Source organism: Rana temporaria, chromosome 4 (genome assembly GCF_905171775.1).
Source record: "Rana temporaria chromosome 4, aRanTem1.1, whole genome shotgun sequence".
Lineage (NCBI taxonomy): Eukaryota > Metazoa > Chordata > Amphibia > Anura > Ranidae > Rana > Rana temporaria.
The window spans coordinates 193,338,291-193,617,645 of record NC_053492.1 but is presented as its reverse complement, the minus strand read 5'-3'; the positions used below and the strand labels follow the sequence as shown (position 1 = coordinate 193,617,645).

The following is a 279,355-nucleotide window of genomic DNA, read 5'->3' as shown; positions in this document are numbered from 1 at the left end:
TTGCAAAATAGCTCAGGCTCTGTCAGATTGAATGGAGAGCATCTGTGAACAGCAATGTTCAAGTCTTGCAACAGTTTCTCAATTGGATTTAGGTCTGGACTTTGACTGGGCCATTCTAACACATGAATATGCCTTAATCTAAACCATTCCTTTGTAGCTTTGGCTGTATGTTTAGGGTCATTGTCCTGCTGGAAGGTGAACCTCCGCCCCAGTGTCAAGTCTTTTGCAGACTTTAACAGGTTTTCTTCTAAGATTGACCTGTATTTGGCTCCATCCATCTTCCCATCAACTCTGATCTGCTTCCCTGTCCCTGCTAAAGAAAAGCATTCCCACAACATGATGCTGCCACCACCATGTTTTATGGTGGGTAAAAGGGGAAAGGGAAAGAAGAAAATTTGCGCTTGGTAAAGAATAAGTGAAATCAAGTGAAAAATATATTAACCTGCCTGGCGGTATTCCCGAGCGTGACTCGGGGTGTTTTTTTCATGCTGCGATCGGTATCCCAGAGTCACGCTCGGGCTAGCTATTTAGAGCCTGCAGCGTGCGCTGGCTTACCTTGTCCTGGATCCAGCAATGTCACCGCGCTGTGTGAGCGAGCGGGACCTCGCTCGATTCACACAGCGTCCTGCTGTGCCGCCGATCTCCGTTCCCTGCGACGTTATGACGCACGGGAGCGGAGAACGGCGCCAAATTCAAAAACGTAAACAAACACTATACATACAGTATACTGTAATCTTATAGATTACAGTACTGTATGTAAAAAAACACACACCCTTGTCCCTAGTGGTCTGCCCAGTGTCCTACATGTACTTTTATATAATAAAAACTTTTCTTTCTGCCTGCAAACTGTAGATAGTCCATAGCAACCAAAAGTGTCCCTTTATGTCAAAAATGGTTTTAGATCAGCTAAAAAACAGCGATAATAAATTATAATCACTTGCAGAATTGTGCGATAGCGATTTGTGGGGAAATTCGTCATTAAAAAAAAAAATAATGACAGCGACAATTTTGCAACTGAGAACATTTCAGTGATTTTGATTTGATTACATTATTGAATAATTTTTATTAGAATTATATTATTATTTGTTATAATTATTTATAATTATTTATTATATTATAATTTATAATTTTGTTTTTAAAAAAATGTCATACTCTGGATGCCTATTAGATTCTTGTTTGGTCAGATTTAAGTGAGTTATTCCTAAGAATTACAGGCCTACAGTATAAAATGCCAAATTTCCTTGCAAATAATTGTACCGCTTTTGGTACGTAATTCCAGACAGAATCATACCGCCAGGGAGGTTAATAGTCCCTGAGGGTAATATTAATAATCCCTGAGGCATCCTGCAGCTAGACACTAAAACCTTGATAACAAGTAAAAAAAAACATATGTAAAAAACAGGGTAGCGCTGGAAATTGAATCAAAATGAGTAAAACAATAAACGTAAAAAATGAAAAAGACGTGACATTCAAAAACCTTCAGAAAAACAATGAAGTGAAAATCTTAGGATATATGCAATTGACATATAATATATTCAAATGGTGAGTGATCAGTGAAAACAATGAGTCCAATGAATTAGCAGATGGATTTCCAGAAAGGAAAGTTCAAAATTCAAAAGGAAGCTATGAACATCCAGTGTGTATTGAATAGTTCCAGATAAACGTGAAATCAGCCCATCACCTGATAGTAAAATGGAAGGCTTACCAGAAAGCCTGTGACCGCCCTTCTCAGGGGGACCAAAACAGGCTTATATGATGAAGTTATTCTTCAGAGCAGCTGATGAAGTTATCCTGCATAGCAGCTGAGAAGATCCTCCGTCTCTCACACCTTCACAGGCTCCAACCACGGCTCACTCCTGGAAGGAACTGTGAGTCGTGGTTGGAGCCATAGAAGGTGTGAGAGACGGAGAATCTTCTCAGCTGCTATGCAGGATAACTTCATAATATAAGCTTGTTTTGGCCCCCCTGAGAAGGGCGGTCACAGGCTTTCTGGTAAACCTTCCATTTTACTATCAGGTGATGGGCTGATTTCACGTTTTAGTGGATAATTAGAAAAGACAAGAGGGAGCATAGATGACTGTCAGTCACCAATTTCCGCTCTGCCCTTCAGCACTTACTGGAGCGCCAGGCAAAAGAGGGGGTAGGCGCAGCTGGATTTGGCATGCAGAGAGCCAGAGCAAACTGTAAATGAGGCAGCTGGGTGGATTCCGACAATATGGTCGGGATCCTTTCAGAGCCTGAAGCAGTCTTTGACAACATCAGCTGATACTGGGCAAAAGCCTGCTATAAGCTGACTTTGGATTAGAGGAGAGCAAAAATTAGTGTACTCCTGTCACCCACAAGAGAAGTATGGGCAAAAAGGGTTTGACTATACGTCTCTATTAAGCTTATAGGCTTAAGGCCTGGTTCATACCTATGCATGTTTTAGTGCATTTTCAGTTTTGTAGAAAAACACTACAGTCCATTTGACATGGTTTCCTGTGCATCTGTGCATTTTATGGAAAGGGATAGGGACTTTTTTCTGTTTTTTTGGTTCCATAAACTTCAATGGATCAAATCGTGTATTGAAAATCGCAAAATGCACCTGCAATATGCAAACTACAACCTGCATAAGTCTGAATCCGGCCTAAATGATGAGCTGCCAAATCCACCTGGAGATAGTAAACTGCATAAATAAGGACCAAAATAGTATCCTTAAGTTTATGAGTTATGTCAGCAGACTGAGCTTCCTCATGTACTAATTTATTCAAAAGGGATGGGTTACAATCCTCATCATCATCAGCTGAAATTGCAGAAGCAGCTACAGCCACTAAACAAAAGGTATAGACTCTGTAGGGTGTGAAAGCCTGCCTGTGACCCCTATGTTTTGAGTTAACCAATATGGCTGACATTTTTCCAATAAATTTAGACACAGTTGAAGAAAATTCCTCGTGGGACTAAACAGAAGAGGGAGCAAAGCCTAAAAGAGTTAAATAAGACTCTGAGGAAAGTATAAATTCAATCATGGAACAGTGATTTGGCATATACTGTAGGTGTAATGTGCTTTAGAGGGTACGCTGCAGGCCATCCTGAAACTGTTCGTGGAGCATTAGTTGGTAAGGCCTGTAGAAGCACTGCCCTTGCTCTTATGATCTTCCATACTACAGTATGCAAAGTGAAGAAATTCTAATAAGGGGCACTCATAAACCATTTCTGAAGCAGGAGTGGTTTATGCTATCTGTGATCCAGTCATTTTAAGGCAACAGCAAGGAGATGATATCGTGGACCTTGCTGGGTGGTAGATGGATCTCACAGGCAGAGCCCAGAGATGCAGAGGAGATGCATGCATGCACAACAGCATGTATAGCACCCAAAAAATGCCTTACAATCATTACAAGGTGTTTACAACAATGTAATGCCAACATGGAGTGTCTGTGACAAATTAAATCAGTTGTAGCACACAAGGTTATGCACACATAAAGGATGCTGACTTCAATTGGCAGAGACAAACCGTCTTACACACCAGTGGTGGTCTGGATGGGTGACAGTAGACCATGCAGTGTAATACATACATACCAGAAAAGAAAAAGGAAAGAAAAAGGAGGGCGCACCGACCTAGTGCATTATTATAAAGGAGTTGTAAAGGAAAACATTTTTTTTCATAATAATCATCCTTTACCTGCAAACATTTCTCTTTTCACTTCCTCATTGTTCGTTTTTGATCAGAAGTTGCTCTATTTCTTCTCTGTTCGGTTCACTTCCTGCTTGTCTGATTTTACTGACCACCATAAAGGGAGGCTTTACTGCGGTGGTCAGTAACATGCTCACCCCCTCCTGGGAACTACATCTGTGTGGCAGGACGCTCTCTACGTTTTAGAGACTTCAAGGAGGTGTGAATTACTGGGCCTGCCACAATTCATACTGGGAAATGTAGTTTGTACATGAACGAGCGCCGCAAACCAGGAAGTGAATGAGAGAACAGAAACTAGAACGCCGGAGGTGATATAGATGAAGGAATTTAATAGGTATGTACTAGTTTTTTTAACAGAATCATTACACTATTCTGTCTGTCTACCTTGCAGACATTAATTTTAGGCAAAACATTTTTTTCCTTTACAACTCCTTTAAAGGGATTTTATTAGATAGATTAAAACAATGGTCGTACTCACAAACGGAGTTGAAAGACAGCGCTTATCAGACAATTGAACTGGTATACAGTATCGCCCAGCAACCACGGTAACAACACGGATCAGATGGCATCAGACCGACATCTACGGCTTACGCGTTTCAGAGGGAGAGATGTCGGTCTGATGCCATCTGATCCGTGTTGTTACCATGGTCGCTGGGAGATTCTGTATACCAGTTCAATTGTTTGATAAGCGCTGTCTTTCATCTTTGTTTGTGAGTATGACCATTGTTTTAATCTATCTAATAAAATCCCTTTAAGTGATAATGCACTAGGTCGGTGCGCCCCCTTTTTTCTTTTCTTTTATAGCTTTATGAATTCCTGTGATTCTGAGGAGGGCTGCAAGATTTTAGACTTTACACTGAAACTGGATGACATTGCCCTATAGCAGGAAAACACCAGAGCGCAGGAGATTTTTTTTTGTGTGTGCTTACATACATACCAGACAGACTTTTCCCCTTCAGTGCACATACTCCAAAAAGAGTCTTCCGGGTCAGGATTTTACAAGATGGGTGGCCCTGGATCTGTAAAGCACCCTGCAACTAACTGGTACACATGTGTCTGGAGAGTGCTACAGCAGAGCGCAGTGTGAGGGGTTATACTAGGCTGTCAATACAGCATTGCTTGTCAGTGTCCAATCTCCTGAATGCAGCAACATAATCCATTGTCTCAGAATAACTTCACCATGTCTCTTAATGAATTACTAAGAAATAAGGATGAGCCGAACACCCCCCAGTTCGGTTCACACCAGAACTTGCGAACAGTCAAAAAATGTGTTTGAACACGCGAACATCGTTAAAGTCTATGGGACACGAACATGAAAAATCAAAAGTGCTAATTTTAAAGGCTTATATGCATGGTATTGTCATAAAAAGTGTTTGGGGACCTGGGTCCTGCCCCAGGGGACATGTATCAATGCACATTTTTTTTTTAAACGGACGTTTTTTCAGGAGCAGTGATTTTAATAATGCTTAAAGTGAAACAATAAAAATGAAATATTCCTTTAAATTTCAAACCTGGGGGTAACTATAATATGCCTGTAAAGTGCCACATATTTCCCGTGTTTAGAACAGTCCAGCAGCAAAATGACATTTCTAAAAAATATTTTTGGGTATCGGCTATACAGATAAAACTCATTGAAAAAAACGGCATGGGTTCCCCCCACAGTCCATTACCAGGCCCTTTGGGTCTGGAATAAATATTAAGGGGAACCCCGAACCAAATTTTTTAAGAAAAATTGCATGGGGGTCCCCCCAAAATTCATACCTTCAGGTCTGGTATGGATATTAAGAGGAACCCTGTGCCAAATAAAAAAAATGCTGTAGGATCCCCCCAAAATCCATACCAGACCCTTATTAGGAAAAGAGGGGGGACGAGAGAGCGCTCCCCTCCAGAACTGTACTGGGCCATATGTCCTCAACATGGGCTCTGCACCCCCCACCCCAAAGCACCATGGCATTAGAGGGGGCAGGGTCACCCGGTTAGGTCACCGGGTGGCCCTGCCCTCAGCTATATAACAGCTGTAAAAGCGAGAGAAGCGTCAGTCAGCGGGAGCCGCCCATGGAGGCAGAGCTGTTGTGGTTCTTTTTTTCCGGTGTTGGCGGTGGAATAGAAGATGTATGGACATCGCTGGACATTTTTATTTTTTGGGGGTGAATGGGGAGCAGGTGTGTTAAAGCTGGTGTTATTGCTCTCACTCTCTCATACTGGTCACTGGAAGTTCAACATGGCACCTCATGGCAAAGAACTCTCTGAGGATCTGAAAAAAAAGAATTGTTGCTCTACATGAAGATGGCTTGGCTATAAGAAAATTGCCAAGACCCTGAAACTGAGCTGCAGCACGTTGGCCAAGACCATACAGCGGTTAAACAGGACAAGTTCCACTCAGAACAGGCCATGGTCGACCAAAGAAGTTGTACATTACATACTAAACAAAGTGTTCACTGTCTTAACAGCTGCTAAGTAGTCCTCAGCTATTTAAGGAAGTTCTTGTTTAACCACTTGCCAACCGCCGCACACACATATATGTCGACAACATGGCACGGGCACGCAAATGGGCGTACCTGTACGTCCCTTTAAATTTGTCGCCCAGCGGGCGCGTGTGCCGCGTTCCTCATGAGTGTGCTCAGGGGTCCCGGGAACTCGATGTTCCCGGGCGGCCCGCGATTGGGGTCCGCAAAGGCAGAACAGGGGGATGCCTTTGTAAACAAGACATTCCCCTGTTCTGCCTAGTAACATGTCACTGATCTACTGTTTCCCGTGATCGGAAACAGCGATCAGTGACGTGTCACTGGTAGCTCCTCCCCCTAACAGTAAGAATCACTCCCTAGGGCACACTTAACCCCTTTAGCGCCACCTAGTGGTTAACCCCTTTACTGCCAGCGATTTTTTTTTTACAGTAATCAGTGCATTTTTATAGCACAGATCGCTGTAAAAATTACAATGGTCCCAAAAATGTGTCAAAAGTGTCCGATGTGTCCGCCATAATGTCTCAGTCACAATAAAAATCGCAGATCGCCGACATTACTAGTAAAAAAAAATAATAATAAAAATGCCATAAAACTATCCCCTATTTTGTAGACACTATGGCCCAGATTCTCAAAAGAGATACGACGGCGCATCTCCAGATACGCCGTCGTATCTCTGCGTAGCGCCTTCGTATCTATGCGACTGATTTTTAGAATCAGTTACGCATAGATATCCATTAGATCCGACAGGCGTAAGTCTCTTACGCCGCCGGATCTTAACTGCAATTTTTTTTTGCCCGCTAGGTGGCTCTTCCGTCGATTTCCCCGTCGAGTATGCAAATTAGCTATATACGCGAATTCCCGAACGTACGCGCGGCCGACGCAGTCAAGTTACGCCGTTTACGTTAGGCTTTTCCCGGCGTAAAGTTGCCCCTGGGTCTATGAGGCGCAGCCAATGTTAAGTATGGTCGTCGTTCCCGCGTCGAAAATTTTAAAATTTACGTTGTTTGCGTACGTCGTCCGTGAATGGGGCTGGACGTCATTTACGTTCACGTCGAAACCAATGACGCCTTGCGACGCCATTTGGAGCAATGCACACTGGGATATTTTAGGGACGGCGCATGCGCCCCCTACCCGCCGAATTTGAATTCTGCCAGGTGATTTACGCTATGCCGCCGCAACTTTACAGGCAAGTGCTTTGTGAATAAAGCACTTGCCTGAAAAACTTGCGGCGGCGTAACGTAAATGAGATACGTTACACCCGCACAATTTTGCGCCCATCTACGTGAATCTGGGCCTATAACTTTTGTGTAAACCAATCAATATACGCTTATTGCAAATTTTTTTACACATTTTTTCTACATATATGTAGAAGAATACATATCGGCCTAAACTGAGAAAAAAATTGCTTTTTAAAAAAAAAAAAATTGGGGAAATTTATTATAGCAAAAAGTACAAAATATTGCTTTTTTTTCAAAATTGTCGCTCTATTTTTGTTTATAGCGCAAAAAATAAAAACTGCAGAGGTGATCGAATATCACCAAAAAAAAGCACTATTTGTGGGGAAAAAAGGACGTCAATTTTGTTTGGGAGCCACGTTGCAATTGTCAGTTAAAGCGACGCAGTGCTGAATTGCAAAAAGTGTCTTGGTCTTTACGCAGCCAGATTATCATATTCTGATTATGATATTCTGTCTCCAGTAAAGCATATGTAATGGATGTTTTAACTTTTAAAAAGGATTGTGCTGAGGCTGTTGCATCTTGTCTTGCGCTTGTGGCACGGTAACTAATGCACGTTTTATGGGTACAGGGATTGACAGTATATGTGTGCTGCGGATACACAGAGTAGGATCAGGTTTAATGTAACCACTATGCTTTAAGCCCCTCCAACTGTGGTGCAATGTGGCCACATCCACCATTCACCAATTCCTCATGGTGCCCAAGGTTCCACTGTGCTTTATTTCTGTAAATAAGGTTTCTGTTCTTTTTGACCACTCTAATTCAGTCTTCTGACAGTACATAGGGGTTAGCACCTGCATTTCAAAGCAAGTCTTCTTATCACACACAACACAGAAAATCTGTTAGGTGAGGTCTGGGAGCTGTCACCCTTTGTCCATCATTTACCAGCAGATGATCCATGTGTTTACAGTTCTGATGAGCATCTATCCACAGCTACAACACTTCTGCCATTCACTATCCTACAAATTCCTTTATGATCAGGTTTCTTTGAACTAAAGGTGACTCTAGATACATATGATAGATAAAAAGTACAAGGCAGGACAGTGGTCAGCTATTCTTCTAAACAAAAAGTGTTTGCAGACAATGGCTTCATGGGGCAGGATAATGGTTGTGTTCACATTTTCTTATTTCTACTTTTTAATCGTTTCAAACAGAAAATAAATTGTAACATTTGTGATTGTAAAAACTGTTGTCCAGAGTGAGGTGGATTCCTAGTCCAATAGACAGTGTTTGGTTTTTCCCCTGACAGGTCTTTTGATTAAGTTCAAATGAACCAAGCTGTGGTGTGGACAGTGTCTGTCAGCTCAAAGACAGCCATGCTGAGCTTTAAGACCTCATTCACACTGGCGTACCGATCATACACTGGTGCAAAGGGCTTCCCCCACGCACAATGCACATGCGTTCTGTTCAGCCACATTCAGGCAGACTGTGTTCCAATCCATGTCCTCTAGGTCCCTCACAGATGTACAGTCAGTTCCGCACAGCTGTCCACCTGTCAATGCTTTGAACTGATGGACTGCACCGAACACCTGTGCATCCTGTGCAGGGGAGGACGGCCTTATCCCACGGGTGTATGGATCGGTACACCCATGTGAATAAGACCTAAGGCTAGAGTTTACTGCACTAAAGCCCTGTACAAACTGGCCAAATATTGGTCAAAATCAGCCGGTAAAGTAGATAATAGCCAACATTCGGCCCGTGTGTACAGGTCCTTGTTTGACAGAAGTCAATCTCACGACCAGCTTCCGTCAAACAAGCATGCTAAAAAAAACAGCAGCCAATCTGCATCTGATCAGCGCTCTCAGCCAATGGCTGCAAATGCTGACCAGTGTGTTTTGGTGGGGGGCAGTCCACCTGTCAGAACACAATAGCTCAGTGGGGAGATAGGGCATCCTCAATTTTTTTTTTGTTCCAGGCTTAAGACTGCTGGTGCTGTAAAAGCCTTTTTCTGGACTGCTTCCATTCCCACAAAAAGAACATTAGCTGAAGCAAGGGACTTGTTCAGGACATGGTCTAAGAAAATTTAAAGCTGGCCATGCCTTAGTAGAATTCTGTTAGAACATTTTCATTTTCAGATTGTTTGTTATATTTTCTTATATTGTTAGTGGGGTCAAATCGATGTTAATTTTCGACTGGAATGACATAAACAAAATTCAAAAGATCAGGATGGAAATGTTTTCTTGATCTAATGAATTTCTTATGCCCTGTACACACGAGCGGAATTCCAGACGAAAAAAAGTTGGATGTTTTTTCTGACGGAATTCCACTCAAGCCTGCCTTGCATACACAAGGTCACACAAACGTTTGGTGAACTTTTGACTGCCAAGAACACGGTGACGTAAAAGACTACGACGAGCCGAGAAAATTAAGTTCTATGTTTCTTAACATACGTTGATTTGTTTCTGAGTTTTACACACGATAGGAAATTCCGATCAGATTTTTTCCTGACGGGAAAATCGAGAACCTGCTCTCTATCTTTTTCTATCAGTTTTTCCTTTGGAAAAAGTCTGATAGAGCATACACACGGTCGGGATTCCCGACCAATAGCTCTCATCTGACTTTTTCCAACGAGAAAAACGATCGTGTGTACGGGGCATAACAGTGAATAGGGTTTTTGTTTAGGAAAGATCATTCGTTCCAAAATCATTGTTATGCCCCGTACACACAACGGACTTTTTCCATCGTAAATTCCGACCGTGTGTGTATGCCCCATCAGAGTAATTCCATCGGAAATTCTGATGAATTCCATCAGAGTTTACATAGAGAACATGTTCTCTTTTCCTCCGATGGAATTCCGTCGGAAATTCCCATGTGAATTTGGTTGGACAAAGGTCCGATCGTGTGTATGGGGCATTAAAAGCAAACACAATTTTGAACTACTTTCAACCAACGTTCGAAATCCAATAGTGTGTTGCCAACTTACATTAGGCAGACACTTGCATTACCATTTTTGCATTTATTTTGCAGCTGGATGCCTGTATATGCTTTATGTTTAATTTTGCTGGAATGAACAGTTTGTTTTATTTAAAGCGGTGGTTCCCCCTAAAACAAATTTCTAACAATACATTCGTAAGACCCGTTACACTGCGGGTAGGCTGGCTTTTGTTTTGTTTTTTTAGTACATACCTCGATATCGGCGTTTCGTCCCTTGGCGGTGGGCGTTCCTAGTTGATTGACGTTCCTCCGACGGGCGCATACTGCGCGTCACGACTTTCCGACAGAAGCCGAACGTCATTGCGTAGGCGCTGTATAGAGTCGGCTCTATACGGCGCCTGCGCAGCGACGTTCGGCTTCTTTCGGAAAGTCGTGACGTCACGTATGTGCCCGTCGGAGGAACGTCAATCAACTAGGAACGCCCACCGCCAAGGGACGAAACGCCGATATCGAGGTATGTACTAAAAAAACAAAACAAAAGCCAGCCTACCCGCAGTGTAACGGGTCTTACGAATGTATTGTTAGAAATTTGTTTTAGGGGGAACCACCCCTTTAAGAACTAGATGCTTGTTGCCTCTACATTGAATCCAACCTCATAATATAAAATCATCAAATATTTCAGCTTGTTTTTAATTTCTTTCAGTTAAACATAAGTGTAATACAACATCTGAGATTTTACACAACCCCAGCAAAGTAATTAAAAGGGATAATAAACTTCAAAGTCACCTTTACTGTGCCTTCTCCTGTGAGTACGGATTATTGTGTTCTATACACTGTGCATATTATTTAATAAGTCATTTTAATTAATTAAATTAATGCTAGTTTATTTTCAAAAACAATAAGCCAAGTTAGTACCCCACCACAACAAACAAGAAAAAGTGCTGTGTCACGATCTAGCATAAGAAGGCTTTCGAACTATAAAAATCATCACTTCACACCTGACTCATAAATGCTGGTTGCAAGAATAGGTTTTCTAGTAAGACATTTGTTTTTCTAATTCACAAACATAGAAATATTAATCAAAGCCTATGCTTTAATGTTTTCCAGTATTGGCTGCTAGGATGAATTTTTTTTCTGGCCACTTAGTAATCATTGAAGCAGTTGTTGATTTATTTTGGCTGTCCTGGGTTCCACAGGTTGCAGGTTTGATTGCTCTCTCCTACCTTACAGAAAGTTCTGGAACATAGGAGTTGAGTAAGGCAAATGGGCAGAATAAATAGTTATGGTGCTGCAGCCAATCACTAGGGAGGTGTGCCCAGAAGGTGGCAGAGGAGCAAATAAACAGCCTGTGCTGCAGAACAGCAGGGTTCCAGGGATTCCATCTGTTTGAGTGTGGGGTGGCTCCCCCCACCACCAATCATTCAACTCTCAAGTCTCAAGTGGCTGTTCACCTAGGTCCTGGCTGCGGCAGAGCTGGGGGTGGGGGGGGGGCTACATCTGAGAGGGTACGGACACCCTGAGGCTTAACTTGAGGATCTAACCCACCTAATCTTACTAGCAGGCATTTGGAAGCATCTGAAAGAAGCATTGCTACTCCTCTGGCCTTTTGACTTCTGCAATATCCTAGTGACTGAGTATTATTAAGATTGCTGAGCCTTGTAGTTCCTCTCTTGAGTAACTCAAATGGTCCCTTTTAGTTTTGCTTTGTGGAAGGGTTTTGAGCTAAGTAGCTCCTCCCCTGAGAGGTGCAAACATTCGTCTCCTCTGGTTTCTCCTGGGAGGACTGTCCTGAAAAGCTGTAGTTCCCCTGAGGAGTACATACCTCTAGCCTCTTCTAGCTTTACAGGAGGATTGTATGCTGAGCCAAGTATAGTGCCCTGTTTGTAGTTCTGAAGTATCCCATACTACCATACACCCCATCCAAGTTACCTAAAATAAAAGCACAAAAAGACATCCCCTAGACTGCTTTTGTATCAGTGTGCCTGGACTGTGCTCTGTGTGGTTGATTTACTAAAACTGGAGCACTCAGAATCTGATGCAGCTGTGCATGGTAGCCAATCAGCCTCTAACTTCAGCTTGTTCAATTAAACGTTGACAAAAAAACTGTAAGCTGATTGGCTTCTGCGCAGAATTTTCACACTGGTGCGGTACGCTGGCTTTCACACTGGTGCGGTACGCTGGCAGGGCATCAAAAAAAGTCCTGCCAGCAGCTTCTTTGGAGTGCATTAGGAGCAGTGAACTCATTTATTGAAATCAATGGGCAGCGCTGCCGTACCACCGGCAAAATACGATGTAGTGGCACCTGCAGTGGTTTTAACTCTTTCTCTGCCGCTAGCGGGGGGTTAAACCGCCCCGCTAGCAGCTGAAATACGCCACAAATCTGACGGTGAAGCCCGCTAAAAATTGCTGCGTTTTACCGCCAATGCTCGGGGTGGCTCGGTGTGAAAGGGCTCTAAATCAATCCCCTATGTGTGCTGGCAGCCTCTGTATTCATGAGGGAGAGCTCTGGTCATCATCATTAGCTGTGCTGGAAGTGTACAATTCCTGTACATTTGACCATCATCAGCCAGCTGCCCTTACATGGGTAGTGCGAATAAGATTACAGTGTCTGATGTTTACAAATTGTGTATTATTCCCGATATCTAAACCTATTTCCAAATGCTTAAACTGTCCAATCCATTATAAAAAAAAAAAAATGTCATGTGAAAGTGAAAAAAATATTGATAAAATAATCTGCCAAGTGTGTCAAGCTTCAAAAAAACTAGAGCAGACGTCCGTCCCCCCCCCCCGTCCCCCCTTCACTAAACGTTACATCAGTATGCAGCTCTGCATACTAATATGAAATCATAATACAAAAATGTTTTGCTTTTTCTTATAATTACTGTTTTTCCACTTTCTGGTTTCTCGAGACACTGGTGACAAAACACTGGCCGCACAGATGCATCCTGGGAAATTCCTGTCATATGTTCCAGGAGTCAAACACTCTAAACACAACAAACACAAGTCACTGCCCTTACCTATGACTGGTCTATAAGGAGTGCTGGAAAGGGCACATATACATACAAAAACATTGATATATCCATTCTCAAACTTACCGACCAATCAGCAACCAACCAAATTCACCTGTCTAACAGTGTGCATTAAAAACAGGGGTTTAGTTGCACGCATTTGCAAATGCATGTGTAAGCTGCAGGCCCCATCAAGGCTCTCTGTATACTGCAGTCCTAACTATAACATCTCCTCAGTAGGAGCACATGACTGCTGATGGATAGATAAGGGGCAGGTGACTGGAGGTAGCCCAGCCCTCATTAAAGGGGCAGGAGCACACTGCACACTCAGCTCATGGAAGCAAAGGTGCCAAGGCGCTGTCTGACCACAATGACATAAATACAACAAACAAAAGTCACTGCCCCTACCTATGACTGGTCTATACAATAAGGAGCGCTGGAAAGGGTGCATATACATACAAAAACATGGAATATCCAGGCTCAAACTTACCGACCAATCAGCAATCAACCAAATTCACCTGTCTAACAGTGTGCATTAAAAACAGAGGTTTAGTTGCACGCATTTGCAAATGCATGTGTAAGCTGCAGGCCCCATCAAGGCTCTCTGTATACTGCAGTCCTAACTATAACATCTCCTCAGTAGGAGCACATGACTGCTGATGGATAGATAAGGGGCAGGTGACTGGAGGTAGCCCAGCCCTCATTAAAGGGGCAGGAGAACACTGCACACTCAGCTCATGGAAGCAAAGGTGCCTGGGCGCTGTCTGACCACAATGACATAAATACAACAAACAAAAGTCACTGCCCCTACCTATGACTGGTCTATACAGTAAGGAGCGCTGGAAAGGGTGCATATACATACAAAAACATGGAATATCCAGGCTCAAACTTACCGACCAATCAGCAATCAACAAAATTCACCTGTCTAACAGTGCGTTAAAAACAAAGGGTTAGTTGCACGCATTTGCAAATGCATGTGTAAGCTGCAGGCCCCGTCAAGGCTCTCTTTATACTGCAGAGTCAAACACTCTAGGCAGATTTTTAAGAAGTAAAAACAGATGGATTCATCGGTCCTTAGTAAAAATGTATCAATTTTCTGGCCTTGGTGAAAGGAATGGGGAGAAAAAATAAAAATAAGGTATACAAAAAATAAAAGTCTTCACTTATGTATAAATATTTGCTTGTAAATTTCCAATACTAAAGTTTTTTGAGGCTAGGTTCACACTGCTGCGAATTCAAAATCGTGCGATTTTACCACGTTTTGCCGCAAATTTGCGGCGATTTTGCCGTGATTCGCAGCCACGATTTCAGGAAATGCCAGTCTATAAAGCTGAATTTGCATCACACACAGATCAAACTCGCACAGGACTCTTTTTTTACCGCAGCTTATATTCCCAACACATTGATGTGAATGGCACTAATGGAAAACAATGTTATTTTAATGACTTGCGAATTTGAGCAATCGCAACGACTCAAATTCGCAAAAGAATTTGCAGAAGTGTGAACCTAGTCTTAAAAAAATGAAGTTTCTCTTTAATTACTGACCACAACATAACTTGCAAATCAGTTGTTCTAATCTAGCTGCAGGGCAACAGGTTGAGCACCAGCAGTTTTGTATTACTTATTGAATGTTTGTATTAGCACTCAGCAGGAGCAAAATAAAATATATGTACTATTACTATACATTTGCAGGCAAATGTACATTTTAAACATAGTATATGTGATAGATAATTTGTTCTAATGGAATACACTCTCTCTTAAAACAAAGTACTGTATGGTAGGAAAACTTGTATGTAATGGATGCATATCTGGCTTTCAAATAGCTCCACCTAGTGGTACAAGGTAAACTTACAATCAAACACAATAATATCTGCTGTGGTATAAGTTGCCTTTCTCGCCATCCTAATTTTACTATGTAAACTTGGCAAGAAGATAATAAAGCACATACAAAAATTCAATGAAGATATATGATTTTTAACTTACCATAAAAAATGTTTTTTGGAGTGCATTAAGGTACACAGGATGAAGTAATTTGGGTACATTGAATTACACTACTTACACTACTGGACACTGGCAAGCAAAGCTGTAGGATAGCTTAGTATAAACCCCCTCTACTCCCATTATGCCTCAATTATGCAACAAACAACAGGGGGGTACAGGCAGTACACCTGTAAGGGGCCCGGAGGTCCCCAGGGGCCTGGATGGCAACCCCCTTTTTTTAGGGGTCCGGAGGCCCGCAGGGCCCCAGATGGCAACCCCTCTTTTTTTTATAAAAATATATATATTTTTTTTTAATATATGTTAAAGGGCACCCCCCCCTTTTTTTATATATATTTTTTTTATTTATATATATATATATATATATATATATATATATATATATATATTAAAGGGCTCAGAGGTCCCCAGGGCCCCATGTGACAAACTCCTTTTTTTTATTTTTTTTTTATAAATGTTTATTTTTTTATTTTTGTTTTTATATATTTTTATTTTTTATTTTTTATTAAAAGGCCCAGAGGTCCCTAGGGCCCTGGATGGCAAACCCCCCCTTTTTTTTTTATAAATGTTTATTATTATTATATATTTCTTTATTTCTTCTTTTTTTGTAAAGGCCCCCCCCTTCTCAATATCAGGCAGCAGCACCCCCCCCCGGTTCTCTGCTTCAGGGGGCCCATGCCTGAAGCTGTGTAAGGGGCCCCATAATACCTGATGGTGCGGTCCTGGACCTGCATCCCTTATTGTACTCCAAGAAAGGGATTTTACAGTAAGTCAAACATTCTATTTTCCTAATTGTACATTAGGACATCCAAAAACAGTTCAACGGAGGGGTGTGCAAATGAAAAGCTAAAAGGGTCAGAAGAGGCTCAAAAGAGCCTACAGAGCACCTAAAAAAAAAACTTATGACCGAATGTCTCCCTGGTAAAACCTCAGAATTGTGTGAACAGAAGATCAGGTGACAGCCTTGCAAAAGCAGAGAAACAAATGCTTGATGCTGAAAAGCCCAGGAAGCACTAACAGATGTCACAGAGTGTGCTTTGACAGGAAAAGATGGAGCCTTGTCCTTAAAGGGGTTGTGTAAAGGTACAATTTTTTCCCCTAAATAGCTTCCTTTACCTTAGTGCAGTCCTCCTTCACTTACCTCATCCTTCCATTTTGCTTTTAAATGTCCTTATTTCTTCTGAGAAATCCTCACTTCCTGTTCTTCTGTCTGTAACTCCACACAGTAATGCGAGGCTTTCTCCCTGGTGTGGAGTGTCATGCTCGCCCCCTCCCTTGGACTACAGGAGAGTCAGGACGCTCTCTACATTGCAGATAGAGAAAGGAGCTGTGTGTTAGTGGGCATGGAGACATAGGATAACATGCTGGGGAGTTTACTTGCTGCAGAAAAAAAAAAACCTGAAGACAAAACAAGCAGCTGTAAAAACGTCCAGTGTGCATGAGGCCTTACTGTCACTTTAGGCGGCGAGCTGCATATGTCTGCTGCAGGGGTCTGGTGTGTAAAAAGCAAAAGAACAAAAACATACAGCGCACAAGGGTTAAGTGAATGTCACTTTATAGTCTGTAATGTGTGGAAAAACATATATGCATGAAAAATTGAAAAGTTGAAAAAATTGAAAAAATTGAAGTAGCCACAAATAGCACACAGGAAAATAGCACATTAAAATTTTTTAAATTTTTTTTTTTTTTTTTTTTAAAAACTAATAACAATAGTCCGCATAACATAAGCAGCAGTTCACGTGGAGATGGTAGAGTGAAAACACATACACTTCGGGGGAGATGTTAGGAATGAATCCAGGTAGTGTGCATACACTTGTATGCAGAGGTAAAACAATACCTCAATAAAAGCAGCCGCTTCTACGTCTCAATGCAGGGAGATGGAATCCGTTGGTGGGATGATGACAGCCACACTGGGAGCAGATGTAGAAGTTATATCCATGCAGAGATGGATACTGCCGTTTAAAGACCACTAGCTCAGGGGCTGATGGAAAGGAAACCTTCCTCGCAAACAGAAATCTCCAGCGGCAGGGGAAGTCCTGGAGGGGAGCCACCAAGCCGGTTCAGTGACGCAGCCGCGTCACACGGGAGCGAGGAAAGGGGGATGGTAGCCTGATGGAGTCACACAGAGAGCAGGAGGTGTCCGGACACCTTCGATCCAGCGTCAGGTGACTCAAAGCACCAATCAGTGTGGGCAGAAAACGAGCAGTAGAGATGCTGGCGCTAGTGTCACTGAGAGGATTTCCCGAGTGTCGGCACTACACATCAGCTGCAGTGTGCTTGCTGCAAACATATAGGGGCATCAAAGATTGTACTGGTGAGCCGTGACTGACATGTTTCGCGTGCCAGGACGCTTTATCAAAGTCACGGACAGGCTCCACCATCTAGTTAATAAAGGGGAAGGAATAATCCCATTGGACAATAGCACGGGGAGGGGGAGGGGGAGGATTCATAGTCTTAACCCTACCATCACCACCACTTTAATGAAAACGTTTAAAAACATATAATAGAGTATATATAATATGTATAACATGACATATATGTATATAATAATCTCTCTCATGGAAGAACATATGTACTTCCCTGTTCTCCATTTCAGGGACAAAAAAGGGTCGAATTTTTGCCTGAATTCGGCCCTGAAACTGAGCCAAAGATGCACAGCGTTCCTGTGCAAGCTGCTCCGCAGCCGTAATGGAGATATGTGAACCGGCTCCATAGAGAGCCAGTCGCAATCGCTTGTCATGTGAATTGGATGTGGAGAAACGCGCATCCGATTAGCATAGATGTAAACCCAGCCTCAATGTAAAGGGACATTGAAGGGACATTTAGGCCCAGATTTTTTTGTCGTATCTCTGAGTTGCGCCGTCGTATCTATGCGCCTGTTTCTTAGAATCAGTTACGCATAGATATCCATTAGATCCGACAGACATAAGTCTCTTACGCGGTCGGATCTTAACTGCATTTTTTTATTTGACCGCTAGGTGGCGCTTCCGTTGAATTCCGCGTCGAGTATGCAAATTAGCTAGATGCGCGAATTCCCGAACGTACGCGCGGCCGACGCAGTAAAGTTACGACGTTTACGTTAGGCTTTTCCCGGCGTAAAGTTGCCCCTGCTATATGAGGCGCAGCCAATGTTAAGTATGGCCGTCGTTCCCGCGTCAAAATTTGAAAAAGTTTGCGTAAGTCGTCCGTGAATGGGGCTGGACGTCGTTTACGTTCACGTCGAAACCAATGACGTCCTTGCGGCATACTTTGGAGCAATGCACACAGGGAAATTCCACGGACGGCGCATGCGCCGTTCCGAAAAAACGTCAATCACGTTGGGTCACAGTAGTTTTGCATAAAACACGCCCCCCTGATCCAAATTTGAATTAGGCAGGCTTACGCCGGCCGATTTACGCTACGCCGCCGCAACTTACGGAGCAAGTGCTTTGAGAATACAGCACTTGCCCGTGTAAGTTGCGGAGGCGTAACGTAAATCAGATACGTTACGCCTGCACAATTTTACGCGGCTCTACGTGAATCTGCCCCTCAGACTTTACCACAGTTGCCTTGTTTACTGAAAACCATTAATAACTTACTGAATGTTTTCTCTAATTTCCCTCATTTAAAACGTTTTCATTATCAATTTGGCGTCTTTCTTTCATAATTTTGTGGTAGATCAGAATAAAGATCAATATGATTTCTGCCAACTGTGTGAAGAAAGTGACAGACCGCCACAAGTGCAACTCCCTTGTGACAGCTGGCTAAACCCAGGACATTATGTAGATATGACTGTGGGAAGTGGGTGAGGCACAGTCTTATTAGCTTAGAACTTTGCATACATCAACCTATTGTGTCAGAACCTCATCATACTCCGTCTCCAATGCCACCCTGGCCTCAGGCTGCTTACAGCACTCATGGATGTACAATGGAAATTGTCTACCTAGTTTAATAATGTGTCTCACGCACAAATAGTGTCAACAGATTTGTGGGCTTTTACTAAGACCGATTTAATAATGAGTCAAAAAGGGCATCTGTCCTCAGCAGGTCTTGCTAACAAATCCTGTGGGCTGGGGTTGTAGAACAGCTCATATGTCAGACCCTTGAATGACTAGGAGTAGGAGGCATAATCATTTAAATAAAAAGCAGAGGCATTACAAGAATCCTAAAGGACTCTGCACTCTACAGGGCACTATTCTGCAGTTAAATGGGACACTTCTTAAAGTGTATATGTAGCGCTCACCCCCGAAGGAGCCGCTGAATTATCGGGTCTTCTGTCTCACCTCTGTGACACACCACAAACAATGAATCCACAGCACACCAGCACACCTTGTGAAGCTTTATAACAGATTTAATAACTGTGGGATAGAGCAAAAGCCCTTAATGTCTCCCCACTCTAATATAATACAACAAATAACAGGATGAGATAATACATTTAGATTGAATGCAATGAACAGTAATATATATATATATATATACTTAGCGGTATCTACCCCACCATAAACTACTGGCCAGTAGTACTGTCCTAGGCTAGCCAACGTTGGGGCCCTGGTGTAGGAAGTACACTTGTTGCAATGGCCAAAGGCCGCTTACCACTTCTAGTGTCTCTTTGGGAAAGGAGGATGATTGTCTGCGGAAGCGAATGTCCCTCTCTCCTCAGACCGACGGTTGTGAAATGGATGCAGTCTTTTAAAGCCTTCGGCAGGACAACTCAGATCGTCTAGGGGCTGTCTGGGGAATCTGGCAATAACCTCCGTCAGCTGTCCTCACTCAGTTGGGCAGGCTGGATTACTCCGGTGGCTGGATCGGCCCTGCGACCAGGCCTCAGTTCTATCGCTCAAAACACAGTCTCTCTCTGACACAGTAGACGAACATCAGTCTCTCCAAGAACTATTGCATAGAGCCTGTGTCTCAGTGGCAAACACACAGCTCTGACACAGGCCGTCTTAAATCACCCTCTGATGCAGATCTGTCTTGCCTGGGTCCTTGTTCCAGACTCCCTCTCCTCACTGCTTCCTCCTGACTCCCCTCTCTCCTGGAACTTCCTGTCTCAAAGCCTCCTGGGAAAATGCAGTTATCCAGCCCCTTGCTGTAAAAATGTATCTCTATGTCTGTTCTGTACTGCAGCCTCCAAATATGTGCTCTCTGGCTCCACCTGCTGCAATATATATATATATATATATATATATATATATATCTTCTTAAATGGCTGAAAATCACAACAGGGCTACATTCTCCCCCTACTTAAAGTCTTTGGGGTCCCCCCCAAAGGGTAAACTGTATTTGTAAGTTCTACAGACAATGTATACAGTATGAAAGGCACATATAAAGTTTATACTAGACCATCTGAATACCTTTACTGCGCATAGATAGATGCAGTCTATGACAACGTCTAGCAAGTGGAGGGGGCAGAGGAACACTCCACCAAGGTGTGCTGATGGTCGGGATTGGACACAAGTCCTTTGATACCTCTGTGGTTAGGGTGGACACTTTGGGTGATCTGCGTACAGTAGTGATAGCTTCCTCTGTTCTGTTCCCCGGTGAGTCATAAGTGAGTCTCTGAGGAGGTCGCACCAGTCGTTTGGACCTTGATTCTAGAAACCTGGATGGGCCTTCATCTGCTGAGTCCTCTTCTACTTGCTGTGTTAACTGAGGGAATTCAGTTTCCTTTTCAACTGGCTCAACAGGGGTATCTTCTAGCACTGAGGTTTCCGGCAAGAGACTTTCCCCTTGAGAGGGTACAGAATTATCCTCGTTTGCTTGAGGCACAAATTCAGGGGCATCTGGTCTTAGATTGCTCAAATCCGGCTCAGGAGTCATAATAGTTGGATGAACATCCATAGGTTCAGATGGCCACATCCAACTCGGACACACATCTTCCTCATCGCTGTCGTCCTCATTTTCTCTTGTAGAAGGTGGCTGTTGGGACCGAGTAACAGGTGCTTGACGGGAAGTGGATGGAATGGGTGAAGGAGACTCATCTCTATCTGGTACCCGCACAGCTTCATTCAGAGGTAGGAGATGATTCCGATGCCAATTCTTCAGTGGCCCGGTCTTTCCCTCTGGTCGAATCTGGTACACTGGCAGGCCAGGCAATTGTTTACAGACGATGTAGATCTGAGAACTCCATCTATCAGCTAGTTTGTGTCTGGCCGAAGCACCCAAATTTCTTAATAGAACTCGATCACCTGGCTGTAAATCCTGTACCCGAACCCTCAAGTCATAGTTCCGTTTGTTTCTTTGTTCTCTACTCCCGGATGTCAAACGGGCCTTCTCAAATGCAGAAGCCAGGTTTCTCCTCAGTCTATCCACATAACCCTGGTGAGAGGCAATAGACCTCTGGTCAAGGGAGAGGCCAAAACTAAATCTACTGGTAATCGGGCTTCTCTTCCAAACATGAGGCGGTACGGTGAGTATCCTGTAACATCACTTTCTGTGCTATTGTAAGCATGCACAATGGTAGAGATATGCCGACTCCAGTGCTGTTTCTCCCTGATCGACAGTGTTCCCAACATATTGAGTAGAGTCCGATTGAATCTCTCCGGTTGTGCATCACCCTGGGGGTGATAGGGGGAGGTTCTTGACTTCTGAATCCCCAATAGATCCAAGAGCTGCCTGATGAGTCGACTTTCAAAGTCTCTGCCTTGATCAGAATGGATCCTCTGAGGTAGACCATAATGAACAAAGAACTTTTCTACTAGGACTTTGGCTACAGTAGGAGCACGTTGATCTTTGGTTGGAAAAGCTTGAGCATAACGGGTAAAGTGGTCTGTCACCACTAGGATATTTCCCTGTCCACTAGTGTCAGGCTCTAAGCAGAAGAAGTCAATACACACCAGGTCCATAGGCCCTTGACTCTGTAGATGGCTCATTGGAGCAGTCCGCGAAGGTAAAGTTTTCCTCTGGATACATCTTAGACAGGAATGGCAGTAGCTTTCAACTTCGGATCTCATGCAGGGCCAATAGAATCTGTCTCGGACCAGTTTAAAAGTTCTCTCTGCTCCTAAGTGACCATGGTCATCATGCAAAGCTTTCAGCACATTTTCTCTATGCTTCTCTGGGAGGAACAACTGCTGCTTTTCTTCTAAGTCATCCGAGGGGCCCCTTCGGTAGACCACCCCGTCTAGCAGTTTCAACCGTTCCCACTCTTTGTGGACCAGACGAGCCTCTTTTGGTGAATCGGTTAGTAGGAGCCCTCTTTGACCCGCTTTCATTGCTCTCAGAGTTAACCCGATCAAAGGATCTTCAGCCTGATCTACTCTCAGGTCCTTCTTCGTAAAAGTAGGCAGGCCCTCACTCCTCAGCTGTGTAGGGTTACAATACATTTTAGGGACACCGGCAGCCATGACTCCTATGGCCTCTGCTCCAATCATTCCTTTGTTTCGGCACTCCACCCCTTGGCATAGGGCTTGAACTCCATCTGGAGTCAAATGAGTCCACTCTGTTTCTGGGACCCCTGTGCTATAGGGTCTCCTGGATAAGGCATCCGCGTCTTGGTTATTGACCCCAGGGCGATATTTGAGGCTGAAGCGGAATCCTGACAGGGCAGCCAACCACCGGTGCCCAGTGGCATCCAGTTTGGCCGTAGTGAGAATGTAAGTGAGTGGGTTGTTGTCAGTTCTGACCACGAAATTGGCCCCGTACAGGTAGTCTTTTAGTTTTTCCACCACTGTCCACTTCAAGGCCAGGAACTCCAACTTGTGAGTGGGGTAATTCTTTTCAGAAGGGGTGAGACCCCGACTCACATATGCCACCGGTCTCAGGAGGCCATCATATTCCTGGTATAGTACTCCTCCTAGCCCTTCTCTGCTAGCATCCACATGTAGTTCATAAGGCTTGGCAGGATCAGCGTAGGCAAGGACAGGAGCCTGTGTTAGACTTCCTTTCAATTGGAGGAAAGCTTTTTCACATTGGTCGGTCCATTCCTCCTGTATTGATTCACGAGGCTTCCTAGTTCCGTGGGCTGATGAACCCGGCTCAAAGGACATTGATTCATCTTCTGCTCCTTCCATTCTTAGAAGCGTGTTCAGAGGCTGAGCTATCTTGGCAAACCCCTCTACGAACCTCCTATAGTATGAGCAGAATCCTAGGAAGGACCGGAGTTCAGTAATATTACGAGGTCTCGGCCATGAAGCCACAGCTTCCAACTTCTTAGGATCAGTTGATATGCCTTCTGCTGAAACAACATGTCCCAGGTACGTGACTGAAGGCAGACAGAACTGACACTTCTCTAAGGAAAGTTTCAATCCTTCTTCATGCAGCCGCTTCAAGACCTTTTCCAACCGCTGCTCATGTTCTTCCAGTGTTCTTCCGAAGACTATTAGGTCATCTAGATACACTAGTACCTCGATCAGGTGCATGTCTCCCACCGTCTTTTCCATTAGTCGTTGGAAAGTTGCTGGGGCTCCTGTGAGGCCTTGGGGCATTCTATTAAACTCAAAGAATCCCAGTGGACAGATGAAAGCAGTCTTCTCTTTATCTTCAGGATGCATGGGTATCTGGTGATATCCACTTCGCAGGTCAAGTACACTAAACCACTTTGCTCCTGACAGACACTGTAAGGCATCTTCTATTCGAGGAGTAGTGTATTGGTCGGGAATGGTTCTTTGGTTGAGTGTGCGGTAGTCTATGCACAAACGGATGGAACCGTTTTTCTTGCGAACTAACACGATGGGTGAGGCATAAGGACTCCTGGATTCTTGGATTATCCTGGTCCTTTTCAATTCAGCCAGCTGTTCCCTTAGGTCATCTAGATCTCCCAATGGGACTCGCCGTGACCTTTCTCGAAAGGGCTTGTCATCTTGGAGGCGAACGCGGTGCTGAGTGCTCCTAGCACACCCCACATCAAACTCATCCTTGGAGAATAAATCTTGCCACTTGAGGAGCTGAGACTGAATTCGCTTCTTCCACTCAGGCGAGATAGGGGCATCTTTAGGATAGAATCGTTCAGCTGGGATCTCTCTGTCTACTCCCTCTATCAATTCAGTGGGTGAGAGGGGTGTGGCAGTGGCCACTTGTCCAATCGGCATCCGTGCCTTCAAGGTCACTGGGGAGTCTGACACATTGCATACACTTACAGAGACTCTCCCACGGGCCCGCTGTAGAGCTCTGATGGATATTATCTCAGGCACCAATTCCACTCCAGATCTCTTCATATTTCTGGGATCAGTTTCCAGGACCACATAGGGGCCTGGTTGTGACCAATTCAACTTGACTGAGGCCCGGAAACTAGTCATTTCGCCTGGCTGTAAGACCTTCTCTGCTCTTTCTAATCTCCAAAGCCGTCCCACTTCTGCAGGGGCCCTCTGTTCTTGAATAATCCGCTGGTAGATTGGCCGCAACATCGGGTGCATCTCCTCTGAAGTAGAACTCTCTTCCGTCACTAATGGAGTTATAAGGCGTCTCACCAAGTCAGTATTTGTTCCCACAATCATAGAACTTCGATTAGCTCCTGGTGGGCGGGGACATACAATGGCTAAGGCGTCACAGACCCCTGGTTGTCCAACAGTTGCCGAACTGAACTCCAGCTTCACTTGTAGACACCCATCATATGGAAGCTTCTGAGTCCCAATACCCCAGATTTCGAGATCCTCTAACTCCATCAGGGGTAGATGCTTCAAATGCTTCTGGTAGAAGTCCCGGTAAATCAGTGTTACTTGAGCACCTGAATCGAGGAGAGCCTTTGTGTAAACCCCTTCTACTTGAACTGGGATAATGGGTGAAGGGCCTATCAACTGGTCAGGGAACTTCTTCGGAGTAGTAGAAGGCATAGACCCAGTCGGCTGCACTCTAGCCCTCTTCCTCGCTTGTGGTGGTTGTTTTCTTCCCCCTTCCGGGTGTTTAGGTTGTGGGTGTGCCTTGCCTCCCTCTGACACAGGACCAGACGCCAGGGGAGGGGATCTTTTTGTCGTAGCAGGTGAGGCTCTGGGTAAAGACTTGGGCCTCTTATTGGTATCCTGGGAATCAGAGCAGTCTTCAGTAGTTGGGCACCCAGTTTGCTCCCTCACTGGGGCCCTCTGTAGTTTCCCGCCGGTCGATAACTTCCTCTTGCATTCGATGGGCTCGGACAGGTATTTCGGTAATGACCCACTCCTCCGCAATTATAGCAGATGTTTGACGGTTTCTTGATAGGCACCACCTGAGTAGTAGATTCAGGAACTGGTTCTGAAGTGACTTTTTCAAGGGGCGACTTGACACCTGCAGACAATAGGGTTAGCATTTGCATCAGCTGGGAAACTTGAGCCTTTAATTGGTCAACTTCTGAATTCCCATTCGACACATTGAGCGTTCGAACCTCAGCAGCAAATGAAAATCCTGAGCCCTTCTTTTTCTCCTCTAGGATAGCCTCTTCCTCCCTTACCATCTTAATGAGATCAGAGTATTGCAAAGAGGTACCCCCTTGTAAGGTCTTCAACTGGATCCAGATGGGATCGGAACTCAGAGCGCCTCTCAGGATCTGTTTCATTCTAACTTGATCCATATCCCTGGCTTCTATTCCTTTCTTTAGTACAATCTGGTATAGCATTTTGTTTAGTCGTCGAATATACTCGGAAAGCTGCTCATTTTCCCGTTGAAACATGTGTTCAAATAGGAAGATTAGATCTGTAGCTTTCTCTGTGCGCCCAAACTCATCTTGTAGCATGCGAAGATAGTCATATGCTGTACAAGACTCCTGACTGAATTTCAAATTTCGGATGGCTTCTGCTGCAACGCCTTTCAGACTTTCAGTAATGCGTTGTTTCTTTTGAGCCTCTGGAACATCCCATTCTTCCAGTGCTTGCATAGCCTGTTCCATCCAGGTTTCATACTCTTCTTCTCCAGGAGGTACAGGCTGCACTCCAGAAAAAATTCTCAACTTCCTGTAGCCATAGTTCACAGATGGCGAGGACATTTTTCTAACGCTCTCTACCAGTTTTCCTATGTCCATGAAGAAGGAAGCTGGGGGGTAGTTAGTGGTTGGTACAGAAGTGGTAGTTACTTCCACTGTGTCTGACATGGCCTGGCTTGGTCCCTCCAGACAACTTGCTGAGGTGAGTAGAGGGAATAACCGTGCTTTAACTTCTCCGGCTAGCTGGATGCTATCACCCTGGAAGCAGGTTGGGACTCCTTTCTTCCATTCTAGTAGGGCATAGGTATGGGAGACTTTTTGATCTATTTTCGTGTCTATTACAAACACTTTCTGGTCAGGTGCTAGTGTAGTTACTGCTTGACGGATCTGTTCCTCTGTCCATTTGTCAGCAGGAATGTCCATTACTATACTCAGCCCTAATTGGCCATTTTGTTCTTTGCACCACTCTGCTGCGGTGTTTGGATCCATTGCTGGCTCGTTTGTGCGGTTATCACTTTGCGAGAGGTATCAGAAGAAATCCCGGACGAGCCCCCACGTGTAGCGCTCACCCCCGAAGGAGCCGCTGAATTATCGGGTCTTCTGTCTCACCTCTGTGACACACCACAAACAATGAATCCACAGCACACCAGCACACCTTGTGAAGCTTTATAACAGATTTAATAACTGTGGGATAGAGCAAAAGCCCTTAATGTCTCCCCACTCTAATATAATACAACAAATAACAGGATGAGATAATACATTTAGATTGAATGCAATGAACAGTAATATATATATATATATATATATACTTAGCGGTATCTACCCCACCCTAAACTACTGGCCAGTAGTACTGTCCTAGGCTAGCCAACGTTGGGGCCCTGGTGTAGGAAGTACACTTGTTGCAATGGCCAAAGGCCGCTTACCACTTCTAGTGTCTCTTTGGGAAAGGAGGATGATTGTCTGCGGAAGCGAATGTCCCTCTCTCCTCAGACCGACGGTTGTGAAATGGATGCAGTCTTTTAAAGCCTTCGGCAGGACAACTCAGATCGTCTAGGGGCTGTCTGGGGAATCTGGCAATAACCTCCGTCAGCTGTCCTCACTCAGTTGGGCAGGCTGGATTACTCCGGTGGCTGGATCGGCCCTGCGACCAGGCCTCAGTTCTATCGCTCAAAACACAGTCTCTCTCTGACACAGTAGACGAACATCAGTCTCTCCAAGAACTATTGCATAGAGCCTGTGTCTCAGTGGCAAACACACAGCTCTGACACAGGCCGTCTTAAATCACCCTCTGATGCAGATCTGTCTTGCCTGGGTCCTTGTTCCAGACTCTCTCTCCTCACTGCTTCCTCCTGACTCCCCTCTCTCCTGGAACTTCCTGTCTCAAAGCCTCCTGGGAAAATGCAGTTATCCAGCCCCTTGCTGTAAAAATGTATCTCTATGTCTGTTCTGTACTGCAGCCTCCAAATCTGTGCTCTCTGGCTCCACCTGCTGCAATATATATATATATATATATATATATATATATCTTCTTAAATGGCTGAAAATCACAACAGGGCTACATATATATTTGAGCTTACCAGTCCTTCAGGCTTTTGTGCCTTTAACGGTTTAACCTCACCTGGTGATCCTGCCAATAACACACTTCCTGTTCTGGGGTGACAACGCACACTCACTGTTCTGTACTTATAAAGGAGAAGCCTTGTCATCCTGGAACAGGAAGTGTGTTAGGATAATAGAAAACCTCCTCCTTCTCTCCATATCATAGGGAGCAGGTGTTATGAAGTTCACATATGATGAACTGGGCAGAGCTTGAAACACTGCTGGAGATAACGCTGCAGAGAGCACAGGAAATTCCAAGCTTACTGGATATATGGCAGGATCCACAGATGTTTTTTACACTTCTCAAACTGTTATAAGAAAACACTTTCAATTGTATATTTACCAGACCAAAGCAAATAAGAGAATTGATAGGGTTTACATACACCTTGAAGCACCATGTTACTGTAGCACTACCCCAGGAGCTGCTGGTTAGTTTTGGGCCTGCACGTTACCTCAACATTTGTCGTCAAGGGGAAGAAAGTCTGAAAGAACTCCAATGTCCACACAAGATGTAAAACCTCTAATGCTGCGTACACATGGTCGTTTTTTGTGATGAAATAAAACAAAGTTTTTAAGAAACGTCATTTAAAATGATCGTGTGTGGGCTTCACATCGTTTTTTGTCTTCTAAAAAAGGACCAAAAAAAAATTCGAACATGCTTCAATTGTTTATGTCGTTTTTCAAAATGTCGTTTTTTGTGTCATAAAAAATGATTGTGTGTGGGCTAAAACAACGTTTTAAACAAGGTTTTAAACCCGCGCATGCTCAGAAGCAAGTTATGAGACGGGAGCTTGAATGGAACAGAGTGCCGTCGTACGTGTTGTACGTAACCGCGCTTTGCTAGAGCATTTTCAGAAAACGATGGTGTGTGGGCAACATCGTTTTTTATGATGAAGTTAGAAAAACTTTGTTTTTTTTCATGATTAAAAACATTGTTTTATTTCATCACAAAAAACGACCGTGTGTACGCAGCATGACTGTCAGGTTTTATTTCCTTTTGCTCAGAACTTGTGAAGAAGGTAGAAGGATGAAGGGAAGGTGGAGGTTCAGGTACACGGTACAGATCACTGGGGAAAACCCCTAACTCCAAAGTCAATTACCACTCCCTCCTGACCCACTCAGGAGGGAGTGGTGAATGACTTTGGAGTTTAGGGGTTTTCCCCAGTGATCTGTACCATGTACCTGAACCTCCCCTTTCCCTTCATCCTTCTACTTTCTTCACAAGTTCTGAGCAAAAGAAAATGGTTCGTGAGAGGGGCCTATCCGGGTGAGCAATACTTACTATTGCTCACCCGGGATAGGCCCCTCTCACCTGGCCTAGCAGCCAGAATGATGCACGAACCAGTTCACTAACAGTCTCTGCCACAGACTGATTGAGAACAAATTGAATAGCCTGGAATCTTCTGCCACAGGATGTAACACCCGAACTTCCAGCCGTACAGTTAAAGAGCCTTTAAGCCGACCCGGCAAACTGTAGGACAACTTGAGTTGTGGATCCCTTAATAAAGTTACCAGGCCTATCCCGAGACATACGCCTTCTGCTTGGTCTCCTCCAGGGTAGGTCCTCCCCCAGTTTCCTTCATTAAGTGTAGCTTCCTTCACTTAGATCATGGGTCTTCAAACTACGGCCCTCCAGTTGTTCAGGAACTACAATTCCCATCATGCCTAGTCATGTCTGTGAATGTCAGAGTGTTACAATGCCTCATGGGATGTGTAGTTCCACAACAGCTGGAGGGCCGTAGTTTGAGGATCCCTGACTTAGATGGACAGCTTAGGGTCCCTCGTGATTTGTAGGCCCCAGCCAGCATAACTGGGCCTACTAACAAAGATGCAGCCTCGGGCCAACGTGGTCCTGGGGCTGGAAATCACACAACACCTACCTCGTGCCAGGAAGACCACGAGGCGAAGGTCCCCAAAACATGGCATCTGCCCCTTAAGTATCCTTTCCCGGCATGCACAGCGGGGTACAACTCCCACTGGGCTGCTCCCGAGAAAAGACACTCAATGACCTATGGCTTGCTCGAGTTCCAACACTGACCTGTGGGGGTATCGCTATGTACGGGTAACAGTGGGAAAAATGCTATCAGGCACAGCCACTGCTAATTCAGAATAAATCATGCAATCTGAGCCACATTTTCGGCTCAAACACCCACTAAATTTGACATAGCGCCCAGTCAGCTGCGGCGCTACATTGCATTCTGATATTATTTTGCTTATTAATTATTCTAGGTATGTCTTTTTCATCATGATGCACATTTTAAAGCAATCTTGAGTTGGAAATCAAAGCTAACATAAGATCTCCCTTCAAGAAAAGGTCATAAATGCTTTTATTGATTAAACACCCAAACCTCTCAATGATCTCCCTAATATACACTATATTGTCAAAAGTATTGGGACACCTACCTTTACACACACATGAACTTTAATGGCATCCCAGTCTTATAGTCAATATTGAGTTGGCCCACCCTTTGCAGCTAGAACAGCTTCAACTCTTCTGGGAACACTGGGCCTAATCCTCAAAAAACTGGCGCAACGTAACTTTTTCCATTTAAGTTACACCGCCGCAAAATCTCTAACTAAGTGCCCGATCCACAAAGCACTTACCTAGAAATTTTGAGCAGTGTAACTTAAATCAGGCCGGCGCAAGGCGTTCCTCTTCTCCAGGGGGCGATTACCATTTAAATGAGGCGCGCTCCCGCGCCGGCCGTACTGCGCATGCTTGTGACGTCATTTTCCCGACGTGCATAGCGCGAAATTACGTTACGTCGGGCTTTGTGGATTGCGACGGGACAATAAAGTTGCGTCGGGTAAAAAAAAAGATACGGCGCCAAAAAAAAAAATTTAAATTTAAAAAAAATCGCGTCGCGAGCAAGAAAGGTCTGTTTTTACAAGGTGTAAACAGTTTACACCTTGTAAAAGCAGCCCTAATTTTGCGTTAGCAAAATAAAACTTACAGAGAAAAAACGAAGCTGAAAAGCTTCGTGGATCTCCGTAAGTCCTAATTTGCATACCCGAGGCGGCATTTCGACGCGAAATGCCCCCAGCGGCGGATGCGGTACTGCATCCTAAGATCCGACAGTGTAATTCAATTACACATGTCGGATCTTCGTCCTAACTATGGGAAACTGATTCTGTGGATCAGTTCCATAGTTAGGACCAGGGATACAATGGAGTAACAGCAGTTACTCCGTCGTATCTCTTTTGAGGATTTGGCCCACTGTCCACAAGGTTTAGGAGTGTGTCTATGGGAATGTTTGACCATTCTTCTAGAAGTGCATTTGTGAGGTCAGGCACTGATGTTGGACAAGAAGGCCTGGCTCGCAGTCTCCACTCCAATTCATCCAAAAGGTGCTTTATCGGTACGAGGCGAGGACTCTGTGCAGGCCAGTCAAGTTCCTCCACCTCCAATTCGCTTATCCATCTCTTTATGCATTGTGCACTGGTCCAAATCATTTGGTGGACAGGGGATTATGGTGTGGGGTTGTTTTTCAAGGGTTGGGCTTGGCCCCTTAGTTCCAGTAAAGGGAACACTTAAAGAGATTGTAAAGGTAAACATCTTTTACCCTAAATAGCTTCCCTTACCTTAGTGCAGTCCTCCTTCACTGACCCCATCCTTCGATTTTGCTTTTAAATGTCCTTATTTCTTCTGAGAAATCTTCATTTCCTGTTATTCTGTCTGTAACTACACACCGTAATACGAGGCTTTCTCCCTGGTGTGGAGAAAGCCTCTTGAGGGGGGAGGGGGCGTGCAGGAGTGTCAGGACGCCCACTAACAAACAGCTCCTTTCTCTATCTGCAAAGTAGAGAGTGTCCTGACACTCCTGCTCACCCCCTCCCCCCTCAAGAGGCTTTCTTCACACCAGGGAGAAAGCCTCGCATTATGGTGTGTAGTTACAGACAGAAGAACAGGAAGTGAGCATTTCTCAGAAGAAATAAGGACATTTAAAAGCAAAATGGAAGGATGAGGTAAGTGAAGGAGGACTGCACTAAGGTAAAGGAAGCTATTTAGGGAAAACATTTTTTACCCTTTAAGGCATCAGCAAACCAAGACATTTTGGACATTTTCATGCTCCCAACTTTGTGGGAACAGTTTAGGGATGGCCCTTTCCTGTTCCAACATGACTGCACACCAGTGCACAAAGCAAGGTCCATAAAGACTTAGGGCCAGATTCACAAAAGAGATACGACGGCGTATCTCCTGATACGCCGTCGTATCTCTGTTTCTAACTATGCGACTGATTCATAGAATCAGTTACGCATAGATAGGCAGAAGATCCGACAGGTGTAATGGACTTACACTGTCGGATCTTAGGATGCAGTACCGCGGCCGCCGCTGGGGAGAGTTTGCGTCGTAAACCAGCGTCGGGTGTGCAAATTAGGAGTTACGGCGATCCACAAAGCTTTTTCCCGTCGTTACGTCGTCGTGAGTGTTAGATTTCCGTCGCAAATATAGTGCACCTTTAACATGGTGTAAAAGTACTCCACCATGTTAAAGTATGCCTGTCTTTCCCACGTCGCTTTTGAATTATTTTAAAAAAATTTAATTTTCCCGGTGTAACTCTTTTTTCATGTCGCGATTCTCAAAACGTCGGCGCGTCGTAATTTCGCGCAAAGCACGTCGGGAAATTTGCGACGGGAGCATAAGCGCGCCTAATTTAAATGGTACCCGCCCCATTTGAATTGGGCCGCCTTGCGCCGGACCTGTTTACGATACACCGCCGCAAATTTCCAGGTAAGTGCTTTGTGGATCGGGCACTAAATCGGAAAAATTGCGGCGGTGTAACATAAACCGGTTACGTAAAATTGCGCCCGCTCTACGTGAATCTGGCCCATAGACACTGACAGGTGGAGTTAAGTGCTGCAACTTGTTCAGGCACTGGGCTCCGCTGCGGAATTCATCCCGGATTCGAGGGACACCAGGATTTACGTGAAATTCAGGGACATTCCCGGCAAATCCAGGAACGGTTGGGAGGTATGCAATATTTTCATTTCAAGACAACATTACAAGGCGGTTTCAATGTAGGGGCTGTCGAAAGTGAGGAAACTAGAGGGCCCCAATAAATTTCCATTTTTATTAAAAAATCCTTTTAATTTTATCTCAACTGAATTTTAGTGAAAATACTTAAGCCTCATACACACGATCGCACTTCCATCTGACAAATCCGTGGATTTTTGTCCGAAGGGCGTTATCCGTGAACTTGTTCTGCATACAGACGGCAGAACCTTTTCAGCCAACATACACAAAACTACGTTGTTTTCAGCTCTTTAGCACCACCATTTGGGCAACTTCTGCTAATGTTGTCTGATGGTTAGCATTGGTTCGGAGCATGAGTATTTGTACTTTGGATTTTAGTCCGAAGGACTTGTGTACTCACGATCGGATAATCCGACGGCACACATTTGTTGTCGGACAATTTGAGAGCATGAACATCCAACATTTGTTTCGGATTTCGTTCGGATTATCCGACAAAACACGTCCATCACACAACTGTTGTCGGAATATCCGATCGTGTTTACAGGCCTTAAGAAATAAATCTCGTCCTATACATTAGGTAAATTTTCTCTATTTACAATACCTTAAATGCTAGGTTTAATAGTGTTATTCATACAGATTAGTAATCAATCATTTGTGGCTCCTGGCAGTCACTAAAAACATTGTGGAAGAAAACAGAGGAGCTTTGGCGAGACTTTAGCTTCCTTCCACCCTGTTCTTGACCTTGTTACATTGGCTTAACATTAGAAAGAAGAGAGCAGCTGACACTATAAAGCTTGCTACATACATGCAAATATCAGTGGGGCCAAAGTAAATGTGACATTGGGTAATGATCTGATCTCATTTAATAGTAATTGTTCTTTAGCCAGGTGCTAAACAGCTGCTTTCATTTAATTAAAGCGGGGGTTTACCCTAAAAAAAAAATTCGAACATTACAATGAGCTGACCTGTGACACGGACATCATGCTGGACTTCTTTTTTTTTTTTCGTACATACCGTTTTATCTGTATTTTCTCCCCGGATTTCCCGCGGGAGTGGGCGTTCCTATTCACAGGGTAAGTGATTGACGTTCTTCCGACCGGCGCATACAGCGCGTCACGACTTCTCGAAAGAAGCCGAACGTCGGTGCGCAGGCGCCGTATAGTGCCGTATAGAGCCGATCCGACGTTTGGTTTCTTTCGGTTTTTGAATCGTTAATTGAAATCTGCATTCACATGGAGCCTCAGAGGAGAAAGTTTTACATAACTGGAGTTATGTTTGACATGGCAGAGTATATATCAATCCATATCAATCCATGATAAGGTGATATAATGTTTGCATTCTGTTTTTTTTATTTAAAGAGTATTATTGACAAAAATGTCTTGTGTACATTTCTTGTTCCATTCTCTTGTTTAGCGGAAACAATTTACCTAGATTACACATTTTAACACATAAGTGTGATGTTAATGAGGTATTGCAAAAAGCATGCTGTAAAATATAGGCCCAGTAAACCTTGTATCCAGAATGGGCAGTCTCCTACTGACTGCCAGTGCTATAGCACCACCCTCTGAAATGCTGTTCATGTTTGGGCATGAGTGCACAAATACAAACGTTTAACATGAAAAGCAACATTGTTCTGTTTCAAATGCTGCTTTATACATTGACATATACCTCCTTAGGCCTCGTACACACGGGCAAACATGTACAATGAAACCGGTCCGCCGGACCGTTTTCAGCGTACATGCCCGCCCGGAGATTTCTGTATGATGGCTGTACACACCATCATACAGAAATCCGCGCATACACGATACGCGGTGACGAGGCCGCGCCGTCGCCGCGACGATGACGCGCCGACGTGCGCGGCCCTGGAAGTTCAATGCTTCCACACATGTGTCAAAGTCATTCGACACATGCGAGGGATGGCGGCCGCTCGGACATGTACGGTAAGTCTGTACAGACGACCGAACATGTCCGACGGGCAGGATTCCAGCGGGCATGTTTCTAAGAAAGTTTAGAAACATTTGCCAGCTCGAAAACGGTCTGGCGGGCAAATGTACGCTGGAATCCTGTCCGATCGGCCGTACACACGACCGAACATGTCTGCTGAAACTGGTCCGCCCAGACAGTATAGTCACCTGCTGACTTGGCACCATCCACAGGCAGCTTAACTCTTAAATAAGACACATATGTTGTATTTAACACAATTTTACTTCAGCTTATTGCAGTACAAAGGATGTTTTTCCAGGTTTTTTTGAAGTGTAAGAACAAAATGACTTTCATGAGCCCTATGTATAATTAGCACTGAATGACAGAACATGAAAGAAGTGTGAGGGTCGAGTTAGGACTAAATCAACTACTGTGTTTTCCCAAAAAATAAGACCTAGCGTTATTTTCCAGGAGGGCTGCAATATAAGCCCTACCCCGAAAATAAGCCTTAGTTTAAAATGCTTGTAAAATCCTATGTACCACTCTATTACAGTAGAATATAATGTACAATGTTTGTGTTTCTGTAATATAATTGTGGGAAAGAGAGCTCCGGCGTGTCACAGAAGCACAGCGCGGCGCTATAATCAAGGTATTTAGCACAATTATATTACAGAAACACACATTTTACATTATATACTATGGTAATAGAGTGAATTATAGGATTTTACAATCATTTTAACTCTGTTCACACTGGGGATTCCTGACAGGCAGGGAGAGAGAGTGGATGAGAAGACAGAACATTACATGATAAGACCTACCCCGAAAATAAGCCCTAGTGTGTCTTTTGTTGCCAAAATTAATATACACAGACTTATTTTTGTGGGAAAAACAGTAGCACTCCCCTACAGGGGTGGAGAACAGAGAAAAATACCAAAATCACATTAGTAAACTAATTGGACAGGTGTCAGGAAAAATAGGAAGTAAAAGAACCCATGCCCATTTTTTTTTTTTATTTCATTTCCAATAATTGTTATTATTTTTTCCAATAAAAGAAAAAAGGGGTGATACAAAACATGAGGTGAAAGACACATACAAACAGTTGTCTCCCATACATATAAAGAGCAAGAAACAAAGAAAGCATCATATAAAAAGAAAGAAAAAGCAAATGCAAGTCAAATTTCACAACCTAGGTCATAGGCAGTGGCATACAAATCAGGGTATGCGACTTCAAACGTTAGAGCTTACGAGTACAAAATCTACAGGCAAATAATGCAACAAGTTTTAGTGGCCCAAAACTACAACTAGACGAGCTTACTACAAAACAATAACAGCCTAATGCAGTACAACACAGAAAAATGACATGAAAGTGTAGCAGAATGCAGTTTTAAGTCACTAACCAGATGGTATCATACACCATCACGTAACTACTTTTCCAAGGCCTCAGATCGCTGTTGGAGATGTCGGGAGGAGCGGTGGACATTGCTCCATATCGTTTGGTCCTGTCTGAAATTAGTACAAAGGGGTATAAGTTGACAATGTGGAGCATCATGCCGCGTACACACGATCATTTTTCGGGTTGTAAAAAACAAAGTTTTTTAAAAATGTAATTTAAAACGATCATGTGTGAGCTTCAGAGCTTTTTTCGGGTTCTGAAAAATGTCAAAAAAAAAATGTCGAACAGGCTCTATTTTTTCACGACGTTTTAAACTATGTTGTTTTTCGGGTTGTAAAAAATGATCGTGTGTGGGCTTTAACGACGTTAAAAACCCGCACATGCTCACAAGCAAGTTATGAGACGGGATCGCTCGTTCTGGTAAAACTACCATTCGTAATGGAGTAAGCACATTCATCACGCCGTAACAGACAGAAAAGCGCAAATCGTCTTTTATTAACACAAAATCAGCAAAAGCAGCCCCAAGGGTGGCGTCATCCGCATCAAACTTCCCCAGCGTCACCGCGCTTTGCTAGAGCATTTTTTTTCACTATCGTGTGTAGGCAACGTCGTTTTAATGATGAAGTTTAAAAAAAAATTCGGGCCCATGCGCCTCAAATTTGCTGAGGCTTGAGAAGCTCCTCTGGGTCACTCTAGATGACAGCATCCGGAACTTCCTCCTCCCAGCCACGTACTACTCCCAAGGGTCCTAGGGTTGGAAAGCCATCGCTTACAGATTGACGCATGTCTTCCTCTTCTTCAAAGCCTATGAAAGTGCCAGAATCCTCATCCTTATCCTCCTCCCCTCTCTCCTCCTGTGTAGTCTGTGACATAGGAATGATGGTGTCTGGATAAAGTGGGCCTTGAGAAGAAAGGAAGTCCTCCTCTTCCTCCTGCTGCTCTGCCTCCAGTGCCCTGTCCATAATGCCACACTGAGTCTGCTCCAGCAGGAACACAACAGGGATTGTGTCATTGATGCATGCACTGTCACTGCTCACCATCCTTGTGGCCTTGTCAAATGGTGACAATACAGTGCATGCATCCCTAATGATCAGCCGATGGCATGGGGAAAAAAAGCTGAGGCGGCCTGAGCCTGTCGTCATGCCGTACTGGCACAGGTACTTGTTGACAGCCCTCTGCTGCACTTATGGCCGCTGCAGCATTCCCAAAGTTGAGTTCCACCTGGTGGGCATGTCACAAATCAGGCGGTTTATGGGCAGGTGGAATTCCCGCTGAATTTCAGCCAACAGAGCACTGGCTGTTTATGACCGCCTGAAATGGCTACAGACTCTTCTGGCCTGCTTTAGTATATTTTGCAACCCTGGGTATGTACTTAGGAAACGCTGCACCACCAAATTGAGGACATGTGCTAGGCATGGCACATGTGTCGACTTTCCCTGTCTAAGGGGCAGACAGGAGGTTTGAGCCATTATCGGACACCATAATTCCTGGTTCCAGTTGGCCTGTGCCTGCAGAGCTGCAAGAATCTTTGCTCCGGTGTGGTTCCTGTCCCCTAAACACACCAGCTGAAGCACTGCATAGCAACTTTTAGCCTGACTCTGGGAATAGCCCTTTGAACGCTTAGGGGGTACCTGATGTTCATAGGACAATTCTGCAGAGGAGGGCATGGAGGTGGCGGAGGAGGAGAAGGGGGTAGAGTTCACAGATCTGGCATCATCACAACCAGCTGAATAGAGACGTGGGGGCACAACAAGCTGCAGCACCGAGCCCTGTCCTGCATCCTTTCGAGTTGCAAGCAGCGTTACTCAGTGTGCTGTGAGAGAAATATATCATCCCTGCCCATGCTTGCTGGACCACGTGTCAGCAGTAAGGTGGATTTTACAGCTCACTGCCTTTCCAAATGATGCCAGAACATTCTCTTCCATGTGATGGTAGAGAGATGGAACAGCCTTACGTGAAAAGTAGTAGCGACTGGGAACCTGCCATTGTGGCACAGCACAAGGTGTAAATTCACGTAAGGGGGCAGAATCCACCAGGCTGAAAGGCAGAAGTTGGAGAGCCAACAGCTTTGACAAGCTTGCATTCAGACGCTGGACATGTGGGTGGCTGCTGCAGCAGATGGGGCAGAGAAATTTGCCGGCTACAGTCTACAGCTGGTGGTGTGCTGCTGGCAGATGTGCTGCTAAGACCTGGGACACCCTGTGCTTTATCATCATCCTTGTCAGTGGAGGCTGTTGAAAGGTATTGACTCGGTATTGCAGGGGCAGACTGAAGTGGGTATGGAGGAGGAGGAGGGGCAGATTTGTTCTCTTTTTGTGTGGCTTTTAGGTGCTCTTGCCAGAGGGCTAAGTGATTGGACGTTAAATGCCTTGTTAAGCATGTTAAGTATGTGTAACCATGCCATCTAGTGGCAGAATGAAAAAGCTACAAGACAAATTCATTATAGTGGATGACAAAAGCAGAAAAGGAGAAGAAGCATTGGAATAATGCAGACGCCACAAGCTTTGAACACTGTCAAAAATGATGATGTAAACCAGCAAAATAAAGATGATAGCGGAATGCAGCGGCATCTCCATGTGCTTCTCTCCACTTCCTTATACGATTCGTCTGTCCACTAACTGGGAAAGAAAAAATGTGATGACGTCACCGTCGTTGTAGTTTTTTCATTCCGTCACTAGATAGCGAGGTTACACATACTCTCTCACTTCCTTTGGTGGCCAGTAATCAAAATGGCGCCGCCAATTTCCGTCTATTACAAATGCCTGAATTGCCAATAGTTAAAATGGAGCTTCAGACATATAAATACCACTGTACATAATGACACATTCACTTGGCCTATCCCCAGTAGAAGTCCTGTAGTGACGAAACGCATAGGGAAGGGCCTCCGACGGTGAAGTCATCACGTTTTTTCTTTCCTAGTTAGTGGACAGACGAATCGTATAAGGAAGTGGAGAGAAGCAAATGGACACGCCGCAGCTTCCGCTATCATCTTTATTTTGCAGACATACCAATGACCTTTTTGTAAGTGCAATTTATTCATCTATTAAACTTATTTGAATCTAAATACTGCACTATTAGAGATTCTCTCTTTTATATTCCTGAGTAAACCTCTGTGCTCAGTGAGACTGTTTTCTTTGGCAGTCACGTCCTTCTGGTAAGCAGGCTAATTTACACCGGGGTGTCAAGTTGATTGCACAGTCACAGTGGTTGGTGTGAAGATGTGTGTCACGTATTTCTTCTTACATCTTACCCCTCACTCATCTGGATGTTATACACTGCATAAGACCCATATGGACTTTTATTAGTATTGGGACTCTGCCTTGTTTATTTTATATTGTTTCTTCACAATTTATGTTATTTATTCAGTTGTTCACCTACCTGAATGATAAGCATTGTATATGACCCATATGGACTTCAATGCAATTGGGACTTTGCTTTAGTTTTCTTTTTCACACTGTTTTCACCAATCTTAAATGTATTACTAATGTATGTATGAATGACACGGTCTCACTACACTACAGTGAAACTATCTGAGCTGTCCCTACTCTAGCTGCACACTATGCAAAACTGAATGATGGTCCTCCTCACTACACTAAACTAATAGTCTACACTGACAACTGAAGCAAAATATCACAGTATAGCACACTAACTAACTAATAGCACTGAACAGAGCCCTGTTCTATCTCTCTCTACGTCAAAATCACACTAAAAATGGCTGCAATTGAAAGAATACTTTCATACTGTGGGGCGGGAATGAGCCATGATTGGATCGTCATGATGACAGTGTCCAATCAGGACTCTGAGAGTGCTCTATGCCCTGATTGTCTGAAGCTTTCACTGCTTCAGCCAATCAGGGCTTGCAATGCACTGTTCAGTGCCATAATGCATTGTGGTCAGTTCAGGGGGGCCGTACAAATGGTCGAACGACCCGTTTGTTCAGCTGTTCGCCAAATTCCTCATCCCGAAACTTATGCTCGGGCCGAACCGTTCGCTCATCCCTACTCCCTACTCCCAGCGCTTGGCAGAATGGGAGACCTGATTTTTCTGCTACAGTCCAGTAACACTTACAGGTCTCCTCCCCACTCCCACTCTGTGACTGAGCTGCATCTCAGGCCTCTCAGGCATGCCTCCCAGTCCTCCCGACTGTGTGAACACTCACCAGCCCTATTGGCTGCCTCTGTGGAACTCCTGGAGACTTGCACGGCCCTCTCTTACTCCTCCTGTGCCTCCTGGTCATGACACTTCTGTGGGTTGTGAGAGGTTCCAGTCCCCATCCGAGCCCAGGCCCAAGGTCAACCCCCAGACTGGGAAACTACCTCAAAATCCACAACAGCCTAACTATGAAGGTGGACATTTATCTGGTGTTTGTAGTTCACTGTTGCAGATGGATGTTGCTCGTGTTTGTAGTTCACCGCTGCATATGGATGTACTACAGGAGAATCAGGCAAAGCGTAGTCTAGGCAAGCTGGGTCATACACAGGTAGATCAGAGTTCAAACGGTACCGAATAAGAAGCGAACAAACAGGGTCAAATGAGCCGGGTCATACACGAAATATACAGAGCAGAATGTCAGGCTGGATCACACAGTGGCAAACAAAGGTAACTCTATCACGAGCACTGATTGGATGATGATACAGGTGATTTAAAGGTGAGCCTGCCAATCACTGTTGTTTCCCAGGCAAAGGCTGTGTCAGGTGAGTTGTGCTGGGTCCTAAAGGGATCCTAGTACTGACACCTCCTTGCTTAAAAAATACAAGCATACAGGGAATCTTCAAGAATGTAGGAGAACATCATTAAACCTGTAACTTCCCAGCCTAGTTTGTTGATTGAATTTCAGATATACAGTGCTCTCAAACTTTAAAACGAAACCTACAAAACTCAGAAGCAATGAACGTGAATCTACTTAAGTTGACCCTTGAAACCATAAGGTTACATTTTCCATTTAAACTGATTCCGAAGCGCTTCAAATATTTGGGGATCTTACTTACTCTAGCCGCCTGGGATATTTTTGCCACCAATTTCCCCCTTTTCTCTGCCCAGGTGAGAAGGAACTTTGCCATATTGCTGTCTTGCTTTTGGCAAAATAGTGTGCTTAAGATGAACCTGCGCCTTAGACTTTTACATTTATTCTAGACCATCCCAAAAGGTGTTCTGGGATCTTTTCTTAGACAGCTGACGATTGAGTTCAGAAGATTTTTAAGGGTGGGTAAGAATTGTTGAACAGACCAAAGTCCCTGGGTGGTATTGGTTTACTGGATGTGCACAAATATCATAAGGCCTGGATTTTAAATTGGTATACTCCAGAATCAGGGAAAAGATGGGTACAATTCATCAATCTTTTTCAGAATGCCTGTTAGGATGTCTACTGTGGCATTCCCCATAACATATCACACCATGTTTTCAACCATTTGACAATTGGAGCTGACAGTAATGTTGAATTCAGTTGGTTTGATCTTTTCAGCTTTGAACCTCTCTGGACTAACCCTGATGATTTCTCATCTGTACTTTTCTCCATGAGTTCGGGATGTGTTGTTTTTTTTTCTACTCTTGGAGTGCGCTGATTCCGAGTTCTATGCTTCCACATTGGAGCTCCTTTTCAGAGATTCAAGCTATGTTTTAACCCCCTCTTCCTATGGAAAGCCATGCAATTATTTCACTTTATGGCCTACAACTGGGAAAGTCTTACCTTTTCCCAATGAATTTGAAAATCTTTGTCTATTGACAGTAGGGGTTCCACATGGCCTCTCACAATCATACTGCATCCTATATTTCCCTCCTGATTTCCCAGGCCACAGTATCTTGCCAAATAGGAACAGAACATAGGTACGACTACTTTTTTTTTTCCCCCAAAAAAAGACAGAACAATACAAATGACCCATAAGACACCCATCTCTTGCAAAACTCAAGATATGGGTTTTAAAATTTTAGCTAAGTGGTATAGGGTCCCTAAGGTTCTACATAAAGTATTCCCACAGAGTTCTCCACTATGCTGGAGATGCCAGGAGGAGTCTTTGTTTAATGTCTTCTGGTCTTGTACTGTTTTTTAAGACTTTTGGATGCACATTAAACAATTAAATCATTGGATTCCTAAATCATTGGACCTCAAATCGCATTTTGAATGGCACCAAATCGTGGCGTGATTGTGACGTGATTGTCGCTCAACAAATCAAAGTAAAAATGTGCAGACAGAATCTCAGGAAACCTGATGCCCAAAAAAAGTACAAGAGAGAGGTAATGCAACTTACCTACAGGCAGAGGAAACCACAGCTAAAATGCAATACAGGAACAAAAAGGTACAAAAAACCCTCAAGACACACAGCAGTGGACTCCTAAAATTAGCATAAGCCACAGAAGATGGAAACTCAAGTCTACCTCACTCAAAATTCTGTCAGTCCCTGGAGTGGAGTTGACTTGGTTTATGCAATTTTTTGACTACTGTGTTGACTGCAATTATCAGGACTTTGTTTTAAATAAATTAAGTCCACTGCTGTTTGTCATGAGGTATATAGCAAGCAGTGGGCCATATTTGGGGGCCTCATACCTACTGAGTCACTGACATGAAACAAGTATAGAGTAAAGGGGTTCAGACTGACGGGGGCGGACTAACCATTCTGGCCCTTGGGCACTGCTCGAGGACCCATGCCACTAGGGGGCCCCATCAGGGTTGCCAGCTTCAGTAAAACCAGGGACAGTATGTAAAAATCTAGAAGGTTATAGCTGCCCCGCCTCTCTAGTACCTTTTCAGTGTGTTTATGTGTATTCTGTGTGTGTGTATAATGTGTGTGTGTATTGTGCATCTGTGTGTGTATACTGTGTAGGTATACTCAGGGCCGGATTCCAGACAAGGCCAACGAGGCCAGGCCTCGGGGCGGCAGTGGGTGCAGGGGCTGTGCCGTGGCAACAGTGGGCCCCTGCCTTCTCAGTTCGGGGCTGAGAGGAGAGGACACTTTTACTTTCATTTCAGGAGTTCCCCCTTGTCATGTCGCGGCTGGTGAGAGGAGAGGAGAGAAAACAAACAGAGGGAAGAGGAGGCAATGTCATTTTCGGCAGTACCACCTCCCTTCACACTTTCACTTTCATTTCAGGAGTTCCCCCCTGTCATGTCACGGCTGGTGAGCGGAGAATGTAATTTTCGGCAGCCCCTCCCCGGTTCTCAGAGTCCTGGTCAAAAAAGTACCCCGGTGGATAATGTCCCCACTGTACTGCGCAGGCGGGGCGGCATTGAAGGACCCGGCCTTGGGGTGGCATAGAGAGTAAATCCGGGCCTGGGTATACTGTATGTGTGTGTATACTGTGTGGCCCCATAATCTATTGCTTGGGGGCCCCATAATCTCCTATTGCCCGGGGTCCCCATAATCTTCTATTGCCCGGAGGCTTCATGAGTTGTCAGTCTGCCCCTGAGACTGGCTGAATGCTTGCTCTAAGTGAATGTTTACCAGTACCAGGGAAGCTGCAGTTTTTTTTCAACAGGTTTACCTTAAACTAGACAGTGAGCACAAGGTTTATACAAGGTGAACAATGAGCATAGTAATCATTTTAGAACTGGCTTTGATTGTCTTTTTAATAAGTGAAATACCCAGATTTTTCCAGCTTTGCCTGATTTGTTTCACAGCGTATACCATAGATAATTTGCTGATTACAAGTTTGCTTACTGTATGTCTTAGTTTTCATGCCCTAATGTAAATTTTGTGAGCGGTTATCCCCTGCAGCAAAAGTAGATAGAAACCAGGCTTAGAGAGGCAGTTTCTCTGAAACCATATAGTTAAGTTCAGCCTCTCATAAACTCCAAGGTTAGGTCAAGAATGTTGTGATGCCATACTCTACGTATGTTTTTTCCACATTGTTCATTTGAATGGGCTGCCTAACACACCAAATCACTTCAAAAATGGTGCATGTACAATTTTTTGTGACATAATGCACCACAACACCTAGTAGTACGTTACTGTGTATTGTGTATACTACAATGCATGTCTATTGGCAAGATGTGCTGGTGCACAGCACATCTAGGGTTGCCATCTTTTCTGCAAGTCAAACCTGAAAAAAAATTTTTTGTAGTATACACACCATCCTTGCTCTATCTTTTATTCTGTCTTTACCTTTTTTTCCTTGTTCCTCATCCATTCTCTCTCCCCCCCCCTCTTTCTCGCTGGGAAGTGAATGGCTACATGTCCACTTTTGCATTTGTAGCAGTGTGCTGTTACGAGTTACTAACATCCACACATATTCACCCTGCTGCCAGACATCCATACGTCACACTTGTAGACAATGAAAAGTCTTTTGCTTTGTTATGTTGTTTCTTTGGGGGATTAAACTTGGTTGGGGAAAGGGATATGGGATGCCCATAGAACAAATTGGTATTTGCAATGTTAGAGCTAATTCGGCTTTACATTGACAAATGGTTTGCTCATTATCTTTGCATTATCTTGAATAGAACAAAAATGGTGGACTCTAATCTTGACAGACTTATCACCTCAAAATTTCTCCCGCCTCTGCACTCTCCCTGCTGACTTTTAACCTCCAGGACACTTCTCCTACTGCACAACAATTTCCTTTTACAGCATTAGACATCCTGTCCCATCATCTTGAGATGACTAGGCCTCACCCTGAATAAGTCCTAGAAATAGTTTCACTTGATGATTAATAGGCCAGGGGCCTGCAGTACCCCTTCTTGATGAACCTGAACATTTAGTTAGAAACAACACTTGATGATGGACTTCTGATTAGGGATGAGCTTTATGTTTGAGTCGAACATGAGTTAGACTCGAGCATTGGCTGTTGGCCTGTTTGGCGAACACCCTTTAAAAGTCTATGGGAGAAATCAAAAGTGTTCATTTTAAAGGTTAATATGCAAGTTATTGTCATAAAAAGTGTTTGGGGACATGGGTCCTGCCCCAAGAGACATGTATCAATGCAAAAAAAGTTTTAGAAACTGATGTTTTTTCGGGCGCAGTGATTTTAATAATGCTTAAAGTAAAACAATAAAAGTGAAATTTTCCTTACAATTTCGTACCTGGGGGGCTGTCTATAGTATGCCTGTAAAGTAGCGCATGTTTCCCTAGTTTAGATTTGTCCCTGCACAAAATGTCATTTCTAAAGGAAAAAAAGTAATTTAAAACTACTCGCGGCTATTCATGAATTGTCGGGTCCTGGCAATACAGATCAAAGTCATGGAAAAATGGAAGGGGTTCCACCCCAGTCCATTACCAGGGCCTTTGGGTCTGGTATGGATTTTGAGGGGAACCCTGCACCAAAAAATAAATAAATGGCGTGGGGTTTCCCCCAAAAATCAATACCAGACCCTTATCCGAGCACACAACCTGGCAGGCCACAAGAAAAGAGGGGGGAAGAGAGAGCGCCCCCCCTCCTGAACCGTACCAGGCCACATGCTCTCAACATGGGGAGGATGTCCCAATTTTGACGGGGACAAGGGCCTCATCCCCACAACCCTTGCCGGGTGGTTGTGGAAGTATGTGGGCGGGGGGGTGTCCGGAATCTGGAAGCCCCCCTATGTGAATTGTACCCCTACCATTTCACAAAAAAAAATTAAATATTGTAAAAAAAACACAGACACAGCTTGGGACAAGTCCTTTATTAAAAATAAAAATAAAAAATAAATAAAAAAGAGATTTCAGCGATGTAATCCATTAAATCCATCCTCGATCTCCATTCTCCAGCAATGTAATCCAATTCTCGTTCTCCAGCGATGGATGATCTCCGCTACTCCAGCGAGGAACACGCACAGGATCCTGCTTCCACTGTAGGCACCCGGCTAGAGGATGGGGCCACACGTCACGTGGTTCCGTCCCCCTCTGACACAAGGGGAAACACTGGGGTTTCCTAATGATGTGTATAGGTGACCCCGCCCCCTCTGATGCAATGCAGGATTCCCAGCCCCCCCTTACCAATTCACATAGGGAGGCGGGATCTGGGGCTTCCAGAATCTGATAAGCCCCCCACCCGCAGACCACCACATCCATCGGGCAAGGGTTGTGGGTAGGGTTGTCCCGATACCACTTTTTTAGGACCGAGTACAAGTACTGATACTTTTTTTCATGTACTCGTCGATACCGATTACCGATACTTTTTTGAAGAATGCCCCTTACATTGGTGGTCAGTGGGAAGAATGCTCCTTACATTGGTGGTCAGTGGGAAGAATGTCCTGCCCTCCGGAAGAGTTAGTTCTTATTCAAAGAAAGGTAGGACCCCCCCTCCAGCTCCCCGCCCCCCCCCGGGCCATTCTTAGTGCACTGCTAATCAAAACTCCCTCCCCCCAGCATCAAAACAAACAGGCAGGAGGTTGAGTCATATCCAGCAAAATACCTGCAAGAGTGATATCATGAGTGATAGGATTTACATAGTGGGACATACTGAACAGCAGAAGACACACTGCAAGTTTTACAAACAGTAGATCATAAGGAGGGAGGCAAGTCTGTGTGCATGTCACTTTACTTACCCGCCTGAGGACTCGCTCTCCTCTCCGCTCTGATCCCCGCCCTCCGCCCCACCCTGCTCTGATCCCCGCCCCGCTCTCCGCTCTTATCCCCGCCCCGCTCTCCACCCGCTGACTTTTCTAATCTGAAGTATCGGGGTGAAGCATCGGGAGCATTTGGTCCCATTACCGACTCTAGTATCGGTATCGGGACAACCCTAGTTGTGGGGATGAGGCCCTTGTTCCCATCAACATGGGGACATCCTCCCCATGTGGAGGGCATGTGGCCTGGTACAGTTCTCTCGCCCCCCTCTTTTCCTGCTGCCTGCCAGGTTGCGTGCTCGGATAAGGGTCTGGTATGGATTTTTGGGGGAAAACCCCACACCATTTTTTTTTATTATTATAGTGCGGGGTTCTCCTTAACCACTTAAGGACCGCCTAATGCCAATATACATCGGCAGAATGGCACAGCTGGGCACAGGCACGTCGCCTTTAAGAGCCCAGCCGTGGGTCGCGTGTGCTCGCGACCCAGTCCGAAGCTCCGTGACCGCGCCCGTGGGACCCGCAGACCCGATCACCGCCGGTGTACCACGATCGGGTCACAGGAGCTGAAGAATGGGGAGAGCTGTGTGTAAACACACATTCCCCGTTCTTCTGTGTGGCAGTGTCACTGATCGTCTGTTCCCTGATATAGGAAACGACGATCAGTGACATCACACCTACAGCCACACCCCTCCTACAGTAAGAATCACTCCCTTAGGGCACACCTAATCCCTTAGCGCCCCCTAGTAGTTAACCCCTTCACTGCCATTGTAATTTTCACAGTAATCAGTGCATTTTTATAGCACTTTTCGCTGTGAAAATGACAATGGTCCCAAAAATGTGTCAAAAGTGTCCGATGTGTCCACCATAATGTCGCAGTCATGAAAAAAACCACTGATCGCCGTCATTACTAGTAAAAAAAAAATATTAATAAAAATGCCATAAAACTATCCCCTATTTTGTAAACGCTATAACTTTTGCACAAACCAATCAATAAACGCTTATTGCAATTTGTTTGAAAAAAAATATGTAGAAGAATATGCATCGGCCTAAACTGAGGAAAATAAAAACAATGTATATATATTTTTTGGGGATATTTATTAGCAAAAAGTTAAAAATATTGCATTTTTTCCAAAATTGTCGCTCTATTTTAGTTTATAGCGCAAAAAATACAAAAACGCAAATGCGACCAAAAGAAGGCCCTATTTGTGGGAAAAAAAAGGATGTCAATTTTGTTTGGGAGCCACGTCACACAATTGTCAGTTAAAGCGACACGGTGCCGAATCGCAAAAAGATGCCTGGTCTTTGGCCAGCCAAATGGTCCAGGGTTTAAGTGGTTAAATTACTTCAGACCAGGCTTAGAACAGTTGATGCAACTTTACTTAAAAGTCTTTCAGCATTAAAGTTTATGATAATTATTAGCTTCAGAATAACCCTAACTATCCCTAGCTGGCTGCCCAGGCATACCTCTGAAAGGTAGTAGTCCATTTAGGCATCCTCCAAGTGTTGGCTAATGTCCGGGGTTCCAGACTGCAAGGTGCAGCAGTCCCCCTCCACAGAAGTCACAGTATGTCCTTTTTAGTGTCAAGAGCCCATGAAGGAGCTGGAGAATACATCTTTGGGCTTGACTCTGCTTCACATGCAGCAGAGTGGGCTTGAATGGGCTGCCCTATGCGTAATGCGCAGAAAAGCATGTGAATCACGGAAAAACAATTATGAGCAAGAATGTTCCCACTATGTGAAATGTAAACGGGGCCTAAAATAATATATATGCCATGCACTGTATCATTTCTCCATCACTCATATCACCTTTGCCAGAGATGGGATAAAGGTATCTTTGTACCTAATTTATTCTAAAGAATTTATGTAAATGTTAAAAACAAAATAAAAAATTTTGCACAATTCCTTTTTCTGAAAACTAGATCTGGAACATTTCCACTATGGAACACACATACGTAATGGATTACTATTTTAGCTGCAAGTTTACTAGAATAAGGGGAAAAAAGCGACACAAAAACCAGGTGTGCTGTACTAGATATAGGAGTATTCTCCAGATTTTCAGCAGAAATAGAGTATATTTTAGAAGTGCTGACTGCATGAGAATCAAGTTCTACCTATCACAGTGTCAGCAATCTTATTGTTCCAGGGTTCACACAGGGTGGGCAGATGGTAAATAATATCATCTAGTTTCCCTAAGGTGTGGTGACTACATTTTCCACCTCAGCCAGTTAGACAGGAATAAGATTTGTTTTTTGCGATATTTTGATAGCGCAAATCAAATAGGAACCTGTATCAGACACAAAATACCAGCAACTCCAGTCTTCTGATCACGTTATGAATAAGTAGATGATGATATATGTATGAAAGGCTGCTAACAAACCTTTCCTCCCCCTCCATCGGTTTACTACCTCCAGACAAATGATTCCTATAATGAGCAAGATACTGTAGATAAACAGTGTCACGAGAAGGTGAGTATGTCTAATGTTCTTTGATTTCCCTGCCTTTTTCTGTTGACAAGTGAGTATGCTCAACAGCAATTTATAATAAAAGAAATAAAAAACCTATGCTCAACAGATTACATTGCTTTTAGCTCTCAGAAATAGTTCTTTAAAAACAATGCCACAGCTGCAGTTTTCTTGTTCTCACAGAACTGTTTCTGCACAGAGGTGGCTTACAATGAGCTGGACAAGATAGATGGAGCAAAGGGCTGGGTTTAGAGTTATCATGAAAGTGGTATTAAACGCAATCATTTCATATTTTTCAGCTTCAGGATCTTTTTCCTTCATTTTCACCTGGTAATCCTGGCATGTCTCCACTCTGAATGGAGGAGCAACTAAGACAAACTTAGACAGGACAGGAACATTGTCAGTCTTTAAAGAGAGTTAAGCCTTGTACACACGGTACTATTGTTGGCCAACCGAGCGTTTGATTTTTGTCAAAACTGCGTGTGCCAGGATCTTGTCTTGCATACTTACTGTACACAATTGTCGTGCCACAAACACGAACGTAGTGATGTACTACGAGGAATTTCGGTGCTTTTGGAGGTTGAAGAGGCAGCCCAGCTGACAACCATAGCGGTGGGGTACCCTAGTCCGGAAACCGAAGTGTCGTGGAGCGACATCTTGCCAGCACGCCCTTCTTCCGAGTAGAAATCAGGCGGGTCGGCCTGTTGGGTGAGAGAGCACCTGCTCGGTTTTCTGATTCTTTGGTTATCATAGACATCCAGCCCAGCTCACAGGCCGCAGACACACGTTGGCCCACAGTTGAAACTTTGAGGCCTAGTTTAATTGTTCCAGTACTTCACAGGAGTGATCGGTGCTGGCGGGATATCCATTACACCATATTCTACCACCATAGACATTCTGTTGTGTGATTTTTTCCTCTATTACCCGTGGATTACAAATTTTAACGTGCACCAACCGGCCGCCACATGATTATCGATTAATCTACAGGACTGCCCACTAGGGGCACTAGCGAGCATAGAACTTTGAGTTTAGACGAATGGTACCATTCTTAGGTTTAGAATATTCTATCTATCCACACTAAAGTCTGATTCTTGCAAGGGCCCTTGAGTTATTATTGATTGATTGTGTTTGCATTGAAACCCTACGTCTGCTGCTTCTGCGTTTTCTATATAAGTAAACACACCTTTACTTTCAATTATATTCACTGTGTGGAGTATATTTTCTTGCCTGAAGGAGCCGTTCCTCATAGCAGGTAATCTATTGTTATATGGTCATTGCATATGGTGTGCCTACTATTGTGACTTCGGCTCAGCAGGGGTCACAATATCCCACCACCAGGGTATTTTCTCTTTTTGGATGTGTCAAGGGCGGGTTCGAGGTAATTAAACAGGGGTGAGCTGAGCCAGAGAGAGTAGATCCCAAACTAAACAGCGGCTCCTTCGGGGGTGAGCGCTACATTTATTTAGTGATCAATTGCATTAAGCCAAGGTATCACAAATTATGTAGGCCCAGCTTGGAAATTATTTGCATACAATCATGTCTTAATTTACTTACAAATTAATACTTGTGTCGCAAACCTGCCAACCAGTCAGAGAGAACCCACCCTGACCACTGCTGTGTTTAATGAGCAGCAGATTCGAAGGAATGAGCGCTCTTCTTCAGGGCTCATGATGGTGGAGATGTATTGGCTGCATCTCAAACCCAGGTTCAGTTACTAGCAACTGAGGCAAGGTGCGGAAATGGCTCCAGCAAAGTGCTAGCCACTGGAATGGCATGCGGTGTATCAGTACTGCATACAGGTTTTGAAGGACTAAATACAGTGCAGCATACAGGGGTGCCAGGGGACTGAGGACTGAACAGGGTACAGGATTTCCAGGGACAAGTTCCAAGTACTGAGTACTATTCAGCATGTAGGATCATAGGGACAGGTGGTCAGAGTGCAGAGTGGAAATTCCATTAAGAGGGTAACGCTCAGTATTCTTGATTTCTAGGTACAGGTGAGCAGAGTCCACAGCAGAACTTCCAGGGACATGGACTGCACTGTTTAACATGTAGGGTTTCTAGGGACAGGTGAGCAGAGCACACAATGGAACTACAGTACCTGGGTCAAGGAGCTACAAAGTACAGGGTTTAGCAACACATGGAAAAACATTGCTTGAGCAAGGATGGCTGAGATGTGCACAGCTTAAATATAGCCCCAGAGACTACTAGACTGGACAGAGACTGGTCCTATATTAGACAGCAGGTGGAATCAGGCAGCACCTGCCTCACCAGTGCAAGCTTTTAGTGAGAACATCAGTCAATAGGACCACAGGAAAAGCTACATTAACACGGGTGGTCAGGGGCAGCTGCCAGTGAGAATCAGTATATTATTGCCAGTGGATCTAAACAATGCATGCACACAATGGGGTTGATTTACTAACACTGGAAAGTGCAAAATCTGGTGCAGCACTGCACAGAAACCAATCCATTTTTTTTTTTGTCAAAGCTTAAATGAACAAGCTGAAGTTAGAAGCAGATTGGCTACCATGCACAGCTGCACCAGATTTTGCACTCTCCAGTTTTAGTAAATCAACCCCACAGTGTGTAAACAGCAGCAGCTGTCAGTGAAAGACGTCAGATTTGTCGTTTGTAGAAATCCATGGCTAGCAATACCGCCATCCACGTGTAACTGTTTATCTGAGTCAATATGCGCAAATGGAGCCACTGACCAAACCTTGACAAAGATAGTTTGCATTCCGAGGTAGCGTTTAGCTGCTTCTGAATGCAGAAAACTACCCCCCCCCCTCCATCACCCATGTGAATGTAGCCTAATCATTTCGCTTTGCAGCCATGGCAAGGTAAGAACAGTCCACCTGTCCTAAAAAATACAATGAAAATAATGTAATATGCTACCAAGGTTCCCAAAATAAAACTATTTTAGGGTCCCTAATGATTGTAATCAGAGTAAAACATGCCTAACGTTTGACCAAAATCAGTCTGTGGTGATTCACAGTTCAGGCTGACAGTATAACATCAAAACGGCAAGAAATTCCGGCAACTCGATTGCTTCTTCTTAAATCTTTATTGCGCACTGACAGCAGTGCAACATCTAAAGTGCTAACGTGTTTCGGCCGGAGCCTTCATCATAGCATTGCTTTGAGGAAGGCTCCGGCCAAAACATGTTCGCACTTTAGATGTTGCACTGCTGTTAGTGCTCAATAAAGATTTAGGAAGAAGCAATCGAGTTCCCGGAATTTCTTGCTATTTTGATGTTTATGGAACAAGCCTGAGCACCGTTATTCAGCTCATCATTCTACAACCATGCGGGAGAGCTTGGGTGAGTTTTTGTCTACATGACAGTATAACATACAGTAGAATATAATAATTTTCAAAAGTAATGACATCAGTGAAAAAATCTAGTCCTGATTTTTTAAATCAAAAATGGAATAAAGCCATTAAAAAAAATCACCAAATAAATAAATAAAAGACCTGTACCTAGCAAACAGAAATTATTTTTAAAGTGTGTATATGTGAAGAAAATATATGTAAGGCAAGGTTGTGGCAGCAGGAACTAGAGGGCGGGGGCATTTTAGGTAAGTACATATCATACATAAAAGATAAATAAAAGTTCCATTGAATCAAAATATATTAACCACTTTCCGACCACCGCACACCGATGTATGTCGGCAGAATGGCACGGGCAGACAGATTGGTGCACAGGTACGTCCATTTGAATCTGCCGCCCGCTGCGTGCCTCTCTAGTGCGGCTGCGGATCCCGGGAACTCGATGTTCCCGGGAGTCTCGCGATTGCGGTCGGCAAGTGCAGAACGGGAGAATGCCTTTGTAAACAAGGCATTCCCCTATTCTGCCTAGTGACATTGTCACTGATGACCATTCCCAGTGACATGTCACGTGTAGCCACGCCCCCAAACAGTTAGAATCACTTCTTAGGGAACACTTAACCCCTGCAGCGCCGCCTAGTGGTTAACCCCTTCACTACCAATGTAATTTTTGCAGTAACCAGTGCATTTTTATAGCACTGATCGCTGTAAAAAATGACAATGGTCCCAAAATGGTGTCAAAAGTGGCGATGTGTCCATCATAATGTCGCAGTCATGATAAAAATCGCTGATCGTCGCGATAACTAGTAAAAAAAAAAATATTAATAGAAATGCCTCAAAACAGTCCCCTATTTTGTAGACGTTATAACTTTGCGCAAACCAATTAATAAACGCTTATTGCGATTTTTTTACTGAAAATTTGTAGAATACATATCGAACTAAACTGTGGAAAAAATATGTTGCTTTTTTTATATATTTTTTGGGGATATTTATTATAGCAAAAAGTAAAAAAATATTGATTTTTTTTCTAAATTTTCTTTTTTTTTTTGTTTATAGCGCAAAAAATAAAAATCGCAGAGGTGATCAAATACCACAAAAAGAAAGCTCTATTTGTGAGAAAAAAAGAACGTCAATTTTGTTTGCGAGCCACGTCGCACGGCCACGCAATTGTCAGTTAAATCGTCGCAGTACCGAATCGCAAACAGTGGCCATGTTTTTGACCAGCGAAATAGTCCGGGGCTGAAGTGGTTAAAAAAGTGCATGATACAAATTCAGTCTGTAGCCATTATGATTTCTAAACTGCCAAAAATATCAAAATGTTGCTTTCTAGTAACTGTGGCCAATCTGTGCACCATTTGTATACTGAGCACTCCTGAAGTGTCATTTACTCCATATAGGATTACTCCCCAGCAGGTTCTCTCTCATTAGAACATTGGGATTGAACAAGCGATTACAGCAATGATCTCCCAATCAGCACCCTGGAAGGAGGAAGAGAGCAATGTAATGTAATGTAATGCAATGTAAATAACTGACCTGGAGAGAGTTTCCCCTCAACAAAAATGAGTGTTGTGTAAAGTAATTGACTGCAATTGTCAGCAAAGAGACAATTTGGTAACATTGTATTTATTAGATAAAAACACTCTAGATGCAAGGCTCATTCATTCCCCTGATTTATTTGTCATTTAATTTAAAAATGAATTATAACATGTTTTCCTTATCATAAAAAATAAATATAATCTTGAATGAGAACGTTACATATACTGTATGTAAATAAATAAACGAGCAGCTGAAACATAATGACAGACTCATTTACAGTAAAGAATTCATTCTTCTGACTAGTATGAGAACAACCTAAACAGGTTAGCTCCTTGCATGTGTATCTCCAGTAGCACTATATATAGGTGAAGAGAACAATGGAACTTATTATGGAGTAAGCATTAACATATAGCGGATGGGTAATACTGGCAACTAACAAAAACGCCAACAGTAATACAGTACAATGCTCAGTAGTAATTTCCAGAACACAATACAGTTAAAAAAAGTCTCAGGGGAAGTAGATTTATGGGAGTTCACTTTTCTCCATTATATAAATTACATTTTCGCTTTGTACAAAAATAAATTTGTTCTAATAAGATTATTAATAAATATATATTTTTTTATTTAAATATTCTTTGTTATAGCTCATCCTTAGGATTGATATTCAGCTCTTCACTTCTTCCTTGTGTATGGTCATCTTGATCTAGCGATCGTATGACCTCGTCTGCTTGCAGCCTCTCCTGGAAGAAGAGAGAATTACTGGTGTACATTACATGGTTCATACAAAAACACTACAATAGCTAAGCTCAATAAAAATACGGGAATTTCTGTAGACTTAAAGTAGATTTAGGCCTGCCATTTAAAAAATAAAAGATATGTGTCACATCCACTTAATTTATTAGTGCACCTGCACTTAGTTTTTCCTTCATCCCCCTGCAAAGTCCCAGAAATACTCATTGATCCTCCTGGTTAAAGTGGAGGTTCACCCTCAAAAAAATTCTGACATCACACGGAGTCGCGCCATCCTACCGACAGAATGCCTGTGTTTTTTTTTTCTCAGCACATACCTCTTAATCCCGATTTTCACCTCACGGCAATCCCGCGGGAGTAGGCGCTCCCAAGCACTGCCTGTGATTGACAGGCTTCCAAATGGCGCATACTGCGCGTCACAGGTTGCCGAAAAAACCCGAACGTCGGTGCGGCTCTATACGGCGCCTGCGCACCGACGTTTGGGTTCTGTCGGCAACCTGTGATGCGCAGTATGCGCCGTTCGGAAGCCTGTCAATCACAGGCAGTGCTTGGGAACACCCACTCCCGCGGGATTGCCGTGAGGTGAAAATCGGGATTAAGAGGTATGTGCCGAGAAAAAAAATAAACACCGGCATTCTGTCGGTAGGATGGTGCGACTCCGTGTGATGTCAGAATTTTTTTTAAAGGGTGAACCTCCACTTTAAGTCGACCTATTGCATTTTACTGCAATGGTGTGGCAACAATGCTGCACTGTTCCCAATTTCAAAGCAAGGTTTTCACCACTAGGCTATACCTGCTTACACATGGTCACTGCTGATTCATAAACCTGTAACTTGTGAATCACAACCAGGGGCCAGGGCCTGGATTTGAACCCAAAACCTTTGCTGTGTCAGGCAATGTCTTGCTGAGCTACCTGGAATGTTGGACAGTACCTGAAATATTTCCTTGAATGATCCTGCCTTGAACCTTGTTTGTCTTGAACCTTGAACTATTTGTTCCTTCCATGAACTTTCTAATTTAAGCCATGTCTCTGCACTTCCTGTTTGCCAGATTATTGTGCTCTCTCAACCAATATCTCGCTCCTGTCTTCCCTGCTGCCGTCCATTCGTTATCAACCCTTGGCTTGTTCCTCGAATATGCTTCTGCCTGATCCCAACCTGCAACTACTCGTTACTGACCCTTTGGCTTGTTCACTTACTTCTCTTCAGCTTGAGCCCTACCTGCTTATCCTCTACTGGACCCCGGCTTGCTCATCTCCTGGTGGGGTGATCCTGAAGACCGCAACCTGGTACCAACATGCAGAGAAATCCATTTCCACCATCAGGAGCTCTGGTGAACACCGGTTAGTACTTAGACACCGCACCTCAAGTAAGCCTATGTCATTTACTAGGGTGACTGCCTGTGTACTTATCCTGCTGGTTGGTGGTAGTTCCACTACTACTATAGCAACTCGTCTTCAAGCCTTGTGACGGTATCGGTATGATATCCCCGTCAAGCATTCCCTCCTCTCCATACAAGAACATCACAGGATTCCCCACACATGAGTCAAGACTGGATGCTGGAACCAAGACTGTTTATTGACACAAAAACTCAGCTTATATGTGGTTACAGCCTGTTAGGAACGCCCCCCTCACACAGTGGGGTTTCCCATACAGATTATAGGAGACAAGTCGGAGCCGACCATGCAGACACATTTCTTTAGATAAAGACATCAGGGGAGTTAATTAATACACTGAAGCAATCAGAATAATTAACATACTACTTCTCTAATCATTTAGCCTGATGATACAATACTCATCTTTTAAGGGTAAACACAGATCTTCTTTACTCAACACAATAGATCAATTAACCTTTAGAATAGTGAGGGGACATTAGCACGTCAATAACCTGTCAGAGCAATGAATCACACATGAAATTCCTTTCTACCTCTACAGACATGGCAAGCAGGGAGCAGTACACTGAGACATATAGGCAAATGTATCACAAGCCTGACCCCTAATGACACCAGGATACACCCAGTCCTGCCCACTGCTTTCTGGATTGATAGCACTGCTTCTGTTGCTGGAACCCTCCCATTTTGACCTGCAGTGTCTGGTAGGGGGAGCTGAAGTGGATATCCTAGGGTTCTAATTCAATCCATTTAATGTAATTAAAATTGTAATCAGGTTTTAAGCAGTGCTTTAAAATATAAAACAATAGTTATTTTAACAACACTAGTACATTTAATTTGGTTGCATGAAACTCACCACTTCTCTGTACAAAGGATCCAGTGTAAACCACAGTGCTACAGCACATCTTTGTCCTTTGGTTACAGCTTTAACTCCATGAGGATTCTCTCCTCCTGAAGAGAACCCAACCAAGCGGCCACATTTAGGTTTTATGGAAGCCTGGAAAAAAAAAGAGTAGGTTACAATTCTTCCACATTATTGGGTCTATTTATAAAAGAGTTGCATATTTATATAAATATATCTAGTACAGCAAACTTCAGCTTGGTCTCAAATGCATGACATTGTGTCATAATTTCTTCGAAAGAAAATTATAATATGGACTCTAATTATTATACATTAATAAACCTGCTGTTTTGTCATACAAAGCAACCTTAGGGCTATAGACTGACATGCCATTCTGTCATTTATAATTAATCGTTTGGATTTGGGAAAGAAACCTAAAATACATGCACAAATAAGCCCAATGTGGTTGATTTAATAAAGATAAGGGAATTTGCTTCATTTTTTTGCTTGAACATGATTGCATAATCTCTCAGCAGAATTTCACCTCATTCACCTCTGCAGTGGTAGCCTGTAATGCAGGGTGCAGGGGTGCCACCCCCCCCCCATATATGCGTCCGGCCCCCCAATCGACATGCAGGGTGCATGGATTACAATGTTTTTTTTAAGCATGTAATTAGAGTCAGAGGCTCTAATAGGCTTAAAAAGTGTGGGCTCGGAACGCAGAGCACTATGCCCCGAGCACACCTACTTGTGTGACAATAGCGAATGAATATTCGCTATTGTCTTCCTCATTCTCCTCCCAGCCAATCAGGAAGCCTCTACTGGCCGGGGAGTCTTAGGACTCCCCGGCCAATCGTATCTCAGGACACACTTCCTGTTCCTGAGTGAACGGGAAGGGAATGTCTCGCCGTCTGTCTGTGTGCTCACCGGGGGAGAATTGGTCAGAGCAACCTCAGTTCTTCCTTCCCCCTGCCTCCATAAAGTAAGGCAACATTTACATGGCACATTCACAGGGAATCGCGGCCATCCGTCCCCCCTGAGGGTGGGGGGCATGATGAATGATCTCCACTGAGCACCAGCCACCACTGCTGCCCAGGCCAATTTTCAGCTTTCAGCAGAAGCACACTTTAAATAACAATTGCGCAGTCATGCAACACTGTACCTATAAGTACTTTTTAGCATTTTTTTCACTCAGAGAGTTTTCTTTTAGTGGTATTTAATCACCACTGGGTTTTTTATTTTTTGCTAAACAAACGAAGAAATACAGACATTTTTAGAAAAAAATAAACCCTTTTCTTTGTTTCTGTTATCCAGTACAATTTTGCCCTGATTAGCTGTGTAAATGTAACCTGTAACTGGAAAGCTGGTAATAGGCTTTCCTTTTCTCAGACCCGACAGCACTGAGGAAAGAAAATGCTGATATATGTGTAGCGCCTGGTTACTTCTAAGAACTGGTGCCAATTTAAATTTAGAGGGGGTCAGAGAGTTAGTTGGCTCTGACCAGGCTAATACATTCAAATTTGGGTTTCTGTCTCAGCTTGGCTGTGCTGTGGGCTCATTCTGTCGCTTCTGGGGTGCGGATATCACTCCAGGACGACAGGTGGTCATTGGTCTGGGTCTTCTTCCAGTGTGGCGCCCACCTTTAGGGTGACTGCATCACGGTGCCCGGCGAAATGGCCTTCCAAGCCAGGGTGCGCGTGCCACGCAGTGTTCCTGGTTCCGGGACCACGTTGGTCCGGAAAATTTGAGCTGTGGCTGGGCCCCAGTGATCGACTGGGTCCCTAATCCTAAGAAGATCCCAAGCATTTTTCCTTTGAGAGGAAGCTGTTCAGTGGGGAGTCCGCCTGAGGAAAGCCAAGAGAGGCTGGGAATCCAATAGGGACTCGACCATCCACCGGGGATCAAGGTAACCGGGTACTGAAAGGCTGGACGTTGGTCACCTATCAGTTGGTAACCTAACTGCAAACTACCTGAAGGAGATCCAGGTGTGAAGTCTATTAAGGAGGATTATCTCCGCTATCTCAATTCTAAGGAGGGTCTGTGGCAGAGACTTTTCCATTAAAGTTCTGAGTGATACTCTGGCTGCCAGGTCAGTGAGAGAGGCCTGTCCAAGTACACTAAACCAACTCTGGCTAGAGTGGCGAAGAAGAAAGTGTTGTTGGAAGCAGGACTGTTTCCCTATTGCTACGCCTGAATCTGCTATTTCTCCTTCTGCTGAATCTCTACTCTTCACTACAAGTTTTACTGTTTTTAACCGGCTGGGTAATAAAGAGCACAGAAAAAGACATCTGTCGTGGACATTCCGTTACTACTACTTTCACCATACACCCCTAGACGGCGGAGGAGCCACGAGGTAACATGCCACCCAAAACAAACCAGCAGCTCCTTCGGTGGTAGTGCTTGATAGATAGATAGATAGATAGATAGATAGATAGATAGATAGATACATAGATAGATAGATAGATAGATAGATAGATAGATAGATAGATAGATAGATAGATAGATAGATAGATAGATAGATAGATAGAACTATATAGAAAAAAAAACAATCAGCGCAACCTTAATACTAAGTAACAGTAAATGATCTGCAAGCTGAACACCAAGGGTAATTTCACACACAGTAGTATATACATATAAATAGTGCAGTGCAGATAAACAATATAACAATAGGCTTCCAAGGTAAAGCTAATAAAGTCCAAAGCCCAAGTGAAAAATCCTCAGATGAGGAGAATCCCTTGAGTTAAATTGACAGGCAAAATGCTCCTTTGCGTGAATGACTTTGTCCCGTAGGACGTAACTCATACGGGAGGAGGGGCTATGTCATGTGACATTTCCCACTGTTTTTCCATTCAATGATTTATTTTTTATTATACACTTGCAAACACTTTAACTACTCTAAGAACCTTTATGTATCTGCTGGGGGATGACCATAGGAAAATACTATAAAGTGTCTCTTGATTAACAGCTCTGATTGTGGTAGGGCTGCTGACACCACATACCAGGCGTCAGCAGCAAGCAGAGAAGTCTCAGTCCTTTTGGACATCTACAGCTGTGGCCAAAAGTTGAGAATGAAACGGATATGAATTTTCACGAAGTCTGCTGCTTAAGTGTTTTTAGATATTTTTGTCAGAGGTTACTATGGTTACTAAGTGTCAAAGGCTTTTATTGACAATTACATTAAGTTTATGTAAAGAATCAATATTTGTAGGGTTGACCCTTCTTTTTCAAGACCTCCACAATTCGCACTGGCATGCTGTCAATCAACTTCTGGGCCACATCCTGACTGATGGCAGACCATTCATGCATAATCAATGCTTGGCATTTGTCCGAATTTAAGGTTTATAAAAGAGCTGTCAAACAGCTTGCGCGTCATTCGGCCGGGTGCCTCCGGTTGAGGCAGGATCGTGCATCGTTCCTCACTGGAGAGAATTGCTGGAGAATGGATCATCGCTGGACATCGAGAATGGATTACAATGCTGGACATCGAGAATGGATTACAACGCTGGACATCGAGACTGGATTACATCGCTGGAATCGTTTTTTTTTTTTTTTTTTAATAAAGGACTTGTCCCAAGCCATCTCCTGTAGTTTTTAACATTTTCACACTTTTTTGTGAAATGGTAGGGGTACAATGTATTCCGATAAGCCCCCCCCCACCCACAGACCACCACAACCACCACAACCACCGGGCAAGGGTTATGGGGACATCCTCCCCATGTTGAGGGCATGTGGCCTGGTACGGTTCAGGAGGGGGGGTGCTCTCTCATCCCCCCTCTTTTTCTGCTTGGATAAGGGTCTGGTATGGATTTTTGGGGGGAACCCCATGCCATTTTTTTTTTAATTATGGCGCAGGGTTCCCCTTAAAATCCATACCAGACCTGGAGAGAAGGGTCTTCTTTTCTGCCCCTCTTGACACCAGGCCATCCTCCAAAAGTCATCTCCTCACTGTGTGTGCAGATGCACTGATACCTGCCTGCTGCCATCCCTGAGCAAGCTCTGTACTGGGGTGCCTGATCCCGCAGCTGAATCAACTATACGAGATGGTCCTGGCGCTTGCTGGACTTTCTTGGGTGCCCTGAAGCTTTCTTCACAAATGCAGTGAAAATAATTTTTTGGGATTAAGTTAAAGCGGGGGTTCACCCTTAGAGGGCACTTTTTCCCCTTAGATTCCTGCTCGTTTTTACTAGGGGAATCGGCTATTTGTTTTAAAATATGTGCAGTACTTACCCGTTTACGAGATGCATCCTCTCCGTCGCTTCCGGGTATGGGCTGCGGGAATGGGCGTTCCTTCTTGATTGACAGTCTTCCGAGAGGCTTCCGACGGTCGCATCCATCGCGTCACGATTTTCCGAAAGAAACCGAACGTCGGTGCGCAGGCGCAGTATAGAGCCGCACCGACGTTCGGCTTCTTTCTGCTACGAGTGACGCGATGGATGCGACCGTCGGAAGCCTCTCGGAAGGCTGTCAATCAAGAAGGAACGCCCGCTCCCGAAGACCCATACCCGGAAGCGACGGAAGAAGATGCAGCTCGAAAACGGGTAAGTACTGCTCATATTTTAATACAAATAGCCGATTCCCCTAGACCGAACGAGCAGGAATCTAAGGGGAGAAAAAAAAAATGTAATACATGGGTGAACTCCCGTTTTAATTTTTATGGCATCGAGGGACTTTCTGCCTTCTGGAGTATATGAAAATTGCCATCATAAAAACTGAGGCAGCAGACTTTGTCAAAACAAAATTTATGTCATTCTCAAAACTTTTGGCCATGGCTGTACACAAGAGAGGCTTTTACAGGTAAATAATGCACATAACCTACATTAAATCTCATGAGAAGATTTTTGTTGAAATGAATGGTCTAGGGACAGAGTCACAAACACTTAACCCTTCACTACCCCTAATCTTAATCTAACTCTAACATAATACGTTAGAATAATGAATACTTCCCTTATCCATGGGCAATTACAGTTTTAATATTGAACTGCAAATTCTTTAAAACAGTGAACTAAAGAAATGTTACATGTCTTTTACTTCTTTAGTATATTGGTATTCTGTCTCCCTGCTAATTGCTATTGAGACTCGTGAATACAGAGCAATGCTTAGTAATGATCTATAAAGCCAACACAGCATTTCTTCCACACTATTTATTTCCACACTTAGAAGATCAGATATCTAGAAGAATTACCGTGACAGTTTTTGCATCCATTTCAGTGAACACAAATTCCCCACCATCAAAATCTCCATTAAGGTATAACAGTGCGCTGTAAGAAGACAAAACAAATTTATTGTTTCATTTTTTGGTAAGGTCTTACAAACATAGTAGCAGTTATTACTAGGAACACTAAGATTAACATTATTCAGTACACGCAGGTGTATATGACAGGTATATTTTTGTCAATAATAATAAATGTGGTATTATTAGAGAGAAATAAGGAATGGCAGTATTTTCCACTATTAACTAATTTAAAGTACAAATAAAGACAACATAAACATTTTAGTAAATTCTCATATAAATACCTGAAAAGTTACACATTGTAATAAACATAATAACTGAAATAATTTTTCTATCATATAGCTGCAATTGGGGTCTCTACTTCCCTCCACCAGTCCATCTCTGCTAGATAATGCTAGTGATGGTGGGAGGAGTTCTGTAGAGTTTAATAATCAGACACTCACCTGTCTCACGACCCAGCGATGCAGGCATACGAAGCCTCGCTTCTCTCTCCCTCCTCTCCACAGCGCCGGCATTCTGACTGTGGGTGCCTGGCTGTGGCTTCACTGCTGTGAATGGCTGGGCAATCTTCTGGGACCTGTGACATGTCCCAGAAGATTGCAGGGAGGGAGGGGGGAGAGGTGAACTTCCTTCCAGCGCCACAGCACCAGGGGAGGAAGTGGGAGCTGAGTGTATGTAAAAACTGGGAACCCCCCCCCCCAAAAAAAAAAAAAAAATTACATGCCAAATGTGGCATGTCAGGGGATCACCAGCACTTACAGTGGAAGTTCCATTTTTGGGTGGAAGTCCGCTTTAATGGACCTCAGTCCTTTATTTCACGTTTATGCTACCTTACCGAGTTGGCATAAATGTTTATAGAGTCTATACATCTAGCAGTCATACACTTGTGTCTGACCACCTTGTCCTCTCAGCAGCAGGTCCAAATCAGGTAGATATAAGAAGCCCTGCTCCTCAAACAAAAGCAAGAGCAGCTGCTTAATCCAAAGTGGTAATCATGAATAGCAATGGTGGAGGTAGGCACAATCCTAATGGCCCCCTTAAAACAGGAGGGCACAGAAAAATGATCAGGTTGTTTTTATCAGCACATCAGCAAGAAAGCATATTAGCTGCACTTCAAGCTTCAGCAACTACCACAAAAAATCGACAGAAAAGTAACTAACGCCCTGTACACACGATCGGTCTATCCAATGAGAACGGTCTGATGGACGGTTTTCATCAGTTATCCGATGAAGCTGACTGATGGTCAGTCATGCCTACACACCATCGGTTAAAAAAACAATCGTGTCAGAACGCGGTGACGTAAAACACAACGACGTGCTGAAAAAAACGCAGTTCAATGCTTCCAAGCATGCGTCAACTTGATTCTGAGCATGCGTGGATTTTTAACCAATGGTTGTGCCTACTAATGATTGTTTTTTTTCTATCGGTTAGGTATCCATCGGTTAAATTTAAAACAAGATTGCTTTTTTTTTTAACCTATGGATAAATAACTGATGGGGCCCACACACGATCGGTTTGGTCTGATGAAAACGGTCCATCAGACCGTTCTCATCGGTTTGACCGATCGTGTGTACGCGACATTAGGCTCCAATCAGACCTATGTGACCCTTGTTCTGCAGATAGGGTATCCCATTCATTTTAATGGGCTGCCCTACTCACAGAAGCATGGGGAAAGACGTCATGGACACTTTTTTAAAATAGTGCTGCACAGAATCGCATGGTGCTTAAAAATGAATGGCACCACAACGCATCTGCCAAACAGCAGTGCGTTTCCCTCAAGTGTCCGGGCACACAATATGGTGCACCTACCCTTAGACAAACATTGATATATTTTTGCACTCCAATATTCCTGCAAATACGTTTTTATATGAAGACTTCATACCCATACAGTGTCCAATAAGACCTTCCATAAAACCAAAATTGTACATACTCTCAGAAGTCACTTAATGTACTACTTTACAACCTAGTGATGGTGTTTTAAAGGTGGCATGCACCAAGAATGGAGATATGCACCTATAATCTCTGTATGTGTAGGCTGGAGACTCCTTCCAACATTCATTGGCTTCTGGATCTAGCAGACAGTTATCAGCATGAATGGGGTGGCTCAAATCATTCCTGTTGTCTTGCTGACCTGCAACAAACAGCAAGGGGCTTAATTAATAAGATTATTTCATCTTGTAACAAGATATCCCGTAAACCACAAACACAAATGCAAAAAAGGTGAAAACAGACATTTAATGGAAAAAAAAATGTCTATTGTTTATAACAGTGCTTTAATAGACTTTAATATTTCAGTACTAATAAAATTAGTTATCTTACAAATAAATATATGTTACAGAGGGATCATTCTATGTTATAAACCTTTACTACAGAAAGTGCCCACGACACTCTAAAAAATACTCAGGACATTCTTCTAAGGCCCTGTGCACACATGAGGATCTATCCGCTGGAATTTATCCGCGGACCGGTTTCAGCGGATAGATCCCCTGGTGTGTACGATCCAGCGGATATTTTTACGCGGATATTTTTCCGGGCGATGGATTTCCAGCGGATCAAAATTTCTTAGCATGCTAAGAAATCGATCCGCTGAAATCCAGTCCAGCGGATTGATCCGATGGTCTGTACAGACTCACCGGATCAATCCGTCCGATTCCATCCCTCGCATGCGTCGTAATGATTCGACGCATACGTGGAAGTCCTTATATTACAGCGTCGCGCACGACGGCGCGACATGTCACCGCGGAGGGAATTCCGCGCGGATTTTGATCTCATGGTTAGTACAACCATGAGATCAAAATCCGCCAGAGGATTTATCCGCGGAAACGGTCCTCCGGACCGTATCCGCGGATAAATCCTCTCGTGTGTACTAGGCCTAAGAAAGCCTAATGCCGCATACACATGCTCGGAATTTCTGACAACAAATGTTCGATGGGAGCTTTTGGTCGGAAATTCCGACTGTGTGTAGGCCCCATCGGACATTTGTTGTCGGAATTTCCGACAACAAAAATTTGAGAGCTGGTTCTCAAATTTTCCGACACACAAAATTCCACGCATGCTTTGAATCAAGTACGAGACGGAAGCGCTCGGTATGGTAAAACTAGCGTTCGTAATGGAGATAGCACATTCGTCACGCTGTAATGGACTGAAAAGCACGAGGCTGAAAAGCGTGAATCGTCTCTCACCAAACTTCTACTAACACGACTGGTATTAAACTTCCCTTTAATAGTGCCGTCGTACATCTTGTACATCACTGCGTTCTTGACGTTCGGAATTTCCGACAACATTTGTGTGACCGTGTGTATGCAAGACAAGTTTGAGCCAACATCAGTCGGAAAAAAATCCACGGTTTTGTTGTCGGAATGTCCGATCGTCTGTACGTGGCATTAGGCTAGGTTCACACTATTGCGGTTTCTTTGCGGCCGTGTTTGCGCGGACACAGCAGCCCATTCATTTAACTGGGCTGCTGTATCTATGGAAAAGTTCCTTGTACCTTAAAAAAAAAAATCAGCTGTAGGGAAAATGCATAGCGCTATGCAGTTTCCAGCACGGGAAAACATGCTGCAGTTTCCAACGTGTGGCGATACCATTAGGAATTAATGGCACTCTTGCACCTCTGCTAACAGAAGCATGTTTTTGTTGTGGGCGCTTGTGATTTACGCATAATGTGTTTACTCGTAAGTGTAAACACCACTTTAAGGCCTGATTCAAACCTATGCAGGTTGTAGTTTGCATATTGCGTTTTTGATCCATTAAAGTCCATGGAACCAAAAAACTGAAAAAAGTCCCTGGCCCTTTCCATAAAATGCACAGATGTGAACTACATCCATAGGAAACATGGACTGTAGTGTGTTTCTGCAAAACTGAAAAGGCACTAAAAAAATGCATAAGTGTTAACCAGGCCTTGTACCTTTTTCCATACTGTGTTGATCCATCAATTAAAACGTTACCATCTTTGGTCTTAAATAGAGAAAGGTAGGCGTTTTATTGTAATGGCAAATATAAATAAAAGGCCATACTAAAATTAAACACACTGGCCCGAATTCTCGTACGAGTTACGCCGGCGTATCTCCAGATACTCCGTCGTAACTCTGGAGTCCGAGCCATCGTATCTATGCGCCTGATTCTTAGAATCAGTTACGCATAGATTTGTATTAGATCCGACCGGCGTAAGTCTCTTACGCCGTCGTATCTTAACTGCATATTTACGCTGGCCGATAGGGGCGTGTACGCTGATTTACGCCTAGAAATATGTAAATCAGCTAGATACGCCAATTCACGAACTTACGCCCGGCCGACGCAGTACAGATACGCCGTTTACGTTCGGCATTTCCCGGCGTAAAGTTACCCCTGCTATATGAAGCGTACATGAGGCATACCAATGTTAAGTATGGACGTCGTTCCCGCGTCGAATTTTGAAAATGTTACGTTGTTTTCGTAAGCCGTTCACGAATAGGGCTGGGAGTCATTTACGTTCACGTCGAAAGCATTGGCTCCTTGCGGGTTAATTTGGAGAATGCGCACTGGGATACTTTCACGGACGGCGCATGCGCCGTTCGTAAAAAGCTTCTTTTACGTGGGGTCACATTAAATTTACATAACACATGCCCACATCTACCACATTTGAATTAGGCGGGCGGCTTACGCCGGCCTATTTACGCTACGCCGCCGCAACTTTGGTTTGAGAATACGGCACTTGCCTGTCAAAGTTCCGGAGAAGTAACGTAAATAGGATATGTTACGCCCGCACAAAGATACACGCTTCTACGTGAATCCGGGCCTATAGATTTCCTTTAAATGATAGACAAGTGCATCTAGTGCAGACAAGAAAAAGTTATGAGCAGAACTTGGCAATAAAATTATTAATCACTCAGAGCTATCCACTATGGAACTGAGGACATCTAGTGTACAAAGAGGCCAGATGCAGGCAATTACTGTGCCATTATTATTCTAGGTATAAATCTAGGGCACGGGATTAATTTGCTTTTCTATGCCATGCATTGTTTGTCTGCTAAATGAAAGCAATAATGGCCATCATTATTATAGTAATTTTGTAAAGCTGTACATGTCTTAGCAAAAAGCAGAAACAGTTCCTCAGAAAAGAACTTTACACTCTGGTAACAACAGAATAGTCATATTAACACTTCTGTTGCCAGGCAAAAAATCCCATTTCTCAATGCTCAGTGAAAAAAGCCCCCCCCCCAAACTTGTAGGTAGTAGACACTTAAAGCGGGGGTTCACCCTATATAAAAAAAAAAAAAAAAAAATTTCTTCTAGCATAAAATTCGGCATAGTAGCGCGAGCTACAGTATGCCTGTCTTAATTTTTTTATCCCCGTACTCACTGTTATATCGTACATAGAAGATTCCGACTGCCCACGGGGAATGGGCGTTCCAATCCAGACGGAAGGTGATTGACGGCCGGCTCTGGCGAGTCACGCTTCTCCGGAAAAGTTGTTTTTGCCGGAAAATCCGACCGTGTGTATGCTCCATCGGACATTTGCTGTCGGACAGGGGCAGACTAACAACTCATGGGGCCCCCAGGCAATAGAAGACTATGGGGCCCCTGGGCTTACAGATGGCCACCACGCCAGGAGGCAGTGCAGAGGCGGGGCAGCTAAAATCTCGAGATTTTCACATCAGAAGCATGTTGGTTTCAGACATATCAGGGACAGATGTAAAAAAAAAAACATAGATTTTTACATACTGTCCCTGGTTTTACTGAGCCTGGCAACCCTGATGGGGCCCCCTAGTGACATGGGGCCATCGGGCAGTGCCCGAGTGACTCAATGGTCAGTCCGCCCCTGCTGTCTGAAATGTTTGAGAGCTGGTCTTTAATTTTTCCGACAACAAAAGTTCTTGTCGGAAATTCCGTCTGTGTAGCCAATTCCAACGCACAAAAATCCACGCATGCTTGGAATCAAGCAGAAGAGCCGCACTGCCCATTGAACTTCATTTCACTCGGCTTGTCACACGTGTTGTACGTCACTGCGTTCTTGACGTTCGGAATTTCTGACAAGATTTGTGTGACCGTGTTTATGCAATACAAGTTTGAGCCAACATTCCGTCTGAAAGAAATCCACTGTTTTCTTGTCGGAATGTCCGATCGTGTGTATGCGGCAAAATGGCTCGTTTACATCATACATGCATGAAAACTGGAGGGGAACTGAAGGGATTTCACTTGCAGAGACATCAGTTTCACATCAGTTTTCATGTGCGTCAGTTATGTGCCCTGTTCACACCAATGTTGATGTCATGCAGAAAACTACATACATGTTGCAGATTCTTGCACAGAAAAAATCCACACGTTGTGGTGTGAAAAGGGCACATAGATAAAAAAAATGGTGATTTATTACTTTTTCGGTAAATTTAATTTAAAATTAAACAATGCAATAAACTGGTTCAGTATGTACCTTGTAATATTCACTGCTGCTAGCAGACACTAGACTTAATATAGTCTTCAATAAGGCAGTTATGTACAGAATTTCTGAGCCCTGCAGTGCTCCAGACTTAAAAACACTACAGTGAAGCATTATTAATATATTCAACTATATATATAAAAGTGCATATGCATATTATGTAGTGTTGCACATTACTTACAAATTTGAACCTCTGCAGAGCTGTGTAGCAGCAGAACAACAATCAGACTACTAGCAGTTTAGATGACTCAGGCCCCGTACACACGTCCGAGGAACTCGACGTGCCAAACACATCGAGTTCCTTGTCGAGTTCAGTGTGGAAGCCGCCGAGATCTCGATTTCCAACGAGGAAATAGAGAACATGTTCTCTTTTCGGCCCGACGAGTTCCTCGTCGGCTTCCTCGCTGAAAAGTGTACACACGACCGAGTTTCTCGGCAGAATCCAGCTCCGACCGAGTTTCTGGCTGAATTCTGCCGAGAAACTCGGTCGTGTGTATGGGGCCTCAGATGACTACTGAGAAAAACTGGTTAAGAGTACAACACCCTTTTTTGGCAGCCATTAGCTTAGTATGAATGCTAACCTTAATTCAAACAAAAGAAATAACCATAGCATAGCTCAAAGTCTATACTTACCATGCAAGGCTGTCCTGCATACTAGATGTGTGTAAGAAAAGTACAGTGTAGTGTTCAGTATAAAGTAAGACTGGACAATCTTCCGAGCTTTTTCACTCACATCGTAAAACAAGCGAGCACTTTTCATTGGAACACGACCTTCAAATCCAAACTAAAGAAAAATATTATAAATAGGAAATATTAGCACTTGGACAATAAATTATTTCTTTCATTAAAAAAACAAAACAAAAATGAGTTTGATTACCACTGAATTTTTTTTCAACTAATGGTTGTTATAACTGTTTGGGATTCGTTTCTAACGTCATTAAAACCAGCCAGGTATAATATAGTAATATACTGAAAAAAAAGTGTATGTTAGAATGTGGTAATGTGATCTAAAATTGTTATACTATGATACATTGATTATTAATAAAAAGAAGGAGACTAATGAAACTACAGCACCAAATATAAAGATTTTGGCATTAGGTCAATTCTGTCCCTTATGCCCACTTATGAAAAAAAATGGAATCCCATAGGTACAAATTAAAAAGCAGTTTCACACCCTTGTAGCTTCAAAGTTCAATGTCAAGCTCTGAGAGTGCAGAGAGTATGACAGCAGCAGTATGCACAGGAGAAGAATGCAGAGGATATGACAGCAGCAGTATGTGTAGGAGAAGAATGCAGAGGATATGACAGCAGCAGTATGTGTAGGAGAAGAATGCAGAGGATATGACAGCAGCAGTATGTGCAGGAGAAGAATGCAGAGGATATGACAGCAGCAGTATGTGCAGGAGAAGAATGCAGAGGATATGACCGCAGCAGTATGTGCAGGAGAAGAATGCAGAGGATATGACCGCAGCAGTATGCGCAGGAGAAGAATGCAGAGGATATGACAGCAGCAGTATGCGCAGGAGAAGAATGCAGAGGATATGACAGCAGCAGTATGCGCAGGAGAAGAATGCAGAGGATATGACAGCAGCAGTATGCACAGGAGAAGAATGCAGAGGATATGACAGCAGCAGTATGTGTAGGAGAAGAATGCAGAGGATATGACAGCAGCAGTATGTGTAGGAGAAGAATGCAGAGGATATGACAGCAGCAGTATGTGCAGGAGAAGAATGCAGAGGATATGACAGCAGCAGTATGTGCAGGAGAAGAATGCAGAGGATATGACCGCAGCAGTATGTGCAGGAGAAGAATGCAGAGGATATGACCGCAGCAGTATGCGCAGGAGAAGAATGCAGAGGATATGACAGCAGCAGTATGCGCAGGAGAAGAATGCAGAGGATATGACAGCAGCAGTATGTGCAGGAGAAGAATGCAGAGGATATGACAGCAGCAGTATGTGCAAGAGAAGAATGCAGAGGATGTGACAGCAGCAGTATGTGCAGGAGAAGAATGCAGAGGATATGACAGCAGCAGTATGTGCAGAAGAAGAATGCAGAGGATATGACAGCAGCAGTATGTGCAGGAGAAGAATGCAGAGGATATGACAGCAGCAGTATGTGCAGGAGAAGAATGCAGAGGATATGACAGCAGCAGTATGTGCAGGAGAAGAATGCAGAGGATATGACAGCAGCAGTATGTGCAGGAGAAGAATGCAGAGGATATGACAGCAGCAGTATGTGCAGAAGAAGAATGCAGAGGATATGACAGCAGCAGTATGTGTAGAAGAGGCGTGTGTAAGGTATGACAGCAGCAGTATGTGTCGGAGAGGAGTGTGTTTGCTGAGAGGTACTCTTTATAGAGACATCGGAGATGAATTAGACCCTTAGACCCCTTTCACACTGAGCCGTCCATAGCGTCGGCGGTAAAACGCCGCTATTTTTACCGCCAACGATATGGGCAGATTTGCGGCGCATTTTGGCTGCTAGCGGGGCGCTTTTAACCCCCGCTAGCGGCCGAGAAAGGATTAAAACCGCCCACAATGCACTGCTGAAGCAGAGCATTGCGGGCGGTATAGCCGCACTGTCCCATTGATTTTAATGGGCAGCAGCGGTGGAGAAGTAAACACACCCCTCTTTCACCGCTCCAAAGATGCGGCTAGCAGGACTTTGTTAGTGCAACGCTCCAGTGTGAACGCCCTCAAGCTTTCACATTGGAGACAATGGAGCAGCTGTTTGAGGGCGGATTGCAGGCGCTGTTTTTAACGATATAGCGCCTGCAATATGCCCTTGGTGTAAAAGGGGTCTTAGTGATAGGCGATGGCTGAATGGCAGTTAACTGATCTCCTCCTGCTTGGCATTCTTATTGACTCTCACTGCAGGGTGGCTGTAAAGTTGAGAGCCCAACATTGGACAAAGCTCTGTAATGTGCAAGGTTGAGCTATTTCTTTGACAGACATTTTGCAGGGGCAATAACTGCTGTTTAATTTTTTTTTTTTTGGAGCGAGCAGAGCAGTGGCTTTCGGGAAGCATAAAGCAGTATGTCCTGGAGCTTTACGTGCCAACCTTACATATGAGGGGTGCTCTGGTAAAAATGTTGAAAGTTGGGCACCAGCATGATGGACAATTTCTCTACCACATCTTATGCTTGGCCTAGTTTTTGGATTAAGTGTAGGAAACTTTTCACTTCCACTGCTGACACTGTCTGCCTGTTCACCCCCAGGGGAGTGGAAGCTCTGAAAAAATGTATCAAAGAGGAGTGCTGTGGGAGAGAATGCACTGGTCAGTAAGGGATAAAGCCTAGTACACAATGTTAGTTTTTTTTGTAGTTTAACCCAGCAGGATGAATGAAAAACAAAAAATTGTAGCACTCCCCCTTACTGAGCTATTGTGTTCTGAGAGGGGGACGGCCCCTCTGTCAGAGCATGCTGGTCAGCCAATAGCTGAGAGCGCTGATCGGATACCGATCATGCCCCTTTTTCGGTCATGCCCCTTCGACAGAAGCCAAATGAACTGGCTTCTGTCGAACTGGCTGCCGCACACACACGGGCCGAATGTCATCGGTTTATATTGAACAGGATGATGTCACCCAATATTCGGCCCATGTGTATGGCCCTTAAGACTGGATGGGGACAACAGCTGGGAAAAGAGTGGTTTAAGAGAGGGTGCATTGTCCTGGAGCAGTGAGGTATTGACAGAGGAATAGGGATGAGCTTAGAGTTTCAGTCAAACTCATGTTCGACTCGAACATTGCCTGTTCGGCGAACAACAGACAATTTGGGGTGTTCGCGGCAAATTCGAAAAGCCGCGGAACACCCTGTTAAAGTCTATAGGAGAAATCTAAAGTGCTAATTTTAAAGGCTAATATGCAAGTTATTGTCCTAAAAAGTGTTTGGGGTCCCCTGCACCAGGGGACATGTATCAATGCAAAAAAAAAGTTTTAAAAACTGACGTTTTTTCGGGAGCAGTGAATTTAATAATGCTTAAAGCGGGGGTTCACCCTATAAACCCAAAAAAAATATATTTTTTTTCTTCTACCATAAAATCAGGCATTGTAGCGCGAGTATGCCTGTCCCGATTTTTTTATCCCCGTACTCACCGTGTACTTGTACATCGAAGATACCGACTCCCCTCGGGGAATGGGCGTGCCTATGGAGACGGAGGATGATTGACGGCCGGCTCTGGCGCGTCACGCTTCTCCGGAAATAGCCGAAATAGGCTTGGCTCTTCACGGCGCCTGCGCATAGCCTGTGCGCAGGCGCCGTGAAGAGCCGAGACCTACTCCGGCTGTCTTCGGGGAGAGTGACATGCCAGGGCCGGCCGTCAATCATCCTCCCTCTCCATAGGCACGCCCATTCCCCGCGGGAGCCGAAATCTATAATGTACGAGTACACAGTGAGTACGGGGGTAAAAAAATCGGGACAGGCATACTGTAGCTCGCGCTACAATGCCTGTCTCGATGGTAAAATCGTGTCACTGAGGGTGAACCACCGCTTTAAAGTGAAACAATAAAAGTGAAATGTTCCTTTTAATTTCGTACCTAGCGGGGGGGTGAAGTAAGCATGTTTCCAGTACTTAGAACTGTCCCTGCACAAAGTGTAATTTCTGAAGGAAAAAAAGTCATTTAAAACCAGACTCGCGGCTATAATGAATTGTCGGCTCCCAGCAATTCAGAGAGAATTCATTCATAAAAAAAAAAAAAAAGCGTGGGGTCCCCCCAATTTCAATTACCAGGCCCTTCAGGTCTGGTATGGATATTAAGGGGAACTCCGCTGTCAATTAAAAAAAAAAAATGACGTGGGGTTCACCCCAAGTATCCATTCCAGGCCCTTCAGGTCTGGTGTGGATTTTAAGGGGAACTCCACCCCAAATTTAAAAAAAAAAATGGCGTGGAGTTCCCCCAAAAATCCACACCAGACCCTTTATCAGAGCACGTAAACTGGCCAGCCGCAGAAAAGAGGGGGGGACAGAGAGCGCCCCCCCTCTCCTGAACCGTACCAGGCCACATGCCCTCAACATGGGGAGGATGTCCCCATGTTGATGGGGGCAAGGGCCTCATCCCCACAACCCTGGCCGGTGGTTGTGGGGGTCTGCGGGCGGGGGGCTTATCAGAATCTGGAAGATCCCTTTAACAAAGGGGACCCCCAGATCCTAGCCCTCCCTATGTGAATTGGTAATGGGGTACATTTGAAAAAGCAGAAGAAGCGAGTGATGGAAGAGGAATAAGGCAGAGAAATCAATACTGGGAGCAGAATCTCTCACTGGTTAAACTAAGCTCTGATTTAGGAATTAATCTCAATGGAAAATGAAACTGTGCTGAGAAAATTAAACTCCTAACTAGGCTTTTACATAATTAAAGCATATCCAAACCCAAAAGCAAAAATTGTATATTTGCAGCTTATGAAACATTAGATGTGATAGCTGCATTTGTTTTCTTTGAATATGTTGTTTTGCTTATTTTTACCTGGTAATCTGGTCTGTAACACACTTCCTGTCTTAGGGTGGCTATCCTGACTCCTTTACTGTATTGAGAAGCAAAGTAGCCACCCTTGGATAGCAACATTGTCATTCTGTGAAGAGGGCAGTGTTGGATGCACTACTAGATTTCGATAAACCTTACATAAATTACTGACACAATGAAGCAGATCTAGTCCTGCTTTGAAAAAATGGAAGGCGACAGGCTTTTTATTGCAGAAGAGACTGAGGCCACGTAGACACGACCAGTTTTCTCGGCAGAATTCAGCAAGAAACTCGGAGACGTATTCTGCCGAGAAAAACGGTCGTGTGTACACTTTTCGCCGAGGAAACCGACGAGGATCTCGTCGGGCCAAAAAGAGAACGTGTTCTCTATTTCCTCGTTGGGCAATGGGAAATTTTGGCTCGCCCAGATCCTCGGCGGCTTCACAAGGAACTCGACGAGCAAAACTATGTGTTTTGCCCATCGAGTTTCTCGGACGTGTGTACGGGGGCCGTACAATGCCTATTCTACAACTAGAGAAACCTACCTGCTGCAGTCTTCTTTGAAATGTAGGCTGAGCTGAATTTGCATTCTGGACAGTGCCTGTGTGCCAGGATAAAAACAAATGGCCACTGCCCCCACATATAACTGACCTTTGCAGGAAGGAGTACATGGAAGGGCGACGAATGTCAAACAAAGCCAAAGAAAATTCTCAGCTCAACTTACAGACCAGCCTGCAACCAACCGCATTGTCCTTTCTAAGAGTATACGTTAAACACAGGGGTTTAGTTTGCACAAATTTGCAAATACCCTGTACATGCGTAAGCTACAGAGCCACTTTACGGCACTCCAGTATTATCTCAGTCCTAACTCCAAATTTTAAGAGCCTCCATAGTAGAAGTACATGCATTATAATGGACAGGCAGAGGGCAGGTGAGCCTAGAAAGGCTTCCCCTCCTTAAAGGCTGCAGATAATACTAGGGAGCCGTGAAGTGACTCTGTAGCTTACGCATGTATTTGCAAATGTGTGAAAACTAAACCTCTGTTTTCAACGAATATTATTAGACAGGATAATTTGGTCGGTTGCAGGCTGGTCAGTAAGTTGAGCTGGGAATTTTTATTTTTATTTTGTCCGTGTCCCAGGATGACTGCACTCTATGCACAGGAATGATGTTATTCTGTGATAGCCACCGATAATGGCTGCTGCCCGATACCCAGAAGAAGCCAAGTAGAAGATGCCGGTGCTGGTGAGGGACTTTGTAGCATTGAAGGGAGGCGAGTATCACAAGGATTAGCTTTACAGTGGCGGTGCGTCCATAGTGGGCGCAAGAGCGCCGCCCCCCCTCAATCCTGCACCGTCACTCAACAATACATAGATTCATGCATTGCATAATTCTATGTATTGTCGTCGCTGCCGCCCACTATTCAGGTGGCCGGCCCCCTGGTGAGCGCCGGCCATGAACAACAGCGGTGGGTGTGTTTTGGAGCATTGAGGGATCGTGGAGGGAGGATGGGTAACCTGAGAAAGGTAAGTGCTGGGCAAAGGGGGCATTTTAAGGGGCAAACTGGCGGGATTTTAAGGGGCAAACTGGCGGGATTTTAAGGAACAAACTGGCAGCATTTTAAGGGGCAAACTGGCGGCATTATAAGGGACAAACTGGCAGCATTTTACGGGGGAAACTGGCGACAATTGATGGGCACAGTGGCGACAATTGTTGGGCACAGTGGCTGCGTTTGATGGCACAGTGGCGACAATTGATGGCACAGTGGCGACAATTGATGGCACAGTGGCGACAATTGATGGCACAGTGGCGACAATTGATGGGCACAGTGAGGCTGCAATTGATGTTTTTTTTTTTTCCTTTGTTTACGCCCCCCCCAAAAAATTTGAGCACCAGCCGCCACTGCCTTTAAAACCTGGCTCATGCAATCACTTTACAAAAATTCCTTTTTTGTTTGAGGAAAGATTTTAACTAGTGAATGAAAAGCCGAGTAATGTAAGCACCTCTGGTAATGTTCAGACGGGCAGGATAACCAGGTAATACAACTAGATTACAAGGGGACTGCAGTGTTATTGCTACTTACAGACTGTTTCATATAGGTCATTTTCAACTTCATCTAAACTGCATGAATCTGGTAATATCGGAGCAGAAGAAATGATGCAGTTTGTCAGCAGAGGGCACTCTAGTTTTTGTTTTATCCAAGCAAGTTATTTCATAAATTGTTGGAAGGAAGAACAGTTTTTATATCAATAATAACCACTATATTATCCTTTTGTTTCTTGCATACTGCAGACAGAAAGTAAATGGGAGTAAATGACTAGCTTGTATTGGCAATAACAAAGTGTTCTTTTTAATACAACTAGACAAATAAAGCCTCCTATTTTTTATTTTTTTGCAAAAAATAAATAAATGCAGATAGAAATGGGTAGTAGCACATTCGTTTTGTTACCCATTACTCATACAAAAAGCTATTTTACCTTTAAAGCATTCAACACTGTGGCACCTTCAAACTTCTCATTTGGAGTGTGAGGTGAGGTTTTTCCTCTGTATCCATCTCCAGCCAGAGTTATCGTCTGAAAAAACACAGTTAAACTAAGCAGTTGTACAAAGTAATGCATGCTATTGAGCACAGCTGAACATTTCAACTAACAACGCTAAATTAATAGGCTTAGGCAGTCTACTATATAGGACATATACCAAATACATCTAGACATTCTATATAGTACATACTCAGATATGATAATAGGATTTTTGGTTACTGCTGTTGAGGCGGCTTCACAATGATCTGTTGCACTTTGGTCACAGCGCGGTGTACCGGTGTCGTCGAGTTAGCTGCGCGTTCCCATTTAATATTATTTTCCATGTTTTTGAAAAAGTGCGCAAAAACTGCGGGATATAATAGAAGTCTATGGGAAAGCGCAGCTAACCCAAACAAACCCGCAAGCACGCTGTGCTGTGCTGCACCTGTGCTGGGGCCAAAGCACTGCAGGCTCAGTGTGAAAGCACCCTAAAAGAAGACATGATACCAAGACCCCATACACACTATTAGATTTTCTGCAGATTTTTGTCTTCAGATTTACCAAAACCATGTAGTGCGAGGGCTGGCCTGATCGCATACAAATTAAAAGACCTGTACACACTCTCAGAAAATCTGAAGTAATATTTTGTCGGATGAACGATCTGACGATTTTCTGATCTGGTTCTAAAAACTGGATGTGCAAGCTTGAAATGTTGTGTCTGATGTAACCACAACGCCAGATTTTCTTTTCATTGGTACGGTTTTCTGACAAAACAAATCTGAAGAGCAAGACTAGGAATGCTCAGAAATGAAAGAACACATACAAAACAATTCAACACATTACATCACTTCTGACGTTGAATTCTGTCATCAGAAAACTTTCTGATGGCGAGTACCCTCTACACTTTTGATTTGAGACTAGCGTCCAACAAAAAACTGACAAAAATTCATCCAATAATCTGCTTTAAGCCTCGTACACACGGTACAATTGTTGGCCAACCCAAATAAGTTTATCTTGGTCTCATCAGACCACAGGACACGGTTCCTACATGTCCTAATGCCTCGTGCACACGACCGGTTTTCCTGTCGGGAAAACTGCCATGAGAGTTTTTGGCCGGGAATCCCGGCCATGTGTATGCTCCATCACAGTTTTCCCGACAGGAGAACTGCCAAAATAAAAAGAGAACCAGCTCTCTTTTTTTCCCGCAGGGATTCGAGGCGGTTTTTAAGTCAGCAGTTTTCCTATGGCAAAAGACTGCGGTGGAGCATACACGCGGCCGGGTTTCCCAACTAAAGCTCTCATGCCAGTTTTCCTGTCAGGAAACCCGGTCGTGTATAGGGGGAAAAAGTTACAGAGCAGGTTCTCTGTATTCCCCTCTGACTTTTTGCCGCCGAGAAAACAAATTATGTGTACTAGGCATTAGTCTGCTTGTCTTCAGCAAACTGTTTGCGGGCTTTCGTGTGCATCATCTTTAGAAGAGGCTTCCTTCTGGGATGACAGCCATGCAGACCAATTTTATGCAGCTGGCAGGACTCATACACCTATTTCCCAAAGACAATCTCTGGATATGATGCGGAGCACGTGCACTCAACTTCTTTGGTTGACCATGGCGAGGCCTGTTATGAGTGGAAACTGTCCTGGTAAACCGCTGTATGGTCTTGGCCACCATGCTGTAGCTCAGTTTCAGGGTCTTGGCAATATTCTTATAGCCTAGGCCAGTGTTTCTCAACTCCAGTCCTCGAGGCGCCCCAACAGGTCATGTTTTCAGGATTTCCCTCAGATGAAATGGCTGTGGTAATTACCAAGGCAGTGAAACTGATCAAATCACCTGTGCAAAATAATGGAAAGCCTGAAAACATGACCTGTTGGGGCGCCTTGAGGACTGGAGTTGAGAAACACTGGCCTAGGCCATCGTTATGTAGAGCAACAATTATTTTTTTCAGATCCTCAGAGTCCTTTGCCATGAGGTGACATGTTGAACTTCCAGCGACCAGTATGAGAGAGTGAGAACACCAAAATGTAACACACCTGCTCCCCATTAACTCCTGAGACCTTATAACGCAAATGAGTCATATGACACCGGGGAGGGAAAATGGATAATTGGGCCCAATTTTCACTTAAGGGTGTACTCACTTTTGTTGCCAGCGGTTTAGGCTGTGTGTCGAGTTTGAGGGGACATCAAATTCACACTCTTATACAAGCTTTACACTCACTACTTTGTAGCAAAGTCATTTTTTCAGTGTTGTGAAATATTTACAAAATTGCGTGGGGTGCAATCACTTTTGTGAGATACTGTGTAATATATATATATATATATATATATATATATATATATATATATATATATATATATATATATATATATATATATATATATATATATATATATATATATATATATATATATATATATACACACACACAGTATATATATATCACTGTGAACAATATGTATTCTAGGATGTCTATTTTACTGTAGGATGCTTTTTAACTTTTTGTATGAGTAAATTACCAAAATTATTTATTGCTAACCAGAGCTTTTTTTCTCAGAAAATAGGTGCAGGAACTCAACCACGACCCTGTTCAGATTTCACAAACAGTAGGAGGGTCTTAAAGGGGCATTAAATACCAGGATTGCATTACATACAGAGTACAGAGTTCAGGGGGGTTACACACAGAGTGCAGAGCTGTCACTTATAAACACAGAAACTAGACTTCTGTGTTTACAAGTGATTGTGGTGAGCAGGCACCAAAGGGTCTGAGCCAGAGGTGGTGGAACTGAGTTCCCCCAAGTTCCCCCTGAAAAAAAGCCCTGTTGCTAACACTCTTTAGTTTGTGCCTTTATAGTCCTATTCCCAGGAGGGGTATTTGTTTATATGTATGTATTTAAGGGATGATGGCACACAGCATTGATTAACCAGAACTACAGTATATACTATATTTTCCAATTCAGCATCCCAGGTTCCTTAAATCCCAGTATGGACAGCCTTGCCCCACCCTGCCTGCCTTGTAAGTCTCACAATTGGCCATTGCTATGGTAGTTATCCTCAATAGCCAATAATGAGGCTCGGGAGGTAAGAAGGGGCATAGCTAAGCCTTCAAACCAGAAAAAAAAGGGTCAGTACGTGGATATCAAAACACACCAGGATTTGGGGTCTCTAGGATGTTGAACTTAAAAATGGTTCTAACCTGCGGGCATCTAGAGGTGGAAGCAGGGCTCAAGTCCTGCGGGAACGCGTGGGAATGGAGTTCCTGCACTTTTTTCACAGCAGGAACTCAGTTCCTTTTGCAGGACTAGAGTAGCCGAGCCTGCAAACCAATCCTTCAATAAGCGGCGATGCCCAGCTCGAGTCACTGTAAGGGGCAGGCGAACCTTAGTAATCCTTTATGTTACTGGCAGCTTCCTGTATATGGATTCATCAGGTAGTGTGCAGGTATTCCGTCACTTCCTTGATGCCGCAATGTCTCCTGGGAGCTTTTGTCATTGTTCCCAGGAGACATTGCGGAGGTCTGCCACGAGTTATCGCGGGATTTAGAAAGAACTTGCGGTTTAGTAATTATGCATACGAGTGTATCATTTTTTTTTTTTTTTTGGTGGGGGAGTGGATCTTGGCTATGAGTTCCCACACTTTTTTCCCCAGGACTTGACCCCTGGGTGGAAGCCATGTGGAATAGTAGAGAATTGGGTACTTGTATATTGTGATACATTGTAATTTAGTTTTCCTTCAAGTTTGTCAACCAAGTGCTCAGGTTACTGACTACTCTTACAAAATAGAGATAACCTCAAGCGATCCATGGGTCAGACAGCATTTTCTGTTTTATATTAGAGCTGGAAAAAAAAAAAAATAGCGTTGAACTCAATAAAAATATCAAAGAAGCACTCATGCTACGTTTTGTGTTGTAAAGTATAGAAAGCTTTAAAATACTCTAATCTGAAACACTCAAGGCTTCTGAACGCGTTCAATTAAATGGTTTAGTACAGGCTTTAAAACAAACATAGGTGTTTCATTCTGTTTTCCAGGAATCCTACAAGCACATATTTTTAAGCTTCCCTATTTCCAAGGATTATGCATACATGCCTTTCCTGTAATAAACAGCTATCATACCGTATTCATTATCAGTGTTATCATTACTTTAATACTTTACTTTTGAATCAGCATCATTGTTTTGTAGCAGAATGTACAGTTTGAAACAAAAACTATAAAAACACAAGCCAATGGGTGCAAAGTGTTCACTTACACTGGCAACTCCCTGGAGCTCTTGACATTCCTCCTCTGAAATAACATTATCCAGCTGTACCCTCTGAGTGCCATTAAGGTACTCTGAATTGTGAACAAGTTTTACTTCATCATACAATAATGGTCCTCCTGAAATAAGCAACATTGTGAAGTGTATTAAGAAACAGACATCATTTCCATTACACTCATCAATAGACAATAATAAAGTACCATGATGTAAAAAAAATTCCAATAAAATCAACAAACATAAAACCATATTAGATTCACTGTGTAACTTTTTCATATGGTCACCAGAGGGCACTACACCTTCTAAATACCATCACGGCACCCGAGTAGTGCATAGAAATAGATTAACTTAGCAACATGAACATTTCGCTTCTGCTCTCTTAAAGGCTGCATAAAACCTAGAATACAATAATAGAATAGCAAATAAAGGTAACTAGTATACGGTCTTTTTGCATATACTGTATATTCCTCACACAAAGACTTTGATAAGCACTACTCTGGCAAAAAATCAGTCATATTAGTAAAACAAGAAAAAATATGATAGGTAATGGAGTGCTCTGCTCATTTCAGAGGATATAGGTTTCTGCAGAGATAATTATAGTGATAAATGTCCATAGTGTGAGAAGCAATGCATTATTAAGTGCTGTGACAGAGGGAGGCTCTGTGACTGTAAGAATGTATGAAAATGTGACACAGATTATGATTCGCATTATAGGCTAATGCAAGGTTCTGAACTATCATTGCTGAGTGGTGACAGCTGTGTTTTTCTCCAGGTTCTGTAGTTTTGGATCCGAACATTCAATCCTGTGTCTGAGTTTTGCTAGACGCCTCCAACCTGGCTGTCTACACAGTAGCGGTAGTGTAGGATAGCTCAGAGCTCCCAATTGGAGACAGCTCCCAGTATGGGAGACTGGAGGTTTCATCGGGGGATCATAGGGCCCACCCAACGGCCATGAGACAGAGGTCTCATCAAGGGGTCAGAGGGCCTAGCTGGAATCCAAGAGCCAGAGGTTCTCAGGAATCTGGTATCTTCCTATCAGAGTGTCAGGAGAACCCCAACCCACAGGCCAGAGGTGGTCCGTAGAGCAGAGCACTGCGACTAAAGTAAGGTGACCAGATTTTTAAAATGAAATCCGGGGACATATTTTTTCTTTACTAGTAATCGCAACAATCAGTAACTCTCTGCCTGTCGCCACCGCCCACCTCACAGCCTCTCAAGTCTCACTCTCCGGGCCCCGGCTACTACTGAATGGGGACCTGAGGAAGATCACTCCGCCAGGGAAGGCAAGGAGATAGGCAGGTGGCTGGCCAGGATTTGAGCCAAGGCAGAAGAACATGCGAGCGGAGCTGAATGGGCATGCGCCCGAAACTGAAGAAATATCCCCTCCGCTCTGACCAGCACATGATCATCAGAAAGGAGCACATGTAATGGGAAAAATACAACCCCCCTATGCTAGTAGGCATGGCGGAGGGGGGTGTGTAATTTTATTTTATTTTAATTCTGCACTGACTGTCTGAAATTGCCCCTGCCCCCTATTAAATCCAATCTATGGACAAAACCAGGGACAGACTTGGTCCAGGGACAGTGTCCTCAATCAGGGGACGGTCCCCTGAAACTGGGGATGTCTGGTCACCCTAGACTAAAGGCTAGAGATTGTTGTTGTACTTATCACCTAATAGAACACATTACTAAAATGTATAAAATACAAAAGAAAATGTCATATTTAGTGTTATTTAGCTGGGAAGCCAGCCTCCCAGCTGGCTTCCCCATAAATATACTCACCCACCCAGCAAATCCAGCATGGTGCTGTTGTGACCCTCTGCTCCATCGCCACAAGTCAGGCTATGTGTTGCCATCTTCTTTTTGACATCAGGAGCTTGGCTGTCTCATACCACCCAACTGTCACGCACTAATCTTACAAATTCTCCCTCCCCAATCTTAACGCCTAATCTGACTAACCTTTGTTAGAATGATCTGTATACTTATTTATTTTCAGGCCATACTTGTCACATGATTTCCCCTGCGCCAGCCAGTAGCAGCTGCAGAGGAGAGGAGAGAGCGCTTCACAATGACTGGTTATGCCTGGGAGCAGTGATATCATCCATGGGCTTCTATGGTCCACCTGTTATTGGAGCATCCTCCTCTCCCCTGCAGCCACCATTGACTGTCATAGGAGAGCTGGATCATGTGACTGGACCAGAGTGACCTGAAAATAAGTAATGTAACCAGGCATGCCGTTACTGAGATATGCAAGACATTCAGGCTACTTTTACACTGAGCCACCATCCGTTCACATTAAAGCGTCGCTCATTTTAGTAGCACCCTAGCGCTGTTTAAGCAGCACTTTTTACCCCCCCCCCCAAAAAAAGGTGAAAAGTCTAATTTTGCAGTGCTTTCAAAGCGGTGTTTTGAAACGCTGCCCATCCATTCCAATCGGCAGGGCATTTTGGGAGTGCCAAATACAGCGCTCCCAACCCACCCCAAAGATGCTGCTTGCAGGACTTTATGGAACTTTACGGAACGCCCTGTAAGCACACAGCCCGAGTGTTATCCTTCAGACCGTTCTCATCGGATGGACTGATCGCGTGTACGAGGCTTTAGCTTAAATAAAGGGCTCTACCATAATTACCCATCAGCTTAAATAAAGAGCATTATCATAATTACTCGTCAGCCTAAATAAAAGGCACTACCATAATTACCCGTCAGCTTAAATAAAGGGCACTACCATAATTGACCGTCAGCTTAAATAAAGGGCACTACCATAATTACCCGTCAGCTTAAATAAAGGGCACTACCATAATTGACCGTCAGCTTAAATAAAGGGCACTACCGTAACATCCCGTCAGCTTAAATAAAGGGCACAACTGTAACATCCCGTCAGCTTAAATAAAGGGCACTACCGTAACATCCCGTCAGCTTAAATAAAGGGCACTGCCATAATTACCAGTCAGCTTAAATAAAGGGCACTACCATAATTACCCGTCAGCTTAAATAAAGGGCACTACCGTAACATCCCGTCAGCTTAAATAAAGGGCACTACCGTAACATCCCGTCAGCTTAAATAAAGGGCACAACCGTGATCACCCGTCAGCTTAAATAAAGGGCACTGCTGTAATTACCCTTCATCTTAAAGTGATTGTAAAGGTTCAAATTATTTTTTTTTTTTTTTAACTAACAAACATGTTATACTTACCGCCACTGTGCAGCTCATTTTGTTTTTTATTCAAAACTGTCGGTCTTTATTTGTTATTTGTTTATAGCTCAAAAAATAAAAACCACAGAGGTGATCAAGTACCACCAAAATAAAGCTCTATTTGTGAGAAAATGTATTTGGGTACAGTGTTGCATGACCGTGCAATTGTCAGTTAAAACAACACAAAAAAATGGCCTGGCAGGGAAGTGGGTAAAACCTTCCGGGGCTGAAGTGGTTAAATAAAGGGCACTGCCGTAATTAAGTGTCAGCTTAAATAAAGGGCAATGGCATAATTACTCATCAGCTTAAATAAAGGGCACTGCTGTAATTAACCGTCAGCTTAAGTAAAGGGCACTAGCGTAATTATCCGATAGCTTAAATAAAGGGCACTACCGTAATTATCCGTCAGCTTAAATAAAGGGCTCTACCGTAATTACTCATCAGCTTAAATAAAGGGTATTACCGTAATTACTCGTCAGCCTAATTAAAAGGCACTAAATAATTACCCGTCAGCTTAAAAAAAGGGCACTACCATAATTACTTGTGATCTTAAATAAATGACACTGCCGTGATTACCCATCCATCAGCTTAAATAAAGGGCACTACCGTAAATACCCATCATCTTAAATAAAGGGCACTAAGGTAATTACCCATCAGCTTAAATAAAAGGGCACTGCAGTAATTACCCGTCAGCCTAAATAAAGGGCACTGCAGTAGTTACCCATCAGCTTAAATAAAAGGAACTACCGTAATTACCCCTCAGCTTAAATAAAGGGCACTGCCGCAATTACCCATTAGATTAGATAAAGGGCACTACCGAAATTACTCGTTAGCTTTAGGGGAACTACCGTAATTACCTGTTACCTGCTGCAGTTGGTTTTAGTTTGACTTCTCGACCTAACCCATATGTCTACAAAATGAAATCACAACACACAGTAGGCTATTTTACTGTGTGCAGGAATACAGACATCATAAAGCGTAACAATGGCCCAACATAGCCAGCAGACAGCTTGTAATGTGGACTGTACATAGTCACCATCCAGTTTAGATGTTTTGCACACTGTCTTATTTGCTTAAGAATGCCTAGGCCCAGCCCTAGCCCACCCACCATATGTACACCCAGGCAAGTTAGCCCTACATGTTTGCTATATCAATCTTCTGTTTCTTATTGGTTTACACTAGTGAAAAAGGCTACTGTTTATGCCACTTGGGTCCAAGTGCAGTTTTCCCTGTATTTGTGTACATTGCCAGTGTGTTGTTACTGTATATACTTTACTGCTATATTCTGTGCATCTGCTTCAATGAGGCTGATGCCTTTTATCAGAGTCCAGGTAAGAGCTGATGACCAGATACAACCAGCAGCTCACTTACTGCGTAAGTGAATTCATCTTTCTTACACAGGTTAATCAGCATAGGAAATAGGAGGGAGGAGGAAGCATTTTTAAGCCTAGATAGGTTTAGCCTGGAAATCTACTTTGCTACCAGAGGTGTGACATTACACTACACTGAACCTTTCATACAGACTTGTTGTTATAACATTGCTTTATAAGACCAGTATAAAGGAAACCATGATAACAAAGGCACTTTTGAGTTTAGCCAAATATTTTTTGCTTATTAATTCTTCATGGGCCACATAACTGGGGGTGTTGCATGGGGTATATCCTTTCCCTTTACACTTTGTACTAAATGGTGTTCCTCTTTCCCATATCTGAAAGTTTCAAAATATGATGTCTGGGTTCAGACAGCCAGGCTTTCTGATGATGCACACCAGCTCCGCTCCCTCCAGTGCTGCGTTTGTCCTCCTTTGGTCACTTTAAGAAACCAGGAGGCTGCAGAAGACCAAGGGATGTCATTCACACCTAGGCAACATTAGCGTAGAAGGCAAGCCAGGCACAAATTATATAGAAGTAAAATAAAAAAATTGGAATATATATATATATATATATATATATATATATATACACACACACACACGATGAACCAACCTTGTTGACTGGCTAGGACAGTATATTTTGCAAAGTAAATCAATTAAAATTCTTATATACAATATAGCTGGTAATTGTTAGCTGCATTTAATTTGACTTATTCTGTATAGCTGAAGAAGTTTCACCACTCAATCAAGTAACGTATTAGTTCTATACAAGTAGAAAGTCACTCTCAATATATAAAGCTATTTTGTACATACCTTCCCTGAGCTCTCTATCAATCTTTAGAACTGCCTTTTTTCCTGATAGAAGCCCCTTGACATCAATCAACTCATTCCCAGATGGAACCCTGTTAGATATCAAAAGTAGTGTTGAATACTAGGAGTAACAGATTTACACTATTAACTGCTTTTGTTATGTGGAAATTCCTAATCAAAAGCTCTAATGCTCATAAGTATGGAAAATGACTTAATTAACCTTATACAAATAAAAACATAATTATTTTACTACATAGTACCCTTGCATGTATGCATTCTCTATATGCTATATGGTAAAACGGTTTGGAGAAAATGATATGAAAACTACCTGTAGTAGTGCTTTCTGGCTTGAGGCAAGGATGTGTTTCTGCAGTAATTGTATATAAACATTGGAAATGAATAACAGCAAAATGAATTGACAACACTTTTTTATATCTCTAATGAATCTGCTGGCTGATTGGTGCCCTCATGAATTATCTTTACCTATATGAAGTCCCAGCTAGAGAGAATAGCTAAGGGTATGGTGCCTACACACTTCAGAAGCTAGCCAGCTGTGTATGTACACAGCTATCAAACAAATAATGAACAAACATGCAACATGTAACCATGCAGACTCCGGTTGTCTCTACCAAAAGCAAATGCAATTGGATTGAACAAGCCTTCTTCCATTATTTCCCTGAGCAGGCTTGGCCAGGTAGAATCAGGGAAGGCCTGTAGACTTGTAAGCCACACCCCCATCTTGGTTTTTGTACTCCCACTCCACTGTTTGCAAATCTTGATGTGATCCAATTATGAGAAACGGTATTAGCCCCATACATGTCTATCGGGAGGTCTCTTGTTTTTGGGGACCATAATCCATCTATCAGTCTTGGAAATTATTTGCAGTAGGACTTGTAAAGAACAAAGATTAAATATATTTCTCATATTTCCCCTTTAACATGATCTTCGTTTTGTATTTATATGTAGAGTTGCTTTTTAAAAGAAGACCTGTTGGCATATCTAGGTATCTAAACTGACATCACAAATGAAAAGCAGGTATGCATAGTAACTTCATGAGTACCTAGGAATGCCAAATCCCTGGTCATAATAGTCAAGTACGTTTTGCCACTCTCTCTTTCCACAATTCACTATTGTTCAAAGAGGACCACATGGAATTAGAGGAGTAGGAATGGATGAGTTATGCCGCGTATACACGATCGGTCAATCCGATGAGAACGGTCTGATGGACCGTTTTCATCGGTTAACCGATGAAGCTGACGATCGTGTCAGAACGCGGTGACGTAAAACACAACAACGTGCTGAAAAAAACGACGTTCAATGCTTCCAAGCATGCGTCGACTTGATTCTGAGCATGCATGGATTTTTAACCGATGGTCGTGCCTACTAACGATCGTTTTTTTTTATCGGTTAGGTATCCATCGGTTACATTTAAAACAAGATTGCTTTTTTTTAACCTATGGATAAATAACCGATGGGGCCCACACACGATCGGTTTGGTCCGATGAAAACGGTCCATCAGACCGTTCTCATTGGTTTGACCGATCGTGTGTACGTGGCATAAGTCCTCAATTTTATTTAGACACGCATTTTAATTTGAATATTATAGTGCCACAGGATTTAGGGCTCCCAGGAACTCTTGAAGTTCTGCAATATGGTACATGCAAGCACTGGAGAGTGCCTGCTCGCTTTTGAGGCCTGTTTAAGTATATAGATATGCTGCAAGGTGTACTTTAAGAAAACAACAATTATGTTAAAGAGGTGATACAGAGCCACTAAAATAAAGACTTACACAAAATAAAGGGTAAATAGTAATGATACTGTGTTACTAAAATATATCATTAACAGTATAAAGAAGACTGACAAACAATAAAAGAATGTCCAGAGCTCTAAGGCACATTTTTGGGAGGTATGGATCATATTAGTATTTTTAAGAGAAATGTGGGAAAGAAGTCAACATGGTCATAAAGGACTTTGCTCTAACTGTGTTAAAGTGGAACTTCACTTAAAAGAGAAAGTTCTGCTTGTTTGTATCCTCCCCCAACTCTGCCACAATGGCACTTTATGGGGCGGAGCAAATACCTGGTTTTGACAGGTACCCACTCCCAGTCAGATCGCTGTAATGATCCAAGCAGAAGTGTGCCCCCCTCCTTCCCCTGCAGCCTTTTGGTACACATCACAGGTCCCAGAAAGCTCCAGGACCATTTACAAAGCACAGCCTGGTTCGGGCATGTGCAGTGGGAAACAGGCTGTATAGCCGCAAGACTTCACTGCCAGTTTTCCTTTGAAAAATCGACAGGACAGTGCTGGATCCTTGGGCAGATAAGTATCCTTATATTAAAAGTTAGCAGTTACAGTATTTGTAGCTGACTTTTATTTTATTTTATTTTTTTGGGGGACGGGGGGGACTGGAGCTCCTCTTTAATGACCAAATGTGCATTACTGTCTACAAGTGTGATTGGTTCTACTAGACATACCTGTTTTCATCTTGCCTATCTCCACCGGTAACCCAAAAGTCCTGTAAAAAGACATTTCATAATTCAATAAATGTTTTAATCATAGAATAGTTTGTTATTTCATCCATGTATTTATATTTCACATGATAGCTAAACTGGTTTCAAAACTGCAAACATTTTAAAGTAAATTATTAGAGTCTATCGTCACGTGTGTATGTTAACTACTTCAGGCCCGGCATGTTACACGTCCTTCCTGTCAGGCCATTTTTCAGTGCTGTGATATTTTGACTGACAATTACTTAATCATGCAACCCTGTAACCAAATTAATTTTATATAATTTTTTTGAGACAGATGGAACTTTATTTTAGTGTTATTTGATAGCCACAGGGTTTTGTATATTTCTTACTATGTAGTCCCCTATTTTGTTGTTTAGACATTAATGGTTGTTTGTTGAGTTATTTTGAGGGGACAGCAAATTGACACTGTTTTACAAGCTGTACACTCATGACTTTACACTTTTGTGAGATACTGTATATATATATATATATATATATATATATATATATATACTACCCTTTACAATCAAAGAACTTTACATTTTGTGTTGTTTTAAAGCATTTATCTATCCTGGTTTAAAATCCCAGCTTAAGCAGAACAGTGAATTTGTTAACTCCTTCTGCAATCAGTGTATTATCACACAAGGGTAACTGTAGCCACTCCTATTTCGCTTACACAAGCAAAAAAGTGTTTTGTCACGTAATCTCTTTGAATGAATACGTTGAAGATAGACAAATTGCACCTAAGTAGAAACAATAACTATGAATTCGTTTCTGAAAGTCCTGGTTTTCATGCTGCATTAATATCTGTCCTACTCTGTTTGCTGAAAAGTGCTCTGAAAGGTGGGGGAAGCCTGTTTTATTACCATAGGTTCTGCTCTGCTAAGCACTTTCTATTTTAACTATTGAGCTAAATCATGCATTGTTGTCTAGAGATTCCTTCCTCACCTACGTTCTTCAAGGATGAAGGCATTTCAGAACGCTTTATATGAGTTTATTGTTTGATGGATCTGACTGCTCATATGCATTGAACAATGTTGTTTTTAAATGAGGCATGATAGCTCAATTTACAAGTGCCTTGACATCATGGACAGTATAGTAGCAGGGAAAGAAAAATGTAAGAGGACGCTTTTAGAGAGTTTTCAATCAATCACCGTACTTACTATTAAGTAAATGTTGGTTTTTCCATGAACACTATAAAATAATTCACACAAAAGGGTAGTTGAATTTATCCCATTCACACCCAGCCCCCCCTAACTCTTTATCTGGGCTATTAACCGGGTGGGGGAGGGCAAAAGGTATCCCTGATCACGTGACCACTGTGATGGGCTGTTACAGTGGTCATATGATCAGGAACTGGTCACACCGTTTTTAAAACTCCTTAACTGCTCTCTCTTAAGTTGCAAAGGCAGCAAATGTGGGTGTACACTTGTTACACTCCACAGCGTGACAAAGGTTGTCCCCAACTGAATGGAGCCGCACTGCAACTGCCCCACAATCAAATGCAATACACATAGTTGCAGCATGGCGGTGCAGGATTTTGGAGGTTAAAACAGGCAGCGAGGAGGTGACATAACACTTCCTCACCACTTCAAATGCCTTCTGAAAAACTATTCACTGTGGATCCCTCGTCTAAGGGCCATGCTAGTGTAAGTGAGTCGTTTGACAGTTGCCACCAAAACATGTGTCACCTTTGGACAAGTTTTGTCTATTACTGTTCTAGGGAACAGGATGTTGTGTTAAATATACAGTAAAGGGCCAGATTCATAGACGAAGTACGCCGGCGTATCTACTGATACGCCAGTGTACTTTCAAATTTCCCGCGTCGTATCGTTGTTTTGAATCCTCAAAACAAGATACGACGGCTTCTGGGTTAGATCCGACAGGTGTACGTCTTTGTACACCTTCGGATCTAAGATGCAATACTTCGCCGTCCGCTGGGTGGCATTTTCCGTGTCGGGTATGCAAATTAGCGATTTATGACGATCCACGAACGTACGCGCGGCTGTCGCATTTTCGAATGTCGTCTGTAGTCGGCTTTTTCCGGCGTATAGTTAGACTTGCCATGTTAAGTATGGCCGTCGTTCCCGCGTCGAAATTTTAATTTTTTTTTTTTTTGCGTAAGTCGTCCGTGAATAGGGATGGACGTAACTCACGTCTAAGTTAAAAAAATGACGCCCTAGCGACGTCATTTAGCGCAATGCACGTCGGGAAATTTCGGGACGACGCATGCGCAGTTCATTCGGCGCGGGGACGCGCTTCATTTAAATTAAACCCACCCCCAATCCGCCCAATTTCAAATCCGCCGACAGAAATACACTACGCCGCCGTAACTTACGGCGCAAACTCGCTGAGGATTCGAAAATGCGCCAGGTAAGGTACGGCGTCGTAGTGTATCTCTGATACGCTGTGCCGTTCTACATCTATGTGGATCTGGCCCAAAATAATTATATTACGTGAGAGAAAAGCCTAAGAAAGTTAATTAAGGCAGAAATATACAATTCATGAATCTCGATGATCGGCATTCACAAATTGCATGGTTTTCCTTGGATGAAGTAATTCACTGCTTGCATGTTCAGAATAATTGGTAAACTGCATTTTGCCTGGAAAAGTATCATTCATACCGGTCCTATTTTTTTCTTACAGTCTTTTTTACAACTGGTAACAATAATGATAGACTGGTAGTAATAATGATAATAATATAAAAAAAAATAATAATAATAATTGAGGGTTTTTATTCCTAAACACGGGCTCTTTGATCTCTCAGCACTTACTGGCTCATTATATGTAAACCCAAGTCCTTGAGCTGCAATGTGTATGATTTCTGATTCCAGTCTGTGACGTCTTAAAAATTCTTCAGCCTCCTGGAAAAAACACCACATGTCTATTATATGGAAACTTCTTTATATAACCAATTATATTGATGCCTACATGTACATTATTTTCCACTGAAGTCAACACAAAAAAAAAAAAAAACATATTCAAACAAGTCAATTGAACAGAATCACATACACAAGCACATTCCACTCAAGAATACTATGTAGAAGGAGGACCTGTTTTTTTTTTTTCTTTTAAAATTTTTTATTCAAAGACATTTGAAATACAAAAAATGTAGCACCCTCGATCCTAATCAATATTCAGAAATACCCAAGTACATCAAACGTGATAAGCCAAGACTACACAAATGCTGAAAAATAGGGAACTGTAGTATTAATCAACTAGTATTTCCTTTACCACAAAGTGTTATGCTTTACATCCCAATTTATGTTAGAAAACTTATTTTTAAGGAAAAAAAGATTTAGAAAAAACAAAGCAAAAAAAATTGAGAAAAGAAGAGGAAAGTTAGGCCTGCCATAGATGGTTCAAATCTCACCTCACTTCCCTCACCCCCCACCAGGAGCAGACAATTGCTCAGCAGGAGGGATTCCCTTGTCAGCACTGACAGTCTTAGGCCCCTTTCACACGGATGGCTGTTTTGCCGCAGCTAAAAGCATGTTTATGTTTTGCTGGAATTCAAGACTCCAGGCACAGCGATCAGCTGCATTTGTACAGTGCTTTTAGCTGCGGTTGCGTTTAGCCGCAGCACGATATTGAATGGGGATCCGACTTGGATCCCTGCCAATACCAAGCACTGTGGATGGTATGAATCTTGAGGGGGAACTCCACGCCAAATTTCAAATAAAAAGCCGGCATGGGTTTCCCCTACAGGGGCATACCAGGCCCTTGGGTCTGCTATGGATTTTAAGGGGAACGCCCGTACGCCAAAAAAACGGCGTGGGGTTCTCCCTGTTGCCATATGGTGTAACATCCCCAAAATCCATACCAGACCCGTGTGACGGTATCGGTATGATATCCCCGTCAAAGATTCCCTTCTTCCATAAGAACATCACCCCAATATTCCACTAGGAGGAATATTCCTGAGATCGCCCATTAAGCCACACATTAGTCCAGGCTTACTGCTAGAACAAGACAGACTTTAATGTTATACCACACAGCTTATATGTCATTTCCAAAACTGTTACAATGACAAATCTCCGCCCCCCTCACACTGGGGCTTCCATACAGATTATAGGCAGACACGACGGAGCCGATGCTGAAAACACATTTTCTTTAGACAATGCCATCAAGGACGCTGATTACTAGTTGTACTGAATACATTAACTAGACCGCTCGACCCCGCATATAGAGAGATAATTACCAGACTGGAGCAATCAGAATAATTAACACAAGCCACTTAAACACAGATCTCCTTCACACAACACAATAGATCAATTAACCTTTAGAAATAGTGAGGGGACATTAGCACGTCAATAACCTGTTAGCCGAGAACAGAATCACACAGGGCAAGCAGGGAGAATTAGACTGAGACATATAGGCAAATGCATCACAATGGCCCCCCTTTTTCTCCCTGCTACGGCAAACCCGGTTGGACCTTCCCTTGTCCAGTAGGGTTGACGGGTTTAGAGCTTTTAGTCCGAGGTTAACTCCGTTTGGCGTGACTGACCTCCCTTGGCAACTGCTTCAGACTCAGGTATGCCACCGGGTCGTCAGATCACACGCCGGTCAGTCCCCAAGTCTTTGTGCGATCTGCAAAGTCACCAGAAGTCAGTGTGAAGACGGCGAATGGGTCTGTGCGCCGCCATCTAGGTGTCCCGCTATGGGAGGGGCAGGTTATGGCTCTGAAGTGACAGTCACAGGAGATTCATGAAAAGAAAAAGTTATATTTGTTGAAATGCTGTAGCACCGGTGCTCAGAGTTCGGGGGGGGGGGGGAATCAGGGCCCCATAGGGTCAGCCACCCTCTGCTCCCTCCGCAGCCGCCAGTTCTCTTCTTTGAGCTTCTCCAGCTCCATCTCCAGTTCATGGAGCCTGGGGGGGTCAGCCTGCTGTGACCTCAGGTGGTTGTTCTCCTCCTCCATGCGGCTTATGCACTCCTCCAGCTCTATGTACTCACGGATCAGCTCCTGCTTGCTCATGTCCTGCAGGCTCTCCACGTGGTCCTTCATCATCAGGAACTGGGTGGTGGTGTAAGGGGCCACCGGTGGGCCCTTGGCGAACATCTCGGCCCGCATCTGGGACGCCCGCTGCGACTCCCTCTCCTCCAGTCGCTTCTTCTCCTCCCAGGTCAGCTTGTTATATGGCTTCCAGGACCTCTTCTTCTTGGGGGGTAGCCGGCGGTGCCTCTTTCTGCCCAGCTCCCTCCAGGGCCCCTCCGGCTCGTGGCTGTCGCCCATGACCAGCTGACAATGGTGTTCCCTGTTGTCCGTAATACCAGATTGTACCGTGAGGACTTCGTAAATGGTGTCCAATGGTTCTTCCGGACCCAGCTCCTGGAGATCCCAAGCCGAGTCTACACAATGGGCTGCTGCTGGTGGGCGGTACCCAGGTTGAGACCAATTTGACCTGGTGTTGTCATTCATGGGGCAATTCTGCTTGAAGTGACCCAGCTGTTTGCACCGGAAGCAGCGTTGTTCGTTGTCCTCCTGGCGTGGATAGCGAGGGCTAGATGTCCCCGGTCTGTTAGGAGGTTGGTATCTAGCGGCTGGTGGGTGTGAGGGCGCTGTTGGTCGTGGAGGTTGTACCCGTGGTGTGACCTGGTTTGTCTTGCAAGTATCCGCATATTCATCCGCCAACTTCGCGGCCTCTGGTAGAGTCATGGGCTTGCGATCTCTCACCCAATCTTTGACATCTGTCTGGATGTGATTGTAAAATTGCTCCAGGAGCATTAGTTGCAAAATGTCCTCTGCGGTGGTGGCCTGGCTGCTGTTAACCCAGTTAGAGGCCGACAGGGACAACTGGCATGCCCATTCCGCGTAAGAGTCTTTCGTGGTTTTGCGTGAGTCCCTGAACTTCTGTCGGTGGGACTCTGGGGTTACTGCATAACGAGCCAGGAGCGCTTCTTTAACCCGGGCGTAGCTATGGATATCCTGATCTGGCACGGTCCGGAAAGCATCAGAAGCTTTGCCTGACAGTTTGCCTGACAATATTGCAACCCACTCTCCTCTAGCTATTCGGTGCAGGTTACATTGTCGCTCAAAATCTGCCAGGTAGTTATCAATCTCACAGTCCTTTTCATCAAAAGCTTTAAAAGCGCTAAACGGGATCTTCCTTGTGTCTGCTGTGCTGTACTCACTGTTTGGAGGATGTGCGGCTGCTTGTTGGACTGCTGCCAGTTTTAACTGTAGCTCTGCGTCTCTTATTTGTTTAGCCTCCTTCGCTAACAGGTCCATCACTTTCAGCACCACATCCGTCGTTGGGTTCGGGCCGAACCATGCTAGCTTCTCTCTCATTAGCTTGTTGGCTGGCGATTCCTCCTCCTGAATCACTGGTGTCTCCATCTCTTGTACTGCTGGCGTTGCTGCAATCCCGTCCTCCTGGTCTATCTCCATTGATTCTGCTATGATGACCCGCTTGGTTTTGTTGCTAGCAATCCTTCCACGAACTTCCAGTAGTTCTTCCAGTGTCCGCTTGGAATCCGGGTGTGAAGGGGAATAGAAGGGAAGATCCCACTGCTGCCAACCAATTGTGACGGTATCGGTATGATATCCCCGTCAAAGATTCCCTTCTTCCATAAGAACATCACCCCAATATTCCACTAGGAGGAATATTCCTGAGATCGCCCATTAAGCCACACATTAGTCCAGGCTTACTGCTAGAACAAGACAGACTTTAATGTTATACCACACAGCTTATATGTCATTTCCAAAACTGTTACAATGACAAATCTCCGCCCCCCTCACACTGGGGCTTCCATACAGATTATAGGCAGACACGACGGAGCCGATGCTGAAAGCACATTTTCTTTAGACAATGCCATCAAGGACGCTGATTACTAGTTGTACTGAATACATTAACTAGACCGCTCGACCCCGCATATAGAGAGATAATTACCACACTGGAGCAATCAGAATAATTAACACAAGCCACTTAAACACAGATCTCCTTCACACAACACAATAGATCAATTAACCTTTAGAAATAGTGAGGGGACATTAGCACGTCAATAACCTGTTAGCCGAGAACAGAATCACACAGGGCAAGCAGGGAGAATTAGACTGAGACATATAGGCAAATGCATCACAACCCGTATCCGAGCAGCAGCCCGCCGGTCAAAAAAGGGGGTGGGGACAAGTGAGCGCCCCCCCCTCCTTAACCGTGACAGTCCGCATGCCCTCAACATGGGGGGGTAGGTGCTTTGGGGCAGGGGGGAGCCCTGTGGCCCAAGAAATGTGGACTGTCTATGAGAAAGAAAGCAGAGGGGGGGCAGAAGTGGGTCCCCTCAACCCCACCACTAAGGAGCCAAGGTATCTAATTCAGTGGCTCCATACTTTCTCAAATCTGGCTTGTTTGCCCCTTAGAATAGTCGTAAATTTTTCATTTATCATAATCCAAGATATTTTATGTTTGACCAACGCTAGATTAAATGGGTTGTAAAGGTTTGTTATTTTCTAAAATAGGTTCCTTTAAGCTAGTGCATTGTTGGTTCACTTACCCTTTCCTTCAAAATTTCTCTTCTAAATGTTTTTTGTCTGAATTTCTCACTTCCTGTTTCTCCTCAGTAAGTTTGCCCCATCATCCGAGCTGTTCTGGCTGGGGGCTAGTCAGCATGCTCACCCCCTCCCTTGGGACTACATCCCTGCGGGGAGACACTGTGAACCCCGCAGGGATGTAGTCCCAAGTGTTAAAAAACTAGCTGTGAAGCTGCAAGGCTTTTCTGCTGGTTTCCCTTGATCAAGATAGCAGTGCCAGCACCCAACAGCTGATTGAAGAATTGGCTCGGGTCAGGACACTGCTGGATGTCTGGACAGGTAAGTGCCCTAATATTAAAAGTCAGCAGCTACAGTATGTTTTTGGGGGGAGCCTGGAGCTCTGCTTTAATTCCAAAATGTTGTAGGGTCTATCAACCCAAAGTAGTATTTTAGTTATAGATAGAGCATTGTGGGCATTGTCAGCCACTGTCTTCTTGCTGCATATGTCTTGGATATGTCAACATATAGCTCAGCAATCACCAAAAACTGACATTTTGGGTGGTTTGACACTTTAAATTATGTATTAGACTATGTACTTTCGTGTTTCTTTCCTACTGTTTGCATACAAAGCATATTTAAATATACAGGTTTACTTGCAAACGAATGTACGTCTGTAACCATATGTTAGGTGCATCTGTTTGCTAGGAAGAATACCACTGCAGATTTGGAATACCCCAGCATTCCAGCTAACAGAACTCTCATGTAAGGTAGGAAAACAAAGTGAGTTTCACTCTCCCAATCAACATTGACCTTTTAAGTCTTTATGTTGCTAGCATTAGTAAATAGATAGAAAGGAATACAAATAGTCAAAGTTGATTGAGAGACTGATGTTCCGCTTTCAATTTCAGGAGGTTTTAAATATGGAGGCTTACCTTCCTAGGCCTCACATCAGCTGGATCCAAATAATCTTGTAAAAGACCCTCATAAAAGCTGACATTTTCCAACACATCCTCATCTTCAGGATGGAAGAGCAGATATGATTTGGCGCATTCCAAAGCTTTCATGTGATCTCCAACTAAATGGAAAAATCCAAACAATGCATTACAGCCAAATAGAGAGAAAGGTGCCGAATAATTTAATGACAAACATAACAACTAAAAAAAGTTCGTTTTTGATAGTGTGAAGAAGGGTATCAACCTTTGGTTGCTGCCAGCTTCCCCTTGTAGAGATATGTCCTGCTGACAACAAAAAGTAAGGGAAAACCCCCCCTACTGACAGGTACTACTGGAAGAAAAGGCAAGAAAAAATATGCAAAAGGCAACATATGTTTTAGCAAATAAAGCGTAATAGAGATTATAACCCGTCCCTACTAAATCTGAAAAAAGAATGGACAGAATTTTACTTTAAATTAAGTCTACATTCAGATGAGCACAGAGCAGCGTCCACTGGGAAGAATTAATAGTAATACTTTCTTTGTAGAAATCAATGGCGGGGGCTGCTGCTGTTTGCTTGTAACTGCTCATCTAAGCAAATCATTATTATTATACAGGATTTTACGCAGCACTTTACAATAAAAAGGGGGACAGTACAATTACAATACAGAAGGAATAGGACGGCCCTGCTCATGGAGCTTACATAGGCTTCTCTGAATAAGTAAGTTTTCAAGTCACCCAACAGCAGACAGGATAAGAGATGACCGGACCTACTGGAGCAGGGAGATCCAGAGGATGGGAGAGGCTCGGGAGAAGTCCTGGAGACGAGCATGGGAGGAGGCAACAAGAGAGCAGTAGGTCCTGGGAGAAGTGGAGAGGGTGATTTCTGCAATATCTGCAGATGAGATTGGTGATATACTCTAGCTTTCTGGTGGCCTTGTGGATGACCTTGTGAAAGGAATTGTGCACTTTCCCATTCAATCCAACATTAGAGCCTAATGCCCAGCTCTCCTAAAGGCCTTCCCTCCTGGTTTAATGCGTAGCACTTTGGTGTTAATTTGTTACATTAAAATAAATCAACACTCAAGAGCCAAACCCACCTGGCCAGGGCTGGACTGGGACAAAAATGTAGCCCTGGACTTTATCCAGACCGGCCCAGGGCACAGCACATCAGGGCACAGCACATCAGGGTACAAAGCCCAGCACATCAGGGTACAGGGCAAAGCACATCAGGGTACTGTCAAAAAGCTGCTGCTCCTAGACGTGTCGGCAGTATTTTCTCCTACCTGTAAATGCCCCTGCTTCTAAATGACTATGAGAGCATGGGAGCATAGGCTAACATGGAGGGGTGTTTAGAGACTGAAAAAAAAAGCCAGACACCACTAAAAGCAGTGTTTTTAATGAAAAGTAAGGCCCGAAACTGAGAAATAGAAAAGAAAGTAGTGGAGGGCCATGCATGATTAGGTGAAAAGTGAGGCAACAAAAGGTTAAAGATGGAAGAGGTTTTAGGGGGAGGATTGTGGAGGAAAAGAGTCTGAGTGGGAGGGACGTTATTTAAGGGGGAAGCGCGACTTCCGGAAAGCAGTCCGTGAGTAAGACAGAAGGAAGCAGCTTCCCACCCACCCTCCCTGTGTTGTCTTTATGTGTGTTGTCCATTTGCTTTTCTTTTATTTCAGGAACGACGGAATCAGGGTCGTCATAGCAGCTGTGTAACAGCGATGTCTTTGGTTTTTTGATGGTGGCAGAAAACATACGTGATGGAAGTGGTGGGGGGCTCATCATAGTGGCGAAATGTGTTACGTTCGGGGTGCCTTCAAAGACCAACAGACTGATTAAAAAAAGTTGTCGTTACAAATGTTATATGGTAAAATTGGAAATGATTTAATATTTTGTTAATAAAAAGGCTGCTATGGCCATTTATACTCCAAACTCAGTGTGGTCTCATCATTTGATGGGGTAAGAAAGGGGGGATTGGGGAGTATGAGTGGTTCAGGGGAAGTAAAAGAAGGTTGGGGATATCTGGACTACACTGGTCAAGGTAAACGCTTTGGTTTTACATATATTTTAATTATTTAGTTCATAATTCAAAAAATTACACACAACTTGTAAAAAGCTTAAAGACACCAAAAGAGGAACTCAAATAAAAGAAATGTTACCTCTGTAGTAGCTGAATTGCAGGAAGTCATAATGTAAGGGAAGGAAGTTCTCAATAGGCGATAGGCGTCCTGGACGTGTAGACAGGTCTCTTATGCATTCGTGTTCACAAACTAAGATCTGGATATAGTGATCTTTAATGCGGGGGAAAAAATCATATAATTCAAATTAATTAGATGCTAATTATATATTTTTTTCTTTATTTTATACCATAACCGTACAGAAGGAAATTCAGTCTGTTGTCAGCAGTTGCCCACTTCTCAAAATCATTGCTCATAAATCTGCTAGTTCATCCTTTCTGTTAATAGAAATTCACTGACTTGGCAAAGAACATATAGCCACATAAAAGCTATTCATCATAATGCTTGTCTCTCTGTCTTCAGAAAAAAAAAAAAAACCTCCAATGAGAAAACTTTTTGCTTGCCAATTTGGGAAGAAACTTCCCAGCTTTTAAGGTACATCACTAAAAACATAACATAACATTTCCATAGTCCGCACACTCTGCTAATGACTTGCAGAACTTGTCTATAAGGAGTTCTTAGCTATCTGACAATCGTTTTCTTTTATGGGTGTAATCCATCTCAAAATCAGCAGCACCAAGTCTCATGGAGTCACACTGAGCAGTAAACCAATTTGCGAATATTGTCAGGGTCATAAAACAGACTGGCCCTGAAACATTTTATCTTGATTATTAGCAGCCTATTTTTCAGCCATTACAGTGTGCTATATAGGCAGTTTGCAGTCAAAGAACTAGTGACCTCCACAGAGTAATTGCATGGCTGGCTCGGTACTACAGCTCACTAAAGGCTTCCATATGTGCAATTTCTGGGCAGTGTGCAAAGATTTACTAGGGGGATGGCTGGGACACAGACATGTGATAGTCGTTGTGTGATGGTAATAATCAATACGCCAAGGTGAAAGAGCAATTATTGGAATGAAATTAACCTGTTTCGTGCAAAAAAACCCCCCAAAAAAACGTATCTTATTATGTTACTGGGTGTCAACTGGCATCATTCATCATTAAAGCATGTCCCTAAAAATAGGTATTTTGTCTGGTAACTAAACAATTCCATTGGTAACTCGGTCCATTCATAGAACTCTCAGATAAAAAAATAAATAAATAAATCAGTAGTCCTAGTACACTCTCTGGAAATGTGCACTCTCTCAGTTATAGCACTCTCTCTAGTAGACACATCACTCTCAGGTAAAGCACTCCTTTATTAGCACGCTGTCTAGTAGATGCATCACTTTCAGGTAAAGCATTGCACTCCTAGCACCCCCTCTAGTAGATACACCAATCTTAGGTAGAACACTTGTCTCATTGCTCTCTCTCCGTCTCTAGTAGATGCACCACGCAAGTTAAGCACTGCTCTCACAACACTCTCTCTGGTGGATGCAGTACTCTCAGGTAAAGCACTGATCTCATTGCACTCTCTCTAGTAGAAACACCACTCTCAGGTAAGCACTGCTCTCATAGCACCCCCTCCAGTAGGTGCTAAAAATATGCACTGTCACTGTACTAATGACATTGACTAGGATAGGGTTAACATCAGGGGCAATCAAAGGGTTAACTGTGGGCCTAGCTTGTGCTTTCTTACGGTGTGAGAGGTGCTTTGACTAGGGGAGGGCATCGATCCATGTTCCTTGTTTTGACGGAACACAGGATAAATACCTTCCCTACTGACAGAGCGGCAATCTGCCATGTTTACATAGGCAGATTGCCATTCTGCCTGTGTACTGTATATACAGCGGGTGCTGGTAGACATTGAGTGTGTGGTACCTTCCACTGGGCTCCCACTAGGTACATCATCTGGTACAGAGCAGCCGCCCTGCCCCAATCATTGGGGGATCTGCAAGTGGTTAAAGTGATTCTAAAGGTTATTTTTAAATTTTTTGCATTGGTTTTGCACAGAGAATCCCTGATCCTCCTCTTCTTGCCCCCCCCCCCAGACACTTCTGGCTCCTCCCACCAACTGAATGCCCCCAGCTTGCTCTGGGGGCACTTGTGTGTGCTCGCTGCCTCTGTGTGCCAATAAGACTCACAGAGCCTGACTCAGCCAAACCCCCCAATCCATCCACTCTGGCTGTGACTGACAGCAATGGGAGCAAATGACTCCTGCTGCTGTGTCTCAGCCAATTAGAAGGGAGAGACCTGGGAAGCTGCTGCTTTCATGTACATCGCTGAATCAGGATCAAATTCAGATGAGGATAAGTAGGGGCTGCAGGGGAAGCTGCATTTAAAAGGTTTTTTACCTTAATGCGTAATGCATGAAGGTAAAGAACCTTCTGCGTTTACAACCACTTAAAGCACTGCTGTCTTAGCACTCTCACTGGTAACATGCAACCTTTAGAGCACTCTCTCTGCAATCTTCCAAGACATTCTAGAGTCTGAAATGTAATGATCCAACAGCCTACCATAAAGTCATGCATATTTTGGCACATTGTTAAAGTGTTTTTTTTTTTTTTGAGGGGGGGGGGGGGGGGTTAAGAGTAGGAAAGTGTTATATCCTTCTTAGAGTTGTTCTAGCTCTGACTGATAAGATCCATTTTGTTCTCAGATGGGAATTTCATTCACTTTGAAGAGATTTTCTCTCATATTTTGTTGCCTCTCCAGTACAGAAAGTGATAGGAAATCTCCACAGCAGGACACAGGCAACGCAAAATAACCTTATAGGGCAGAGGTCTAAACATTTTTTAAGGGCCAGTTTAATTTCCCTCAGACTTTAGGGTGCCGAACTGTGCCCAGCAGGAGTGGAAATTTGATTGGTATCAGTGGGAGTAAACACCACCACATTTGGCATTAGGGGAAGGAATAGTGCATCATCGCTGTTATAGTTGGGAGTTGACCCATTGTTGGTGTAAGTGGGATAAATGGTGTCCCATTGTTGATGTTAGGTAGAATAGTGTCTTGTATCAGTGGGGGATAGTGCCCAAGGGCCAGATAAAGACGAGTAAAGGGCCGCAGTTTGGAGACCACTGTTATAAGGGGTTTTAACCGTTCTCTACTCTATCTCAAACAAACAAAAATGCAATACATTTTAAGTGGTATATTTTAAACCATGATTCACATGATGTACAAATACCATTCAACAATCAGGAACATAATCAAGATCAGTCCACCTACAAATTCTAAATACATGGAAATTTTACAAGCTCATTTCCAGATGTGGGTGTCTATATTTGTTACTAATAAGATATGCTTTTCAGAAAAATCCCATACAGATGGCTGCTAGCCACATTCCACACATTATAAATCACATAAAAAAGCTGTTACACGGAAATATTACATTGTTTTTTTTTTAAATGAATCATTGTCACCTATCATATGTGTCCTTGACAAACATGTTACAGTCAAGTGCCCTAGACCACTACAATTATTTTGCAGGCAACACATTCACTATATATTATGTTAAAGGAGAAGTATGGGGGTGGGGAAAAATCATGCTGTGTGTGCCCAATGGATGCACACAGCCCACAGGTGTGCCACCATATGAGGCAGCTATAAATGGTGGTACACTCAGAAGAGGAGTCGCCAAGAGTACCAGCGGGGGGCCCCAAAAGAGGAGGTTCTGGGCTGCTTTGTGCAATACCATTGCACAGACCAGGTAAGTATGTATACCATGTTTATTATTTTAATTAAAAAACCTACAGTAAACAGAAATCGTTCAGTCAGACTGCTAAAAGTGTGGTCAGTGTAGTAGGCTGACAGAATCAATTTAGTATACCCCTGTACCTTAAAATAAGTCTGACTCATATTTAGCATTTTACTTATATATAATCCAGTTCCAGTTTTCACTTCAATAGGCAATGGGAAAAAAAAAACACTGCCCTGTATGTTCGTCATAGAAAGTAAATTCCTCTTAAAGAATGAATACCATCTAGTCAATGTATTTGAACTTGGTGACTTGCACAAGAATTTATCTTTCATTATGAGATAAAAAAAATAATAATGATGGAGCAGGTGTGACATGGAGTTTACTTTTCTATGTACTGCTTTGTGGACAAGAGTACGATGTTGGAGATAGAATTAAATATTACATTTCAACTAGAGCAACGTAGGAAGGAAAAAACGGAATATATCATTAATAAAAGAAAGCCTTGCATAAAACCATTATACCATAAGAAAGGAAACTTGTACTAAAGCTCTTCTCATTGCCAGAAACAAGGCATTTTGGCATTAAGTCAAGTTTCATTTTAATAAAAATTCCAGAGAAAATGGACGAGGAACATCTGTGTGTTTAGCCTGGTGAAGGTCATGTCCATCTATTCATGTTGTTTTTTTAATACAATAATCATCATTGTGAAACTCTCCCCTACAATAGCTATCGAGGTCTGCAGGGGTTATACCACCAGTCTATGTGCCAAGGTGCTTCAACTCCAGCCCATGGTTACTTTTGCTTCTACCAATAAAACTAAAATTTTAGGTGTCATGCAAAGTAGTTCTAGCAGCCAGGCAACACCTATGTATGTGTTCTACAGTATAGCTGTAATGTGTATAAACTGGCACCATCTTTAACCATCAGGCACAGGAGATATGTATGGGCAAAAAATACACATACTTATGCATCAATGTGAAGGGCTATATGAGACCCTGTCCTAATGGCATCTTTAGCTTTATTATAATCTGTCTCACCAGCATGTCTTCCCCCACACATAAGTACTATGCTCATTCCGCAACATGGACCTCTTAAAGTTGAACTTTAAGAAACAAATAAAAATGGATGAACAGGCAAGATTTTTATTGCAGAAAAGGCATGCTTTGTATCTTCTCCATTAAAATGATCTAACTGCCTTCCCATCCATGTAAAATGAGCAGCGCACGCATGTGTGACATTTGTCCAATAAATGTTTTATAAAAATAGACCCCCAATATTTAATTTATTACATTTTACCACATAGCTTTGTCCTGTAGTCTGGGAGGCAAAGTAGTTATAGAGTGCTTTATTAACAAGTTCAGGCATCCATAATACACTTGTAGGCTTCTGTGTATATTGTACCAGAAAAAGATACTAACTTGTACACAGTATAGAAATTATTATAAAATGTAACAACTGGAATTAGTAAAATCTATAGGCCATTACACCTCTTCAAGCCAAGCCTCAAAATCCCATTTAACAAGGTTTTTACTCTCTAGGGCGGGAAGGACCATCTGATTATGTGACCACTGTGATTGGTTGTCACAGTTGTCACATGAGAGCTGGTCCTGCCTGCCCCCATTCATAAGTAGAGACCAGTACTTTACTGCTACCTGTAATACCATGCGGCCAAGGATGACAGCTCTGGGAGACTGCAGTACTGGATAGAAGGCAAGTATACCTCAGATTTATCGATGTGTTAACAAACACAGGTCTGCATACCTCTTTATGTAGACATGGATGTCCTACCTAGATGTTTCCACTATAAACAATAAAGGGTAAGATAAAAGTGTACAAAGTATTTTCATACCCATTAGCCAGCTTTGCTTCCAGTGACTTTGTTGAAGCCTTCATAGCACCCTTGAATTCCAATTTTAGGAGGTTAAACATATCTAAATTGAAGTGCCGACAGTTCTTTTAACAAGCTTTTAGCAGACTTCAGCAGGTTTACTTGCCCAAATATGTGGTCACACGATACACTGGGTCCCAAGGCGTTATCTATTCCCTCTTGGCTGTTCAGTGGCGGGGTTCTCTCAAGCCCCAGAAGAATGTACAGAATGGAGAGGTGACAGGTTGACGTGGGCACAGACTAGACATGTGCATCCGACATAAAAAATGCTTTATTTTTGTTTCGTTGTGACAACAGTTCGATATAGATAGAAGATTCGACATGACGATGACAATAGCGATCTGTGTCTATCAAACTTTCGGTTGAATGTGCCTAACCTAACTCTATTAGTCCGAGATTATTTGACAGCGAGAAAAGATTCAACATTATAGAGACATGAAGATTCGACAAAACAGCTAAAAACATACGATTGCTACGAGCGGAAATTTATGGTCAAATGCTCCGCCCATAGGCTATAGAAGAATTCTAATGTTGGTTGACTAGTAATAATAATGAATAAATATAATTATTACTAGTGTCATACAACATTAGAATTCTACAATAGCTTGTGGGAGAAGCATTCGACTGGAAATGTATGACTGCGGTGTCGTACAGTTTAGCTGCTTTGTCGAATCTTAGAACATTCGACAGACACCATGAGCCTTCAATGACAGATTCAACCTTAATTAATGCGGATTTTCAGACGAATGCATTTTTTAAATGAAAAAATAAATAAAAACTAATTTCGGAAGTAACTAAATTTTTTGGGGGATGAAAACAAAATTCCGAAACAAAATATTACAGTGTGCACATGTCTAGCACAGACGGCAGTTCTGGCTCACCGGTTGCCATTCATGGAAGCAACACCAGAAAAGGCACCGACAGTGTAGATAGGTGAGTAAAATAGAGCTCCAAAAATGCCTATTTTTTTTTTTTTTAAAGCTGATGAATGGGTGGGAGGGAAGAATGGGAGGGGGCTTCACCTTTATTCAGATATGGGCTTTAAAAAGCAAATCTATACTGAGAAAAAATGAAAGGCCATTAAAAATGATGGCTTCCTGGCTTTCATGCTGACACAAACTGCTTCAGTGTTGGTTAGTATGTAACATGTAACAATCATGAATTTTAGAGGTTGTGACGTCAACTTGACTTTACTCGCCACATGCTTATCCTGCAGTAGTGACTCGGAAGGCCAGAGATAGATAGATAATTACTTGATCATCTTCTTTAAAAGTAAAATGCATTTTATTAAAAGGATATGAGAGCCTGTCATAGCCATGTGTTACGCAAACCAGAATCGAACGCCACAAATTAATCACAGTCACTGTAAAACTCCAGCACATGCCGTTCTTGGATTCTGGGTTATAAAGCTTTATAGGACTTCCAGGAAGCTTTTTTAGGAATTATATACTGACAAATTGCAAGTGTTCATAATGAAAAGTTTAAATTTAAAATTATGGTAGCTATATTAAAATGTCCCTCCTCACAAAATAGCCAGCGGTCTAATTCTGGCAGACAATTCCCACGATAATCTCAAATGATTCACTTTATTTAATAGAAACTTCCAAAAAGCACTGGATTACGGTTTCTCTGCCAAGAAAACTGTTTAATGCTGAAATACAGCATAAATATCCCAGAAAATATACAGCAGATGATGCATGGATTCAGACTCCTGTAGGGAGAACCAAATATGTCCCTGTGGCCAGCTGGCTTGTGACAGCTGCTTTTTATGTTTCTGCCATTTTAGAGCAATTTAACTTTAGAGAAAAGGTTTTGATTAGTTATACGTGGGCTTAGCACCAAGTCTAACGTGCCAGTGACATGAAAAGCACAATAATAAGTTGAGCTGAAAAATAAATTATATCTGATCCCTATTGCGTAATGAGATGATTTTTTTATTTCTATTTTGAATCTTTTTAAGCTGTAACATTATTACTCCCTTGGGATCTTCCATTATATAGATTTGGATGCTAGTCCAAAAAAAGATTCAGATTTTACTTAGTTGCTATAGCACTTTCTTTCCACAATCCCAAATATTTCGTAGTTGATGATGTCATGCATTGGAAATTCTTATTCAGGTTTGGAATCCCTTTACTCAGAGACAGATTTATGACTTCCAGCTTGGTCAATTCATGTGTGATGGCCTAAGCCGTCAGGCAAACACTAGCATGGGGTGCCCATAAATCTATGGGTGACATGAATACTCCTGAAAAGTAAATATGTCCCAGCTTCCTCCTGTCAATAATGATATTTACAAAAGCATGTCTCCTGCTAATTGCCACCTGGACAGCAGATGACCTCAAAATAACAGGATACAAGAGAAAAAAAACAAAACATCTCCATTGCAGGAGGACAGAAACAGCAATAAAAATATGGTAGAAATTCAAATACTTATCAAATTTTCATAAATTTTGTAATGAAACTTGCTGTTTTGTTTTTTTTTGCCGAGGAAACTAGTCGTGTGTACATTTTTCGACGAGGAAACTGTCGAGGAACTCGACGAGCCAAAAAGAGAGCATGTTCTCTTTTTCCTTGACGGGAATGGAGAAAATTGGCACGTCGAGTTCCTCGACAGCCTAACAAGGAACTCGACGAGCAAAACGATGTGTTTCGCCCGTCGAGATCCTCGGTCGTGTGTACGAGGCCTCAGTGGAAAACTGCACTTCATCCACGGGACGCGTGGTCTGCAAGTAAATCTGCTAAGAGAGAAATATATGGGGATGTATGTGTGTGGGTAAAAGTGCTGAATGGGCGTTTCCTCCCCTACTTTCTTTCTTACTCTAAGGACTGAACACATGGACATACATGTAGATATTGGCTTAAGATACAATTATAGGTTATGCTTCAAAGGTGCCAAAACTTTATGGTTTTTAATACAATTTTTAACCAAGTATGTTTATACAAATAAAATACATGTTTTTTTAAATAAGTTGTATGAGTAAGGGCACTTTCACACTGGGGCATTGGAGGCATCGGTGGTAAAGCACCGCTATTTTTAGTGGTGCTTTACTGTAGTTTCAGCAGTGCTTTTTGGCCACTAGCGGGGCACTTTTAAATCCCGCTAGTGGCCGAAAAATGTTAAAAGTGTCCACAAACTGCTTTTTTTAACGTTCTGCAAGCTCACTGCTCCATTGTGAAAGCTTTCGAGCTTTACACTGGAATGGCAGGAGAGGCACTTTACAGGTGCTTTGCAGGTGCCATGCACCTGTAAATGCCTCAGTGTGAAAGTGGCCTTATGATTTTTAAGTAGCACCTGAAAATTCCTATGTGAATTTTATTTTCTATAGTATATACTCAGAAAAAGTGGAAAATGTTTCCACCTGGCAGCTGAATAGAGTGACCAGACTATGAAGAAAAGGTAGGGCTGCACAGCTTCCTATCCCGGGGCAGCCCCTCCTCTCTCCTGAAGCTGGCCACTGGGAGCCGATGACATGCCTGTCTCTGATTGCCCTGACAATAGAGAAGTATAAGCATCTTTCTTCTACAGCGTAGTTAGTATATATTTAACTAAGGGGGTGGGAGCTCTTTTAGGCTAAGTAAGTTCTAGCCCAGACCTCTGCTTTAAGTTCAGAGCAGTCCGGGCTCCCTCTGCCCCCTGGCCCAGACTACTGCCCTTTGAGGTAGGAGCGGCACTATTTATTTATCAACTATCAATTTTTAGCACCACTACACAGTGTAGCACAGCTAAAACCAGCAAAGCCAGTTTAGTCTAATGTGTTACAAGTTACAATCTGGTTGTACAGAAGTCGATCCACCAATCCCAAATAATCAGTGCCACTGGCTATACCCAGTGAGTGATCAATGAAGTCTCCCTGCCATCAGAACAGAATAGCACAGTGGAAGTGATTCTCAAATGCACCTCAAATGTGTAGCTGGCGAAATTTGTTTTATTCAACCCGCTGATTAAACAAAATAAAAACTGTTTAATGTGTGGCCAGCCTATATGTGGGACTATGGTGTAACAATGGTATATTGAGAAAAACTTAATCTAGGAGTGAAACAATGTTAACCCTCCGAGTTAAGTAGAGAGAATTCCAAGTGTGACCAGGTTAATCCTTGTAGGTAAGTGCATGCAATTGAACCTAGCCTGGGGTCACATTCTGCAAGGCCTTGTAAATCAGTTCAGCTTCTTGATTTCACTGTGTGCCCAATTGTTGCTATCAACTAAAGATAAAAAGTTGAGAGAGTGTGAGTTAAAGATTGCAGTGCCAAGTGAAGACATGAGAGGGCTGGTGGAGTTTAGGGCATTATATGCTCAAAATGCTATGGAATTCATTGTCGAGGCAGGCAGGAACAGACCTAGCCACCAGCTGAGAAGTGTGTGGGGCTAAAGTGTCAACTGGCTTCTGGCCTGAAGTGTGTTAACACCTGCATTTAACAGTGAATTAAAGTTCTACTTTAATGGCTTGCAGGCCATGTGGCCAGTCCCTAGGGGGTGAAAAATGTGAACCCCAACATACTGTATTTATTGGCGTATAACACTCACTTTTTTACCCTGAAAATAGAGGGTAAACTGTGCCTGTGTGTTATACGCAGGGGGCTGTGGAAAGTTTTTTTCCTGAAACTTCCCTTAAAGTTAGGTTGCGTGTTATATGCCGATAAATACAGTAATTTCTTCACATGGTTCCAATATAGGCACTTCCTGGATGCAAGACCTTCTTGTGGTGTTTCCCTAAACTTAACAACACGCAAGTTACCTGACTATTGTGCTTAGGGATACATCTGGTTATTGGTATTATAAAATATAATATAAACTCAAATCACATTTTGGCTGCAATGGCCTGAATTTACTACTTTCAGATATGTGCTGTATTGCCTGGTCATGATAGATTGTGTTTAAGATTACAGATATGAAAAATGTGCTTAAGTCATAAGCCAACATTAAAACATAGAAGAATTACATACTAGATCTTGCACATATAAACATTTACTCAACCTACTGAGACTATGGAAAAATATCTTGAAGCCAATTTGTGAGTTGGATAGAGTCCAGATTCCCCAACAATTCCATTTGCATTAGCATTAGCAGAGCAGCTTACAGAAACAACTCAGAAAAAAAATACTCAATGGCCATTAATTAAATATACATAAATGTAGCGGGTGATTGTTTTTGCATGAAGGTGCACTGTATAAATATTTCTCATCTTATGTATGTGATGTAACCAAACTATCATCAGCTTTAATGAGTTCTTGTTTTGTAGGACGCCTGCACGAAGTGAAATATGTACTGTAGGATGCCATTGCTGACCTCCTTGTGCGATTGCTGGTTGCCTTGTTCTCTCTGGCTTTAATAGTTTCTGAATCAGTGGTTCAGGAGAATCATGTAGCTGGTGATGTTAGAACTGTAGATTTGTATACCTAATTATGTTTAGAAGGTATTAAGGGCATTCTATGCACCATCGTCCAGTTGTCCAGCATTTTTTGAAAGGAGAGTATGGAAAAGGCAGTCAATATATTTTTTTAGGTAATGGTTTGCTTAAATTATTAGGCATGAAAGTAAAAAGAAAGCAGAACTGTGTGTTGGAAATATAGCCAAAATGGCAGCTCACATGGTATTTCTTCAATAGTAGAGTAAGGCATGCTACTATTGATATTTTGAATTGATTTCCATGGGCATTTAGTTGGTCTTTTGACACAGCCGCATGTTCACATGCACTATAAAGAAATTCTTGTGCATGAGGCCAGCCAGGACAAGATATTTACTATGCTCACATACTGTATAGCAGTAAAACTCATTTATAGCAAATCAAGCTGCATTGAAAAGATTATAATTAGAACCCAATTTTAAACAGGTGCTGGGAAACTTTTCCTTTTCAATGGACTATGCTTTGCTGTAATGGAGATGAAAATTTTATTACAGAGCTATATTTATTATTAACAACGATCTTGTGCTAGCTATATTCAAGTCCATATGGACTCCTAATTGTGCTTAAGAAATTGGGAAATACAAAGAATACTACTAAGAGGAGGTGTGGAGTTTCCCAGGATTTAAGGAATGAATCCCTCAACATGACCAGTAAAACCACTAACTTACAGCAGTCCAATGAGGTTCAAATACATCTTTGATAGTAGTAATCATAAATATTGTTTTTTTACCCCCACATACTATCTGACAGATCCTTATGGGCTGAGGTTGGCACTCTATATGCCTTGTACCGAAGCTGCCCCATGCAGCACTTGGTACTTAATGTGCGACCCCGCAGCTCTAGATGTTTGAAGTGGGAGTCATAGATTTGTAAAGCAGTAATAGCAGTGCTCTATATGCTGGCCTCATATAACATATCCCAGTTTCTCACCGTCTTCTGTAGCATATCAGTCTCCAACCACACATTTAGCATGTCCATCATCTCTGACCATCATTTCCTCCAGTAAGTCTGCAGTCTCTGACAATCATGTCTTGCTATAATTTACTAAACATTATTGTAGTAATTTTAAATGAATTTGCATAGCTATTCACACAGTGAAAGTGCATATACATTTGTTCTGTGTGAATGGGCTAACAAACAAATGTAAATATGGTATATTCTGTGCTGTTCAAATGTAATTCAGTGATTTTAAAAGAAAAATACTACTGTAGCGCCCCCTTACTTTTAGTATGGGCACTACGCTAAAGTTAGTGGGGAATGGGAGAGTTATTTTGCTCCCATTCACAATTTGCTAAATTGGGACTTCTGTCGTTCCAGAAAAATCCACTGGGTCAGTCTGTGCTCCAGGGATCCCTGGCCAGCAGTTGGCGCCAGAGGGGTATTGGCAGAGTAAGTTTTCCCCAGCAGCCAATTAGAGGAGTTTTTCCCTCGCGGGGCATGCTGGGGGAGGGTATATCTGTGACAGGTGTCATGTGCTAGGCAAGTTTTCGCGGGGTCCCGGTTCCAGGTGCGGCATCCACCTTCAGGGTGCGCGCATCCATGGACCCCGCCAGCGCGGCCCACCAGGCCAGAATTGCAGGCTACGCAAAACCTCATCCGGAGGTAAAAGGGGACTCCAGTGACTTACTGGGTCTCCATTCTATTGAAAGGATTCCAGGCTGGGTGCCGTTCGATTGGGGGGGTCGGCTTGAGGGGAACCCGGAGGCAGGTTGTCTAACAGGGCTTGAACGAACCAATCGGGGATCTGGTGACCAGAATGTTGACAGGTACGCTTTGCTGTCATCTGGTGACCTTTGCTAAAACCTACTGGGAGGATTCGCTCCATTCGTCCATTTAGCTCACCTAAAGTAATTGGCCTGTGGCAGAGGCCCTAGAGCCAGGTCTGTGAGAGAGATCTGTTCCTCCCAGCAAATTCAAAGTGACACCTCGGCTGCCAGGCTTGTGAGAGGGGTCTGTCCAGGGGCACTTCAGCCACTCAGAAAGAGTGGCGACGAATCACAATTTGATACTACTGAGAGCAGGACTGCTCGATTCATATCCAGGCCTGATATCGCAAGGTTCTCCCTTTTCTCCTCATGAACCTTTTCTTCCCATTTGAAGTTGATGTTGGCCGAGTTGGCCAGGAAATAAAGCATTGGAAAACCCTTTATTCACTGGCTGGACCTTCGCTCACCGCTTTGTTCTCCAACTACACCCATACACCACATTAAGGTAACTCAATATGCCGATCCCAATAACAAATTAGCGGCTCCTTCGGGGGTAGCGCTACACTACATTTGGCCACTAGATGGAAAAATCATAGAAAATGTCTTAGCTCCATTTAGTGGCCAATGTGGTATTTTCTGTTTTAATTCAATAGTTTACATTTGAGCCGTACAGGACATACCCACTTTGAATATTTTTTTCCCCCATTTGCACATAATAATGTACATGCACTTTTTGCTGGGCAAGTGGCTATGCAATTTTTTTATTTAAATCAATCCCAATGTGCGGTTATTTTGTGATGTCATGGGCTGCAGTGGAAAACCACTGCCGCCTATCTAGCCCCATTGATCATACTATCTGGCCATTGGTTAGGGCATATAATTGGCAATCCATTCTATATTTAGGCAATGGGGTTTATTTATTAAAGATGGAGATTGCAAAAATCAGGCTCACTTCTGCATAGAAACCAATCAGATTCCAGGTTTTATTGCCAAAGCTTAATTAAACAAGCTGAGGTTAGAAGCCGATTGGTTTCTATGCAGAAGCGAGCCTGATGTTTAACTCACCAGATTTAGCAAATAAACCCCAATGTGTGTAAAACCTTATTATAAAAGAACAAAACTGTTGCTGAAACTGATTAAAAAGTTTTAGATGGAATTTGGCTTAAAATTTAATGTATATAAATCTGCTAGTGCATCTAATGCCACGTACAAACGATCGGTTCATCCGATGAAAACGGACCAATGGATTTTTTCATCAGATATCCGATGAAGCTGACTTTCATCAGTCTTGCCTACGAGTGATACAGTCGACAGCTATGGCCGCCGACTGTATCATGGGACCGCCCCCGCATGCTAACCCCCTTGGGAGAGAGAGCTTCCCAGAGGGGGGGTTAGCTCTTGCGGGGACAAGACATCTGCCGAGGGACCACAGAAGACGAGGATCGGGGCCACTCTGTGCAAAACGAGCTGCACAGTGAAGGTAAGTATGACATATTTGTTATTTAAAAAAGAAATAAACCTTTACAACCCCTTTAAGGTAAAAGGCATTAGAACACTCTTCAGATTGTTATCACCATCTACGCCCCCTCCCCCCCCATATTGGAGAATTACTCTCTATTTGTCTTATTTAGGTTATCATTAAGGGAGAAAGTGAAAGAAAATCCGGAAATTTGGTTTGTCATCAGAACAGGTATAGATGTGAAAACTTCCAATGGGGACACTAGTTCCCGTGACTACCAGGGATTCCCTCACTTTTGAGGGATTTCCCCTCACTTCCTCTTTTGGTTATGGGTTGAGAAGTGAAGGGAAATCTCCCCAATGGAACAGAGAAAAAATTATTGACAGGGGTTATATCCATCCATTTCTCTATTCAAAATAATAAAATGATTTGCCTTTTGCTCTACATTAATATAAATTGTGATCCAAACTGAAGCAAAACGTGGTTTCATCTATAAACACTACATGAAGTCGTTTCCATGTTGGAACCATTTCCTTTGCCGATGCTGACCTCAGACAGGCTGCTTGGCTCCAACTTTTTAGCATTTTACATTACAAATTCACTTTATTACATTTCATGTACTTAGTGCTGGCACTTGTAATGCTATAAAACGCTTACCTGCCATGACTTCATACAACGTTGCTTTGTAGTCCACATATTCATATTCATCAAATTTCTGGGGCCCCCAGCACATAGCTCTGCATTCAAGGTCTGCTCGAAAATAGCCCTTCAAAGCATCCTCAAAGTGCTTGATAGCCTGTTCAAATTGTTCCTTATCATAGAGCGTCAAACCTGTATGATATTCTTCCTAACAGACAGAATTAGATACATTTAAGTCTTTGTTATACAATCAGTATGCAATGGCAGAACTGTATTACGTCTACATTTCTACGTATACAATATCCCTGCAGATCATTTATTTCTGTCTGGAGTAACAATTTCCCCCACGCATGTGACCTGATATGTGTGGTTGTTTTATTTTCCACTTTGGTGTCCAGAAATGATTTAAAAAGGAAATGTAATCTCCATCTGGTAAACCAGTCACAGAAAATGTGTTTTCAGGCAGTGAAGGGTATTTTATTGTCAGAGGTAGCAGAGTCAGCTAAAATCTCAAATGTCATTAGCTATTACTGCTGGCTCAGTCTGACACAATATTATGTATATGTGTAGGAGCTAATAAGTAATATACCCAGGGCTTTTTTTCAGGGGGAACTCAGTTCTCAGTTCCACCACCTTTGGCTCAGACCCTTTGGTGTCTGCTCACCACAATCACTTTTAAACACAGAAGTCCGGTTTCTGTGTTTACAAGTGACAGCTCTGCACTCTGTGTGTAACCCCCTGAACTCTGCACTCTGTATGTAATGCAATCCTTGTATTTAATTCCCCTTTAATACCCTTCTACTGTTTTTGAAATCTGAACAGGTCGTGGTTGAGTTCCTGCACCTATTTTCTGAGAAAAAAAGCTCTGAATATACCTTTAAACTCACTAATGCTGGATGAGCCATGCAGTGCTTTGCAGTTTAAATACTGATTGATACGGTCTAGAAGTTACATTCACATCAGGTATTCCAGCAAACCTCCCATGCACATTGACAGGATAGTAGTGTCATATATGGGCCGATTTACTAAAGGCTGCTGGGAATAAGAAACAAAAGAAAGGCTGCAGGCAGTTGCTGTGAATTAAAGAATTTTGTTAAAAAGTACCATAAGAAAGCCAGAAGCAAATATAGCATTGTGTTATTTTTCTGCATCCTTTACAAAATATGTAGTATATAATAAAAAAAAATAATGTATTATGTTTTCTATATAATGTTGTTCTAATTCCTTCTAGGTCTATGTGTTGATTTACTAAAGGCAAATAGACTGTGCACTTTGCAAAGTGCAGTTGTACGCTGCAAGTACAGTTGCTCTAGAGCTTAGTAAATGAGCAGAAGCTCTGCTGACTTCCATCGACCAATCATGTGCAAGCAAATATTCATTTTTTGTTTTTCCATGCATGTGATTGTATGTGGGTATTCTTTGCAAAGTGAAGCTTTACCTCATTTACTTAGCTCTGGAGCAAAGTGCGCTGTCTATTTGCCTTAAGTAATTTAATACCGTTGACTTGGAAAGAATTAGAATGACATTGTATAGAAAATGCCATTCATTATTTTCTTATTATTACAGTATATAAAATACACATTTTGTAAAGGATGCAGAAAAAGAACACAATGCTATGCTTGCCTTTGGCTTTATTATGGTACTTTTAACAACATGTTTTAATACACAGCAGGGCAACTGCCTTCATTTTTTATGTTGTTGCTTATCCCCAGAAGCCCTGCATTATTTGCCTGGGATGTGGATCAACATTTGTATTATATGACCATTGTGATTGGCTATCACAGTGGTCACATGGTCAGGAGCCCATACCACTGGCACTCAATTGAAATTCTTGAACAACAGCCTAGCCTTTAGTTACAACTGTCAGTGTATTGGGAGTGTCCAGTGAGATGGGGGGGGGGTTAACTTCCCTGGCGGTATGATTATTTCAGATTTTAGGTGCTGAAAGCGGTACCATTATTTTGCATGGAAATTTGGCGTTTTACATTGTAAGCCTGTAATTCTTAGGAATAACTCACTTAAATCTGTCCAAAAAAAAGTGTCTAGTAGACATCTCGGGTATGATAAAGTTTGAAAAACAAAATCATAAATTATAATATAATAAATAACTATAAATAATTATAACAAATAATAATGTAATTATAATAAAAATTATTCAATAATGTAATCAAAATCAAAAACACTGAAATTTGCTCAGTTGCAGAATTGTCGCCGTCATTACTTTCAGTGTTTGATGACGAATTTCCCCACAAATCGCTATCGCTCAATTCTGAAAGTGATTCTAATTTATTATCGTTGTTTTCTAGCTGGTCTAAAACAACTTTTTATGTAAAGGGACACTTTTTGGTTGCTATGGAAAATCTACAGTTTCCAGGCAGAAAGAACAGTTTTTATTATATAAAAGTACATGCAGAACACTGGGCAGACCACTAGGGACAAATGGGGTGTGTATTTATTTAATACAGTAATGTAATCTATAAGGTTACAGTATACTGTATGTATTGTGTGTATTTACTTTTTTGAATTTGACGACGATCTCCGCCCCCGTGCGTAACGTCGCAGGGAACGGAGCTCGGCGGCACACGGGCACTGTGAATCGAGCAAGGACACAGCTCGATCACACAGCGGGGAGGCATCGCTGGATCCAGGGACAAGGTAAGTAAACTCTGCCTGTGGACACTGCGAGGCGAACCCGAGTCTAGCTCGGGGTTACCGCTTTTGGTGCTGAAATTCCACCCCGTGCCAGACTCGGAAATACCGATGAGGGGGTTAAAGTATATCTAAAGTTTATTTTATTTTATTTTTTTTGTTTTGATGACAATGGTTCCCAAGACAAATGGAAAGGGTGAATGTCTGCAGCAGGTCAAAGAGTAATTAAAACCCTTTCCAACTATTAAAAAAAAAAAAAATAGCTTGAGATAAACTTTATTGTTTTGAAGGACACCCCAGGAAGCACTGAAGGGTAGCTTACTCCACGCTTTACACTTCATGCCCACAGGTACAATCATCAATTCCCACTTTCAACCCCACCACTATAGACAAGGTTGCTAAACTACTTGCTAACATCCAACTAACTACCTTCTGGATCCTGTTCCCTCACAAATGCCAAGTTCATCCTCTGGCTCTATTCTACACTCTCTAAACCACGTCTTCAGTCTCTCCCTCTCCTCTGGCATCTTCCCCAACTCTCTAAAATATGCACTTTTCAAGCACATAATTAAAAAGCCCTCATTGGACCCAACCAATCTTAACAAACTACGCCCCATCCCCTTGCTCCCCTTTTTGTCCAAACTCCATGAATGTCTGGTCTACAACTGACTCTTGATCCCCTTCAGTCTGGATTTCATCCTCAACACTCCACAGAAACTGCTCTCCTAAAAATAACAAACGATCTACTAACGGCCAAAACCAATGGACACTTATGTCCTACTCCTGGACCTTTCTGATGCCTTTGATATGGTTGAACCCCCCAAAAAACTCCATGCCTTTGGTCACCGTGACTCTACTCTTCACTGGTTTTCTTCCTACTTATCCAATCGCACATTTAGCGTTTCTTACAACTCTACTTCCTACTCTCTTCTTCCTTTCTCTGTTGAGGTTCCCCATGGTTCTGTTCTTGGACCTCTTCTATTTTCAATCTACACCTCCACCCTGGGTCAGCTGATGGCCTCCCATGGCTTCCAATACCATTTCTACACTGACAACACCAAATCTATTTCTCTACCCCTCAGCTCACTCCCTCCAACTTCTCACCTATCACTAATTTACTAACAGATATATCAGTCTGGATGTCACAACACTTCCTCAAAGTCAATCTATCCAAAACAGAATTTTTTTCTCCCCCATGTGCCCCTTCCCCTGATCTCTGTTAAAATTGATGGCACAACTATAAGCCCATCCCCGAATGCCAAGGTCATAGTCCTGGACTCTGAACTCTCCTTTAAAGGGTAACTTCACTTTCATGGGGGGGAAAAACAGCAACTAAAAGAAAAAATAATATAACGCATATAATTGCAACACAAATCATATTGTAATTGAATGTTATTAAAAATGACCTTTCCTTTTCAATCTGCAGCAGCTGTAATTTTCTGAGAATGCATTGCAATATGGCTACCTGGAGTTGTTCTGTACACAGAAACATAATTTCCTGCTTGTGTGATTGGCTCACCAATTTTCCCAGAAGTCTGCCTAAGATACTAGTCAGATTTCAGACACCCCTGGCAACAAAAATTTCATTTTTGGAGAGATACTTTCAATAGGAACATGTCTAAAGGGATACAGGCCCAGCAGATTTCCTCATTAGTGCTCTGCAGCTACACAGCTGACAGTTAACTATAAAACCACTCCCATTAGACCCACTCAGAACAGAGAGACACAGAGGGATTTCTTCAGAATAACAAAAAGGTAGAAATCTGCAACAAAGATTAGTATAATCCTTGCAATGTACATAGATCACCCAGAGGGGAATGTTTTTTTCTCAACAAAAGTGAAATTAAGTTTTAAACCCCACATTCAATCACTGTTCGAAACTTGCCACCTCCGCAACATCTCCAAAATATACCCCTTTCTAACCAATGACACAACAAAGCTCTTAAGTCACTGGTCATCTCTCGCCTCGACTACTGAAACTCGACTACCTCTACATAGTCTATCCCCCCTTCAATCAATCATGATGACTGCTGCAAGACTTATGCACCTTACCAAATCGCTATGTGTCTGCTACTCCTCTCTTTCAATCCCTCCATTGGCTTCTGCTCACCAAACAAGTTAAATTCAGAATACTAACAACTACTTACAAAGCCATCCACAACTACATCACTAGTCTACTCTCAAAATACCAACCTAATCTCTTTGCTCCTCCCAAGACCTCCTGCCTCTCGCTCCCTTGTCAAACCCTCCCATTCTCACCTCCAGGACTTTTCCAGAGCCTCCAATCCTATGAAACTCCTTACCCCAATTTGTCTGATTATCTTCTACTCTTCTACCCACACCTAACAACTGTATTTTTATTTTCTCTATCAGCTCATCCCCCACAGTTATTACCTTTTGTTTCACTTGACCCTCCCTTCTAGATTGTAAGCTCTAACGAGCAGGGCCCTCTGATCCCTCCTGTATTGATTTGTTTTGCAACTGTACTGTTTTGTCCCCAAGTTGTAAAGTGCTGCGTGAACTGTTGCTGCTATATAAATCCTGTATAATAATAATAAATAATAATACTTCATTTCAGAGCCTTCTCAAATATGAAACAAACCAGTAGTAGAAATGTTTGATATCCCTTTAATCATATGGTTCCTAACTAGCAGAAAAACAGTGACATTTTTGATATCCCTTTAATCATGTGGTTCCTAAATTTCTTCAAGGTGGGATAGTTATTGTGCTAAAACACACAAACACAAACCACATTTTAAAAAAGCACAGTAACTGAGGAAATGGTTCAATTTAATCACAGATGCTAAAATAAAAAAGGCATGACAAATACGGTCGCTTGAATTGAAACTGAATGACCAGTGGGAAAAACCTTATAATTAGAAGCATATGTGCTGCAGTTTCTGTTCAATTACGTCAACCTACTTGGATCCCAGCACACTAAAGATTGGATAATGTAAGAGAAAAATGCTACAAATTATGTAATGGACTACCTGGACTAGCAAATTCAAAGATTTATATATCGGACTTACCATATAAGCATGACTCTCCCTGTCAACCAGTGGGCTATCTGACTTGGTTTGATACGTTTTTAAATTCTGTTGCACTTCCATATGCTCGGGATTGGCCATAAAGAAGGTATGAGCAGCTTGAGTGGCTTCATCCAGCCGATTCAACTAGAAAATAGAAAAATACATCCAATCAGTTTGACTAGTCCATAGATTTTATTAATTCATAGCATATAAAGCAAAACATTAATACTGCTCACTCAATGAAGAAGACATGAGTTTATCCTCCAAGACCAAGTAAAGCTAACACCAAAAACTAAGCTTTTGGAACATTTATAGTGTTTATGACGCTCGATATAGAAGATCTTTGTGTGCTCCAATGCCATTTATTACAAAGTCCTACACAGCATAACATTGGTGTCATATGAATTAATATTGCAGCACATGCCAAAATGTTCATACATGAACCTGGATATATTGTTACAGGGCCGGTAAAATGTTAGATTTTTTTTTTATCTTGGGTAGACATTTATTTGTGTATAAATTCATCTTCTTACTGTCATCTTTTCAGATTACCAGGTAAATGATAACAAAAATGTAGGAACCCCTAGAAAAACAATTCATATTTGATCTTCGTGTCTGTTAGCTCAGACTACAGTAAACTGAAATCTGGGTTAAATTCATTACGAATGCTTATTGTGAGGCCTTGATTGGGAGGACATATTTAAATATACAGTATTTAGAAGGTTGAATCCAAGCACAAATTCAAGGTCATGAAAACTGGGTGCAGGACCATGCCTGAAGATCAGGTCATGGACCAGTGCATAGAGTCAAGGCTGTGCATGCATCAGGCATATTAAAGTGGATGTAAACCCCTTTCATGAATTTTGAGCTGGGCACATATATCTGCAGTGTTTTCTTATCTCTCTTAAAAGCACCAGGTCCTGTACCTTTCGCCTGCTCTGTTATTTTATCAGCATGATAACTTCTGACACGTTCTCTGACACAAGCGATAAAACTAGCCTGAAATTTGTGTCGGGGTGGGTGCTATACATAGATTAGCAGAAAGCTGGTTTATTCACAGGACAGCTCTGAAAGTATCTGCCTATCTGGAGGGGGGTTGTGTGCCTTTCTTCCAATCAGCTGTCTCACATTGTATTCCAATACTACACTGTTACTGCTGAATAAGGAAGTGAAAATTCGAACACAACGTGCACTTTCTAAACAGTATATAAAGCCAAAGATACACATGTAAAACTTATGTAATAGGATTTGTTTCATCCATGTGTATCATCTGAGGATGATCACTTCACTGGGTGTATGTTAGGGTTTACATCCACTTTAACTAATGCGTGTACACATGAATGTTTAGCACCGGCCTCTGGCACCCAGAGCCAGCCGTGGTCTGTCCTTTAGTGGTGCCCGAGCGCCGCCCCCTCTCTCCAGGCCACCCCCTAAATGCAATGGATAGATTCATGCATAGCATCCTCCTCTTTCTCCTCTTCTTCCTGTGTGTTTGGCGGGCCCGCAGGAATGCTATCTGGATAAAGGAGACCTTGATAGGAAAGCAAGTCCTCCGCTTCCTCCCGCTGTTCTGCCTCAAGTGCCCTGTCCATGATTCCACTAAGCGTGTGCTGCAGCAGGAAGACCAGGGAGGGACAGTGTCACTGATGCATGCATAGTCGCAGCTCACCATCCTTGTGGCCTCCTCAAATGGTGACAGGACAGTGCATGCATTCTTGATCAGTAGCCACTGGTGTGACAAAAAGAAGCCAAGCTCCCCTGACCCTGTCCTGGTGTCATACTCGCACAGGTACTCATAAATGGCCCTCTGCTGTGTGTGCAGCCACTGCAGCATAGCCAACGTTGAATTCCACCTGGTGGGCATGTCACAAATGAGGCAATTGGTGTGCAGATTGCATTCCCTTTGAATGTCAGCCAGCTGAGAACTGGCATTGTATGACCGGCGGAAATGACCACAGACTTTTCTGGCCTCATGAGATTTTGTAAGCCTGGGTACCTGATCAAGAAACGTTGCACCACCAAATGCAGGACGTGTGCCAAACATGGAACATGGGTCAAGTGTCCCTGTCGGAGGGCGGAGAGAAGGCTGGTGCCATTGTTGGATACAACCATTCCTGGCTGAAGCTGGTATGATGTCAACAGCCTCTGAGCCTGCCCCTGCAGAGCTGACAGAATCTCTGCCCCAGTGTGGCTCCTGTCCCCTAAGCAGACAGACTCATGCACTGCATGACATCTTTTTGCCTGACTGCTTGCATAGCCCCTTGAGCGTTTAGGGAGGACAATTCTGCAGAAGAGGCCATAGAGGAAAAAGAAGAGGAGGGAGGGGAGCATACATATGTTGTGGCAGAATCACCACTAGCTTTTTGGAGGCATGGTGGCAGAACAAGCACCAACACTGGACCCTGTCCTGCATTCTACCCAGCTGCCAGCAGAGTTACCCAGTGCGCCGTGAAGGAAAGGCCAAACAAGGCCAAAACATTGCCTTCCACATGGCAGTAAGGAGCTGGAATGGCCTTTTGGAAACGGACACTGTGGAACAGCACATTCCACAAATTCACGAAAGGGGGCTGAGTCTACCAGATGAAAAGGCAGCAGTTGCAGTGCAAGCAATGTGGCCAAGCTAGCATTTAGATGGTAAGCATGTGGATGCCTGGGACCAAATTTCTATTTACAGTTCAACATCTGGGGTATGAAATTTGCCTGCTGAAATCAACTGGTGGTGTACTGAAAGCAGATTGGCTGCAAGTACTTGAGACACCTATTGCTATACCTCTAGGGTTTGAGATCCTAGATGAGAAGTAAAGGAGAAGTCTGCCTTTTTCTATGATGTGGGTCTTTCGGGTGCTGCTGCCAATAGACTGCATGGCCGGTCGTCATATGTCTGGTCAAGCATGTGGTGTCCAAGCGGCTGCTGTTCTGGCCACACTTGATCCGCTTCAGACATAGGTTGCAAACATCAACCGTGCAATCTGCTGCACACGTGTCGAAAAAGGCCCACACCAAGGAACTTTAAAAAGTCAGTGGGGAGTCAGTAGCGCCCTACACCTGCGGAGCTCTGCGGTGTGATGCAATAGGGTGGCCGCCCTTAAGCTGCATCATGGAGGACATCCTGCCTCGTTAGAATTGTGCCTCCTCCTCCTCCTCACTTTCTACCTCTCTTCTCTCAGGCACCCAAGTACGGTCAGTGACTTCATGATCCCCTCCCTCCTCATCACTGGCGCAAACTTGCCAGTATGCTGCAGCTCGGGGAACATTACTGACGGTTTCTTGTCCTTCTGTGTTGGAAGGAAAACTACTATGAGTCTGGATGACAGAGGATGAGGAGGAGGAGGAGGAGGAGGAGGAGGAGAGCTTTGTTATCCACTCCACCAACTTCTTCTGCATGCTGTGGCTCAATAACACGGCCAGCAGCAAAAAAAAAAGGACAAGCTTCTTTTCACAGTACACTACACTGTATTATATACTGTATACACCGCCTGCACTGTATTATATACTGTGTACACCGGTCGAAGTGTATTAGGAACTTTACACCACCGAATACACTGTATATATAGGCTACACTGACTGCAGAGTGTATATATATATATATATATATATATATATATATATACACACACACACACATACATACATAGTCTGAAATGTATTGTATAATGTGCACCACCGAATGAACTGTATATATACGCTACACTGAATGCACTATATATATATATATATATATATATATATATATATATATATATATATATATAAATACACCGCCTGAAGTGTATTACACACACACTAGACTGACTATATATATATATATATATATATATATATATATATATATATATATATATATATATATATATATATATATATATATATATATATATATATATATATATCAAATACACTGCAACTAACCTGCTTGCCTAATCTAGCTCAATCTATCTCCGTCCACAGTCACAGACACTGTACACGGCTGCTATGTAAGCAGCCTTATATAGTGTGGGGCATACACTCTTATGAGTATGTCATCTACAAGTGGTTGTGCTACTATGTACTTTACTGTATACAGTACTTTATCTTTATTTAAAACTTTTTTCTATGTATTATTTGTGTGAAATGTGTTATAAACCTATTACAGTAATTTATTGGGCAGATTGTGTTGGTTGGGTACTTTATTAGACTTGCAAACAAATTGGACTTATGAACGTGCTCTCAGAACTGAACTATATCATATGTAGGGGGCTTACTGTACACCCTGGCTGTTTTGATATTTCTGATGTTCATTTGAAATTGACCACTGCCTGGCTTCTGATTTGGTATCGCTATACCCAGTTGCTGCTGACTCTGGCTCATGTTGACTATGGCTTTGTTTTCAACACCTACGGGTTCATGTGCTCCACCTGTGTGCCGGTATTCTGCACAAGCTCCAGTATGAGCATTCAGAGCATCCCAGCAGCATCCAGGTTGTCATCTGGACAAACCACGGTGTCGGGACCTACCGCAGGCACCCGAGCCTGCTACACCATGTCACCAACTCCAGGGGGCATTGGACAGGAAATGTAATAGAAGTCCTCTTATCGGCTCTACTTCAACCAGGTACATGACATTCCCTCTGTAGAATTCATTACATTTAGTGGCACTGGGTGTAGAGATCATTTACTGGTGTATGCAAATACTTTTTTGCATATAAATGTACAGCTGTAAAAGCAATCACGGCTAAAGAAACAATAGTCATGATATAAATACAGCAAACATTACTGAGACCTAGGATTTCCATTGAAAAACTGGAAATCCAGACATAAAAAAATGGAGGCAAATTCATGGTCCATACAGACAAATCCTGCCAGTAATTACAACTCTCACAGGTGGGCAGCAGCCAAAATGCTTTGAATGGTCAGCAAATCAATCATTTTCTGCTTATTAAATATGCCCTGTTTCGGGTCAAGTTTCAGCTTTCTAAAAATCGAGCCCACATTCCTAAATCATTTGTTGCTTTTGAATAGTAAAATGTATACTTAAAACACATCTGCAAACTGCATTATTTAGATAAAGATTTTCCACTTGAGGTCAATAATCAATTACAGAAAAATAAAATGATGATAGTTTAGCCAAGTATTCAAGAAGGTAAAAAAAGCACATGGGATAAGGTAATAGATTATACGCTATGCCAAGTTGGACAACTTTTAATCAGTGTTCAACAAGCTCTTCTGTGCTTTGTTCCCAAGAGACTTTAGGTCTAAGGATGGAAGTTTTTTTTCCAGGACTTTAGAAGTTGAAATGCTAGATTTGTTTGGAGAGTTTCAGGCTTCCTGGAGTGACATCATGACCACACAATGATTTTCCTGTTCGGAGTGACGTCGCTGACTGAGAGCAGGCTTTCCCCTTGAGCTCTGCATTCCAAAGCAGTGAGCTCTGTTGTATTACACTTCGCTTCACTCTGAATGTGGCCATTAGATCTGATTTTCAAACATTCTAAAAGGATCCCTTCGGGGCTTTACAATCTTCATACCTTCACAGAAAGACGTCCTTCACTAACGCAATGCCAAAAACATTACTGCATTCTTTATTGTAGAGATTTTGCAGATCACCTGTGTTTAATCTGGAAAATTTGTTCCAAGTAGTGAAATGATAAAATGGTCTTGTTGGAATAGCTATAACTTTTGACATAATAACAATAACAAAACTAGCTGGTTTCCTTGCTGTGCCCAGACATAAGTAAGATGTTGAGGCTTGTTTGTTATTTAAATGCTCTCAGCCTCCAAGCAACGGCATCTGACTTACGTTACAGCACACCTGTGTATATCAGACATCATAAATCTAGGTGTTTGGACATTACTCATAATTTTACCACCACAGATACCATTGCTAGAGGCCATTTGCTACATCAGTGTAAAGATCGCATCATGGAAACTTTGTTATATGATGGACTGACATTTCACAGGTACGGCTGATGTTCTTGCCAGACATAGATTACCTGGGATGCACTGCAGAAGATGCACAATACATTCCAGGAATCTGACATTTGTAACATATATGCCTCATATGGCTGTGTTGAGATCTGTGTGGGTGCAGGAATATGTGCAAATCAAACACGCTCCTACATGCATCTGTACACAAAATGTGGGGCTTTAATGGAAACGTGAAGGGGTGCCATTAATTCTTAATTATTTAGATAAAGATTTTCCACTTGAGGTCAATAATCAATTGCAGAAAAATAAAATTATGATAGTTTAGCCAAGTATTCAGTAAGGTAAAAAAGCACATGGAATAACGTAATAGATTATTCTTAATGGCACCACCACACACTCAAAAAATACGGTGTAGTTTGCCACACGCGGAAACGCATGGTGCAAAAGCATTTTAAAAAAAAAGTTTGTACTAGCAGCCCAAAACAGGATCACACAAGCTATGATTCGTGCCAAAATACAATCTGTATTGTTTTATAGGATCCCTAAATATTTGGAGCCTTTGAGTTGAACACAATTTACACTCCAACTTTGACAATTTACTTTTACTTCCATAGATGTTCCCATGTACAAGCGCGGAGCAATGTCCACAACATCCCCTAGATGACCCAGTTCTCCCCAGGGGATAGTTACCTCCTCCCCTATTATTTCTTCTACCCTTCCACAATTCACCACCTATATTCCTCTCTGTACTTAACACTCTCTCGCATGTCTCTTTCTTCTTGATTTTCATGGTTTATTGTGACCTTAACATATTTCATATCCAATCATTCCCCAGGTCCCCATCTACCATACAACACAGGTCCACCCTGATACTTATGCCACGTACACACGATAATTTTTCAGCTTGTAAAAAACAACGTTTTTAAAAATGTCATTTAAAACGACCGTGTGTGGGTTTCAGGGCATTTTTCGGGTTGTAAAAAATGATCGTGTGTGGGCTTTAACGACGTGAAAAACCAGCGCATGCTCAGAAGCAAGTTATGAGACAGGAGCGTTCTGGTAAAACTATTGTTCGTAATGGAGTAAGCACATTCATCACGCTGTAACAGACAGAAAATCGCGAATCGTCTTTTACAAACACGAAATCAGCAAAAGCAGCCCCAAGGGTGGCGTCATCCGCATGGAACTTCCCCTTTATAGTGCCGTTGTACATGACCAAGCTTTGCTAGAGCATTTTTTTTCACTATCGTGTGTAGGCAACGTCGTTTTAATGATGAAGTTGAAAAAAAATGCGTTTTTTCTAGAGGCTGAAAAACGTTGTTTTTTACAACCCGAAAAATGATCGTGTGTACGCGGCAGAGTTGGAGGCAACTAAAATATATCTTCTTCAACCTTACTCCCAGGTCTACACATATAAGGCCTCGTACACACGACCGAGTAACTCGTCGGGCGAGACACATCGTTTTCCTCGACGAGTACCTTGTTAGGCTTGTCGAGGAACTCGACAAGCTTGCTTTGCGTACACACTGTCAAGACAAAATCTCCTTGTTCTCAAACGCGGTGACGTACAACACATACAACGGCAGGGGCAGTTTGATTCCACTGGCACAACCCTTGGGGCTGCTTTTGCTAATCTCATGTTACTGCGTGTTAATTAAAAGTTTGGCAAGAGACGATTTGCACTTTTCAGTCTGTTACAGCGTGAAAAATGTGTTATCTCCATTACAAATGCTACTTTTACTCCCGTCTCATAATTTATTCTGAGCATGCAAGGGTTTCTTAGCATACACATGCTTGAGTTTCTTGTCGAAAACCAGCCCGACGAGGAACACGACGAGGAAATTGAGACTCCCGTCGAGGAAGAAGAGAACTTGCTCTCTTTTTTTCTCATCGAGTTCCTCGACAGTTTCCTCGATGAAAAACGTACACACGACCGTCTTTCTCGGCAAAAAAGCTCTGCCACCAAGTTTCTTGATGGATTTTGTCGAGTTTCTCGGTCGTGTGTACGAGGCTTTACTGTTTGAACTTGTTATGTTTTTCAGTACAACCTGGAACCACTCCATGGTTTGGGTGTCATTTGCCTAACAAACCTTGACCATGTTATTCTAAAGCAATCACACAAAATTGTTTTAATTTTAATTTCAAAGAAAGATGACATGTTCATTGTACTTTGTTTATTTCCTCTTCAATAAAATATTTGAACAAGAAAAAAAAAAGGTTCAGGAATTTTTACCCTGCAGGAAGCGCAGGTAGAGCTGCCCACTCAAATGAATGAGCTGCTGTGCCCATGCAAACACGTCACGCAGAGCCACTTAGGTATTAGAACGAGTCCCTGCTCGCTCGGTTCCACTCTCCCAACACGCCTCTGCTGCTATTGGATCAGATTGCAGATCGCAACATCTGATAGTTTGGTCGTCCGATGCTCCGGGATTCAAACTATAGTGCTGTGCTGTTCAAATCCAATTGTTATAGCTCAGAACAAACACCAGACAGGCTGTATGTAAGTTCAAACAGGAATCTCTTTTATTGGATGCACACATCACACTTTTATACATAGCAGTTTGAACACCCCGCCCAAACAACCACTTTCCTATTGGTCATTTGTAATATACACTCTTGTCTTCACTTAGGTCCTCTTGGCCATGCAAATGAGGACTTGATACAGGGTCACCAGGGATTGGTCCGATAGTTTCAATAGGAGGGCTGATGTGTAATGACACAGAGAAGCCCCAGGAGATAATTAAAAGTACATAAACAAACGGTCAAATACAGAACAATTCCTTCCTTCCAGACCACGGAGCCATCTGGAGGGGGTTAGCGTTAAGACAGGGCGGAGGACCCACCACTAATAGAATCAAGGAGAATTACTTCAGAATTCCAAGGATCATGACAGGTGTAAACCTAGCTTGAGTTTTCATGCACACATGGCGTTTATCCTCAGTGCATGAGGCTCCGGCATTTAAGTAAGAGTGGGAAGTACAGGCGCACTGCTGGCATCCTGTACAACTATACGAGAGGTTGACAACTAGTATTTTATATTATATTATATATACTATTTTAATATTATATTCAATTTCTTTTATTTTATATAACCTATTAGTACTGAAATAAGGCATTAGTAGTGAAGAACATATTTTCTGTCCTAGGGTGACAACACTGTTCCACCATATATACAGCGAGTGTTGTCACCATAAGACAGGAAGTGTGTTACTGGCAGGATCACCAGGTAAAAAAATGTAGTAATGCTAATGTGTTTAGATATTCTGTATAGGTGTTCACAGGTATGACAGTCCACTCATTTCTTAGCTTACATTTAACTTGGTGCTCTATGCTGTGCAGTGTGGAATATCAGATTCCTGCCTTCTTGAGCTCAGAAATGCTGTGTAAAATTTAAGCTTTAACATACTGTTTATTTAAGATGTACATTTGTCTGTTTGCCTGGGGCTCCAAGGTGAGCAAGAAGCACACTTTAATTATAACAATGTAGCGTTCATAATGAGTTAAAATTAACTATGTTTAAGCATTTAACACCCTTTCATTTTATTATTTATGATGAACTTAAAGGGGTTGTAAAGGTAAAAAAAAAAAATTCCCTAAATAGCTTCCTTTTCCTTAGTGCAGTCCTCCTTCACTTACCTCATCCTTCGATTTTGCTTTTAAATGTCCTTATTTCATCTGAGAAATCCTCACTTCCTGCTCTTCTGTCTGTAACTCCACACAGTAATGCAAGGCTTTCTCCCTGGTGTGGAGTGTCGTGCTCGCCCCCTCCCTTGGACTGCAGGACTGTTATGCAAAGGATTTTTGCCATTTATTTACGCATCACCGATATTTTAACCACCTCAATACTGGGCACTTTCACCCCCTTCCTGCCCAAGCCATTTTTCAGCTTTCAGAGCTGTCACATTTTGAATGACAAATGCGTGATCATGCAACACTGTACCCAAATGAAATTTATAATTTTTTCCCCACAAATAGAGCTTTCTTTTGGTGGTATTTGAGCACCTCTGCGTTTTTTTTTTTTTGCGCTATAAACAAAAGAATATCGACAATAAAAAAAAAAAAGCAATATTTTTTACTTTTTGCTATAATAAATATCCCAAAATATATAAAAAAACTATTTTTTTCCTCAATTTAGGCCGATGCGTATTCTTCTACATATTTTTGTTTAAAAAAAAAAAAAATCGCAATAAGCCTATATTGATTGGTTTGCACAAAAGTTATAGCGGCTACAAAATAGGGGAAAGATTTATAGCATTTTTTTTTACTAGTAATGGTGGCGATCAGTGATTTTTATCGTGACTGCGATATTGTGGCAGACACATCGGACACATTTGACACCATTCACATTTATACAGCGAACAGTGCTATAAATATGCACCCATTACTGTGTAAATGTGACTGGCAGGGAAGGGTTTAACAGTAGGGGGCGATCAAGGGGTTAAATGTGTACCCTAGTGAGTGATTCTAACTGTAGGGGGAGGGGACTGACTGGGGGAGGTGACCGTTCGGTGTCCCTATGTACAAGGGGCACACCATTGGTATCCTCTCCCTAAAAGGATGTGGATCTCTGTGTCTACACACAGAGATCCACGGTCCTGCTCAGTTATTGGGCAATCGCGGCCGCCAGGCACACATATCGGGTTCCCAGTGACGCGGCGGGTGCACACGCATGCCCCCTAGTGGCTCGGGAAGGCGAGGACATACTGGCGTCCTCACAGAACGAGAGGCTTATTGCCCAGCCGTCATTTGACGGCGGGCAGTAGTCTAGCAGTTAAACAATGGTCTCTCATTAAAAATATCCCTTAATATCATTTGTTGGGGTTGATTTACTAAAGGCAAAAAGACTGCTCACTTTGCAAGTGAAGTTGTAATTTGCATTGTAATTTTTCCCAGAGCTCAGTGAATGAAGGAAAGCTCTTCCATCATCCAATTATGGACAAGCAAAAATGCTGGTTTTTGTCTGTTTATTTGTTTGCATGAAATTGGCTAATATTTGCAAAGTGAAATTTCATCACATTCACTAAGCTCAGAGGAAAATTCCCATGAAAGGTGTAACTTTCCTTGTAAAGTGAACAGCCTATATGCCTTTAGCAAATTAACCCCTTCAATTCAATAGCAGTTTCTAAAATTAAAGGTCCATATCTAATCATATTTCAGGCAACAGAACAACTAAAAACTGACATCTCCACATGGATATGAACTGAACATATACACAACACCCGGAACCTTGAGCTAAATGTACCCGAAGCTCTCTACACACAACTGTACACTTTGTGCTAGTTTATGTTTACGGAATTAGGATGCTAAACTGGGTTGCTGTTGCCAGGAATGTCTACATGCCCTACATGTAATGTGTTCTCATGTCATTTAAAGAATTTCCATTTGCCTCAACGGTCTGTGCATTCTTGTAGTGATTACTGGAAGTCGCCATGACATTTCTTTATGACTTGTGTATTGCATTTTCTGGACAATATATGTAGTGTGAAAAGACTATTCCCTTTTATTAGAAACATGCTTGCTTTTTGACCATATTTGTGAAGTCTGTAGCCAATTCTAAGCATTAGTAATATCCTATACTGTCTGATAATTGTTGGTAAAATGTGTGGAATTTCTATTGGAAAAGTAGGAATGTATGGTTTATATGGGAGCCTCTCAGTAGCGAAGATAAATAAAGAGTTATAGTACCATCATCCTAAACATAATTTTTAATAGAGATAGGGTTTGTTGGGACCCCAGAGGCCCAAAAAAGCCAAGGAGGTAGATAGGGGCAAGGGGACTATAGAGCTACTAGGTAAGGAAGTTAGGAGGAGAATTGTGATAGAGGTAAAAAATAAATCAATTTATTGAAAATAACATCAAAAACAGGAAATACACAATGTTGTAAAAATACATCAGCAGCAATATAAAATAAACGTATTATACAACCAGCCAACTCATCACCGAGATGGTAAAGGACCCTGATCAGAGGTTGGCGGTGGAGCGAAGGGGGTCATATAAGTCAGGAACTCATCTTGGTGATGATCATCTCGGAATTCAACGGAAACACCACCTAGCGGCCGCCGGAAAAATGCACCTAAGATCCGATGGCGTACTAAGACGTACGCCTGTCGGATCGAGCCCAGATGCAGTCGTATCTTGTTTTGTAGATACAAAACAAAGATACGACGCGGGACATTTGAAATTACGCGGCGTATCAATAGATACGCCGGCGTAATTCTTCTGTGGATCTGGCCAATAGTCTCTGGATTAATAGCCCAGTAATTTAGGGCCAGATCCACAACGAGCGGGCGCAACGTAACTTTTCCGATTTAAGTTACACCGCCGCAAATTGCCCAAGTTAGTGCCCGATCCACAAAGCACTTACCTTGAAATTTTCGGCGCTGTATCCTTAATCAGTCCGGCGCAAGGCGGGCCAATTTAAATGGGGCGAGTCCCATTTAAATTAGGCACGCTCCCGCGCCGGACGTACTGCGCATGCTCCCGACTCTATTTTTCCGACGTGCTTTGCGCGAAGTTACGTTGCGCCAAGGTTTTGTGAATCGCGACGGGTAAAAAAGAGTTGCGGCGAGAAAAATAAAAAATGTAAAAAAAATTGGACAGCGACGCGGGAAAGACGGGTATACTTTTACATGGTGTACTAACTTTACACTTTGTAAAAGCAGCCCTATCTTTGCGACGGCAAACTAACACTTACGGCGACTTCACAAAGGGAAAAACCTTTGTGGATCTCCGTAAGTCCTAATTTGCATACCCGACGCTGGATTACGACGAGAAATGCCCCCAGCGGCGGCCACGGTACTGCATCCTAAGATCCAACAGTGTAAAACTGTTACACATGTCGGATCTTAGGACTAGCTATGCGTAACTGATTCTATGAATCAGCCGCATAGATAGAAACAGGGATACGACGGCGTATCAGCAGATACGCCGTCGTAACCCTTTTGTGAATCTGGCCCTTAGTGACTAACAATCCTGGTTTATGTGAAAAAAAAATAATAATCTAAATTCTTAAAAACAAACTTATAAACTGCAGTCAAACTGCTACAACTATGCACTTTTTATGATTAACCAGGCTTATAAATTAAACACCACTGTCAGACAGTACAGTCAGCTCCTGCAACGCTCTGTAAAGCACACTGCAGTTGAGTAGTACAGCCTTGCCTATGCCCTTCCCTAGCGTAACAATGAAGGTGCAACAGCACAGAAATTACGTCATTATTCTTCTTCCTTCCAGTGAGTTTCCAGTGGGAGATTGACAGTTATTGAGAAATGCAGTGGTGCTTAACTGGTTCAGAATGAGGCCTCTCCTCTTCCCAGTCTTTGGCCCTCATTGCATGGGGATAACAGAAACATAATAAGAGAGCTTCAGATACAAATATTGACCAGATTAGGTGTTTTTAATCTACATTGAGTTCAGTTTTGTATTATATTGCTATGTTTTACTGTAATGTCTGTATAGCAGCCTTTTTTAACCAGGGTGCTTTCAGGCTTCTTCAGGGGTGCCTTGGCAAAATTCCTAAAAATTGTATAGAAATCTGTATGGGGATCAAGCCTGCCTATAATTTACACAGAAAGTCATACTTTTTTTTCATTGTGTACCATAGGTGTGCGCACAGGGTGTGCCAGGTGTGCCCAGGCAAACCCTAATCACCCTGTGCAGCACAAATTCCCCCTACTGCCCTAGCTCCTCTCCTTCTCCCTACAGCTCTTCTGACTTCCCTCCTCTCCTCTCCCACTGGATGTTGCTGTGGGGATGTTTTCGAATGAGTGGGGGAAGGGGTCTGTAAGTATGTCATTAACTGGCCCCTTCCCTTTCTGAATAGAGATCGTGAGTGATTGGTAGTGTGTGTTTGAGCTTTTGGGTGCATACCCTAATGCAATAGGCTGCACACACCTATGCTGTGCACCATTACAACTTTCCAGCCACTGGCATCCTAACAAATAATGACATCGTTGGTTGATAAGGAGGTGGCACCCCCCTACACTGCGTGCTTGTTTTCCCCTCTCTGTCAGCACCGGGGTCACATTAGTTGAGCGAGGGAGAGAAATATTGCAATACTAGTCAGTATCAATGTGCAAAGGTGTGGATGACATCATATTGGGTGACCTACGTGCGTGATGTTGCTGAGTTATGTAAAACTATTTGTTTACTTTAACATTTTAGAATGGGGTGCCTCGAGATCATGCATCATTTTAAAAGGTGCCTTACCTGAAAAAAGGTTGAGAAATATAGTGTTTGTTGCTTATAGCTGTCCATACAGAAGGCCTATCATCGTTATTATAAAATGAATAACCTGTGGAAGACTCGTATGTCTAATTACACTGCACAAATAGGGTCAGTAGTCAGCAGATCGCACCATCTGTTGCGCCTACTACGCAGACTTATTCCATTTATCCCTAAAGAAGACGTAGCAGTCGTGGTGGGAACAATCGTGAACTCCAGACTGGACTATGCAAATGCCCTTTACCTCGGACTCCCAAAGTACCAAATCTCTTGTCTGCAAGTCGTTCAGAATACGGCCGTTAGACTTGTGACTGGGAAAAAAACATGGGAATCAATCTCACCTTCGTTGAGAACCCTTCACTGGTTGCCAGTAAAGGACAGAATTGCTTTAAAGCACTCTGTCTGACCCATAAGTGCATCCATGGGAAGGCTCCGCAATATCTTTGCGACAAGATAGAACCCCACAATACCAATCGCGTTCTGCGATCCACCGACCAAAATCTGGTCAAGGTACCCAAAGCAAGATACAAGTCCAAAGGAGAAAGAAGGTTTGCTTTCCAAGGTCCTAGACTATGGAACGCTTTACCAACCAGCATTCGGTTGGAGGAAAACCACCTGACCTTCAGAAGACAGATTAAAACTCTGCTCTTTTGATGTCAAGAGACAGGAACAACAAGCGCCCAGAGGCGATTCAGTTCGCATGTGCCGCACTATATAAGTTTTTCATTCTTTCATTCAGCTGCTGTTAAGCATATCATATGATCACTGCATAACCTACAACATAGTAAGGAACCAGACCAAAATGTTGAATTCCTTGGATCTTTCCCAAGAATGCATGGATATTGCAATCATTTTTACTATGTGACAATTTCTGTTGTACTCTTTCATCTGCGGAAAAGACTGAGCATAACCACATATACCGTCATGTCTTCACAACCAAGGTAGGCTGGAGATATATTTGGTGGGTTTCACTTATTGCTGGTCAGTAGAATAAAGAGAAATGTCTGCCAACGACTAATGCTATTCAGATAATATTACTTTTAAAGTAAGTCCACTTTACCTCTATTATTAGATTTATACAGTTCACTGTACATTGATACAGCAATGCTTTTGGATAAAACTCCTGCTTCTTGTTACACAAATCTGTGTAAGCGTTCTATCTCAGAAGTGCCGAGGACAGCATTCAGACCACTTGGCCTTCATCTCCACAGGCTCAAATTCAGGTCATTAAGATACGAGGAAAGGATGCAGGGATTTAGCAAGTGTGGCAGCCAAATGCATAAATTGAATGCCAGGATAAAAATTAAAGACTCTCAGCAAGTTGGCTTTGTCTTCCAAGAGCGTTTAAATAAATAAAATAAAAAAATGTATGCTTCGCCAAGTTGTATTTGTATGTTGCACTCATGTTATCAAAATCAGTGGAAGATAGACAGACCTTTAATTGAAACTACATATTCAGCTTCAACTTGACATAGCGTTAAACCCAATTTATTGAAATCTTACATAAGCTTAACCTGATAATATAATTTAATAAGTAATTCTTAATACTCTTACATTTTCAGTTTTAATGAAAATAATCCCTGTTGATCTTGCCATATAGGTCCTTGTTCAAGCATGTCGTGTAATAAGGGGTGAGCATTGTCTCCCAGTTGTGCTCCTGCATTGTTAGCCTTTCACATGTGGCCCTGGTGGAGACTACTGGAGCCATACTGACATACACTATATTGCCAAAAGTATTGGAACACCTGCTTTTACACACACATGAACTTTAATGGCATCCCAGTCTAAAGCCTCGTACACACGACCGGTTTTCTCGGCAAAAAACAGCAAGAGGTTACCGTTCATGTGTACGAGGCATTCAGGTTTCTCGTCAGGAAATCTGGCCAGAATCTGGACAAGAAAAAAAGAGAACCTGCTCTCTATTTTCTCATCGAGATTTTTGTCGGCCTGTTTCCCGACGAGAAACCCGAGAGTGTGTATACTTACCTGTCGCCGTGGAAACCCGCACATGCTCGAAATTACTTTGACGCATGCGCGGTAGCTTACACGGCATAGGTAGGGTGAAGAAAGATAGTGGCGACGGCATCAAATGTGACGACCGCATGCTCGTCATACGCAATGACGTCACCGCGTACTTTCCTTTCAAGAGAACCACAGTTCTTTTGAAAGGTCAGTGTGTACAGTCGGGCGGCAAGAGATTCTTACCAAGAATCTCGTCAGGGAAAATTACGTTTTTTTCCTGACGAGATTTTGCCTGTGTGTACAGGGCCTTAGTCCGTAGAGCTCAATATTGAGTTGGCCAACCCTTTGCAGCTATAACAGCTTCAACTCTCCTGGGAAGGCTGTCCACAAGGTTTAGGAGTGTGTCTATAGGAGTTGGAATGTTTGACCATTCTTCCAAAAGCACATTTGTGAGGTCAGGCACTGATGTGGACAAGAAGGCCTGGCTCCACTCTAATGCATCCCAAAGGTGTTCTATTGGGTTGCGGTCAGATCTCTGTGCAGGCCAGTCAAGTTCCTCCACCCCAAACTCACTAATCCTTGTCTTTATGGACCTTGCTTTGTGCACTGGTCCAAAACATTTGGTGGAGGTGGGATTTTAGCGTGGGGTTGTTTTTCAGGGGTTGGACTTCGTGTTAGCATACCAAGAGATTTTGGACAATTTCATACTCCCAATATTGCAGGAAGAGTTTAGGGATGGCCCCTTCCTATTCCAACATGACGATTCACCAGTGCACAAAGTAAGGTCCAAAAAGACATAGATGAGCGAGTTTGGGGTGGCGGAACTTGACTTTGGAATGAATTCGATCGGAAACTGCAAACCAGGCCTTCTCGTCCATCAGTGTCTGACCTCACTAAATGCGCTTTTGGTGGTCAAACATTCCCATAGACACACACCTAAACCTTGTGGATAGCCTTCCCCGAAGAGTTGAAGCTGTTATAGCTGCAAAGCTTGGGCCAACTCAATATTGAACCCTATGGACTAAGACTGGGATGCCATTAAAGTTAATGTGCGTGTAAAGGCAGGCGTCCCAATACTTTTAGCAATATAGTGTATATTTCATATGCCTGGTCCACCATTTTCAGGTAGCTGGTCCAGAGCAATAATTTGCAGTTAGTGCTGAAGCATATGTGTGTAGCCAGGGGGTGATTGAAGAGTCTGCAAGAGAACAGCAGCACTGATATAATACAATACAAATAATAATAATAATAAAAAAAGTAGCAATTGCTTAAGATACATAGTGAAAAGTAAAGGTCACCCAGTTAGGCCCCATGCACACGAGACGCTGGTAAACTCGAGTTCAGAGGCATTTGGGCATTTTCTTCAACTGCCCCTGAACACATTTAATGTTATCCTATGTGTCCATGCACACATTCACGTTTTTTTGCGTTTTAAAGCAGTTGGGTTTAGGCTCGTTTTTTCAGAAGCAAAATTTTGGGTTCAGACGCAAAAGTTTTTGCGTTTCAAAGCTTTGGGAAGGTCTACAATGTCTTTGTTATAAACGCTGATAGCCGCAAACGCGGTAAAACGCCGCTATACACGGCAAAACACTGCGAATTTCGCGCTGTTTTTTGCCTTTGAAAAGTTACGTTTACATGTGTTTGCATTTGCTTCTCGTGTGCATGGGGCCTTAAGGTTTAGATCAACTTTGAAAATGCGATCATTTCAATATACACTAGCGTGCGCTTATTGTGTGATGAAAGACTTTGTTATCTTTGTTGCACGAAAGATTCCCTTCCAGCAAAAATGGAACAAGCACCCAGTCATATGCCTGGTGGCCCACTTCTAAAGGGCTCAGCATTCCACATAGTGACCTTAAGCCAATTAATATAAGACTGGATTGTTTAGTTGAAAGATTAAAAACAAACCGACACTGCTTTGGTTAACATGAAGCAGACTGGTTCTCTTTATCTTTCAGCTTATCCACAAGTCTTATAGACAAAGTCAAACAAATGATCGCCAGCCAACAGCAATACACCCTCCCTTCTTAGCCCTGAGAGGAGAAACTGCATAAAAGTAATGCTGTGTATACTTCAAAACCAACTAGCTGCTATGAGTTTGGAATCCATGCCAAAAAACAGGAATGTGATTACATACAGCTCACCTGCGACTGGAATGCAAGTCATTCATTTTACATACCAGTCAACAAGCCATGTTCACCAATACTTAGAATTAAAATAACAACAAACAAACTAAAAGCTAAAATCAATAAAACAGGGGTCTAAACTGAGTGGGACACATTAGGGTTCATTTACTAAAGGCAATTAGACTGTGCACCTTGCAAGTACAGTTGCCTCGGCGTGTTTTCCGGGCTCGCGGCTCCAGCGCTGTGAGTGGCTGGAGCCACAATGTCATCACGCCAGCGCATTGCGCGTAGGAGACTTCTTTCCGGCAAGGTCCGGTGACTGCCAGGCCTTAAGCCGAGAATCCCCTGTGCGCATGCGCCGCTGCAGTCAGTGGCTCATTGCGAGGGGAATATTTCCTAAACTGTAAAGGTTTAGGAGATATTTTTTTTACCTACAGGTAAGCCTTATTATAGGGTTACCTGACTGTAGGTAAAAGTCCAACAATTTACTATACAGCCACTTTAAGTAGGAAGGTATAGTTTTTATTAACCAGAAAATAGCTGGGGCCTTGTTCAATTGAAATGATTAAAGTGACAAGGGCTACATAGGAGAGGCCCCCATGCAGCCCAAAAAATACCAGCTTTCAGGCTCTGTTCACACTATGGCATTTCCGATCGCGGGGCAGAATCGATGTGATTCTGAATCGCAGTAAATCGGGGGACACCCTTCCCATGGTTTCCTATGGCACTCAAATTGCAGCGCGATTTTGCCGCGATTGTCGCCTGACAAATCACAAACAGAATCGCATGACGCTTGTCACCGGAACTTCTTTAACTGCGATTCGTCGGGCGACAACTGTGCCAAAATCACGACGTGAATCGAGTGCCGTTGAAAATAACGGGGATCACAAGGGCTTCTCGCAATTTGGAATCATGGGCAGAATCTAAGCGATTTTGCCTGCAATCCAGGACGCCTTAGTGTGAACGGAGCCCAAAGCAGTATTATACCCAAAAACAAACATTTATTTCCTTAGGCCTCGTACACACGACCGAGTAACTCGTCGGGCGAGACACATCGTTTTCCTCGTCGAGTTCCTTGTTAGGCTTGTGGAGGAACTCGACAAGCTTGCTTTGCGTACACACGGTCAAGACAAAATCTCCTCGTTCTCAAACGCGGTGACGTACAACACATACAATGGCAGGGGAAGTTCGATTCCACTGGCACAACCCTTGGGGCTGCTTTTGCTAATCTCATGTTACTGCGTGTTAAGTAAAAGTTTGGTGAGAGACGATTTGCACTTTTCAGTCTGTTACAGCGTGAAAAATGTGTTATCTCCATTACAAATGCTACTTTTACTCCCGTCTCATACTTTATTCTGAGCATGCGCGGGTTTCTTAGCATACACACGTTTGAGTTTCTCATCGAAAACCAGCCCGACGAGGAACACGACGAGCCAATTTGAGACTCCCGTCGAGGAAAAAGAAAACTTGTTCTCTTTTTTCTCGTCGAGTTCCTCGACGGTTTCCTCGATGAAAAACGTACACACGACCGTTTTCCTCTGCAAAAAAAGCTCTGCCACCAAGTTTCTTGATAGATTCTGTCGAGTTTCTCGGTCGTGTGTACGAGGCTTAAGAATTGATGGCTGCATTCATTTTCTTTTCCGACTTACTTTCTTTTATTTTCATCTGGTGATCCTGCCAGTAAGTCTGATGTTTTTCAAAAGAACAAGCTCTCCATCAGAATATATCAGTTACTGAGGTGAGACAACAAATGTAACACTAGCAGGGGTGCTTACAACGATCAGCTCTTATGCATGTAGAACCTTTATCCCAAAAGGGAATAAAAACTGCTGTAACTGCTTAGGCTTAATGTACACGGGACGTTTTGAAACCTCTCCTGAATGATTTAACTTGACAGATAGTTACCGAAATTTAAAATGCGTTTTGACACCCTAGGCAAAACCTAATTTTACTGCCCCACTGACTCCACCACCTTTCCCCTGCCCATGTATACCCCACCTTTGTTTGCTTGCTTCCATTAATTTGGGAGTCAAGACACAGACACAGTCCTCCGCCGCCACTGTGCCTCTGACACTATGTGCGAATGGAGTGGCTGCTGTCTGCTGATGCCGAGACTTAGTTGCTTGCTGCAGAGAAAAGAGGGTAGGAACACCAATGGCCGGCGCCCTAGTGGTAGCACCGGCCCTGCTCTCCATTACAGGAGGTGTGCTACTGGCCAGGTCACCAGGGGGAAAAGCCTAAAATAAGAAAACTGATTCAGCCACCACATCCAATGACTGGTAAACTGCAATATTTTGGGTTTTGAGTTTAATACCACTTTAGAAATTTAGACTCATGGGACTATTTGTTTCTTTTTTTTATCCCTAGATTGAGGCAAGTTTATAGAACTGCATGGTGACATACAGAGAATAATAAAGGCAATCTGGCAAATACAAAATACTATTAGGTCACCCAGCAATTCACACAAAAAAAAGTAACATTATTCTAAAGCATCCAAGCACAGAGAAGTGTTAATGTCTCTGGCTTCAATTTATTCAACAACTATGCACTTCAAAGTTTGCCAAACCCACAGATTTTCCAATAGTGAGTACTGGGCACAAACTTAAACCTAATTTGTCTGAAAGTAATTTTACATTACCTTAAACATATCAGGATAGACACATGGGAGCTGCTGTTGCAGACTTTTTTCCAAACAAAATGCATGGTGTGGGGCTATCATCCTTATTCTTCCCTACCTGATGAATCACTGTCAAGCTATATGCATGCTCCAGAATAATGATTTGCCTAATATCTATGGTCAACGTGTAAAATCATTATATTCATTTCTACATTGTATTTCAATTATGCCTATTAAAGCTAGTTCACATTAGAATGCATTATGGGAAACCTGCGTTCCATGCACCTTTCCAGCACCACATACAAAATGCACTGCACTTGTGATCTGCAACTGGTGTCAGTGTTAATTTAGCAACACCTCAAACGCAAGTTGCAAATGTACTGCAATTGCCTGCATCTAATCGCATTGTACTACTGCATTGATTTGGTTGCTGTGTGTTTATTGAAGTAGTGAATGCATAGCTCCCAACTGTCCCTGATTTTTAGGGACTGTCCCTGATTTAGGACAAAGTCCCTCTGTCCCTCTTTTCTCCCTCATTTTGGTCTGATATATATCATTGTATATTAAATGCACTTTTTATCTTAACCTTTCATCCAATTTTTCTAATGCTGCATTTGTAAAAATGTAAAAGCTAGTATAAAGGAATAGTAGTGGCAACAAAAAAAAAAAAAGCACTGGGTTTAACTAATACTTCCCCTTTAACCACTTACCCCCCGGACCATATTGCTGGTCAAAGACCAGAGCACTTTTTGCGATTCGGGACTGCGTCGCTTTAACTGAAAATTGCGCGGTCGTGCGATGTGGCTCCCAAACAAAATTGGCGTCCTTTTTTCCCCACAAATAGAGCTTTCTTTTGGTGGTATTTGATCACCTCTGCGGTTTTTATTTTTTGCGCTATAAACAAAAATAGAGCGACAATTTTGATATTTTTTACTTTTTGCTGTAATAAATATCCCCCAAAAATATATAAAACAACATTTTTTTTCCTCAGTTTAGGCCGATACGTATTCTTCTACGTATTTTTCGTAAAAAAAAAATCGCAATAAGCGTTTATTGATTGGTTTGCGCAAAAGTTATAGCGTTTACAAACTAGGGGGTATTTTTATGTAATTTTTATTAATATATTTTTTTTTACTAGTAATGGCGGCGATCAGCGTTTTTTTTTCGGTACTGCGACATTATGGCGGACACTTCGGACACTTTTGACACATTTTTGGGACCAGTGGCATTTTTATAGCGATCAGTGCTATAAAAATGCATTGGATTACTATAAAAATGCCACTGGCAGTGAAGGGGTTAACACTAGGGGGCGGGGAAGGGGTTAAGTATGTTCCCTGGGTGTGTTCTTACTGTGGGCGGGGGTGGCCTCACTAGGGGAAACACTGATCCTCTGTTCATACATTGTATGAACAGAAGATCAGCATTTCCCCTGCTGACAGGACCGAGAGCTGTGTGTTTACACACACAGCTCCCGGTCCCCGCTCTGTAACGAGCAATCGCGGGTGCCCGGCGGCGATCGCGCCCGCCGGGCACACGCACGGGAGTCGGGGGCGCGTGGGGGGCGCGTGCGCCTCCGGCGGCGCGCAAGCGCCCCTAGTGGCCGCTCTAAGAGCCGACGTAGTATGACGTGCTCTCGCCCAGGAGAGCCGACCTGCCGCCGTAGAATGACGGCGGCTGGTCAGCAAGTAGTTAAGAGGGCGTGGCAGTGGGGTGTGTCCTATGCCTGAATACTTTTGCTAGTTTCCATCTCAAAAAGTTGGGAGGTATGGTGCATGCACTACTTTTGGTGCGGTCTGGAGTGATTTCAGTCCATTCAAATAAATGAGCTGACATGGGCTTCCTGTGCAATTTATGATGTGCTGCTCTGCAGAGAAACCAATCAGCTTCCAGGTTTAATTGTTAAAGCTTAATTGAACAAGCTGAAGTTAAAAGCTCATTGGCTACAATATACCGCACCAAATTCTGAGTGCTCCAATTATAGTAAATCTCCCCAATGTCAAACTGGTGATCCTGTCACTGGTGAAAACTTGCTAAAAGAAACCACTCATCTGTTATGCCCCGTACACACGATTGGAAATTTCGGCAGCAAAAGTATGATGTGAGCTTTTGAACAGAAATTCTGACTGTGTGTATGCTCCATCGGACTTTTGCTGTCGGAAATTCCGCCAACAAAAGATTGAGAGCAGGTTCGTCTGTAGCAATTCCGACGCCCAAAATTCCGGCGCATGCTCGGAAGCATTGAACTTTATTTTTTCGGCTCGTTGTAGTGTTGTACATCACCGCGTTCTTGATGGACGAAAGTTCCAAGAACTTTTGTGTGACCGTGTGTATGCAAGCCAAGCTTGAGCGGAATTCCGTCGGAAAAACCAGCCAAGGTTTTTCCGATTGAAAATCCGATTGTGTGTACAGTATTAATCCTTCTCTGGTTGAAATGGTGTGGAATTGGGCTCACTAGCAAGGAACCAGCAATGGAGCTACACCTTGGATAGTCAATATACGAGGGAGAAGCACCATAGGAACAGTAAATGTTTTATCTTCGTGTCTTTGCACAGAGTAGTTTTGTAGCACCAATGATGGCTTTATATTTAAGGTACCCACTCAGCCTTCCAATATTAATACTTAATTCACAGTAGACATGTGCACACTGAAATATTTTGTTTTGGAATTTAATTTTCGGCTGAAAAATACATGTATTTAGTTACTTCCAAAATTTGTTTTTATTTATTTTGTTTCGTTATAAAATGCATTAGTCTGAAAATCCGAATTGAGGTTGAATCTGTCAATTGAAGGCTTATGGTGTCTGTCGAATGTTCTAAGAAGATTCGACGGGGGGGTGGGGGGTCGGGAGCACTTAGAATTTTGACTGTCCTAGCATCCTGGACCACAAACCTTCCTCACTTTGCTATGTTTCTGTTGCACCATTGGCATGGTCATATTTTCTTAGTCCTCTCAATAAAATTATCAGAAATTTGTGCTTAAAGTAGAACTATAATCCACACTTTTTTTTTCTTTTTCATTTTGGATAGAGTAATGGAGGGTTATAGCCCCTGTCAGTATATTTTTTTACCATCCCTGTCCAATTGCGGAGATTTCCCTTCACTTCCTGCCCCATAGCCAAACAGGAAGTGAGAGAAAAACTATACAAATTAAGGGAATCCATTGCCCACCCCCAGGGCCCTCAGAACTAGTGTCCCGCCCCCCCTCCCCCCCGAAAGTTTCAGGACAGGTCTTAAAAAACAGGCCATGGCCTTGACAGGAAGGGGTGGGTCATATTTAAATTAGGAGGTGCAGAAGTTTAGTCAGGCCTAGGGCAGCACAAAACCTAAATACACTACCGTGCTCTTAGTAATATGGTAGAGCACCAAATGTTTTATTACTGTACTTGATTATTTGCTGGACTAGTCTGTAAGGGAATGAAATGAATTTACAGTTTCCGTTAAATATTTGTCTAGTCCCGGAACCGCTCTATTTTCTGTGTTTTTTGTTCCCAAAATTGTATTTCTCAGCTATATTGAAATCTCACATGTACTGCCACAGGCTTTCCATCCACATGTGTGCTCTGGTTTTACACTTTGGAAAACTTCATAAATGACTCTCTCAGTATTTCAGATTCCTTGGGCAAATGCAGTTGAGCTAATGTCAATATCAACAGAATGTGGTCCTCTTATATACACGCCTTTTACTTCCAGAAATAATATAAATATTTTTTTCCTGTAAACACTGTGCTCAGCATATCGCTGGCCATTTGAAATCCCTCTGATGTTTTATAAATGCTGACAGTGACAGCAGGGGTCCAAATAGAACCTGCTAAAAAATAAAACACGCAACAGGAGCAAGAAAAAAGGAGAAAAACACCTTCAAAGTTAAGGCTAATGTGTGACTAGCCCTGTACTGATTGACTTCACCTACCCTTTCAGGTTAAGCACTGAAAGGCTTATTTATTGATCTGCAAGAAAGAGGGATACATGAAAGGATAGTACAAAAATTCTTTCATATACACTTAGTTGGTAAAGAAGAACAATTTTAATTACTCAGGCTCTGCAAATCAACAAATATTTGTAAAATTATTTGTACTGCCCATGGGCCATTTACTGCAAGTGTATAGCTGGCAAAAGTAATGAAATATGTAGGAAAGCTAAAAAAAATAAGTAAAACAGCAAGTTTATTTAATACTAGAAAAGGTAAGCCTGTCAGGTAATCAGGGGTCAGGAACATCATGCCAGCCAGCAGGCTAATGCACATGCGTTTACGGGCATAAAAACGTAACTAAATATGTGATGTGCACACGCACCAACATGTGCACATCACAGCATATGTGAACAGGGCCGGATTCCAGACAAGGCCAACAAGGCCAGGCCTCGGGGCGGCAGTGGGTGCAGGGGCGGCACTGTGGCTGAGAGGAGAGGACACTTTCACTTTCATTTCGGGAGTTCCCCCCTGTCATGCGGATGGTGAAAGGAGAGAAAACAGAGGGAAGAGGAGGTGAGATGGTTCTCGGCAGCACCACCCCCCCTTCCGCTTCTCAATGTCATTTTGTCATTTTTGGCAGCAGAACCCCCCAATGCTCAATGTCATTTTTGGCAGCAACACCCCCCAGGTTCTCAGTGTCATTTTCGGCAGTACCAATCCCATTCCCCCACCCCCCTTCCACTTCTGAATGCGTCTCAGTATCCTGCCGAAAAGTCCCCCGGTGGATTATGTCCCCCCTGTACTGTGTAGACGAGGGCGGCATTGAAGGACCCGGCCTTGGGGTGGCAAAGGGAGTAAATCCGGGCCTGTATGTGAAGACGCATGGGCACAGCCACTGGTGCCAGTCAGGGTATTTAAACCTTAGCTCTGCACAGGATCATGGCCAAATGGCCTTTCATTCTTTATTCCTGTGTCCTTGAAAGTTATACTGACCTTGTTATTGACTGGGCTTCTACCTGACCTGCTTTTGGATTACCCTTACCTGCCTATGTTTGCTGCTCATCTCTCATCTCATTACTGACCTTGGCATGGACTTCTCAACCAACATTCAACTTTATATCTTGCTGCCTATACATTTCCAACCTCTGTGTATTCTTAGCTGTGATCCTGCCTATGATGTTTTGCATTCCTGTTCAGCTGTTACTGGAACTGTTTCCAAGTTCCAGCCATCAGTGACTGTAGTCTTTCACTTGTCATCTCTGCTCCACCCACACGGCCACGTCATTCATTCACACAGCTCTGGATGTGAATAAACTACAAGTCCTGGCATCCTTAGAGGCTGTTGGCTTGCAGTTCTCAATGGACTACAACAGAGCTCTGGAGCGCCAAGGTAGTTCATCAATTCTTCCTGTAAGTGTATCTGCTTGGGATGTATGGCACACAGACACACTGACAGATCTGCAGGAAACCTGCATGGCACCAGCGAGCTAATCACTAACGAATAGCTTTACAGGATCCAAAAAAATAAACAAAAAATAAATGCACATTTTTTTACCTGCAAATTTAAAATAAATTAGCATTTTTTTTTTTACGTGAACTTTTCCATTTAATGAGTGTAGGAAAGAGATGGCTGCAGATAAATAATGACACAATATTACGTAGGAGGATTTAATCTCTATGTGTCACCTGTGGTTAATCACTTCACTGGGTATATGTAAGGGTTTACAACTATTTTAAACTAATATGGAATATAGAAAAACAAGTCACAGACTCAATATTGCTTAGGAACTTATACATTCTCACCTGTCTTTGGAATTGCAGTCACTTATTATTTGCCATTGTTATTACAGATTTGGAAGCCACATTTCTTATTTAACAGTTTTACACAATAAACATTAAAAACATACAATTACATGACAATACAAATAACAATTGTGCACAGATGAGCCCTAGCAGCTCCACAAATTGTATTAATGATTTTGTTCCTGTTATTTAATTTTGAGAGAAGAGGCATAGTAAAGATTTCAATACAAGGACAGCTGTCTTAAGGAACTCTAAGTAAAGGCTGATGGAGATTTGTCTTGAGCTGCCACTCAGCAATATTCTTAGCAGTTTGAGACATGTTCTCATTTTTCCTCCCGCGATTCCCAGCGGCTTTCCTGACGGGAAAACTGCCATGGAGCATACACAAAGGGATGGACTCCTAACTTACCCTGCACTACTGCCTCAACCACAACGTTCCCATTAAACTAAAAAAGCAAGCATAAGCCAGAATCAAGTGAAAGGATTGTTAGAATAATATTACAACACTCAAAACGAATTCTTAAAATTAAATAAAAGGAAACTGAAACAAGTAGCAAGCTGAAGTTAAAACTCTGACGTTTTTTGTTAAAGGGAAGTTTGCTGTCGACTTTGGCCAGTTAGATGTACTTTTGCCTGGTTATTTGACCTGCCTATTCTCCCAAAATGTTTCCCAAAGGAAATGTCATTTTCAGGTTTACATGGCATTTTCATATTCTAATTCCTCCTACCATGGAACATAAATCAAATGTTATGAATTTGCATATTATTATTTAAAAGGTACTTGTATAGCACCGCCAATTTACATTCACATCAGTCCCTACCCTCATGGAGCTTACAATCTAAGGTCCCTAACACACATTCATATACTAATGGGATTCAAACCAGGGACCCTTTTTACTGCTAGGCGAGAGTGCTACCAACTACACCACTGTGCTGCCCTGCATGTTTGTGTTTTACAACATCTTGTGCCTTAGAATGGATTGATGCACTAATGTCTTTAAATGTAAAAAGTCCCCAAAGCATAGCAGATGTATGACATTTAGTAAGAAATGCCATGTATGCAAAGTATGTTTTTTTTTTTGTCTCATGTAACCATGGTCCTGCTTATCAGATCCTTAAAAGTCCTACAACACTTTTCAAAAGGTGTGAGAGCATGTTGTGGGATACTTTGCTGGTAAGATACTTCCAATACTGGGTAAGTGATATTTTCTGTCTAAGGCAGGGGTGCCCAACCTTTTGAAGAGTGAGGGCCACTTAAATGACTTGGTAACCGGTCGCAGGTCACAATGAGCGGAGCGGGCCGGATGGCAGATCCGTGTCTGCTCTGTATATGCAGAGTGGACATGGACACCGCCCACTCCTTAGAGGTGAATGGAGGGTCCAATTGGGTCAGACTGACCGTGTGAAAGGGACCCAAGGCTGCTTTCACACAGATTCACTGTAGTTTACCCGCACCGCTGGTGCAACACAGTGTACCTTTGGCTTTCTTGCACTTTGCAATAGACTTCTATTATATTCTGCAGGATTGGTGCACTTTCATAAAGCTCGCCAAACTCGCAGGTAATAACAGAAGTTTATGGCTCAGTGCAGGGAACCTGCAGAGCAGTGCACCTGCGGATCAGTTTTAAAGCAGCCCAGTAACCACTGCAGAAGAGATATGCCTATATATATATATATATATATATATATATATATATACACACACACTGTGATTTTACTAATAAAACTGACCTTTAATAACAGTATTCTATTCTATACCGTCCCAGAGCAGGAGGTCACAGGCCACATCAGAGGGCTCTGCAGGCCACTGGTTGTCAGCAGGGGATCAGCTCACAGATCCCCTGCTGATCATAGCAGAGCTGGCGGATGACACATCCATTTGTGCTCAGTTTCTGCAGAGTGGACATGGACAGAGCCCACTCTGTTGTATGGGTGGCAAGGAGTAAAACAGACTCCTCTGTCCATTTACACCTAACTATCCTCCGATCCACCTAAATCTAAAATCTTAAAACAGAAACACTTCCTTTTGCTTTAAAGTCTTTATTTTGTACATCAGGCAGTAGACAAATCAATGTGAAGCGATACAGGCTAAACATGTTCACAAAACTTTCCAGGTCACATAGAATATATATAGTGTGACAGTTGAATTCTTTTGTACGAGAATTTTTGTATGGTGAGAAACCTCTTAACTTTTGATATGAGACTAGCATGCAACAAAAAATGGACAAACAAAAATCTGATCGCGTGTATGAGGCTAAAGACTGTCTCACTGATGGGTCAGAGGAGCCCCAGCCAGGAGCCAAAAGACAGAGGGTCTCACTGAGGGGTCAGAGGTGCCAGACACCTACGCAGCCAGCCAGCAGTCAGGAGACAGGAGGTCTCGTTCCAGGAGTCAGGTTGGCTACTATCAGGAGAGCCCCAATTCATAGGTCAGGAGTGGTCATGGAGCAGGGCGTTGCGACCAAAGGCTAGAAGAGCCAAGTGACCCAGGAGAGCTGGACAACACAGACTGATAAGAGGAGCAGCAGTGCTGTCAACAAGCATGACAGGAGGCGTGGCATTTTCATTGTTTGAATTTTGTGTTGACGAAACCTCTGCGTGGGCAACTAATGTGCATGTGAACTTTGTTTATTTAATAAAAGTGGGCTGCCATGCCCTAAAATACAGTTTTAGAACAGTGCAACTCATTGTAAATGTACTGTAGCATTACCCCCGGAGGAGCTGCTGGTTGTTTCGGGTGGCACATTTACCTCATGGCTCCCCCGAATTCCTAGGGGTGAATGATGCGTATTGCATTTGGTAGAAGTAAAGGAATGTCCTCAACAGGTGCTCTTTGCTGTGTTCTTTATTACCCAGCCGGTTAAAAACAATAAACTTGTGGTGAGGAAAGTAAAGTTGAAGAAGAAAGGAGAATAGGAGATTCAGGCGTGATGATAGGGAACAGTCCTGCTCCCAGGCGTAACACTTTTCTGCGCCACTCCTGCGTGAGTGGGTTTAGTGTACCCGGACAGGCCTCTTTCACTGACCTGGCAGCCGGAGTATCACTCGAACATTTGTAGGATAAAGTCCCTGCCACAGACCCTCCTTGGTGAACTTGAACTTGAGGAAAAGTCTCTGCCACAGACCCTCCTTGGTGAACTTCAGGGAGACACCCCTGCCACAGACCCTTTCTTATTTGTAGTTACGGAGATAATCCTCCTTAGATGAATTACGCCTGGATCTCCTTCAACTTGTCGCCCAGGTACCGACTGACAGGTAATCAATCATTCAGTGTCTGGCTACCTTGATCCCCGGTGGTTTGTCGAGGCCCTTTTGGATCGCCAGCCTCTCAATGGCGCTCCTCAGATGGACTCCCCACCAAACAGCACGCACGCCCCGACCAGGTAGGCCATAACGCTGGGGGGGCCGTGATGTGGTCACCCTAAAGGTGGGTGCCACACTGGACGAAGGAGAACCCAGAACCAATGGCGTCTGCCCCATAAATACCCCTTCCCAGCATGCACAGCGAGGCCAAACCCTCCTGATTGGCTGCTGGGTAAGAGCACCCAAACCTTAACTCCACTGCTGCCACCTGCAGGACCGGGGCTGGAGGAACACCCCAGCACAACAGAATGAGCCCACAGCACAGCCAAGCTGAGACAGAGACCCTGTTTTGCACATAACAATTTGGATCAGAGTTTAACTACACTCTGATCTCCCTCTAAATTTAACTAGCACATAAAGTACCCAGGCGCTACAGTACCTACCGCTTGAGTATAATCTCCCCAATAACACAATTGTTAGACACAATTTCAATACCATTGGGTATTGTAACCTCATGCTTATATGCTGTAGTGATTATACATAAGTCAACAGGAACAAAAACAATGAGTACGAGCAATATTAACATTGGGATCCTTGCACACAAAAGGGCTAGAGAAAGACCTGAAGATGTAACAGGAAAAACAACCCATTGGGTCAAAAACAAAAAGGAAAAAGACATCATTGTCTTCTCCGTGAGTGTGGTGTAATTATATCACAATTCCTGTCTAATTCTAATATCATAAAACAGGGGACAATATTATGTAATTTGAAAAAAATAAAAAAATGACCAGACTACAGTACAATAGAGTACCCCCCCCCCCCCCCAGAAAAAAAAATAATAATCATTTTTTACAGGTTTGAAATTTTCCAGTGACATCTAGCAAAATGCAAAAAGACTGAACTTTATTTGGAACATTTACATCACCAATGCGTGGTATTACAAGAATCACTACCTCATGCACAATGTGTTTTGTGTCTGGATCCAAGACATCCTTGGCCATAGTCCCAAATCATCAAGAGCAATTTATCAAGTAGATGTCACTTACTTCCTGCTTTTCTGGGACCAATTGTTGGACTAGGAAACATACTAGTGATAATGGATTAAACGGATTTCTCAATTCACAGAAATGTCCCCCCCTAGCGTATATCTTTCTGTGCTTATTACATTGTTGACATTTCTTCTTAGAATTATTCAATTTTATAAATTTGATACTATTCTGTAGAAACGGACTGTAAAAAAAAAAAAAAAAAAAAAACGAAATCCAGTAATACATGGATAACAATACAGCCAATTCAGCAGGGACATGTATGGACAGGGTGATTCTGTACAACCACCCTTTTGGATGTTTGACACTTGATCAGCACTGCCAGCTATAGCCTGCAACACCTATCAGTGTATTCTGATGGTACTGTCAGAATACAAAAGCTCAGCAGGAGGATCCTCCCACTCACATCAAATGAGTGGATGAGGGAATTGGGTCATGTTCCCTTTTTTAACCCACTGGTTGAACGAAAAAAAAAATCATCATCGATGGCCAGCCTAAGATAACCATCTTGTGAACTGACAGTGCAAGCTAACACATGTGACCTTTTTTAATTGATAACTGTGATGTGCCAAATATGGACATCTCCTCTCAGCTCTGGAGATTGTTTGTTCCAAGTAAGTAGGAACAGCCATATGTCTCCTCCCCCAGTCAGTACCAACCCCCCACAGTAAGAAAAACTCACAAGGGAACACATTTAATGCCTTGATCGCCCCCTAGTGTTAACCACTTCCCTACCAGTGAAATTTACACAGTAACCAGTACATTTTTATAGCACTGATCGCTGTATAAAATGTCAAAGGTCCCAAAAATGCGTCAAAAGTGTTCGATCTGTCCGCTGCAATGTTGCAGTACTGCTAAAAATCGCAGATCACTGCCATTACTAGTAAAAAAAAAATACATACAAATGCCATAGATCTTTCCCATAGTTTGTAGACGCTATAACTTTTTAGTTAAGCTCTATTTGTGGCCAAAAAAGGATGTCAATTTTGTTTGGGTACAGCATCGCACAACCGCGCAATTGTCAGTTAAAGCGACTCAGTGCCGTATCGCAAAAAATGGCCTGTCATTAAGCAGGAAAATCTTTTGGTCTGTAAGTAGTTAAACTAACAGATTATTTATGTTTTAATCCCCAGAGAGAAGTTCCAGTTTTTTAGGTCAGAAATAAGGGCTTAGCATTTTAAGTTGTAGTCAGTTTTAGTAGTTTAGACTTAACAGAAAACTAGTGCTGGGACTGGAAAATAATGTCCTAAATTCCAAGGGTGATGATTGATATAGAGATGTGTCACATTTTACAATCACTATGTCTGAACATGATGTACTTACTACTAGTCTGAAAAATATCCTTTTTTTCTGACGTGATTATTCTTGATCTCTTAAGTACCTTAGAATGTCATTTGTTATTGCAAACACATGTGAAACATTGTATACTAACAAGTTAGCTTTCCAAGGCCTTATCCTTGCAACTCAAAGCAACTAACAGCTGTATAATGCCTATTGTCAACTAGCAGAAAGGAGTTCTGGTTCCCTACCTAATACTTCACATCTGGTCAGATCTGATTGATTTATCATGATGTAAACCCAAGATTATGTCAGCACTCAGCTGAAGGGTCTTTCCATTTGTTTGCGCTAGAGGCCAAACAAATATGTAATTAAATGTTCTTTTTCTTAAAGAGGACCACTAAGAAAAAAAAAATGAACACGCCCCCCCCCCCCCCCCTCTGGCATCCTAGAGCTTAAAAATTGGTAAATATCTTCCCGTTATTGATTTTCTCTATATACACTGCTCAAAAAAACACTTTGAAAACATATCAGATCTCAACAGGCAAAAATCTCATGCTGGATGTCTATACTGATATGGACTGGGAAATGTGTTAGGAATGAAGGGATGGCACATAATTTGATGGAAATGAAAATTATCCACCTACAGAGGGCTCAATTCAAAGACACCCCGAAAATCAAAGTGAAAACATTATGCAGCAAGCTAGTCCATTTTGCTGAAATTTCATTGCAACAGCTCAAAATGGTCCTCAGTAGTTTGTATGGCCCCAAGTGCTTGTATGCATGCCTGACAACATCAGGGCATGCTCCTAATGAGACGACGGATGGTGTCCTAGGGTTATTCTCCCAGATCTGGACCAGAGGATCACTGAGCTCCTGAACAGACTGAGGTGCAACCTGGCGGCATCGGATGGACCGAAACATAATGTCCCAGAGGTGTTCTTTTGGATTTAGGTCAGGTAGGTGTGGGGGCCATTCAATGGTATCAATTTCTTCATCCTCCAGGAACTGGCTGCATGCTCTCGCCACATGAGGCTGGGCATTGTCGTGCACCAGGAGGAACCCAGGACCCACTGCACCAGAGTAGGGTCTGACAATGGGTCCAAGGATTTCATACCGATGCCTAATGGCAGTCAGGGTGCCATTGTGTAGCCTGTAGGGGTCTGTGCGTTCCTCCATGGATATGCCTCCCCAGACCATCACTGACCCACCACCAAACTGGTCATGCTGAACGATGTTACAGGCAGCATAAAGTTCTCCACGTCTTCTCCAGACTCTTTCACATATCTGTCACATATGCTCAGGGTGAACCTGCTCTCATCTGTGAAAAGCATGGGGCATGTTGGGATATTGTGACAATCAGTGCCATTTCTAGTTTATTGTTTATGCTTTTAATCAATTTATATAATTAATAAAATGTTGCATTTATTTTGGTTTCTGAATATTTTTTTACTTGTTTAAGGCACCGTTATAATCCCCTCATTTCTCATAAACCCTATACCTGTGTCAAATTCCAAATATAACAACAACAGTTCATATCTTACGGAACTAGAGCTAGTTAAGCCCAACTTTCTTTTGGTGTACGGGTGTCCGTTGACACCCGCTGCTACATAGGATGTCCGATCAGGTCCACCTAAAAACTGGACAGGAAGCATTATCCGTCCTCCCATGTGAAAGGAGCCTAGGGCTTTTCTGGCAACAGTTTCATGATCATCTCCTCCAAAAAAAAAACTGGGTTAATAGCCCTATATCGTATATGATAATGTTAAGGGACTGTCCACAGCCATGAGTGTCAGGGAGAGGAAATTGGTGCTGAAGCTTGCCAAAGCAGAGGATTAAGGCAAGACCCAGGGTCAGTCTTTAATGTATAGGACAGTGATCTTAGTTTCTGTAAAAAAAAAAAAAAAAAAAACCTTTAGAAAAAAGTGTCTTCTGTAACATTTTCCCATTCAGACTTAGCTTGTCTGCCTTCATTGTCGGCCAGCTCCAGACTAAATACCCTTGTGCTTACATTCCCTATCAAATTTTCCCATCACCAATATGAATAAAATAATTTTCCTTGCATTTCATTTTGTCATTTTTTGTCAGAAGATGTTTTTCTTTTAAGGCTGAACCCCAGGGAAAATATTTAAAACAATGTTTAATCCAGTTATAGATTAATCAGACAACTCATTGTATTATTTTGTACTTTTACATAGAACTACTAGAGTATACCTTGTCTGCATGCAAGAGAAGCACCACTCTGACTGTGAAGCCTCTGGTGAGATAATAGAAGACCGACACACCTACTCTAGGTACTCAGGCTTGGGATGTGAGGCTTCCATCCAACTAAGGATACTTGAGAATAAAAAACGAAATGCTGGCAACTCTGGAAATTCTTCTGTAATCTTTTATTATAACATGGCCATTAAAAATGTTACCACTGACGCGTTTCGGCACTGAGCCCTGTTCACAGTGTAGTATACCTTCCCTGCTGCTGCATTTATTAAATAATTTGCATACGTCTCCCGCACATATTTGAATGCACTTGATCTGTTTTTAATATGTTTTATGATTTAATTTTTTTTGCCTGCGCTTTTGAGTAATGTTAAATACCTATCTTACCCAGTGACAACTTTTAAACCACAGACCAGTTTTATCCCCTTGAACTGAAGAATTGGCAATTTAAAGACATGAAGACATTCTATTTGATGTAATCAAGTAATTGGATGTTTCAATAAAGCAGACGACTTGTGCCTATCCTTAGAATATCCACTTTGGATTTTTTGCGGTCTATTCTTATCAAGTATAAATACCGAAAATTGTCTTTATAGTCACCATCTGTAATTTCCTATACAGCATCACTCACAATCACACATTAGGGTCAGCGCTTTAGGCCAGCATAATGCACAATGCTATATCCAATACTAAAAATCCTCACAGGATAAGAGAACAAGGATCTCCTTAGGGATGTGCTGCTATTTCTTTGGCTAGTCACAGGCTATGGTGGATCGTAGACCTGTTTGCAATGTATTCTGCATAGAGATCCAGAAGAATGAAAGCGAAGGGAGCTGTTTTAAGCTCCCCGAGCCCATGGGAATGATTGCAGAGGGAAGTTTCCAGGTCCCCTTGCTGCTTCATCCCTCACACCTGTGGATTAGTGGGAGTGTTTCAGTCCCAAGGGGGCGGTCTCCCCCTCCCCTGCACACCTGTAAGGTAAGGGCTTTAGTTCAGGAAGTTAGGGACCAATGGGGAACAGGCTTTAGGTCACAGGGTACAGGAGAACATTCTGGAAGGAAGGAAGGTTACTTAAGGCAGGAGCAACAAGCTGTGGTGACCAGAGCTTCAGGTATCCATTTACCTTTTGAACTCCCTCCCCCCCTCCCTTGTCGCGGCCTAAGTATTACGTGGTTCCCCCGTTGGTTTTGTGAATAAACAATGGGGTTGGTTTAAAAAAAGAGTTAATATCCAACCTGAGCCGTGGTGGCTAGGTTGAGGACTGTTGGTGGTTTAAGTAAATGAGTGTTGTGTTGATTTGTTACATCACAATGGTTTATCTGATTAATAAAGTTTGATGAAGTAATAAAATAATTATACCAGTAATAAAGGCCTGCGGCCAAGTTTAACCCGCCACATGTCTCTTAGTCATTATTTAAGTAGGTTACATTCTGCATACAGTCCCATTACAAATCCTTCAAAATTATATATTTATTTTAACTGGATATTTGTAAATGTGCCTGCACATTTTAGGGGGTTTTATGCAGTTTTAGATCTCAAAGTTTATGTCTAGGCAAAACTTTTTGGGGAAGAATTACAACCCAGGTTGGGTTTTTGAGACTCATTGCAGCTCTTCCCTTACTCTTAGGTGACACAGTTGTCACTGTGACTAATAAAAAACCCTACAAAAAAATGTGGTTTTAGCCTGGATCAACCAATCAAAACATTTTTTGACAATAATCATATATCTAAAAATAATTCCAGCTTCATCCACAAGGGATGCACTTCTAATGGTCAAGAGCAAATAACAACAAAAAAACGAGAGAAAATAGTTCCCCCAATAGTTCCCCCAAAGAAGACCAAAATTAGAACACACTGAAAAAACACACTGAAAAAACACTGAAAAAACACTGAATTTTATTAAGTAGAAAAAATATAGTGCAACAAAAGACATATCTGTCACTTTGTCAATAGGACAAATGCTTGCTAATCGCAATGGTAATAGAACTCAGATGCAGTCCATAGAGAAACACTAGTGTGATTAACACAAGTATGCACAGGCTTCAATAGGTACATATATATATAGCACAAATATGGCGCTGGGCTGCAGATATGGGGCACAGGGGTCAGGCTGGTATGTCCATAATGTAAAACATTAGGTAGAGATGACAGAGCTCGCCAGCTGGTTGGTAACAGTCCTTCACCTGTGTAGCCTCTCAATACCCCATTATACTCACAAGACACAAGCTGGGTTTTCAGTGTGCAGCACACTGCTTCTCCACTGTGTGATCCGTGCTGCAGTAAGACCATGCAAATAGCAGGCAAGCTTCAGGTGTGGTCCTGTGTGAAGTGAGGCAGCCAAACAGAGTGCAGGAAGCTGGTGGTAGAGACAGAAGATGTCCTCAGCAGCTGCTGGTTCCCAGAGGACGTGCTGAACGTCAAGCTGACTAGTTTCAAAAGCCAATGAATGTGGTTTTCATCATAATAAAAAACCCTACAACAGAAATACACGAGGCCAATTGAGGCTGTAAGCTACACACCATCTTCTGTGTATGTTTATCATGGTGCATGCCAAGCCCTTCGGTCGCACAATGCCATTGGGTGTTGTGATACTGTAACCAATCAAGCTGTGCAGCCGGTCACTTGTGTCCTAGCAACCAATGATGGAAGAGCTTCAAAAACGTCAGCCTCAGGTGGCATCAACCCATCATGGTCCTGGGTATACAGACAGCAATTCCCTTACTATACCCAAAGCAATACTTTCATAGGTGTGTGCAGCCTATGGCATTAGGGTGTGCACCCCAAATGTATTAAAACATGGACATTGTTAGCAGGGCAGTGGATGGTGCCAGTAGGGAAGTAGACTTGTCAGTAGGAGAGAGGATGGTGTCAGTAGGGTGTCAGTAGGGCAGTGCACAGTGTCAGTAGTTTATTCTTATTATTTACATTTTTATATTATATTTTACATTTTTGGGGGGAGGCTTTGGTGAAATATCAACAGGAAGATTTTGTGCCACACAGGGTGATCAGGGTGTGCCCTAGCAGCAGTAGTGTATTTAGGTTTTGTGCTGCCCTAGGCTTGAATAAAATTGTGCACCCCTGATTTAAATATGACACACCCATTCCTGTCAAGGCCACACCCCTTTCTGTTTAAGAACCATCCTGAAATTTTCGAGTGGGAACACTAGTTCTGAGGGCCTTGGGGGGGGGGGGGGGTCAATGGATTCCCTTTGCATAGATTTCCTCTCACTTCCTGTTTGGCTATGGGGCAGGAGGTGAAGGGAAATCTCTGCAATGGGACAGGGATGGTAAAAAATAAACTGACATGGGGCTATAACCCTCCCTTACTCTATCCAAAATGAAAAAAGTGTTGCCTATAGTTCTACTTTAAGCCAAATTTCTGCTAATTTTATGGAGAGGACTAAGAAGATATAACCATGCCAATGGTACAGCAGAAAACATATAGCACAGTGAGGAAGGTTTGTGGTCCAGGATGATAGGACAGTCAAAATTAGAAGCAGCCCCCTCCCCACAGTTGCTGAATGCCGGCCGCCCGCATACCGAAAGCAGTGCGGCCGCTTTATTGGGGCGCTAGACTAATTTGCCTCTCAGCCCAGTCTGCCCCATAAGACTGACGCTACACTAACAGTGTAGCGCATCCCGACGGGGACTCTTTCCGTGCTGCCCCCCTGAAAAGTGCTGCCCTAGGTCTGGGCCTTGTTGGCCTAGGCCAGGATACAGTGTTGCCTAGCACACCCCTGTGCACGCCTATGAATTACTTCATTGTTAGATTTTAGTTTTTTATAGCGCCCAAATATTGTACATTACTTTTTAAGTTTATACTATGCTACAGTAATAAATACACGGCACATGAGTCCATATTATTTGTATACTTTACAGATCCATGTGCCTGGAAGAAAATGAAGATGTTACAGCAGAACAGTATCATGGTGTTGAAAAGGGCGTTAGAGGCAAGAGGAAAGCTAAAAATCTCTAAACTGAATAGTTACCCGATTTGAGATAATACTTGCTGCGATTTATTACATTTTTGGGTTAGGAAAGAAACCTACAATAGCCATCTGCCTTTCGATGGCTTTAGCTATTAGACATAATAAAATCCTATAAGTGAACCCTCCTTCTTCAAGGTTTAGAAGCTTATCTTTGACTGTAAACAGCTGATTTATAATGTGTATTGTTCTGTGACAGATACTGCTACAACTCCGAAAAAATGAAAAAAAATACCACATTTGTATGCCGACTGTAGTTCTCCGTTAATTCTGCACTTCGTCGTCATTTCTAGGGCTTCTGTTTGCAGTGATTGAAGAAAAAATGGCATTTCAAGAGTTGTGTGTGAGGGTTTTATGATATACTGTTGTCACAGTAAAAGCTAATAAATATTATGATATGAATACAAGGCAATAGAATGATCTCACAGATGATAATGAAATGTTTTCATAACAAGTCAGTTTTGGGTATTTCCTAAATAAACTTTTTTTCTGATTAAGCTTATCCATATTTGCTGTCTTTGCCTGGGATGTTTATTTTTACTATATAATCACATTAATTTCATGGGAACTCATGGATATGCACCCAGGCACGGCATCCTGGGCTTGTAGTATGCAAGGCTTTTATCTCGTTATAAATTCATTTTGTGGAACAGTAGAAAAATAAAGCAGAGCTCTGGGCACAAATGTGCCAATCTGTTTACTGATGATGTTGTTGTTGTTGAAAAAAAAAAAAAAAAATCCAAATAAAATAAAATATAGTTATATATATATATATATATATATATATATATATATATATATATATCGTTTTGCAGGACTTTTTTCCCTGTCCCACAAGTGCACTGCCTCACCGCTCAAATGGATAAACTTCGGTCTGAAAAGGAGGTCAGTTTAACCACTTCCATACCAGGTACTTACGCAGCTTCCCGCCCAAGCCAATTTTCAGCTTTCAGCACTGTCGCACTTTGAATGGCAATTGCGCGGTCATGCTACACTGTACCCAAACAAAATTGGCGTCCTTTTTTCCCCACAAATAGAGCTTTCTTTTGGTGGTATTTGATCACCTCTGCGATTTTTTTTTTTTGCGCAACAACTAAAAAAAGGCTGAAAATTTGGAAAAACAATTACGTTTTTATTTTTTTCTGTTAATTTTTTTGTAAATACGTTTTCTCTTTCAATTACGGGCACTGATATGGCGGCACTAATGGGCACCGATGAGATGGCACTGATGGACATCGATGAGGTAGTACTGACGGGCACAGATGAGGTGGCACTGATTGGCAGCGCTGGTATGCGACACTGATGGGCACTCATAGGCGGCACTGATGGGCACACATAGGCGGCACTGATGGGCACACATAGGCGGCACTGATGGGCACACATAGGCGGCACTGATGGGCACACATAGGCGGCACTGGGCACTCATAGGCGGCACAGATGGGCACTCATGGGCAGCACTGATGGATACTTATGGGTGGCACAGATGGGCACTGATAGGTGGGCACTGGGCATGGATGGGCACTGTGGGGTGGCACTGATGGACACTGGGGTGGCACTGATGGACACTGGGGTGGCGCTGATGGACACTGGGGTGGCGCTGATGGACACTGGGGTGGCGCTGATGGACACTGGGGTGGCAGCACTGATTTTTGCCAGGTTGCCAGTCAGTGTCCATTTGTGGGCACTGACTGGCATCATTTTTCTTTTTTTTAATGCTTTTTTTTATTTTTATTTTTTAGACTTTTTTTTTTTTTTTTGCAGGCTTTTTTTTTTGCCCACCCTGGTGCTCCAGGGTGGGCATCCCTGGTGGTCCAGTGTGGCGATCCGAGGGGGGGCTGCGCTGATAAACAATCAGCGCAAACCCCCCCTGTCAGGAGAGCCGCCGATCGGCTCTCCTCTACTCGCGTCTGTCAGACGCGAGTGAGGAAGAGCCATCAACGGCTCTTCCTGTTAACATCGTGATCAGCCGTGGTTGGACGCGCCCCCACGGGCGCGCGCGGCATGAAATCCTGCAGGACGTTCTAGAACGTCCTGTCAGGATTTCATAACCACTTCCCGGACGTAAATCGGCTATAGGCCGGGCGGGAAGTGGTTAAAGGAGTTGTAAATAAAAAAAAATGTTTTGCTGAAATGACTGTTTACAGGGTAGTGAGACATAATAGTTAACCGATTCCTTTTAAACATGATTAAAAATAGATAAAAATCAATCATATAATGTACCTGTAGTTCCTAGTTTCGTTTTTGCATGTTGTTTCCTGCCTCTGCTGTACAGAGCCACAGAGCCAATACAGGGCAGCGATGGTTTGGAAAACGAAACTGATTGGTGCTGAGGGGTTTTAGACACACAGTAATCACACCTCCTTGATTAGTGACCACAGAGAGAAAGCTCCCAGCACCAGGGCCGGTGCAAGGATTTCTGCCTACACAAGCGAAGCTCCATTTTGGCGCCCCCCCCCCCCCCAACGGCCACCCACCTCCCTTGCAAAAATGTTTCTTTCAATAATTACCCCCCTTCACATATCCCCCCACACAGTATTGCCCCCCCTTCACATATCCCCCCACACAGTATTGCCCCCTTTCACATATCCCCCCACACAGTATTGCCCCCCCTTCACATATCACCCCACACAGTAATGCCCCCCTTCACATATCCCCCCACACAGTATTGCCCCCCTTCACATATCCCCCCACAGTATTGCCCCCCTTCACATATCCCCCCACACAGTATTGCCCCCCTTCACATATCCCCCCCACACAGTAATGCCCCCTTTCACATATCCCCCCATCACATACCCCCCACACAGTATTTCCCCATCACACATCCCCCCCCCCCACACACACACACAGCACTACCCCCCCCCCCCCCACACACACACACAGCACTGCCCCCCACACACAGCACTGTCCCCCCACAGCGCTAATCCCCCCCCCACACACACAGCACTGCCCCCCACACACACACACAGCACTGCCCCACACACACAGCACTGTCCCCCCACAGCGCTAATCCCCCCCCCACACACAGCACTGCCCCCCCCACACACACACACAGCACTGCCCCACACACACAGCACTGCCCCCCACACACACACACACACACATCACTGCCCCACACACACAGCACTGTCCCCCCACAGTGCTAATCCCCCCCCCACACACAGCACTGCCCCCCCACAGCGCTAACCCCCCCCCCCCACACACAGCACTGCCCCCCCACAGCGCTAATCCCCCCCCCCACACACAGCACTGTCCCCCCACAGCGCTAATCCCCCCCCCCACACACAGCACTGCCCCCCCACAGCGCTAATCCCCCCCCCCACACACACAGCACTGCCCCACACACACAGCACTGTCCCCCCACAGCGCTAATCCCCCCCCCCCACACAGCACTGCCCCCCACACACACACAGCACTGTCCCCCCACAGCGTGTGTGTAGTAAATGTACTTACCTGCTCCTCGCCTCGGTGACTTGGTTCCCTACTTGCAGCAGAAGAAGCAACATGTGACGTTCTCCCTCTCTCTGAGTGCCCTGCAGTGCAATCTGGGAGTTGTAGTCACTGCAGAGCACAGGCACCAGAGGGCCAAGTGAAGTCTGTGTGCCTGTGCTCTGTTGGAGAACTACAACTCCCGCCATGCTCTGGGGCTGCCGTCGCCTTCTTTAGGGGAAAGGCTAGGAGGACGGCGCCGCAGCGGTGGAGCCTGCTATTGGATGCAGGCAGCCTGAGCCGTGCCCACCACCACTATGAATGGTAAAGTCTTGTCCCTCGTCCGCCGCCGCGGACCGGACTCTGCGGCTGTGTGCAGCGAGCCCGCCGCTTGCGTGTCCCACACAACATACACCTCTGCTCCGGACAATAAAAAAAAAAAAAAAAAGGTAATCTTTCCGCCCCATCCCAGGCTGCGGACCTGCCCGCCCCAAGCGGCCGCTTGGTCCGCCTGGTGGTTGCGCCGGCCCTGCCCAGCACTGTGGTTATCAGGAAACAGACAACCAGGAAGTGTGGAGATCAGAGAAGAATTACATCAACTTGAGAGCAAAAACTAACAATGAGGACATGAAAACAGCACTGCATTAAGGTAAAGGAAGCTATTAAGATAAAAAAAAAATGTCCTTTACAAACCCTTTAACCACTTAAAGATTAAACCTTTTTCTGACACTTGCTGCTTAACTACTTCACAATCCAGCTATAGTCATATGACATCCGCAGGTGGGATCTCCTATCCCGGGCCGGGCGTCATATGATGTCCTCATCTTCCTGGTGGTATAGGGGGTATAGATTCACGTCCTGTCAGGGGAAAGGAGACAGATTGTGTGTTCCTAGTATATAGGAACACTGATCGGTCTCCTCCCCTAGTCAGTCACATCCCCCCACAGTTAGAATGACTCCCTAGGTAACACATTTAACCCCTTGATCGCCCACTAGTGTTAACTCCTTCCCTGCCAGTGACATTAATACAGTAATCAGTGCATTTTTATAGCACTGATCACTGTATAAATGTCACTGGTCCCAAAATAGTGTCAAAAGTGTCCGAATGTTGCAGTAACGATAAAAAATGCAGATCGCCGCAAACCAATCAATCAATATACACTTATTGCAACTTTTTTTTTACCAAAAAATTGTAGGAGAATACATATTGGCCTAAACTGAGGAAAAAATTATAAAAAAATAAATAAAAAAATTGGATATTTATTATAGCAAAAATGTGTGTCGTTTCTAAAATTGTGGCTCTTTATTTGTTTATAGCGCAAAAAATAACCGCAGAGGTTATCAAATACCACCAAAAGAAATCTCTATTTATGAGGGAAAAAATGGGTACAGTGTTGCATGACCGCGCAATTGTCATTCAAAATGTTACAGCCCTAAAAGCTAAAAATGTAGGTCAAATGTCAGGCAGCCCATCCCCCGTACAGTTAGTAAACACACCTAGGGAACAAATTTAACCCCTTGATCTCCCCTTATATTAACCCCTTTCCTGCCATTAGTACAATGTCTGTGCATATTTTTAGCACCGATCACTGTAATAATGTCACTGGTTCCCAAAAAAGTGTCAAAAATGTCAGTTAGGTGTCCGATCTGTCCGCCGCAATGTCGCAGTCCCGCTAAAAATCGCAGATTACCCACTAAAAATCGCAGATTATGGCCATTACTATTAAAAAATAAATAAAGCTGCCATAAATCTATCCCCCATTTTGTAGACGCTATAACTTTTGCGCAAACCAATCAATATATGCTTATTGATTTTTATTTTACCAAAAATATGTAGCAGCATTGGTCTAAACTGATGAAGAAATTAGATTTTTTTTTTTATTGGGAATGTTTTATAGCAGACAATAACAAATATTGTTTTTTCTTTCAAAATTGTCGGAGAGGCGATCAAATACCACCAAAAGAAAGCTCTATTTGTGGGGAAAAATGGGTGTTAAATTTTATTTGGGTACAGTGTTGCATGATTGCGCAATTATCAGCTAAATGGGACGCAGCGCCGTTTCGCAAAAATGGCCTACACAATAAGTAGGATAGCAAAAGTCTCTGAGCTGGCTACATTTGAAAGCCAACTACTCTTCAAGCAAGTGTCTTGATTTCTGGATGAATTCAAATCATCTAGTGTAAACCCATGCAAACATGGAAAGAACATCCAAGAAGAAATGATTGACAATGCTTATTTCAGGCAAGGGTACCAATTAGTTAGCCATTATGCTGGCCAATTAGATGCACCAGGCTACTATATTCACATTCAATTGCCTTTTGCTTTAACTCAGCTCATTTGTATATATTTAATAACAGAATGTTGGAGGGCAACAAGACCGTGTGTGGCAAATAGAATAGAAAAATAATGTCATTTTCACATCATCATCATGTCTGTTAATCACCTCTATAATGAAAAACACACATTTCTAAGGTGACATAAGGACACCTAGCATAGCATCCGAAATAAACAGGACCATCTGGTAAGCATTTATTTTTCCCCTACTTTCCATAAACAACAAGGTACGATTTATATGGATCTGACAAAACAGATCAAAAAAACTGGCAAAATGCCTTTTTGTAGTATTTTTACTATACTTTTTCTTCCAACAGTCGGTAAAACTTTAAAGACAGCCATCTCTGCCAAACTGGAGATGTGTCTTTAAAAACAACAAGATACTACAACTGGGGAGTGAGGCTAATGCCCCGTACACACGATCGTTTTCCTGTTGGAAAAAGTCTGAGAGCTTTTGGTCGGGAATCCCGACCGCGTGTGTGCTCCATCAGACTTTTTCCAATGGAAAAAACTGCTGGAAAAAGATAGAGAGCAGGATCTCTTTTTTTCCCCGTCAGGAAAAAAACTGATCGGAATTTCCTATCGTGTGTACAAATCCCAATGCGCAAAATTCCTATGCATGCTCGGAAACAATTTGACGTAGTCTTTTACGTCACCGCGTTCTTGGCAGTCAAAAGTTCACCAAACTTTTGTGTGACTGTGTGTATGCAAGGCAGGCTTGAGAGGAATTCCGTCGGAAAAAACATCCAACTTTTCTCCGGGAAAACCGATCGTGTGCACGGGGCATACGTTTTCACATGTGGCAGTCTTTTCTGCCCCTCTGAAAAATCCGTGGGGGATCATTTTTCAGAGGTGTTTGACAGGTGATGAGGAGGCAATATGTTGCCTCCCCACCACCTGTTTTAACCCTATAAATGCCACACTGCAAATACATGCATTGCACACTCCATTCATTTGAATAGGTTGCTTTGGTGAAGATACTGCTTACTGAACGTGACAGGAGGGATCATTTTTGCCACAATGTTTTGTACAACCCTATCCAGATCCTTCTGCAGTTTAAAGCATAACTGAACTCTATCAAAATTAACTATGTACAGTATAACCCTTTATGGTAGCATTAATAAATAGATAGGAAGGTATATTTTATTTACTTGTTTTATACTTATTTTTTACTTTTCATCAATTACTTCCTGGTTTCTGGCCTAGGCCAAAATGATGTTATACATCCAGAAGCCTTCGTGGGCATTTTTTTCTTTCATGAGGACGAGGGGCTTTTCAGCTAAGCATGTCTTCTTACCTGAATGCCAGTGCTAAAGGCGCATGGATTCCAGGAAGTAAATGCTATATGAATCATCTGCCCTTACTTAAAGCAGCTGCTGACTTTTAAAATAGGCACACTCACCTGTCCAGGGTGCCGCGATGGAGGTTTTATCCAAAGTTTCTATTTCATTATCACAGCAATTAACACAGCTTTTTATAATACATAGAACACACTATACTCCACAAAAATTATACGCTTGGGGAAAATACACATCTCCTTTATGTCCGAGATGATCTGTATCTAATGGATCTTTAATCCATATGCTCTGGCGCTGTCCGAAGCTCCATAAGTACTGGGGGAAAGTATTTCAGACATTGAATACACTATGCCGTACAGAGATATCTTGTGCACCCAAAATAGCAATATTGGGCATAGTCCCAGTTGGTATTTTGCCTATAGAGATGAATAAGATGTGGACTAGAACCCTTTATTTAGCTTGTAAGCTTATACTACAGAAATTGATAGATATAGCACCACCAACCCACAAACAATGGTGTGATAAGGTCAACTATATATTAAAAAGAGAAAAATTGGCATATAAACATAGGGGAGCTCTGTATAAATTTAATAATATATGGTCATACTCATTCTCATATATGGTCATGGTCATTCTTCCTTCCCGACTATATGTGTAGAAAGAGCATTAACAAAACTAAAATAAAAACTACTTGATCTAAAATAAGGGTGCCGCGATGTCGGCACCTGAAGCCGATCTCTTTCTCGACTCTCGCCTCCATCTTCACAGCCTGGTTCCCTACTGCACATGCGCGACTCGCGCTGCGTGATCCCACTGGTCCCTGATGTCTTCTGGGACCTGTGTGTCTCCCAGAAGACAGCGGGGGGCGTAGGAGGCACTGGACGTGGCGTAGATAGCCACGGGTGGCTCGGCTATCTATGCCCGGAAGTGGGAGCAAAATACCTGTATTAGACAGGTATCTGCTCCCCCCTCCCCCCTGAAAGGTGCCAAATGTGACACCGAGGGGGGTTCCAAAAAGCGGAAGTTCAATTTTTGGGTGGAACTCCGCTTTAAGATGGCTGTGGCTAGAAACACTAGAGGGTGTTTTTCAAAGAGATTTCCCAACAAAATAAAGCATGGAGACATGGATGGATGGGGGAGTTTGCATTAAATAATAATACAAATGAACGAAAGTCGCTTTTTCAGTTTGTGGTGCTCATATACAGTTTAGTTACGTTTTAAAGAGGCGTCTGGGGATAGTAAACTCAATTGTCTGTTTTTATCACCCACCCACCCCCCCTTGCCTCTGACTACTAGTGTGTACAAATCCTAATTTTACTTTTATATCAGAGTCAACTCCCAATCTTTGAGTTAATATTTTAAAAAGTCATATTTGTATTATTTTTAAAGATCAAGCTCTATCTTTATTGTGCGAACAGAAGATTAAACTAAGATTTGCATAACGACTCCATTAAACAATGTAGTGGTGTTCATATATATCACTATCCATTGAGCTTTTATTATTTATAGAACAACCCAGGAAACATGCTAAAGTGTCAACAACATCATTAGGCTGTGCATTGAAATATTAAATAATGTTGTTCAGTTGCCAATGCTGTTTATTAGCACTTCATTTCTGCTAACAAAATAACACCCTGAAGTACAAACTGCATTTTACACCACAGAAAAAAAAACATATTTTTACTATCGCTAAAGCGATAAGTATACTATATCTAAAGCTAAGCCTAGATGTGTACCTGAAATGCTCATCTCCTAATTCATACACCAAACTAAATCATTGCATTGTTAACATGTGATAAAATGGGCACTAATTTATTCCCCTTTTCAGTAAACATAATAGGCCCAATAGGAACTCGAAGAACAGACAGTGGAATACAAACTATAAGAAAAGGAGAGATAAATGATAATATTCTGGGCATGGACTCATGGACCCAAGGACAGTTGAAACCCTATCACCCCTTGCAATGATTTCCTTGGCTGGACGAATGTAGCTAGGCCAATTACATCCAGAACTTTAGCTCTATCATCCTCCCTCTGGCCAACCCTGTAACTCTCCCACTTTATCTTCTGTGTTTGACATCCTGTAATACACACATCGCAATCCCTCTGAAGCCATGTATCTGTGGCGTAAGGGGTGGAGCCGGAGATCCACAACAAATTTACAGAAAGTAGGGTGAAAGATCTCTTTGCTAGTGTTGAGCAGAATATGCCATATTCGATTTCGCGATATATCTCGAATATATATTCGAATATTCGAGATATATTCGCTAAATTCGAATATTCGTGATATTTTATTCGAAATTAAATGATTGCGATTTTTCGCTATTGCGAATGCGAAAATAATTGCGATTTTTTGATTACCGCGGTAGGAGCGCTCTGATTGGCTCAGAATATTCGTGATATTTTATCGAAATATCGCAACATGCGAATGCGATATTTATTGCGCAATTTCGAGAAATGCTGGAGGAGCGCTCTGATTGGCTCAGAATATTCGTGATATTTTATCGAAATATCGCAACATGCGAATGCGATATTTATTGCGCAATTTCGACAAATGCTGTAGGAGCACTCTGATTGGCTCAGAATATTCGTGATATTTTACAATACAAAATAATTGCGAATATTCGGCAAATGCAGAAGGAGCACTCTGATTGGCTCAGAATATTCTTGATATTTTACAATACAAAATAATTGCGAATATTCGGCAAATGCGGAAGGAGCACTCTGATTGGCTCAGAATATTCTTGATATTTTACAATACAAAATAATTGCGAATATTCGGCAAATGCGGAAGGAGCACTCTGATTGGCTCAGAATATTCGTGATATTTTACAATACAAAATAAAAAGTGTTTTGCATTGGTGGTGATTCTTTACTCTATCCATCTGTCACAGCCGTTTGTCAATCAAACACCTTGAAGATTGAACACGTTCATGCTGCATGCTTTGGACTTTTTTTCACTTCACATATCAAAGACATTTTTATGAAAGATTATTTTTCTATTATTGGGACTATATTTCTTTATATATTTGTTTCACTGTGTATTTCACAAGTTATTTGCGCTTGCTTATTTTATAATTTGCCCACATGTCTTGTCACTAGACATATTTTTTATTCTTGTAGAGCGACTCCATTTTCTGTCTTGTATTAATTTATGTTGTATAACATTTTTGAGTTGCTGCTGTATTCTCCCCTTTTTTAAGGTATGCGCAATTTTTTCCTTCTTACAAAAAATAATAATATCAAACATACAAATATTCATAACATACACATACACAAAGCCCCCCCCTTTTGCATCAGAGACAATCAGAGTTCTCCTACCACAGTTATCGAAAATTCGCAATCATTTTCGCATTCGCAATAGCGAAAAATCGCAATTTTTTTTTTTTCAATTTGGCAACATAAAAGGATCGCCTCAGCTTAGCTCCTCGGCCCAGGGACTCTAATCATACCAGCAATGCTTTTAGACGTCAATAGGATGTGATCTGTTTTAAAAATCAAATTGAAAAAATGCGAATATTCGGAATTGCGAATATTCACCGCGAAATTCGAAATATAGCGCGATTTCTCGAATATGCTATATTCGAGTCGAATATTCGCAATGCGAATATTCGTGAGCAACACTACTCTTTGCCAAGTGCCAATGGTAATATCAAGCACACTACATTTCTTAAGGGGACAGTTTTAAAAAGTTCTATTTCTGCCCAATCTCACAGTCTCAACGTAGGATTGTCTCCAGGAGTATACGGTGGGATGGTGAATGCTATATATTCACGGTGCACCAATATTGTGAACTTTTTTACGTGAATATAGATTAATACCTTTTTGGTTTTTGTGGAAAGGACTATGATAGGGTTTTTTTTTTGGTCATCGAGAACTACTTTTAAGATTTGAGAGATTTACATATATTGTCCAAAAGGAATTGTGGAGAGATTTCAAGCTCATGCTGAGCAAAGGAAATAATTTCCTATACATGGACATGTGCAATTAGACCTTTTAGGGTCAATTAATGAGGTGAGCTGCTAAGGGTGGTGGTGGTGTGTGTATCACGGGGTGTCATATACAGAAGATAAAGTGTGGAGCACAAAATTGGAAAGATTTGGACTGATCTTTTCACATACGGGACATATTTCAGAAATGTATTATTTTTTCACTTTTCTTGCACTTTTTTGATATATGGGACATATTTCAGAACTTTATTATCTTTATCGTTGAATTTTCTTGCAATTTTTGAATTTATGATAATACAAGGAAATGTGAACCTAGCCTTAAGCCTCGTACATGATCCGATTGTTGGCAGGGGATTGTCTGTTGACAGACTGTTGTCCTAAAATCTGACTATTAGTACGCTCCTTCTGAAAATTGTTGTCCAACTTTTAGCCAACAAATGTTGAATGGCAGGCTAGTACATTTGTGGTGGACAACAGTCTGCTGTCTGATTTTCGTATCGTCAGTACACAAGTCCTTCACACAAAAGTCAAAAGTACAAACACGCAAGCTCGGAATCAATGCTCACCAAACATGAAATTAGCAGAAGGGGCCCAAAGGGTGGCGCTCAAGAGCTGAAATTCCTTGTAGTACGTCACTACGTTCATGTTTGTTGGATGACAATTGTGTAACGTTAGTATGCAAGTCAAAATCCAGGCACACACCCTTTGGACAAAAATCAGACGCTCGGTTGGCCAACAATCGGATTGTGTGTACAAGGCTTAACCCTGTAGTCAAACCCCTGAATTGTTGCATATTGATTGTTTCTGATCCATGTAAACGGAAGCATAGCAGGTGTGAGTGTTCCTACATTCTTTGGGGCAGATCCACATACATCTGTGTGGGCGCAGCGTATGTGAGCTACGCTACGCCGCTGTAACTTACTTTTCTTTTGTTTGAATCCTGAAAGAATTTGCGCTGTAAGTTACGGTGGCGTAGTGTATCTCTCACGCGTAAGGGCACGGAATTCAAATTGGGCGGGTAGGGGGCGTGTTTCATTTAAATGAAGCGCGTCCCCGCGCCGAACGAACTGCGCATGCCCCGTCCGTCAAAACTCCCAGGGTGCATTGCTCCAAATGACATCGCAAGGACATCATTGTTTTCGACATGAACGTAAATGGCATCCAGCCCCATTCACGGACGACTTACGCAAACGATGTAAAATTTTCAAAATTATACACGGGAACGACGGCCATACTTAACATTGATTACGCCACAAGATAGCAGCTTTAACTATACGCCGGAAACTACGTAAAAAAATACGAACGGAAACGATGTAAAAAAATGCGACGGCCGCTCGTACGCTCGTGGATCGTTGGAAATAGCTAATTTGCATACTCGACGGGGATTACGACGGGAACGCCACCTAGCGGACGTCGAAAAATTGCATCTAAGATCCGAAGGCGTACGAAGACGTACACCTGTCGGATCTAACCCAGATGCCGTCGTATCTTGTTTTGAGGATTCAAAACAAAGATACAACGCAGGAATTTTGAAATTACGCCGGCGTATCAATAGATACGCCGGCGTACTTTCTTTGTGGATCTACCCCTTTGTGCTAAAAGATATTCCTATTTCTCATTCACGAAAGTCGGGAGGTATGATTTTTCATGTGAACATTTTCATATTCTATTACAAGACATCTATTGACAATTAAATTAAGATAGGCTTTTCAAAGTTACAGCGAGTATTCTCTTTTAGAAGGAGATGTTGTGTGCCTAGCCCTGACAAATACGGTACATTTTCCGAATAATTCAACTACCGTATTTGAAAACTCAAACATAAATTCTGTTGTCCGTCTTTATCATTTGGCAACTTCTTTACTTACACAACTTAGAAAATCCTTGTGCGAACTCATGTCAAAACCTGAAATAACATGCAATTCTGAGATACAGTAGGAATTTTATCTTTTGACCTCACTCGGCATGTAAACCAGTCTATAATTTAACTTATGATCAATTAAACCATAAACCAATGAACTCACAAATTTGCTTCAAAAAGGTATTGCGATTTATTCTTGGAAAGGTTATAGGTGAATGCTTGGGAGGCAAAAAGGGGGTAAGGAAATACCACATTTCTGGAAAGATTTCTGACATATTCTAAAGTAATCATGAAGGGCAGTAACTCTAGAATGTCATATATTATTGAAAAGTCTCCAAAGATAATTGGGCCAAGATCCAAGTTCATAGCAAAGTCACAGTGTGTGGTGTTATGCTCATGTACATTTTTGTATGGTTTTACAAAAATCATAGAGATCCCTCCTCAAACACTGTGATTGATGGGCTGAAGGAAGCCACAAGTGTCTTTAAATAACATTCAGGGGAAAGCTTGCCAGAAATGTATTAAGATTGAAGATCAGGAATTAAACTGCTTCTTTTGAGACCTGAGGAATATAAAGAATGCTGCCCAGGGGGAGCTTGTATCATTCAGCCTAGACGGCACCCAGCAGGGGACTTCAAGCTGCCAATGATTTACACAGCATACAAAAGTGATTGAGCAATGAACTGTATGAGATGCCACCACCTTGATATCAGTATATGCTGACAACACAGGAGAATTTCTCCAGAGCGCTCAGCATGACTCGGGAGAGAAAGGCAGTAGTCAGACATACAACCATTCATTTCATACAGTATATTATAACATGAGGCAGAGAAGGGTTTTGAGGTATACAATTTGTTTACTTATCATGGGTGTATGTGTGCCAGCTTCAGAGTTCTGGTGGGCATACTTTCCTTCCATGTTTCTAAGACCCCTTTCACACTGGGGCATTTTCTGGTGCTTTTGGGCTAAAAATACGGTACAGCGCTGCTAAATCTAGCTGCGTTTTACCGTCAACGCCCGCCCTCTCCAGTGTGAAGGCCACTGATTTCCTTTAATTTGGAAATGCTAGTTTCCTGGGTGTCATAGTGACATCAAAAGGGGCCTGCTCAGACCTTTGTGGTCTTTTACTGCATTTGTGTGAACCTGAGGTATTTCACACTTTAAAGTGCTTTGCATTAAGTCATTTTGCCAATTTTGTCAAGCTAGACAAGTTGCTAGAAGCAACTTTTTAACAACTTCAGCTCCGGAAGATATTCGCTATTCTCACACTGATCCTCCTCCTGGCCGAACAGAAAGCGGGACCCGAGACCTGTCACCCGATTAGCTGAAAGGACAGGCAATCCTATTGGACACCTAGGAGGAAGAGGGAGAAGATGCACAGTAAAAGCCGCCATGATGCAGAGGAGACGCCCGCTTGTTGCTGGTAGGAGCGCTGCCCACCCGGACCTAGATGGGGTAAGTGCGGGGATGGATGACCACCCACGAGACCCCCATGGGAGGGGGGCAGAGATGCCACGGCTGACCGGGGGGGTGGTTGTTTGCCGCCCCCTCCCCCCAAAAAAAATCACCTTTCGCTGTGTATAGTCACAGCAAGAGCGAGTCGCAGCGGTGCCCAACAGTGCCCAAAAGTGCAGGATCACACACACATATATATACAGTGTATATATGTGTGTGTGATCCTGCGCACAGTGGCTGCCCAGTAGCAGTAAAACTGATATAGGGTGGTCTGCAAGTGGTTAACACATTGTACATCAACATTCTGCATGTGCGGTGGTAACACATCTGTTTGGAAGCAGTAACCTATTTGTCGAGGTCAGACATGACCTCTGCTAATGGCACAGCTATAGGATTGATTTAGTAGGTGGGACATGTTGAACCTTTGCAATGAGGTCACAGCTTCCCATAGCGAGCAAGGGTCTCAATCTGCAGGCAGGAGACAGGTTTTTTTATGCAGGCTGTGGCTGCTTTTCGAAAGACACTGATTTCTGAGACTTTGATCTTTGTTTTGGTGCTCTTAGTCACAGCATATACTTTCATTTTATAATATCAGCATTCTAATAGCAATACAAGCTATTTTTGACAATCCAATATAAGCCTACTTGAAAAATCCCCTTTCATGGTGTGAGTGTTGCCTGTCTGCTGGCCACCTCTTTCCACAACTTCCTAGATTCCCAGCATGCTTCGCAGCGTCTCCTCTATTGTTTAATTTAAATTGCTAAAGACTATATATCCCATGGTACCTTGCTGTCTGCAAGCAGTGATTCCTGTACCGACTCCCCCTAATAAAACTTCTCCGCTCAGTGCCACAGTAGTTCAGAGGGCAAGCTCTGTAAATTTTGTGAACAAGCATTGCATGTTTGTAGGATTGTTCAAAAGGTATGTTTTCATGATCCTTTCGGAATAATAAGAGCAGGCTAAAAAAATGTGATGGTGACCATAGATATACTTAAACGGAAGGTTCAATTGGGCTTTAAAGATACATTTAGTTATATCTGTCAATATGCTATACTGGTTTAAGTCAAAGATTAAATTTTTTTGTAAAAGGTATATTTGTGTAATAATCTGTGTGAAGCAGTGGTTCTCAACCTGGGTCGGGACCCCCCCGGGGGTCAAATGAAGATTTGCCAGAGGTCACCAAATCCTGGGCTGTTCCTGAAGCCCGCACCTCTTTTGCAGCCACCCAGCAGGGCTGTCCCTGTAACCCACAGCCGCCCACTCAGCCTCTTTGAAGCCGCCCATTCAGTTCACAATATGGCTTGGGGGGCAGAGACTCTAGGTCAGCTGACTGGTGAGGAATGTGAAGTGGGAGACATAGTGAGTAACACTACCTGTGATTATAGTTCCCATTAAAAGTCCCCACTACAGTTCTCAGATCAGCAAATTACCTTGATCAAGAGCACCTATGTTGGCTGATCAGAACTCTCCCACCCCCACTGCCACTCATCCCAACTCTCCCACCCCCACTGCCACTCATCCCAACTCTCCCACCCCCACTGCCACTCATCCCAACTCTCCCACCCCCACTGCCACTCATCCCAACTCTCCCACCAGCACTGCCACTCATCCCAACTCTCCCACCAGCACTGCCACTCACCCCAACTCTCCCACCAGCACTGCCACTCATCCCAACTCTCCCACCAGCACTGCCACTCATTCTAACTCTCCCACCAGCACTGCCACTCATCCCAACTCTCCCACCAGCACTGCCACTCATTCTAACTCTCCCACCAGCACTGCTACTCATCCCAACTCTCCCACCCCCACTGCCACTCATCCCAACTCTCCCACTAGCACTGCCACTCATCCCAACACTGCCACTCATCCCAACTCTCCCACCAGCACTGCCACTCATCCCAACTCTCCCACCAGCACTGCCACTCATCCCAACTCTCCCACCAGCATTGCCACTCATTCTAACTCTCCCACCAGCACTGCCACTCATCCCAACTCTCCCACCAGCACTGCCACTCATTCTAACTCTCCCACCAGCACTGCTACTCATCCCAACTCTCCCACCCCCACTGCCACTCATCCCAACTCTCCCACTAGCACTGCCACTCATCCCAACACTGCCACTCATCCCAACTCTCCCACCAGCACTGCCACTCATCCCAACTCTCCCACCAACACTGTCACTCATCCCAACTCTCCCACCAGCACTGCCACTCATCCCAATTCTCCCACCTCCTAAGAGTGAGGGAAGGAATAAAAATAGAGAATATGTGGAAAGGAAAGGAAAGGAAAAGAGGGGGGAACAACAAATACAAAGGGAGAGAAAGATTAAGAGAAAGAGCAAGAAAGACGACTAGATTAAGGGATGGGGGGGGGGGGAGAAGAAATTAGGATAGAGAGATAAAAAGGAAAAGAAAGGAGAACAAAGAGTGGTACATACTAAAATGTACCATAGGGGTTTTAATACTTCACAAATGTAAGGCCCCATACACACGAGAGGATTTATCCGCAGATACGGTCCAGCGGACCGTTTCCACGGATAAATCCTCTCAAAGATATCCGCTGATTTCGATGGGATGGAGTGTACACACCATCCCATTGAAATCCGCGCGGAAATCCTCTGGCGATGACGTGTCGCGCCGTCGCCGCGATTATGACGCGGCGACGGGCGCGACGCTGTCATATAAGGAATTCCACGCATGCGTCAAATCATTACGACGCGTGCGGGGAATCCCTTTGGACGGATGGATCCGGTAAGTCTGTACAGACGAGCGGATCCATCCGTTGGGATGGATTCCAGCAGATGGATTTGTTGTGCAGCACAGCAAATATTCGATCTGCTGAAATCCATCCCAGAGGAGATTTCTCCGCGGAAAAAGATCCGCTGGCGTGTACACACCATAGGATCTATCCGCAGAAACCCATTTGCTGGGATTTATCTGCGGATGGATTCTATCGTGTGTATGGGGCCTAAGAGTTAGGGGCGCAGAACGGTTGAGAACCACTGGTGTAAAGTCTTTATTTAACAAATCTATTTTTTGTATGAGGTGCGTCCATGACCCTCAGAATGCAGAGGAGTCTGTCTTATCTACAATCTGAATAATAAAGACATTTCAGTCTTTGCTAGAAGAGGTGTGTATCGTCTATCTCATTTAGCACACTATTTTAGAGTAGAGAGTTCCAAGCACAAGTAAGTGGCATATATTTAATATAAAAAATATTTTCTCAGTTCCAAAGAAAAACACATATGATACAAGATTCTCTTTAAAGAGTCCTTGTTACCAACTGAAAAAAATATGTTTTCATGCCAAAAAATTATCGTGTGTACGCGGCATTAGATATGATAGCTGCATTTGTTTTCTTTTTTAGGCTTTTTCTTTTTTTTTTATCTGGCAATTTTTGCCAGTAAGTCTGTTTTTCAACAGACCAAGCTCTCCTACAAATGTATCAGTTAGCACGTTGAGATAAACCATTTACCACTGACAGGGTGCTTACAATCATCAGCTTTTTTTTATTCATATAAAACCTTTATCCCAAAAGGAAAGCAACTGTTTGCTGTAACTACAGTGTGATTTGGGTTTAAATCTGTTTATTGTATTCAAATCTGCTAATACATAAAACATTCCCCTCCCTGCCAGATTGACAATGCTGAATGCTGCTGTCTGCTATGCCCCCTGTGCTCCTTCATCCAGAGAGGTGTCTTACTGGCCATATCACCAGGTGAAAACAGAGGGGAAAAAAGGCTAAGAAAAAAAATAAAAACGAATGCAGCCACCACATGTGAGGATTGGTAAAGTGCACACACTTTACATGTTTGGTTTTGGGTTTAATCCCACTTTAAAGCACATAAATATCATACATTTTAAATACTTGCTTATAATGTTTTTCCTGTCCATATACTGTATTATATTTTATACACTTGCAATGTGCCTTTAAACTTGCTGGACAAGTCAAGTCTCTAGCCCAGCTCCCTCTTCTTTACACGTCATAGCCTTATGCTCTTCTGGTCTCCTCTGTCTGTGCTGGCCAAGCTCCTCTTCCTATTCCCATTGCCTCTCTAAATAACCTTTATGCTTAAAGGGGTTGTAAACCCCCTATTTTTTTTAAAAACCAGCATGTCATACTTACCTCCACTGTGCACGTTGGAGAAGAGCTCTCCTTGGTGGATACCCGTCCGAGCGTGTTCCTGAGTCCCGTATCTGTGTCTATTCGCACAGAATGCAGGACTCCGCTCCACCCCCAGCGCCACGTCATTGGATTTGATTGACAGCAGCGGGAGCAAATGGCTGCACTGCTATCAATCTATCCAATCAGTATCCAACACAGACGTAATGTAGTAAAATTGTCTACCTGGCTACTTTCTAAAAAAAATAAAAAATACAAAAATTGACTATTTTTTCTTTTGTTCCACCTAGAATGAATTTCAATGATTTAAACCAGGGGTCTCCAAACATTCTAAACAAAGGGCCGGTTTATTGTCCTTCAGACTCTTGGAGGGCCATACTTTGGCCAGCAGGAGTGAAAACTGTCCTGGCATCAGTGGGAGTAAACATCTGGTATTAGGGGGAGGAATAGTGCCCCATTGCTGGTATCATAGGGAGGAATAGTGCCCCATTAGTGGTGTCAGTGGGAAAAATTATGCTCCATTGTCAGTGTCAGATGGCAGAATAGTGTCTTGTATCATTGGGAAGGATAGTGCTCCAAGGGCCAGATAAAGGCAAGCAAAGGGCCGTATCCGGCCCATGGGCCGCAGTTTGGAGACCACTGATTTAAACTGAAGGCAGAGTTGTTTTTTTTAAAGTGACATCCCCTTAGAGCCTTCATAGGAGTGATGTATACACAGACGTTCATTGACAATCACAAGTGGATTTTTTTACATAAAAAGATACCAAACACACACACACACACACACACACACACACACCAAGTAGCACGTTTCTGTATAATTGTATAATTGCATAAGAGATCTGAAATTTACATCCTCCCTATTTCAAGGTAAAAAGAACTTTGCTGACTAAATAAAGGGCAGATGAAGTAAGGGTTAACCGGCGCTGCCATTCCGGTGACATCACATGGTGCAGTCATGTCAGTATGAATCTTCAGCTCTCCTCTCCACTTTGGGAAATAGGGCAAAGAAACTTTTCAGTCTCCCGCATCCTGCCAAATAAGTAGTTTGGATTGAGAGCCTGGAAGCTTTCTCTTGTTTGGACAAACTCTCTGGCACAGAGACCTAAAAAGTTTGAAATTAAAAAACATACACAACACTTTGACCTTGTGACAGTAATGCTTTGCCAAGAATTAGCAAATGTAGAAACTATTCTTTGCTACGTCTGACCACAAAACTAAATGGAGATTTTACACAGGGCTACTAGGAAAGAAATTCCAAAAAATGATCACAATTATTCTCTTTTCTTTTTCTTTTTTTTTTTGTTAACACAGCACAATAAATTATACATTGAATGAGAAGTGTTACTTACTTGTGCTGGTGGCTGTTCTCTTAGTTAAATTTCAATTCCTGAAAGCTTTGGTACAGCTTCTGTGAATGGAGGAAGGGGTGGAAAGGTCAGGCATAGTCAGCACTTTTGACGAGTGCCTATGACAAATCCAGCAGCTTGTATTAAAGTGTAACTAAAGGCAAAACTGTCCTTTACGTTTTGGATAGGGAGGAGATGGATTAGAACTTATGGCAGTTTTTTTTTTATTGCTGGTGTAGTGGCCTGCTACTTTTTAGCCGGCGCTGCTTTAAATTTAAAGGGTAGCCTGAGAGTTAGTTGACTCAAACGGTATGATTTTTTTCCAAATTTTGGGCCTCTGTTCAAGCCATAGTTGTACTGTGAGTGACCACTATTGCTGTGTGGGGTGCCGTTACCACCCCAGGCCAAGGGTGGCAGCAGTCAGGTCAAGGTGTTTTGGGTGTTCCCCTTCGGCAGCCAATCAGTGGGGGTTGGTCATTCCACTGTGCATGCTGGGGAGGAGTACTTAAGGGACAGATGCCATTAGACCGGGGTCGACCATTGCCCTCCTGGCTGGGGGTGCGTGTTCAAGTGTTCCTGGCTCCGGGACCACGTTGGTCTGGGGTTGTGATCTACTAAGTAGTCCTGGTAGTCAGACTGGGTCTACGTTTGCAGAGTGGTCCTGTGCTGTCCGTCCTGGAGGGAGGAAGCCACTCGATGAAGAACCTATCTTGGAGAGCACCGAGCACGAGTTTGGTATCTCAGGAGAGGCCATAAACTTCATCGAAGGACGCACCATTACTGAGGGGCTGAATGATGGTCACTTCCGCCAAGCAATGCTATGGGGACGAGTGGGGGCCATCTTGCCCTCACTCGCATCCCCACACAGCAGGCAGCAGGACCCGATCACCTCCGCCGCTACGGTAAGCGGCGGAGGGCGCGGGAGAGCGGCGGGAGGGGGGCCCCTCTTGTGGCGAATCCGCTGCGGAGACCACCGTTATCGTTTACAGGACCGCTCACACTAAAGATGGATATCTTGGTTGTGGCAGCAGCTGCTGCCGTTACCGAGATATCCATCTTTAAAAACAGGACGTATATATACAGTGGGCGGTCGTTAAGTGGTTAATCGGGAGAGATCCAGGTGCTAAATCCTGTGTTGAGAGGATTTTGGACCGAATATACCTCCATCTGTGGGAAGGTCTTTACCAATTTCCGTGCGCCATCCTGGCTGCTAGGCTAATGAGAGAGGCCTATCCGGGTGCGCAATACCCACTCTGGCTAGAGTGGCGATGAAAGCTGTGTTGCTGGAAGCAGGAGTGTTTCCGGGCAGATGTTGTGCGCCTGAACCTTTTACCTGTTACCCTTCCACCTCTTGAACTACTTTTATTCTTTTACCAAGTTCAGCAAATAAAAAAAAAAAAAAGAAGTCTAAAGTGTGAACATTGAACTTTTTCTCAACTCTCATCTGATACCCTGGACAACAAGGAAATAGAGGTAACATGCCACCCAAAACAAACCAGCAGCTCCTTCAGGGGTAGTGCTACACTGGAAAAAACAATGTTGGCATTATTTTTGTTATTCTTTTAATGATACAATGATACATAATACTCCCCATCCCCCCACCCCCAACAAGAAGGAGCATGGGATTTTCACATGACAGTCAGTATAAAGCCAGGCTACAGACAATACACCAGTTGGCTCTGATGAAGAGGAGACTCCCCTTAAAACACGTCAGCCATTTATTTATTATGTATTTCAGGTACCTGTATAGCAATACTCCCCATCCCCCCACCCCCAAGAAGGAGGAGCATTGGATTTTCACAGGACATTCAGTAACATATACAAAGCCAGGCTACAGGCAATACACCATTTGGCTCTGATGAAAAGGAGACTCCCCTTGAAACACGTCAGCCATGTATTTATTTTTTATTTATTTCAGGTACATATAGCGCCATTAATTTATGCAGCGCTTTACATATACATTTTACATTCACATTCACATTAGTCCCTACCCTTGAGGAGCTTACAACCTAAAAGTTCCTAACACACATTCATACATACACTATGGCCAATTTAGACAGGATCTGATTAACCTACTAGCATGTCTTTATAGTGTAGGTGGAAACCGGAATACCCAGAGGAAACCCACGCAGGCACAGGGAGAACATGCAAACTCCAGGCAGATGGTGTCGTGGTCGGGATTCGAACCAGTGACCCTTTTTGCTGCTAGGTAAAAGTGCTAACCACAACACCACTGTGCTACCTGTTGGGACCTGGATGGCTTCTTCCTGTAACAAGGAATATGTGCAGCAGATTTGGCACTTCTGCTTCTGGAATATATCTATGAGCTTGTGCAAACAGTTGTTTGCGAGTATAAATCTGTTTTATACAATCAATAAATGGTATATAAAAAAGTAATACGCTAGGCTGATACACCCTTTTTTTCCTCCTGTCCCATGTGTATTGGAGCTTCCCATGTCCCAAGAGGGCAGCAAAGCGCGGTGACCTTATAAGCTTTAAAGTGGAACATTGAGAGTCGTCTTATTCCTGAGCACCCCGCTTGAGCGCAGGAAGTTGCTTTTATTGGTTGCAGGTTTTTTTTATTTCTGTCTGTCTATGTCCCCTTTTAGGGAGATTAACCCTCTCTAATTGTATTGTTTTCTGGTAATGCTGAAAGTGAAAGAAAATCCCAAACGTTGGGTTGTCCCCAGATCAGTAGTAAAGGGGAAAACTTCCAGTGTGATCACAAGTTCTGGTGACCTTGGTGACAACATGGGTTTCCCTCACTTTGGTGGGATTTCAACTCACCTGGTATGTAGAATCGGACAAGAGGCAAAGGGAAGCTCCCCATGTAGAAAGAGATGGCCAAATAAACCTGCCCAGGATTATAACCCTCCCTTAATGTATCCAAAGTGAAAAAGGAAGTATGGGGTGTGTCACAGAGGGCGGAAGATTTCAACTAAAAGAGCAACCACCAGCAGAAGGCACACTTCTCACTAAATGTAAGTACCGTCCCGGCGTCCCGTGTGCAGATTTAAAAAGAAAATAAATAACTAAAGCTTAGGCTTTAACAATCTACAGAAACAGGATATTTCAAAAGAAAACAGAAAATAGCTGTGACTGCACACATTTAGGTATATTTTCATTTTATGGATAGTGTGTCCTCCTGATTGATAGCGCTAAAGACCCACCAGCTGCTTTGGATGAAAAACAGACATCAGGAAAACTCACACAAGCTCTACTGCTACATAGTATAGTTGGTGTGTAGAGTAGTCAGTGCTCTGGCTAATTAAGCTCACAAGTGATCCATAGAAAGTATAGGCCATCATTTTGATAAAGGCCTAAGGACGAAACACGTCAGGGATTTGGATGATGTTACTGCTGTAATGCTTCAATAAATATTTTCTATGGAGAAGTTGTCGAGTTGCCGGCCTGTACTTTCTATGAAAACCAGACACGCACTGTTTTTTAAAGTGGAACTCAAGGATTCCTGGATAAACTCAACAGAACTTGCATATTATTGGGTTCATTGCTGGATCAAGCTGCAGCATATGTAATGGCAGGTTTATTATCTACAGTATCCTCTTTGCCAGGTTCTCAATCTTACAACAGGTCTACATTGCAGAATTGTTTATGCAATGTAGACCTGTTGTAAGATTGAGAACCTGGCAAAGAGGATACTGAACCTGGCAAAAAGGAGACATGGGTAACCATCCTTTGACTTTCACCTTACCTGGAGTTCCCCATTAAAGTAAGTTTGAATGCATTTTTACATCAGTAGTCCCAGAACACATTATGTGCATAATATTACTAGTCATAGCTGGTGTATCTACAAATACATTTATGAATATATAACAACATTTAGCAGCAAGCACAATTTTCTTTTGATTAGTAAGCCAAGACATAATTTCAGTGTATCAGTGGGGCACAAACAGCATTTATTTGTAAAGGAGAGAGAGCATCAAAGGCCTTCTCTTCATGCCAAGTTTACGCTCTAAAAGATTTACCAGATCAGTGCATCCAAAAGGTCATTCTTTAAGACTGAGCAATGAAAACGTATCCCCCTCGTTATAGCTCTAGCAACTACTTTACTAAAAGAGAAAAACAGATCAGAAGCGTGAAGGAAAACAAAAGGACCCAACAAAAAAAAGTACTCTGGTATTTGATCTAAAGCACGTCACTGAGCGTGAGAACAATCTGTTCCTGCAGACACAAATAAGTGTTTTTGTACTGCTTGCAGTATTGGCTTTAAAGTGTACTCATCATTCCTTTATAAAATCCTCCTGCTTTTTTTGTTGAGAAATCTTGACCTGTAGTCAAGACTGATGGAAATAATGAGCTAGGAAGCACAACAATTTTATACTAATCTATCAATTTTTAAGGTTGCAGTTCTCAGGAATAATAGCCTTTAAAATGGGTTTTGTGGCTGACTGCAGGGGAGTTCTCCAGTTACCTTGCAGATACACAGATAAAGGGCTCATTTACAGTTGCAGCAGGGGGCTCTAAAAAATAGCCAGCTGAGCTGTGTTTATAGCACCGCTCTTAAGCTGCAAAAAAGAGACAAACAGGGATGTGCACATGCCACGGTTACAGCAAAAATGATCCCGTCACGTTCGTTGGGCGGAACTGACCTGGTTGGTTGGGCCGGTGCTGAACATTACCCTTTGAAGTGAATAGGGCTGGGGTACAACCACCTGCAACCTTGTGCAGGGGCGGACTGACAACTCATTGAGCCCCCGGGCAATAGAAGATTATGGGGCCCCCCGGGCAATAAAAGATTATGGGCCCCCCCGGGCAATAGAAGATTATGGGCCCCCCCGGGCAATAGAAGATTATGGGCCCCCCGGGCAATAGAAGATTATGGGCCCCCCGGGCAATAAAAGATTATGGGCCCCCCGGGCAATAAAAGATTATGGGGCCCCCGGGCAATAAAAGATTATTGGGCCCCCGGGCAATAGAAGATTATGGGGCCCCCGGGCAATAGGAGATTATGGGGCCCCCGGGCAATAGGAGATTATGGGGCCCCCGGGCAATAGGAGATTATGGGGCCCCCAGACAATAGGAGATTATGGGGCCCCCGGGCAATAGGAGATTTTGGGGCCACATAGTTCAACACACACACTCCTACAGTATACACACACAGTATACATACACACAGAAAACATACACACACTGAAGAAGGTACTGGAGAGGCGGAACAGCTATAATCTTGGGATTTTTTTTTTAAAACACAGATTTTAACATACTGTCCCTAGTTTTACTGAGGCTGGCAACCCTGATGGGGCCCCCTAGTGGCATGGGACCCTCGAGCAGTGCCCGAATGGTCAGTCCGCCCCTGACCTTGTGTAATACATGCAAGTGCACTGCAGTGGTTGTAATATATGTGTCACTGGTGCAAAAAAAATTCAATAACATAATTGAGTCTGCTGCAGTTATATATTCTCCACAATTCTTGCGGGGTACAGAAAAGTCAGAGAAAAAGGTGATAGCTGCGCCAACCCAATAATAATTACTCTTCAAACAATAAATAATTTACCAATCCCTCAGTAGTTAGTAAAGGGCCATCAAGTGCATATTAAGTGAAAAAAATGGTAAACAAGTGATATTCCTTATAAAAAAACGTAAATTTAACAAATTTAAACAAGATACAGAAAAAATAGTGCCAGTGCTTCTCGTTAGTTGATGTAGTTCATTATCTCTGACGAGAAGCACTGGGCCTATTTTTTCTCTATCACCTTTGCAGTGGTGCAGCAATTACAGGGCTAAAACAGGCAATGAGAAGGCGTTGTATTGCCTTCTCACTGCCTGTAACATTATGAAAATAATTCTGATAGGCAATCCACTACTGATTACTTTTCTGGGGCATGGCAATCTTAGCCTCATGTCCAACCTTGGGCGCCCTCACTAGCGATTCTGGAAGAGTACTGTAAAAAAATCTTAATTAGTAGTTGCTAACACATGGTTTGGGGAACTTTGGCACAAGATATTTAGGGGTGTATTTACAAAAAAATTGCTAGCGATTCACCCTTTGAAAGTGTATGTGCAAATAGGGAAAAAACAAAAAACAAATGTAGTTTAAAGTGGTTGTAAACCCACTTTTTGACTTTTACCTACAGGTAAGCCTATAATAAGGCTTACCTGTAGGTATAAAGAATATCTCCTAAACCTGTACGGTTTAGGAGATATTCCCCTCGCTATGCGCCGCTGATTGCAGTGGCGCATGCGCAGGGGGGATCCTCAGATAAAGGGCCGGCCCTTGCCGGAATGAAATCTCCCGCGTGCATGCGGGTATACAACCGCTTTAATAACCAATTTTAATATACTATTTCCTATGCAGGTTGAATGTTTTCCATCAATTTAAAATGAAAAATATTGCATTTTCCCCCTAGATGCACCTTCACTGGGCAGATTTCTATGCAACTACACCCCTGTTCACACCAAATTGTTTTGTGATTTGACAGATCAAAGTCGCACCCTATTTTTGCTTATGGAACTGTTCAAAAATTGGTGCGACTCAAACTCGCACCGACTTTGAATAGGTTCCTGACCTGCACTCTTTTTTTTTTGGCAATGTCATGTGCAAATTGCATTGACATCTGTGCATGAAGTCGTACAGATGTCGGCAAGCTGCACCTGAAATCGCACTAACCGGCAGCTTTGAAATCACGCTATTTCAAAACTGCATTCGGTGTGAACTCCCCTGTATAGTACAGTTCTAAAACTTAAGGGAAAACACCTAACAGTTGTATATACAGAACACTGCTACAATTATAAAACATTCTAAGCACTTCAGTTATATAATGATATTCAATCCCTTCCCTGGTCATCTCCTAGAGACAAATGAAAGTTCCTCTGTGTGTACTAAGCCCCTCCTACTTGTCAAGTCATTGCTTAGGAAAGAACAGTCCCCCAAGGTGCTGATGTGAGACACAACAGATGTTCTGTCTTCATCCCCTGCTGCTTACTGGTGAATCACCTTGTGGACTGCATTATGTGTCTGAAATTGAACAGAAGATGATTTATCTATCATACACTTAGTAAGAACCTGATGTCATTCAATGGTTCTTTCACAAATGTGAACAGCTTTACTTTTGTCAAAAGATTTATACCTACCAAAATTAATTCTGTAGACAAAAAAAAAAATGCAGACTAGGCCACAGCAAGCATATTAATACATCCGGTGCAGGATTCCATTGTGGTACGGGTTGCAAAGAAAGTAGCACAGCCAGGGGACAGTTGAAAAACAAAGCTCTAAACAGGATTTAAAAAAAAAAAACATTGAACACACATGCAAGTTTTATTTTTTTTCTGATTTAGGGAAAAAATAAAATAAAATTTGAATACCACTTTAACGTGCAATAAAATTTCAATAGTTCCTACAATAGGTGACCCTGTTCAACAACTACCCTTTCTCATATTTGTTAGTATTCCCTTAAAGGAACACTAAAGGTTAGTTTTTTATTAGATCAATTGATTGCTGTAAGCTAGAGCATTTAAATATCACTTACTTACCTTGTTTTTCCTTTTGACCTCCAAAATACAGTAATCCAGGTTTGAAAATGCCATTTCCTGTCACTCCTCTTCTTGCTTTCCACCAGCATCTGAGCCGTTTTGCATGGTGGAAAGCAGAATGTGCTCACCCCCTCCCTATGACTACAGCCCTGCGTGAAGATACTCTCTTATCCCTCACAGGCATGGAGGCTAAGCCTAATGGGAACTGTAGTTCCCATTAGGCCGTGATGTAGCAAGAATGAATGCGCACCGCAAACCAGGACGTCAGTGAGAATAACGATTCAGGAGTGACAGAGGTGAATAAAATAGTTCGATTTCAACAGGTATCAAACTAGTTATAATGCAAAACATTACTTTTTACTTTATTAGCTACTGTCAGACTTTAATTTAAGAGGAAAATATTTTTGTCTTTACAACCCCTTTAACTTTGCACCAAGTACTTCTAGTTCATAAGAACTGGATATCATTTCTAATTTTATTAAGACTCTAAAAAGACTATATAAACAGTTGTCATTAGTAAGTGACCATCACTACAGTACTTCACATACTAGGGCATGCTGCCCAAATACAGAATAGTTTACAATGCACATTGGAGAAATCAGTTTATCTTGGCTTCTACAAACACTCTGTGTAGCCTAGAACTGAATATACATTGTCGTAAGGTTATTAGCTGTTACGTTACACTTACATGGCCGTAGAGGGGATAAGGGAGTTTCTGAATACTCAATAGGCCAGTGTTAGTCATGGAAAAACTGATGCATGTCTCTATATTATGCTGTACATTCAGCCAAAGAATTGTGGAGCAATATAACCTTGTAGGAAGGAAACTAGGGGATTACCACAAGTGCAATTCAGTTTCCCTTTTCTAGGAACAGAATAAAGGGGCAAAGCAATAAACTGCTAAAAAACATGGAAATCAGTGAAAGTGTAAAAACCAAGAGAGAGGTGGCATTTTCAACTAAACAGTAATGTGCTCAAAAGTCAAAGCGTGATTAAGCAAGTTTCAGTTTTGGAGGTTGGGAAGCTCCTAAATGGGGTCGATGATAGGGTCCTATGTGGGAAGCTATTACATCAATGACAACTTCCTCCCACTCAGAGTACTGGCATATCTCTTTACACAAAATCAGAGTTGGTGTTAATTACCACCAATTTCTTAATCTAAGAACTGGCGGTATTCCTTTAATCAGTCACAGCGACAGGTTCTTAAAAGGGGCAGTAATCATAACTACCTGAATTTGTCATGTGTCGGTAATGTTACTGACACTGGCTCAAATCTTTGACTGAATTACGCATAGGTAGTTCTTAACCCCATGGAGTCAGTGCCTCCTGGCCCATTAAGGGTTTTTAGATGGCGGGAGGTGAGGTCTATGATCATGTGACCGTCGTGATTGGCTGTCGCATTATTGGAAAGCTCCCGATCACAAGCAGTGAGCGGTAGCTTTCCATTAGCAACTGATAACTGTCTGAAGCGTGCAGGACACGTGTTGGACACAGCTTTGTTTGCAATGGGATACGCAAATATGCGGGCGCTCAGAGCCAAGGCCCACACGCCGAGGGGCCACATATTTGTGTGTCATCGGCACCAACAGGTTAAGGAATTCACCACTATAAAACTGTCTGAAAAGCTTTATTGAATTGCCCAGAGTGCGTGTGTGTGTGTGTGAGACAGCAGGCCAATAAAAACGTATATTTGTATCAAGGAAGGGAGGCATGTATATCCCAGATTCCATGAGTTTTTTTGTTTAATCGTTTGATCGTTCACACCTATGCGCGTAGCTGCGGGCATCAGAGATTTTAATGCACTCAACCACACGCAATGAAAACCCGCTGCTCTGAGAAATGTGTGGGGCTGCAATTCATTATGAATGGCACCCCCACTAGTGCACAAATGCAGTGAGTTTGTGACAATTCGATTTCTCCGCGGGCCATATTTTGAAAAAGGTGTACCTTTTTCTGCGGAAAAAGAAGGCACGGCAGCCCGTTCATCTGAATGGGCTGCCGTGGCCTGTGCAAACATGGGCCACAAAAACGCTAAGAACGTCACACAGATCAGTCCAGTCAATGTCATTGTGACAATACAGTCTGGATCCGCCAGGTGCCTGGACTGACACCGGTCTCAGCCTCTCAGCGAGCCTCTGAGAACCTGAGACGGCCCGCTCCGCCCCCTCCACAGCTCAGTGCTACAATGAGCACAAAGGGAGATGGACTGACAGCAGCTCTCTGCTTGGGGAGCTCTGAAAACTGAGTGATCGGCGATGTTCGATTGTTCGGTTCTCAGTGTAAAGGCCCAGGGGGACAGATGCAGCATCGAACCCTTGCTGCATCCACCAAGTATGATGGGGGAAAAAAAGAGAAACCCATACTTCTTTTAAGTTACGTTTTTTTTCCTGACTGGTTACAAGGTGAACTGACTTTTCAGATGAGAAGCCTGTGTAGGAATGTCCCAGAAACTGATGGCTGGAATATTCACCACCCACTAAAACCACTTAACATTTCCAAATGATACAAAGAGAACATTGTTTCTGAAAGAGGTCTAGTAATATAAAACACACATTATATATAGGAGATGTGTGAGTGGTTCATTAAATGTGTTGTTCACAGGGTTTAAAAGCTCTTTTCATCACATATGACTACTGAACTTGTTTTCTATTTCCAAAAGACGGATAAATATAGAGATCTATGTTTGATAGGAGACTTCTAATGAATATATATTTCATGATTAACAGTTGTTGGGTATGTATTCATTGGTGTGATGGGAATGATGGGAACAAGCCACACAAGTGGCAGCAATGTCCGTTCTACAAGTACATTTAAACACTTTACGTGCAGTATTCAGTGTGAGAGTACTGTATGAATCCATGTACTGTAAACTAGAACAAACTGTATGCCGAACGAATGAACTGTGGCACAGGAATGTGTGTGCCTGTTCTGAAAGGTAAGAAGTATATACAAGCATATATTTACATTGTTGATGCTTTATACAGAGAGTCAGTCAGTTAGGAGAACCTTGATTACGTGCATTCCTACACATCATACAGGTCTTCCTTATGTACATTATAGGATATTTCTGTCTTTTATGAGTCAGTGCTGGGGAAGAGATTCTTGGAAAATCTGACAAAATCTTGGAAAAACGCAAAGCAACTGTATGTATTAAAGTGAAGTTCAATTAATCTTCAATAGAGGACAGTTCCTTTTATATTTACATTTTTCCGATAAGCTTTTGAGGTTTTCCCTACTTCTCAATCCAGCCAGTACTAATACACAAAGCTCTATAAAAAATATCAGATTGTCCTACTTGTGGACCACTCACTGTACATTTACTACGGCAGGGTGGCCGTTCTCTGCCAGATCATGTACCTAGTACATGATCTGACACTTCCGGGTCTGGGGCGTGTGCCGTCGTTGATTGTAAAGCTTGTTTTTTTTTATTAAAATAACAAACATGTTATGCTTACCTGCTTTGTGCAATAGGTTTGCAATCCTCCTCTTCTGGGGTCCCCCAAAGGCACACTTGGCTCAATCCCCCCTGCTGAGTGCCCCCACAGCAAGCCAATTGCTATGGGGGCACTCATGTGTGCTCGCTCCCTAACCCCATGTCTCCATAAGACACACAGCCCCGCCCCCACTCCTCCTAACTGGCTCTGATTGACAATGGCGGAAGCCAATGGCTCCTGTTGCTGTATCTGAACCAATGAAGAGCCTTGGCTCTAGTGTACATCACTGGATCAAGATGGGACTTGGGTAAGTATTAAGGGGCTGCGGGGGAAGCTACATGCAGAAGGTTTTTTACCCTACTGTATAGAATGCAGCAAGGTAAAAACCTCCTGCCTTTACATCCATATTAAAGCAAATCTATGGTCAACATGTAAAAATTGTGTATTAATTTCCACATTGTATTTAGATTATTTCAAGTCTACTCCTATTAATCTGAATGATCTTGAGGTTTGTAAACTTACTTTGTGAAGATCCCCACACATTTAGTTCCTTAAATGCTGTGACACATATTTACTATACCCTGTGAGTAGACATTGCTGTGTCACACATTTCACAGAGCCTGACATTTGAACTACAGAGGTGCTGAGCGGAAGAATCACTACAGGAATCACTGCTTGTAGGCAGGAAGGTACCATGGGATGTGTAGTCCTTAGAAACTGAAAGTAAACAGAAGAGGATAAGCTGCAAAGCATGCAGGGAATCTAGGAAGCTGTGGAAATAGATGGCCAGCAGACAGGCAGCATTCACAACACAAAGATTTTCTTTTTGTAAGTAGGCTTACATTGGATTGTTAAAAATAACTATTGTTTGTATTGCTATTACAAAGCTGGTTTTATAAAATAAAAGCATATCTTCTGATCCAAGAACTCATTTAGCATTTTGCTAAACTGGGTGTTATCAGTACTGCTTAAACCGAAAAGGAATACTCCAAAAGTTTGCCTGAAACTTTGAAAGTTAGTGCAGATAACAAAATCATCCCAGACAATACAAATATTACAATACAGTTATTGTTGCTGTAATAAGGCTACAGATACCTAAAGTATGGTTCATTTATAAAAAAAGATAAAAAAAGACAGTACATTTAAAATGTATTTGTCCAATATAGATATTAAATAAATAATGGGGTGTGGTTTGATAGCAGACTATATAATGGGATATTGTGGGGGTGTACGACGACATTTTATGGATATCTCTTAAAATATCTAAAGCAAACAAAAGTGAATGTACAGTATGAATTATTCAATGATAATCATAGGTGCATAGCTACCTAGTTTTTTGAATTATGTGGGACAATCCTAGGATTTTTAAAAAATGTCCCCCAATGCATGCCCCACGCAGGATCCAGGACACTTAAACACTTTGCAAAGTGGCAGTAGGGTATCAAGTGATAGAATGCTTTATGTTTCAGCACCCTCAATGCAGTTGTGACAGTTGGTTGGAGTGCTCACCTACCCGACAGTCACAGTATAGTCCCAGCAACAACAGAGACAGAGCAACAGCACAGATGTGTGTTCAGATAAGTAATCACTGAGCGACAATTTTTTTATTTATTTTTCCCATTACCAGCAACAATTTTGGGGTCATTTTTCTTCCATGGATACCAACAATCAAGCGTATTTTATCTCATCATAACCACCAATGAGGCCCCATACACACGAGAGGATTTATCCGCAGATACGGTCCAGCGGACCGTATCCGCGGATAAATCCTCTCGAGGATTTCAGAGGATTTCTATGCGATGGCGTGTACACACCATCGCATTGAAATCCGCGCTGAAATCCTCTGCCGATGACGTGTCGCGCCGTCGCCGCTATTATGACGCGGCGACGGGCGCGACGCTGTCATATAAGGAATTCCACGCATGCGTCAAATCATTACGACGCGTGCGGGGAATCCCTTTAGACGGATGGATCCGGTAAGTCTGTACAGACGAGCGGATCCATCCGTTGGAATGGATTCCAGCAGATGGATTTGTTGAGCATGTCAGCAAATATCCATCTGCTGGAAATCCATCCCAGAGGAGATTTCTCTGCGGATAAATATCCGTTGGCGTGTACACACCATAGGATCTATCCGCAGAAACCCATTTGATGGGATTTATCTGCGGATAGATTCTATGGTGTGTATGGGGCCTAAGACTTTTTTAGCCCACTAACAATGGTGGGACTTATTTTATCCCAAGGTCAGTCATAATGGGACCTATTTTATCCCACTATACCTCAACAATGGGGCTTTTTTTATTTCCCCAAACCAAGGATGTAGTTTATTTTCCTCCAACTGGACACCAAAGATGGACTTATTTTATTCCACCGACACCAAGAATGTTGCTAATTTTCCTTACGCTGACAATAATGATTTGAATTTTCATCCCACTGACATCAGTGATAGGATTTATTTTTCTCCTACTGACACCAACAATTGGGCAAATGTTATTCCCGCTGACAACAATGTGGCTTATTTTCATCTCCAGGACACTTACAATGGAGATTAGTTTCCACCCAGTCACACCAATGATGGGGTTTATTTTATTCCACTGACACCAAGGATTCTACAATTTTTCTTCATGCTGACAGAAATGATGGGACTTTTTTATCCCACTGACACCACTAATGAGAAGTATTTTTCTCCTACAGACACCAGCAATGGTTCTTAGCTTCCACCCGCTGACACCAATGAGGTGGCTTATTTTTCGTCCCCCTAGCAACAAGATAGAAGATGGCACTGACACCAATGATGGGACTTATTTTTCTTCTACTGACACAGACAACAGGGCTTATTTTACTCACACCGACATCAGTGTGTTTTTTTAACCCCCCACTTTCTTCTTAGTGTCCCCAGGCCCTAGTATGTCTAAAAGGTAGCAAAGCGTAGGGGAAACGTTGCAACACTATAAAGCCCCCCCCCCCAAAAAAAAACAAACACTTTATTTGATACACCCACTTTTGGCCATGTCCCCATCTGTCCAGCAGCTACTATTAAGGAGTTCCTCTTAATTGTTTTTTTTGGCAACTATGTCACAAAAAAAGCCACCATGAATGCAAAAAAAAGTGTGTAAAATACCCCCTTTTTAGATTCCCTTTTTTTACAGTAGTCATATGAATGCAATAGCTCTCTGATCCAGTTAGGAGCAGCTGTCAATCAATCTATGTAGGGCTTACAAGGTTGTGCCAGCCTGTGATGTCAAAGGCTGACAACAAGACTGTAAGCACACCCTGCATCTGCAGGACATCCATTTGTCCCTAAGCTAGAAAGGATCATGTATGCCGACAATGCTGTGACAATTAAACTCTCAAACACCACTGTTGCAACAAGAATGTGAGCAGTTGACCCTTACAGGACTCTTTACACACATAAAGTAGCCACAACCATGTGTTACAATGGAAACATGCTCCGTTCACATCTGCTGTTGCAATTCTGACCTTTGAAGAAAATGTCTATATCGCATGCTGCCATGCCCAGACAGAAATCTAACAGAGTTTACACTATGGTAGCTTCTTAAAGAAAGTAAAAGTTCTCTCTTTTCTAATTAGAGCATTTGTAGATTCAGCTTAACAAATAGTAACTTTTTGTGGAGAAAAATCTATGTACATTTCAGGGGTTTTAACAAACTTTGTTGCAGATTCCTTATGCTGAAGAATTATTGGTGTGTTTTTCTGTGTCCATGTGGAAAGTGTATCAAATGGGAGTGGTTTCATAATTATAAATAAGCTGCTGCACTTGCAGGGCTCTAATGAGGAAAGTGGCAGGGTCTGCATCCCTTTAGACAAGATTTCCTACTTGGAGTATCTCACCAAAAATTAAATTTTTGTTGCAGGGGATGTCGTAAATCGGACTTGCATCTTATTGCAGACTTCTGGGAAAATCAGTGAGCCAATCACACAAGCAGGAAATTATGTTTCTGGTGGGCGGTCTGTACACATTCTGTGTACAGAACACCTCCAGGTAGCCATATTGCATTACATTTTACAGAAAATGTACAGAGCTGCAGATTGAAAAGGAAAGGTAATTTTTAATAACATTCAATTACAATATGACTTTAGTCACAATTGTACACGCTATATTATTTTTGATTATTTGCAATTTTTTAAAGTTACCCTATAAGTAACGTTGGTCTGCTTTTTGTTTTCATCCAGGATCCAATTGGCTTGCAGAGTATGTTCAATCAGGTGTTTGAAAGAGTCTCTGGCCCTCAAAAATGTGACTCAACATTTGGTTCTGATGGTAAATGAGAGCTCAGTGCTGCAAATGCAGCCATATTTTCTGGTCCCTGGAGAGGGCATTACAGAAATAACACACCTCATTTTGAGGGGTGTGTTGATAGGTGTGCTGGAGTATTTCAGTATGCTCAGAGGACACACCCTTAAAGTATGTTCACCTTTTTCTAAATTCCAGCTTCCCTATGTACCATTATAATGGCACAGAAGGGCACCGATAGGTGGCTCTGTTGGGCACTGGTAGGTGGCACTAAGTAGGCACTGTTGGGACTGCTCTGAAAATCAGTGCCCTGATTATCAGTGCCAATGCCCCTTTAACACAAGCTGGTTATCAGCTCTCCTTTTCGCTCTTCACGCTGACAGCGTGAGTAAAGAAAAGCCGATAACCGGATTGTATTTACAGCCATGATCAGCTGTCATTGGACACGTGATAAAGGACCTCTGTGATTGACCCTTTAACCTGAGCTGTGATCACCTGAGTCTGAAGGCATGCAGGGGGCGTGCGGGCAGCGTAATCATGGGAGGATGTACATGTACGCCCCCCTGTCAAAGTAAGCCCACGTGGTAGCCGTCTTTCGGTTATAGTGCTGGCGGAAAGCGGCTAAAGCAACACTAAAGGCAAACTTTTTTTTTTAATAACAAACATGTTATACTTACCTCCACTGTGCAGCTCGTTTTGCACAGTGTCCTCTAACCCTGTCTTCTGGGGTCCCTCGGCGGCTGTCTTGGCTCCTCCTCGCAAAAGCTTTCCACCTTCATGCGAGCGAGCTCGCATGGTGGAAAGCTTTTGCGAGCGCACTCCCGTGATACAGCGGCGGGCATAGCCGCCAACTGTATCACTCAGCCCCGCCCCCTGGCGCGCCCCGTCATCCGCTGTGATTGACAGCAGCGCCAGCCAATGGCTGCGCTGCTATCAATCCGTCCAGCCTAGCCAATCAACGGCCAGGCTGGGAACCGAAGAGGATCACGTGGACGCGCGCGGGACTTTCGAGGGGACAGGTAAGTAAAACGGGGGTTCGGGGGGGGGGGCGGTCCCGTCGGATGTTTTTTCATGCATAGGATGCATGAAGGTGAAAAAACATTTACCTTTACAACCCCTTTAAGGATACCATGATTGTGAATAATGTGAATGTCTCTCAAAAATGTCCCATTTGCCTTCTGAACCTTGTAATATAGGTACGTTTGAGGTCCAACTGATTGGCATCTTTCCATACATTAATATAGCCATTTTTTATGCAGGTAAATTCATTACAGCAAGAGATATGGAATATTCATAGAGTTTGACAGATGTGTATTGCACACGGTTTATGATCTGGCCATTTTATGGCAGGCCTAATCAGGGCTTTTTTTCTCAAACAATAGGTGCTGGAACTTAACCAAAGCCCCACAAACCCCTCCCCCTACACACACCCTCCAAATCACATCAAATAGTGGGTGTGGCCAGTCAAATTTCACGAAAACAGTAGGAGGGTCTTAAATTAACCAGGATTGCATTACATACAGAGTGCAGAGCTGTCACTTGTAAACACAGAAACCAGACTTCTGTGTTTACAAGTGATTGTAGTGAGCAGGCACCAAAGGGCGTGAGCCAGAGGTGGTGGAACTCAGTTCCACCAAGTTCCCCCTGAAAAAAAGCCCTGGGCCTAATTAGAAGTCTTTTACAGACCCTAGCTAGTGGGGGGTTTTAATACCAATGCTTTTTATTAAAAAGTGTCTTAATTTGGGCTGCGTTTTTCATCAAATGTGTTACCTTCCATGAATGCCTAGCACAAACATGAGGTTTAAATTAACTCTTACTGTGTTTGTTAGTGGATGTTTGACTTGGGAAAACTGGCACTGGAGTGGCACTGTAATCAGTAAGACTCCCCCATTCACTCCACACAGGTTGGTGTTTATCAGAACACATTATTATCACAAATACTGCCAAGGGGTTGCAACCCTTGGTAAGCATTGTCGACAAAATACAAGAAGCACTGTAAGGGGGAAGATACTGACAGAATTTACTAAACTATTGAAAATGTCAATAATCAGAAGGCTTACATTCTTGAATTCTAAAATGTTTATACAGGCTTTAAATAACTAAAGAGCATTACTCACAGTACTGTTTGCAAATATTAGTCTACCCAAAAATGTTCCTGCTATGCTCAAGAGTGAAAACCGAAGTGCAGCTTTCAGAAAAAGGCATGCTTCTCAAGCAGAGACGGCTCTAGACTTTGTGAGGCCTTAGGCAAAACTTAGACATGAGGCCCCACCCATGCTCATAATGGGAAAAATAATTCAAGCAAGAAAAATGGTTGCAGAAAATGCACGGATCTAGCACACAGGTGATCAGCACCACTTCCAGGGCACCCTCCTCACCCATCAGACATATTCAGCCAATGCAAGAGGGGGGGAGAGAGGGGGAGGTGAGAAAGAGAGAGGGGTGATTGAAATCTGATGGCGCCAACATTAGTATTGATCACAGGAAAAAAGGCCTAATTTTCCCAATTAGAGAGCCGCCTCTGTTCTCAAGGACTAAACAAGCTGCATGAGGACTACATTTTGTAGTTGTGATTATAGTCCTAACTATTTAAACAAAAACTCCCCATCCAAATTTGACTGTGTGTGGACATTCCATGCCAATTTTTGTAAAATTTGGGACTTTACGATGTTGGTACGAGTACGGGGGCTTGTGTTACCATGTTAGGCTGTATGTTTCACTGATTTAGGGGGTTCTTTGCCTAATGAACATAACTTCAGTAAGGCCCTGCATAAAATCGTGTCACTATACAAGTATGGATGGAACATAAAAGGACATTTTTTTTTTTTAGAGGCCTCAATATAGTTATCCAATTTGAATATTTAGAATCGTTTTTCATAGATTTATCAATATACCCATGTAAAAGTGAGGGCAGCTTTAGTCTAGTGACAGATTTTACAGACTTTTCCACAGCTAACGAGCATCAAAATTGATTCCTATGCAATTTCCTGTATAGTCTCCATAGTTTGAACTAATGGGGCAAAAGAGATGCATTTTGATCCAGCTGGCAGCTGAAACAGCTGGCAATAGAGCTATTCTTGACAAGCACTGTGAAATTAGTGTATCATTTAAACTGTTAACAGATGGAAATTATCACTAGCTCTCCATAAGTTACAGTCTTTTGGAGAAATAAAAAAGTAAATCTGTGTCGCTTAGGTAATAACAATGTTTTAATAATACACTGACCAATTTCTAAACAAAACAAGATGGTAATAGTAGGAAAAGCCACTGCAGGAGAATTACTATAGAGAGGCTACAATGTTAAAGTGTTACTAAACCCGGGACCCTGCATTCACTATATCTGGTCTCCCACAAAACATGGAAAGGCAATTATTTTAGTACATATAAACCGCTAAATACCTTTTCTCATTAGCAGTTAGAGCAGTCTTGTGACTTCTATCAGTGCACAGCCAAGCACCGGTTAAAGCTTGTAGGAGGAGTTTTCTGACTGACCTATGAGACTGCAAGATCACTCTGTCTAGACAGTGCTGACTTGCCCTGTCCTGATCACATGCACCCTCTAAGTGCCGGTTCACACTGAAGCGACTTGGGATCCGACTTGTCAGACCTCAAGTCGCCCCAAGACGCTTGACATCAGTAATCCCATGTTAGTCAGTGAGAGTCGTCTTAATGTACACTACTAGGCAACTTGTATCCATAGATTTCAATGAAAGGTGCCTCTTAACTGAAGCAACTTTACAGGAAAAGAAAATAGTTTACTCAGGCAAACCCCTCCCTCCCACAGAGCTGATTATTCTGTGATTGGCCACAGCCAAGTTGCCTGTCCTGGAGGCAACTTTAAGTAGAAGTCGCCTTGCATAGTCGCACTGTAGTCGGGTTGCCCCTGTGTGAACTGGCACTCAAGAAAAAAATATATATAAAAAACCTCTCTAGCAATACACACCAAACTGAGCATGTGCAGCCTGACTCCATAGACTCTGTGTTATCAGGAAATTATTAGGAGTCGGTGGAATGAGGGGAGGATCAGAGTAGACAGAATCAAATTGTTTTTTTTTTTTTTTTTACACAATGTGGAGGATTAACCCCTTAGGTTCCACAGTGAGTATAACAAGCATTCTTTACTGCATATACAGACTGATTTTATGGTTGTAGGTTTGGTAACACTTTAAGCAATTGCCAAACACCCCTAGCCAAATCTGGGGAAACAACAGTGTAGGTAAATCAAACTCTGTTGCTTGGCTGCAATGTTAAAAACAACAATGTGATACTTCAAATAAAGTGAAAAAAAAAGTGATGCGCACCACGCTGCTCCTTGCTGGAGCTCAAACCACACTAGTGTGCATGGCAAAACACTATGTTTTACCATGCAGGCTAGTATGAACATAACCCCAGTCAGTTATTGTTTGAAGTAGAACACCAAGCCATGGACAGTACAGTTTTGCCATAGTGGGTGTCATATTAGCAAAACACAATATTGGTTGATAGTGTGGGTTAATGATACTTCACTTGATAGCACCACATCCCAATTGTGGGACTTTAAAGAGCTTGAATAAAGAGGATAATGAACTACATTCAAGTTTCATCATTTATTGAATACAAATATTAAAAGACATGTCATGTTAAAATACACAATCTATACATAGTCTCGTTGTGGTTACTTCCATACTAATGTAGCAGTGTAAATTCAACATGTTTCGCCCTTGAGGAATTCTTCGGGGTAAATAAAAGCCGCTATTGTTTTGGAAGCCTATACTTTGCTGTGTGTGGAGGAAACAGATGAATGTTCACAGCAGTGTCAAAATGTAGACCTAAAAATGATCACAGGAGGTACAGAAGGACCAAAATAATGTGATATTAAAAAAAAGTCACAATTGGTTCCTGCACAACAAGAGAAGTCACAGCCAGCTTTATATAGGCGATCATCTGACTATCTAGAATGCAGGCTGCCCACATGGCTCTGATAAAGAAGAACTACAAGCAGTTTTCTGTGGTGGAAATGGGACTTGTAGTTCCATCATTCCTGTGAATGAATGACGTGGCGGTGTGGGCCCAGCCATCACAGCTAAACCGATTTTAAATGCAACAACGAATGTGGAAAGAGTAACTTCCACCCACTGTCATGAGGGGGGGCAGGGTTTAATCAGGATAGGTGCGATTTAGGACCCCCTAAATATGGATGTAACATGTTCCAGAAGGTTATTGTATTCTTTAAACTAAAAAGAAATAACATTTCAAAACATACCTCCAGCAGAAAAATGATTTGATGTTTAATAGTAGCACACAGAAGCCGCACAATGTAAATTTTATTGTTTAAAAATTTACTAAGCTTGCGTCTTTAGAACAGTCTGCAGTAAAATTTCCTGTCTGTTCTGCTCACTTAAAAAAGTCGCAAGTGTTTTATTCTAGCAAGTATTTCCCTCCTGACAGCAGACTTATTCTCCAGTTATTTATACTAATGTATGCTTCAGCTGGCAACAGGAGTTTGCAATAATCAGCCTAACCACAGGTCTAGAGGAAGTATGTCTTTTTACGTGTAGGTCTGCATGCACAGGCTATGATGTCACTGAGTAACCACAGTCATTCGCAGGGTTTATTAACTAACCAATATATATATATATATATATATATATATATATATATATATATATATATATATATATATATATATATATATATATATATATATATATATATATATATATATATATATATATATATATAAATATATAAAATTTGAAATTTGACATATTCAGGTAAGTAAGTGATTTTATGATTCTTTACTGCTGCATTTTCTTAAAAAAACAAAAAAAAAACATAAATGATGCCCATAAATACCTCTTAACCCTTAATTAGCAATCATGTTGTACTAGGGACCACTCATGCTCTTCAGAGCTTTAGCATTCACCACTAGCTTTCTTTCCAATCAGAGTGCTGTTAGTTGCCACCAAGGAATTGTGGTCCAGTACAGGGCAATATGGTTGCCACATGGCTGGAATTTTAGCATCCTAGCTAGTAAACAAATGGCTAGATACTTTTACTTGTCAAGCATTTGGAATCATGGGAGTTTGTTGGGTATACAGTAAAGGTGGTATAGTTACTTCTCAAGGTTGTTACTTTAACATTTAATTGTACCCTCACCCAATCGCCAATTCACATTTTTTCTAGTCAATATAGAAGAATTACTGTTTTTTTTTAACTGTATGCTTACTGAAATTAAAACATGGAAGAGTGCCTACAAAAATAAGCAAAAACAAAAATATCAGGTGGTGTTGCCCATAGCAGCATTTCTAAGGCCCCATACACACCATAGAATCTATCCGCAGATAAATCCCATCAAATGGGTTTCAGCGGATAGATCCTATGGTGTGTACACGCCAGCGGATATTTATCCGCGGATAAATCTCCCCTGGGATGGATTTCCAGCAGATGGATATTCGCTGACATGCAGAACAAATCCATCTGCTGGAATCCATCCCAACGGATGGATCCGCTCGTCTGTACAGACTTACCGGATCCATCCGTCCAAAGGGATTCCCCGCACGCGTCGTAATGATTTGACGCATGCATGGAATTCCTTATATGACAGCGTCGCGCCCGTCGCCGCGTCATAATCGCGGCGACGGCGCGACACGTCATCGCCAGAGGATTTCCGCGCGGATTTCAATGCGATGGTGAGTACACTCCATCGCATAGAAATCTGCGGAAATCTTTGAGAGGATTTATCCGTGGAAACGGTCCGCTGGACCGTATCCGCGGATAAATTCTCTCGTGTGTATGGGGCCTTATACAGTAAATTTAATTAAATGTATAGATTTAACAAAGGAAAGGTTATTCTTTGGTGGAGAGGATCTTGGTGCAGGATACACAAGGTGCCAAGTTTACCTTGGTGGGAGGAAAGGGTTATGCCCTGTACACACGATCGGTTCATCCGATGAAAACGATCTGATGGATTTTTTCATCAGATATCCGATGAAGCTGACTTGCATCAGTTGTGCCTACACACCATCGGTTAAAAAAACGATCGTGTCAGAACGTGGTGACGTAAAACACAACGACGCGCTAAGAAAAATTAAGTTCAATGCTTTTTCTATCGGTTAGTTAACCAACAGATAATTTTAAAACAATTTCCTATTTTTTTAACCGATGGATAAAAAACCGATGGGGCCCACGCACGATCGGTTAGTCTGATGAAAACGGTCCATGGTTCAATGCTTCCAAGCATGCGTCGACTTGATTCTGAGCATGCGTGGATTTTTAACCGATGGTCGTGCCTACTAACGATCGGTTTTGTCCTATCGGTTAGGAATCCATAGGTTAAATTTAAAACAAGTTGGCTTTTTTTAACCGATGGTTAAATAACCTATGGGGCCCACACACGATCGGTTTTGACCAATGAAAATGGTCCATCAGACCGTTGTCCTCTGTTTAACCTATCATGTGTACGAGGCCTTAGAGGGCCTTAGGGCCTGTGTTGACGAGTTTCACAGGGCAAATGCAGGATGCTTTTGACATCAGTTTGAGATGCTACTACCATTATTCTAAATTTATTGCAGCTGCAGCTAATATACAATTGTCCTTCTTCAAGCTGTTTTTGCATTGCCATTGATTTGTATAGGTTTATAAGTAGTTCTAAAGAAAACAAAAGTCCATTGATGGCCCTTAGGGTATGGCCTTGCTCTCTGAAAACTACCACTGCTTATCTTTAGGTCTTGAAAGCTAATACGAATAATGAACATTTTACTGCATGCCTCATTCACATGGGGTGATTACATACAGTACACGCTCTGTGCAGGGCCAGGTTTTGCCAGCACAGGGATGCATAGGTGTTCTGTGCATCCCCATGTTGCCATTCTTATTGTTGTCACAGCTATTGCCTCCAATATGACATACGCGCAGGTGAACGGCTGAAAACGTACCCAGAGTGAAGTGGGGAACACTCATTCCTACTCACACAGATTTTATATTGGGACACAGTGACTGTGTTCATTCAGACACTGCCTTCCAATAGACAAGAATGGGACTGCTGGCACAGGGATGCACAGAACACCTGTGAATCCCCATGCCAGCAAAACACAGCTCTGCACGGAGCACACATGTAAATCGCTCCACGTAAAAAGACCTTAAAAAAACAACAGAAATGTATCTTCCATCTGCCTTCCCTTCAATGTACATACAGTATATAAGGTTAATTCTACTTACTGCATCTGCTAAATTAAGGCAGTTACAGAATAAAACATATAAAACATATTTTTCCCCCCAAACATGCTGAATTAGACCTTTTAAAAAAAGAATACAAATCTTCAGTCTCAAAATTATACCTCAGTCTACTGGAATACGTATATGTCTGCTTAGTCATCCTGCATGTTAACATACTACCCTTAACAAAAATAGTCTGTTCTACAGCCTGAGGAGTCTGGTTGGGGTTTATTGAGGTTTTTAAAACCACAACTAGGTTAGTACACATAAGTGCTTTCTGGATATGCTCTTTAATCAAGGTTGTCAGAGCATGAAAAGGGTTTGATGTATGTCACTCATTAATTATACTGCATAACATCAGTCAAATCTAAGAATTGTTTCTTCTCATCTTAGACTATTTTATGGAGGCACTCACGGGCAACAGTTGGTTAGATTTTTTAAACTCAAAAAAATACAAACACCTAACTGAAATAATGAATCATTTTTAAAGATAAAAAAAAAAAAGACTATATTAGTTATTCATTTAATTTGCATGTAATATTAATGTATATGTTTATTAATTTACTAAAGATAATAGCGTTAATAAATGTATGCTCCTGTGTTACATTATTAATCTCTGCAGTAATTACTATGTAAACTTTAGTCAATTTTAATAAGGTGCCTTTTAGGAAGAAAAAGAAAAAAGGCGCAGTTTACGGTATAAATAAAACATGATTCCTAAATGTACATTTAATGTGAAAATAAAAATTCCACAGCTACTTATTCATCTTTGGTATTGAACATTTCTAAAAAAAATGTAAAATAAGAAAAAGGCATTTAAGTAACATGTACATCTTAGTGATTCAACCCTTTTATGCACTTAGTCTTGAGGTATATATCCAAGATCCAATCTGCTTTAATAATTAAGTAATAATAAATGTTAAGGCCAATCAATATTTTATATATATCAACAGAATATTGGATAGTCTGGATGAATTTAACTCCTAGTGCATACAGTCAGTGTTTGACCACCTCCTTTATCCTCCATATGATCCTACAAGTTTGCTTGGAACACACACTTAGACTGAGCAGCTGTGTCCTCCGGGACATTGCATTATATTAGCCATAGACATTGGATAACAGTCAGTAATTTCCAACTGACAAATGGTTGCTTTGTAGTAAAGGATCATTCCATCAGCAAACATGCTTGTGTTGCCCAACTGTTACTTTTCATGAGAGCATGGATTCCGGTTAGCAGTCTTTTGTACCATCAGCCATAATCCTTGTGTTGCCCAAATGTTAACCCTGGCTTGTATTGGAGGAATATTGAACTTTCATTTAAGAAGAGATTTTGGTTAGAAGACTAACTCATTTGTTTGTTTGCGTTCTCAAAGGTCCATACAGTATATACATAACCAAGATCGCTTTACAGAGCATTTGAATGTGCACACTTCTGTACAGTATTGCATCCTTCTGTGAATATATGCATACTATGAACTTTGAAAAAACAGCGGGTTTAGATGTATGCCATACTTTAAAAATATACTGAAAAATAGGTAGTAGGTCTTTATCATGTGTGTGGAGTATTTTTTTTGTTGGGGGGGGAGCTCAAGAGGGGCATCTTATTTAGGAGAGAGGAAGAGATCTTGAGTAAGACATTAAATGCTCTGCAGTAGCACCCACAACAGCACCAGATAGATTTCATATGCTCTCAGGCCACATGCCAGACAGTGCAACATGTCAAAATGTTTTCTTCCAACATCAATTGACAGGACCTCAAAAGGCAATAGGCTTATCACCAGCAATCAACTACCCAACACCCTCTCTAGGGCTAAATGAAGGAAACCAACAATTACCAACCCCAAGGTCATCTGATCTTCCAGACGTGTTTCTTTTATAGCTCAAGAAAACTCTACATCCTTGGTTTCTCTTCTGTCATTGTCAACCCCTTTACCCCAAGTTACACAAGCCAGCCAGGTTCTTTCTATGGTTCAAATTGGTAATCAGGATCCACACACTTTGGTTCTTAGATAATGTAAACAACGTGCTGCAAAGTTATTTCTCAAATCGGCAAACATGGCATTTTGTTAGTTTTGCACCGTAACATTTTTGCCACAACGGGTACACCTACAGAATTTTCTTTACAACATTAGATAAAGACAGGCTCACTCTCTCTTTATGCTCATATCAGGGCTTCTCATCATCTCCATCCCATTTCTCTGAGATCCCCCAGGGTTGAACATGTTACCCAATCTGTTTTTCTTCAGGAAAGGGGACTCGCTTATTGCTTACTTGAAGAGGCCTGCAGTCCAGAGACATGTTATAGAGATTACAACAGAAAATGTGGCAATCCAACAGCCACACTAGTCTAATGGATAAGTTATAAATCATGTGTCAAGATTCTCTAAGAATCATAATAAAACATACCACATTCCAATGTATTCCTTTCATCTCCAAATATTTCTCAGAACTGTAATGTACTATATATTTGGTTATATAAGCAAAAGGCTCAGCCCGCCCACAACATATATTTCACATTTTACTTTATAATGATGTGCTGAAACAACATCCTAAATGTCTCGAGGCTATTGCACATATGGAAAATGCCATATGGTAAGTGAACTTCCTCCTGTCCTGTTGCAGCAGAAAAAGGTGAGACTCTAGGGAGCCAGAATCTTAAACTTCAAGGTGCTCACTTTTAAAGGGGGAGATATACAGAGCTGGTAAAAAGATCATTTCTGGCTGGGTTACCATAATATGAGAACTAATCATTAACAGACCAAAACTGAACATTTAATTGTTCATGCAAAATATTCAAAATATGCAAAAAAGTAGCAACTGGCATTCATATAGTGTGGATTGTCGAAAAATATCCCCCCCCCCCCCTAGCAGAGGCTCTGATGACATTGGATTGCAGCTTCACATCACAAATATTACTTAAGTATGAAAATATGTCACTATAGTCAGCGCCAGCTAGTGTCTTCTCTGTTCCACAAGGAATGTGCAAAATTTGGGTAATAAAGGGAGGCTGGCACTGATTTCAGTGGAGTTGAGTGCCTTGAAATGTTTTCCTACTTAAGGAGTATTTAATTTCCAAAATAACCAGAGAAAACCCAGCAGATCAGTAATGTATCATTTCAATAATAATCTTTAGGAGCTACACATGTGCATTTAATATAAGAGGAATTGCTGTTGAAAATTGAAGCCCTCTAATAAAGGCAACGCAATGCACGATTTTCCACCACCATCACCCCTTAGTAGGGGTCATACTCTGGAAAATCTCCTCCCTTTACTCCCCATTGTCAGGCTTGTCTGCAGGATATGGAAACAGGCATATTATGTGTGTGGTTTGTGTGAACAACTCATTAACAGCTCAGACTCTTCATATTGCTCTCATTAATGGTCTTACTGGGAGATGTAATGGAACATTTTTTTTATTTGACTATTGAGATGCATTCAAAAGGACACAAACAAACATAAGAAAATGATACAGTCACAATGACATCAGTAGGGATACTGAGAAGAGTAGCCACAATGAGCAATCAGCTAGAAATGTACTTTTCCCGAACAATATTCCTTTCTGCTATAGTTTTATGCCTAAATCAGTATTTTGAAGTGCTTTGTTGCATTCTTATTTAGGACATAGTACATTAATTTAAAGCTAACCAGTGCTTTCCCATTGCAAGATTGACATTTAGTTTGTTAAAAGTACTGTGTATCATAAAATACTTTTTTCATTTATTTTTATGCTTCAGTACTGTTGATCTCTGAGAGCCTCTTTTAGCCACTTCCTGTCTGCATAAACTCTTTCCAAGATCGACTGCACATTATTGATCAGGGGTGTCAAACTCAATTTCATTGTGGGTTGCATCAACATTGATTGCCCTCAAAAGGGGCGGTTGTATCTGTAAGATTAGATGTCCAGCACATCTCCTTCCCTTCCATTAGATGTCAAGACCCACCCCATCATCAGAAGTTGAGTCCCCCACTCTCTGTTACATCACAGTGCACCCCCCTTTCCTTATGCTGCTGCTGAGAAGAAGCTGGATGTATTGCTTGAAAGCAGAAAGTAAGGGTCTAAAGTATGACCAGAGGAGGGCTGGAGCTCTCCTGAAGCTGCAGAAGAGGTGCGAGGGCCACATTAAACGGCCTGGAGGGCCGGATTCAGCGCGCGGGCCTTGTGTTTGACACCTGTGCTCTAGTCCAAATTCCAGATAGGGGCAACCATAGAGTGCCTGTTCCATGTGTGTTGCTTAGACACTTAGGGGCTGATTTACTAAAGGCAAAAAGACTGTGCACTTTGCAAAGAGCAGTTGCTCATGAAGGATTGAAAAAAGTAAAAGACGCTCTCAAAAATTTGTGGACTTTGTGGGCATAACATGAGGCAGTAAAACCGGCCCTTTGAGAGCTCACTGTGACCAATCACAGCTAGCAACACAATTGTATACAATGGATGGCATGAAAGGAAGCCATCCATTGTTTACAACTGTCTTGTGATCTGCTGTAATTGTTCACAGCAATCACATGACCGGGAGGGTGCAGTGATCAGTCATCGGCTGTGTCTGGCGGACATATGACATTCTCCTAGAACAGCAGTGCTCCCACCTGGCCATCATTTTACTATAGGCCAGGCGGAAGGTGTTACATTTCCTCATTGCTGGATTTGGCACAGGTACAGTAGATATAAACAATTATCACTGTAGAAAAACCTTCATGCATGGAAAATACTTTAAGAGTTGAATCTTTCTTAGGCACAGCCTTAACTACTTGATGATAGCATAGAATGTTGGCCATTTTTGTGGACATTCCATCCAAAGTGCTGACATAGCCTCTACAGGATACCAAGAGCTTTATTTAAACTCTAATAAAATGACGTTACCTAACATGACCTATCTGGTATTGGGTAACCCAAGTAACACTGTTCCATTCACTGTGCCGACCAAAATTGTGCTGCCAAGATTCCACCTCAGTAGTGGTTTCATGAGAGCCTCAGAAGTAGGACTGAAAACAGTGTTCAAAGAGCCAATAAAAGGTTTATTTTTGTATGCTACAGAGCAGGAGCAGAATGACTGGAATACCATAAAACTTTGCTGGAAACATAAGAAGCACTTATGTACACAAGATGGTACTTTATTTTTGCACGTATTGGTAAGATCTCAGGAAAATATCTGTCTGGCAAATGGCTAGAATGTATATTATAAATCTACAGAATGTCTCTATGAAAGCAGTCATGAACATGTGCACCAATGGTTTTTATGGGTGTTATGTTCCAGGAGATGTCATTTTTCTAGCACAGCTTATAAAATGAAAGTCATGATCTAAGGGAAGGGTTATCCTTGCTTTTCATCTATACGGTGCATAACTGAAGTTTGTAAAGCTTAGATGCCGGTCTGATAACTGTTTTCACAGACCATCCAATGACTTCGTAATCAGCACTTAAATTTATTGCCATCTGTCAATGTGTGTGGTATGGTGGGATTCCCACAGTGCACTTGTCTAATTAATGGATGTATAAACCAAGGAAGAACAAAACAAATATATTTCAGCTCACTAGCCCAGAGGTAATGGCTGCATTAGTTTTCTTTTTTTTTTTTAGCTAAGAACAATTTTAGAAAGTACTAAAAATAGCTTGTTGGTCTTGCCAGAAATGCAGGGCTCTTGTCACTTCCTGTGAGTGAAAGCACAAACAATGTCATCTTTTTTAGGTAATCTACTAATCTCTTCATCCCCCATTTAATGAAGGTAAAAATATGTTCAATGCTTTTTTATCCTACCTAAAACACACTGCCATTAACTGACACTAAATTATTATTATTATTATTATTTTTTTAATCACAAAACACACTGACCCTGACCTATGAACCAAAACTTGATTCTGACCATAACCTTTGCCCCTGACCCATTGACCTAGATTTGAACCTGAGCTAGCAATTTCATATTCATTTTTCTTTTTACACAACCTTTTGTTTTGATTAAGATCTTCTTCTCTAGCATGAAGAAAAAGATATATTTTTCTCCATTCAAGAGTAGAAAAAACTCAGAGGAGGGCTATACAATAACCGATGATTGCGATAGTCAATCAGAGGCTATCACAGAGATCATGTGATCAGGTACTAGTCCTCTAGCTCCCCACAAGACCTGAAGATGTCGGCGACAGCCCAGTCTCTGTGCTTGTAGCCCTCCGTGTGGTGTGCTTTCAGCACAAACACAAATATAGGTGGTCCCATGGAAGAAGACCCACATCTGAGAGGCCGCATATATGCTTACACGCAAAAGGAAGGGGTTAAAGTGACACTCCACCTATGCATTACAAAATCTGGGATACCTTATTTAAATCAGAATTTTCTCCTAAAAATTGCACCTCTTAAATCGTATATGTGCCACACATTACTGAGCTCAATCCATAGGCATTCAAATATTTTAACAATAATATGTACAAGAACACCCATGGGTGCTCTGCGCCGCGAGCCCCCCCCCTTTTTTGAAGCCTATAGAGAAAAATAAATAAAACACATTGGAATCCATGCATCCGGGGCCCCGAATGTAGATTAAGATGGATAAGGGGGCGGTGCCCCTGCGCCCTGCATTATGGGCCACCACTGCCTCTGAACGCACAAAGTGTGTGAAGGGATGAGCTTATTTAAACAAGTCCTTTAATTAGGAAACCCACAACAGTCAGTCACATTGTCCAAGGATGCAGATCAACCACTGTCAACCATCACAGATTAATCAATCACAATGAATGGTACCCACCAACCTACAGGAAGAAAAAAAAATATATAGACTGACAGCACATCTGATCCTGTTGCTTCACTCACACTGAGTGAGAGCTCCTAATCTTCGCCACTAAAATAAACAAAGGAACCCCTCCACAGGTGCAGTATGTCAAAATTCTATAAAAAAAAAGTACAAAAAGGCATAGAGTAGAGTTGATAAACAGGATGCACATAAAACTCTTCCTGTTCCCAAATTCCCAAATGAAGGCTCACATATGCCAGTGCTTAACTGCTTGCCGACCGCCCACTGTAGTTTTACGGCGGCAAGTCGGCTCCCCTGCGCGAGAGCACGTTATATAATGTCAGCTCTCTCGCAGGCCACTAGGAGCGCGTGCGCGCCCCCCGCTCACCCCCGACTCCCATGCGCGTGCCTGGGGGGCGCGATCGCCGCCGGGCACACGCGATTGCTCGTTACAGAGCGGGGACCGGGAGCTGTGTGTGTAAACAGAGGTGATCAAATACCACCAAAAGAAAGCTCTATTTGTGGGAAAAAATTGTCAGTTAAAGCGACGCAGTGCCGAATCACAAAAAGTGCTCTGGTCTTTGGGCAGCAATATGGTCCGGGGGTTAAGGGGCTCCCATCAAGGTGCCCCAATTTTTCTGATAGTTTGCCCCCATAAAATTTAAGAAATGTTTATATAAAAAGGGGGAAAAAATCATTACTCTCCAAAATAGCAGACAATAATTCTACATTGATTCTCACCAAAAAAAAAACTCCTGTGGATCTGCACATGTTCAAAAATAAGTGAGCATAGCCACCCAGAGACAGGAATTATGTCATTCACCAGGTGAAGATAAAGTAAAAAAAAAAATCCTGAAAATTTTTAACTAATGCAGCCACCACATGTAAAGAGTGGTAAGTTGCAATATATATATTTTTGTTGTTTTTGAGTTTTTCAATAGAAGCCTACAATGACTTATTTATTTTTTATTTTTTTTACAACCAAAGAATTTCTCTTAAATTCCTATTTTGGGAATCCACACAGCTCTGCCTCTAGCTCTATAAACCTACCATTGTGCATATACAAGTGTATTACTGTACCTGTACAAAAATATAAACAATTATTGTTAAATATTGGATAATGCAACAGGAAATATATGGCTCTGAGGTAGGGCACAATTTTAAAAAATTGTTGATCGAGTTCCCTCGATTTAAATGACGACTCAGTCCTTTATCGTTAAATATCAGTTGCAAGTAGACGCACAGGTCGAAAGGCTTGTGCATACTATAAAGCCCTGTACACACGATCGGATATCTGATGGAATCTAATCCGATGTATTTTTTCATCAGATATCCGATGACGCTGCCTTTCATCAGTCTTGCCTACACACCATTGGTTAAAAATCTGACCGTGTCCAACGCTTCCAAGCATGCGTCGACTTGATTATGAGCATGTGTGGATTTTTGACTGATGGATTTCCCGACAGACGATAGTTTTTAGCTATCGGTTTTTTAACCATAAGGAAAATTTAAAACAGGTTCTATGTTTTTTCACTGATGGATATAAAAACCGATGGGGCCCACACACGATCGGTTCGTCCGATGAAAACGGTCCCATCGGTCCGTTTTCATCAGACGAACCGATCGTGTGTACAGGGCTTAAGAAAATTGGATGAACATTTTCATCCGGGAAACGATCGTACGATTTTCTTATAAGTTGTGTACACAACTTTCGACAACCGATTTCAACCTTCTGAATAAAAATTTCTGAAGGGAGAAACTCCAAAATTGTTCTCGTATGCAAACAGAACAAACTATTTATATAAAAAAATAAAAAATAAAACAAACCTTTGTCGCGTAAGAAGTTTTGTACATTATTTCCTTCCTGGGTTCCTGCTTGCCGTGAAACAAAGAAAATTGTACACCTGATTTTCTTATATTGTGTACCTCACTTTAATTGCAGATAATAAATTACCCCAAATATGACACACTAAAATCAGAATAAGAACTTTCCATAGTTTATAGTCTGCAACGATTACACAAAAATAATTAAGTATATTTTAAACTAGTTTAAGTCAATAAGCTTGTCTTAACATCATGCCTTATATAATCTCCTGTACAGAGAGAAGGTATCAACACTAGGAGACAATCAGAATGTGTTGCAATGCACATGTGCTGAAAGGAGAGCAGGGAGAATAGAATGAAAACAGAGTAACCAGACTTGAAGACTTTACTGCTTTTTCTTCACTGTCAACAGACAGAGGGGGGGTTGCCAAGCTATGCTGCAACAATAGGATTGCAGATCTGCCTGTGATGTTTCATAGGGAAGCTTAAATCAAAAAACACTAGCTGGACAGAATTACAAACTTTTAGCAGATACAAAAAACCCTATACACACACACACATACACTCTTACTGTGTGTGTATATAATATATTATACATACACACTATATTGTTATTACTCCAACATAACTGTGCACCAGTGCACAAAGCAAGGTCCATAAAGACATGGAAGAGCGAGTTTGGGGTGGAGGAACTTGACTGGCCTGCACAGAATCCTGACCACAACCCGATTTGGGATGAATTAGAATGGAGACTGTGAGCCAGGCCTTCTCGGCCAACATCAGTGTCTGACCATTCTTCCAGAAGCGCATTTGTTAGGTCAAACATTCCCATAGACACACTCCTAAACCTTGACAGTCTTCCCAGAAGAGTTGAAGCTGTTATAGCTGCAAAGGGTGAGTCAAATTAATATTGAACCCTATGAATGAAGACCGGGATGCCATTAAAGCTCATTGGTGTGTGAAGGCAGGTGTCCCAATATGAATATATTATATACACACACACACACACACACACACACACACACTTGCATTATATGCTGTAGATATATACACTCAATGACCACTTTATTATTAGGTACACCTTTTAGGCCTCGTACACACGACCGGATCTGTCCGTTGGGATTTATCCGCGGATCAGTTCCAGCAGACAAATCCGGTCGTGTGTACGGCCTAGCGGACATTTTTCGGCGGAGATTTCTCCAGCCGACGGTTTTCAAGCGGATAAAAATTTCTTAGCATGCTAAGAAATCTATCCGCTGGAAACCTGTCCGTTGGACTGATCCGGTCGTCTGTACAGACTTTTTTCTTTTAACCATGCATTTAGCTACTTATTTAGAATTCAGTCTTTCTCTAAAAATAGAATTTGGTGTCATAGATCATAAATAAATGTATTATCAATATCTCTGTCTAAATTTTTTAGTCTGTACTTGTTGCTTCATCTGGCACATAAGTTGCAACAAGCAGAACAACAAGAGTGAATGACTGATTACTATGGAATGTGTGCTTGTATTTCACATTATATAACCTTTCTTGATGTTTTAATGATTTTTCCATTAGCAGCAGAAAGAAAAAAAGATGAGCAGGAACACTGAGCTGTTTTTTTTTCCATTACATAAATATGAAAATGTATATGATTTTTTTACCGATGTAAGTAGAAAATATCACTGTTCAAATATGTATATTTTTGAGTGGAGCAAAAAAAAAAAAAACATGTTAATTTGGTCTTAATATACTAGTCAATGAAATGGTCAGTTTACCTAAAATTTTTATTTTTCACATGTTGCTGAATGCTTTAAAGGCTGGATCATCTGTTGGCTTCTTAGAGATTTTAGGGACTGCAATGATTAGAAACAATTGCTGAAGTTCCCCACTCTGTCCCTCCACCAACATGGCTGGGTTTCCAAAATGGCTTTAGCATGTGTGTACACAAATGCATGTACACCATGGGCCAGATTCTCGTAGGAGCGCGTAACTTTGTGCGGGCGTAACGTATCTGATTTACGTTACGCCTCCGCAACATAGACGAGCAAGTGCAGTATTCTCAAAGCACTTGCTCCGTAAGTTGCGGCGGCGTAGCGTAATTCGGCCGGCATAAGCCCGCCTAATTCAAATTGTGAAGAGGTGGGCGTGTGTTATGTAAATTATCCATTATCCTTGACTTACGTCACCATATAGCAGGGGTAACTTTACGCCGGGAAAAGCCTAATGTAAACGGCGTATATGTACTGCGTCGGCCGGGCGTACGTTCGTGAATTCGCGTATCTAGCTGATTTACATATTTTGACGCGTAAATCGGCGTACACGCCCCTAGCGGCCAGCGTTAATATGCAGTTACGATCCGACGGCGTAAGAGACTTATGCCGGTCGGATCTAATAGAAATCTATGCGTAACTGATTCTATGAATCAGGTGCATAGATACGACCGGCCGGACTCAGAGATACGACAGCATATCTGGAGATATCTGGAGATACGCTGTCGTATCTCCTCTGAGAATCTGGCCCCAAATGTATACACTTGTGTGAGGACACACAGGTATACTGATAGAATATATTCTGATACAAGTCACATGTGTCCCATATCTCAATTCTTTAGCTAAAGATAGAGGGCTTCACTTTGACATCAACTAAGCAAATGGGACTGAAATGTTGCATGTTTAACCGAAACAGTGTTTAATTTTTGTTTTTAAAAAAATAAAAAATAAAATAAAAATTAAGTGGTTTACCAGCAAAATAAAAGCATAAAGACAGGGATGGATGGATGAGTTTGCTCTGAATGTTAAAAATGAATTAAATAGCGTTTTGGTTAGTGGTGCTCAGATGCAATGTAGTCCCGTTTTAACATGGCTACAGTGGAAATGAAAGAAAAACCTTGATGGACCATAGACAGTGCTTCCACTATTTTCTAATCCTGAGGTCCCGTTTAAGAATAGTGAATTAATATGAATGACATCCCCAAATTTTTGAGTGCTGAACAGAGCAGTGCAAGTGTTCTCTCTCCAATGATACAGCCTTTATCAGTGCCACTCTAAATATTTGAATAATGTTATTCAGATTTACTGAAATGTTTTCCAATGTAAAATGTGTACATACATAAATGAAGTATAAATAAAAAGTTGTACTTTTAAAGAAAATGTAATTCACATTTTTTTTAAATTTAGCCACTACCATCCAATTGTTCAAAAAGATTTACTTTTAGAAATTCTGTACTATTTCATTCACTTTTGTTAAATTGCCGGATACACCCATCCTGGAGCAGTTCTAGAATAGAAAGCTTACTCTATACTTACATTTCTATTATGAGTTTAAAGAATCCTTTTTAGGCTGTGATTCTATGTTGGTTTAACTTCTTGTTGCACAAAATGCTATTTTGATAACAATTGTGAAACTAGGTTTTGAGTGGTAAAACCTATAGGTAGGCCAAGATTAAATGTTTTGCTACATAAAGACCATTAATTTATATATATATTTATATATATATATATATATATATATTTTTTTTTGCGCTCAGTGAGATTTTTTTTACCCAGAGCTGCACCTATTTCACAACCGAATGCAAAGATGAACAAACCAGTAATATATATATTTTGTTCATCTTTGCATTCGGTTGTGAAATAGGTGCAGCACACACACACACACACACATAAAGCAGGGGTGCTACCAGATAGCTAGATAAATGAGTGCTAAAAAAAAAATCAAATGTGAACAATTCAAAGGTTCAGAATGGATTACATATAAAGTGCACTGCCAACTGAATGATTTAATACGTGCTAAAACTCAAATATGTGACCAATCAAAAGTCCAATAAAAAATTTAAAGTGGGAAACCGTCAAAAAAAAAATATATATATATAAATAAAAGTCCATCCACCAAAATTGTAATCAAATGTGCAGGTTCACCCACAGCATCGTGAATGATGGTGTAGGAAACATGCCAAAAATGTTGTGCCCTTCACCACAAATGAGCCTCTTACCAGATGCTATGGATCTCCAGTAACAGAGATTAATCAAGCATTTGCCATACCAGGCCTCTAGAGACCCCCTGGTGATTCTCATCCAACAATCAATCTAAACAGCTCCAGGTTGACAAACCCAGGGAGGCCGTTTGCATCAACCACATTGAAGGAAGAAAACAGAGGCGCATATAGTGTGAAAACTACGCTCTTGTTCTCCTGCCGTGATACGTGTTGGGAGGGCCATGAACTTGTGACATCATACGCCCGCTGAGGAGGTGTAAAAACCACTAGGCATATATTTATTAAAAACCATGGACAGGTACTTAAATAATAGAAGCAACTCGTATGTGCAGAAACACTGATGCCTTGCCAGCAAACCTCCTTTTGACACTATATGTGGTCTCTGTTTTCTTCCTCCAATGTTGTTGATACAAACGGCCTGCCTGGGTTTGTCAACTAGTAGCTTCTCAGCTTGATTGTCAGAGGAGGATCCCCACAGGGTATCTAGCTGCGCCTGTTATGGCACATAATTTATCTCTGCTACTGGAGATCCATTACATCTGGTAAGAGGCTCATTTTTGGTGGACAGTACAAGATTGTTTGGAGCGTTTCCTACACCATCATTCACGCTGCTGTGGGTGAACCCAGCAGCATTCACATTTCATTAATATTTGGTGGATGGACCTTTATTTACTTTTTATATTTTCTCTTGTAATTTACATTGAACTTTTGATTGATCACATATATTTGATTTTTAGCACTAATCAAATCATTCAGTTGACAGCGCACTATATATGTTGTCCATTTTGAACCTTTGGATTGTTCACATTTATTTGTTTTTTAGCACCAATTTAATTACTTATCTGGTAGCGCACCTGTTCCATGTGTATACAATTATATTAAAAGCCTGGGGAAAATAATATATATATATATATATATATAATTATTTTTTTTGCCTCCACTTATGATCCCTTTGATTAGAAGTGAGTGGAATCCCCCTGCGGAAGCACAAAAAGCAATTATAAGCTATCCTTTCTTTACGCTACTAAACAAGGGTGTTATAGTTTAGGTGTAGATAAATCACATTTTTTGTGGAGTAAGGATGTCACAAATATCTGGATGGTCCCACGTTGGCCTTTTTTCTCTTGAACTGCTGCTGCTCACTACTTTTTTTGCAGGTAATGTTAATGTTCCTCCTGTTAAAGAAGACTTTACCAGTTTTATTGGGTGCACCTACCACCTTTCCTAAGCATAAATCATTTTTTCCCCCATGAACTGGGAATTCACTTTCCAGTTTCCATGTTAGAATTAAAACAGCCAATATTCAGGCCTTGAAAGGCTAGATGACTTGACAATATGGAGACAAAAAAAAAAAAGTATTCCCATTACCAGCGGGTTCCCAACAATGTTTTGTTGACTATGAGATCAACCCCTTCTATTAATGGAATGTCTGCATGTTTGGTGCAAAATAGGTCTTCCTGTGTTGTAATTATTTCAGAGCAGAAGCCATGTGTTTGTCTACCTTTGTCTTTGGCACCATCATAATAAACAGTTTTTACTTTGGTTTTCTTAAAGACATGCCTAAACATTTTGGATGGACATACATAATTACTTTAGACTTATATAATTCATTTGTTTCTCTAGGGTATGACACACCTACAATTAAAGATTTAGTATGGCAGAGATCTGAAGATTACAGTTCAATTTTCCTGTCAGCAGAGTTTAGATGTTTGAAAAGGAATACTTTATAATCCTAGCTAGACTAGTGATGTACACTGGTTGGCTATCATCAAGAGTGGCAAACCAAAACCTGTTCTTTTTCTATGTAAAATAGCAATATGCAGAATCATAGCATTTGCAAGCGAACTATTGATGTATCGATTACTTACAACCACTATTCAGTTCGGTGTGTAAAGAATAAAATTGATGGTGCACTATTTGCGACAATATTTAGTGCTACTTAACAAATATAATTAAAATTGAGGCACAATACCCAACTTCAGAATGACTAATCACTAGGATATAGATCAAATTAGATATAAATTAGATATAAATACAAACAAAAATAAAAATCCAACAGAATTAGCACCACTAATAGACTACTAGCTCAGTTTTTAATAAATAAAATCATGGGAATACCTTTTTTAGAAGTCTTTCGTCACTACGTGACCACTCAGTAAACCTATTTCCGTGCAGCTGGGAGGGCCAGGGGGTGGCGACTGTGAAAGACACTCAAATCTACAGCTTTTTTTTAATGACAACATAGCAGTATAGTATCTCTCATGTCACTTCTGACATGGGATATACTGCTGTGCTGTCTTTGCAACTGTCAAATCTAGGGCAGACTTTGCTCTGACGAAGAGGGGACAGAATGTGCCAGCATCTGATTTGTTTCTTGCCAACACATGAGCTGACCTGGAGCACATGTAAATTGCTGTGGTTGGAGTTTCTCTTGGTTTATGTGATAAGCCTTTTATAAATGCATATTTGTGAGTATAATTATTGTTTCTTCCTTATAAATTAAACAGTGCTTGCCACAATGCACTAAGCTGGTGCACCCTTTCCTTTATTTGCTTCCATGCCTAATGTGGTCAGTATTAGTAACAAGAAGGGGGTCTTTCCTAAAAGGACTGGCAGGATTACAAGGTTTTTAATAATTTTACAGCATACCTTTGACAATGCAATTATTTCTTTAATCCAGATATTGCACCAGTCCACCTCACTTCTTTTTGTTGTAAATCTGGTGACCTTATGACTTCCTCTTGAAATTCCAAAACACAGCCCCTTGCCATTGCTTACATACAGAAAGCCCAATTTATAAAAAAGTGTCAAAAATACACACAGAGGGTTTACTTCACAGTCACTAATACAATTTTAAATTGCAGCATGAATGTGACTCGTAATACATCAATATTAGAGGGAGGGATCTGCAAAGTAATTAGAGCAACAATATGTAAGATGTAACTTTTTAGCTTTAGCAAAGTTGAAAGATTTCTTTAACCACTTACTGACCGCCCTCCTACATTGTACTGCAGACAAGTTACTCATACAGGCACATCGATGGGTGTGCTCAGGATTGAGACAAGTATACATTATAGAGGGATACGCTTTGTTCATATTTCATGTCTGGAGGTTTTTCGACCACATTTTAGAACATTTCAGAGTGTTTTACATAAGCCTCATATTATTGTAAAAGATGGCTACTGTTGTAAAATAAATTAATCAGTATAGTTAAAGGGTATGTAGCGCCCTGGCCCTGTTGGGTAGGCCCTATCTGTAAATGTAAGTTATCTGAGCTGTAGTTTAGCTCAGAATGATTATGTCACATTATTGGTTTCAGTTTAGCTGCATTGCATATTTTCCACTTGAATGTGGGTGTCGCTGCCACCACGGGTCAAGGTTGGAAACGCAGCCGGTTGGCAGAGACTTTTGAACGAGCTTCGCACCGGCTGCTAGGTCAGTGAGAGAGGCCTATCCGGTGGTTGCTGAATCCAGTGTGGAAACGGTTTGTCCTCTGGATCCAAGTACGTACCCGTGATCCGCAAAGCAAGGTACCTGAATCTCCCCTAACTCTTCATCCCTCTGTCTGAGCTTGTTTAATAAAACCTTGGAAAAAGAGACTAAGTGTTGGTGCAGACCTTTGAGAAAAACTCTTCAAGGAGGACCCCTCAGGCCGGGTACTAACGAGCAAACATGTACGATGAAACCGGTCCGTCGGACCGTTTTCACCGTACATGTCTGCCAGAGGGCTTCTGTACGATGGCTGTACTAACCATCGTACAGAAGTCCGCGCGTAAACAATACGCGGGGCGTGTCCGCGTCGTCGCTGCGGCGATGACGCGGCGACGTGGGCGGGCCTGCCATTTAAAGGCTTCCACACATGCGTCGAAGTCATTCGACGCATGCGAGGGACGGCGGGCGCTCGGACATGTACGGTAGGTCTGTACTGACGACCGTACATGTCCGAGCGGGAAGGATTCCAGCGGAAGGTTTTAAAACAAGTCCAGGAATATTTGTCCGCTGGGAAAAGGCCCGGCGGGCAAATGTTTGCTGGAATTCGGCCCGCTCGCGCCTACACACGACCGAACATGTATGCTGAAACTGGTCCGCGGACCAGTTTCAGCATACATGTTTGGTCGTGTGTACGGGGCCTAAGACGAACGTGGTGAGGTAACGGCATGCCTAAATTCAAACCCGACATTACCCCAATTTATCCCTAAACCTCAATTTATCCTTCTAGAGCATGTCCAAGCATTATTTTTTCTTTTGCCTTGTTTATGTAGTAATAAAGCCGTTTTTTTACTCCTTGTGACGTCATTGACAGACTTGTAAATTGTTTGTAGGGCAGCTACTGGTAGCTCAGTCCCAACTGACATAGAGACACTCTAGAACTACATCTCCCAGGAGTACCTTCCTTACAGTCTGTGGGCAGGCTCTTGGAAGTAAAGGCAATAGCACTGTTCTTCTGGGAAACAATTCAATTTATCAATGTGACACGGGACAGAGAGGGGTGAGGGGGAGGTGAAGCTCCACAGTCCAGCAGGCATGGCTAAAAACAATACTTGGCATTTCAGTGCAGAAAAGTCACTTGCCAGTCCAAAGAAGAATTTAGGAGCTCACTGGATTTCTTGCAACTTGAGTAAATGTGCAAGTATTGTAGATATGTACTGATTTTTTTTTTTTTTACTTACCCCAGACATATAATTTAAAGGGGTTGTAAAGCCTCGTGACCACCCTGCCAGCCCCCCATTTTACTTACCTGAACCCATATTTCCCTCGGTGGAGAAGTGCTGTCCCTCTCTGCACGGGGTCCAGGCTCTTGATTGGATAGATAGGAGCTCAGCCATTGGCTTCTGCAGATGTCAATAGAATCCAATGATGTGGGCATTGTGGTGCAAAGCCGAGTCCGGCATTCATGTCTATGGATGCCGAATACTGGACTCAGGAGGGCTCCTGCAAGGTAACCCCCTGGTAGAGATTATTTGATGCACGGAGGAGCCGCCAGAGCCACCGAGGGACCCCAGAGGTCGAGGATCGGGGCCACTCTGTACAAAACGAGCTGCACAGTGGAGGCAAGTATGACGTTTGTTATTTAAAAAAAAAAACGAAGGCTTACCAATCACTTTAAGCTTAACCTGTTTGTATCTCTGACTACCTTTTTTTTTAAATAACAAACATGTTATACTTACCTCCACTGTGCAGCTCGTTTTGCACAGAGTGGCCCCGAACCTGGTCTTCTGGAGTCCCTCGGTGGCTGTCTCGGTCCCCCCCGCAAGAACTTTCCTCCTTCATGCGAGCTCTCTCGCATGGTGGAAAGTTCTTGCGGGCGCACTCCCATGATACAGCCGGCGGCTGTAGCCGCTCACTTAATCATTCGGCCCCGCCCCCTGGCGTGCCGCGTCATTGGATATGATTGATAGCAGCGCAAGCCAAGGGCTGCGCTGCTTTCAATCAACCAATGAATGAGCCGAGAAGCTGACCGAGAAGCCTGCACGTTCACGACGCTAATGCTAATGCTGAGATGTTTTTTCACCTTGATGCATAGAATGCATTAAGGTGAAAAAACATGTACTTTTACAACCCCTTTAAATAAACAAATAATCATTATTCATTTAAGCTCAATACAGTTGTATCAGTCTTCAGACTTTAAGCAAACACAAGTCTGAAACCAAGAAGGAGAATTTAGCGGGAGACAACGGATTAAATAAAACAAGACTGGGGATGTCAGGTTAAATTAGAAAATGATTTGCCAGCTTTGTTAATTAAATGCCCAAATTTTATGTCTTCAATCTTTAGAATTAGTTTTTGCAGGAAAATGTCAAAGCTGGTCTAGACCTAATTTCATATAAATAACTTCTAATTAAATGGCCATTGTTCATCCAATACAAAACCATCTGGCAGACACAATACAAAAAGCATTTTGTTTTCCACAAAGTTGTGCAACAGAACAGTTGTTCTGAATCCGGAGCTTGCTTTATTGCTTGGAAACAAAGTTTATTGTATACTTCCTAACCCCATCATATACAATTTTAATAAGAAACAGCCAGTTATAAAGAAGTACATTTTAGCAAACCTGCATAAAAATGACTTGGATTAGGGACAAGTAATATTCAATTCTCTATACAGAACTTGAAAATTATTTTGTTGTAATAAGTTGATATAACAAGATCGCTGGAATAAAGCAAAGGTTTCAATCTACTATTTTATTTATAACAAGATGTGTATGTGAATTGTTACCTCATACTAGAGACCTGTTGCTTGAGTTTCAATATGTTCAGTGCTATCCTATTGCTAGAGTGCAAGAAACATTCATCGTATTTATTTGATTTAAAATAACAGCGCATACAAATGTTTTCACAAATGGTGAAAGTAGAACTATTTAAAAGGAAATCCCCAAATATACACAGTATATTTAGTATATGAGATGGGGAATTTGTAAAAAGAGGATTTGTAGGAGACCAGGCAGTGTGCTTACTACACGTTACCCCAATGTCAGTAAAATTATACAAAAATTATTTTCTCATACATCTTCTCAGTGCCGCTAAGGCCTGTATACCAGGCATTTGGAAGAACCCCTCTCTGCCTACTGCAATGGCTAGACTGGTTATCTGACATATGCAAAGGTGATGGAGCAGTTAATAGTCGAACTGAGAGAACAAACTGAAAAACATAAAAAAATATGGACCCCCTGGTTTATCTATAGAGACTCAGAAACTTTGTGAACCAGCTGTATAACAGGCTTCCTTTGGGTTACGGACCGTGGGAGCTAGCCCACTCGCTACCTTCCCTTGCCCCCCCCCATTTTCTTCACCCTCCCCCCAATCCCCTCTTGACTCCCTATCAGAAAACAGAAAATAGAAGAGGGAGTACTGGTTCATCAAGTAGGCAATCATTTTAGTTACTGGTAACATTCTGTGGATTCTGCTTTGTTATGCCATTGTTTCTGCCTGACCATTTTATCCCACCCCAATAATGAGTTAAGTGAGCTGCAAAATCATGTAGTCAGCATTTTATGGGCACATTTGGAGCCAGAGGACTACCAAGAGGCATCTTCATTCAGAGTATATAAAGGACAGCTCATACTCATGAATAACCCCATCAAGTAAAGTTGATTGGCTAGTTACAATATTCACTGCAAGCTGTCCCCAATACTTTTTATGGCTCATTGGCCCAAGCTCGATATCACCATCCTACACACAAAAAGGTTACAGGCATTAGATAAGTCAGTTAAAAAATCACCCCAGTTGTGGAATGAAACGGGAGGATTCAGGCCGCGTACACACGACCGGTCAAAACCGATGAGAATGGACCGAGGTTCAGTTTCATCGGTCCAAACCGACCGTGTGTACTGCCCATCGGTATTTTGTCCTTCGGACCAAAATTTTAAAACTTGCTTTAAAATCGAACCGATGAATCGCTGACCAATCGGGCCAAACCGATGGCTAGTACACAAAAGCATCGGTTCAAAACGCTTGCTCAGAATCAAGTCGACGCATGCTTGGAAGCATTGAACTTCGTTTTTTTCAGCACGTCGTGTGTTTTACGTCACCGCGTTCTGACCCGATCGGTTTTTGAACTGATGGTGTGTACACACATCAGACCATCAGGCCACTTCAGCGGTGGACCGATAAAAACTGTCCGTCGGACCATTCTCATCGGATGAACTGGTCGTGTGTACAGGGCCTCAAAACTACATTTTGGCTTGGGAAATAAAAAATCAAATATTTCGCCAAAAACAAGAAATAGCAGCTAAACACTACAATCAGACAAGAATTGTGCTCCCAGCTGATGGTGGCTTCACATGTGGATTTTCTGAACAGAAGTGCATTCTTTGAACAAAAGTGCTTGAGTTAACTCCTGTTTTAAACTCCTGGTTTTAAGACAGGAGTCTTCATTATTTTTTAAATCACTGACCCAGAACAAGCTTGCAGCTAGTAAAGTTAGAACTCTTGATATATAGATTCAGCGGTGCAGCAGACGCTCTCACCTTAGTCTGCTCACCCCAGGGACAGTGAGAGCAGGAAGCTCTCAAACAAGTCGGCTCTCCCCAGGGGTAGTGCAGCCAGGCAGGGTCCTCCCAGCTCTCGGCTGCTGTAGATACAGCACAAACAACCAGGACTCCCATAGTTTAACACAGGGGCACATATCCCCCCCCACACCTCCACACCCCTAGGCAATTGACCCAGGGTTGCACCGATCGCCCGTTGAGGGGTCAGGAAGGAATTTTTTTCCCCGGTCGCTGCAGATTGGCACAGCATGCCTGGGGTTTTTCGCCTTCCTCTGGACCAATCGGGGAGAGAAGACTCAACGAGTGACGGCTCACTTGGACAGTCTTCCGCCCATCATCATATAAGACCCCCCCAATCAACATTACTTCCCTGCGTTTTTTTTCTGCGACCATGGGTTACCTAAAATACTCTGCAGAAACCATCCGGGAACTAAAACCATTTGCCTCTATACTCCCAGTTGTCACCAAAAAAGCTCTAAGGAATAAGCGACTGTTGAGAATCAATCGACGATCAACAGTCAAAAACTATGCGCAGGAACCCCAGCCCAAGCGCATAATATGCGCTTTGGTCAACACAAGATCGGCAGTAAAACACCGACAAGAAATCTATGATTTCATCCTTCAACACGATTTAGACTGCCTCTTCATCACAGAAAGCTGGCTCACAGCCGACTGCAACACCATTCTAACAGAATTGGTGCCAGCAAATTATCGCATTCAAATACAAAACAGAGTGGGGCAAAGAGGGGGGGGCTGGCGGTGATCCACAAGACTCACCTCTCGATCACCAAACCAGTCCTTCAAAACTTGCTTCCATTCATGGAAACCCTCGCTCTGCAGCTGCAAACAAATCCCCAAGATACGGTCCATATGCTACTTTGCTATAGACCACCAGGCCCAAAAACACACCTTCTCACGTCGTTGACGGAATTCATCTCCACATATACCCTAAACATCAAACACCTTTTGGTGCTTGGGGATTTCAACCTCTGGGCCAACTCCTCGCTGGACCCCGTAGCCGACGCCTGCATCGACCATCTGGAAGGATTAGGTCTGCAGCAACTAATACAAGGACCCAATCATGCCTCAGGCCATATGCTCAATCTCATTTTCAAACAAGATTTTGAAATTGACGTCATGGAAAATGAGCCGCAACCATGGACCGATCACCATGCCATCAAATTCACAATCACCAAAAACGCCAGCCCAAAAAAAACGACAAAACCGGTGACAACTCACTGGACTAGATCTCAGAAGAAGCTCCACTCAGAACTCTTCAAAACAACACTAGGGAACAAAATAAAAACAACCCAACAAAAACAAACAGCCACAGAAACACTTGACGCCATCAACAAGGCGCTACTACAGTCAGCTGACTTAGTAGCACCAAAACGCAAAACTTGCATCCGGAAAAACAAATCCAGCTGGTTTAATGACCAACTGACGTTGCTAAAGCAAGAGCGTAGAAGAGCAGAAGCTGCGTGGAAAAGGTGCTCTTCAGATAAAAACCACACCATTTACAAGATAATAACACAGAAATATCACAAAGAAATCTTCACGGCCAAAACAAATCATTTCTCCAACATCGTCGCAAATGCCCTTAACCGCCCCCAAGAACTCCTTAAGCTGGTCACTCAGACTATGAATCCTGCTTGTTTAGAGGCACCCAATTCTGATTCACAAGTATTTTGCAACGAATTATCGGATTATTTCATTAATAAAATTGAAAAAATCCATGAAAGTATTCAGCAAAATGGAACGGTCACCAACTCCCCCCCAAATCACAAACCTAATACCCACATAAATCAGCCGCAATCACCAAAATTCACTCTAAAACCCATTTCCATCGATGCCACTAAAAATATCATCGGGACTCTGCGTAATAGCACAGCACCCAATGATATCATCCCCACTAAACTGCTGAAAGAAAGTGCTGATATACTGGCACCAGCTATCACGCAGCTCATAAACCAATCATTCAAGAAGGGCATGGTGCCCACTTTGCTGAAACAAGGTACAATAAAACCAATTCTAAAAAAAACTACCCTCGACCCCAAAGACCCAAACAACCGGAGGCCCATAACAGGTCTAAATGTCTTCTCCAAGGTAGTGGAGAAAGTAGTTGTACAACAGCTGCAACTGCATTTAGACACCCATAAATGACTCGAACCGTTTTTATTTCTTTAAATCAAAAAAAAAATTGTGACCCCCTTAGATATGAGGCTTCAAAAAGGCCATTCTATAACTTATCGCTCATTATTCCTTATTACCCCATCCCCTTCCCCTAAAAACACTTTTACCAATTGTTTGAAATCTGAGGCCTCTAAAAGGCCATAAGGCCACTAATGACTTAAACCCCCCCCCCCCCCCCGCTTTTTATATCCCACCCTTCCTCCCTTCCCTATTCCACACACAAGTAATTTTCTAGCAAAAAAAACTGTTTTAGTCTTGTAAACACCGAATCTGAAAAACAAGCCCGGTGGGAAAGAGGTTAAAGGTGTCAGTTCTATTTCCTCGGGAGATAGCCTTCCAACCCAAGGGGCAATCTCTTGCCAAAATCCTCTGATCTTTGGGCATGACCACCACAGGTGGAGTAGGGTACCCTCCTGTCCACATCCCCTCCAACACCTATTGTCCGCAAGCCTCGACCCATTTCAATCAGGCTTCCGTCCGGGTCACGGAACAGAAACTGCGCTGCTAAAAATATGGGATGACGCTCTAGAGGCCGCAGACGAAGGAGAATCTTGTCTCCTGATACTGCTGGACCTAAGCGCGGCTTTTGACACTGTAGACCACAGACTACTACTGGCTAGGCTAGCTGAAGTAGCCGGAGTCGCTGAAGGTGTTTTACCTTGGTTCTCCTCCTTCTTGGAAAACCGATCACAAATAGTTTAACTGGGGTCTTTCACTTCTGAAAAACGTACGGTATCATGCGGAGTCCCTCAGGGATCTCCATTATCGCCCGTATTGTTTAATATCTATCTTCGCCCTCTCTTTGAAATCATCAGTAACCAGAAGTTACTTTACCACTCCTATGCAGACGACACACAACTGAATTTCCGCATCTGCAACAAAACGGATCATTCTCTTGGACTAGAGAAATGCCTTACTCTAATAGATAACTGGATGACAAACGGTTATCTTAAACTCAACGGTTCGAAAACAGAACTTCTCCTGTTTCACGCTAACCGGAAAAATCACCCCGCGTTAACATGGACTCCCCCGCCCATTCTGGGTAAAACTATCACCCCTAGCACCAAAGTCAAAAGTCTCGGAGTCATTTTCGATACCTACATGACAATGGATGCACAAATAGGGTCAGTAGTCAGCGGATCCCACCATCTGCTGCGCCTACTACGCAGACTCACGCCCTTTATCCCAAAAGAGGACATTGCAGTCGTGGTGGGAACAATCATCAATTCCAGACTCGACTACCAAATTCCCTCTATCTAGGACTCCCCAAATACCAAATTACTCGTCTGCAAGTTGTTCAAAATACGGCCGCTCGACTAGTGACTGGGAAAAAACCATGGGAATCAATCTCACCTTCACTGAGATCTAGGGGTTCAACGGATCGTCACCGAACCGTGATCCGAACGGGTCACCCCGTTCGGATCGGCACACCACACGATCCGCGGAGTGCTCCGCAGCCTCGGCCGTAGGAAAGTCCCCGGCTTCGGCCTAGCTCCGGAGCAGGCGGCCATCTTGCTCCACCCCAGTGGAGACCATGTGATTGCCAGTGCACAGTGTGACACTCCTCCTAGCCTCAGCGCGCTGACTACAGACATCGGACCACCGACTGCAGGCATGTGGAGAAGGTGTCTGTGAGATCTGCACCTAGTGGTAGGAGATTGAGCATCTGCAAGGCTTAACTGCTATTGGTACTCATACTGGCCAAAAAAAAAAGGTATTTGTGCAACCCTAGAAATAGGACATTGTTTGTAAAGGCTGGATAGCATACTTATTCCATGTACATTTACAAAGCAAACTAAAATATGTATCAAGAATACCCAATATAACATTCAGTCTGATGTGTGCTGGGAGGAACAGCACCGATGTGCTGGTTCTGGCAGATCACACTGTTTACACGATCCATACCATTTGCATTAGGTGCACTGGGCACAGTCTGGAGGGGGACTGTCTGTCCTGGGGAGCATGGCTGTCTGTACTGAGCGGAGAAGGGGGGACACCTGGGACACCAGAGGAGGGGGGGTCACCCGAGGAGGGGGGACACCTGTGTCACCCGAGGAGGGAAGGACACCAGAGGAGGGGGACACCAGTGACACCAGAGGAGGGGGACACCAGAGGAGGGGGACACCAGTGACACCAGAGGAGGGGGGACACCAGAGTGGAGGACCCCGGTGACACCAGAGTGGAGGACCCCGGTGACACCAGAGTGAAGGACCCCGGTGACACCAGAGTGGAGTGGGGGACCCCAGTGACACCAGAGTGGAGTGGGGGACCCCAGTGACATCAGAGTGGAGGAGACAGGAGGGGGGACACCTGTGATACTAGAGCAAGGATCCTCAAACTACGGCCCTCCAGCTGTTGTAGAACTACACATCCCATGAGGCATTTTAACACACTGACATTCACAGACATGACTGGGCATGATGGGAATTGTAGTTCCTGAACAACTGGAGGGCCGTAGTTTGAAGACCCCTGTACTAGAGTAATGATGGTGATTAGGGGGCAAGCGGACATCTTGTTACACCCAACAGAGTTTTAGATTTCACAGCTATTTTCAACACAAAACAGAGCTTAAATACAGAATATGTAAATCTGACGGACTGTTTACATGTTACATTTTAAAATCCGCAGCAAACCTTACATGCTTGCTAATGTGACAGAACACCTCTGATATTAATATTTAACTTAATGTGAAAATCAGGTGTTCTGTCACATTAGCAAGCATGTAAGGTTTGCTGCGGATTTTAAAATGTAACATGTAAACAGTCCGTCAGATTTACATATTCTGTATTTAAGCTCAGTTTTGTGTTGAAAATAACTGTGAAATCTAAAACTCTGTTGGGTGTAACAAGATTAGTCTTTTTTTCCCTTTTTGCTGATCCGAAAAATGATCCGATCCGTGACTCCTGATCCGAGGATCGATCCGATCCGTGAGTTTTCTGATCCGTTGCACCCCTACTGAGATCCCTTCATTGGTTGCCAGTAAAAAACAGAATCACTTTCAAGGCACTCTGTCTAATACATAAGTGTATTCAAGGCAACGCCCCCCAATATCTATGCGAAAAAATAAAAGCCCATAACCCCAATCGCATTCTGTGATCCACCAATCAAAACCTACTCCAGATACCCAAAACCAGATACAAGTCCAAAGGAGATCGAAGATTTGCAGTCCAGGGACCTCGTCTGTGGAATGCACTACCAACCACCATCTGACTGGAGTCGGACCACTTGGCCTTCAGGAGAAAGATTAAACCCCATCTCTTCTGAGGTCAAGGGGTTCCTTACCCATGAAATGGATACAGCGCCCAGAGGCGATTCAGTTCACATGTGTTGCGCTTTACAAGTCTCTCACTCACTCAATTGTGATAGTGCAAATAAAGTATAAAGTTGTAGCGCTGTGAATGAGAAAATATGGATAGACCATCAATGCAAAATAACGTGGGTGGAACCTTGGGACAAAGGGACTATTCCCAATATGCACAAAAAAAAAATGATATTATATTACTCGACCATGCTCAGATATGAGCAGTGTATATATTCAAAAATAAGAAAGGTATGCTTATATTATGTGAAAAATTCAGCACAAATGCAGTGTAAATCCAAACAACACCAAAAATAGTGTATCTTAATCAGTGTGAAATAAAACAATCTACATAAAATAAATAGCCAGAGTCCAAAGTTATGAGCACTAGACAGTTCAACAGTAAATATCCAAGTGGGGGGAGACTTGTCCAAAGTCGCGCTGTACTTGGTACTTCGAGTGATATATACTTGGTGTGCTATAGAAAGTGTCACCCAGGAGCGCCTTCACCTTTGTGCAGGGGGAGAGAAATAAATACTCTTACCCTCCGGAGTGGATCCAACTCACCATACGGTGGTGGATCACAAGCGCTTGTTCACACCAAGAACTCGTAAGGACTGGATCTACGGAACACCTCCTTTCCTCCACTCGAAACAGACCTCAATATCCGATCAGCTGTTGAGCCATCAGGATCTGGAATACTGGAACTGAATGTGCCAGACTAGGACTCGACATAAAGTAGCTGAAATAAACTGGAATAGACTATTTTTTTTTACTCACTTTTCACATTTCTGACACCCCACCAATCCCACAACCTATTTTGGTCACAGAGGCTTGAAAAAGTAGCAGCGGTATTCACATTAGTCCCTTTGATTACATAGGGCACTGTCAATGCAGAAAAATCCTGTTATTACATGTATGTGTATACACACACATTATAAAATAATCCCCTGCAACAGTTTTCTTTTGTGAACTCCAGTCAATAACATCACATGAAACAAAAAAACTGTATTAATACACAGCAGATTATTCTTCAGTTGACATGAAATATGTTCTGCTCATTTCAAGGCCAACGTCACCCAGTCAAACCTTTTTCCTTTATGTTATACCAACATGTTTAAAGAAATCTGTCTCATAACGACATGCTCCAAATTTCAGAGTATTTGAAAAAAATATGTTAGATGCTGCCAAACACAAATGATGATGTTCCAAAGGGACAGATAGCCAGCTTCTTCTGTTATGACTCATTCTGAGTAGCACTCAGTCGCACAAGAAGAAGATAACAAGGATAAAGGTCCAGCTTCTGTACATTTCCTGCACAGATTGTTTATCTCCATTACATAGAATGAGAACTCTTATTTGTAGCTACTTTTTTGGAACATACTCATACTTTTTCACTGATAAGTTATGGTTACTTTTCTCAGCTAGAACCAAGATCCTGGTAACTTGGTGGCTTATCAATTGTGTCTTTTAATGTGTTTTCACTAGACATGTGCACACTGAAATATTTTGTTTCGTAATTTCGTTTTCGTCCGAAAAATTACATTTATTTAGTTACTCCCGAAATTCATTTTTATTTATTTTGTTTTTCGTAAAAAAAATGCATTCGATTGAAGGCTTATGGTGCCTGTCGAATCTTCATGTCTCTCTATGTCGAATCTTCATGTCTCTCTATGTCGAATCTTTTCTCTCTATGTCGAATCTTTTCTCTCTATGTCGAATAATATTGGACTAATAGAGTTAAGGTTAGGCACAATTAAGGTCGAATCTGTCATTGAAGGCTTATGGTGTCTGTTAAATGTTCGAAGAAGAAGAAGAAACATTTTGACTCTTCATGTCTCTCTATGTCGAATCATCTTCATGTCTCTATAATGTCGAATCTTTTCTCTCTATGTTGAATCTTTTCTCTTTATGAAGAATAATATTGGACTAATAGAGTTAAGGTTAGGCACATTCGACCGCAACGAAAATAAAGCATTTGTTTATGTCGGATGTTTCGGTTTTCGTTTTCTGTGCTTTCGTTATCGTTTGTTAAAACGATAACGAAAATACCTGAAATTCGGACAAAAATGCATTCGGACGAAAACTAATGCACATGTCTAGTTTTCACACTGATGTCCTTGTATAGTACTGGAGCACAGTCAAATCATACAGTTTACTCTCCAATGCAAACAATACGATATTCTAGAAAAATCGCCAACAACAGCCATGCGCGAGTTTGATTGCTGCTGAAATGTTCATTTGGATACTTCATTTAAAATTTGCCAGATTTTCCACCACTATTTCAATTATTTTTAACCGATTTCATGTCACTAAAGGAAGATAAAAAGGATCTTGCACGCTACAAAAGAAAAAAATCACCCATGAGATTGTTTGTCCTGGCATTATTTCAGCTGACCTCCACTCAGAGGAAGGGTTTGTGGAACTTCCAAACAAACAAACCAGAGGATGAAAGCATAATGCCGCGTACACACCATCACTTTATGTGATGAAAAAAAATGACGTTTTTAAAAACGTCACTTTAATTGACTGTGTGTGGGGGAAAATGTCGTTTTATGTCTTGTAAAAAACGACCAAAAAAAATTGAAGCATGCTTCAATTTTATGTGTCGTTTTTCAAAAGTGCACTTTTTACTTCACAGAAATTGACCGTGTGTAGCAAAAAACGTCGTTTTCTAAGACGTTTTTTCATCCACGCATGCCCAGAAGCTACTTATAAAGCAAGCTTCAATGGTAAAACGTGGTGGAACGTAACCTCACTTTGCAAGATCATTGTGAGAAAACGATGGTGTGTAGGCAACTTCGTCTTTGAAAAATGAAGTTTCAAAAACGTCATTTTTTACTTCACAGAAATTGTCGTTTTTTTTCATCACATAAAGTGATGGTGTGTAGGCGGCATTATAATATGTGAAGGAATAATGGACTTTATAGGCACCAATGGTCAGCATAGAATGTAAAAGAAGTTTTTTATTGATACAAGCCCAGAAAACTGGGTAATTGAATCAACAATTACAATATGGAAAGACAATATTAAAAAACATATAATGGACTATATTAAAAACATTAGTGAGCATAGAATATCTCTGAAATGCTAATAACCCATAGGGGTTGTACAAAAACCACAGATAGTCCACACGGGACAACAACAACAGTTGGTGAACAAACGTAGGCTTCAATTTGTGTATTTTTATACATAGGCTCTACATGTTTCGCATGTTACTGCTTCTTCGGGAGCTTAAAAAGAATACTTTCTGGAAGGAAAAAACATAGACTATTATTGGTTTCGGATTATAAATTAACATTGTATATTTTGTAAATCAGAGTAAATAATGTTTCTTGTGCAAAAAAGCACCATAAAACAATGACTCAGATTGCCAAGAACCGCCAAACCACCGGTGCAAAGAAGGGGAATCACAGTGAGGGAAGTGTAGGGACATGCCACATACCCATATAGTTAATCAGAGGAGTTGAAAAGTAACACCGTCCTCGCCAAAATAGAAAAAATGGCGAGTAATGACGGATATGCCTAGATAGTGCGGCAAGAAAGAAAAAAGAGTGTATATATATATATATATATATCTCAAATTGTCGGTGGTAACAGAGTCAGGGAAAGGTGATAGCGACGCTCCACACATCACCAGTAAAAGAGTGAGAGTGAACCATTATGTGTATATAGAGAAACGAGATTATATAATAGTAAGAGAAGTAAAAAAGTGTAACAAACCTACCATCAGCAATGATAGGTGAGAAATAGATGTATATATATGTAAAAATTCCAACGATAATTCTGGATCAATGTGGTAACAATTTCCAGATAATAGAATGGATAAAGGTGTAATTTTTCGGACAAAGTTTGAACTGGAGTAGGGTCTGATAAAATAAGAAATAAATAGTGCTAATAAGAAAATAGGGCTTACGCAACGCATAAATGCATATAGCAACCCAAATCAAAAATTACAAGTATACATACCCAAAGTACAGGGTACAGTCAGTATAGGGCTGGTTCAAAGGTTAGGAAACAGTGCAAGATAATGTATATATACTGCACATTTTTGAATAAAATAGGCAAATACCCATAAGGGTTAAATCCCAAAAATTGTAAGAACCGGACCAGACCATTAGAACAGAGCTGTAGTGGTATGAGATGGTATCTGTATGTAAAGAGATGAATAAACAAAAAATAGTCTAAATGAGGGCTGTTATAAACATAGCCAATGATGTCAGTCACCGCTACCAAAAGAAAAAGGAAGAGACCCATGAAGGAGTGCTTACCATGTCCAAGTATATCTGGTGTCTCACACGCCACTGTCTATGGGAGGCAAACTCAAATGGGTCACTTTTGTCACCTAGCCTACTGAATATTGGCAATACAAGTACCAAACAAAGCACTTTAGATTCCCATTTAGCTCTACCAGGACCCTCACAACAGAATTTTCCCTTGATCCCGCTTCTAACCCCCCTAACGTAGGATGTAACATCATCAATTTGACTTCCTATAAATTCTCTGAAACAGAATTGGAAGTCTTACATTTTGGTCTTAGCTTCTGCCCTACGTCACAGCTCGATAAATATGAAACAATTAAAGATCTTTATCTTTTCGCCAGGAAACTAACTTACAAATATCTATTCGATCAGGATCGGTTGCGATCCAAGAAAGATAAAGACCTGGCGGAAAAGATGAAGGACTTTACCATGGCTGAATTTCGAGCCTTTAGGGATTTGGTATTACTATTAGAAGAAAGCGAAACTGCACCTGCTACCCCTAACCTTAGCGACCTAGAGCCCCCCACACCCCCTAAGTTGGTTTTACCAAACCACAAGTTCAAACTTAAATCCACCAAATTTCCAGACCTAACTACTAATTCATATGTTTGGTCATTTCTACTGGCCACTGTAAGCAAAATTAAATCACTTGATGTCAACCCTATACAGTCTAATCTGACGAAACAACAAACCCTCTCAATTAGGAAATTAAAAAATCACCCAGACCTTACCATTAAACCCTCAGATAAGGGAGGTAACATCGTATTAATGACCAATACACAATATGAAAAAATGTGTATGAACATCTTATCTAACCGGTCTTGGTACCAAAAAATTGTAGAGATGTCAGTGACACAATATGCCAATGATTATAAATCACTGATAGGAGAAGCGTTTATGAAGGGTCTAATAGATCAGGATACGTATGATTATCTCAATATTAAATTTCCACGGGCTCCAACCTTTTATGCCCTACCCAAGGTACATAAGAACCTTAAAGTGCCTCCTGGCAGACCCATTGTTTCAGGCATTGGGTCTATCACGGAAAATGCTAGCAGGTTCATTGACTTCTTCTTAACACCCCATGTCATCAGCTTACCGTCTTTTGTCAAAGACACATTAGATTTCCTTAAACAAATCGAGGGCGTGCTTGTCCCTCCCGACGCCCTCCTCGTGACATTGGATGTGGAGGCCCTTTACTCCAGCATCCCTCACGAGCAGGGCGTCGGGATGGCACGCACGTTCCTCATGGAACAAGACCACCATTCCTGGCCATTCAATGAGTTCATCTTGAAATTACTTCTATTTATTTTGACTCACAATTGGTTTACTTTCAATGGTTCCCACTACCTCCAGGTACAGGGCGTGGCCATGGGCACTTGTTGCGCACCGGCCTACGCCAACCTGTACCTGGGGGGGTGGGAACGAGACATTTTTTCAGATGAACAGCTATCTATTTTTACCAATCAGACGGCAGTATGGCTTAGATACATCGACGATGTCTTTCTGGTTTGGACAGGTGATCTTGCATCCCTGACAGACTTCGTTGATGGTCTTAATTCCAATAACTATAACCTGAAGTTTACGGTGAACAGTCATCCCCGCAAAATATCCTTTTTAGATGTGGAGGTCTTTATTGACAGCGACAATTGTCTTGCATCTACTTTATATCGTAAGGAAACTGCGGGCAATACGATTTTACACTCAGATAGTGCACATGCAATCCCACTTAAAAGAAGTATACCATATGCACAATACCTTAGGCTGAGACGAAACTGCACACATGATGCAGACTTCAAATACCACGCCAACCAACTCAGGGACCGCCTTTTGGCACGGGGGTACTCAAAAACGCTTTTACGTAAGGCCTTCAACAAAACAATTCAACAACCTAGAAACACCCTTTTGCATAAAGCTCGAACTATACAGGACCCTTTTATTTCTGTCAAGTTTATTACTAAATACTCAGACCAACAGGCCCAACTAAGAGAGGCACTCACCAAACACTGGCACATCCTACGCGAGGATTCTATCCTCAGCAAGTATGTGGGTGAACGTCCAGAAATAATATTTAGACGATCCACATCACTTAGAGATCAACTTACATGCAGCCATTATGCCCCCAATAAACAAGAACCATCAATGGACAGGGGTATGTCAAGGTGTGGACACTGTGCCTTTTGTAAATATGTGATGATAGGCAGAGAATTTACTCTACCAAATGGTGAAAGATTTTCACCTAAGTTCAAGGCCGACTGTAACACCATGGGTGTAGTGTATCTTATGTCGTGTCGGTGTGGCGTGTATTATGTCGGGAAAACTATCCGACCCTTGCGTCAACGAATAAGAGATCATGTATATTATTCCGCTAGCGGAAAAATTCTAACACCTGTCAGTCGGCACTTGGATCTCTACCACCACTTTGACACATCCCCCGCCTCTTTCTTGGTTCTGGCCGTGATCACACGAGACCCAAGAGGAGGCGACTGGGATAAAAAGATCCTACAAAGTGAAACCAAGTGGATCGAAAGATTGAATGCCACCCAACCCCCAGGTATCAATGAGCTTCAAACATACAAATCATTCTTATAGTTGGTCACGGTGGTACCTTTATGGCTGACATTGTTTCCTCCCAGGTTTCCCCTCCCCCCCCCCCCCCCCCCAGCAGATATTGCAGTATGGCTCTGCTCCCCTCCCCCCGTAGTGTATTGTGTATATATTTTTTGATATACATTATACTCCACTAGATATACTTTTTTCCCCCCGGTTTTTTTTTTTTTTTTTTTTGCTACTGTAGTTTTGTTCTCTTTTTTATGTTCCTATGACTATCCATTTCCCTGCAGATATATTTCAAATGTCTAGACATAATTATGTATAAAAATATTGAATATGCCTGTATTACTCTATGCATGTCCTGTTTCACTTGGCAGCATTAATTCATGGCCACCCTCACCATGTACTGGCTTGTGGCGTGTTACTATGTACAATTTAATTCTGTTTATTGTCTTCCTCTTTTAGGAATCATTACTCTAAGTTTCTTTTACCCATGACTCAGTTTGCCATAACTGCTAGGATTGGTGCATTTGCCTTTGGGTTTCATGGGGGGGTTGTGTACGGCCAGACAACCGCAGCGTATACCATGCTGCGGTCTGTTAGGGGATGGATGAGACCAGCCATGGTAAAGTCCTTCATCTTTTCCGCCAGGTCTTTATCTTTCTTGGATCGCAACCGATCCTGATCGAATAGATATTTGTAAGTTAGTTTCCTGGCGAAAAGATAAAGATCTTTAATTGTTTCATATTTATCGAGCTGTGACGTAGGGCAGAAGCTAAGACCAAAATGTAAGACTTCCAATTCTGTTTCAGAGAATTTATAGGAAGTCAAATTGATGATGTTACATCCTACGTTAGGGGGGTTAGAAGCGGGATCAAGGGAAAATTCTGTTGTGAGGGTCCTGGTAGAGCTAAATGGGAATCTAAAGTGCTTTGTTTGGTACTTGTATTGCCAATATTCAGTAGGCTAGGTGACAAAAGTGACCCATTTGAGTTTGCCTCCCATAGACAGTGGCGTGTGAGACACCAGATATACTTGGACATGGTAAGCACTCCTTCATGGGTCTCTTCCTTTTTCTTTTGGTAGCGGTGACTGACATCATTGGCTATGTTTATAACAGCCCTCATTTAGACTATTTTTTGTTTATTCATCTCTTTACATACAGATACCATCTCATACCACTACAGCTCTGTTCTAATGGTCTGGTCCGGTTCTTACAATTTTTGGGATTTAACCCTTATGGGTATTTGCCTATTTTATTCAAAAATGTGCAGTATATATACATTATCTTGCACTGTTTCCTAACCTTTGAACCAGCCCTATACTGACTGTACCCTGTACTTTGGGTATGTATACTTGTAATTTTTGATTTGGGTTGCTATATGCATTTATGCGTTGCGTAAGCCCTATTTTCTTATTAGCACTATTTATTTCTTATTTTATCAGACCCTACTCCAGTTCAAACTTTGTCCGAAAAATTACACCTTTATCCATTCTATTATCTGGAAATTGTTACCACATTGATCCAGAATTATCGTTGGAATTTTTACATATATATACATCTATTTCTCACCTATCATTGCTGATGGTAGGTTTGTTACACTTTTTTACTTCTCTTACTATTATATAATCTCGTTTCTCTATATACACATAATGGTTCACTCTCACTCTTTTACTGGTGATGTGTGGAGCGTCGCTATCACCTTTCCCTGACTCTGTTACCACCGACAATTTGAGATATATATATATATATATATACACTCTTTTTTCTTTCTTGCCGCACTATCTAGGCATATCCGTCATTACTCGCCATTTTTTCTATTTTGGCGAGGACGGTGTTACTTTTCAACTCCTCTGATTAACTATATGGGTATGTGGCATGTCCCTACACTTCCCTCACTGTGATTCCCCTTCTTTGCACCGGTGGTTTGGCGGTTCTTGGCAATCTGAGTCATTGTTTTATGGTGCTTTTTTGCACAAGAAACATTATTTACTCTGATTTACAAAATATACAATGTTAATTTATAATCCGAAACCAATAATAGTCTATGTTTTTTCCTTCCAGAAAGTATTCTTTTTAAGCTCCCGAAGAAGCAGTAACATGCGAAACATGTAGAGCCTATGTATAAAAATACACAAATTGAAGCCTACGTTTGTTCACCAACTGTTGTTGTTGTCCCGTGTGGACTATCTGTGGTTTTTGTACAACCCCTATGGGTTATTAGCATTTCAGAGATATTCTATGCTCACTAATGTTTTTAATATAGTCCATTATATGTTTTTTAATATTGTCTTTCCATATTGTAATTGTTGATTCAATTACCCAGTTTTCTGGGCTTGTATCAATAAAAAACTTCTTTTACATTCTATGCTGACCATTGGTGCCTATAAAGTCCATTATTCCTTCACAATTAAAAACTTTCACTTATGTTAGGACTTGGCACCGCAATACCTTAGGACACCCATAGTCCATCCTATGGTTGGTGTTCCTTTATTTCTTATTTCATTGGCATTATAATATGGTTGTGGTCCCATCAGCAGTTGACCATTTTCAATTAACTTGTCCTTAAAAGAGATCAGATAGATGCATGCAATCTTTGTTATTTTGAATGATTATCATCAGTAGGTAAATAGCAAGTTTTATTATTTATTTCAGCTTGTTGATTTACTTTCATTGCAACACAATTTGGTGTTTTAAAGTGTAGGTTCTGCAGCGATTCATTTTTTTTTTTGTTGTTTGGTGCCCATTAAAGGGGTTTCACACTAACAAGGTAAACTCACTTGTTTGGTTTCTTCTAATATCCACTGTCCGTTTTCATGGCAAAGAAGAACTTTTAAAATCCGTTTCCATTTTGCTTGTGGGCATTGTGAAGCCCACAAGCAATAATTTCCTGGAAGCGATGAATGCTCATCTCCCAGCATTCACCTATGTATCTCGCGCCTGCGCAGTGTTTACGGCGAGTACTGGTTGCCATCACAACGGGAGGCGTCAAAGTTCACACCCCATTGTGATGGTATTCGCTGGACGGCGTAGAGCAATGTCTCCTGGGAAACATGACACTGTGCTCCCAGGAGACATTGCGGCGAGCTCCCAGATGACATTTCGGCGCCAGGGAAAGGAGTAGGAACGCCTACTCCCGCGGAAGGGAAGGCCCGGAAGTGGCAACTAACAAAGCAAATCTATGGTATTTACACACAAAAAAAAATTGATGTGGCTATTTAACTTGGTGATAGTGTTATGCATGTGCAGGGATGTAGTTATTTTTTTGGGTGAAACTCCACTTTAAGCAATAAAAGCAATGGTTTTGCCATTTCAAAACAGAAAATTGTCTGAGCGTGGCCTAATTTTGTAGCAGAAGTATTTTCATAGTTGTCTTCAGCCTATGATTCTCAGCAGTCAGGATGTATTTGACTGCTCAAGAAATGCACTAATGCCGAGTACACATGATCGTGTGTAGGCTCCATCGGACATTTGCTGTCAGAATCTCTGACAACAAATGTTTGAGAGCTGGTTCTCAATTTTTCCGACAACAAAAGTTCTTGTCGATCGTCTGTATTCAATTCTGATGCACAAAAATCCTACGCATGCTCAGAATCATTGAACTTAATTTTTCTAGGGTCGTCGTAGTGTTGTACGTGACCGCGTTCTTGATGTTCGTAATTTCCTAAAACATTTGTGTGACCGTGTGTATGCAAGATAAGTTTGAGCCAACATTCCGTCGAAAAAAATAATCCACGGTTTTGTTGTTGGAATGTCCAATCGTGTGTACGTGGCATTAGGCTGCTTTCAGATTGATGTGGTGCAGTCTGACCACACCATGGGAGCAGTGATGTGTAAGGGGAAAGAGAATAGCCGCTCCAGGTGGGAACACAGATGAGTATCCTCCGTTTCAGACAACTTAGGTGCAGGCAATGCACTTAGCAAAGCAGGAACAAAGATTGTCTCTGGACAGCTGCACTCTGAACAAATTGTAGCCTTTTATTAAAAGAAGGACAGCACTACAAGTCACAGCAAGATAAAATAAAACCTGACTGCTGACGCGTTTCGCACTGAAACTAGTGCTTAGTCATAGCAGTGCTTAGCAGTGATGTGTACCTGCAGATTTGGTGTCGGTTAGCTGTGCTTTCCCATAGAGTTCCATTTGGTCCTGTGGTTTTGACGCACTTTCTGAAAGCATACCAAAAGATTCAGCATGCAGGAGTTTTGCTGTGCTTTCAGAAAGCTCACCAAAACTGCAGGACCTAATAGAACTTTATGGAAAAGAGAAATCTTCTTTGTGCAGCTACCCTATCAGCACCCTCCGAGATCAGCGGCACTCTCCACTCTCTCTCCTCACTAGACATGGAGGCAGCAGTTTGTGAGGAGAGAGCAGGGCTAAACCTCACTGTGCATGTCAATAAACACACAGAGCACAGCTTCAGGGGAAAGCCCACATGAGTGCCACCATGGCTAGTGGCCTGCCATTGGGGCATTAAGAAGGGGGGGGAGGAGTTCGGAACTCTGGTGTGGGGCCCAAGAAGAGCAGGATCAGGGCTGCTCTGTGCAAAACCATTGCACAGAGCACTTAAGTAGGACTTGTTTATTAATTAAAACCTTCCCAATCATTTTAAAGCTGATGAATAGTGATTTCATTGTTTTTTTAAATCAGCATCCAGATACTCCTGCAGCTGTGATTGCTGGGGCTAAAATAAGTGGCTCTGCCTGTCACTGGCACTTGTCAAAAGTACTCACTATGCCTGAATTTTACACCCCCTGCTCCAATTTATAGAAGCTGAACTATCACTACCCGCAATGAAAAAGTCCACCTCCTCCATTCACTTTTCATTGTGGGAACTGGTAGTACAGCATTTATGAATGGAGAAGGGGGTGTAAAAGGTGGACACTTGGCAGTTTTAAGTAGTTTTAAGTAGTCCCTGGCACCAATAAAAAAGAAAAGAAAAAGAAAAAAAAAACAGTTATCTGCAGAAAATACTTTTAATCTGGAAAGCCTCCTCTGTTGAGGAGAGAAATGGCAAAACATTTCTGACTTCTGTCTTTTGTCCATTTCTGCCATAAGTGAATGGTTCATTATCAGATCAAGTAGATTAACAATGCTGGCATTGTTGACAAAACATGATAAGACATGGCTGTCCTTACCATGTGGACCTCGCAGGTAAAACAAACAAGGATCTTGATCCTTTCATGACTGATGCTGTTATACAAGGATGAGTTTTTGGCAGCCATTTTATACATGTAACTACAGAACATTGTTTATTTTACTGCAAACTATATTAAAATCAACACTAAATCATGTATGAACTTAAGATTTTAAGACTAACATGCATTAAAAAAAAAGCACATTTTAAGAGAATAAGTTATTAAAACCCACCTGGGTCTAAAATGAACCTGTTCTTTGTCCATGGAAGGCAAAGCAACAGGTTCTCTTTAGGGCTCATTCACACAGGCAGAAAAAAAAAACACTGCAATTAGATGCATACAGCCGTTTTGTAAGCATCTAAATGCAGTGCTAAAGTAATCAATCAGCCCATACACACAGCTACATAGGAAAAGCATTGTATTTTATGCAGGAAATTTCTTTCATGCAGAAAATATGCATCTAAAAGCAGCGTTTTTGCAATAGCCTTTCTTTCATGCAGAACATATGTTTCTAAACTCAGCAGTTCTTTTGCCCATGTGAATGAGCCCTTAAGGCCCCCGACTTAGCACCACATATTTAACCACACTTTCTGTAGCGGTGTTCAGCTGCTGGGTGGCAAAAACTAGCAAACAAGAAAAAAGACCTACGTAAGCCCATCGCCTGCAGCTCACACAGGAGCGATAACCCTCTCTGCCCACAAAATACAGTACGCGGTCCATCACCAAACACCAGTGCTGTCACATATTGTCAGTCACATCACACAAAGTACTAGTGATTTTCTTTACTTTCAGTGGCCTAAGACTGGGGCAGGAGAGAATGGAAAAAAGTATGCACTGCTGAGCAAAGCACGTAAACCTGGACTGGATAGGAGAAAGTGTACGTGGGTCTTCTGATGATGGGCACCTTTGTGTATTTTTGTTTCATTTATAGTTGTTGTAAAGCCTTAAATGTACCCAGTGAAGTGAATGGCGTCAGGAGATACACAGCGATTAAACAAATCCTCCTATATAAATTGTACCCATTTATCTCCAGTCTTTTCTACAATCGTTCAAAGTCAAGAATTTATAAAGCTTGTCTGCGTTAAAAAAAAAAAAAGGGAGCTGAAGTTACACTCTGCTGAGCTCAGTGAGGAGAGCTCTGAGTGTTGATCGGAGGAAAGAGACCCCCCCCCCTCTCCCTTCACTGAGCACACATTTTTTAATACTCAATGGTTTTGTTATTATATGATTAAAAAAATAATAATAACTTTAATTTTTGCCAGTTAATAATGTACTGGAAACAAGGGTAATGCCAGCCTTTCCAACCTATCCCCAATGTAGCATATCATTTTCTTCAGTACAATAGGTGCTCTTTACGGTAGGACATTGGGTTATTTGTAGTCTATCATTGAATACTATCACACTCTGGCTGTCTGTACAGGTACGTCGGTCTTTTTGGATTCCATGCTTCATGTAGCTTTCCGTTTATCATTTGGCCTGTGGTGGACATTGACTAATGTCTTCAACGCGACATATGAGCTATGGAAAGAATAAACAGCCATACATATTTCATGTAACTGGGGAAACATGAAGAAGAACACTATAAACTTCTGTTGTATATAAATAAAATATTCCACATGCACCTTCCTGAACTTATTTTAGAGAATGAGTCACGGGTCATCCTCACAGGTGGTAATAGCATAGCAACAAAGTAATGGAAACAAGGAGTTGTCCTGTAGCTCAAAATATTTTGACATGGAAATATGGATATGCTGGCAGGGGATCCTGGCCATAGCACAATCTCCCTCTTGCTTTCCCTGTCCTCTGATATCATGAGGTTAATCCTGGCGATTTGTCTTCAGTCAAAGGTGTGGGATGGGATGAGTCTCCGACATGTTCTAGCAATGCTACCGACTCAGCAGTGAGTGCCAGCTGGATGCTGACAAATCTAAATGATTTCCTGAGTGAGTTGCCAGCTACATGAACAGGCATAGCCGGAGGTGGGCCACAAGAGAAACACCCATGTACTCTCTGACAAGCAGCACTCTTTAGAAACTAAACTTATGCACAGAAATTGTATTAAAAACCTCAGTCTGGTCATGTTCCATAAAATTGGAAGTCAAAGAAAAGTGGAGAGGGATTCGAACACTTGTCAGTTTTTATTGGTGTCTGTGCCCCGGTTAGGGAGATTTACTCTTTGTCCTGTTTACCATTAACATTGCAAGTAAAAGTAAAAAGACAATCTCAAATTTTGAGTTGTCCACAGAAAAGTAACAGAGGGGAAATCTTCCAATGGGGACACTAGTTCTGGTGGCTTGGGGGTCCCCAATGGAGTCCCTTAAAGTGGAGGTTCACCCGAAAAGTTAATTTTCAACATTAGATTGATGCTCATTTTGTCAAGGGGAATCGGGTAGTTTTTTTAAAATCGAAGCAGTACTTACCATTTTAGAGAGCGATCTTCTCCGCCGCTTCCGGGTATGGGCTGCGGGACTGGGCGTTCCTATTTGATTGACAGGCTTCCGACAGGCTTCCGACGGTCGCATACATCGCGTCACGATTTTGCGAAAGTAGCCGAACGTCGGTGCGCAGGCGCCGTATAGAGCCGCACCGACGTTCAGCTTCTTTCGGCTACTCGTGACGTGATGTATGCGACCGTCGGAAGCCTGTCAATCAAATAGGAACGCCCAGTCCCGAAGACCATACCCGGAAGCGGCGGAGAAGATCGCTCTCTAAAACGGTAAGTACTGCTTCAATTTTTAAAAAAACTACCCGATTCCCCTTGACAAAATGAGCATCAATCTAATGTTAAAAAAAAAAATTTCAGGTGAACTACCACTTTAATTTGCAGGGATTTCTTCTCATTTTCTGTTCTGGCTATGGGATAGAAAGCGAAGACACATCTCCCCAAGGGGCACATATGGCAAAAAATAAACCAACAGGGGTTATAACCCTCCCTTACTCTAAATGTAAAAAAAATTGCCTATAGTTCTACTTTAAGTAACACACGATGTACAACATCTGCTATGGGATTCAGACTACAACTGACCTATACACCCATTCTGGCCAGCCAGTATTAGAACTGTACCCTTCATTGCTTGGCTCTCAAAAGGGAAATTATATTTTCTTTTGGTAAATAAGAGAATGTATTTTTTTTGTTGACGGTACTGCCATAGCTTACAGTAAGGAAAAAAAACACCTCTGGCTTGCTCTGTAAGTCAGGGTGCAATATGCCAAGTGCAACAACCCATTGAAAGTAATTGGTTATTGCATTATGCACATTGGTACTACATTTTGAACTGTTACAGAGTTACATAGTAGGCGAGGTTGAAACAAAACAAGTCCAACCAATGTGTGTGATTTTATGTTAGTATTACATTGTATATCCTTCTGTATGTTGTGGTCGTTCAGGTTCTTCTCTAATAGTTTTTTTTAATCTAATCGATGTCCTTCTGAAATTCCCCTGATAATTCCACATCCTTACCGCTCATACAGTAAAGAACCCTCTACGCAGTTTAAGGTTAACCGCTTTTTTTCTAATTTTAGTGAATGGCCATTATTAAATTCCCTTTCAAGGAAAAATGTTATCCCTATTGTGGGGTCACCAGTATGGTATTTGTACACTGAAATCATATCCCCTCTCAAGCGTCTCTTCTCCAGACAGAACAAGTTCAGTGCTTGAACCTTTCCTCATAACCAAAGGTCCCCCAGTCCCTTTATTAGTTTTGTTGCCCTTCTCTGGACTCTCTCCAGTTCCGCACATCCTGAGGACTGGTGCCCAGAACTTGAAAGCATACTACAGGTGCAGCTGGACCAGAGTCTTGTAGAGTGGGAGAATTATCGTTTTATCTCTGGAGTTAATACCCTTTTTAACCTCCCTGGCGGTATGATTCTGTCAGAAAAAACATGCTAAAAGCGGTACCATTATTTGCAAGGAAATTTGGCGTTTTATATTGTAGGTCTGTAATTTTTAGAAATAACTCACTTAAATCTGACCAAACAAGATTCTAATAGGCATCCCAGGTATGACATTTTTTTAAAAACAAAATTATAAATTATAATATAATAAATAATTATAAATAATTATAACAAATAATAATATAATTATAATAAAAATTATTCAATAATGTAATCAAATCAAAATCACTGAAATTTGCTCAGTTGCAGAATTGTTGCTGTCATTATTTTTTTTTTTTTATGACGAATTTCCCCACAAATCGCTATCGCACAATTCTGCAAGTGATTATAATTTATTATCGCTGTTTTTTAGCTGATCTAAAACTATTTTTGACATAAAGGGACACTTTTGGTTGCTATGGACAATCTACAGTTTGCAGGGAGAAAGAAACGTTTTTATTATATAAAATGACATGCATGACACAGGACAGACCACTAGGGACAAGGGGTGTGTGTTTTTTTTACATACAGTACTGTAATCTATAAGATTACAGTATACTGTATGTAAGGTGTTTGTTTACTTTTTTGAATTTGGCGCCGTTCTCCGTCCCCGTGCGTCGTAACGTCGCAGGGAACGGAGATCGGCGTCACACGGAGGCACTGTGTGAATCGAGCGAGGTCCCACTCGCTCACACAGCGCGGTGGCATCGCTGGATCCAGGGACAAGGTAAGTAACTTGTGCCTGTGGATCTAGCGAGGCAAGCCCGAGTCTGACTCGGGGTTTCCGCTCGCAGCAGGAAAATCTAACCCCGAGTCAGACTCGGGAAGACCGCCAGGCAGGTTAATGCATGCCAATATTCTGCTTGCTTTGCTTGCAGCTGCCTGGCATTGCACGCCATTGCTGAGCCTGTCATCAAATAGGACCCCACGGGGCAGAGGCTTGTTTTGATTATCCTGACGGATGGAGGAACTTCCCTCCTACCGGGGTGTGCTTAGGTGGTGCGGGTGGGTAGATCCACTATGGTAATAGCTCAGAACATGTCCCGCATATGATGTTCACTACTCCCCAGGCCGCACTTCCAGGTATAGGCATGCCCTAGAGATGCTCTTTGCCACATATGCTTCGTTTGACAGCCCGGGACAGGATCCCTATTGACATGCAAGGGGATTGTTACATTTCCTGTATTCCATTTGCTGGGCCATGTTGGCCGACAATACGTCTGTATGTCTGTTTTTCCTATGCAAAAACTTTTTTGAAAATAAAGATTATATAAAAAAAAAATAGGACCCCCAGGGTCCTTTTCCATCCAAGATTCCCCCCCCCCCCCCAATGAGTAGATTGCATTCATATTTTGCCACCAAATGCATTTTTATTGCCCTGCTTAGCTTAGTATCAGTCAGAAATACAGAGATTGAGCCATTTATCCCATCCTCCAGGTCGTTTATGAATAAATTAAATATGATTAGTCCCTGGACAGAACCCAGACGGACCGCACTTTCCACCCGGACCATTTGAAGTACTCCCTATTTATCACTACCCTCTAAACTCACCCCTGTAGCCAGTTTTCAATCCATGTACTCACACTATGGTCCATGCCAATGGACCTTACTTTGTATAGTAAACATTTATGGAGAACTGTATCAAATGCTTTTGCAAAAACCAGATGCACCACGTCTACGGGCCTTTCTTTACCTAGATGGCAGCTTACTTCCTCATATAAGGTTATTAAGGACCCTCGGGTGCAAGCCATCCGGTCCCGATGACTTATTAGTGTTAAGTTTTTCAAATCTACTTCTAATTCTGTCCTATGTTAGCCATGAGGGTGCTTACTGTGACATGTCATGAGGATAAACATTGCAGTTTTGGTTGCTGAAGATCCCCCCCCCCCCCGATTCCCTCGTGAAGACGGAGGAGAAGAATCAATTCAATACTTTCGCCATCTCTCCATCCTTAGTAACCAGATTCCCTTCATCATTCCTTATGGGACCAGTGTGATCTGACCTCCCTTTCTTACCATTTATGTACTTAAAGAATTTATTGGGATTTTTTTTACTCTCCTCTGCAATGTGCCTTTCGTGTTCTATTTTAGCCACCCTGATTGCATCCTTACATTTCTTGTTGCATTCTTTGTAAAGTTGGGATGCTGATGATGATGATGATGATGATGATGATGATGCATTGTATTTTTTTAAGGCTTTTGCCTTTGCTTTTATATGCATTTTTACATTGGAATTAAGCCACCCAGGACTTGTATTAGCTTTTTAAATGTATTTCCCATTGGGATGCACTGGCTAATGCCCTTATTTAATATGCTCTTAAAGCATAACCATTTTTCTTCCATGTTCCTAAGATTTTATCCCAATTGGTATCTTCTAGCAAGGATCGTAGTTTAGGGAAGTTGAAATTCAGTGTCTATTGCCCCTTATGTTTGCTATTTGTGCGATTTATACTGAAACAAATCGCTGTTTCCTTTATTTTTACCGTATTTCCACATCTGTGATCAGGTCTGCATTGTTGGTAATCAGTATGTCTAGTAATACTTTGTTTCTAGTTGGTGAATTTACCATCTGACCCATGAAATTGTCCTGCAAGACATTTAGGAACTAGCAAGCCTTAGATAAATGCACTGTTCCTTCCACCCAGTCTAAATCTGGATAATTAAAATCCTCCATTATGACAGTTCCTAACCTTGAGCTAATTCAAATTGTTTATTCAATTATTATGTGAATGCACATACTCAGATACTACTGTATATTATTATTGTTATACATGATTTATATAGCACCAACAGTTTGCGCAGCGCTTTACAATGTAGAGGGGGACAGCACAAGTACAATACAGTTCAATACAGAAGGGACAGGAGGGCCTTGCTCATGGAGCTTACATTCTAAAAGGGAGGGGGAGTGGTACAACAGGTAATAGCTGCGGGGGATTATTTGATGGGGGTAGCTCAGGTACAGTTCTTAGGTGGGTGTGGGATAGGCTTCCCTGAATAAATTAGTTTTCAGGGATCTCCTAAAGGGGGTCAGGATAGGGGCTGATTGGACATACGGTGGCAGGGAGTTCCAGAGGATGGGATAGGCTCTAGTGAAGTCCTGTAGGCGAGCATGAGAGGAGGTAACAAGGGAGCTAGCGATCAGGAGGTGACGATGTGTGCGATATCTACAGATGAGGTTGGTGATATAGCTGGGAGCGATGTTGTGGATGACCTTGTATGTTGTGGTTAGTATTTTGAATTTTATACAGTGGGGTAGTGGAAGCCAGTTAAGGGACTTGCAGAGAGGGGCAGCACTCATGGATAGGTTAGTGAGGTGTACGAGTCTAGCAGCAGCGTTCATATGGTACTGTAGTATGTTTACTATCAAATTTTGTATTACCAAAGTTTTCCTTCACACCCTATACAATATGATTGGAGTTATAACATGTTCAAAAACTTGTGGTGTTAATCTTGGTTCTCTAGGAGCTTAAGAACTCTAAAAAAGGCTTTTTAATGGTATCTACACTATTGACTTTCAGTGACATGGCAAGAGTAAATAAAAATCTTATTTCAGTATTCCTGTTCTACCAATTAAATGTCTTGCACACGCATATCCATATACTGTTTTTCTTCAGTTTGGTTGGCTTGCAACCTGTGTTAAAAATGGGACCCAGCCCATTGGTGAGTATGGGGTCCTACAGTTTGACCCCGATGATGACTCACCTCACTACCTATGTTTTTCTACATACATTTATTTGATTTACTACTTGTATTACAGATACCAACTGCTACCAACTGCACTCTACCTCTTATCCCAGCTAATGGTCTCCAGAGTGGTGCCAACAGCAGGAAAGAAGAGATCTTCAGGTCAGTGTGAAGCAATACACTGGGCATAAAAGCAGCGTTGTGTTGTTATCTCACCACCTGCTTTTACCCCTTGGACCCCACAGAAGCATGCAGTTGCAGGGTGCTTGCAGAGTGGCACTATTTACCTGAATAGGCCACAATTGGCATGTGGTAGCACCCACCAAAAGCAACCGGGGGCCTAATTCCTACTAAGGCATGTGTACATCTTTGGCTGCTGCCTCAGCATCAAAAGGGGGTAGCAAAACAACTACTCAACCACGTGGTTTTACCCCCCCCCCAACTTTATGTATAAAACAAGCCCTAAGGGTGCTTCTGCTGAATACGACTAAGGTCTCATTCACAAGTACAGCAGGCACTTCTGCTCCCCTGAAAAGTGATCTAAGTGTGTTTGACAGGTGGTGAGGATGCGATATGTTGTATCCTTACCACCTGATTTAAACCCATGATTGCTGTGCAATTCATGCGATTGTGGCACAGTAGTACAGCAATTAGAGGTTTAAATCAGGTGCGAGGAGGCAATACTGTGCCCGGTGATCTTTGACTTATCCCATGTTGTTCGGGTAGATCTCCACCTCTTTAAGGTTGCCTACCCCTGATTTAGAGTGTATCTTAACTTAAAAGAAAAATGAAATATATTGAAGCTTACCAGTCCTTAGATGTGGTGACTGCATTAGTTTTGTGTATGTTTCAGGCTATGAACATTTTTAGCAAGTACAGAAAATACCTACTGATCTTATCAGAAATTCATTGTCCGTGTCACTTTTTGCGAGCTAAAATGGACAACAGAAACAATATTATCCATCATTGGAAAATACTAGTCCTAAATGGAGATGAACAAAAGCAGACATGTTTGAATTCAAGCCTTTTTTTAACCTTCACTCCTTCAGTAGATACTTTGAAGAAGTGAGTGTGGAAGTGGGACAGGAAGCGTTTTACTCACAGCTATATCAGGTGAGAAAAAAAAGAGCAAAAAAGCCTAAGAAATGCAACTAATGCAGCAGCCTCAGCTAAGGACTGGTAAGCTACAATCTATATTATATATAACATGTATTTATTTTTGTTTATGGGTTTAGATGCACTTTAATGGAAAGTAGAGTGAGTTTATGTCTCGTTTACTTTAAAGAAGATGTATGGGGTACATAAAAAAAACATACATACTGACCTCCATGCTGCAGCATCAGCAACCAGCTCTAAGCTGTCTGTAGCCCCTTGCCGGATGACTCTGGGCCTCAGAAGAGCAAAATTAAGTGCACCCCTGTGACACACAAGAGAAGTATGGACAGCTTTGGCCAAAGAATCTTACTTTCCCAGGGACAGACATTTAGTCAACCTTTAATATCATTGGCAATTTATGGTTGCTGAATACCCTTTGCTCTTCCACGATATATGCTAGAACGGAAACTCTATGTGTTAATTGCAGCAAGCATCATTTAACTTTTAAGACTGCTCAATTCAGCTTTGAGATGACTTTCCGTGACTTCAGCCTTTGTTTTTATAAAGGAAAGATGGAAATAGATGCAGGGCTCTCTTTAGGGATTTACTGTGTATCCAAAAGACACAGCTTTTTGTTGATGTCCATTAATCAGGGCAAAGACATCAAGAAAGGACATTGAACTCTGGGATTAATTTACAGGATGTGCTCACCCCTAAATTGCTCCCAAAAGACAAGAAATAGAACATCAATATCTTGGGAACATAAAGCAGGAGCCTAATTAATGTAAAAATGCAAAAAAAAAAAAACTTTACACACTGTGTAAGAGCAAAAGTAAATAAATCATGGGCCTCATTACCCTTATGCATATTGATTGTGCACAGACAAATAGATGTATTTACTAAGCCCCTACATATGCACACAGTCCCATGAAGCCGTTCCAACGTCATCATGTATACTGGGGGACCAGCGGTGAGAAATTGAGTGCCCACCCATGTTCTTGGAGTGGAGTGGAGAGCTGCTTGCCAGGTATAAGGCAAGTATTTGACCCTATGCCTTACCTTTAGACAAAACAGGCAGGTAACTCATGTCTTTTTTTACTGCGGACTGGATTTTAACTTTCGTGTAAAGATTTTAACTGAAATGCACATTCCTCAATGCACCTTAACAGAATACAATGCACTAAAAACAGATGGTATTGACATTTATCATGCATGACAAATGAGAATCACATTGCCTGCATTAAATAGCATTGTATGACTTGCTAAATAGGTTCGGGGAAAATGCACTCCCATATCTGTGTACTCATATAAGCGCACAATATAAGCATACCATTGTGTATTTACTTTAGTAAATGCAGCCACCCATGTGTCTTCTTTGGGTTAACTGGTCCATGTTTTACTGTAGATAATTCAGAGGAGTGGGAAAGTGAATTTGCATCAACACAGTTGAGAACTGCCTGTTGCACTTTTTATTTGCACTAACCTTTAATTTTTCTGGACAAGATTTGAAGGGTGTACCCCCTTCATCTAGTGCCAAGCAATAATGAAACAAAGAAGTTTAACAAAACTTTAATAGAGGTTTGCAATTACAATATGTGTAATAACAATATGTGAAAGGGAAAAGCAAAAGGGTAATAAAACGAGAAAGTGAGCAAGATAAATAGTAGAGAAATGAGGACGGGGGAAATTAGGTCACAGAAATGGAAAAGGTCATAAAACTATATGAGATCTAGAAAGCTGAGATACACATTTAGGGATAGATTCAGAGAGAAGATACGACGGCGTATCTCCAGATACGCCGTCGTATCTCTGAGTGTTCGGGGTCGTATCCATGTGCCTGATTCATAGAATCAGTTACGCATAGATTTTCCTAAGATCCGACCGGTGTCGTATCTTAGGCTGCATATTTACACTGGCCGCTAGGTACGCGATGAATATGCAAATGAGCTAGATACGCCGATTCAGAAACGTACGTCCGGCTGGCGCATTTTTTTCCGTCATTTACGTTAGGCTTTTTTCGGCGTATAGTTACCCCTGCTATATGAGGCGTATCCTATGTTAAGTATGGCAGTCGTTCCCGCATCGAGTTTTGAAAATTTTACGTCGTTTGCGTAAGTCGTTTGCGAATAGGGCTGGACGTAATTTACGTTCACGTCAAAAGCAATGACGATTTGCAGCGGAATTTCGAGCATGCGCACTGGGATTTTTTCACGAACGGCGCATGCCGATTGGGAATGCCAATCAGCATGCCAATTTCTAAGATATCCTTTTTATATATAAAGGTTTAACCACCTTTTGCCGCAGATCATTTTTTCCTTTCCCCATGATTCAGAATCCAGAAACTTCAGTGCAGCACTGGATTAAAGATGAAAGGGTTTGTCAGGAGTCCAGAAACTCTTTGACCTTTTATACACACACACACACACACACACACACACACTAATTACAAGCAAATACATCACAGGTGATAATGGCTACTTTTAATAGCCATTCAAACCCCTTTGTGTCAACTTGTGTGCATGTTATCAGGCCAAAATCACCAGGGTATATACACTTTTGATCAGGGTCATTTAAGTAGTTTCTGTTGTCATGTCATTATGATTTAAAAAGAGTAAACACAGTTGATTGATAATAAATGGCTTCAGCCAAACACTGACCATGAGTGAAAGACATGAAAGACAAGTTTGTGTTATCATTCATATTCTCTGAAAAATGGCCAAAAAATCATAAATTCTGCCAGGGTATGTAAACGTATGAGCACAACATTGTGTGTGTGTATATATATATATATATATATATATATATATATATATATATATATATATATATATACACACACACACACACACATACACACACAGAGCCTTTTTGGCTCTTTGATGTATCTAGACAGCATCAGTTGTTACTCCGCCAGCATAACCCAGATGATTAGGCCAAAATGATAAATGTAACATTGAGTGAGTGAGTGAGTGAAAGACTTATATAGCGCTGCACATGCGAACTGAATTGCCTCTGGGCGCTTGTTTGACCATTTCTCCTTTGACCTCAGAAGAGATAGGTCTTGATCTTTCTCCTAAACGCCAAGTGGTTCTCCTCCAACCGAATGGAGGTTGGTAAAGTGTTCCAAAGTCGAGGGCATAGGACAGCAAATCTTCTTTCTCCTTTGGACTTGTATCTAGTTTTGGGGATTTGGAGTAGCTTTTGGTTGGAGGATCGCAGAACGCGACTGGGGTTGTAAGCCTTTAGTTTTTCGCATAGATATTTGGATGCATTTCCCAAAATACATTTATGCGTCAGACAGAGTGCTTTGAATGTGATTCTGTCTTTCACTGGCAGCCAGTGAAGGCTTCTCAGTGAGGGTGAGATTGATTCCCAAGGTTTTTTCCCAGTCACCAGTCGCACGGCCGTATTCTGAACGACCTGCAGACGAGTGATTTGGTACTTTGGGAGTCCGAGGTAGAGGGCATTAGCATAATCAAGTCAGGAGTTAACAATTGTTCCACCACAACTGCTATGTCCTCTTTGGGAATAAATGGAATAAGTCTGTGTAGTAGGTCGCAGCAAATGGTGGGATCCGCTGACTACTGACCCTATTTGTGCATCCATTGTCATGTTGGTGTCAAAGATGACTCCGAGACTTTTGACTTGGGAGCTAGGGGTGATGATTTTTCCCAGAATGGGCGGAGGTGTCCAGGTTGTTGCCAGTTGATTATTTTGATTGGCGTGAAACAGGAGAAGTTCTGTTTTCGATCCGTTGAGTTTAAGATAACTCTTTGTCATCCAGTTCTCTATCAAAGAGAGGCATTTCTATAGACCGAGATGATGATCCTTTTTGTTGCAGAAGCGAAAGTACAGTTGTGTGTCATCTGCATAAGGCCTCATTCACACTATGGGCCGTTCGTGAACGGCCGCTCCATGCATTCCTATGGAGTGTCGGATGTCAGCGGAGACATGTCCGCTGAAATCCGACCCGAGACATGTCCGCTGAAAACAGACGTATGGGGGCCACGTCCCCATCCGTCCATTCGCATCGGATCGGGTAAAAGATCTGATGAAAACGGACATGCTGTCCGTTTTCATCAGATCGCTCCATAGGACACAGCGGTGCCCGACAAGACCCTCCATGCTCAGTGAGCAGAGAGAAGCTTGTCATCCGTCGGCTCAGCAGAGATCTGCGGACTGATCTCCCGCTGAGCCGAAGGGAGCAGGCGGACACCGTAGCGACCGAGTCCGCCAAGTGTGAATGAGGCCTAAGAGTGGTAGAGCAGCTTTTGGCTGCTGCTGATTTCAAAAAGGGGGCGAAGATAGATATTTAACAGCACCGGGGACAGAGGGGATCCTTGAGGGACTCCGCATGACACCGTGCGTTTTTCAGAAGTGAACGGTCCCAGTTTCACTACTTGTGATCGGTTTTCCAAAAAGGAGGAGAACCAGGATAAGTCACATTCCGCGACATTGGCTACTTTACAGTAGGTGAACCCGATTTTGTGTCAATCTCGCTCTCTTTCTCGGCGAGATTGAGCACCTACGAGCCCCATCGCGGGAGCCAGCGCCGAGCTGGCTTGCCGCGATGGAGACAGAGCCGTCATAGAAGCGACGGGAGATCCGACTTGGATTCCCGCCAATTCTACACGTGTGCGGCGTTTGTTATGAATCCTGAAGGGGAAGTCCCCGCCGGATTTTAAATAAAAATCCGGCATGGGTCCCCCCCTCAGGAGCATACCGGGCCCTTAGGTCTGTTATGGGTTGTAAGGAGAGCCCCCCCTACGCCGAAAAAAAACGGCGTAGGGGGTCCCCCTACAATCCATACCAGACCCGTATCCAAAGCACGCTACCCGGCCAGCCAGGAAGGGAGTGGGGACGAGCGAGCGCCCCCCCCCCCTCCTGAGCCGTACTAGGCTGCATGCCCTCAACATGGGGGGGTTGGGTGCTCTGGGGCAGGGGGGCGCACTGCGGCCCCCCCACCTCAGTGCACCCTGTCCCCATGTTGATGAGGACAGGGCCCCTTCCCGACAACCCTGGCCGTTGGTTGTCGGGGTATGCGGGCGGGAGGCTTATCGGAATCTGGGAGCCCCCTTTAATAAGGGGGCCCCCAGATACCGGCCCCCCACCCTAAGTGAATGAGTATGGGGTACATCGTACCCCTACCCATTCACCTGCAAGAAAAGTGGTAAAAACACAAATAAACCACACAGTGTATTACAATATTTTATTAGTCTGCTCCGGAGGCCGCCCCCTGTCTTCTTTATTAGCTCTTTTACCAGGGGGAGCTTCTTCTTTGACGTCTTCGGGTGGGTGGGGGCCGCCGTCTGGTTCTCTTCCACCGCCGGGGGGGTGGCTTTTAAAAAAGCCCCCACCCCCCCGGCGGGTTTCCTCCGGCGTCTTCGGCGGGGCTCTTCTTCTTCCGCTATCCCGACGGGTCTTCTCCGCTATCCGGGGGGTCTCCTTCTATGTTCGCCGCTCTCCGCTGTTGACTCGTCGCACCCCGGTTCTTCGTCTCGCAGTCCGGTCCCTTCTTCCGTGCTGTACGTTTTCTTCCGTGCTGTGAGTTCTTCTTCCGTGCTGTGACGTCATGTTCTTCACTTCTCTTCTTCTCCCGATGTTGACACACCGGTCCTTCTCGCTGAAATGACGGATGCGCGCCTTGCATCGGACCTATATAGGCCTCACAGTCCCATCATGCTCTGTACCTACCCATGTGATACCTACCACGTGGTAGGTATCACATGGGTAGGTACAGAGCATGATGGTCATAACAAACGCCGCACACGTGTAGAATTGGCGGGAATCCAAGTCGGATCTCCCGTCGCTTCTATGACGCGCTTGCTGGGATGTGCTGTCACTATTCCAGTGAGTGCGAGATCTCGGCACCATGTCGCCGAGTATCAGCGCGACGCTGTCGTGCTAAAAGCACAATATCACAAACACCTACTGTAGCTAGCCGAGTCAGCAATAGTTTGTGGTCTACCGTGTCAAAAGCCGCACTGAGGTCCAACAGTACTAGGAGACAAGATTCTCCTTCGTCTGCGGCCTCGAGAGCATCATCCCATATTTTGAGCAATGCTGTTTCCGTCCCGTGCCCTGGACGGAAACCCGATTGAAAAGGATCCAGCAAATTATGGGTGTCTAAATGCTGTTGCAGCTGTTGTACCATACCATTGAGATAAATGGATTAAATGTGAGCATTAAAGTGGAGGTTCACCCAAAAAATAAATTTTTAACAGTAGATTGGGCCTAATTATGGGAAGCAGAATCAGGTGTTTTGATTAAAATCAATGCAGTACTTTTTTTGATATAGATGTTCTCCCGCCGCTTCCGGGTATGGGCTGCGGTACAGGGCATTCCTATTTGATTGACAGCCTTCCGACCGTTGCATACAGCGCGTCACCAGATTCCGAAAGTAGCCGAACGTCGGTGCGCAGGCGCCGTTTATCGACGCACCGACGTTCGGCAACTCGTGACGCTCTGTATGCGACCGTCGGAAGGCTGTCAATCAAATAGGAAAAAAAACAAGTACCACTGTGGCAGAGGGACTCATAGTTCTCAAAGTAGCACACATGTGGTGACAACTAGTTGTAGTTTACTGACACTTCCTTTAACTCCATAACTGTTGGTCCTTACCTCTGTATGGACCAGTGGCTGGAGAAAGAGTCTGCAGGAACCTAAACATTGCACCCATGATTCACTGATTTATCCACTAGCAATCATTATCGGTGTACCCATTTTGCAAAAGGTAGACTATAGGGTTGATTTATTAAAACTAGAGAGTGTAAACTCTGGTGCAGCTCTGCATAGAAAGCTTAATTGAACAAGCTGAGAAGCCGATTTGCTACCATAGCTGCACCAGATTTTGCACTCTCCAGTTTTAGTAAATCAACACCAATACGTTCTATAATAATGTGAAACTATTGGTTTGGCACAAGATAAAAGCTAACCAATTCTGAGGCACTGGTTAGGAAGTTTGTGGCAATGAGAAACATCTTGGTGGACCAACATGAGGAAATGTTTCAGTCAAAGCTGCTGATAGGCCCACTGTGTTTCAACAGTCAAATATCAGTCTATTGGGGTTGATTTACTAAAGGCAAATACACTTTGCACTACAAGTGCACTTGGAAGTCCAGTTGCTGTAGCTCTGATTGGATGATCTGAAAGGAGGGGAAGCTCTGCTGATTTTATCATCCAATCATGTACAATCAAAAATGCTGTTTTTTTATTTTCCTTGCATGTCCACCTCAGATCTACAGTAACTGCACTTCCAAGTGCACTTGTAGTGCAAAGTGGATTTGCCTTTAGTAAATAAACCCCTATGATAGGAATGAGCAAACCAATTCTCACAGCACATCAGAAGAATTTCCTAAAGGAGGGATTTCACAAATATTTTGCACTCTGTCCCCAGCAGATGTTCTCATCAATAAACTCAGCAGGGACCCTTTGTCATTTCTTTAAGCTGACTGCCTGTTCCAAATGCCATCATTTCAGTCACCATGTGAACTAACCAATCAGCAAGCTGTATTTATTAAGCTGGTGCAGAGTGTGGATTTATGGGTAAGCTTTGTCATCACTATTGTATTTGCTCATATTTGATTGCATGCCACTGCCAAAATAGGGACCTTAATAATTTATTTTTTATTTTTATCCCTTTCATTACATTGTGTTTATATTTCATGCAGGCTGGATATTAAAATGATGGTCAGATTATTTTTTTTATTGTAGGTTTGCTTTAAAAACAAAATTTCTAAGAGGTCATGGAAAGTGAGTAAATAATGCCTGTCTTGATATCAAATGCCACATTTGCATAAGAGTTGGCACAGTGATCAGACAGTTGCTGTATGACGACAAATTATGTCAATCATCAAATATGACCTGCCTAGCATCTAATGTGGGTGCGATATCACGAAGCAACAGTCCAGAGTATGAATGACTGGTCTGCAAAAGATAGAAGATAAAGAGGTTGGTTTACTAAACTGGAGAGTGCAAAATCTGATGCAGTTGTGCATGGTAGCCAATCAGCTTTCAACTTCAGCTTTTTCAGTTAGATTTTGACAAAAATCCTGGAAGCCGATTGGTTTCTATGCAGAGCTGCACCAGATTTTGCACTCTCTGGTTTTAGTAAATCAACCCCAAAGATGGACTCTTTGTTTTAAACTTTGTGTTCTTATTACCTTGTGTTGTATCAGCTTTAGCTAAAGCAAACATCCTTAATGCCTATACACTGTAGTGTTTAACATAATTATTTAATACTAATTAAAATATGCTCTGCATTAGAATAAAAGACAGCCCAGTGCTTTTATATGGACCCTGTCACTGCCATTGGCTCTGGGATGAAACGCTTAGGCCACTGAACAAATGGGGTGCAGAGGAGGGTACTGAGGGCAACAGAATAATAGGTGCCATCAGTCAAATTACTATGAAAAGTGAGAAGGGGGGGGGGGGAGAGGCATGGATATGAATGTACACATCTCGGCTCAGGTCCCAGGCAAGAGCATACACACATGGGTTTCTCCTTAGCAGCCAGCTGGATAAATGAAACCCTGCAAACAGGCAACAGCAATTGTTCGGCGACCAGCTAAAAGAGGACGGGTACAATTTTAAATGTAGTACCTTCTAGTGTGCCACTAGTGTTAGTATAGCTAAATTTAAGCTTATGACTCTGAAGTTCTGTGAATCTGTAATTGGGTTGGGTTACTGCATGTTAGGATGAATAGCTCTAAAGATGCAGGTACCTCCCTCCCGGATCTAGAGCGTGTAGAAGCTTCTTGAAGTTAGTGGAGGGAGACCAAGAGGTTCCGATCTGCATACTTGAGGGAACTTGACCAACCCCCAGGCAGAATGTCCTGGCAGGGGAGCTAGGTCAGCCCTTAAATATGGTGGACCTATGCCAGCAAGGGGGTCAGGTGCAATATGGAGTGCCGAGGAGGCTATTGGTGGCCTAGGAGCTAGGAGGGGTCCCCTGGGTCTAGGGGGGCTTTGCCTCCGATGTGGTTTGGGCTGGCTGGGAAGATTCCTTTCAGTGTCTGCTTTGAGAAGGAATCTTTCCTGAGACTAGCAGGGGGCAAGGAGGGCAGAATGAGGACATCAGCACACCTAGGGATTCACAAGGGGAGAAACTGCCACATGTAGCAAACTTTCATAGGACAGCGCTGTGCTTAACCCTTTTATCCTTTGTCCTGGGATATCTTAGGAGCAGAAAGGTGAGCTGCTAGACAAGAAGCCATTAGGGCTGGTAGTACCTGCAGGACGTGGAGCTGCAAGCAGTTCTACAGAGGGGAGGAGATACTCCTGCATGCAGGTTTCCAACATTTTGTGCCATTTTCCAAAGGGGACTAAGAGCTCCTAGTGCCACTGATGCCTAAAGAATGATTATGTCCAGGAAGGAGAACAGTCTAGTATCTTTTCTCTGTACATAAGAAGAAAGTTGTCCCCAATTGTAGTCAAGTTGGGCATCCTATAACCCCTTGACCCCATTCAAGATGTTATGTCAAATAAAAACTAGCCTAGATTTCTTGTGTTGTCTGGTTGTACAGGAATAAGGGAGCCAGTTACCAGCAGACCCTGCGGGGGTAGTGCTACTGTATATAAAGAAAAACAACAGTCATCTAATAAATGTGGACCTACGGTTTAGAAATAAAAGGTTTAACAGCACTTTAATCATAGTTAGAGGTAAATTTACTTACTGGCCAATAGTGATGCTCAAACCTGACAGTGATACCAAGCTGTCAGCCATGAAAACTAGTTGATATGTGCAGATCAGAGCACCCCAGGACTCAATGATCATAGTTATTATTATTATTATCTTCCCAAGCCAACAGGCCAAGTGCCTAAAACATTGTAACAGCAGAGATACTGCAGATGATTTTGACTTATTCCAGTGCACTCTGTACCAACCAAAATAAGCAAATGGACCTACACTACTGCTACAGCAGCCAGAATGTTAAACATCTAGAGACAAAAACAACAGGTCGAATGTCATGACACATGAACTAAGGGGAAAGTTAAGTCATGTAACACTTCACTTCACAGAAGAGATGTCTTAATACAACTTCTCTCGAAATGTTGACGATTTCCTCCTCAGTTTATGACATTTTTTAGATTCCATCTTCCTACCTGCAGTGACATTTTGGGCCAGCACGTTCTTCTTAAAAGTATTCCGCATAATGGATAATGCGTGCTGGATAATCTGTTTGAAGTGAGTGGTGTGGTTTGCTTTGCATGCCAATGAAAGTGTGTTTATTTGTTGGCTGATAAATCCCAATTGCTTCATAATAAACGCCAAAGACAGGCAGGCATTGTTACTGTTCAGAAAAAAAAATGTTTTTGTTAACCATAAAAAATGTGAAAGTCGCTTCTGTTATTTTGGAAAAAGATGGCAAATGCAGAATTTGCACCAAAGGAAGTCTGACTAAAGAAGGAAATTTAGATGCAGCGCAAGGACATGGAGGACATTCTAATCAAGTGATTTTTTATTTTTTATTTTTAACGCCTATCTATGGTCAAAATGTAAAAATCATATATTCATTTCCACATTGTATTTCAAATATTTCTGACCCACTCTATTAAAGTGGTTGTATACCCCCGATTGTGCGTTTTACCTATAAGTCTAGAATAAGGCTTACCTATAGGTAGTTGAAATATCTCCTAAACATGGGAGATACCGTATTTATCGGCTTATAACACACACCCTAACTTTAGGAGGGAAGTTTCAGGAAAAAAACTTTCCACAGCCCCCTGTGTATAAAACGCAGGCACAGTTTACCCTCTATTTTCAGTGTAAAAAAGTGAGCGTTATAGTAGTGCGCCGATGATGTCATCGGTACAAGCGATGTGAAGAAACGGCCCTCCGTGCTGTTTCTTCCCGGGCGTGTGCCGTGACTGGGATGAAAATGGATGCTTTCTGCAGCGGGGACAGCGTGGGCTTCATTTGCAGGTAAGTGCCACATTATGAAGAAAATTTTGGGAGAAAATGGACAGCCGCACTCCAGATAAACTTCGGAAAGTTGTCTTTATTCGGTAAAAGTAAGCATACACAGCAAGACACAGCCACAGAAAGGGACAGCCGACATGTTTCGCACTACGTTAGTGCGTAGTCAAAAAGTGACACATTATGTTTGCTGGAAACAAAAGAGGAAGTACAGCCCATCAGGGTTTACTTCCTCTTTAATGTAAATAGTCTTGAAGTTTGTAAACTTACTTTGTGAAGATCCGTGCACTTTTACTGCACTTTTACGTTCATTTGATTCCTTGAATTCACTATGTCCTGTGAGTAGACACTGCTGTGTCACACATTTCACAGAACCTGCCTTCGGAACTACAGAGGTGCTGAGAGAAGGAGTTGCAGGAGGCAGAGTCAGTACAGGAATCTCAGCTTGCAGGCAGCAAGGTACCCTGGGATATGTAGTCCATAGAAATGAAAAGTAAACAGTAGAAGAGAAGTTGCAAAGCATGCAATGAATATAGGAGGTTGTGGAAAGAGATGACCAGCAGAGATGTTGTAAAATTAAGTGAATGCTGCGACCATGGAATTTACAGGGCTCATTTACACTTGCTTCGGCTTCAACACAAATTAATGGCTAATTTACACTTGCTTCAAAAAAGGATTTGGACACGCTATGTTAAAGCGGGGGTTCACCCTTAGAGGGCACTTTTCCCCCTTAGATTTCTGCTCGTTTTTACTAGGGGAATCGGCTATTTATTTTAAAATATGTGCAGTACTTACCCGTTTACGAGATGCATCCTCTCCGTCGCTTCCGGGTATGGGCTTCGGGAATGGGCGTTCCTTCTTGATTGACATGCTTCCGAGAGGCTTCCGACGGTCGCATCCATCGCGTCACGATTTTCCGAAAGAAGCCGAACGTCGGTGCGCAGGCGCAGTATAGAGCCGCACCGACGTTCGGCTTCTTTCGGCTACGAGTGACGCGATGGATGCGACCGTCGGAAGCCTCTCGGAAGGCTGTCAATCAAGAAGGAACGCCCGCTCCCGAAGACCCATACCCGGAAGCGACGGAAGAAGATGCAGCTCGAAAACGGGTAAGTACGGCTCATATTTTAAAATAAATAGCCGATTCCCCTAGTAAAAACGAGCAGGAAGCTAAGGGGAGAAAACATTTTTTTTTACAAATTGGTGAACTCCCGCTTTAAAGCTATCTAAATGCTAGTCAAAGCTTCTGTCACTATATAAAATGGTTACACCTTGCTTTTGCTTCGCTTTAAGATCTATACACCATGTCGTTTTGGTGGTGCTTCAAAGCATCTTCAAAGCCTCCATAGAAGTCTATAGCAAAGCGTGCTTAAAGCCCCACTTAAGGCCCATGGAAGCTCCACCAAAGCCTTATCGAAGCCCCACTGAAGCACCAAGCAAAAGCAAGGTGTAAACAGGACTGAAAGCTATACATTTTATTAAGCGACAGGAGCTTTGACTGGCATTACAACAAAGCGTGTCGGAAGCCATGTTTTGAAGCAAGCGTAAACTAGCCCCAATAGCAGAGTATAAATTTAACCGGATATTCATACACATAGAGGCACATTTTTAAAGCACACATAAGATTAACTTTCATATTTGTATTATTCAATTTACTCTTTGCCACATTGATAAAGGTTCCCAACACTGATGACCTTGTATTTTAGTATTTATGCAAATTCTTAGATATAAAATATTAATAGATAATGAGATTTATAAAAGCCCCAAAGTGTATTTTAGGGCATTCTTCCATGCAGTCACAACTTCAGCACTTTGCTTGTAGTAACAGTATTCAGGAACAGAGTGGATTTTTTGTATAAATAATAGATGTAAAGTTGTACGATTCAAAATGTCCCCTAGAAAGTGAATAATTGAGTCATTAGAACCCCCTGCAATACAGAACTTCTGAGTTAAAGAGTAAGCCAGCGGACTTCCAAAGCTGCTAGCAGTTTAATATAAGAGTCTGGATTTAATTTCTTAAAATAAACCTTTAAACTTTTTTATTATACACAAGTGCGCTCATTAAAGTGTATGTCAAGGCAAAAATTAAAACACATATTTAATATGTCTCATGCACATTTGCCCACATTTCATGTCTTTAAACATGCTGGAAATAAATAAAGATAACCGTTGATGTGCCAGAAAATTTGTGTGCTTCTCCATTTCTTAAGAACATGACAGTACAGCTCTTAATTCTTAAGCATGTGGTGTCAGCCCTGCCTTCTTAATTTCTGATGGATTAAAAATAACCCAAACCTCTCTCCGTCAACCCCATATTCTTGTTTCCCTAACTTCTCTTCCTGCACAGGACGTTATCGGCTTACATGATTTCTGGAAAGGTCAACAATTCATTTATGCACTTATCAAATAGATATAACAAAACATATTCAATGGTGTTATTGACAGACTAAAAGAGAGCAAGGGGGCTCTGAAATTAACCATTGGGGAATGGTAATGGGAATGGGGCAATGACACAGACAAGGGGGTTCTGTGCTGGACTGGAGGTAACTGGGGCAGAAAATGAACTCATACTACCTTCAGGAGTACAAGAAGCTGGGTACTGTTTAGGAGTACAGGGGATCTGGTGGGGGCATAGGGGTCTGCTGTTATCTATATGTGGGGGATATAGGGGGTCTGGTGTTATTTAGGAATGGGGAGTATAGTGGTTCTGGTGTTATTCAGGACAGTGCAATATGTAGGTGTAGCTTTGTGTGGCTGTGAATTGAGTGTGGGTGGGGACACAGGGCCCCCCCCCATGATCTATTATTGCCCGGGGGCCCCATGAGTTGTCAGTCCGCCTTTACTTTCAGATCCCATGCTGTGCGGCTTGCTGAACACAGCAGGTCCCTTGTTTTTGGTAAAGGCACCATTCTGAGAGCCCTTTCCATTTTCTCAATAAATGCAAAGTGTTCTTTTATTGGATGAGGTGGAAATTGTGACATCACCTACCCATCTCCCCATTTCATCCAATCAGCAAACACTTTGCATTCACTGTGAAAATGCAAAGTGTTCCCTGAAAGGCGCCAGTGCAAAGCAAGTGACCTCCTGTTTTCTGTAAGCAGCAGAGACCTGGAAATTAGTGGAGATGACTGTAGTAGTGGTGTCTTCTTCAGTGATTTCCAGCTTCCACAGGTATGGCACATACATATGTAGCAGGTACTTCCCCAGACTGATCTAATCTATCAGGGGACAGCTGTCTGTTGCAGAATAAGCAGCGTGGGCTTTTTCACCCCCCTTCCTCACTTCACACACACACAGACACTCAGAACTGCTTGTTTGGAAACTCCCTATTGGAGGTTGACTGTAAACTCTCTATTGGAAGAGCCTGAGCCAATCATGAGACAGCAGCAAAGGACTGTAGGAGAGGACATAAAAAGCCAGAGGAACTAGGCCAGAGCCTTTTTGCCTGCACTGCATCAGGAGAGCATCTTCACTATGTGTGTGTGGAAACACGGCCTACCAAGGGGCACACAGCCTGCAACTCCAGCCCAGAGGAACAGATTGTTCATGCAGCTCCAGCCCAGAGGAACAGACTATCCATGCTAAAGAAGGACACCCTGCAACAGCTTAAGGACTGCGACACACCTGCATCTAAGATCGATCGATCAGGGGAGGACCGCTGACTGTGTACATGATTTGGTAAAGGGGGCTTTGCCCAGGAACCTTTAATGGTTTTCATAGAATACCACATCCAAATATTGTCCATAGAGCTCCTACATTGGCAGTGAAAATAAAACGCAAAGCATTGCCTCCAGGACATTACCACGGTTTCTCTTAAAGGGGACACACCACGGGTATTGATATCATTTCACTGGGTGGGTACTGGAGGTATCGTCGGCCTGGGGTTCCCCTTTAGCCACAGCATCCCGCACACACCAAAAGTTATTGGGAAGTCTATTTAATCTGTACATATTGTTACCTATTGCTTTCATTGTTTGCATAGTGTTCCTGACTGTTTTCTTTAAACTGTTTCAACCAAGTCCTGGGCACTTGCACAGGTCCTGGCGGACTAACGTTAACCTGAATTTTACTATTCTTCAAGTAAACTACAAGAAGAACTGTGTTGTGTATTCCTGCTGAGTTATTCTATTACATTGCTAAGTGTGCCAGAGGGGTTGAAAGGCAGAGTAACAAACGGAACAAACAAAAGCAGCTCCCTCTGGGGTTTGCTACACATACTTATATTGGTCCAACCTGGACCAATATAACCATGTAAGAATACCTGAAATTCATTTTTATTACAATGATGAAAAAAAAAAAAAAGCACAACTTGTATGTGCCCATTACGTATGACTTCAGGGTTATATAAATACTCCAAATTAAACAGAGCATAACCTTGAAATGACCAGCATATTCAGGATTACTGGAGGATAACATGAGTCTTCTCATATGCATCCATTTATTTTCACAGATACACTGTTTGATTAGGAATAGACAAACTCAGTGTTCTGTCCCTCTGTCATGTAAATGTGTCCTCCTGTTCTTGTAGCCAGTACAAAGTAATGTTTAAAGTTTATGCAAACCCTAACAATGATTTTATTTTAGTTGCTCTCTTTTCGTCTGTTAAATACACTTTTGAAAGCATTTTTATATATCTGTTTAATAGGTGCAGAAGATTACCTGTTGACCCTTCTAGATTTTTTTTGCGCTGACAACTTCCAAAAAAACAAAAAACAAACAAACACTGTCTAATAGGAAAACTATGATGTCAGTCACCCGTCTCCTGACCACTTCTTCAATATGCCACTGCAGACCCTTAAAATAAAACTGTACTTCTGGGTGTTTTCCTTGTCCTACCCCACAGAATAGTGCTTAGTGCCTGGGTGGTCCCTGATTATACATGAGTACTGCTACAGGAGGAGAGAGGAGGTGGTGTCCAATTGTATGCAAATGCTGATTTTGCCAGAAGTAAAGTCAATATTTGCATAGAATTCTAGGGTGGCAGACAGGCAAAGTGTACAGGAGCCTTGAAGGCAAAATGGAGCATTGGAAGGCGACTGCTATGCAGATGGAAGATTATTTTGATTTTTTTTGTGCACGTGACAGATGAACTATAAATAAGCTCTACACTGTCAGCTACACATTGTTAGTAGACAAAGATGAACAGTTGGTTCTGGGCCTGGCATATCTATGTTGGCCACAGATGTCTTTCACAGCCTGGGCATAGACATGGGATGGGAATGACAACTGTAGCTATATGCCAGTAGCTTATATACACACTTACTGGCCACTTTATTAGGTACACCGGTTCAATTGCTTGGCAACACAAATCAGTCAATCACATGGCAGAGACTCAATGCATTTAGGCATCAAGACGTGGTGAGGATGACTTGCTGAAGTTCAAACCAAGCATCAAAATGGGATAGAAGTGGGATTTAAGTGACTTTGAACATGGCATGGCTGTTGGTACCAGGCGGGCTAGTCTAAAAAAAACTGTTGATCTACTGGGATTTTCACACATAGCCATCACTAGGGTTTACAGGTCCAAAAAAGAGAAAATATCCAGTGAGCGAAAATACCTTGTTGATGTCAGGAGAATGGGCAGACTGGTTTGAGATGATAGAAAGGCAACAGTAACTAAAAAAAAACACTCCTTATATGCAGTATACCTACTCTGACAGCACAACATATCAAACCTTGAAGCAGGTGGGCTACAGGAGCAGAAGACCACACCGGGTACCACTCTTGTCAGCTAAGAACAGGAAACTGAGGCTACAATTTGCACAGGCTCACCAAGATGAAACAATAGAAGATTGGAAAAACATTGCCTGGTCTGATGAGTCTCGATTTTTTGCTGCGACATTCAGATGATAGGGTCAGAATTTGAATAATTTGAACCAATTGAGCATCGTTTAATGCCGAGCCCTACCCCAGTATTATTGCTGACCATGTCCATACCTTTATGACTACAGTGTCCCCATCTTCTGATGGATACTTCCATCAGGATAATGCACAAAGATCAAATCATCTCAAAACTGGTTTCTTGAACATGACAATTAATTCACTGTATTCCAATGGCCTCCATAATCACCAGATCTTAATTCATTAGAGAACCTTTGGGATGTGGTGGAACGGGAGATGCCCAGCCAACAAATCTGCAACAACTGCGTGATGCCATCTTGTCAATATGGACCAAAATCTCTGAGGAACGTTTCCAACACCTTGTTGAATCTTTGCCACAAAGAAAAAAGCCGTTCTGAAGGCAAAATCGGGTCCAAACAATGTAATGTGATTGCCTTACACCCTTAAAATTATGATATTTTATTATTTAGTACATTTAAGGAAAGTGTCTCTTTAATAATTTATGGATCCAAATATTCCCCACTGTAATTTCTTAAACTGTACTCCTGGCAATTACTTTCAATCCTGACACTGAAAGCCATACATGATCAAAAGTTCAGCAGGTACTGGCTGAATTTCGATCCATGTGTAGGCAGGCTGGTTGTACAGAAATCAATTTTTGTACAACCAGCCTGTTGGATTTTGCCTGCTCTATCAGCATTACTGGTTATAGCCAGCAGCACTGATCAGTGTATTCTAATGGTGAGGAAGACTCACCACGGTCAAGATACAAAAAAAAAAAAAGACTAATCTATGGGCAGTAAAGTAAGAAAAAAGCCTCAAATGGAAACATAAAAAAACAGATACCTGCAGTATGGCGATAGTAAGACCCACAGTGTACAGGGCAGCCCAAAAAGTCACATGTATAGATCTTGTCATAAGAATCCCCATTTTAACACTCCAACCTCTACAAAAATCTGAATTTGGCTGGAGTATGATTTGTTACACTAAATGATGTATCTTTGTTTTGTTTACTCAAAAGATTTTATTAAAGGAAAAAAGAACATACAACGTATCACTTTGAAGTTGTGCTTCAGATTGCACTGGTTGAAAGCAACACTACAAACCCCAAAAGCATCCATTACACACACACATATACATATATATCATATATATATATATATATATTTTTTTTTTTATCATTGCAAATGTACTATATGCACTATACATTACAGCTCAGCTGTCCCTAATTTGTTGGGTTACCCCATTAAAAAAATAAACCCACTAGTCACAAAATTATTTGTGCTGCCCCCTACACAGTATCCAGTTCTCCTCTATGATACATTAGTATTATTATTAAGGTATTTATATAGCGCTGGCAATTTACGCAGTGCTTTACATATACATTGTACATTCACATCAGTCCCTACCCTCAAGGAGCTTACAATCTAAGGTCCCTCACACACATTCATATACTAAGGCAGCATGGCACCAAATAGCTTTCTAGCTGTCTTTTAAGGGCATTCTGAGCACCACTTTAAGAGGGACATTCTTACTATTGACCACCAATCTAAGGAGCATTGTTCCTATTGAGCCCTGATGAATTGGTTTTAGTAAGGGTTCCTTGAGATTTAGGGCCAGATCCACATACATTTCGATCGGTGCAGCGTATCAGAGATACACTACGCCGCCGTACCTTACCTGGCCTATATTCGAATCCTCAGCGAGTTTGCGCCGTAAGTTACGGCGGCGTAGTGTATTTCTGGCGGCGGATTTCAAATTGGGCAGGTTTCATTTAAATGAAGCGCGTCCCCGCGCCGAATGAACTCGCATGCGTCATCGCAAAATTTCCCGCCGTGCATTGCGCTAAATGACGTCGCTAGGACGTCATTTTTTTAACTTAGACGTGAGTTACGTCCATCCCTATTCACGGACGACTTACGCAAAAAAAATAAAATATCAAATTTCGACACGGGAACGACGGCCATACTTAACATGGCAAGTCTACCTATACGCCGCAAAATACCAGCTTTAACTATACGCCGGAAAAAGCCGACTACAGACGATGTTAGAAAATGCGACGGCCGCGCGTACGTACGTGGATCGTCGTAAATCGCTAATTTGCATACCTAACACGGGAAAACGACGCAAACTCCACCCAGCGGGCGCCGAAGTATTGCATCCAAGATCCGAAGGCGTACGAAGCCGTATGCCTGTCGGATCGAACCCAGGAGCCGTCATATCTTGGTTTGAGGATTCAAACTAAAGATACGACGCGGGAAATTTGAAAGTACACCGGCGTATCAGTAGATACGGTGGCGTACTTCGTCTGTGGATCTGGCCCATACAAATTATTTTTGGGCTTCCTCTAGGGCAGTGATGGTGAACCTTGGCACCACAGATGTTTTGGAACCCATAATGCTCAACTACCCTGCAGAGTGCATGAGCTTGATGGCAAATGTAGTTCCAAAACATCTGGAGTGCCAAGGTTCGCCATCAGTGCTCTAGGGTTAAAAGGTTGAGAACGTCAGTACTAAGGACAATTTTAGACAGGAGCCAATTAACCTACCAGCATTTCTTTGGAGTACATTACAATTAATTATCCAAATATTGGTGTATTCCTTCCAACCTGTAAGGCTTCATGTACAGTGTACACGGGACGTTGTTCAACTTCTCCTGGACAATTTAACTTGACAGCTAAAAATCTGTGTCTAAAAACTGCAGTTTACTGTAGCTGCGTTTGCATCTTTGTTAAAATGAAAAACGTCTGTAAACAAAACGCTGCTAAACACAAGTAGCTGCGTTTAGCGCTTCAACTGCCTCTAAACACAGCTTCTGAATGCATTTTTTTGGGGGGTTCAAGAAAAAGCCTCTAAACACAACTGCCTAGAAAACGACTATAAACGAACCAGTGTACATGTACTGATAATATAACATAGAGGAGAGTTCTGGAGAAGTTGAAAAAAATGCCCAACTGCTCCTAAATGTCCGTTTACCAGCAGCAGTGTACATGAGGCCTAAGACAATTTTCCAAAACTAAACATCTCAGTTATTTCACAACTACAAATATAATGTTCATAAATTAATAAAGATTTTAAAATAATTATAGAAGTTTACTTTGTACAGTACACTTTTACAAACTGGGAGCACACAACTTCAAGAGAAGCCAAGACTTTTCATTGACGCCTTTTCTTTCCAACTTAATTCAGAGTTATACAACTTTAAAGATGACTCCACACTCCGCTTTAAATTAATAATCATCATCCATAGCCCATTGCGAATGAATAGGCTGCTTTAACACAATGCATGTCAACATGCAAAATGATGCACCGCAACAAGTATGAAATAAGGTGTAACTAAAAGAGCAATCTAAACAGATATTAAAAATGAAAATATAGATTTACAGACAATTCATATGCCTCAGTAAAGCAACATTCACATCTGATCAAAATTCGATTTCAAAAGAGATCAGTTGTAAAGTTGCACTTTAAAAAAAAAAGAAAAGGTGGCAGCCTTACCTTAAAGTACGCCCTCTGCAGGAAGTTGTAGGGAATTCTGCGCTGGAACTCACTTCTGATGTCCTCACTGACTCTGTGCCTGGACAGGGCTCCCAGCCTGCTCTCTTCACATTGTTTAACACAGGCTGACCTAGACAACATTACACTGGCAAAGCTTAAATCCCAGTCCCTGGGGGTGAGCTCTAAAGGGTACCTCTGCTTACAACCCAACCTGCAGCTTATCTTGGTTTGCCTAAGTTGGGAGAAGCTGCTCAGAGCCTTTTCTATAGAATCAATGACCATTTGGTAATCATTTCTGTAATAGGCTTCTATTCCATTTTCATAAAGCAGATCATAGGGCTCCAGACTCTTGACTGAGGAGTGCAGGAAAAGCAGCAAAAATGGGGTGTACAGCTCCTTGAACAGCATGTCTGTCTCTGATCTTACTCCTAGAATGTCTAGATCCCTTTAAAAGGGGGTTTGTGCTTCTCCTGTAAGCAGCATGTGCAGCTCTGACTGACTCACACACTGAAATGAGCAGCCGGCTGGTCTTAAAGTGACACACACTATTTTTAGGAGGAGTCCAGAGCAAGCAGCAGCACAAGTGATCAGCCCTCCAGTAGGATCTCAGCAAGCTTTCCTCTAGTTAGTACACTCTGAACGCTTGCCAAGTGAAGGAGCGATGCTTTTTTTACTTGTGTGTTTGCTGCTAAGTCGTGTTTTCTTGGGCTGATCAAGTATTTCCTTTTTATATAGGAGCTTGTGTGCTTTACAATATTTCTTTCATGATAATCCATCTTTTCATACTAAAAATGTTATAGCATTAGTAAATAACTGAGTGCATTGTGGCTGTTTAATGAAAGCTAGAGGCGAGGAAGTTGCCTGTAGCAGCTGGTTAGGTTAAAGGGGTTGTAAAGGTACAACTATTTTTCCTAAATAGCCTCCTTTACCTTAGTGCAGTCCTCCTTCACTTACCTCATCCTTCCATTTTGCTTTTAAATGTCCTTATTTCTTCTGAGAAACCCTCACTTCCTGTTCTTCTGTCTGTAACTCCACACAGTAATGCAAGGCTTTTTCCCTGGTGTGGAGTGTCGTGCTTGCCCCTTCCCTTGGACTACAGGAGAGTCAGGAAGCCCACTAACACACAGCTCCTTTCTCTATCTGCAACGTAGAGAGCGCCCTGACTCACCAGGGAGAAAGCCTCACATTACTGTGTGGAGTTAAGCCTCGTACACACGACCGAGGAACTCGACGGGCGAAACACATCGTTTTCCTCGTCGAGTTCCTTGTTAGGCTGTCGACGAACTCGATAAGGCAAGTTTCTCTATTCCCGTCGAGGAAAAAGAAGACATGCTCTCTTTTTGGCTCGACAGGATCCTCGACAGTTTCCTCGTCGAAAAATGTACACACGACCAGTTTCCTCAGGCAAAAAAAAATCCCAGCAAGTTTTTTGGTGTTTTTTGCCGAGAAACTCGGTCGTGTGTACGAGGCTTTACAGACAGAAGAACAGGAAGTGAGGATTTCTCAGAAGAAATAAGGACATTTAAAAGCAAAATCGAAGGATGAGGTAAGTGAAGGAGGACTGCACTAAGGTAAAGGAAGCTACAGTAGGTGCCGCCGATTTTGTGTCAATCTCGCCTTTGCTGGCGGCATAATTGACCACCCGCGATCCCTGTCGTGGGAGCCAGCGCTGAGCTATGTCGCTCCTTCCGTTCGCCGATTTTTATGGATGCGCAGCATCCTGTGGGGGCAGCGAGCACGAGAAGCACAGCCTCCAGCGGCGATATCCAGCACGATCCCATCGTGCTGGATATACAAAATCGGAGGCACCTACTGTATTTAGGGGAAAAAAAGCACAAAAGCTACGAATTTGTATAACCAGTTTTCTTAAATAGGTTGTAAACCTCAAAAAAAAAAAAAGAAGCTCATTATGAAATACTTTTTAAGATGCTAAATTTAAAACCTAATAGGGTGGGACTTTAAATGAGGCTGTGGCCATCCGGCACGTAAGCTTTCATCCCCGGCAACTTATTTTCCCTATTTCATTATGAAATACTTACCTTATGGCCCGTACACACGATACAACTTTTTTCGCTTAATAGTTGCAAGTAGAGATTGAATAGGTTACTAAAGTCACGAAAATTCTAGTACGTAAAAAAAAAAAAGAAATCGGAAGTGATGTCATGTGTTGTAATTTATTTGTATCGTATTGTTGGACGACAACTATGCTTACTAAACGATAATCGTACAATCTGGTATTGTACGAGGAACATTTTCGTGCTTGTCCGATCAAATAATATCGGATGAATTGTCGTGATTGGCTCTCGAAAGCTCTGTACTAACGCACGATTCTTCCTCAGACGACAGTTTTCGTACGATATTCGTATCGTGTGTACGGGCCATTACAACCGATGCCCTGGATCAGCGTCGGCCCTCCGAGTAACAGCGTGGACATCTTTCACCGGAGTTACTTCTGGGTTCGCGTCTCCGGCGCTGTGATTAGGGTTGCCACATCATCCCTTTAATCCAGGACGCATATGAATTAAGCCTCATACACACGATCGGACTTCCAACTAACTTTTCTGTGGATTTTGCTCCGAAGGGCGTTGTCCGTGAACTTGGTATGCATACACGCGGTAGGACTTTTTTAGCCAACAAACAAGAACGTAGTGACGTAATAGACGCACTATGTGTTTTTTCTGCTGTTTACCACCACCCTTTGGGCAACTTCTGCTATTGTTGCCTGATCTTTAGCATTGGTTCTGAGCATGCCTGTTTGTACTTTGGACTTTAGTCTGATGGACTTGTGTACACACAATCGGATTAGCCGACGTAGGACATTTGTTGCCGGAAAGTTTGTCTGTTCACAGAGCGAACTTTTGTCCGATGAAAAAGCAAAAAAGTTTGTCCGATGGAGCATAAACACGGTCGGATTGTCTGCAAAACCAGGTCCGTCTGAGGTTTGTTGTCAAAAAGTCTGATCGTGTGTACGGGCGTAACACGGGTTCTGAGGCAAATTTAATGCAGATAATGAACCAAGTGAGTTTAATTACCACCTTAATCAGCCACAGAACCTGTGTAATTAATGTGTGTCCTGGATTAAAGGGATGAGGTGGCAACCCTAGCTGTGATTGGACAGAGCCGCAATGACGTCACACCCGTGCATGCGTGCGGGTTCCGCCGGTTGCAGTACAGCTACTGAAGAAACGTCACGAGTGAGCCGTTTCTTCAGTGCGCATGTGCCGATGATGTCCGCACATGCGGATATAGTGAATATCTCCTAAACGGTGCAAGTTTAGGAGATATTTACGGTGTGCTTGTTCCATTTGAAAGAGAAACCTTCATTGGTTGCTATGGACTAGACTAGCCTTTCTCAACCAGGTTTCTGTGGAACCTTAGGGTTCTTCCTGATGTTTCTAGGGGTTCCTTGAGAAGTTAACAATGACAAATTAAACTCCCACTTGCAATGACCACTGAGGATGAGCATGCGTTTGTCTGAACTGGGTTTGGGTAGGAACCTAGAATTCAGTTGTCATTCCTGGGCCAATGAGCTGTCATACACTAAGGCAGCCTTTTTCAACTAGGGTGCCTTGACGTTTTTTTTCAGGGGTGCCTTTACAAAATGCCTAAAAATATGCCCAAAATGTAATACAAGCTGACATGTGGATGAAAGCTGCCTTTTAGTTTAGCCCAGGTTCACACTTGTGCGAACACAGACATCGCACTGCAGTGCAATCGCATACAATGTCTGTGCAATGCGAGTTCAGGAAAATAGTTGCAGGGACTTGTTTTTTTTTCATTCAATAGATTTTTATTGAAAAATAGTTTTGCATATACAGTAAACATATAACATATGAAATAGGCAAATGAAGAACAAACAGTACATTTCGGTTCAAGATTATAATTGTCATTAAAGCGGTGGTTCACCCTAAATAACAACTTTCTACCATGCCATTCCGCATACTAGCGCGACCTACGGTATGCCTTTATTTTATTTTTCTGCGCCGTACTCACAGTTTAATCACGTAGTGAAGTTTCAGACTCTCCGCGGGGAATGGGCGTTCCTATGCAGAGGGAACATGATTGACGGCCGGCTATGGCGCGTCACGATTCCCGAAATTAGCCGGAGTAGGACTCGGCTCTTCACGGCGCTATACGGCGCCTGCGCACAGACTAGGAGCTGACTGCGCAGGCGCCGCGAAGAGCCAAGTCCTATTTCGGCTATTTCCGGGAAGCGTGACGCGCCATAGCCGGCCGTCACTCATGTTCCCCTCTGCATAGGAATGCCCATTCCCCTCAGGGAGTCTGAAATTTCACTACGTGATTAAACTGTGAGTATGGCGCAGAAAAATAAAATAAAGGCATAGCGTAGGTCGCGCTAGTATGCGGAATGGCATGGTAGGAATTTTTTTTTTTTTTAGGGTGAACCCCCGCTTTAAGAACTCTCAAGTTCACCCAACATCATATAACATAGATATTGTCATCAAGCGGATTCTCATGAAACCTTCAATAGCGGGATTCCAAATCCCAGACGCCCCAAGGGGAGCAAACTGCGTCCAGAGGTCCCACCTTATATAGCAATCCAAAGGACTGCCCTTAGTGCAAAAATCAGGATACAGGTGAATGCGTGCGATCCTAAATGAACTCAAAATATAGACAAATCAATAAAAGGAACAGAAAAGGAAAACGAATAAAGTTAATAGATGAGAAAAGAAGGAAAAATAGGATGTGACATTCAGGAATGCATTTCCATTAAAACTAGTGTTATAAACTATCCACATTTTTCTTATACCACTCCAACCAGGGTTTCCAGACCTGCCACCTAGCGCTGTAGTTATTCTGGGAAGCTTCAAACATGGTTTCATATGTGATATGTAAGTTAGTAGTTCTAATCACTTCTTTAAGAGTGGAGAGTTCCGTTGACCTCCACCTCCTCATAAGTTCTAGTCTTGCGCTCAGTTAGATATGGGATATAATATGCCTGTAAGAACAGGGTATAACTTCAATACCCAGAGATAAGATCGCTAATCCTAGATTATAGGGTATTTGTAAATTAGTCAATCGTGTCAAGAGATCAAAGATCTCTTTCCAAAAGTACTCCAATTTAGGACAATTTCCCAATATATGAATCAAAGAGCCTCTGCAGCTGCATTGTCTCCAGCAAAGGGGCGAGATTGATGCATTGAAACCAGCCAGCCTTGTGGGGGTTAGATACCATCGCAAAAGTATTTTTTTGAAATAACTCCCACAAGTTGGCACTTCTTGTAGCCTTATAAATAGATGAAACAGCAAATTTCCACTGGGAGGATGAATAAGTATGGTTTAAATCTATCTCCCACATTCTTATAGAAGGAGTTTTGGTGAAAATAGTTATTTGGCCTAGGAGATTATAAAATAGAGATATACCCTTAATGGACGTGTTAGCATTAGTCAAATAAAGAAATACCCGCCATGGAACATCGGTAGATGTCTCAAATGAAGTAGCTAATAGGTGTGATATTTGGGCATACACATAATGATCTCTACTTCCCAAGCCATATTCGATCTGAAGTGACCTAAAGGATTTGGTTGCAGGACCAATTTGTAAATCTGCAACAGTAGTTATTCCCTTAGATTCCCACTGTTTAACATTCAAGTTCGGGATAGCTAAGTGAAGGCCCGTGATAGGAAGGTGGATGGTAATAGGATTAGGGTCCACCAGCCATTCATTCAAAAATTGTCTCCATGCCTGAAGAGAGGTCAATATGGTAGGTGACAGGTCTGGCGGAAATGTAATTGGAGTCCTGCTAGACAATAATAAGTCGTAATGAGTGTAGTGGAGGCATTGAGACTCCTCCAACTCTTGCCATCTATTGGTGACCTCACCCGGGAACCAATATTTCAGTTGAGCTAAAAGAGAAGCTATATAGTAATCTCTGAGAAGAATATGACCTACCCCTCCAGACACACAGAGGCACACCTCCAGCTCTGCAGCTCTTTTTGGCCTTCTTATGACTCAGAGAGAGAGAGAGCTGTGCATGATGTCATAAGCCTAGGCTTTTTACCAGACAAGAAACAGGAAGTGGGCTGTACAGTATAAGGTATTTACTGGTAGAAAAAAATGTTTTACTATCCAATGTTAAAACCACAAGGACAGAAGATAAAATAGATGGAACGATAATAAATTACTGAAGGTCCGCTTTAATGTGTGGAAAAGGTAGCATATTTCTGTGTGGTGATTTCGTACAGGTTACCACACTGCACCTAGTGTGAACAAGCCCTCACATGTAGCTTGTCAGACAGAGTTCAGTGGTTTGTACGTTGTAAATCCCCCTCCTAGCACAAATTCTCCCTCCACAATCCCCTATCCTCAGACAAACCCCCCCCCCAAATTCCTCCCCCTACCACACCCCCCTCCAATCAATTGCAGCCTCACTGTGCCCATCAATTGCAGCCTCGCTGTGCCCAATCAAATGCAGCATCACTGTGCCCATCAAATGCAGCCTCACTGTGCCAGTCAATTACAGGCTCACTGTGCCCATCATATGCATTTTCGCTGTGCCCATCATATGCATTCTCACTGTGTTCATCATATGCAGCCTCACTATGCCCATCATATACAGCCTCACTCTGCCCATCATGAGGGGTTCCCTGCACTGAGTTCCAGGGTCTGTTCACCTGCTGGCTGCTGTGCCCATTATGAGGGGTTCCCACTATTCCTGTGCTGAGTACCAGAGCCTGTACACTTGCTGGCTGTTGTACCCATCCCTGTGCTGAGTACCCGGGTCTGTACACCTGCTGCTGTGCTCATTATGAGGGGTTCCCACCATCCCTGTGCTGAGTTACCGGGCCTGTACACCTGATGGCTGCTGTTCGCATTAGGAGGGGTTAATTTTGTTTATTGAAAATCTTACAAACAACAACTTATACAATAAAACCATAATAAATAAATAAGTAAAACATATTTACAAAATAATTGAATATGAATACAAACAGAAACAACAAGAACAAAATAAACATAATCCCAACGAGAAGCCAGACTAAGGAACATCACCGTCACCATGCATGTAGCCTTTTATCAAAAATATATTTGATCTGAAAATCTAGGGGAGTGAAGCAAGGATAGAAAGAAAGCCGCACACCCCGAGATCAACAGGCAGCAGCTACAGAGTCCTGATATTCCTCCACGCCTTTATCCAAGCCTCCTGCTGCCACCTGTTTTTCTCAAGACCCCGAATCTTCCCAACCTCACCCAGAATATCCTGCACCACCACATCGACAGGGAGGATTTTACTCCGTAAGGATACCTGACACCGTGCATTCCATGTGAAAAAACGGACTACTAGACTAACTAAAAAAAGTGTTTCCAAATCATAATCCCGATGAGTCTGGAATGCCCCATACACCCACTCTGCATAACTCATATGGGGGAGGAAGGGTATACTCAGAGCCCTCCCCACCCTCTTGTACACCTCTATATTGAAAGGGCACTGAAGTAGAAAGTGATCCATGGACTCCACCACTCCTCCACACTCCACTCTCGGGCAGCCCCGATCACTCATGGAAAGAAACTTCAAGTTGCCCTTTACATATAGTTTTCAATGAAAGGCAAGCCAAGCCTGATCCCTAAACTTCATTGGGATTCTCTCCAAATTAATCAATCGCAAACCCGCCCCCAAAACCAGGCTTGGGCGATCCCTTGCAAAGCTCATAATCCACTTCTCAAGAAGTTAACTTGGAAGGGATCTGACTTCTCCTGCCGTTACTTGCCACTGCCGAAGCATTTTCATACATGGGGCAACATAAGCCGGGAGCTTGTCATGCTTGACCCTCAGGCTTTTCACTGCCCACCATATTCCCAGTCTCGCAGAAAGGGCCTGGAAAATACCAACCCACCCAGGCGGTCTCTCTGCCAACATATTACCAAGATTGTACTTCACAAACATCAGAGAGAAAAAGACTACAGGGTTGATCATCCCTAGACCACCCTCTCGCCTAGGAAGGTAAGTCACATTCCTTTTGACAAGGTTTATTCTGTTCCCCCATAACAGCTGGAAGAAACAACTATAGACCCTGGTATAGAGAGAAGCTGGCAAAACGCAAACAAAACTGACATACAGAAAAATCGGAATCAGGTAAGTCTTGATCAGGCCACACTGTACAACAAAGTAAACAACTCCGTTTCTGATTTCACTTGAGGGGGGGGGTGTCTGCGGCGACAGTGGTGGTGCCATCCTCTCCCACCACCACCTGTGCCTCTTACTGATCCCATCCCCCCACCACTGATCTCATCCCTACCTCTGTTGTAGAAGTAATAGGGGGATAGGGATGAGATCAGTGGTGGGATGAGATCAGTAAGAGGCACGGGTGGTGGTGGTAGAGGATGGAACTGCCACCCCTCCTCAAGTACCACCGCTGCCACCTCCCTCAAGTATCACCGCTACCACCCCCTCAAGTACCACTGCAGCCACCCCCCCTCAAGTACCAGTGGTAGTACTTGAGGGGGTGGTAGCGATGGTACTTGAGGGGTGTGGCAGCGGTGGTACTTGAGGGGGGTGGTAGCGGTGGTACTTGAGGGGTGTGGCAGCGGTGGTACTTGAGGGGGGTGCAGCGGTGGTACTTGAGGGGGTGCAGCGGTGGTACTTGAGGGGGGTGGCAGCAGTGGTACTTGAAGGGGGTGGCTGCGGTGCTACTTGAGGGGGGGTGGCTGCGATGCTACTTGAGGGGGGGTGGCTGCGGTGCTACTTGAGGGGGCGTGGCTGCGGTGCTACTTGAGGGGGCATGGCTGCGGTGCTACTTGAGGGGGCGTGGCTGCGGTGCTACTTGAGGGGGCGTGGCTGCGGTGCTACTTAAGGGGGGGTGGCTGCGGTGGCGGTGCCATCCTCTCCCACCACCACGTGTGCCTCTTACTGATCCCATCCCCCCACCACTGATCTCATCCCTATACCCCCTATCACCTCTGTTGTAGAAGTAATGGGGGGATAGGGATGAGATCAGTAGTGGGGGGATGGGATCAGTAAGAGGCACAGGTGGTGGAGGAGGGTATCAATTGCTGAGCTGAGTGAGCTCTGACTGTCACTCTTGATTGACTTACCGTCAGTCAATCGATAGCCCTCACTTTCTGTTCTGTGGCCTGGGTCACTCTGACTGAGACACCTTCACTGTGCGGCTGTGCCTTCTCCCGCCAGGATGCCTTGCCGACCGGGTAGGTACACGCACGCACGCTGCTGCAGAGGGGAAAGCTCCTCACCGTCTTCTCTCATTTGCTGCAGAGTCCGCCCCGCCTCCCTACATCTGTGTCTCTGGATAGGCGGAGGCGGGGACGGTGACGGTCCACAATCTAAGTCAGTGTGAGTGCTGCCTCAGCCTCTGCATTGTTTCTCGCTTACCAGGCTCAGCGGCAGAAGCACGCCCCGCGGCTGAACGAACAGCACGCAGTGCGCACCGCATCATCAGCCAACAAACACTGTGACAGTCAGGTGGGCCCCCCGGACTTACAGGGCCCGGTCGCAACTGCGACTGTTGCGACCATGAAAATTCCGCCACTGACTCAGCAGATTCCTGAGGTGTTGAACAGATGGGATCATCCTCACTTTCTCACTCTCTGCTGAGTTTGCCTGTAGCTGCATCTCCTCACTGGTCTCCTCACCCTCCATGCAGGAAGCAGCTCCTCTCCTCATGCGATTAAATCTCTCCTCATTCTTATATTTTTCTTTAAATATTCAGCTATTCTCCTTCAGAGAGCTCACCAGTTCCTTCTGTTTCCTTACAGCTTTCTCCAGGTCCTTCAACTCAGGCCTCAGAGCCAGTCTTTTCTTGCTGTACACTTTAGCACAGATCTGATTTTTCTTCCTGAACTCAGCCATCAAAACCATCAACTTCTCCTCCTCCTTCTCAATCCGCTTCAGTTTACTGACAGTCCTCTGTCTAAAGGCAGACAGGGACTCATCTCTCCTTTGGCCAGGCCCAGAATCTTCCACAGGCCTATCCAGGGGGCCCCCGCCAGGATCCTTCCCAGAATCCAGCATCCTTCCTGGTGCAGAGAAGTAACTCTAGCCCCTGGTCTCTGGAGCACAGGAGCACAAGAGCGAAGGAACTAGCAACCTCGCACCTCACTGACAAGGAGTGGAATGGCAGTTTCCCACCATCCCTCTACTGAGTTCTTGGGTCTGTACACCTGATGGCTGCTGTGCAAATTATGAGTGGTTCCCACTATCCCTGTGTTGAGACCCCGGGTCTGTACACCTACTGGCTGCTGTGCCTATTATGAGAGGTTCCCACCATCCCTGTGCTGAGTCCCCTGGTCTGAACATCTGCATGTGCGCATTATGAGGGGTTCCCATCATCCCTATGCTGAGTTTCCAGGTCTGTACACCTGCTGGCTGCTGTTCCTATTATGAGGGGTTCCCACCATCCCTGCACCGAGTTCCTGGGTTTGTACATCTGTTGTGCACATTATGAGGGGTTCCCAACGTCCCTGTGCGGAGTACCCAGGTCTGTACACCTGTTGGCTACTGTGCGCATTATGAGGGGTTCCCACCAGTCCTGCACTGTGTTCCCGGGCCTGTACACCTGATGGCTGCTGTGCCCATTATGAGAGGTTCCCACCATCCCTGTATTGAGTTCCCAATCAGGTCTGTACACCTGCTGGCTGCTGTGTGCATTATGAGGTGTTTCCACCATCCTTGTACTGAGTTCCTGGCTGGGTCTGTCAGCCATCATACATTTTTGGGCCCCTTTCATAGCTTTAGGCCTGCCCCCCCTTCCCGAGCCTGACCACCAACATTCCCCAGGGCCTGCCCACGGGCTCTCCCACCGAATCCGCACACCCGCCACCTCACCTGTACGCACTCAGCCCCCCCTCAATCCTGTATATATTTCATCCCCCCTCACACCTGTACATTATCTGCATGTGCTTCCTACCGACCCTGATCCAGGCCCCCCCCCCCCCACAGCTCACTCAAGGACAGGCATGTGTGCGAGAGGTGTGTGCCCTGAGTCAGTACTACTCACACTGTGCATGGAGAGGGAATACCATTCTCTATACTGTTCTGGGAGAGAGGATATGGTGCAGGTTAGTCCCTGGGACTCGGGAGGGAAGAAGAGAGCGCCCCCTTCATATGGCGCCCATGGCACTTTCCATTTCTGCTATACCCTGAGTACGCCACTGATTCACTGTATCCACATGTGCTGACATCATCGGCACATGTGCACTGAAGAAACTACCCGCTTGAGCCGTTTCGTCAAAAGCCGTAGCATGACAGGGGCCCGAGTCTGTACACCTAGTGATATCAGCGCGCCTCCGGCCAATCACAAGCGCAATGCATACTAGCTCATTATGCCTTTGTCTTGCATGTTTTTTATTTGATTTTCTCTGAGTTTATAACAACTTTAATATAAACCTTTTGTACAAATTTCTTTATCACATTAATGTTCCATGAGCTTTAGATATAATAATTTTTAGCAGGCGTTCCACTGACATCAGAAAATAATTTCAATGAGTTCTGGGATATAAAAAGTTGAGAAAAGCTGGACTACAGTTTAGGCTCCATGCACACTGGAAGCTATAAAAAGCTATAAAAAACACCAGTAGCTATGCAGGGAGCC

General features: G+C 42.7%; 1 protein-coding gene across 2 annotated transcripts; it reads right to left on the bottom strand.

The window, feature by feature from the left end:
- Positions 1-53,860: 53,860 nt before the first annotated feature.
- On the bottom strand, positions 53,861-268,312 carry P3H2 (prolyl 3-hydroxylase 2). 2 transcript variants are annotated; one of them, XM_040349574.1, is made up of 16 exons: positions 267,791-268,311; positions 119,400-119,543; positions 113,740-113,929; positions 99,031-99,162; positions 96,875-97,017; positions 91,249-91,338; positions 88,439-88,479; positions 86,293-86,331; positions 85,968-86,056; positions 80,584-80,711; positions 76,303-76,398; positions 69,003-69,153; positions 63,968-64,085; positions 61,907-61,982; positions 56,740-56,880; positions 53,861-54,483 (listed from the first exon to the last, which is right to left on the bottom strand). In XM_040349574.1, exons 1-16 carry the CDS (start codon positions 268,196-268,198, stop codon positions 54,382-54,384), a joined length of 2,088 nt encoding a protein of 695 aa, XP_040205508.1. In that variant the 5' UTR covers positions 268,199-268,311; the 3' UTR covers positions 53,861-54,381. The 2 variants fall into 2 exon arrangements, with proteins under 2 accessions (XP_040205508.1, XP_040205509.1); XM_040349575.1 differs by lacking the exon at positions 86,293-86,331 and having other exon boundaries at positions 267,791-268,312.
- Between the last annotated feature and the right edge of the window lie 11,043 nt (positions 268,313-279,355).

Excerpts from the sequence above, each read along its gene's own strand:
- P3H2 (XM_040349574.1), bottom strand. The coding sequence starts at position 268,198 with ATGCTGTTCAAGGAGCTGTACACCCCATTTTTGCTGCTTTTCCTGCAC. Across the intron at positions 86,332-88,438 it reads GATAGGCAAGATGAAAACAG|AAACACATCCTTGCCTCAAG; the intron begins GTATGTCTAGTA and ends CAATTACTGCAG. Across the intron at positions 86,057-86,292 it reads GCCAGAAAGCACTACTACAG|GGTTCCATCTGGGAATGAGT; the intron begins GTAGTTTTCATA and ends GATATCTAACAG.